Raw genomic sequence first — 235,611 nt, forward strand, 5'->3', positions numbered from 1 at the left:
GTTCATTTTATAAAAGCTCCCTCCAGAAATGGAAGCCTCACAGACATGGTGGCTGTCCTTGTGTTAATGTCGACCTACCACAGTGTCAACTGAGAGGGAAGCCTCTAATGAGAAACTGCCTACATCAGATGAAGAGGTTGGTCTTTGGACACATGTGTGTGTGGTTTCCCTGATTATTAATTCACAAAAGAGGTCCCGGTCCGCTGTAGGCAATACCATTCCTAGGGAGGAGGCTCTAGGTTAGATAAAAGTACCAGCGAAGCACGAGCCTATGGGCAAGCCAGAGAAGGGACTAGCTAATGTAAGATTTTAAGACAATCCTGAAGCCATTTCTGACTATTCTAAATCCTCTCAGCCTCCGTGCCATAGTGCTTCCCCTCCTCCCCTGGGAACTAAGGACCTTATAGCTACACACGCAGGTACTCAGTTCCTGAACAATTACCCATATACGTACGTTTTGATTCAGTCCCCTGGGAAACAGGGTCAAAATGACCTCTGACCTCATCTGATCTGGCAACAGCTCTCTAGTCAATTATTGGTAATAGCCCTTCTGAATGAGCCATTCACAACCCCCCTTGATTCTGTGGCCTTCTCCTTTAAAAGTAGCCTGTGCACACTATTCGAGGTCTCTCGGCTTCCTGAATGCTGAGGGACCCTGTCATGACAGAATTAATAAAATCCTCATGCCTTTGCTTCAGCTATGGTGTGAGAGGTGGTCTCTGGCGGCGACTCCTCCTCGGTGTTTGGACGCTGGAGTTCACTCTTCCTTCCAGGCTTCCTTCCTCCAGGTTCTTGCCTTGAGTTCCTGCCCCGATTTCCCCAGTGATGAACTGTGACTTGGAAGCCTGTGCCAAATAAACCCTTTCTTATCTAAGCTGATTTTGTGTTGGAGTGTTTTAGAACAACGCCAGAAACTGCTACTGTGGCCCACTCTGTTGGCAGACACAGGCAAAGGAAGGCACATTCCAGACTAGTCTGGGCGACATAACGAAACACTGAATCAAAAACTAAAACCCAAACCGTGGTGATAACCACGAAATGAAAGTGTAAATCCACTCTTAGGAATACAGGTCGCTGACCAACATTATTCTGCTGTGTCATGTTATGCCAATGCCTGTCTCTGATGTTCATTCTCTCCTCTCAGAGCCATCAAAGTCCTCCCGTCTCTTGGGCTTTCTCTAATACTGCTGCAGGTATGAAGTGAATTGATCTACCATGACTTCCTTTAAAGGAACCATGGAATTGATTTTTCATGTGTGTCGAGTGAGAGAGGAGGAAAGCCTCATTTGTATACATGGATAGCCGGCAATCCCAAGACCACATACTGAAAAGATGGCAACACTTGAGGTGTTCGCATATCAAGCATGACATGTTTTGTTCAAAAACCTGTGACTTTCTAATCAGTGACCTGGAGACTAGAAGGAAGTGGTGTTCTGTTCGACCAGTATCCTAGAATTAAGCAAACCAGTTGAAAACAACAGATATAATTTAATAATTGAAAACGGGGAAACTCACACGACTGGGGTAAAGTTTCCCATGTCCAAAACAGGTCTGGAGAACACCATGCAAAGAGAGCCAAAGAGAGCAAACTCACCCAGATTCCCAGGTTTTCTTCCCTGGCCCCAAGCAGCCACACCCTAGATAAAAGTGATTGGCTGAGCTTCCCCATCAAGATAGCAACTTCCTCTAAAGGGTGATGACAGAAAAAGTTAAATCAGTCTCTTATCCATTGAAAACATTCTTCATGCCTGAAGGTGACATAGATATTTTAGGAAAGAAAGAAAAGTAAGAGTCCCGAGAAAAAGCAGAAATACACAAATATAAACAATCAGAAATTCTTCAGGCTGAAGGAAAAGAATACCAGAAACAACAAATAAAGACCATCAGAAGGCTTGAATGTCATCTTAATACCAAGTTCCCTAATTCCACTTTTTTTCCTTTAAAATACACACAGGGCCTGGCAGGATGGCCCAGCACCTACAGATGTTTGCAGGGACCAAGATGGCCTGAGTTTGCCTCCCTGGTACACTGAAAAGGGAGAACTGACTCCTAAAATTTGCCCGCTACCTCCACGTGTATATTGTGACACACATGCATAAAAGCATGTGCACAAAATGTAAAATATATGTGAATGTTTAAAAGAAAATTATGATATTTTAGGAATGTTTAACACATATGCACATGAATTAACTATAGTGTATTGTATAATAAAGAACACTAGAAAATGGCAAATGAATTTCTATTGTTAAAAAGTTTTACTATTGACATATGATCTCACCCTGTATCCCATACTGGACTGAACCTCACTATATGGCACGGCCTGGCCTCAATCTTATATGAAACCATCTTGATCCTGGGATTACAGGTGTGAGGCACCACACCTAACATCAAGATTTACTTTCTGGAAAAAGGGGACAAAAAGCAATACTGGGTAGAATATAAAATACTAAGGACATATAATTTGTAATCACTAAAACATATCAAGTTAAAAATAAGAATTGGAGAAACAAGATATGAGCAAATCACTTTTCATAAGGGATTTAATGAATATGATACAGATCAAGACCTCGCTGGCCACAACTTGAAATAATTTAAGTAGAAACAAATAAAAAATACACCAGATCAATGAGACAAAAAGTAGGTTATTTTATATAATAAAGATAGACAAACCCCTATGCATCCTATTAAAGACGAGAATAAAACATCCAAAGTAACACAATCAGAAATGAAAAGGGATACATGACAACAGACACTACGGAAATCCACAGAATTCTTAGATCATACCAAAAAAACCAGTACTGCACAGAATTGTAAAACATAAATGAAATGGACACTTTTCTGGGTGAGTACCATTTACATCAATTAAATAATGCCTAGGTGAACAATTTCAATATGTATATACTCTTAAAGGAAAAAGAAGCTCCCGTAAAAAGCAAACAAAATATCCCAGGACAAATGGTATTAATGAAGAATTCCATTACAACTTCCATACTCTTCTAAGTGCTGCACATAATATAAACAGAAGGAACATTGCCAGAACTCTTTTTATGACTATGCAGTAAGATTGTCGCAAAAACAAAAAGAATCAACCGAGGAAGAGAATAAAAAACTAATCTCAATATTGAACATGAATGCAAAAATACTCTATCCCATCCTAGCTTGCCACCAAGGACTCCTATCCATCTGGAATGTGTTGATGTCCATCACCACAGTCTACTCCAGGGTGGAGTAGATATAAGAGACTCCAGAGCTAAGAAAACTAAGAGAAGACAGACCAAGAAAAAACCACAAGCACAGAGATAGCCGCAGCAAAGACCATACCAAGCAGGCAAGACTCTCCTAACAGGATTGGTACAAATGTGCATGCATTTATGTAAGAATACCTCCAACAATTTGAAAGACAGCATGATAGTATGAGAAGCCAGGGAATATACAACAGGAGAATTTGAACACCCTAATCCAGAGGTAGTACAAGAAATAGACTTTAAACATAAAATTATGAAAAATATAGGGACCATCAAAAAGAATGTAAAAAAACAACTTCAAACAAAAGGATGAGAAGAATAACAACAACTCTGAAGAAATGAGAAATCTATCAAAGAATCCCTGGGAAAGGAAACCAAGAAAAAGCAATCAAACTGGTAATGGAAAGATTTCAAGACTTGAAAACTGTAATGGAGGAAAAGGATTCAACAAAATTAGAGAATAAATCTTTCCCAACCTAAAAAATGATAGTCCTATTAAGGTAAAAAAAGCATACAGAACACCAAATAGACTGAAACAGAAACCCTCACCGCATAATAATAAAAAAACAAAAGATACAGTATTAAGAAAGAATATTAAGAGCAGCAAATACTTTATACTCACAGCAGGAATATATCATCAGGATGAAGTATCAATACCAAATATAAATTTCAGTAATATAAAAGCACCCACATCACTAGAAATAAATTTATGCCCGAAACCACACTAATAGTAGGAGACTGCAGCACTCCTCTCTCAATAATGGACAGGTCAACCAGACAGAAACATAACAGAGAAATAAGAGGAATAATGGAGATAATGAAATAAATGGACTTCATAAATATCTGTAGAACATTCCGCCCTAATAGTAAAGCATATATCCTCTCACCTACTCATAGAACCTTCTCGAAAATTGACCACATACATGGATAACAAAGTGAACCTTATATGACACAAAAAAATTTTGCAGAGGCAGGCAGATCTCTGTGAGTTCTAGGCAGGACTGGTCTACAAGAACTACTTACAGGACAGGAACCAAAAGCTATAGAGAAACCCTGTCTTGAAAATCCAAACAAAAAAAAATGGTAGGGGGGGTGATTGGGCTGGAGAGATGGATCAATGGTTAAGAGCATTGCCTGCTCTTCCAAAACTCCTGAGTTCAATTCCCGGCAACCACATGGTGGCTCACAACCATCTGTAATGATGTCTGGCGCCATCTTATGGCCTGCTGACACACACACAGACAGAATATCGCATACATGATAAATAAATTACCAAGAAAGTAAATATTTAAAAAAATTTTGCAAGCACATGAGCATTATCAGATGACCATGGATCAAAGTTGAAGTATAACAACTGTTATTACACCAAAAACAGACAAACTCATGGAAAGGGAACAGGCAACCACTAAACCGTACCTGGGTCAGGGAAGAAATAAAGAAATGAAAGTATTCCTTGAATTCAAAGAAAATAAAGACACAACGTAACCAAACTGAAAGTGGCGCTAGGAGGAAAATCCATCTTCTCAGCACCTCATGAAAAGGTCTATAAAGCTGACCACACTGTGGAACAAAGTAAACATACACAGAAAAAAACTGGAGTAATACACTGTGTCCTATCAAATGACCATGATTTAAAATTAGAACTTGACAACAACAGTACTATCAGAAATCCTACAAAACAATGGAAATTGAACAGCAAACTACTTAACCACGCATGGACCAATGAAAAATAAAATAAATACTTCCTAAAACTCAAGAAAAATGAAGGCACGTTGTACCCAAACCTATGTAACACCATGAAAGCAGTGCCAAGAGGAAACTTCCTAGCACAAACAGAAAGCTCACACTAGTGACTTAACAACACATGTGAATGGTCTCGAAAAAAAAAAAAAAAGCAGACATGACCAGAATAAGTAGTAACAGAAAATAAAAAAATTGAGGGCAAGGCGGATCTCTGTGAGTTCGAGACCAGCCTGGTCTACAAGAGCTAGTTCCAGGACAGGCTCCAAAGCCACAGAGAAACCCTGTCTCGAAAAACCAAAAAAAAAAAAAAATTGAGGGCGGAAATAAATTGAAACAAATAAATAATACAATGAATCAATGAGACAAAAAGCAGGTTATTTGACAAAATAAAGAAGATAAACAAACCCTAATGCAAACTAATAAAAGACAAGAGGGAACATCCAAACTAACACAATCAGAAATGAAAATGGATACATGACAACAGACACTAAGGAAATTCACAGAATCCTTAGATCGAACCACAGAAACCTGTACTCCACAAAATTGTGAAACATAAATGAAATGGACAATTTTCTGGCTAGTCAACATTTACCTAAAATAAAATGAGGCTTGGATGAGCAATTTAAATAGCCATATACTCTTAAAGGAAATCGAAGCTCTCATCAAAAGCAAACCAAATATCCCAGGGCCAAATGGTTTTAATGAAGAATTCCATCAGAACTTCCTGTACTCCTCCAAATGTTGCACAAAATATAACCAGAAGGAACATTGCCAGACTCATTTTATGAGTATGCAGAGTCAGGGGGAAAATTCCTGGAGATCTGACAGCCAAACTAGCGAAAAAAGCAAACTCCAGATTCAATGACTCACCTTAAGACATACTGTGGAGAGCAACAAAGGAGAACCCCTGATGTCAGCCTCAGGCATCCATACATGCGTGAACGTGTATAACCATGTGCACCCCATTCCACATACACACACACCTAAGAATTTTCTCTGGATGTACTTTGTAGCATTCCTTGGGTAAGAATATGACCTCATACCTATTGCAGGATGATCAAGATCAGAGTTCTATTAACTTTATTATCAAAAAAATCTTAGCCAGGCGATGGTGGCACACGCCTTTAATCCCAGCACTTGGGAGGCAGAGGCAGGCAGATCTCTGTGAGTTCGAGGCCAGCCTGGTCTACAGAGCTAGTTCCAGGACAGGCTCCAAAACCACAGAGAAACCCTGTCTTGAAAAACCAAAAAAAAAAAAAAATGAAAGAAAGAAAAAATCTTATAGATGTCATCTCTCGCCCCTTAAGTACAAACTCTCCCCTATAGCAGAACTACATCATAAGAAATGAATATATCAAATTGTATTTATACCCCCGGGCTCCACACCACATGATTAGTTTGTTGGGCACAAATTATAATGATCATACTTCCTGTTTCTTGGAAGTTTGAGAAATTACTACATCATCACTGATACTACCTAGGAGAAAATGTTCTGCAAAAAAAATAATAGTCACTTTCAGCTTCTAAAACTTTTAAGACATTTATCTTTGGTCATATATAAAATACTGACCACTATACTAAGTGAAGAAACAAAAAAAAAACATATATGAAACTTTTCAAGTAAGAGTCTGAAACGCCTATGAAAACGGGAGCATTTCTTCTGGGTAGGTGCTGGCTGCTTCAATATGTTTAGACTCTGAACATTAAACCTCCATGGAGGCAATACTAACTGCAGAGCTCACTACACTGAGTCTGGCAGTTCTGTCATACTACAATTAAAAGTCCTAAAAATACCAAAAGAGAATAATCATGAAAAACACTACAAAGTTTGAGTGAAGCGTTTCTATATTAACATCAACAAATGCATGAGGTCAATTTTTAAATCTGAAAAATTACATGGGGCTACTGAGAGAGCAAGCGTATTTGCCTTCATGAAGGATTTTTATTTAATTTAGACTCAATTCATTCTTCTTCTTCGCTGAGAATGTGGAGGGCATGGCCAAGCTTAACCTTTGATCTCCGCATAACCAATAAGGAGGAAATAAGCACCTCTACCAGGAAAAGGAAGAGTGAAGAGATGCAGCAGAGCAGGGATCTGCAACTAGCTGACCATGTACTAACGACCCAGGTAAAAACTAAGCTTTATGAAAGTGAGGGTGGAAAGAGTCCTAGGCTCTAAGATGGCTCATATGACAGGCACACCAGTGGATGTCATGCTCCCTGATGAGGACACTGCACATGGGCATCTCAACGCTGGCAGTGGTCCCAAAGTCTAGAAGTGTTTTACCCTAAAAGCATCAACTGCAATCAATTTCTAAGTCTGTTTTGCCTCTGTCCATGACAAGAACCAACTTGTTCCAAAATTCTATAAAATGTTTTTTCATGTTAAACTCTGCTGTTTACAGAAAACATGAAAAAACAAGGACATGAATGCTGCTATCACATGATACTCATAATATTTTCAATCTCAAAGCCTTCGGGTCCATGAAAGAAACCAACACCGATGAAAGTCGACTATTTCAGGATGAGATCAGTGATGGCTTACGGCGAGTTGTCTAAAGGACAATTTCTGTCTTTGTGACACACACCCAGTTAATGTTAAACTAAAACAAACTCAGGTAGTAAGTGAACTAGGACAAAATATGCTTAAGACAGTCTAAAATTGTATAAAGACAGTTCACTAATATGTCTAAGTTTCTTTCTCATTTCTCTTCAAAGGAAATCTGTCATAAAACACACACATTTTATCAAACACACTACACCAACACATACACACACGATACAAACACACTACACACACCATACTACACCAAACACATATACATACACACATCACACACTACACCACACACATACACACACCACACACACACTACACCACACACACATACACACCACACACATTACACACCACACACATACATATATACACAATACACATCACACTAAACCACATACATACACACATCACACACTCCACACTATACCACACTACATCACATGTACCACACACATACATATACACACCATCCACATCACACACATCTACACACTACACCACACACACATACCTACACACATCACAATACACCACACACACATACATACACATGACACACACCATACTACACCACACGTACCACACTAAACCACACACACATACACACACCCACATCACAATACACCACACACACATACATACACATGACACACACCATACTACACCACACTAAACCACACACACCATACACACACATGCACACACTATAAAGAATCTTAAAGCATTTAGACATGGGCATGGGCATAGTGGCACACACCTTTAATCTCAGCACTTGAGAGGCAGAGGCAGGCAGATCTCTTTGATTTCAAGGCCAGCCTTGTCAACATAGAGAATTTCAGAACAGTCAAGGATACATAGAAATCGTGTCTCAAAAGTACAAAAGAAAAAAAAAAAAAACATCAGCAGCAAGTAGTTAGTTTAACCAATCCAGAGAATAAAGAAATTTTATGGAAAAATAAAGTAAAAATGAACACTGCCTAACTAAGGTTTTCATTAATCTTAAACATAGCCCAATTTCTTGCTATTTTTAGAAGAATTATTTATGTGTGTGAGTGCTTCTATTTGCATGTGTGCCTGCACGAAAGAAGAGGGCATCCGTTCCCATTACAGATGGTTGTGAGCCACCATGTGGTGGCCGGGACTCGAACCCAGGACCCCTGGAAGAGCAGCCAGTGCTCTTAACCGCTGACCACTCCTCTAGCCCCCACTCCTTGTCATTTTAAGGCTAGAGATACTGTTCTATTTCTCCTTAAACCATACACCAAACAGAAAATAGCAAGTGAAACCAAAATTTCAAATCACAAAGATAACCACAGCTCCTCAAGAATGGCCTGGGTGCCAAGAATGTAGGATCCAAAAATTGTGTATACAAAAGTCAAATCTATACTTTTTTTTTTCAAAAACAATGGATCATGTCAAAGCTTGAAAACATCACTTTCTTTGCACATGAAAAACATGTACGTTAATAAGACCTAACAGGAGATGTAAATATCTGGGTAGGGAAGGTCTACAATCACAGAACTTAGGAGGCGGAGGCAAGTGAATGCATCAAGTCCGAGCCAACGTGGGCCACACAGTAAGACCCTATCTCTGAAGAAAGACCAACTAACCAACAAGTGACCAGAGTAATCCCTGTAGCATTCTATAGCCATCTTCCAAGGTTTCAAAGATCACTTTCAGACTGTTTAACTTCAGGATGATGCAGAATGATAACAACAGCAAAGATTTGGTTTCTGATGGTGTTGACAACCTCTGAATTACTTTTATTTATTTATTTTACAGCCCGACCGCAGTTTCCCCTCCTTCCTCTCCTCCCATTCCCTCCCCCTCACCTCTGTGCCCCCAGTCTACTGTTTCTGCTGCATTACTTTTTAAGTTGTCTTTCCTATCCTTGTGAGCAAAATAAAAAATACAACACACAGATCTCACTCATTGTTTCTTTCCCTTAGCCTTTTCCTCAACTGTTAGATTTCCCCAAACACAGATGGAAATGTCCAGTATGAAGGAAGAAATGGAATGTTTTCACATTCGGTATTTAACTGGTAGCGATCCATTTTCATGATTCCATGCTGGGCTTAAACTTGCTATGCACAGTTTTTTTTTTTGTTAGAATTTATTTATTATGTATACAGTGTTTTTCCTACATATATGCTGCAAACCAGAAGAGGGCACCAGATCTCATTACAGATGGTTGTGAGCCACCATGTGGTTGCTGGGAATTGAACTCAGGACCTCTGGAAGAGCAATCAGTACTCTTAACCTCTGAGCCATCCCTCCAGCCCCTATGCACAGTTTCTTATGTTTGTTTTTCTGGCTATTTTAGACAAATTTCTAAAATGAATTTATGAGTTCAAGCAGTAAGACCTTTGAGAGAGTTACAAAAAATTGCATACTGCTTTTCAAAGCTAATAAATTGTACACTTTTATCTCTTTTGACAAGGTCAAATCACTGCATCCTCAAAAACATTGGACATTTTTAGTGTTATAGTATTTGTGTTCTAATAAATAAAGTTTTACTGGAGATCAGGAGGCAAAGCAGCCACCCTAGTCAGCCCCACAGGCCAGGGAGTTGTGGCACATACCTTTAATCCCAGGACTCAGAAGACAGAGTTAGATGGATCTCTTTGAGTTCAAGGCTACCCTGGGCTACACAAAATCAATCCACAAACAGATCCAGGTGGTGATGGTTCACACCTTTAATCCCAGCTTTTGGGAATCACACACCTTTAATGGAGAGAGGTGAAGACAGGAGCAATATGACTGGGCAGAGAGTAGAATATTTTTTGTTCGTCTGAGAGTTGGTAGAGATAAGATCTCTCTAGTTGCTTGACTGCTTTGCTTTTCTGATCTTCAACTTGAACCCAATATCTATCTCTAGGTTTTTATTATTCGTGCAACAGAAATTTCTCTTCCTAAAAGAAAATCAATTTAAGCACCAAAAGGAAGACCGAAGGACTGTTGGGGGATATCAGGAACAAAGCCCGTGTCTCACCCATACTAAACAAATACTCTACACTGAGTCACAGTCTCAGTACTCAAATGTTTCATCACGAGTTTACACATTTTAAAGGTGACTGCATTTGTCTGTGCTTCAACTGTACAAACTTTTAGTCACTTTTCCAGGATCCCCTAATATTAAGTTGCTATACCTCAACATAAAACTATACAGTCCAAAAAACCTTACTTACTGTAACTTTCCCACTATTTTTATTATTGGAAAATTCTTTTCCATTTTGACATAGCTATTGATATAGTTTCAGTGCCTTTGTTAAAGATACTACACATTTCAGACATAGACCTCAGGGAAATAGAGTTGGAACTGACCTGCAAGCCTCCTTCCCAAGGACTAGCTCTAGTAGTACCTGAAGATGCTATGCAAACTGCCAAAGGAAAAGAGAAATCAACATTCCTACCCAGCTATAAAACTTAGGAACCTCAGTGATACCTTTCTGACAAGATACCCCCACGGTACAGTAACAGCACAAGGGCACTTTATCATGGGAATGACCAACATCTGTCTAATAGAACTTAAGGTCTACTCAATAGGAGGGAATGCACACCCAGTACTATAAACTTAGCCAATATCTATGGCTAGAGAGGTTCAAGACCCTAGGGGAGAACCCACAATTGCCAAAATCAATATACTTTCTAGCAATACTCTAAATGCTTACTCTTATACCCAAAGATAAGCGTAACTCTCACCCCTCCACAAGAAAACCCTTCTTTTGTAGTAGAGAACATTATAGAGATATACAACTGGTCCACATGTAGAGAATATGTGACCACAGGTGCTCAGCCCCAACTGGTTTTCCTACAATGTAACTCCTACTCCTAAGGCCCAGACAAACCATGGAAGAGGAGGAAGAAAGATGGGAAGAACCAGATGACCCAGGACACTTGTTGCTAGTATCTTCTAGACATGACAGAAAAACTGTACCTATGAAATCTCAACAATAGTTACCTAAACAAGACTTGCATAGTGACACCACCAGTCGACATGCCAATGCACAAGAGGGAAATTCCACAGAGCCCCACCCCTCGATGAAGAGAAGAGCTATGCACAACTCACTGTGGCTGACAGAGGGCGAATCAGTTTTTACCAAGAACGAGCATCCAGATAGGTTATCCAATCCCAAGTGGTCAGCCCTTAACACGTGTACAGCAATACTGCTAAGATTAAACCCATGGCTTTGATTGCTGGTTCCAGCCCACTCCATAGCTTTATTATGAGTCTTGCCTCATGGCAGAAGTACTGGCTGGAGTCATGTTTATTGCCACAACTCTATGGCATTTCAAGGTCTCTACCACCACCAAAAAGCATTTAAGGTTTGCAGCTAAAGCTGAGTCAGGAAGCCTCTCTTTTTTTTTCAAATATTTATTTATTTATTATGTATACAATATTCTGTCTGTGTATATGCCTGAAGGCCACAAGAGGGCACCAGACCCCATTAAAAATGCTTGTGAGCCACCATGTGGTTGCTAGGAATTGAACTCAGGATCTTTGGAAGAGCAGGCATGCTCTTAACCTCTGAGCCCCAGTAAGCCTTTCTTAAACAAGAGTGCTTGCCTCTAGCAAGCAGAGCCTACCTGAGAAAGTGCTGCTATCAGCTGTGCTTAACTCTATTCTTTTCTATCTAGAATAACTTCCCAAACAAGGTAAAAAGAAAATGAGCAGATTTTCTATGTCCATCTCCTTTGATCAACCAGACCTTGCAAAGCTGACAAACCACCCAGGACACACCCTTTTCAACTCATGTTTTAATTTCCTTCTCTGCATGGGCTTGGAAGAACAGAAACAAGCAAAAGAGCAAGCCCTTAGTGTGATTGTGCAGTTAGAGGTGGTTAACTCCTTCCCTGTCTCCCCTTTCCCTCCATAATGTTCCTACTAGAAACATGTAGACCACTTCTATAATTTGGAAAGTTCTGAGTCAAGGTGTCCACAGAATAGAGCTTCACACTTCCATGGTGTGCATGTGCACATACGGTTTTCCGCACGCTGAGCTTACGAGCTATTGGTTTCTCATCATTAGTTAAGAAGGTTTTTATATATATATAAATTAGGTGATCTTGTTCGTTCAGCAGATCCAAGCCTCACCCTGGTCCAGCTGAAACAGTCACTGGTAGACAGGTTATGAAAGCATATGTAAGGTTTTTACTTTCCCTAGTTGCTTTGAAAACAAACCCTGGTTATAATCTAGGACATAGATGAGTGGTTCCCAACTTTCCTAATGCTGTGACCCTTTAATATAGTTCCTCATGCTGTGTTGACTCCCAACCATAAAATTTTTTTTTTTAATATTTATTTATTTATTATGTATACAATATTCTGTCTGTGTGTCTGCCTGCAGGCCAGAAGAGGGCGCCAGACCTCACGACAGATGGTTGTGAGCCACCATGGGGTTGTCGGGACTCGAACTCAGGACCTCTGGAAGAGCAGGCCGGGCGCTAACCACTGAGCCATCTCTCCAGCCCCCTCTCCTCCTCCCGTGTTATAATCATCTCTAATTCTGGGGTTAAGGGCATGCACCACGACTGTTTGGTTTCTACGGTAAACTAGTGTGGCTACTGGGATTTAAGGTGTGTGTCATTGTAACTACTGGGATTAAAGTATGTGTCATTTGCTGCATAGTCAGTAAGCCTGGCCAGTGTGGCTGTTTTACTTTTCCAAGCTTTATTTTTTATAAATACAAATAAAACGACACTACAGAAGTTTGTCTTAAGACCTGAGAAATTAGCTAAATGTGAAAACAGAAATTCTACGAATGAGGAGACCAAAAATAGTTCTCATGCACTAGTGTAGAGTTCACAATGGGAATTATTTTAATTTTGTGTTGGTTTTTATGATAAAATGTATGCATCGCCCCATTGTGAAATACATCTAAATAACTACCTCTAAATGAAGCACAGCCACACAAACTCCCGCCCAAAGCTCTAACTCTTTAGGTGCAAGGTATGCCACTTGGACAGGAATTAGTTGGGAAAATAAGATAATACCTAATTTAAAGATATGCTCACAGTAAGTTACGGGCAGAGAATATACACTTATTAGGAATAGAAGTCAGTTAGCTATATAGCTGGCTCAGTGCATGGCATTCTGAAGGGCATTGCATCAATTCCGCACACCAACATAGCATTAAGCACTGAAGGAATCCGTGAATAGCAGTTAAGTTAGTACAAACATTGCCTGCAGCTTTCTCCTGCTAACTTACATTTTCTCAGGTCGTGAAGGTCGGCCAGTTCTTTCACAGCCACTGTGCTTGGATGGCATTGCAGTATGGAACCTTTGCATATCATCTTTATATTTATAAATATCTTTAAATTGCAATGCAGTTAGCAATCTCTATCATTTGTATGCTAGATTTTTATGTCGATTGTTTTACCACTATTGGTGGTGGTGCTCTAGAGCAGTGGATCTCCACCTTCTTAAACCTGTGACCCTTTAATGTAGTTCCTTATGCTGTGGTAACCCCAAACCATATTTCACTGTGTACTGTTATTTTGTTTGTGTTTTAACAAACAAAGCTTGTCTGAAGATCGTAGTGCAAAGCTAAACCACTTGAACCCAGGGAGTGGGGGCTCACACCTTTAATCCCAGCACTAGGGAGGTAGATAGGACTAGACAGGACTATAAAGAGGGAGGAGTCAAGAGCACTGCAGTCTGAAGGTTTAGTGGAGACAGATACAGTCTGGAGATGCAGTCTAAGGACAGGATTGCCCCTTGGTTTGTGCACTGGTAGAAGTAAAAACTCTCTAGTGGCTGGCACTCTGCTTCTCTGATCTTCAGCATTAACACCCAGGATCTGACTCTCAGTTTTTATTATTAATAAAAATTAGAATTCATGCTTACATCATGGCTACTTCATAACTACAATTTTGCTACTGTTAAGGATTGTAAAGAAAATATCTGATATGCGGGATATCGTGTCCACTGTGAAAGGGTCATTCATCCCCAGGAGGTCATGACCTTTGACCACGAGCTGGAATCTTGTAAAGCAGCCCTCTACCACTGAGCTACACTTACCACCGCACTTTTTCTTATTTTCTTTCTTTCTTTCTTTCTTTCTTTCTTTCTTTCTTTTTTTCTTTCTTTCTTTCTTTTGGTTTTTCGAGACACGGTTTCTCTGTGGCTTTGGAGCCTGTCCTAGAACTAGCTTTGTAGACCAGGCTGGTCTCGAACTCACAGAGATCCGCCTGCCTCTGCCTCCCAAGTGCTTGGATTAAAGGCGTACGCCACCACTACCAGGCTCCTATTCTTATTTCCAGGGCCACAGACAACTTCGACTGTTCCACACAGTAGTACAATGATGACAGTTAACAAAAGTTTAGTGAAATGTCTCCAAGTCAATAGCAGAGAGGATTTTGAAAGTTCCTAGCACAAACAAAAAAAATATTCTGGCCTTTAGGCATACACGCCAACAGAATATTCTATATATAATAAATAAATATTTTTAAAAAAATAATAATCTCACTTATGAACATAGATATGCAAAAGTACTCAATAATATGCTAGCAAACTAAATACAAGAACACATCAAAAAAATCCTTCATTATCAAGTCAGCTTGATCCCAGAGATGCAAGAATGGTACAACATAAAAAAAATCTATTGATATAATCCATCATGTAAATAAAATGAAAGAAAATAACTGTATGACCAACTCATTAGATGTTGAAAAAGCATTTAACAAAATCTGATACACCTTCACGATGAAGATCTTGGAGAGATCAGTGTACAAGAAACATATCTAAACAATATAAAAGCACCTGTCAGAATGGCTAAGTCCAAAAACACCAATGATACCGTAAGCTAAAGAGGATGTGAAATAACTATTCAGAATACAAACTTGTGCAACCACTTTCAAAATCACTATGGCTGTTTCACAGAAAACTGGCAATCAACATACCCAAAAATCCAGAAATACCACTCTTGGCATTATAACAAAAAGACGCGCAATCATACTGCAGAGATATATGTTCAACTATGTTCATAGAAGCATTTTTTGTAATAGTCAGAACCTGGAAACACCCTGAATACCCCTCAACTGAAGAATGGATAAAGAAAATGTGGAACATTCATATAGTTTGATTATTACTCAGTGGTAAAAAAACAAAAATATTTGAAATTCTGCATGCAAATGGATGAAACTAGAAAACACTGTTCTGAGTGAGGTAACTCAGACCCCAAAAGATGAATATGGTATTATGTACTCACTCATAAGTGGATATTAGCTATAAACAAAGGATATTGACCCTATAGTTCATGATCCTAGAAGCTAAGTAACAAAGTAAACCCTAAGAAAAACATATAGATCCACTTGGAAATTCAAAATATACAAGATCAGCCACAAATTAGAAGATAATAAGGGGTGTCATGGTAAGGCTTGGGGATAGGAAAGAGAATGTTGAAACAGGATTAATAGTCATGTAATTCAGTAACTAGGGATTTATATTAGGGCACATCAAAGATTTCTCAAACTGTTTATCTCAGGGTGTATATTTAAAACCAGTAATAACAGTCCTGTTAGGCAGGGCCACATTTTACTCAGATCTATTTTGGTTGAACTACTGTAACTATAGCAATTTGGCTTTATGACAAGATATGTTTTTTATCCAGATTTTTGATTATATGGCATGTGGAAAACAAGAAATGGCCATCCGGGACATTTATGGAGTGTCTAAAATTGATTACCTAATTACTAATTAGGTAATTAATACATAGCTAAACACTGCTAATCTCAACTACTGTTGAAGTAGGAACCTTCTCAACCACTGTCCTTTCTCTCACTTTCTGCACTGTGAATCTACCAGCTTCAAGCTTGACCTATGTACTCAGTTCTTGCACAGATTATTTTTCATTTATAAGCAACAATAAAAAACAGAGATACTGGAGGTCACTCACTACATGGTCTATTTATCCTTTTGACAGACCAGTCAAGTCCTGAAGGAGTTGCAGGACTACCTACCCAGCACTGGGCAGCAGAAGGAGGATTAGGAGTTTAAAGCAATTATCAAGTACATAGCATGAGGCAACAACATGTCCTACTAGCTTGCATAGGATCCAATCTTATGGAGACCCTTTTTAAAATTTAATCTCACATGACTTTAGCTTATTTCAAGCTGCCAGTAAACTATCCAGCACACAGTGGTCTAAATTCAGAGACTTTGACTAACTCTGACCATTTAGTTCAACTGCAGCTTCCTTGTCCCAGATGTTGACACTGCATATACAAACTATCAACCTCAGCTTCCTCCTTCCAAGAGAGCTAAGGCTGAACCAGAGACTGCATTTCTAAAACCTTCTAGGCAAGACTGAGACTAGTCCTTGAACTAGATTTGAGCATTAATTACATAAATTGCACTTTTCTCCCATAAATCTTAGCATTTCAAGTGAAAAACTACTCTGGATAGTCAATGTAGTGATTTGATCTCTGAATAAGTTGAGGCTCAAATGGCAAACATAAGGAACAACAGCAAAAATGGATTTGCTGACAGTTGGCTTCAAAAGGAAACAGTTAAAATAACAGCAGCCTAGTGGGCAGCCAGCAGCCTTGGAGGCTCTTACTACTATTCTCTTCCCAGGTAAGGACACAGGCACAGTGTCCTTTACCAATTACCCACAATTACAAGCCTCCAACTACAATTCCAAGGCTTGTTCTCTTGTTGGAACTCACCTGCCACCTGCCAGTGCACCCTGTGGCAGAGCATGGGACCAGGAGGAACCAAGGTACCATGGAGACGGGACTATCTACAGAAGCATTCCCTGCATCTTTGCTTCTGTGCCTTCAGCATTTCTTTCCAAGGCTCTATTCAGGAAAAACCTTACTGAGAAGTCAAGGGTTTCAGTTTTCCTTACCAACACTGCTGCTTTATTTTTGTCAATTCAAAGTTCACTAAATTTACAAACCACATTTTAGGGACTCTGACTTGTAACACCTTAAATCCATCCATTGCCAAATACTCAACTAATACATAAGTTCCTCTGGGATTTGGCTCTTTGTTTTTGTTTACATGGCAATGGACTAAACCCAGGGACTCACACATGCCAAGCATGGCATTCGGAAGGGCATTGCATCAATTCTGAGCACCAACATAGCATTAAGCACTGAAGGGATCCGTGAATCGCAGTTAAGTTAGCACAAACAGTACCTGCAGCTTTATCCTGCTAACTTACATTTTCTCAGGTGAAGGTCGGCCAGTTCTTTCACGGCCACTGTGCTTGGATGGCATTGCAGTACAGAACCTTTGCATATCATCTTTATATTTATAAATATCTTTACATTGCAACGCAGTTAGCAATCTCTATCGTTTGTATGCTAGATTTTTTTTAAATCTTTTTTTAATTGAGAAAATGAGAAAAAAAAACAAGTTTCCACCTCCTTTGTATGCTAGATTTTTATGTCGATGCAATCTCTATCATTTTTTATAAATATCTTTAAATTGCAACGCAGTTAGCCATCTCTATCGTTTGTATGCTAGATTTTTATTATGTAGATTGTTTCTTTTTTTTTCTTTTTGTTTTTTCTTTTTTCTTCCTTTCTTTTTTCGTTTTTTTTTTAATGTAGATTGTTTGACCACTATGGGTGGTGGTGCTCTAGAGCAGTGGATCTCCACCTTCTTAAATCTGTGACCCTTTAATGTAGTTCCTTACGCTGTGATGACCCCAGACCACATTTCACTGTGTACTGGGATTTTGTTTGTGTTTTAACAAGCAAAGCTTGCCCCTCGGTTTGGGCCCTGGTAGAAGGAAAAACTCTCTAGTGGCTGGCCCTCTGCTTCTCTGGTCTTCAGCATTAACATCCAGTATCTGACTCTCAGGTTTTTTGTTTTTTTGTATTATTTTTAATTTTTTTTCAGTTTTTATTATTAATAAGAATTAGGATTCATGCTTACATCATGGCTGCTTCATAACTGCAATTTTGCTACTGTTAAGAAAATAAAATTGTAAAGAAAATATCTGATATGTGTCCCCTGTGAAAGGGTCATTCAGCCCCAGGAGGTCAGGACCCATGGGCTTTGAACCACGAGCTGGAATCTTGTAAAGCAGCCCCCTACCACTGAGCTACACTCACCTGCCGCACTTATTCTTATTTTCTTTCTTTCTTTCTTTTTTTTGAGGGGGGTTTTTCGAGACAGGATTTCTCTGTGGCTTTGGAGCCTATCCTGGAACTAGCTCTTGTAGACCAGGGTGGACTCGAACTCAGATCCGCCTGCCTCTGCCTCCAGAGTGCTGGGATTAAAGGCATCGCCTGGCTTTCTTTCTTATTTTTTTTTGCCTGTCCTGGAACTAGCTCTTGTAGACCAGGCTGGTCTCGAACTCACAGAGATCCACCTGCCTCTGCCTCCCGAGTGCTGGGATTAAAGGCATGCACTACCACTACCAGGCTCCTATTCTTATTTCCAGGGGCACAAACATTCAGGTTTTGTAATATCAGGGGATTATGAGGAACAACTTCTACTGTTCCACACAGTAGTACAATGATGACAGTTAACAAAAGTTTAGTGAAATGTCTCCAAGTCGATAGCAGAGAGGATTTTGAAAGTTCCTAGCACAAACAAAAAAAAAATATTGGAGGTGATGGATACACCAGTTACTGTGACATGATCATGAACACTGTGTCCATGCATTGAGATAGCTCACAATAGCCCATAGCTATAACTCCTATGTAGCAAATAAAACCAAATATAGCCAAGAGTGGTCATATACATCTCAAACCCAGCATTTGGGAGGCAGAAGAAGGTGGGTTTTATTTTTGTTTTTTTTTTTGTTTTGTTTTGTTTTGTTTTTTGGGGTTTTTTTTTCTTTTTCTTTTTTTTTTTTTTTTTGGTTTTTCGAGACAGGGTTTCTCTGTGGCTTTGGAGCCTGTCCTGGAACTAGCTCTGTAGACCAGGCTGGTCTTGAACTCATATATTAACCCAGAAAATGCTCTTATCTCTCCTTTGAAGCAGTTTAACTTAACAATACCTTGTCAAAATAACTTCAGAGAAGGACCCTAGCATTATTAACCATCTGGAGGTGGAGTGGGTACATCACCTGAGGATCGGTGAGTGACACGTGCTTGCACAAGCGTGTTGAGCCTTTCACTGTGCTGGTGCTCTGACATGGGGATCAGACAAAAACTATCAGGATCAGTTTTCAGGAAACTGGAGACAGGCAGATGTCTGTGAGTTCAAGGCCAGCCTGGTTTACGTAGTGAGTACCAAGACAGCCGAAGCTATGTAATGAGACCTTATCTCTCAACGATGTTTTCTTCATTTTACTGGCACACATACAGGTTTCTTACCCTCTTCTTTTAGTCTTTAAAACCAAATCTCACTTCTAAGACAAAGTGTGAGGTAGTCCCTTCTACTGCTAAATTATATAGAAGACAATTTTAATTATGTTGTCCTGTAGACAGAGCAAGGGTACCATTTGCTAAAAGTAATGGAGAAACTCGGGCACTTTGAGGACTCCTCAGAATAGCTACCTTATTTCCTTTGGAGGGAAACTGTAAAAGAGAAAGCATCAACTGAGGCCTGTTAGAAATCAGTAACCCTGGCATGCATGCTGCTTAGGTTTCATCAACTGTGACATCGAGAAAATGACTTTAGAATATAAGTTTATGCTGAAATAAGAAAACCACCTAGTTCAGAGATCAGTTTCCTCCCTCTTGTTGTTATGGCTACATGGAATGCACTTTTGCATTACGAAAGATGTCTGAGAGGTAGCATAACTACCAACCACCCGTCCCTTCCTAAAAACTAATAAATATTGCAGAAACTCAAGAATGACCCAACATATTACCAAGTGGTCCTTCTGAGTTGTTGTGCCAGGATTACTAATTTCTAATAGGCCTCTGCTGTCGCTTCCCTCGACCCTAGTTATCCTCTTCAGGGAGAAGGCAGGTGAGATTCATCTTGATTCACCCCGTTGTCGACCAAATGTGGAAAATTCTTTAAGCACGGCTACTTTTCCATTTTGTCTACACACTGAAATCATCTGAGGAACTTTCAAAACCTTAATGCCCAAGTCACACCCCAACCATGCACATCATAATATCTAAGGGGTGGGTGGGGCCAGTCACCTATACTTTAAAAAGTGTCCAGTATGGTCCAAGATGAAGCCAAGGTTGATACCTGCTATGCTGGATCGCCCCTCTTGATTTCGAGTGACTTCTGCCATAAGTGAAATCAGAAAAGCCAACCTGGAGCAAGTCAGAACCACAGCCATGCTCAGAAGGTACAGTGGGATCCCAAACACGGGGACAGCACAAGTGCTGCGCTGAGCTCCACCAAGGGTTACCCCGCGCCTCACTGGAGGACCATGCTTTCAAACAGCTTGCCCTTCCAGCAAAAATAAGTCGGCTAATTGGGACACCTGGCTCGAGCACGAGGGCCTTGCTCGCAGGTGGGCCCCGCTCAGCCCTAGTGATGCCCCACCTCTAGCCACGCCCTAAGTACACCTTTATGGCACAACAGGACTTAATGGGGTTTTGACACTGGCATGGTATGCTCCTCCCTCTGGGCCTCTCCGCTGCCGCCCCGCGCCCTCCCTCAGCACCGTGTGACCCTGTTCACCCTCCGCCCCCTCCGCGCCCCGTACCAGCTCCAGCGGCGGTTGCAGGTCACAGGTGGTGCTTTCTCCGCTGTTTATCCACTGTTCTGTTAATATTTCGGCATTTTTTATTTTGCCACAGGGGCCCGGGCATCATGGGAAATCGAGTTCCCTTTGCATTCTGCACATTCACGGACTACAGGAAAAATGGCCGCCGCAGGGAATCATGGGAGACGTAGTCCAGAGCCCCGGGGAGTGGCGCGGCCATCCCTCCGTGACGAGGGGTGTGGGGGCGGGGCGCCCACACGTGCGGACATGCCGCGGGGAGAACCCAGGCCCCTCCCCCGGACCCCAGCCACTATTAGTACCCAAGAGAGAACAGGGTGGTGGTGGCGCAGGCCTTTAATCCCAGCACTCAGGAGGCAGAGGCAGGTGTATCTCTTTGAGTTCAAGGCCAGGCAGTTCCAGATAGCAGAGCTAAGAGACTTCTGGATTAGGCATTCGAATGTGGGGTCTTCCATTTAAATGAAGTTCGAAGGACAGAGAGAGTGAGGTACGGAGTCCTGTGCATCATTCACAATGATGTTTCCGTGCTGGTCCCAAATCACCACCCATGCGGTTTCTGGAGTCCTTTAGGGGCTGTTCTGAAGTGCACCAACTAGATATTTACTAATGCTAATGGCGTTTGGTTCTTGTTTTGGGTTTGGGGAAGGGGGAACCGAGGGAGCCTTGCATGTGTATTTTAGACATATAGACACCACCATGTCAAAAGACCCAATGCCTCAGTTCCGCGGGAATAGATGAACTTCCCTCCACCCCACCAGCACAGGGAGCTTCAGTGTAGTGATGTTTTGTTTGGTTTTGTGTTTTTTCTTCAGCTTTCACCCCTGATAAGTGACTTCAGCTGTTTCTTATATAGAGCAATTAGAAGCCAGGTGGTAGTGATGCACACTTTAAATCCCAGCATTCGGGAGGCAGAAGCAGGTGGATCTCAGAGGAGGTCACCAGTTTCAGTCAAGGTAAGGGAATACTGTGGGAGTGTGTTGGTCTGTCTATGTGTGACACTGTTCGCCCTCCGCCCATAAAAGCAAGAAGAGTTAAGGGACCCTTCCATTTAAGGTCACTGAGTTCAGACTGGCAAAACCAAGAATCCCATCTGATACCCAGATCACCCTCCCTGCACAAACTCTCATTCCATAGTCTTCAGCTCCTCAAAAACTCATTCAGTCTTCAAAATGAGTTCGATGTGTCAGAGTGTGAAGCCAAACAGAGAACAAAAGATATGTGTTCAGCCGTGCTGTTTCTAATCAACACCCTGGCTTTGGTGCACACCCACCATTAAAATCACATAAAATGGCAATAAAGTTCTCGAACAATATATCACTCACAGTATGATCCATTCTTCTGAGTCACTGGTCCTCTTTCAGCACAAAACATGGTATGATTACTCTACCGAGCTGTACCATATCCTAAAGCCTGCAAGTATTAGCCATATACTCATAAAAGGCATTTGTAAGAAGAGTTTGATACAAAGGTAGCTTTTCCATAACTAAATCTCACTGATCTCCCTAGGAAGCACAAATAACTCTAATACCCAAGTGCCAGTATTGAAGTTACCCCAAATTTTAGTGATTGGCCATTAAAGCAAGAAATGTTAAGGGACCCATCCAAGGTCACTGAGTTCGGACTGGCAACTGATACCCAGATCACACTCCCTGCACAAACTCTCATTCTATTGCCTTCAGCTCCTCAAAAACTCGTTCAGTCCTCAGAATGAGTACAATGCCTCTGAGTGTAATACCCAAGGGCCAATATTGCACTGACCCCAAATTTTAGTGATTGGCCATTAAACCTAGAAAAGTTAAGGGACCCTTCCATTTAAGGTCACTGAATTCGGACTGGCAACACCAAGAATCCCATCTCATACACAGATCACAATCCCTGCACAAACTCTCATTCTATTGCCTTCAGCTCCTCAAAAACTCGTTCAGTCCTCAAAATGAGTTCAATGCTTCTGAGTGTGAAGCCAAACAGAGAACAAACGATATGTGTTCATCCGTGCTGTTTCTAAAAAACACCCTGGCTTTGGTGAACAACCAACATTAAAATCACTTAAAAATGCCAATAACTTCTTCCACAATATATAAATTACAGTATGATCTACATCTTATGAGTCATTGGTCCTCTTTCAACACACATGGCATGAATCCTTTACCGAGCTGTACTATATCCTGAAGCCATCATGTATTTGCCACATAATTATAGAAGGCATTTGTGCGAAGGGTTCGAGTCAAAAGGAGCTTTCCCATAACTAAATCTCAACGATCTCTCTTGGAAGCCCAAATAAATGTAATACCCCAGTGCCAATACTGCAGTGACCACAAATTTTTAGTGATTCGCCATTAAACCCAGAAGAGTTAAAGGACCCTTCCATTTAAGGTCACTGAGTTCGGACTGGCAACACCAAGAATCCCATCTCATACACAGATCACCCTCCCTGCACAAACTCTCATTCCATAGTCTTCAGCTCCTCGAATTGGCTATATTACTTGCCTCTTTGATTGCTCTGCTTACACTCTTGAGTACTTGACCAACTACTGCATCCTATTGGAATTCTTCCCTTTCGAAAAGAAGAAGGATCAAATGAAGAAATGCATGAAGGAAAGACAGACAAAAAGAAGAAAGGAAGAAAGAGTGCTGCTAAGGTCAAGACCAGAGAAAAACAGAGATCCTCTCTGCTTCATAAGAAAAACCAGTGAGGTAACTGGAAGTAGGGTCAGGAGACAGGAATTAAATAGGGTAGTATCACCTGATTTCTTAGCACTGATACCTGAATTAGATAGGGTAGTATCACCTGATTTCTTAGCACTGATACCTAAACCTCCTTTCAGGCAAATCAAATTAGCATTTGAGCATAAGATCCAAAATTCACTCACTCTCTCTCCCTCGCTCTGTGTGTTTGTGTGTGTGGGTGTGGGTGGGGGGGTATTGTGAGGTTGTAGTGGTGTGTGTGGTATGTAAGCTCCTAGTATGATTTCCTGATGTGTCCAGGAAGGAGAACCTCCACACCAGATGATCAAATGTGTGTGTGTACGTGTGTCTGTGCACAGTCACGCGTGTCTCTGCACATTTGAGGTTGATGCCTATATACAGGTTTGAGTGTGTTTTCTCGTGTCTTGTCCACTTTTTTTCTGAGACAGAGTCTTTCATTGGCCTGAAGCTCACAAAATAGGGTAAGCTGTCTGAGCAGTAAACCCCAGGAACATTACGTATCCACAGTTTTGTGCTGGGATTCCACAACTGGAGTTTTATGTACATTCTGGGGATTGCAAATCAAGCACCTTGTTAATTGAGCTTTCCCCTCAAATCCTAGGATGAAGTTTTAATTGGGATACAAAATAATCAGTTAGAAATGTGGTTTTTAAAAAGTGGATTTATATTTTTTAAAAAAGGTGGGGGCGGGGGTGTATTCTGAAAACATTGACTTTGATCCTGAGTTCTAAGTGTTTTCCAAATCAGCTAGGGCTCCAAAAGACCAAGGTATTATTCCACCAAAACCCAAGTTGGTGAGCCAAAGAGTTTAAAACTTACAGCTAACAGATGAGGAGTTACTTACAGGAGCAAAGCAGCGACACCACAGAAAGTCTGACTGCAGCAAGGAAAGATTCCTTCTCTGTAGCCAGATAGATGGAAGTGCCTGCCCGTCAGTCGACCGTTCACACTCTCAGTACTCCAGTGTCTCCAGAGGCTACAGAAACACAAGTAACTGGGTCAGAATCACACACAGATGACAAGGAAATACTTCGAGGAGAGCTGGAATCTCAGGTGAGAGTCTAATAACTCCCACTCCAGGTTAAATGCCCTTGTATAAAGAACCATCAGCAGGCCGGTGGTGGTAGGGTGTGTAACAAGGAAGCTCAGTAAGTCGTGGAAAGCAAGCCTGTAAGCAGCATTCCTGCCATGGCCTCTGTATACTGGTATATTTGTGTTAAAATGAATAAAGCTTGCCTGAAAATAAGCGGGCAAAGCAGCCACACTCCTCAGCTATACAGGACCGTGGTGGTGGTGGGGGGAGCAAAACTTTAATCCCAGTGCTCAGGAGGCAGAGGCAGGCAAGTCTCTGAGTTCAAGGCTATTCTGGGCTATACAAGATTGATCCAGAAACAGATATCAGTGTTTGGGAATCACACATGTTTAATCCCAGTACTGGAGAAGGGGAGACAGGAGCAATATGAAGAGCAGAGAGAGGAATATAAAGGGGGAGAGACAGGAACTCAGGAGAGTGGAGTCTGATAATTAGTGGAGACAGGATCATCACCTTGAGTCTGAAGACTTGGTAGAGCTGGTTGGCTGCTTTGTATTTCTGATCTTCAGCTTGGACCCCAATACCTGCCTCTGGGTTTTTATGATTCTGCTACACCTCTGCTTTGATTTCTGCTTCGAGATTCCTTCCTTGATTTCCTTACATGATGGACTAAAACTGGAAACTTAAATAAAGCCTTTCAATTTGATTTTGACCATAGTGATTACAATTTAAAACTAATACAGCATATTCCCAAGTGGGGGATAAACCAGACACCCTTAAATCTCATATATGGGCCATCCATAATCTTCAGCGTGACACATACCCTGCATTAAGAGCCCCAAACCACCATTAAGGCCACTTGCTTTGAAGAATTTTTTTTTTTTAATTTTAGAGATTTATTTTACGAAAAAGTTGCAAACATAAGACAGAATATTCCCAAATGCCCTGAACCTGGTTGATTCTTTTGTTACGATTTTGAGTGGATGTGTCACAATTGTTGAGCCAATCAAGGCATTCCTAATTACTAAATCCATGGTTTATTCAGATATCCTTATCTTTTACCATTACTCTTTACCATTGTCCATTAGTGTCTCCCACGAAGACACTAATTCATACAGCAGTGGTTCCCATGGCTTTTTGTAAGACATATATTTGTGTTGAGGAATCATTTATACTTCTAGGGTAAAATGAAACGTTAGTGTGTTGCATCCTTCCCTACTGTCTTTATCTCAATGGAGTCACCTTTGGGAAGACCATGAGAAGAACTTTTCTGAGGTACATCACCTCCATCAAGGTTGCAGAGAACATCAAGTTCTTCATGTTGTATATTGTTCATTTTATAAAAGCTCCCTCCAGAAATGGAAGCCTCACAGACATGGTGGCTGTCCTTGTGTTAATGTCGACCTACCACAGTGTCAACTGAGAGGGAAGCCTCTAATGAGAAACTGCCTACATCAGATGAAGAGGTTGGTCTTTGGACACATGTGTGTGTGGTTTCCCTGATTATTAATTCACAAAAGAGGTCCCGGTCCGCTGTAGGCAATACCATTCCTAGGGAGGAGGCTCTAGGTTAGATAAAAGTACCAGCGAAGCACGAGCCTATGGGCAAGCCAGAGAAGGGACTAGCTAATGTAAGACTTTAAGACAATCCTGAAGCCATTTCTGACTATTCTAAATCCTCTCAGCCTCCGTGCCATAGTGCTTCCCCTCCTCCCCTGGGAACTAAGGACCTTATAGCTACACACGCAGGTACTCAGTTCCTGAACAATTACCCATATACGTACGTTTTGATTCAGTCCCCTGGGAAACGGGGTCAAAATGACCTCTGACCTCACCTGATCTGGCAACAGCTCTCTAGTCAATTATTGGTAATAGCCCTTCTGAATGAGCCATTCACAACCCCCCTTGATTCTGCGGCCTTCTCCTTTAAAAGTAGCCTGTGCACACTATTCGAGGTCTCTCGGCTTCCTGAATGCTGAGGGACCCTGTCATGACAGAATTAATAAAATCCTCATGCCTTTGCTTCAGCTATGGTGTGAGAGGTGGTCTCTGGCGGCGACTCCTCCTCGGTGTTTGGACGCTGGAGTCCACTCTTCCTTCCAGGCTTCCTTCCTCCAGGTTCTTGCCTTGAGTTCCTGCCCCGATTTCCCCAGTGATAAACTGTGACTTGGAAGCCTGTGCCAAATAAACCCTTTCTTATCTAAGCTGATTTTGTGTTGGAGTGTTTTAGAACAACGCCAGAAACTGCTACTGTGGCCCACTCTGTTGGCAGACACAGGCAAAGGAAGGCACATTCCAGACTAGTCTGGGCGACATAACGAAACACTGAATCAAAAACTAAAACCCAAACCGTGGTGATAACCACGAAATGAAAGTGTAAATCCACTCTTAGGAATACAGGTCGCTGACCAACATTATTCTGCTGTGTCATGTTATGCCAATGCCTGTCTTCTCTCCTCTCAGAGCCATCGAAGTCCTCCCGTCTCTTGGGCATTCTCTAATACTGCTGCAGGTATGAAGTGAATTGATCTACCATGACTTCCTTTAAAGGAACCATGGAATTGATTTTTCATGTGTGTCGAGTGAGAGAGGAGGAAAGCCTCATTTGTATACATGGATAGCCTGCAATCCCAAGACCACATACTGAAAAGATGGCAATCCCTTCCATACACTTGAGGTGTTCGCATATCAAGCATGACATGTTTTATTCAAAAACCTGTGACTTTCTAATCAGTGACCTGGAGACTAGAAGGAAGTGGTGTTCTGTTTGACCAGTATGCTAGAATTAAGCAAACCAGTTGAAAACAACAGATATAACTTAATAATTAAAAACGGGGAAACTCACACGACTGGGGTAAAGTTTCCCATGTCCAAAACAGGTCTGGAGAACACCATGCAAAGAGAGCCAAAGAGAGCAAACTCACCCAGATTCCCAGGTTTTCTTCCCTGGCCCCAAGCAGCCACACCCTAGATAAAAGTGATTGGCTGAGCTTCCCCATCAAGATATCAACTTCCTCTAAAGGGTGATGACAGAAAAAGTTAAATCAGTCTCTTATCCATTGAAAACATTCTTCATGCCTGAAGGTGACATAGATATTTTAGGAAAGAAAGAAAAGTAAGAGTCCCGAGAAAAAGCAGAAATACACAAATATAAACAATCAGAAATTCTTCAGGCTGAAGGAAAAGAATACCAGAAACAACAACATCCTTTTGTGCAAATAAAGACCATCAGAAGGCTTGAATGTCATCTTAATACCAAGTTCCCTATTTCCACTTTTTTTCCTTTAAAATACACACAGGGCCTGGCAGGATGGCCCAGCGCCTACAGATGTTTGCAGGGACCAAGATGGCCTGAGTTTGCCTCCCTGGTACACTGAAAAGGGAGAACTGACTTCTAAAATTTGCCCGCTACCTCCACGTGTATATTGTGACACACATGCATAAAAACATGTGCACAAAATGTAAAATATATGTGAATGTTTAAAAGAAAATTATGATATTTTAGGAATGTTTAACACATATGCACATGAATTAACTATAGTGTATTGTATAATAAAGAACACTAGAAAATGGCAAATGAATTTCTATTGTTAAAAAGTTTTACTATTGACATATGATCTCACCCTGTATCCCATACTGGACTGAACCTCACTATATGGCACGGCCTGGCCTCAATCTTATATGAAACCATCTTGATCCTGGGATTACAGGTGTGAGGCACCACACCTAACATCAAGATTTACTTTCTGGAAAAAGGGGACAAAAAGCAATACTGGGTAGAATATAAAATACTAAGGACATATAATTTATAATCACTAAAACATATCAAGTTAAAAATAAGAATTGGAGAAACAAAATATGAGGGGGATAAGAGTACAAATGATAAAGATTAGAACGTCACAACAGATACGTTAGCTGTTAATGCATCAAACAATGCAAATGAAGGAGGAATATTTTCTGAACATTAATACCTTATCAGTAAGATAGAGAGTTTAAGAAGTGTGTTTGAGGGCTGGGAGGATGGCACAGCAGTTAGCATCACTGACTGCTCTTCCAGAGGACCCGGGTTCAATTCCCAGCACCCACATGGCACCTCACAGCTTTATGTCACTACAATTCCAGGGGACCTGGCACCCTCACACAGGCCGACATCATGCAGGTCAAACACAAACACACGTAAAATAAAAATAAGTAATTCTCTTTAAAGTTGAAGAAAAAGATGCTGGCGACCGTGGTGAATCTATCACTGCCTTTAGACTCATTTACTGCTAGTTGCTGGGAATAGCTGCTGCCCTCAGTTCAGTTTAGTCTACTTAGATTGTTGGTGGAGTTTGCAAGACTGCTGCTTGAGCACTTAGCTCCCAGCAGGTCGCACTGTTGGAGGAGTGTGGGGAGCATCCCAGGCCTGTAGCACGAGGGCAGGGTCTTTGAAGGCTGTTACACTTACCACTCGCTGAATCTGATCTGTAAGCTTTGCATCCTGTCCATTGCCACATGAGGAGTCTCCACCATGTGCCGTGGTCCCCATTAACAGCACCGTGATGGCATTGGTGACACGTTTCCTGGGCAGGGAACCTATGTCAGACCAAATTGTGGGTGAGGATTTTACATGAACAGGGGTGATTCTAAAGCACTTGCACCACTAAAAGCCCACTCTCTCATGGGTGAAGACTCATGGAATCTGCATCTATCTGAATCTCCGGAGGAGGTGGATGACTCCAAAGCAACATTGTTCTCCAGACCCAACAGAGCTGATGCACATAGGACCTCACAGAGACTGTGACATCACTAAAGAGATCTGCAGGAGCTCAAGCCAGATAAAATCTCAGCATGGAGGAGGGGAACTGGTCACAAAGCCCTACACCTAGCCAAGTGGCTATTTGTGATTGATAGCTGCTTGGAGAATGAAAACAATTTTCTCAATGGAGTTACACTGGGTATGGCAAACACAGCCCAGGACAGGCCCCATGCCCAGTAGTTTCTAGTATAAATAGGACTTCATGATTTTGTTTTTGACTTATAAACAGACTGTTTTGTTTGTTTTAAGCAAGAGAAAGAGCATGATGTCAAGTTGGGAGGAGTTGGGGAAGGGGGAAAATATGATAGAAATAAAGGTAAAATTTAAAAATAAGGAAAAATTAAAAGTAAAATATATATGATGACGAGGTGCTGAGGAGATGGCTCTTGCAGAGGACCTGACTTCAGTCCCACGACCCCAAATGGTGGCTCACTACTGCCTGTTATTCCAGTTCCATGGCATATGACAGCATATTATGTCCTCAGTGGGCATATTCACAGACACACACGCAGGGAAAATATCTGCACACTTAAAATTTTAAAAAAAACAAAATCTGAAATAATAATAAGATATATCTGTGGATCTGGATAGTGCCATTAGCTAGAGACCTGAGTTCAGTTTGAAGAACCTACTAACAGCCATCTGTCACTCTGAGGCCACCCTGGGCTATTCAACCCGTGTTACATAGTAAGACATATATACGCACAAACACAAACACACACACACACACACGTTCTCCACATAGTCTGTACATTTATATATTTACTTCACCATTATAGTGATTCCATATCATAGGTATTGTTACCATCCACATTGTACACAAGAAACGAAATGCCCAGAGAGACTGAATAAGTAGCTCCCAAGTCATAGAGCAACTAAGATGTTACCCATGATTAAGTCATGCCTCCTAGTCATCCTGATCATTGTGAGGTCAGGAGGCAACCTGGGCCCTCAGTGTTTAACCATATGAAGGAGGCAGTAGATACAGGAAACTGAGAAACACCCAAGATGGCACATTCACGGCTCATGTCCTAGACTCTGACAACTGCTTGCTCTCAGCTCTATGATTTGGAAAAGGATCAGAAAGTCGAGGCAGGGGATCCCAGGTGTGCCAGGTACTGGTTCTCAGACTTTATTCACTGGAAGGGGTATATGAAAGAGATTATATGAGTCTGTGAGGGGAAAGTGCACGGAAAATTGTTTGTCTGCCTCCCTAATTTCCTGCAGTGGACCAGTACACAGTCTACCTGTGCTTGGAAATCTTGACCCAGCCTGAAAAGAACAGAAAAGCTTCTCGCCAGGATCTCTATTTTCATCAGGTGCTCGAGGATGTGAATGACACACGGAATGTGCATGTGGGGCCCGGCAGTGAGGACAGTAAGGACCATGAGCAGAAAAGGAGAAGAGCCAGGAATGTGAGAACAAGACACCCAGTCACTGTGAGGAGCTGCTCAGATACGTTTCCTGGCAATTGTTGTCACGTTATCCACAGTGGGCGCTATGATGCATAAAACTGATGTCACAAAGCTCCTGAAGACCAGTGCTGGATCCATGAATTCATGTGTTCCGGGTTGAGACCAAGTCTCCACCCATCTAGCCATAGTCTTGAGGAGATAGGAACCACAGGAAGGGCCTTAGCCCTGTGCTTCCTGCTTCCTATTCTGGAGGGCTTCCTGGCAAGAGATGGGCACCCCTGGGAGTCAGAGAACCTGACAGGACCTGCTCTGGAGGGACCATCTCCTTTCCTTGGCCAGAAGGGACTGGCAATACACCCTGCTGCTCTCCCCTCTGTTCAGCATCCCTGGGGCCCTTCTCAGCCTGAATAACCCCTCATTCTTACCTTCCAGGTTTAAGGTCTGAGGATTCTGCCTCCTCCCCAGGCTGAAGCCATCCATCTACTACTGCAGTCGGCTTCAGTGCCCTTCACGTCACGACCAAATCAACTCGCTCTGTCTCCACGGTCCCAGGTAGGCTGAATTGCCCATTCTTGCTTAAAGGGCATTATTGTTGGTCAGGCCTGAAACATGAGCAAGAAAGAAACTTCCAGATGGCTAGACTCACACTGACTGGTGTACTTGTTTCATCATCTCTTTCCACTCAGCATGATTCTGGGTAGCCTGTGCTGGTTGTCACTGGCTGCTTTCTTCTCTGAGAGCTGGTGCACTGCCCCAAATGAGCTGAGGAATAACGAAGATCTGAGCCAGATGTCCGGACACCAACCTGTCACAATTGTGCTGAACTAAAGAGACTAAAAGACCTAGGATTTGGAGTATGATGGCAGTTGCCAGTGAAGCTGTTAGGCATAAGGTGAGCTCTAGCAGAGAACAACAGACCACAAAAGACAGGCCATAGAACAATGGGTAGGCAGGGTATAAAGATAATGGTGTTGGCCTCCCTGAGATCAAGAGAGAAGGAGATGGCAGTGGGAGACTCTGGAAGGCCCAGCTCAGGACCTTCCAAACAGGAAGTGACCAACAATGGGGGACGGTGGTCCATATTAGCTGGATCAGATTAAAACAGCCTCAAGACTTCCTCTGCAAGGTGGCATGTAGAGAGCTCTAACCCTTTCCCCAGTAAACTTTCAAGTTAGCTTTGTCTTTTCTTTCTTTTTTTCTTCCTTCCTTCCTTTCTTTCTTTCTTTCTTTCTTTCTATCTTCCTTCCTTCCTTCCTTCCTTCCTTCCTTCCTTTCTTTCTTTCTTCCTTCCTTCCTTCATTCTTGTTTATCTGAGTTTTTCTGTGTATCCCTGGCTGATCTGGAACTTTCTCTATAAACCAGATTGGCCAAGAACTCAGAGATTCATCTCCCTCTGCCTCCAGAGTTCTGGGATTAAAGGAATGCACCACCATGCCTAACAAACTTCAGCTGTTTCTTAAACTTCTTTACATATTCTTGCATCTTATACACCTACTTACTTATAACAGATTGAATTATAGGTAACCTGGGCTTCTGAGGAAGCACAGCCTTTTCCTAAAAGTATCCATTCTAGGGAGAGCACAAAGGAGAGATGGACAGTGAGAAGAGAAATTTAGGGCCTGTGCCTACCAGGATCTAGGTTGCTGCATGTCGAATTGGCTATATTACTTGCCTCTTTGATTGCTCTGCTTACACTCTTGAGTACTTGACCAACTACTGCATCCTATTGGAATTCTTCCCTTTCGAAAAGAAGAAGGATCAAATGAAGAAATGAATGAAGGAAAGACAGACAAAAAGAAGAAAGGAAGAAAGAGTGCTGCTAAGGTCAAGACCAGAGAAAAACAGAGATCCTCTCTGCTTCATAAGAAAAACCAGTGAGGTAACTGGAAGTAGGGTCAGGAGACAGGAATTAAATAGGGTAGTATCACCTGATTTCTTAGCACTGATACCTGAATTAGATAGGGTAGTATCACCTGATTTCTTAGCACTGATACCTGAACCTCCTTTCAGGCAAATCAAATTAGCATTTGAGCATAAGATCCAAAATTCACTCACTCTCTCTCCCTCGCTCTGTGTGTTTGTGTGTGTGTGTGTGGGTGGGGGGGTATTGTGAGGTTGTAGTGGTGTGTGTGGTATGTAAGCTCCTAGTATGATTTCCTGATGTGTCCAGGAAGGAGAACCTCCACACCAGATGATCAAATGTGTGTGTGTACGTGTGTCTGTGCACAGTCACGCGTGTCTCTGCACATTTGAGGTTGATGCCTATATACAGGTTTGAGTGTGTTTTCTCGTGTCTTGTCCACTTTTTTTCTGAGACAGAGTCTTTCATTGGCCTGAAGCTCACAAAATAGGGTAAGCTGTCTGAGCAGTAAACCCCAGGAACATTACGTATCCACAGTTTTGTGCTGGGATTCCACAACTGGAGTTTTATGTACATTCTGGGGATTGCAAATCAAGCACCTTGTTAATTGAGCTTTCCCCTCAAATCCTAGGATGAAGTTTTAATTGGGATACAAAAATAATCAGTTAGAAATGTGGTTTTTAAAAAGTGGATTTATATTTTTTAAAAAAGGTGGGGGCGGGGGTGTATTCTGAAAACATTGACTTTGATCCTGAGTTCTAAGTGTTTTCCAAATCAGCTAGGGCTCCAAAAGACCAAGGTATTATTCCACCAAAACCCAAGTTGGTGAGCCAAAGAGTTTAAAACTTACAGCTAACAGATGAGGAGTTACTTACAGGAGCAAAGCAGCGACACCACAGAAAGTCTGACTGCAGCAAGGAAAGATTCCTTCTCTGTAGCCAGATAGATGGAAGTGCCTGCCCGTCAGTCGACCGTTCACACTCTCAGTACTCCAGTGTCTCCAGAGGCTACAGAAACACAAGTAACTGGGTCAGAATCACACACAGATGACAAGGAAATACTTCGAGGAGAGCTGGAATCTCAGGTGAGAGTCTAATAACTCCCACTCCAGGTTAAATGCCCTTGTATAAAGAACCATCAGCAGGCCGGTGGTGGTAGGGTGTGTAACAAGGAAGCTCAGTAAGTCGTGGAAAGCAAGCCTGTAAGCAGCATTCCTGCCATGGCCTCTGTATACTGGTATATTTGTGTTAAAATGAATAAAGCTTGCCTGAAAATAAGCGGGCAAAGCAGCCACACTCCTCAGCTATACAGGACCGTGGTGGGGTGGGGGGAGCAAAACTTTAATCCCAGTGCTCAGGAGGCAGAGGCAGGCAAGTCTCTGAGTTCAAGGCTATTCTGGGCTATACAAGATTGATCCAGAAACAGATATCAGTGTTTGGGAATCACACATGTTTAATCCCAGTACTGGAGAAGGGGAGACAGGAGCAATATGAAGAGCAGAGAGAGGAATATAAAGGGGGAGAGACAGGAACTCAGGAGTGTGGAGTCTGATAATTTGTGGAGACAGGATCATCACCTTGAGTCTGAAGACTTGGTAGAGGTCAAAGGTCTCTCTAGTGGTTGGCTGCTTTGTATTTCTGATCTTCAGCTTGGACCCCAATACCTGCCTCTGGGTTTTTATGATTCTGCTACACCTCTGCTTTGATTTCTGCTTCGAGATTCCTTCCTTGATTTCCTTACATGATGGACTAAAACTGGAAACTTAAATAAAGCCTTTCAATTTGATTTTGACCATAGTGATTACAATTTAAAACTAATACAGCATATTCCCAAGTGGGGGATAAACCAGACACCCTTAAATCTCATATATGGGCCATCCATAATCTTCAGCGTGACACATACCCTGCATTAAGAGCCCCAAACCACCATTAAGGCCACTTGCTTTGAAGAATTTTTTTTTAATTTTAGAGATTTATTTTACGAAAAAGTTGCAAAAATAAGACAGAATATTCCCAAATGCCCTGAACCTGGTTGATTCTTTTGTTACGATTTTGAGTGGATGTGTCACAATTGTTGAGCCAATCAAGGCATTCCTAATTACTAAATCCATGGTTTATTCAGATATCCTTATCTTTTACCATTACTCTTTACCATTGTCCATTAGTGTCTCCCACGAAGACACTAATTCATACAGCAGTGGTTCCCATGGCTTTTTGTAAGACATATATTTGTGTTGAGGAATCATTTCTACTTCTAGGGTAAAATGAAACGTTAGTGTGTTGCATCCTTCCCTACTGTCTTTATCTCAATGGAGTCACCTTTGGGAAGACCATGAGAAGTTCTTTTCTGAAGTACATCACCTCCATCAAGGTTGCAGAGAACATCAAGTTCTTCATGTTGTATATTGTTCATTTTATAAAAGCTCCCTCCAGAAATGGAAGCCTCACAGACATGGTGGCTGTCCTTGTGTTAATGTCGACCTACCACAGTGTCAACTGAGAGGGAAGCCTCTAATGAGAAACATCAGATGAAGAGGTTGGTCTTTGGACACATGTGTGTGTGGTTTCCCTGATTATTAATTCACAAAAGAGGTCCCGGTCCGCTGTAGGCAATACCATTCCTAGGGAGGAGGCTCTAGGTTAGATAAAAGTACCAGCGAAGCACGAGCCTATGGGCAAGCCAGAGAAGGGACTAGCTAATGTAAGACTTTAAGACAATCCTGAAGCCATTTCTGACTATTCTAAATCCTCTCAGCCTCCGTGCCATAGTGCTTCCCCTCCTCCCCTGGGAACTAAGGACCTTATAGCTACACACGCAGGTACTCAGTTCCTGAACAATTACCCATATACGTACGTTTTGATTCAGTCCCCTGGGAAACAGGGTCAAAATGACCTCTGACCTCACCTGATCTGGCAACAGCTCTCTAGTCAATTATTGGTAATAGCCCTTCTGAATGAGCCATTCACAACCCCCCTTGATTCTGCGGCCTTCTCCTTTAAAAGTAGCCTGTGCACACTATTCGAGGTCTCTCGGCTTCCTGAATGCTGAGGGACCCTGTCATGACAGAATTAATAAAATCCTCACGCCTTTGCTTCAGCTATGGTGTGAGAGGTGGTCTCTGGCGGCGACTCCTCCTCGGTGTTTGGACGCTGGAGTCTACTCTTCCTTCCAGGCTTCCTTCCTCCAGGTTCTTGCCTTGAGTTCCTGCCCCGATTTCCCCAGTGATGAACTGTGACTTGGAAGCCTGTGCCAAATAAACCCTTTCTTATCTAAGCTGATTTTGTGTTGGAGTGTTTTAGAACAACGCCAGAAACTGCTACTGTGGCCCACTCTGTTGGCAGACACAGGCAAAGGAAGGCACATTCCAGACTAGTCTGGGCGACATAACGAAACACTGAATCAAAAACTAAAACCCAAACCGTGGTGATAACCACGAAATGAAAGTGTAAATCCACTCTTAGGAATACAGGTCGCTGACCAACATTATTCTGCTGTGTCATGTTATGCCAATGCCTGTCTCTGATGTTCATTCTCTCCTCTCAGAGCCATCGAAGCCCTCCCGTCTCTTGGGCTTTCTCTAATACTGCTGCAGGTATGAAGTGAATTGATCTACCATGACTTCCTTTAAAGGAACCATGGAATTGATTTTTCATGTGTGTCGAGTGAGAGAGGAGGAAAGCCTCATTTGTATACATGGATAGCCGGCAATCCCAAGACCACATACTGAAAAGATGGCAACACTTGAGGTGTTCGCATATCAAGCATGACATGTTTTGTTCAAAAACCTGTGACTTTCTAATCAGTGACCTGGAGACTAGAAGGAAGTGGTGTTCTGTTCGACCAGTATGCTAGAATTAAGCAAACCAGTTGAAAACAACAGATATAACTTAATAATTGAAAACGGGGAAACTCACACAACTGGGGTAAAGTTTCCCATGTCCAAAACAGGTCTGGAGAACACCATGCAAAGAGAGCCAAAGAGAGCAAACTCACCCAGATTCCCAGGTTTTCTTCCCTGGCCCCAAGCAGCCACACCCTAGATAAAAGTGATTGGCTGAGCTTCCCCATCAAGATATCAACTTCCTCTAAAGGGTGATGACAGAAAAAGTTAAATCAGTCTCTTATCCATTGAAAACATTCTTCATGCCTGAAGGTGACATAGATATTTTAGGAAAGAAAGAAAAGTAAGAGTCCCGAGAAAAAGCAGAAATACACAAATATAAACAATCAGAAATTCTTCAGGCTGAAGGAAAAGAATACCAGAAACAACAACATCCTTTTGTGCAAATAAAGACCATCAGAAGGCTTGAATGTCATCTTAATACCAAGTTCCCTATTTCCACTTTTTTTCCTTTAAAATACACACAGGGCCTGGCAGGATGGCCCAGCGCCTACAGATGTTTGCAGGGACCAAGATGGCCTGAGTTTGCCTCCCTGGTACACTGAAAAGGGAGAACTGACTCCTAAAATTTGCCCGCTACCTCCACGTGTATATTGTGACACACATGCATAAAAACATGTGCACAAAATGTAAAATATATGTGAATGTTTAAAAGAAAATTATGATATTTTAGGAATGTTTAACACATATGCACATGAATTAACTATAGTGTATTGTATAATAAAGAACACTAGAAAATGGCAAATGAATTTCTATTGTTAAAAAGTTTTACTACTGACATATGATCTCACCCTGTATCCCATACTGGACTGAACCTCACTATATGGCACGGCCTGGCCTCAATCTTATATGAAACCATCTTGATCCTGGGATTACAGGTGTGAGGCACCACACCTAACATCAAGATTTACTTTATGGAAAAAGGGGACAAAAAGCAATACTGGGTAGAATATAAAATACTAAGGACATATAATTTATAATCACTAAAACATATCAAGTTAAAAATAAGAATTGGAGAAACAAAATATGAGCAAATCACTTTTCATAAGGGATTTAAAGAATATGATACAGATCAAGACCTCGCTGGCCACAACCTGAAATAATTTAAGTAGAAACAAATAAAAAATACACCAGATCAATGAGACAAAAAGTAGGTTATTTTATATAATAAAGATAGACAAACCCCTATGCAACCTATTAAAGATGAGAATAAACATCCAAAGCAACACAATCAGAAATGAAAAGGGATACAGACACTACGGAAATCCACAGAATTCTTAGATCATACCAAAAAAACCAGTACTGCACAGAATTGTAAAACATAAATGAAATGGACACTTTTCTGGGTGGGTACCATTTACATCAATTAAATAATGCCTAGGTGAACAATTTCAATATGTATATACTCTTAAAGGAAAAAGAAGCTCCCGTAAAAAGCAAACAAAATATCCCAGGACAAATGGTGTTAATGAAGAATTCCATTACAACTTCCCTACTCTTCTAAGTGCTGCACATAATATAAACAGAAGGAACATTGCCAAAACTCTTTTTATGACTATGCAGTAAGATTGTCGCAAAAACAAAAAGAATCAACCGAGGAAGAGAATAAAAAACTAATCTCAATATTGAACATGAATGCAAAAATACTCTATCCCATCCTAGCTTGCCACCAAGGACTCCTATCCATCTGGAATGTGTTGATGTCCATCACCACAGTCTACTCCAGGGTGGAGTAGATATAAGAGACTCCAGAGCTGAGAAAACTAAGAGAAGACAGACCAAGAAAAAACCACAAGCACAGAGATAGCCGCAGCAAAGACCATACCAAGCAGGCAAGACTCTCCTAACAGGATTGGTACAAATGTGCATGCATTTATGTAAGAATACCTCCAACAATTTGAAAGACAGCATGATAGTATGAGAAGCCAGGGAATATACAACAGGAGAATTTGAACACCCTAATCCAGAGGTAGTACAAGAAATAGACTTTAAACATAAAATTATGAAAAATATAGGGACCATCAAAAAGAATGTAAAAAAACAACTTCAAACAAAAGGATGAGAAGAATAACAACAACTCTGAAGAAATGAGAAATCTATCAAAGAATCCCTGGGAAAGGAAACCAAGAAAAAGCAATCAAACTGGTAATGGAAAGATTTCAAGACTTGAAAACTGTAATGGAGGAAAAGGATTCAACAAAATTAGAGAATAAATCTTTCCCAACCTAAAAAATGATATTCCTATTAAGGTAAAAGAAGCATACAGAACACCAAATAGACTGAAACAGAAACCCTCACCGCATAATAATAAAAACACAAAAGATACAGTATTAAGAAAGAATATTAAGAGCAGCAAATACTTTATACTCACAGCAGGAATATATCATCAGGATGAAGTATCAATACCAAATATAAATTTCAGTAATATAAAAGCACCCACATCACTAGAAATAAATTTATGCCCGAAACCACAGTAAGAGTAGGAGACTGCAGCACTCCTCTCTCAATAATGGACAGACTGGGGTCACACAGAGGTCAGACTGGGGTCACACAGGTCAGACTGGGGTCACACAGGTCAGACTGGGGTCACACAGGTCAGACTGGGGTCACACGGGGGTCAGACTGGGGTCACACACGGGTCAGACTGGGGTCACACAGGTCAGACTGGGGTCACACAGGTCAGACTGGGGTCACACAGGTCAGACTGGGGTACACAGGTCAGACTGGGGTCACACAGGTCAGACTGGGGTCACACGGGGGTCAGACTGGGGTCACACGGGGGTCAGACTGGGGTCACACACAGGTCAGACTGGGGTCACACAGGTCAGACTGGGGTCACACAGGTCAGACTGGGGTCACACAGAGGTCAGACTGGGGTCATACTGGGGTCAGACTGGGGTCACACAGGTCAGACTGGGGTCATACAGAGGTCAGACTGGGGTCACACAGAGGTCAGACTGGGGTCACACACAGGTCAGACCAGGGTCATACTGGGGTCGCGTAAAAGAAAATCAATTTAAGCACCAAAAGGAAGACCGAAGGACTGTTGGGGGATATCAGGAACAAAGCCCGTGTCTCACCCATACTAAACAAATACTCTACACTGAGTCACAGTCTCAGTACTCAAATGTTTCATCACGAGTTTACACATTTTAAAGGTGACTGCATTTGTCTGTGCTTCAACTGTACAAACTTTTAGTCACTTTTCCAGGATCCCCTAATATTAAGTTGCTATACCTCAACATAAAACTGCTGCTTGACATACAGAAATTTAGTGTTTATACAGTCCAAAAAACCTTACTTACTGTAACTTTCCAACTATTTTTATTATTGGAAAATTCTTTTCCATTTTGACATAGCTATTGATATAGTTTCAGTGCCTTTGTTAAAGATACTACACATTTCAGACATAGACCTCAGGGAAATAGAGTTGGAACTGACCTGCAAGCCTCCTTCCCAAGGACTAGCTCTAGTAGTACCTGAAGATGCTATGCAAACTGCCAAAGGAAAAGAGAAATCAACATTCCTACCCAGCTATAAAACTTAGGAACCTCAGTGATACACGTGCTTGCACAACCGTGTTGAGCCTTTCACTGTGCTGGTGCTCTGACATGGGGATCAGACAAAAACTATCAGGATCAGTTTTCAGGAAACTGGAGACAGGCAGATGTCTGTGAGTTCAAGGCCAGCCTGGTTTACGTAGTGAGTACCAAGACAGCCGAAGCTATGTAATGAGACCTTATCTCTCAACGATGTTTTCTTCATTTTACTGGCACACATACAGGTTTCTTTTAGTCTTTAAAACCAAATCTCACTTCTAAGACAAAGTGTGAGGTAGTCCCTTCTACTGCTAAATTATATAGAAGACAATTTTAATCATGTTGTCCTGTAGACAGAGCAAGGGTACCATTTGCTAAAAGTAATGGAGAAACTCGGGCACTTTGAGGACTCCTCAGAATAGCTACCTTATTTCCTTTGGAGGGAAACTGTAAAAGAGAAAGCATCAACTGAGGCCTGTTAGAAATCAGTAACCCTGGCATGCATGCTGCTTAGGTTTCATCAACTGTGACATCGAGAAAATGACTTTAGAATATAAGTTTATGCTGAAATAAGAAAACCACCTAGTTCAGAGATCAGTTTCCTCCCTCTTGTTGTTATGGCTACATGGAATGCACTTTTGCATTACGAAAGATGTCTGAGAGGTAGCATAACTACCAACCACCCGTCCCTTCCTAAAAACTAATAAATATTGCAGAAACTCAAGAATGACCCAACATATTACCAAGTGGTCCTTCTGAGTTGTTGTGCCAGGATTACTAATTTCTAATAGGCCTCTGCTGTCGCTTCCCTCGACCCTAGTTATCCTCTTCAGGGAGAAGGCAGGTGAGATTCATCTTGATTCACCCCGTTGTCGACCAAATGTGGAAAATTCTTTAAGCACGGCTACTTTTCCATTTTGTCTACACACTGAAATCATCTGAGGAACTTTCAAAACCTTAACGCCCAAGTCACACCCCAACCATGCACATCATAATATCTAAGGGGTGGGTGGGGCCAGTCACCTATACTTTAAAAAGTGTCCAGTATGGTCCAAGATGAAGCCAAGGTTGATACCTGCTATGCTGGATCGCCCCTCTTGATTTCGAGTGACTTCTGCCATAAGTGAAATCAGAAAAGCCAACCTGGAGCAAGTCAGAACCACAGCCATGCTCAGAAGGTACAGTGGGATCCCAAACACGGGGACAGCACAAGTGCTGCGCTGAGCTCCACCAAGGGTTACCCCGCGCCTCACTGGAGGACCATGCTTTCAAACAGCTTGCCCTTCCAGCAAAAATAAGTCGGCTAATTGGGACACCTGGCTCGAGCACGAGGGCCTTGCTCGCAGGTGGGCCCCGCTCAGCCCTAGTGATGCCCCACCTCTAGCCACGCCCTAAGTACACCTTTATGGCACAACAGGACTTAATGGGGTTTTGACACTGGCATGGTATGCTCCTCCCTCTGGGCCTCTCCGCTGCCGCCCCGCGCCCTCCCTCAGCACCGTGTGACCCTGTTCACCCTCCGCCCCCTCCGCGCCCCGTACCAGCTCCAGCGGCGGTTGCAGGTCACAGGTGGTGCTTTCTCCGCTGTTTATCCACTGTTCTGTTAATATTTCGGCATTTTTTATTTTGCCACAGGGGCCCGGGCATCATGGGAAATCGAGTTCCCTTTGCATTCTGCACATTCACGGACTACAGGAAAAATGGCCGCCGCAGGGAATCATGGGAGACGTAGTCCAGAGCCCCGGGGAGTGGCGCGGCCATCCCTCCGTGACGAGGGGTGTGGGGGCGGGGCGCCCACACGTGCGGACACGCCGCGGGGAGAACCCAGGCCCCTCCCCCGGACCCCAGCCGCGATTAGTACCCAAGAGAGAACAGGGTGGTGGTGGCGCAGGCCTTTAATCCCAGCACTCAGGAGGCAGAGGCAGGTGTATCTCTTTGAGTTCAAGGCCAGGCAGTTCCAGATAGCAGAGCTAAGAGACTTCTGGATTAGGCATTCGAATGTGGGGTCTTCCATTTAAATGAAGTTCGAAGGACAGAGAGAGTGAGGTACGGAGTCCTGTGCATCATTCACAATGATGTTTCCGTGCTGGTCCCAAATCACCACCCATGCGGTTTCTGGAGTCCTTTAGGGGCTGTTCTGAAGTGCACCAACTAGATATTTACTAATGCTAATGGCGTTTGGTTCTTGTTTTGGGTTTGGGGAAGGGGGAACCGAGGGAGCCTTGCATGTGTATTTTAGACATATAGACACCACCATGTCAAAAGACCCAATGCCTCAGTTCCGCGGGAATAGATGAACTTCCCTCCACCCCACCAGCACAGGGAGCTTCAGTGTAGTGATGTTTTGTTTGGTTTTGTGTTTTTTCTTCAGCTTTCACCCCTGATAAGTGACTTCAGCTGTTTCTTATATAGAGCAATTAGAAGCCAGGTGGTAGTGATGCACACTTTAAATCCCAGCATTCGGGAGGCAGAAGCAGGCGGATCTCAGAGGAGGTCACCAGTTTCAGTCAAGGTAAGGGAATACTGTGGGAGTGTGTTGGTCTGTCTATGTGTGACACTGTTCGCCCTCCGCCCATAAAAGCAAGAAGAGTTAAGGGACCCTTCCATTTAAGGTCACTGAGTTCAGACTGGCAAAACCAAGAATCCCATCTGATACCCAGATCACCCTCCCTGCACAAACTCTCATTCCATAGTCTTCAGCTCCTCAAAAACTCATTCAGTCTTCAAAATGAGTTTGATGTGTCAGAGTGTGAAGCCAAACAGAGAACAAAAGATATGTGTTCAGCCGTGCTGTTTCTAATCAACACCCTGGCTTTGGTGCACACCCACCATTAAAATCACATAAAATGGCAATAAAGTTCTCCACAATATATCACTCACAGTATGATCCATTCTTCTGAGTCACTGGTCCTCTTTCAGCACAAAACATGGTATGATTACTCTACCGAGCTGTACCATATCCTAAAGCCTGCAAGTCTTAGCCATATACTCATAAAAGGCATTTGTAAGAAGAGTTTGATACAAAGGTAGCTTTTCCATAACTAAATCTCACTGATCTCCCTAGGAAGCACAAATAACTCTAATACCCAAGTGCCAGTATTGAAGTTACCCCAAATTTTAGTGATTGGCCATTAAAGCAAGAAATGTTAAGGGACCCATCCAAGGTCACTGAGTTCGGCCTGGCAACTGATACCCAGATCACACTCCCTGCACAAACTCTCATTCTATTGCCTTCAGCTCCTCAAAAACTCGTGCAGTCCTCAGAATGAGTACAATGCCTCTGAGTGTAATACCCAAGGGCCAATATTGCACTGACCCCAAATTTTAGTGATTGGCCATTAAACCTAGAAAAGTTAAGGGACCCTTCCATTTAAGGTCACTGAATTCGGACTGGCAACACCAAGAATCCCATCTCATACACAGATCACAATCCCTGCACAAACTCTCATTCTATTGCCTTCAGCTCCTCAAAAACTCGTTCAGTCCTCAAAATGAGTTCAATGCTTCTGAGTGTGAAGCCAAACAGAGAACAAACGATATGTGTTCATCCGTGCTGTTTCTAAAAAACACCCTGGCTTTGGTGAACAACCAACACTAAAATCACTTAAAAATGCCAATAACTTCTTCCACAATATATAAATTACAGTATGATCTACATCTTATGAGTCATTGGTCCTCTTTCAACACACATGGCATGAATCCTTTACCGAGCTGTACTATATCCTGAAGCCATCATGTATTTGCCACATAATTATAGAAGGCATTTGTGCGAAGGGTTCGAGTCAAAAGGAGCTTTCCCATAACTAAATCTCAACGATCTCTCTTGGAAGCCCAAATAAATGTAATACCCCAGTGCCAATACTGCAGTGACCACAAATTTTTAGTGATTCGCCATTAAACCCAGAAGAGTTAAAGGACCCTTCCATTTAAGGTCACTGAGTTCGGACTGGCAACACCAAGAATCCCATCTCATACACAGATCACCCTCCCTGCACAAACTCTCATTCCATAGTCTTCAGCTCCTCGACTTGCCTCTTTGATTGCTCTGCTTACACTCTTGAGTACTTGACCAACTACTGCATCCTATTGGAATTCTTCCCTTTCGAAAAGAAGAAGGATCAAATGAAGAAATGCATGAAGGAAAGACAGACAAAAAGAAGAAAGGAAGAAAGAGTGCTGCTAAGGTCAAGACCAGAGAAAAACAGAGATCCTCTCTGCTTCCTAAGAAAAACCAGTGAGGTAACTGGAAGTAGGGTCAGGAGACAGGAATTAAATAGGGTAGTATCACCTGATTTCTTAGCACTGATACCTGAATTAGATAGGGTAGTATCACCTGATTTCTTAGCACTGATACCTGAACCTCCTTTCAGGCAAATCAAATTAGCATTTGAGCATAAGATCCAAAATTCACTCACTCTCTCTCCCTCGCTCTGTGTGTTTGTGTGTGTGGGTGTGGGTGGGGGTATTGTGAGGTTGTAGTGGTGTGTGTGGTATGTAAGCTCCTAGTATGATTTCCTGATGTGTCCAGGAAGGAGAACCTCCACACCAGATGATCAAATGTGTGTGTGTACGTGTGTCTGTGCACAGTCACGCGTGTCTCTGCACATTTGAGGTTGATGCCTATATACAGGTTTGAGTGTGTTTTCTCGTGTCTTGTCCACTTTTTTTCTGAGACAGAGTCTTTCATTGGCCTGAAGCTCACAAAATAGGGTAAGCTGTCTGAGCAGTAAACCCCAGGAACATTACGTATCCACAGTTTTGTGCTGGGATTCCACAACTGGAGTTTTATGTACATTCTGGGGATTGCAAATCAAGCACCTTGTTAATTGAGCTTTCCCCTCAAATCCTAGGATGAAGTTTTAATTGGGATACAAAATAATCAGTTAGAAATGTGGTTTTTAAAAAGTGGATTTATTTTTTTTAAAAAAGGAGGGGGGGTGTATTCTGAAAACATTGACTTTGATCCTGAGTTCTAAGTGTTTTCCAAATCAGCTAGGGCTCCAAAAGACCAAGGTATTATTCCACCAAAACCCAAGTTGGTGAGCCAAAGAGTTTAAAACTTACAGCTAACAGATGAGGAGTTACTTACAGGAGCAAAGCAGCGACACCACAGAAAGTCTGACTGCAGCAAGGAAAGATTCCTTCTCTGTAGCCAGATAGATGGAAGTGCCTGCCCGTCAGTCGACCGTTCACACTCTCAGTACTCCAGTGTCTCCAGAGGCTACAGAAACACAAGAAACTGGGTCAGAATCACACACAGATGACAAGGAAATACTTCGAGGAGAGCTGGAATCTCAGGTGAGAGTCTAATAACTCCCACTCCAGGTTAAATGCCCTTGTATAAAGAACCATCAGCAGGCCGGTGGTGGTAGGGTGTGTAACAAGGAAGCTCAGTAAGTCGTGGAAAGCAAGCCTGTAAGCAGCATTCCTGCCATGGCCTCTGTATACTGGTATATTTGTGTTAAAATGAATAAAGCTTGCCTGAAAATAAGCGGGCAAAGCAGCCACACTCCTCAGCTATACAGGACCGTGGTGGTGGTGGGGGGAGCAAAACTTTAATCCCAGTGCTCAGGAGGCAGAGGCAGGCAAGTCTCTGAGTTCAAGGCTATTCTGGGCTATACAAGATTGATCCAGAAACAGATATCAGTGTTTGGGAATCACACATGTTTAATCCCAGTACTGGAGAAGGGGAGACAGGAGCAATATGAAGAGCAGAGAGAGGAATATAAAGGGGGAGAGACAGGAACTCAGGAGTGTGGAGTCTGATAATTTGTGGAGACAGGATCATCACCTTGAGTCTGAAGACTTGGTAGAGGTGGTTGGCTGCTTTGTATTTCTGATCTTCAGCTTGGACCCCAACACCTGCCTCTGGGTTTTTATGATTCTGCTACACCTCTGCTTTGATTTCTGCTTCGAGATTCCTTCCTTGATTTCCTTACATGATGGACTAAAACTGGAAACTTAAATAAAGCCTTTCAATTTGATTTTGACCATAGTGATTACAATTTAAAACTAATACAGCATATTCCCAAGTGGGGGATAAACCAGACACCCTTAAATCTCATATATGGGCCATCCATAATCTTCAGCGTGACACATACCCTGCATTAAGAGCCCCAAACCACCATTAAGGCCACTTGCTTTGAAGAATTTTTTTTTTAATTTTAGAGATTTATTTTACGAAAAAGTTGCAAAAATAAGACAGAATATTCCCAAATGCCCTGAACCTGGTTGATTCTTTTGTTACGATTTTGAGTGGATGTGTCACAATTGTTGAGCCAATCAAGGCATTCCTAATTACTAAATCCATGGTTTATTCAGATATCCTTATCTTTTACCATTACTCTTTACCATTGTCCATTAGTGTCTCCCACGAAGACACTAATTCATACAGCAGTGGTTCCCATGGCTTTTTGTAAGACATATATTTGTGTTGAGGAATCATTTCTACTTCTAGGGTAAAATGAAACGTTAGTGTGTTGCATCCTTCCCTACTGTCTTTATCTCAATGGAGTCACCTTTGGGAAGACCATGAGAAGTTCTTTTCTGAAGTACATCACCTCCATCAAGGTTGCAGAGAACATCAAGTTCTTCATGTTGTATATTGTTCATTTTATAAAAGCTCCCTCCAGAAATGGAAGCCTCACAGACATGGTGGCTGTCCTTGTGTTAATGTCGACCTACCACAGTGTCAACTGAGAGGGAAGCCTCTAATGAGAAACTGCCTACATCAGATGAAGAGGTTGGTCTTTGGACACATGTGTGTGTGGTTTCCCTGATTATTAATTCACAAAAGAGGTCCCGGTCCGCTGTAGGCAATACCATTCCTAGGGAGGAGGCTCTAGGTTAGATAAAAGTACCAGCGAAGCACGAGCCTATGGGCAAGCCAGAGAAGGGACTAGCTAATGTAAGACTTTAAGACAATCCTGAAGCCATTTCTGACTATTCTAAATCCTCTCAGCCTCCGTGCCATAGTGCTTCCCCTCCTCCCCTGGGAACTAAGGACCTTATAGCTACACACGCAGGTACTCAGTTCCTGAACAATTACCCATATACGTACGTTTTGATTCAGTCCCCTGGGAAACGGGGTCAAAATGACCTCTGACCTCACCTGATCTGGCAACAGCTCTCTAGTCAATTATTGGTAATAGCCCTTCTGAATGAGCCATTCACAACCCCCCTTGATTCTGCGGCCTTCTCCTTTAAAAGTAGCCTGTGCACACTATTCGAGGTCTCTCGGCTTCCTGAATGCTGAGGGACCCTGTCATGACAGAATTAATAAAATCCTCATGCCTTTGCTTCAGCTATGGTGTGAGAGGTGGTCTCTGGCGGCGACTCCTCCTCGGTGTTTGGACGCTGGAGTCCACTCTTCCTTCCAGGCTTCCTTCCTCCAGGTTCTTGCCTTGAGTTCCTGCCCCGATTTCCCCAGTGATAAACTGTGACTTGGAAGCCTGTGCCAAATAAACCCTTTCTTATCTAAGCTGATTTTGTGTTGGAGTGTTTTAGAACAACGCCAGAAACTGCTACTGTGGCCCACTCTGTTGGCAGACACAGGCAAAGGAAGGCACATTCCAGACTAGTCTGGGCGACATAACGAAACACTGAATCAAAAACTAAAACCCAAACCGTGGTGATAACCACGAAATGAAAGTGTAAATCCACTCTTAGGAATACAGGTCGCTGACCAACATTATTCTGCTGTGTCATGTTATGCCAATGCCTGTCTTCTCTCCTCTCAGAGCCATCGAAGTCCTCCCGTCTCTTGGGCATTCTCTAATACTGCTGCAGGTATGAAGTGAATTGATCTACCATGACTTCCTTTAAAGGAACCATGGAATTGATTTTTCATGTGTGTCGAGTGAGAGAGGAGGAAAGCCTCATTTGTATACATGGATAGCCTGCAATCCCAAGACCACATACTGAAAAGATGGCAATCCCTTCCATACACTTGAGGTGTTCGCATATCAAGCATGACATGTTTTATTCAAAAACCTGTGACTTTCTAATCAGTGACCTGGAGACTAGAAGGAAGTGGTGTTCTGTTTGACCAGTATGCTAGAATTAAGCAAACCAGTTGAAAACAACAGATATAACTTAATAATTAAAAACGGGGAAACTCACACGACTGGGGTAAAGTTTCCCATGTCCAAAACAGGTCTGGAGAACACCATGCAAAGAGAGCCAAAGAGAGCAAACTCACCCAGATTCCCAGGTTTTCTTCCCTGGCCCCAAGCAGCCACACCCTAGATAAAAGTGATTGGCTGAGCTTCCCCATCAAGATATCAACTTCCTCTAAAGGGTGATGACAGAAAAAGTTAAATCAGTCTCTTATCCATTGAAAACATTCTTCATGCCTGAAGGTGACATAGATATTTTAGGAAAGAAAGAAAAGTAAGAGTCCCGAGAAAAAGCAGAAATACACAAATATAAACAATCAGAAATTCTTCAGGCTGAAGGAAAAGAATACCAGAAACAACAACATCCTTTTGTGCAAATAAAGACCATCAGAAGGCTTGAATGTCATCTTAATACCAAGTTCCCTATTTCCACTTTTTTTCCTTTAAAATACACACAGGGCCTGGCAGGATGGCCCAGCGCCTACAGATGTTTGCAGGGACCAAGATGGCCTGAGTTTGCCTCCCTGGTACACTGAAAAGGGAGAACTGACTTCTAAAATTTGCCCGCTACCTCCACGTGTATATTGTGACACACATGCATAAAAACATGTGCACAAAATGTAAAATATATGTGAATGTTTAAAAGAAAATTATGATATTTTAGGAATGTTTAACACATATGCACATGAATTAACTATAGTGTATTGTATAATAAAGAACACTAGAAAATGGCAAATGAATTTCTATTGTTAAAAAGTTTTACTATTGACATATGATCTCACCCTGTATCCCATACTGGACTGAACCTCACTATATGGCACGGCCTGGCCTCAATCTTATATGAAACCATCTTGATCCTGGGATTACAGGTGTGAGGCACCACACCTAACATCAAGATTTACTTTCTGGAAAAAGGGGACAAAAAGCAATACTGGGTAGAATATAAAATACTAAGGACATATAATTTATAATCACTAAAACATATCAAGTTAAAAATAAGAATTGGAGAAACAAAATATGAGGGGGATAAGAGTACAAATGATAAAGATTAGAACGTCACAACAGATACGTTAGCTGTTAATGCATCAAACAATGCAAATGAAGGAGGAATATTTTCTGAACATTAATACCTTATCAGTAAGATAGAGAGTTTAAGAAGTGTGTTTGAGGGCTGGGAGGATGGCACAGCAGTTAGCATCACTGACTGCTCTTCCAGAGGACCCGGGTTCAATTCCCAGCACCCACATGGCACCTCACAGCTTTATGTCACTACAATTCCAGGGGACCTGGCACCCTCACACAGGCCGACATCATGCAGGTCAAACACAAACACACGTAAAATAAAAATAAGTAATTCTCTTTAAAGTTGAAGAAAAAGATGCTGGCGACCGTGGTGAATCTATCACTGCCTTTAGACTCATTTACTGCTAGTTGCTGGGAATAGCTGCTGCCCTCAGTTCAGTTTAGTCTACTTAGATTGTTGGTGGAGTTTGCAAGACTGCTGCTTGAGCACTTAGCTCCCAGCAGGTCGCACTGTTGGAGGAGTGTGGGGAGCATCCCAGGCCTGTAGCACGAGGGCAGGGTCTTTGAAGGCTGTTACACTTACCACTCGCTGAATCTGATCTGTAAGCTTTGCATCCTGTCCATTGCCACATGAGGAGTCTCCACCATGTGCCGTGGTCCCCATTAACAGCACCGTGATGGCATTGGTGACACGTTTCCTGGGCAGGGAACCTATGTCAGACCAAATTGTGGGTGAGGATTTTACATGAACAGGGGTGATTCTAAAGCACTTGCACCACTAAAAGCCCACTCTCTCATGGGTGAAGACTCATGGAATCTGCATCTATCTGAATCTCCGGAGGAGGTGGATGACTCCAAAGCAACATTGTTCTCCAGACCCAACAGAGCTGATGCACATAGGACCTCACAGAGACTGTGACATCACTAAAGAGATCTGCAGGAGCTCAAGCCAGATAAAATCTCAGCATGGAGGAGGGGAACTGGTCACAAAGCCCTACACCTAGCCAAGTGGCTATTTGTGATTGATAGCTGCTTGGAGAATGAAAACAATTTTCTCAATGGAGTTACACTGGGTATGGCAAACACAGCCCAGGACAGGCCCCATGCCCAGTAGTTTCTAGTATAAATAGGACTTCATGATTTTGTTTTTGACTTATAAACAGACTGTTTTGTTTGTTTTAAGCAAGAGAAAGAGCATGATGTCAAGTTGGGAGGAGTTGGGGAAGGGGGAAAATATGATAGAAATAAAGGTAAAATTTAAAAATAAGGAAAAATTAAAAGTAAAATATATATGATGACGAGGTGCTGAGGAGATGGCTCTTGCAGAGGACCTGACTTCAGTCCCACGACCCCAAATGGTGGCTCACTACTGCCTGTTATTCCAGTTCCATGGCATATGACAGCATATTATGTCCTCAGTGGGCATATTCACAGACACACACGCAGGGAAAATATCTGCACACTTAAAATTTTAAAAAAAACAAAATCTGAAATAATAATAAGATATATCTGTGGATCTGGATAGTGCCATTAGCTAGAGACCTGAGTTCAGTTTGAAGAACCTACTAACAGCCATCTGTCACTCTGAGGCCACCCTGGGCTATTCAACCCGTGTTACATAGTAAGACATATATACGCACAAACACAAACACACACACACACACACGTTCTCCACATAGTCTGTACATTTATATATTTACTTCACCATTATAGTGATTCCATATCATAGGTATTGTTACCATCCACATTGTACACAAGAAACGAAATGCCCAGAGAGACTGAATAAGTAGCTCCCAAGTCATAGAGCAACTAAGATGTTACCCATGATTAAGTCATGCCTCCTAGTCATCCTGATCATTGTGAGGTCAGGAGGCAACCTGGGCCCTCAGTGTTTAACCATATGAAGGAGGCAGTAGATACAGGAAACTGAGAAACACCCAAGATGGCACATTCACGGCTCATGTCCTAGACTCTGACAACTGCTTGCTCTCAGCTCTATGATTTGGAAAAGGATCAGAAAGTCGAGGCAGGGGATCCCAGGTGTGCCAGGTACTGGTTCTCAGACTTTATTCACTGGAAGGGGTATATGAAAGAGATTATATGAGTCTGTGAGGGGAAAGTGCACGGAAAATTGTTTGTCTGCCTCCCTAATTTCCTGCAGTGGACCAGTACACAGTCTACCTGTGCTTGGAAATCTTGACCCAGCCTGAAAAGAACAGAAAAGCTTCTCGCCAGGATCTCTATTTTCATCAGGTGCTCGAGGATGTGAATGACACACGGAATGTGCATGTGGGGCCCGGCAGTGAGGACAGTAAGGACCATGAGCAGAAAAGGAGAAGAGCCAGGAATGTGAGAACAAGACACCCAGTCACTGTGAGGAGCTGCTCAGATACGTTTCCTGGCAATTGTTGTCACGTTATCCACAGTGGGCGCTATGATGCATAAAACTGATGTCACAAAGCTCCTGAAGACCAGTGCTGGATCCATGAATTCATGTGTTCCGGGTTGAGACCAAGTCTCCACCCATCTAGCCATAGTCTTGAGGAGATAGGAACCACAGGAAGGGCCTTAGCCCTGTGCTTCCTGCTTCCTATTCTGGAGGGCTTCCTGGCAAGAGATGGGCACCCCTGGGAGTCAGAGAACCTGACAGGACCTGCTCTGGAGGGACCATCTCCTTTCCTTGGCCAGAAGGGACTGGCAATACACCCTGCTGCTCTCCCCTCTGTTCAGCATCCCTGGGGCCCTTCTCAGCCTGAATAACCCCTCATTCTTACCTTCCAGGTTTAAGGTCTGAGGATTCTGCCTCCTCCCCAGGCTGAAGCCATCCATCTACTACTGCAGTCGGCTTCAGTGCCCTTCACGTCACGACCAAATCAACTCGCTCTGTCTCCACGGTCCCAGGTAGGCTGAATTGCCCATTCTTGCTTAAAGGGCATTATTGTTGGTCAGGCCTGAAACATGAGCAAGAAAGAAACTTCCAGATGGCTAGACTCACACTGACTGGTGTACTTGTTTCATCATCTCTTTCCACTCAGCATGATTCTGGGTAGCCTGTGCTGGTTGTCACTGGCTGCTTTCTTCTCTGAGAGCTGGTGCACTGCCCCAAATGAGCTGAGGAATAACGAAGATCTGAGCCAGATGTCCGGACACCAACCTGTCACAATTGTGCTGAACTAAAGAGACTAAAAGACCTAGGATTTGGAGTATGATGGCAGTTGCCAGTGAAGCTGTTAGGCATAAGGTGAGCTCTAGCAGAGAACAACAGACCACAAAAGACAGGCCATAGAACAATGGGTAGGCAGGGTATAAAGATAATGGTGTTGGCCTCCCTGAGATCAAGAGAGAAGGAGATGGCAGTGGGAGACTCTGGAAGGCCCAGCTCAGGACCTTCCAAACAGGAAGTGACCAACAATGGGGGACGGTGGTCCATATTAGCTGGATCAGATTAAAACAGCCTCAAGACTTCCTCTGCAAGGTGGCATGTAGAGAGCTCTAACCCTTTCCCCAGTAAACTTTCAAGTTAGCTTTGTCTTTTCTTTCTTTTTTTCTTCCTTCCTTCCTTTCTTTCTTTCTTTCTTTCTTTCTATCTTCCTTCCTTCCTTCCTTCCTTCCTTCCTTCCTTTCTTTCTTTCTTCCTTCCTTCCTTCATTCTTGTTTATCTGAGTTTTTCTGTGTATCCCTGGCTGATCTGGAACTTTCTCTATAAACCAGATTGGCCAAGAACTCAGAGATTCATCTCCCTCTGCCTCCAGAGTTCTGGGATTAAAGGAATGCACCACCATGCCTAACAAACTTCAGCTGTTTCTTAAACTTCTTTACATATTCTTGCATCTTATACACCTACTTACTTATAACAGATTGAATTATAGGTAACCTGGGCTTCTGAGGAAGCACAGCCTTTTCCTAAAAGTATCCATTCTAGGGAGAGCACAAAGGAGAGATGGACAGTGAGAAGAGAAATTTAGGGCCTGTGCCTACCAGGATCTAGGTTGCTGCATGTCGAATTGGCTATATTACTTGCCTCTTTGATTGCTCTGCTTACACTCTTGAGTACTTGACCAACTACTGCATCCTATTGGAATTCTTCCCTTTCGAAAAGAAGAAGGATCAAATGAAGAAATGAATGAAGGAAAGACAGACAAAAAGAAGAAAGGAAGAAAGAGTGCTGCTAAGGTCAAGACCAGAGAAAAACAGAGATCCTCTCTGCTTCATAAGAAAAACCAGTGAGGTAACTGGAAGTAGGGTCAGGAGACAGGAATTAAATAGGGTAGTATCACCTGATTTCTTAGCACTGATACCTGAATTAGATAGGGTAGTATCACCTGATTTCTTAGCACTGATACCTGAACCTCCTTTCAGGCAAATCAAATTAGCATTTGAGCATAAGATCCAAAATTCACTCACTCTCTCTCCCTCGCTCTGTGTGTTTGTGTGTGTGTGTGTGGGTGGGGGGGTATTGTGAGGTTGTAGTGGTGTGTGTGGTATGTAAGCTCCTAGTATGATTTCCTGATGTGTCCAGGAAGGAGAACCTCCACACCAGATGATCAAATGTGTGTGTGTACGTGTGTCTGTGCACAGTCACGCGTGTCTCTGCACATTTGAGGTTGATGCCTATATACAGGTTTGAGTGTGTTTTCTCGTGTCTTGTCCACTTTTTTTCTGAGACAGAGTCTTTCATTGGCCTGAAGCTCACAAAATAGGGTAAGCTGTCTGAGCAGTAAACCCCAGGAACATTACGTATCCACAGTTTTGTGCTGGGATTCCACAACTGGAGTTTTATGTACATTCTGGGGATTGCAAATCAAGCACCTTGTTAATTGAGCTTTCCCCTCAAATCCTAGGATGAAGTTTTAATTGGGATACAAAAATAATCAGTTAGAAATGTGGTTTTTAAAAAGTGGATTTATATTTTTTAAAAAAGGTGGGGGCGGGGGTGTATTCTGAAAACATTGACTTTGATCCTGAGTTCTAAGTGTTTTCCAAATCAGCTAGGGCTCCAAAAGACCAAGGTATTATTCCACCAAAACCCAAGTTGGTGAGCCAAAGAGTTTAAAACTTACAGCTAACAGATGAGGAGTTACTTACAGGAGCAAAGCAGCGACACCACAGAAAGTCTGACTGCAGCAAGGAAAGATTCCTTCTCTGTAGCCAGATAGATGGAAGTGCCTGCCCGTCAGTCGACCGTTCACACTCTCAGTACTCCAGTGTCTCCAGAGGCTACAGAAACACAAGTAACTGGGTCAGAATCACACACAGATGACAAGGAAATACTTCGAGGAGAGCTGGAATCTCAGGTGAGAGTCTAATAACTCCCACTCCAGGTTAAATGCCCTTGTATAAAGAACCATCAGCAGGCCGGTGGTGGTAGGGTGTGTAACAAGGAAGCTCAGTAAGTCGTGGAAAGCAAGCCTGTAAGCAGCATTCCTGCCATGGCCTCTGTATACTGGTATATTTGTGTTAAAATGAATAAAGCTTGCCTGAAAATAAGCGGGCAAAGCAGCCACACTCCTCAGCTATACAGGACCGTGGTGGGGTGGGGGGAGCAAAACTTTAATCCCAGTGCTCAGGAGGCAGAGGCAGGCAAGTCTCTGAGTTCAAGGCTATTCTGGGCTATACAAGATTGATCCAGAAACAGATATCAGTGTTTGGGAATCACACATGTTTAATCCCAGTACTGGAGAAGGGGAGACAGGAGCAATATGAAGAGCAGAGAGAGGAATATAAAGGGGGAGAGACAGGAACTCAGGAGTGTGGAGTCTGATAATTTGTGGAGACAGGATCATCACCTTGAGTCTGAAGACTTGGTAGAGGTCAAAGGTCTCTCTAGTGGTTGGCTGCTTTGTATTTCTGATCTTCAGCTTGGACCCCAATACCTGCCTCTGGGTTTTTATGATTCTGCTACACCTCTGCTTTGATTTCTGCTTCGAGATTCCTTCCTTGATTTCCTTACATGATGGACTAAAACTGGAAACTTAAATAAAGCCTTTCAATTTGATTTTGACCATAGTGATTACAATTTAAAACTAATACAGCATATTCCCAAGTGGGGGATAAACCAGACACCCTTAAATCTCATATATGGGCCATCCATAATCTTCAGCGTGACACATACCCTGCATTAAGAGCCCCAAACCACCATTAAGGCCACTTGCTTTGAAGAATTTTTTTTTAATTTTAGAGATTTATTTTACGAAAAAGTTGCAAAAATAAGACAGAATATTCCCAAATGCCCTGAACCTGGTTGATTCTTTTGTTACGATTTTGAGTGGATGTGTCACAATTGTTGAGCCAATCAAGGCATTCCTAATTACTAAATCCATGGTTTATTCAGATATCCTTATCTTTTACCATTACTCTTTACCATTGTCCATTAGTGTCTCCCACGAAGACACTAATTCATACAGCAGTGGTTCCCATGGCTTTTTGTAAGACATATATTTGTGTTGAGGAATCATTTCTACTTCTAGGGTAAAATGAAACGTTAGTGTGTTGCATCCTTCCCTACTGTCTTTATCTCAATGGAGTCACCTTTGGGAAGACCATGAGAAGTTCTTTTCTGAAGTACATCACCTCCATCAAGGTTGCAGAGAACATCAAGTTCTTCATGTTGTATATTGTTCATTTTATAAAAGCTCCCTCCAGAAATGGAAGCCTCACAGACATGGTGGCTGTCCTTGTGTTAATGTCGACCTACCACAGTGTCAACTGAGAGGGAAGCCTCTAATGAGAAACATCAGATGAAGAGGTTGGTCTTTGGACACATGTGTGTGTGGTTTCCCTGATTATTAATTCACAAAAGAGGTCCCGGTCCGCTGTAGGCAATACCATTCCTAGGGAGGAGGCTCTAGGTTAGATAAAAGTACCAGCGAAGCACGAGCCTATGGGCAAGCCAGAGAAGGGACTAGCTAATGTAAGACTTTAAGACAATCCTGAAGCCATTTCTGACTATTCTAAATCCTCTCAGCCTCCGTGCCATAGTGCTTCCCCTCCTCCCCTGGGAACTAAGGACCTTATAGCTACACACGCAGGTACTCAGTTCCTGAACAATTACCCATATACGTACGTTTTGATTCAGTCCCCTGGGAAACAGGGTCAAAATGACCTCTGACCTCACCTGATCTGGCAACAGCTCTCTAGTCAATTATTGGTAATAGCCCTTCTGAATGAGCCATTCACAACCCCCCTTGATTCTGCGGCCTTCTCCTTTAAAAGTAGCCTGTGCACACTATTCGAGGTCTCTCGGCTTCCTGAATGCTGAGGGACCCTGTCATGACAGAATTAATAAAATCCTCACGCCTTTGCTTCAGCTATGGTGTGAGAGGTGGTCTCTGGCGGCGACTCCTCCTCGGTGTTTGGACGCTGGAGTCTACTCTTCCTTCCAGGCTTCCTTCCTCCAGGTTCTTGCCTTGAGTTCCTGCCCCGATTTCCCCAGTGATGAACTGTGACTTGGAAGCCTGTGCCAAATAAACCCTTTCTTATCTAAGCTGATTTTGTGTTGGAGTGTTTTAGAACAACGCCAGAAACTGCTACTGTGGCCCACTCTGTTGGCAGACACAGGCAAAGGAAGGCACATTCCAGACTAGTCTGGGCGACATAACGAAACACTGAATCAAAAACTAAAACCCAAACCGTGGTGATAACCACGAAATGAAAGTGTAAATCCACTCTTAGGAATACAGGTCGCTGACCAACATTATTCTGCTGTGTCATGTTATGCCAATGCCTGTCTCTGATGTTCATTCTCTCCTCTCAGAGCCATCGAAGCCCTCCCGTCTCTTGGGCTTTCTCTAATACTGCTGCAGGTATGAAGTGAATTGATCTACCATGACTTCCTTTAAAGGAACCATGGAATTGATTTTTCATGTGTGTCGAGTGAGAGAGGAGGAAAGCCTCATTTGTATACATGGATAGCCGGCAATCCCAAGACCACATACTGAAAAGATGGCAACACTTGAGGTGTTCGCATATCAAGCATGACATGTTTTGTTCAAAAACCTGTGACTTTCTAATCAGTGACCTGGAGACTAGAAGGAAGTGGTGTTCTGTTCGACCAGTATGCTAGAATTAAGCAAACCAGTTGAAAACAACAGATATAACTTAATAATTGAAAACGGGGAAACTCACACAACTGGGGTAAAGTTTCCCATGTCCAAAACAGGTCTGGAGAACACCATGCAAAGAGAGCCAAAGAGAGCAAACTCACCCAGATTCCCAGGTTTTCTTCCCTGGCCCCAAGCAGCCACACCCTAGATAAAAGTGATTGGCTGAGCTTCCCCATCAAGATATCAACTTCCTCTAAAGGGTGATGACAGAAAAAGTTAAATCAGTCTCTTATCCATTGAAAACATTCTTCATGCCTGAAGGTGACATAGATATTTTAGGAAAGAAAGAAAAGTAAGAGTCCCGAGAAAAAGCAGAAATACACAAATATAAACAATCAGAAATTCTTCAGGCTGAAGGAAAAGAATACCAGAAACAACAACATCCTTTTGTGCAAATAAAGACCATCAGAAGGCTTGAATGTCATCTTAATACCAAGTTCCCTATTTCCACTTTTTTTCCTTTAAAATACACACAGGGCCTGGCAGGATGGCCCAGCGCCTACAGATGTTTGCAGGGACCAAGATGGCCTGAGTTTGCCTCCCTGGTACACTGAAAAGGGAGAACTGACTCCTAAAATTTGCCCGCTACCTCCACGTGTATATTGTGACACACATGCATAAAAACATGTGCACAAAATGTAAAATATATGTGAATGTTTAAAAGAAAATTATGATATTTTAGGAATGTTTAACACATATGCACATGAATTAACTATAGTGTATTGTATAATAAAGAACACTAGAAAATGGCAAATGAATTTCTATTGTTAAAAAGTTTTACTACTGACATATGATCTCACCCTGTATCCCATACTGGACTGAACCTCACTATATGGCACGGCCTGGCCTCAATCTTATATGAAACCATCTTGATCCTGGGATTACAGGTGTGAGGCACCACACCTAACATCAAGATTTACTTTATGGAAAAAGGGGACAAAAAGCAATACTGGGTAGAATATAAAATACTAAGGACATATAATTTATAATCACTAAAACATATCAAGTTAAAAATAAGAATTGGAGAAACAAAATATGAGCAAATCACTTTTCATAAGGGATTTAAAGAATATGATACAGATCAAGACCTCGCTGGCCACAACCTGAAATAATTTAAGTAGAAACAAATAAAAAATACACCAGATCAATGAGACAAAAAGTAGGTTATTTTATATAATAAAGATAGACAAACCCCTATGCAACCTATTAAAGATGAGAATAAACATCCAAAGCAACACAATCAGAAATGAAAAGGGATACAGACACTACGGAAATCCACAGAATTCTTAGATCATACCAAAAAAACCAGTACTGCACAGAATTGTAAAACATAAATGAAATGGACACTTTTCTGGGTGGGTACCATTTACATCAATTAAATAATGCCTAGGTGAACAATTTCAATATGTATATACTCTTAAAGGAAAAAGAAGCTCCCGTAAAAAGCAAACAAAATATCCCAGGACAAATGGTGTTAATGAAGAATTCCATTACAACTTCCCTACTCTTCTAAGTGCTGCACATAATATAAACAGAAGGAACATTGCCAAAACTCTTTTTATGACTATGCAGTAAGATTGTCGCAAAAACAAAAAGAATCAACCGAGGAAGAGAATAAAAAACTAATCTCAATATTGAACATGAATGCAAAAATACTCTATCCCATCCTAGCTTGCCACCAAGGACTCCTATCCATCTGGAATGTGTTGATGTCCATCACCACAGTCTACTCCAGGGTGGAGTAGATATAAGAGACTCCAGAGCTGAGAAAACTAAGAGAAGACAGACCAAGAAAAAACCACAAGCACAGAGATAGCCGCAGCAAAGACCATACCAAGCAGGCAAGACTCTCCTAACAGGATTGGTACAAATGTGCATGCATTTATGTAAGAATACCTCCAACAATTTGAAAGACAGCATGATAGTATGAGAAGCCAGGGAATATACAACAGGAGAATTTGAACACCCTAATCCAGAGGTAGTACAAGAAATAGACTTTAAACATAAAATTATGAAAAATATAGGGACCATCAAAAAGAATGTAAAAAAACAACTTCAAACAAAAGGATGAGAAGAATAACAACAACTCTGAAGAAATGAGAAATCTATCAAAGAATCCCTGGGAAAGGAAACCAAGAAAAAGCAATCAAACTGGTAATGGAAAGATTTCAAGACTTGAAAACTGTAATGGAGGAAAAGGATTCAACAAAATTAGAGAATAAATCTTTCCCAACCTAAAAAATGATATTCCTATTAAGGTAAAAGAAGCATACAGAACACCAAATAGACTGAAACAGAAACCCTCACCGCATAATAATAAAAACACAAAAGATACAGTATTAAGAAAGAATATTAAGAGCAGCAAATACTTTATACTCACAGCAGGAATATATCATCAGGATGAAGTATCAATACCAAATATAAATTTCAGTAATATAAAAGCACCCACATCACTAGAAATAAATTTATGCCCGAAACCACAGTAAGAGTAGGAGACTGCAGCACTCCTCTCTCAATAATGGACAGACTGGGGTCACACAGAGGTCAGACTGGGGTCACACAGGTCAGACTGGGGTCACACAGGTCAGACTGGGGTCACACAGGTCAGACTGGGGTCACACGGGGGTCAGACTGGGGTCACACACGGGTCAGACTGGGGTCACACAGGTCAGACTGGGGTCACACAGGTCAGACTGGGGTCACACAGGTCAGACTGGGGTACACAGGTCAGACTGGGGTCACACAGGTCAGACTGGGGTCACACGGGGGTCAGACTGGGGTCACACGGGGGTCAGACTGGGGTCACACACAGGTCAGACTGGGGTCACACAGGTCAGACTGGGGTCACACAGGTCAGACTGGGGTCACACAGAGGTCAGACTGGGGTCATACTGGGGTCAGACTGGGGTCACACAGGTCAGACTGGGGTCATACAGAGGTCAGACTGGGGTCACACAGAGGTCAGACTGGGGTCACACACAGGTCAGACCAGGGTCATACTGGGGTCGCGTAAAAGAAAATCAATTTAAGCACCAAAAGGAAGACCGAAGGACTGTTGGGGGATATCAGGAACAAAGCCCGTGTCTCACCCATACTAAACAAATACTCTACACTGAGTCACAGTCTCAGTACTCAAATGTTTCATCACGAGTTTACACATTTTAAAGGTGACTGCATTTGTCTGTGCTTCAACTGTACAAACTTTTAGTCACTTTTCCAGGATCCCCTAATATTAAGTTGCTATACCTCAACATAAAACTGCTGCTTGACATCCAGAAATTTAGTGTTTATACAGTCCAAAAAACCTTACTTACTGTAACTTTCCCAATATTTTTATTATTGGAAAATTCTCTTCCATTTTGACATAGCTATTGATATAGTTTCAGTGCCTTTGTTAAAGATGCTACACATTTCAGACATAGACCTCGGGGAAATAGAGTTGGAACTGACCTGCAAGCCTCCTTCCCGAGGCCTAGCTCGAGTAGTACCTGAAGATGCTATGCAAGCTGCCAAAGGAAAAGAGAAATCAACATTCCTACCCAGCTATAAAACTTAGGAACCTTGGGGGCTGGAGAGATGGCTCAGTGGTTAGAGCATTGCCTGCTCTTCCAAAGGTCCTGAGTTCGAGTCCTACCAACCACATGTGGCTCAGAACCATCTGTAATGAGGTCTGGTGCCATCTGCTGGCCTGCAGACATGCACGCGGACAGAATATCGTATACATAATAAATAAATATAAAAATCAGAATAACGTATACATCATAAGTAAATATAAAAATCAGAATATTGTATCCATAATAAATCAATATAAAAATTAGAATATTGTGTATATAATACATAAATAATTAAATATAAAATTAGAATATTGTATACATAATAAATATATAAATAAATATTTAAAAAAAAAACTTAGGAACCTCAGTGATACCTTTCTGACAAGATACCCCCATGGTACAATAACAACACAAGGGCACTTTATCACGGGAATGACCAACATCTGTCTAATAGAACTTAAGGTCTACTCAATAGGAGGGAATGCACACCCAGTACTATAAACTTAGCCAATATCTATGGCTAGAGAGGTTCGAGACCCTAGGGGAGAACCAACAATTGCCAAAATCAATATACTTTCTAACAATACTCTAAATGCTTACTCTTATACCCAAAGATAAGCGTAACTCTCAACCCCTCCACAAGAAAACCCTTCTTTTGTAGTAAAGAACATTATAGAGATATACAACAGGTCCACATGGAGAGAATATGTGACCACAGGTGCTCAGCCCCAACTGGTTTTCCTACAATGTAACTCCTACTCCTAAGGCCCAGAAAAACATGGAAGAGGAGGAAGATGGGAAGAACCAGATGACCCAGGACACTTGTTGCTAGTATCTTCTACACATGACAGAAAAACTGTACCTGTGAAATCTCAACAATACAGTTACCTAAACAAGACTTGCATAGTGATGCCACCAGTCGACATGCCAATGCGCATGAGGGAGATAAAACTTTAATTTTAATTTAATGTAATCAGAATTTTAATTTCATTTTGATGCAATTAGAACTTTAGTAATTTTTATTTAATGTAATTAGAATTTTAATTTGATTTTAATGCAATTAGAACTTTAATTTTAATTTAATTAGAATTTTTGATTTGATTTTATTGTAATTAGAACTTAAATTAAAATTCTCATTACAAAAGAAATCAAATGAAATTAAAATTCTAATTCCACTAAATAAAAATTAATTTAACGTAATTAGAATTTTTGATTTGATTTCATTGTCATTAGAACCTTGATTTAATTTTTATTTAACGTAATTAGAATTTAATTTGATTTGATCTTAATTCAATTAGAACTTTAAATTTCATTTAAATTTAATGTAATTAGAATTTTAATTTGACAAAGCCCCACCCCTCGATGGAGAGAAGAGCTAAGCACAACTCACTGTGGCTGACAGAGGGCGAATCAGTTTTTCCCAAGAACGAGCATCCAGATAGGTTATCCAATCCCAAGTGGTCAGCCCTTAACACGTGTACAGCAATATGGCTAGGATTAAAGCCATGGCTTTGACTGCTGGTTCCAGCCCATTCCTTAGCTTTATTCTGAGAGTCTTGCCTCATGGCAGAAGTACTGGCTGGAGTCATATTTATTGCCACAAATGTATGGTGTTTAAAGGTCTCTACCACCACCAAAAAGCATGCAGTCAGCTTTTCATCAATACCATTTAAGGTTTGCAGCTAAAGCTGAGTCAGAAAGCCTCTCTTTTTTTTTTGTCAAATATTTATTTATTTATTATGTATACAATATTCTGTCTGTGTGTATGCCTGCAGGCCACAAGAGGGCACCAGACCCCATTACAGATGGCTGTGAGCCACCTTGTGTTTGCTAGGACTCGAACTCAGGACCTTTGGAAGAGCAGGCAATGCTCTAACCACTGAGCCATCTCTCCAACCCCAGGAAGCTTGCCTCTAGCAAGCAGAGCCTACCTGAGAAAGTGCTGCTATCAGCTGTGTTTAACTCTATTATTTTCTATCTAGAATAACTTCCCAAGCTCTTTAAGGCTTTAAAGTGGATTTGGTCAGCCCCACATTGGCACATCATTCTGTTGACTGAGGTTTGTGTCCTACCAGGTCACACATCTACTTAGTTCCAAGTAAACACATAGAGACCTACATTAATTATAAACGGACTGGCCTAGTAGTTCAGGATTCTTATTAACTCTTATAACTTATATTAGCCCATAAGACTTGTCTGTGTTAGCCATGTGGCTTGGTACCTTTCTTGACAAGGCAATCACATCTTGCTTGCTGTGTCTGGCTTCCTCTGTGTCTGGAGGAAGACTGCAGACTGAAACTTCCCTCTTCTCAGAATTCTTGTTGTTTCACCTCTACTTCCTGCCTGGTTGCCCTGCCTATACTTCCTGCCTGGTTACTGGTCAAACAGCATTTATTTAAAATACAAGTGACAGGGTCCAGACCATTGTCCCATGGCACAAACCACTAAACACTAATTGATAATTATTTCTGGATAACTTCCTGTTTAGCACACGACACCACTCAACTTATCCTTTTCCTTGGAAATTGACATCTTTCCTTCTAAAAAATGAGGAGTACGAGAATTCTAAGATAGCTGGAAAAAATGGGAGGCCCTTACATCTTTCTTGCTAAAGGCTAATTCACACATATAGTCCTTGTGTAAATCTTCAAGGACCAATTCCAGGAGACCACGACATTCTGTTGTTGATATAACTGCAGCAGCAGGAGGAGCTGGACATGATCTACACCTCTAATCCTGCACACAAGTAGCTGGACATGCTGCAAGCCCCTAATGCTGCACACAAGGAGCTGGACATGCTGCAAGCCCCTAATCCTGCACATAAATAGCTGGACATGCTGCATGCCTCTAATCCTGAACACAAGTAGCTGGACATGCTGCAAGCCCCTAATCCTGCACATAAATAGCTGGACATGCTGCATGCCTCTAATCCTGCACATAAATAGCTGGACATGCTGCAAGCCTCTAATCCTGAACACAAGTAGCTGGACATGCTGCAAGCCCCTAATCCTGCACACAAGTAGCTGGACATGCTGCAAGCCCCTAATCCTGCACACAAGGAGCTGGACATGCTGCATGCCTCTAATCCTGCACACAAGGAGCAGGACATGCTGCAAGCCTCTAATCCTGCACAAAAATAGCTGGACATGCTACAAGCCCCTAATCCTGAACACAAGGAGCTGGACATGCTGCAAGCCTCTAATCCTGCACACAAGGAGCTGGACATGCTCTACACCTCTAATCCTGCACACAAGGAGCCGGACATGCTGCAAGCCTCTAATCCTGAACACAAGGAGCTGGACATGCTGCAAGCCCCTAATCCTGCACATAAATAGCTGGACATGCTGCATGCCCCTAATCCTGCACATAAATAGCTGGACATGCTGCAAGCCCCTAATCCTGCACACAAGGAGCTGGACATGCTGCAAGCCCCTAATCCTGCACATAAATAGCTGGACATGCTGCAAGCCCCTAATCCTGCACATAAATAGCTGGACATGCTGCAAGCCTCTAATCCTGCACACAAGGAGCTGGACATGCTCTACACCTCTAATCCTGCACACAAGGAGCCGGACATGCTGCAAGCCTCTAATCCTGCACACAAGGAGCCGGACATGCTGCAAGCCTCTAATCCTGCACACAAGGAGCTGGACATGCTGCAAGCCTCTAATCCTGCACACAAGGAGCTGGACATGCTGCATGCCTCTAATCCTGAACACAAGGAGCTGGACATGCTGCAAGCCCCTAATCCTGCACATAAATAGCTGGACATGCTGCAAGCCTCTAATCCTGCACATAAATAGCTGGACATGCTGCAAGCCTCTAATCCTGCACACAAGGAGCTGGACATGCTGCAAGCCCCTAATCCTGAACACAAGGAGCTGGACATGCTGCAAGCCTCTAATCCTGCACATAAATAGCTGGACATGCTGCATGCCTCTAATCCTGCACATAAATAGCTGGACATGCTGCATGCCTCTAATCCTAGCATTTGGGAAGGCAGCGGAGTCCAAGCTCAAGCTTGGCCTGTTCTATACAGCAAGTTCCAGACCGTATAGGACATCAGCAAACACCAGCAAAGATAATTAACATGTAAACTCAAAGAAGGCAAGATGGCGAGCTGTGGGAAGCCACCTACCTGCTTTCCATTCAGGGTACACAGCCTCTTGACCACGCCTGAATCAAGTTTAATGGTTTATTGAGAAGGATCCGCATGGCCTTCCTAGGCTTCCCTCCACTTTGAATCACAGTCACTAACTTGGGGGTTTGATGAAGCCCTTGCTTTCTTTCACTTCGCTTTCGCAGAGGCTATGACCAAAGCTCGGGTTGTACCTCCCTGGATGTTCACAGACCAGTTTGGATTAACATTTTTGGTGTGATCAACATTACAAAATGGTTCATTGGAGGTGCAGAAGTAACTCTCTCCTAAAAAGCAAATAACAATTTTATTAGCACAATATCAGATCTCTGAGCATTGGCCATAGTAAGCCTGGATGCGTTATGTCTAAACAATGGCTTCTGGAAACCTGTAACTCCTAAACTTGTGGTCACAGAAAGGGGGTGCAGTCTAATACCCCTTTCCTTTAACATCCCCCCACCTCCCTTTCTTCCAAAGCACCTAGGTTGGTTTTCAGAAAATTACACATATAATGTGAAAAGCACTAGGCCCAGAAATGAAGAGTGAGACCTGGGTTTTATTTTACCCAAATGTCTCACCTTTGATAAGTCATTGCTCCACACTTTGATTCTCAGGATCGTTAGCTGCAGAATTAAATAAATCAAGTAACTAAATTACAAAGTACTTCATGATTCCAAATGCAAACTAATTTATTCTTCATAAAAGCTCATCCTAGCCAGCCATGGTGATATGGTAGAATCCTGTAATCGTAGCTACTTTGAAGGCTAAAGTGGAAAGATCTGAGTTCAAGGCCAGCTTGAACTCAGCCTGAACTGTTACTACAAAGAGAGAGGGATTGTACTGGGTATTAGGTAGCTCAAGCTTGCAGTCCTAGGAGCAGAGGTTAAGGTAGAAAGATTGGCACCAAGTTTAAGGATACTTTAGGCTATGCAAGGAGTTTAAGGCTCATCTAGGCTCCACAGTGAGACCCTGTCTCAGAAATAAACATAGATAGTTCATTCTGGTTGAAATAATTGAAACGAATATATTCATAAAAATTAAAATCCTTCTAATTTCATTCAAACAGCAATCACTACATCCTTACACGGTGGACTTATCATCTTCAGTTGTAGTATCATCCGTTCAACTACTGAAGCCCTGTGAAGTGAAAGGCTTGGCTCCTCAACGCAGCATACTGCTGGCACTGTTTTCTCTAGAGGAATATAAATTTAAAATAAAACTAAAACTTCAAGTGGAAAACTTTTTCTATATCTTCTTAAATGGGAGCAGATATTAAGCTAAAATGATACAGTCATTTCTCACAAAGCTTAATCAGGCTTTTGTTTAATTAAGAAGGGCACATAGGCTATACTGCTTGCCTATCGTTTATCAATATATAAATTTTTTACATTCCAAAATTTCTATAATTCCTACTGAAAAGATGGTACTTTTCCAAGAAATATATAACTTACTCAATTATTTTGGTACTGACTTTTTGACACGGAAGGTTACATGCTAAGGTTTTCTCTGAGATATAATCACAAAGAACACATTATTTTATATACTTAGTACAAATAGATTCATTCTTGATATAGTAATTATATCAGATGAGTCATAAATGTTTTAACCAAAATAATGAAAAAGAAAGCCTGAGGATAAGCTAATAATGTCAATATTGACTATTATCAAAATGTTCTCCAGGACCTGATTAGTAGAGAACCTCAGAGATGCCCAAAGGCTCCTGCACAAAAAGTTATAAAATTAATAAAGCCATGCAATGCACATGTATTAGTGAGAAAAATATGATGGTGCTACCATTGAATTTTACAGAAAAAGTACAAGTCATATCAAAAAAATTCTTGCCATTTTTATTTTTGATGAAAACTTGATGAATGTTCTGACTCAAAATGTGTAATAGAAGACTATATAAAAATAACCTTAGCAAGAGAAGATAGTTGTTTCTTAAGACAGGGATATATTAAGTCAGTGGTAAAGTCTTCTTAAAGATAAAAAAAACAGATAAAAAGAAAATGCGCAGATTTTCTATGTCCATCTCCTTTGATCAACCAGACCTTGCGCAGCTGACAAACCACCCAGGACACACGCTTTTCAACTCCTGTTTTAATTTCCTTCTCTGCATGGGCTTGGAAGAACAGAAACAAGCAGAAGAGCAAGCCCTTCGTGTGATTGTGCAGTTAGAGGTGGTTAACTCCTTCCTTCCCTGTCTCCCCTTTCCCATCATAATGTTCCTACTAGAAACATGTAGAACAGTTCTATAATTTGGAAAGTTCTGAGTCAAGGTGTCCACAGAATAGAGCTTCACACTTCCATGGTGTGCATGTGCACATACAGTTTCCTGCACACTGAGCTTACAAGCTATTGGTTTCTCATCATTCTCTAGTTAGTAAAGAAGTTATATATATATATATATATTATAAATATTTATATATATAATTATATATATATAATTATATATATATTTATATATATTTATATATATTTATATATAATATATATTATAAATATTATATATATTATAAATATTATATATTTATATATATAATAATTATATATATAATTATATATATAATTATATAATATATATTATAAATATTATATATATATATATATTATAAATTAGGTGATCTTGTTCCTTCAGCACATCCAAGCCTCACCCTGGTCCAGCTGAAACAGTCACTGGTAGACAGGTTATCAAAGCAAATGTAAGGTTTTTACTTTCCCTAGTTGCTTTGAAAACAAACCCTAGTTATCATCTAGGACATAGATGAGTGGTTCCCAACTTTCCTAATGCTGTGGCCCTTTAATATAGTTCCTCATGCTGTGTTGACTCCCAACCATAAAATTATTTTCATTGCTACTTCATAACTGATTTTGCTAGTGTTGAGTCATAAGTAAATTATTTGTGTTTTCCAGTGGTCGTAGACACTTAGACAACCCCTGAAAAAGAGTTGTCCAACTTCCAAAGGAATCACAACCCACTAGTCGAGAAATTCTGACCTAGACACTTCTTCCAACACCTTTGCCTTTCTAAAAATCTGTTCTTCCTGGGGCCCTCAGTTGCTTATGGGATGAGCGTGAGTATCTCCTCCTCCTTTTAAATTAAAAGCTTTGAAGTTTTCCACTATTGAGAGTGATGCTGGCTGTGGGAGAGCTACATATGATTTACAAAGTAGGAAATTCATACACCAGCAGTATTAGACTACTTGTGTAAGTCAATATCGTTCTCACATTTGCTAAAATTTAATTATTTAGGTCACTAACTAATTTATAAATAATCCTGACATTCAAGTCAAAATCTGTGACATGAAATCTGGAGCCCATGGTTTTACTTCTTATGGTAGAAGGAGCAAGCAGACAACCTTATGAGAAAAACAAAACCTGATTAAGCCTGAAACACAGGCTCTTCACTTCTGGAGAAAATGACGGACATATTGATAGACATGCATTCATCACACTTAAACAAGGGAATGCAGAAGAAAACATGGAAAGGCACTTAATACTTAATACTGGTAAATCTTAGGAATTTCAATGCTTTCCTAATTTCAAAATCTAAGGAAAATTTTCCCAAAAAGAATGCAACCGAGGAAAACCACATTCAGTTATATGTGCTCTTAGTGAAACCTAACGTGGGTGAGCTTCTGAGTGCATTGTATACTAAAGTGCTCATTTCCATCAGAAGATGAGTACCCCACATAGCTGCAAGAAAAATACAGAGTGGGAAAAAGTAAGACTGTTTTATTAGTTTACTGTGTAAAATGATTTAATTGGGTTTTCTAACCCAAACTGTGCACTGGCTAAAGTAAAAATTATGGGAATCATCAAGGTAACACAAAATCTCCTGCTCCAGCTGGGGTACTATGTGCACTGTACCTCTGTGTCAGGCCCAAGGAGCTTCCCTGTCACTTCCATCTGCGGTGGACACAAAATAAGGTGGGTGACCTCTATGACCACATTTTCTTTTTTTATATTTATTTATTTATTATGTATACAATGTTATGTCTGTGTGTATGCCTGCAGGCCAGAAGAGGGCACCAGACCTCATTACAGATGGTTGTGAGCCACCATGCGGTTGCCGGGACTCGAACTCAGGACCTTTGGAAGAGCAGGCAGTGCTCTAACCACTGAGCCATCTCTCCAGCCCCCTATGACCACATTTTCCACACATCTGAAAGCTAAGCACAGTTTTCTCTCCTGAAGATACATCCAACTGTTGGGTTTATGATGCTTTCCACCAGGAAAAGTGCAGAGAAGCTACGGTGGACGCAGATATGAAGAAAGGTATGTCTATATACTGAGGTTTCCACATATAGATAGAGAAGTGGGAGCATGATTAATAAAAACTCAGAGACAGGTATTAGGGTTCAACCTGAAGACCAGAAAAGGAAAGCAGTCAGTCACTGGCTCTGACCTTAACCTCAGTCCGAAAATAGTGATTCTGCCTCCAGGAAGTCTCAGAATGAGACTGTGACTGAGAGCTGTCTCCTCCCATTTTATAATCATCTCTAATTCTGGGATTAAGGGTATGCACCACGACTGTTTGGTTTCTATGGTAAACTAGTGTGGCTACTGGGATTAAAGGTGTGTGTCATTGTAACTACTGGGATTAAAGTATGTGTCATTTGCTGCATAGTCAGTAAGACTGGACAGTGTGGCTGTTTTACTTTTCCAAGCTTTATTTTTAAAAATACAAATAAAAAAAAATAAAAAAAAAATAAAAAAAATAAAAAAATAAAAATAAAAATAAAAATACAAATAAAACGACACCACAGAAGTTTGTCTTAAGACCTAAAAAATTAGCTAAATGTGAAAACAGAAATTCTACTAATGAGGAGACCAAAAATAGTTCTCATGCACTAGTGTAAACTAAGAGATCCGTGGCCTGCCCTCAGTTCTCCACACCTGGTCAAGGGTAAGATATCCTTAGAGTTCACAATGGGAATTTTAATTTTGTGTTGGTTTTTATGATAAAATGTATGCATCACCCCATTGTGAAATACATCTAAATAACTACCTCTAAATGAAGCACAGCCACACAAACTCCCGCCAAAAGCTCTAACTCTTTAGGTGCAAGGTATGTAACTTGGACAGGAATTAGTTGGGAAAATAAGATAATACCTAATTTAAAGAGATGCTCACAGCAAGTTATGGGCAGAGAATATTCACTTACTAGGAATAGAAGTCAGTTAGCTATATAGCTGGCTCAGTGCATGGCATTCTGAAGGGCATTGCATCAATTCTGCACACCAACATAGCATTAAGCACTGAAGGGATCCGTGAATAGCAGTTAAGTTAGTACAAACATTGCCTGCAGCTTTATCCTGATAACTTACATGTTCACAGGTCGTGAAGGTTGGCCAGTTCTTTCACAGCCACTGTGCTTGGATAGCATTGCAGTATGGAACCTTTGCATATCATCTTTATATTTATAAATATCTTTAAATTGCAATGCAGTTAGCAATCTCTATCATTTGTATGCTAGATTTTCATGTAGATTGTTTTACCACTATTGGTGGTGGTGCTCTAGAGCAGTGGCTCTCCACCTTCTTAAAGCTGGGACCCTTTAATGTAGTTCCTTACGCTGTGGTGACCCCAAACCATATTTCACTGTGTACGGTTATTTTGTTTGTGTTTTAACAAACAGAGCTTGTCTGAAGATCGTAGTGCAAAGCTAAACCACTAGAACCCAGGGAGTGGGGGCTCACACCTTTAATCCCAGCACTAGGGAGGTAGATAGGACTAGACAGGACTATAAAGAGGGAGGAGTCAAGAGCACTGCAGTCTGAAGGTTTAGTGGAGACAGATACAGTCTGGAGATGCAGTCTGAGGACAGGATTGCCCCTCGGTTTGTGCACTGGTAGAAGTAAAAACTCTCTAGTGGCTGGCACTCTGCTTCTCTGATCTTCAGCATTAACACCCAGTATCTGACTCTCAGTTTTTATTATTAATAAGAATTAGAATTCATGCTACATCATTGCTACTTCATAACTACAATTTTGCTACTGTTAAGGATTGTGAAGAAAATATCTGATATGTGGGATATCTGAGATGTGTCCCCTGTGAAAGGGTCATTCAGCCCCAGGAGGTCATGACCCATGGGCTTTGAACCACAAGCTGTAATCTTGTAAAGCAGCCCTCTACCACTGAGCTACACTCACCTGCCGCACTTATTCTTATTTTCTTTCTTTTTTTTTTTTTTTGGTTTTTCGAGACACGGTTTCTCTGTGGCTTTGGAGCCTATCCTGGAACTAGCTTTGTAGACCAGGCTGGTCTTGAACTCACAGAGACTGCCTCTGCCTCCCGAGTGCTGGAATTAAAGGCGTGCGCCACCACCGCCCGGCTTTCTTTCTTTTTTTTTTTTTTTTTTTTTTTTTTGCCTGTCCTGGAACTTGCTCTGTAGACCAGGTTGGCCTCAAACTCACAGAGATCCACCTGCCTCTGCCTCCCAAGTGCTTGGATTAAAGGCATGCACTACCACTACCAGGCTCCTATTCTTATTTCCAGGGGCAAAATCATTCAGGTTTTGTAATCTCAGGGGATTATGCGGAACAACTTCTACTGTTCCACACAGTAGTACAATGATTACAGTTAACAAAAATTTAGTGAAATGTTTCCAAGTCAATAGCAGAGAGGATTTTGAAAGTTCCTGGCACAAACAAAAAAATATTGGAGGTGATAGACACACCAGTTACCGTGACATGATCATTAACACTGTGTACATGCATTGAGATAGCTCACAATACCCCATGCTATAACTCCTATGTAGCAAATAAAATCAAATATAGCCAAGAGTGGTCATATATATCTCAAACCCAATATTTGGGAGGCAGAAGAAGGTGTATCTTAGTTCCAGGTCAGCCAGAACTACAACAATGAGACTCTTGTCCAAATAAATAAACTGCAACTATAAGGCTAGTGGAAGGGTTTCAAACTGAAAGACGGTTGACGTCTGCAAACAAACTGGGGCAAAATGAGCATAGCATCCCATTAACAGGCTCATCCAAGCAGTGGTTCCCCAGCCTCTGGGGTCCTTCAATTCTCCTCTCCTGCATCCTTAATCTTCCATGGATATAACAGCACAGTTTAGCCCTAAGTTTAGGCAAGCAATCCCGACTGGGACTCAGATTCAGCACTCACACAAGTAACAAAAGTTCAGAAAACAAGTGTCCGTCCAAAAATGAAAGACAGACAGACAGGCCTTCCAAGAATGAGACGACTTGAGAAAAATGGGTCATATCTGAAGGACAGATAAACAATAAGCAGGGCAGGCATGAGATGTAACTCTGATGTCAACGTGCCTGGGCACCTGGAAGAGGAGAAGGGAGTTAGGGGCTGGAGGAAGGAAGAGGAGGAAAAGGGGAAGAAGGGGAAAGAGGAGGAGGAGGAAGACATAGCCTTATGAATCTCCACATGGTCTATTCAGAGTCAAAAAAATAAAGTAGGCAAGGCATGGTGGTGTATGCCTTTAATCGCAGCACTTGGAGGTGGCAGTGGGTGTCAGGCATAATTTTGCTGGAAGATTCTGAAGACCATGACACAAGTATCTCTAGGAGCCAGGCTACTAAGTATTTAAGTGCACTATAAGATTCATTTGTAACTTCCCAGCTACTGACTTTGATCACTAAACTAAGGAGACACATATCCACTGAGCCACTTTTCAGGTTCTTTCACTCACACGGGCTTAATGAACATGCATAGAGCCAGCAATGCATTTTTAAGACTTTCTTCAGGTGAGGCAAAATACTGTTAAGAGATGAAGATGATGAGCAAGGAAATGGGGGAGGAGACTCTTGATGACTGAGAAACAATTTTATCATTATTTCAAAATTAATCTTAAATTTGTAAAAGATATTTTAAGGAAGAAAGAGCTCAATGAACTAAATTTCTCTAAATGTATATTCTGATATGCATATGAAAGTAATGTGGTCCTCTCAATGATGTTTTCTTCATTTTACTGGCACACCTACAGGTTTCTTACTCTCTTCTTTTAGTCTTTAAAACCAAATCTCACTTCAAAGTGTGATGTAGTCCCTTCTACTGCTAAATTATATAGAAGACAATTTTAATTATGTTGTCCTGTAGACAGAGCAAGGGTATCATTTGCTAAAAGTAATGGAGAAACTCGGGCACTTTGAGGACTCCTCAGAATAGCTACCTTACTTCCTTTGGAGGTGAATGGTAAAAGAGAAAGCATCAACTAAGGCCTGTTAAAAATCCGTAACCCTGGCATGCATGCTTCTTAGGTTTCATCAACTGTGACATGGAGAAAATGAATTTAGAATATAAGAATATAAGTGGTCCTTCTGAGTGATGCGTAGTTGTTGTGCCAGGACTACTAATTTCTAATAGGCCTCTGCTGTCGCTTCCCCTGACCCTAGTTATCCTCTTCAGGGAGAAGGCAGGTGAGATTCATCTTGATTCACCCTGCTGTCGACCAAATGTGGAAAATTCTTTAAACACAGCTACTTTTCCATTTTGTCTACACACTGAAATCATCTGAGGAACATCCAAAACTTTAAACGCTCAAGTCACACCCCAACCATGCACATCATAATATCTAAGGGGTGGGTGGGGCCAGTCACCTATACTTTTCAAAGTGTCCAATATGGTCCAAGATGAAGCCAAGATTGATACCTGCTATGCTGGATCGCCCCTCTTGATTTCGAGTGATTTTTGCCGTAAGTGAAATCAGAAAAGCCAACCTGGAGCAAGTCAGAACCACAGCCATGCTCAGAAGGTACAGTGGGATCCCAAACACGGGGACAGCACAAGTGCTGCGCTGAGCTCCACCAAGGGTTACCCCGCGCCTCACTGGAGGACCATCTTTCAAACAGCTTGCCCTTCCAGCAAAAATAAGTCGGCTAATTTTAAAGGTACCATTGTCTGTGACTGGTATTGCTTTACGTACATCCCTGCAAACAAAGCATTTTGTAGGGCAACAGGATAAAGTTTATCAAGAACTGGACTCCACAAGCTCAAATCCATGCTCGACCGCAGACAGAGATGGATGGACTTAAGCAAAGAAATATTTATCTGTGCAAGAACGTATTACTTTGCCTTGGAATTGGAATTCGATAACGATTGGCATTACTGATAAAGCTCATAATGATTTTTAACATGAATAGAAAATTATTCAACCTCATCGTTTGGGCAATGCTGCTTCTCGGTCTCTCATTGAGCACTTGTGTGAGGATATAGGACTTGCTTTTCCTAATCGTATCCTGATTCAGATTCTTCTACCATTGCACACATTTATGATGATGCATTGACAGGATAATATGGAAAATGAGACCCTAAGGGATTCACACAAGGGATTAATCATACCTCTGTTGGTATGCTTATTGCAATCATTCTTATGCCTTTCTATTTCTGATGATGTATCAGTTTGTTTCAAATGCGGAAAATTCATACTTTTACTATTACTATACATATTAATAGTTTCACTATTATTTACTTATTAATAATTAATTATTAATAATTAATTTATTATTAATTATTTACTATTAATATACATATTAATAATTTTACTATTATTTACTTATTAATAATTAATTATTAATTATTAATTTATTATTAATTATTTACTATTAATATGCATATTAATAATTTTACTATGCATATTAATACTCCTTTTACCACAAATAAAAATCAAAAAAAAAGGAAAATAATGAATGCACCAAACTACCTTAGAGTGCAGGCTACTCGTGGTATAAATGAGACAAAGTCGGGAAACGGTTGCATGAGAAAACAAGCAAACTCTGCCTATTTCTCACATGTTCTCTCAGAATCTATACCATGGATAAAGAATTTGTTTTTGAGCGCAGTTGCTCACACTGTACCAGTTAAAAAGGAGTGCTTTGCTTCTGTATACTTTTTGCATTGTATCTTTGTACTTATTTTCACTTTTATTACTGATTAATTGAGGTATTGTTTCTAGGAAGGAGAAGCAAGAGTACACACGTACATGAGTACAGAGGTTTCAGAGTTGAGGTATCACTTTTTAGTATGTATAAAACGGCATAGTAAATAAATCTTATTGTGCAGTTGTTCATACTATGCATCACTGTGTACTGATTTACAAGACAACCATACCAAGGGACCACAATGCAGTAGATGTTGAAAGGTGGTACCAGAACAGGGACCATAAAGAGTAAAAGTTAGGAAGGGATTTAAATTATAAACCAGATAAGTAATCTTCATTACAGGGTAATGGGACAAGCCAAATCCTCTCTGTACCTTGCTAATCCTAAAGCATTCAATAAAAACTCATAGGGTTCACATTTCTCTTTCTGATTTAGAAATGTGTGTGGAAATAATGAAGCCTTAAAATTCTTTGGTATCCAGAAGGCACCTAAGATATAGATACTTGGTAAAGAATTAAAGCTAATGTTGAAAAAGCTCTGAGATAGGGTGAGAAAGTACTTGTCTGTTTCTGGTCTTATATAGGGTTTATGAGCTTTACTATTTTCAAAGAAAAGCAAATGAAAATAACTAGCCACTGTGTCAAGAGAAAGTAGTGCCAGCTGCACAAGTAACGACCATGTATAAAAAATTCAAATATTTGGCTCTTTGTCAATGGGAGTACATGACATGTAACTCCAGCATACAGAGGCTGGGAGGAAAGCTGCTATGCATCAGTTGCCTCCCTGGGCTAAATAACAAAACAACAATAAAACAATTCCATTCAGGATAGCAAGGGCAGACCTAAAAATTTCAAGTCCTTTGCAGTAATAAAAGTACATTTGAGGTACCATTTTTGTTCCAATTTTCTTCTCCATTGTTGTGATTAAACTCTATCCAAAAGCAACTTAGATAATGAGATTTATCTGGTTGATATCCCTAGATCACAGTCCATCCTTGTGGGAGCTTAGGGTGGAAACTCAAGCTAATAAATGAAGACAATACATGGGGAAACATTGCTTCCTACCTTTCTCGTTTGTCTAAGCTAGTTCTCTTCTGCAGGTCCACTTGCTTAGAGATATTGTCAACTCAGTGGAAGAGCCTTCCCACACTTTAAATCAATACAATTTCTCTCAGATGCAGCAATTAGATGTTCTCATCTATGCACACCCTCAACTGATGCTTCTTCAGATAACCCTAGGCAATGTCATGTGGACAGGTGAGGCTAATTAGGAAAAAGGCAATAATATACAAGGAGGTTTTAAAGATCGAAAGTAAATGTATTAATCACATCCAATCACTTAAACAGCCAAAGCCCAAACAGCAACTGGAAAACACAGAAATGTCAGGGAATGGAAAGAGGAAGGCCTCTAAGAACAATAAATAAAAAAAACTAAAACCAACTCTCCACAGAAACTTCTCAAACCAACGAAAACATAAGGAACTTTTAACATGAAATTTTCTAGATACAAAATTGTTGAAGGCCGATCATTTTCCAGAGGAACAATCAGATGATAATAAAACTAACAATATAGATTGCAGCACTCAAAAAATGAGACATAAAGACATAGCCTACAAATATAGACTATAATTTCTTAAACAGAAATGGCAGGATTCTAATCAAAATCAAACTACCAGAAATCAATGACGATAACTCATCCAGTACACCACATTCTTTGGAGAGATTCACTTGAAGCCTTCTGAGGTTTTAATTTTGTAGAAGATATTGTGACTACTAAAAGGATATCATTCAGCCAGGCAATGGTGGCGCACGCCTTTAATCCCTGCACTCGCAGAGGCAGGTGGTTCTCTGTGAGTTTGAGACCAGTCTGGTCTACAGAGCTAGTTCCAGGACAGGCTCCAAAGCCAGAGAAGCCCTGTCTCGAAAAACCAAAAAATAAAAAAGAAAAAGAAAAAAAAATAAAAGGATATCATTCTATTATGATAAAGAATAGGATGTCTGTTAGGGTCACTTAGACAACATTTTGCTTACTATTGTTATGTCCAGGTGGCATGCAATTATTGAGGAGGGGGCAGACCACTAAAATCTATTAAACCAGAAGCAAAGTTGATTCCAGAAAAAAAGGAAAAAACCTCCATGGGGCACACAAAGCTTATCAGTTATATCTGATCACCACCTGAGATTGGATTTCTATATCAGTGGTGATGGGAGATTTACAAACTACCCTATTTATAGCAAGAAGCAAGCATTATGCATGAACAAAAGAATTTTTATAACCTTGAGGTAAAGCTCAGGTACTAATTGCTTTGTTTGTTGTTACCATTTCCAATAACAGGGTTTTTCAGTGAAACTAGGGTTTGCCTATTGTTTCTGTCTGCCACTTCCTGGTGTTCTTTATTGAAGTTCTGTAATCCCTTGATACTGACAGTTTTGCATGTCAAGAAAGGGTATGGGACAATGCACAACAAAAAAGTCATGTACATCCCTTAATTTAAAAGTTAACTCAGCATTTCTAAAAACTGAAAAATGCAGCTGTTCTAGAATTATTATACTTTCATGGCACACAGGTTGTGAGCCTATAATGGCCCCTTGAGCACCATGTTAGAGGTCTTTGACTGAGAAGTGGGTCTTTTGGCTGGTTGTAAATCATGGTTGTCTCATTTGTTATAGGAATGTACCTTAATGGCTTATTAATCTTGGTGAACAAACATTTGCATCTCATGATACTAATATCTAACAGGCATGGTTAGCATACTACTTATCTTTGGGGAATTTGGGATGCACCCCTCCCTTACTTAAATTCTACTGTGTGACTTAATGTCTCCTAAGAACTGGTAAATCCTTATACCATTAATGCTACTATCAATTATGCTCTACTTCAATTTAGCAGTGGAGTGCTACTCTACACAGGAGAAACCGTTTACAAGCTCCACAAAATTAACTACAAATGGATCCTAAACATAAATGTTAAAAGTGAAGAACTTCTGAAGATACTGTGGTCTCCGAGTTTGGAAAATATGGTGATATCTCTCCACATGCGGCAAAATAAGCACTACAGCCACCACCATTTGCAGCTGCCAATGCTCTGCTCAGTGCAGACAGAGCCCAGGCAGTGAAGTTATTCAGAGACTGCCATGGAGAGTTGCAAGGATCACTTAGGACTACTTACTTAGGATAAGGCAGGAACACACTAAACTCTTTGTCCACTGGCTCCCAACCAATCAGGGGAGGACTGTACAGATCAGCCGCACTCCTCAGCAGGTGGACAGTGGCCCCTGACCTGCCAAGCACAGCCACTGCAAACTCCCAGCACTCGGGAGCCAGAGGCAGGCGGATCTGAGTTCGAGTCCAGCCTGGTCTACAAGAGCTACTTCCAGGACAGGATCCAAAACCACAGGGAAACCTTGTCTCAAAAAACCAAAAATAAAAATAAAAATAAAAATAAAAACCGTGGGAAGAGCAGCCATGTGCATGAAGCCCAGCCACTTCTCCCCCCTGGGGACATTGGCCCCTTACTCACCTTGGCCCATCTGTGGAGAGCAACCCCTCATTCACCATGGTACAGCTGACAAACTCTCTCCCCACAAGGGAACCCAAGACACAGTGCACAAGAGAGACTGTGATTTCTTCAGGAAGCGATAAACCGGGAGTCCTTGCTCCCTGAAGAACCCATCCATTTGACTGGTGGAGGCTCTGATTGGTTAGTGAGGTCTGAGTGTCAGAATCAGGTGAGCAGAAGGTCCCAGCAATGGCTGCTAATCAGACCTATCCCAGATTGACTGTAGAACTAAGTCAAATTCAACAGCAAGTCTCTTGCTAATGTAAATCAATGGGTTGGGTTTTAAAAGGAAGTATACAAATTCAGAAAGGGGCTAATCAGACAATGTTGCACAAGAGAAACATTGGGTAAACCAAGAACATTTTAAACAAAGTCCACAGTGGTGTTGGAACTGATAACCATAGTTTTCACCCTTCTGTGAAAAGTCTTGGGTTCTGAGGACCCAGACCAGCAATGGAAGAGGTTGCTCAGCTTCCATGTAAAATGTTAGTCACTGAGTGCTGTAATCTAACACATGGAGTTGCATTCAATTGTCTGTTTCTCAAACATCTCAGCTGACTTAACTTTATCAATCAGGATTGTACATATCTGCATAGATCTGCTCATTGGAAACTGAATACTCAGTCGTTCAAGCTCCCCTCCCTAAATTGCACACCCACGGATTCTGTCTGTCTTCACTCACATGGAAGGAATTAATACATGCAGGGAAATTATAGAGAAAGTCACTCATCATGCCCCATCAGTCAGTCCTTCTTTAAAATGGAGACCCCTGCAGCTCACTGCCTTCAAGTTCAGACTGTGACCTGGCTATTATCTCTTCTCAGAGCAGTGTTCCTCCTCTTCTGGTCTGAATGGAGAAGCCAGGCTCCATAAACAAATCCTTTCTCTGTTCTGCAATGGACAGTCCACTATGTACTCAAACTGGCAATTTCAGAATGTTGTGGTGCTGCAGACATGCAATCCAAGGTTTAGAGTGTTTAGGCAAGAAGACAAGAAGGGCAATGCCTTGTGGGGCTACAGACAGGGTTCAAATAGACTTCAATCAACATAGGAGACCTTGACTCAAAATTTCTTTTCATAAAGACTAGAAATGCCAATGTTCTAGAATTAATATACCTTTATGGCACAACAGGACTTAATGGGGTTGTGACACTGGCATGGTCTCTTGAGCAGCATTAAAAGGATGGTTTTTTAATGGAGGAATGGGTGTTTCTGCTGTTTGTAACACAGGGCTGTCGCCTTTGTTTTGGGAATGCAGCTGGTTAATCCTAGGGAACAAACATTTATATCTTATACTAATCTCTAACATGTGCAGTTACCATACCATTAACCTTTGGAGGATTTGGGATGCAACTCTCCCTTATATAAATTCTACTTTGTGACGTAATATTTTCTAAGAATTTATACCATCAATCCTAGTCTTATCACAGTAACAGTGGAGTGCTACTCTATAAAGGAACTACTGTTTACAAGCTCCACAGAATTAACTACAGATGGATAGTAAACCTAAATGTTAAATGTTCAAAGTACAAAACTTCTGGAAGATACTAGAGGGACCAGGGCTCTCCGACCTTGGCAAATCTGTGTTACACGGGGCTGATTTCATAAAGGATATTTCAAAGCACAGTCCCGCTCCCTGTGCTCTGCACAGATGCAGTCAGGAGAGTGCCAGTCGGCCCAAGAGATACAAAGAACATGCAGGACCACTCAGATCATGCTGGAGCACACTGGCTGATGCAGGACCAGGCAAGAATATAAAGAAATCTGCATCTGATCACTAACTACCACATAGCCAGGGGAAGATGAACCACACTGGCTCTTGTAGCTCAGCACCAGAGAATTTATACATAAAAATCGTAAGATTATTCAGGAATTCCATGGGTACGATTCAGATAAAACTCTGACAATTACTGCCCTAAGCTTCACTGAGCTCAAGAGTATATTGCTGAGCTTCAAGACCTGACAGCCAGCCATCCAGAACTGTAAAATGTGTCATTGCACAATTTAGCCACATGGTGGCAGCACGCGTCTACTATACTGTCGCCCGGCAAGAGACTCAAAGAAGTAGGAGTCTGAGAAGACTAAAAGAAATAGTGACTAGGCAAAAATGCTACATTCAGGGAACAAACACTATAGAAGTCCATAGGACAATGAGAGGAACTGCATCCCAGGAAGCCTGTAGCCAGGTGATAAGGCTAAAAGAGAGACTGTTCACTCAGGCCTTATCACCACCTAAGACTCTCTCCACTGAAAGTCTAAGCTATGATGAAGAGAGCCTGGACCTTACAGCCCTCTCCTACTTATCACTTTTTCCTGTTTCTGGTCTGCCTGGTCCCACAGAAAACAAGAAATGCTTCTGTTTGGTTTTAATTTTCTGATCACCCAGATGTTTTAAATGAGCAAAGCATTCTGAACTCTTAAGTCATCAGCTTCAGTCAAACATTTCTTCTCAGGTAATCCACATTTTAACAAAAGAAGCTAGGAGCAGGCATCCTGGCTTTTGTTAAGGGCAGAGGCAGCTTTTCTGCATTGCTACATGATCAGCTCGGACCGGGCTAATGGCTTTTGTGCCATTTCAAGTCCTTTGCAGTAATAAAAGTACATTTGAGGTACCATTTTTGTTCCAATTTTCTTCTCCATTGTTGTGATTAAACTCTATCCAAAAGCATCTTAGATAATGAGATTTATCTGGTTGATATCCCTAGATCACAGTCCATCCTTGTGGGAGCTTAGGGTGGAAACTCAAGCTAATAAATGAAGACAATACATGGGGAAACATTGCTTCCTACCTTTCTCGTTTGTCTAAGCTAGTTCTCTTCTGCAGGTCCACTTGCTTAGAGATATTGTCAACTCAGTGGAAGAGCCTTCCCACACTTTAAATCAATACAATTTCTCTCAGATGCAGCAATTAGATGTTCTCATCTATGCACACCCTCAACTGATGCTTCTTCAGATAACCCTAGGCAATGTCATGTGGACAGGTGAGGCTAATTAGGAAAAAGGCAATAATATACAAGGAGGTTTTAAAGATCCAAAGTAAATGTATTAATCACATCCAATCACTTAAACAGCCAAAGCCCAAACAGCAACTGGAAAACACAGAAATGTCAGGGAATGGAAAGAGGAAGGCCTCTAAGAACAATAAATAAAAAAAACTAAAACCAACTCTCCACAGAAACTTCTCAAACCAACGAAAACATAAGGAACTTTTAACATGAAATTTTCTAGATACAAAATTGTTGAAGGCCGATCATTTTCCAGAGGAACAATCAGATGATAATAAAACTAACAATATAGATTGCAGCACTCAAAAAATGAGACATAAAGACATAGCCTACAAATATAGACTATAATTTTATAAACAGAAATGGCAGGATTCTAATCAAAATCAAACTACCAGAAATCAATGACGATAACTCATCCAGTACACCACATTCTTTGGAGAGATTCACTTGAAGCCTTCTGAGGTTTTAATTTTGTAGAAGATATTGTGACTACTAAAAGGATATCATTCAGCCAGGCAATGGTGGCGCACGCCTTTAATCCCTGCACTCGCAGAGGCAGGTGGTTCTCTGTGAGTTTGAGACCAGTCTGGTCTACAGAGCTAGTTCCAGGACAGGCTCCAAAGCCAGAGAAGCCCTGTCTCGAAAAACCAAAAAATAAAAAAGAAAAAGAAAAAAAAATAAAAGGATATCATTCTATTATGATAAAGAATAGGATGTCTGTTAGGGTCACTTAGACAACATTTTGCTTACTATTGTTATGTCCAGGTGGCATGCAATTATTGAGGAGGGGGCAGACCACTAAAATCTATTAAACCAGAAGCAAAGTTGATTCCAGAAAAAAAGGAAAAAACCTCCATGGGGCACACAAAGCTTATCAGTTATATCTGATCACCACCTGAGATTGGATTTCTATATCAGTGGTGATGGGAGATTTACAAACTACCCTATTTATAGCAAGAAGCAAGCATTATGCATGAACAAAAGAATTTTTATAACCTTGAGGTAAAGCTCAGGTACTAATTGCTTTGTTTGTTGTTACCATTTCCAATAACAGGGTTTTTCAGTGAAACTAGGGTTTGCCTATTGTTTCTGTCTGCCACTTCCTGGTGTTCTTTATTGAAGTTCTGTAATCCCTTGATACTGACAGTTTTGCATGTCAAGAAAGGGTATGGGACAATGCACAACAAAAAAGTCATGTACATCCCTTAATTTAAAAGTTAACTCAGCATTTCTAAAAACTGAAAAATGCAGCTGTTCTAGAATTATTATACTTTCATGGCACACAGGTTGTGAGCCTATAATGGCCCCTTGAGCACCATGTTAGAGGTCTTTGACTGAGAAGTGGGTCTTTTGGCTGGTTGTAAATCATGGTTGTCTCATTTGTTATAGGAATGTACCTTAATGGCTTATTAATCTTGGTGAACAAACATTTGCATCTCATGATACTAATATCTAACAGGCATGGTTAGCATACTACTTATCTTTGGGGAATTTGGGATGCACCCCTCCCTTACTTAAATTCTACTGTGTGACTTAATGTCTCCTAAGAACTGGTAAATCCTTATACCATTAATGCTACTATCAATTATGCTCTACTTCAATTTAGCAGTGGAGTGCTACTCTACACAGGAGAAACCGTTTACAAGCTCCACAAAATTAACTACAAATGGATCCTAAACATAAATGTTAAAAGTGAAGAACTTCTGAAGATACTGTGGTCTCCGAGTTTGGAAAATATGGTGATATCTCTCCACATGCGGCAAAATAAGCACTACAGCCACCACCATTTGCAGCTGCCAATGCTCTGCTCAGTGCAGACAGAGCCCAGGCAGTGAAGTTATTCAGAGACTGCCATGGAGAGTTGCAAGGATCACTTAGGACTACTTACTTAGGATAAGGCAGGAACACACTAAACTCTTTGTCCACTGGCTCCCAACCAATCAGGGGAGGACTGTACAGATCAGCCGCACTCCTCAGCAGGTGGACAGTGGCCCCTGACCTGCCAAGCACAGCCACTGCAAACTCCCAGCACTCGGGAGCCAGAGGCAGGCGGATCTGAGTTCGAGTCCAGCCTGGTCTACAAGAGCTACTTCCAGGACAGGATCCAAAACCACAGGGAAACCTTGTCTCAAAAAACCAAAAATAAAAATAAAAATAAAAATAAAAACCGTGGGAAGAGCAGCCATGTGCATGAAGCCCAGCCACTTCTCCCCCCTGGGGACATTGGCCCCTTACTCACCTTGGCCCATCTGTGGAGAGCAACCCCTCATTCACCATGGTACAGCTGACAAACTCTCTCCCCACAAGGGAACCCAAGACACAGTGCACAAGAGAGACTGTGATTTCTTCAGGAAGCGATAAACCGGGAGTCCTTGCTCCCTGAAGAACCCATCCATTTGACTGGTGGAGGCTCTGATTGGTTAGTGAGGTCTGAGTGTCAGAATCAGGTGAGCAGAAGGTCCCAGCAATGGCTGCTAATCAGACCTATCCCAGATTGACTGTAGAACTAAGTCAAATTCAACAGCAAGTCTCTTGCTAATGTAAATCAATGGGTTGGGTTTTAAAAGGAAGTATACAAATTCAGAAAGGGGCTAATCAGACAATGTTGCACAAGAGAAACATTGGGTAAACCAAGAACATTTTAAACAAAGTCCACAGTGGTGTTGGAACTGATAACCATAGTTTTCACCCTTCTGTGAAAAGTCTTGGGTTCTGAGGACCCAGACCAGCAATGGAAGAGGTTGCTCAGCTTCCATGTAAAATGTTAGTCACTGAGTGCTGTAATCTAACACATGGAGTTGCATTCAATTGTCTGTTTCTCAAACATCTCAGCTGACTTAACTTTATCAATCAGGATTGTACATATCTGCATAGATCTGCTCATTGGAAACTGAATACTCAGTCGTTCAAGCTCCCCTCCCTAAATTGCACACCCACGGATTCTGTCTGTCTTCACTCACATGGAAGGAATTAATACATGCAGGGAAATTATAGAGAAAGTCACTCATCATGCCCCATCAGTCAGTCCTTCTTTAAAATGGAGACCCCTGCAGCTCACTGCCTTCAAGTTCAGACTGTGACCTGGCTATTATCTCTTCTCAGAGCAGTGTTCCTCCTCTTCTGGTCTGAATGGAGAAGCCAGGCTCCATAAACAAATCCTTTCTCTGTTCTGCAATGGACAGTCCACTATGTACTCAAACTGGCAATTTCAGAATGTTGTGGTGCTGCAGACATGCAATCCAAGGTTTAGAGTGTTTAGGCAAGAAGACAAGAAGGGCAATGCCTTGTGGGGCTACAGACAGGGTTCAAATAGACTTCAATCAACATAGGAGACCTTGACTCAAAATTTCTTTTCATAAAGACTAGAAATGCCAATGTTCTAGAATTAATATACCTTTATGGCACAACAGGACTTAATGGGGTTGTGACACTGGCATGGTCTCTTGAGCAGCATTAAAAGGATGGTTTTTTAATGGAGGAATGGGTGTTTCTGCTGTTTGTAACACAGGGCTGTCGCCTTTGTTTTGGGAATGCAGCTGGTTAATCCTAGGGAACAAACATTTATATCTTATACTAATCTCTAACATGTGCAGTTACCATACCATTAACCTTTGGAGGATTTGGGATGCAACTCTCCCTTATATAAATTCTACTTTGTGACGTAATATTTTCTAAGAATTTATACCATCAATCCTAGTCTTATCACAGTAACAGTGGAGTGCTACTCTATAAAGGAACTACTGTTTACAAGCTCCACAGAATTAACTACAGATGGATAGTAAACCTAAATGTTAAATGTTCAAAGTACAAAACTTCTGGAAGATACTAGAGGGACCAGGGCTCTCCGACCTTGGCAAATCTGTGTTACACGGGGCTGATTTCATAAAGGATATTTCAAAGCACAGTCCCGCTCCCTGTGCTCTGCACAGATGCAGTCAGGAGAGTGCCAGTCGGCCCAAGAGATACAAAGAACATGCAGGACCACTCAGATCATGCTGGAGCACACTGGCTGATGCAGGACCAGGCAAGAATATAAAGAAATCTGCATCTGATCACTAACTACCACATAGCCAGGGGAAGATGAACCACACTGGCTCTTGTAGCTCAGCACCAGAGAATTTATACATAAAAATCGTAAGATTATTCAGGAATTCCATGGGTACGATTCAGATAAAACTCTGACAATTACTGCCCTAAGCTTCACTGAGCTCAAGAGTATATTGCTGAGCTTCAAGACCTGACAGCCAGCCATCCAGAACTGTAAAATGTGTCATTGCACAATTTAGCCACATGGTGGCAGCACGCGTCTACTATACTGTCGCCCGGCAAGAGACTCAAAGAAGTAGGAGTCTGAGAAGACTAAAAGAAATAGTGACTAGGCAAAAATGCTACATTCAGGGAACAAACACTATAGAAGTCCATAGGACAATGAGAGGAACTGCATCCCAGGAAGCCTGTAGCCAGGTGATAAGGCTAAAAGAGAGACTGTTCACTCAGGCCTTATCACCACCTAAGACTCTCTCCACTGAAAGTCTAAGCTATGATGAAGAGAGCCTGGACCTTACAGCCCTCTCCTACTTATCACTTTTTCCTGTTTCTGGTCTGCCTGGTCCCACAGAAAACAAGAAATGCTTCTGTTTGGTTTTAATTTTCTGATCACCCAGATGTTTTAAATGAGCAAAGCATTCTGAACTCTTAAGTCATCAGCTTCAGTCAAACATTTCTTCTCAGGTAATCCACATTTTAACAAAAGAAGCTAGGAGCAGGCATCCTGGCTTTTGTTAAGGGCAGAGGCAGCTTTTCTGCATTGCTACATGATCAGCTCGGACCGGGCTAATGGCTTTTGTGCCATTTCAAGTCCTTTGCAGTAATAAAAGTACATTTGAGGTACCATTTTTGTTCCAATTTTCTTCTCCATTGTTGTGATTAAACTCTATCCAAAAGCATCTTAGATAATGAGATTTATCTGGTTGATATCCCTAGATCACAGTCCATCCTTGTGGGAGCTTAGGGTGGAAACTCAAGCTAATAAATGAAGACAATACATGGGGAAACATTGCTTCCTACCTTTCTCGTTTGTCTAAGCTAGTTCTCTTCTGCAGGTCCACTTGCTTAGAGATATTGTCAACTCAGTGGAAGAGCCTTCCCACACTTTAAATCAATACAATTTCTCTCAGATGCAGCAATTAGATGTTCTCATCTATGCACACCCTCAACTGATGCTTCTTCAGATAACCCTAGGCAATGTCATGTGGACAGGTGAGGCTAATTAGGAAAAAGGCAATAATATACAAGGAGGTTTTAAAGATCCAAAGTAAATGTATTAATCACATCCAATCACTTAAACAGCCAAAGCCCAAACAGCAACTGGAAAACACAGAAATGTCAGGGAATGGAAAGAGGAAGGCCTCTAAGAACAATAAATAAAAAAAACTAAAACCAACTCTCCACAGAAACTTCTCAAACCAACGAAAACATAAGGAACTTTTAACATGAAATTTTCTAGATACAAAATTGTTGAAGGCCGATCATTTTCCAGAGGAACAATCAGATGATAATAAAACTAACAATATAGATTGCAGCACTCAAAAAATGAGACATAAAGACATAGCCTACAAATATAGACTATAATTTTATAAACAGAAATGGCAGGATTCTAATCAAAATCAAACTACCAGAAATCAATGACGATAACTCATCCAGTACACCACATTCTTTGGAGAGATTCACTTGAAGCCTTCTGAGGTTTTAATTTTGTAGAAGATATTGTGACTACTAAAAGGATATCATTCAGCCAGGCAATGGTGGCGCACGCCTTTAATCCCTGCACTCGCAGAGGCAGGTGGTTCTCTGTGAGTTTGAGACCAGTCTGGTCTACAGAGCTAGTTCCAGGACAGGCTCCAAAGCCAGAGAAGCCCTGTCTCGAAAAACCAAAAAATAAAAAAGAAAAAGAAAAAAAAATAAAAGGATATCATTCTATTATGATAAAGAATAGGATGTCTGTTAGGGTCACTTAGACAACATTTTGCTTACTATTGTTATGTCCAGGTGGCATGCAATTATTGAGGAGGGGGCAGACCACTAAAATCTATTAAACCAGAAGCAAAGTTGATTCCAGAAAAAAAGGAAAAAACCTCCATGGGGCACACAAAGCTTATCAGTTATATCTGATCACCACCTGAGATTGGATTTCTATATCAGTGGTGATGGGAGATTTACAAACTACCCTATTTATAGCAAGAAGCAAGCATTATGCATGAACAAAAGAATTTTTATAACCTTGAGGTAAAGCTCAGGTACTAATTGCTTTGTTTGTTGTTACCATTTCCAATAACAGGGTTTTTCAGTGAAACTAGGGTTTGCCTATTGTTTCTGTCTGCCACTTCCTGGTGTTCTTTATTGAAGTTCTGTAATCCCTTGATACTGACAGTTTTGCATGTCAAGAAAGGGTATGGGACAATGCACAACAAAAAAGTCATGTACATCCCTTAATTTAAAAGTTAACTCAGCATTTCTAAAAACTGAAAAATGCAGCTGTTCTAGAATTATTATACTTTCATGGCACACAGGTTGTGAGCCTATAATGGCCCCTTGAGCACCATGTTAGAGGTCTTTGACTGAGAAGTGGGTCTTTTGGCTGGTTGTAAATCATGGTTGTCTCATTTGTTATAGGAATGTACCTTAATGGCTTATTAATCTTGGTGAACAAACATTTGCATCTCATGATACTAATATCTAACAGGCATGGTTAGCATACTACTTATCTTTGGGGAATTTGGGATGCACCCCTCCCTTACTTAAATTCTACTGTGTGACTTAATGTCTCCTAAGAACTGGTAAATCCTTATACCATTAATGCTACTATCAATTATGCTCTACTTCAATTTAGCAGTGGAGTGCTACTCTACACAGGAGAAACCGTTTACAAGCTCCACAAAATTAACTACAAATGGATCCTAAACATAAATGTTAAAAGTGAAGAACTTCTGAAGATACTGTGGTCTCCGAGTTTGGAAAATATGGTGATATCTCTCCACATGCGGCAAAATAAGCACTACAGCCACCACCATTTGCAGCTGCCAATGCTCTGCTCAGTGCAGACAGAGCCCAGGCAGTGAAGTTATTCAGAGACTGCCATGGAGAGTTGCAAGGATCACTTAGGACTACTTACTTAGGATAAGGCAGGAACACACTAAACTCTTTGTCCACTGGCTCCCAACCAATCAGGGGAGGACTGTACAGATCAGCCGCACTCCTCAGCAGGTGGACAGTGGCCCCTGACCTGCCAAGCACAGCCACTGCAAACTCCCAGCACTCGGGAGCCAGAGGCAGGCGGATCTGAGTTCGAGTCCAGCCTGGTCTACAAGAGCTACTTCCAGGACAGGATCCAAAACCACAGGGAAACCTTGTCTCAAAAAACCAAAAATAAAAATAAAAATAAAAATAAAAACCGTGGGAAGAGCAGCCATGTGCATGAAGCCCAGCCACTTCTCCCCCCTGGGGACATTGGCCCCTTACTCACCTTGGCCCATCTGTGGAGAGCAACCCCTCATTCACCATGGTACAGCTGACAAACTCTCTCCCCACAAGGGAACCCAAGACACAGTGCACAAGAGAGACTGTGATTTCTTCAGGAAGCGATAAACCGGGAGTCCTTGCTCCCTGAAGAACCCATCCATTTGACTGGTGGAGGCTCTGATTGGTTAGTGAGGTCTGAGTGTCAGAATCAGGTGAGCAGAAGGTCCCAGCAATGGCTGCTAATCAGACCTATCCCAGATTGACTGTAGAACTAAGTCAAATTCAACAGCAAGTCTCTTGCTAATGTAAATCAATGGGTTGGGTTTTAAAAGGAAGTATACAAATTCAGAAAGGGGCTAATCAGACAATGTTGCACAAGAGAAACATTGGGTAAACCAAGAACATTTTAAACAAAGTCCACAGTGGTGTTGGAACTGATAACCATAGTTTTCACCCTTCTGTGAAAAGTCTTGGGTTCTGAGGACCCAGACCAGCAATGGAAGAGGTTGCTCAGCTTCCATGTAAAATGTTAGTCACTGAGTGCTGTAATCTAACACATGGAGTTGCATTCAATTGTCTGTTTCTCAAACATCTCAGCTGACTTAACTTTATCAATCAGGATTGTACATATCTGCATAGATCTGCTCATTGGAAACTGAATACTCAGTCGTTCAAGCTCCCCTCCCTAAATTGCACACCCACGGATTCTGTCTGTCTTCACTCACATGGAAGGAATTAATACATGCAGGGAAATTATAGAGAAAGTCACTCATCATGCCCCATCAGTCAGTCCTTCTTTAAAATGGAGACCCCTGCAGCTCACTGCCTTCAAGTTCAGACTGTGACCTGGCTATTATCTCTTCTCAGAGCAGTGTTCCTCCTCTTCTGGTCTGAATGGAGAAGCCAGGCTCCATAAACAAATCCTTTCTCTGTTCTGCAATGGACAGTCCACTATGTACTCAAACTGGCAATTTCAGAATGTTGTGGTGCTGCAGACATGCAATCCAAGGTTTAGAGTGTTTAGGCAAGAAGACAAGAAGGGCAATGCCTTGTGGGGCTACAGACAGGGTTCAAATAGACTTCAATCAACATAGGAGACCTTGACTCAAAATTTCTTTTCATAAAGACTAGAAATGCCAATGTTCTAGAATTAATATACCTTTATGGCACAACAGGACTTAATGGGGTTGTGACACTGGCATGGTCTCTTGAGCAGCATTAAAAGGATGGTTTTTTAATGGAGGAATGGGTGTTTCTGCTGTTTGTAACACAGGGCTGTCGCCTTTGTTTTGGGAATGCAGCTGGTTAATCCTAGGGAACAAACATTTATATCTTATACTAATCTCTAACATGTGCAGTTACCATACCATTAACCTTTGGAGGATTTGGGATGCAACTCTCCCTTATATAAATTCTACTTTGTGACGTAATATTTTCTAAGAATTTATACCATCAATCCTAGTCTTATCACAGTAACAGTGGAGTGCTACTCTATAAAGGAACTACTGTTTACAAGCTCCACAGAATTAACTACAGATGGATAGTAAACCTAAATGTTAAATGTTCAAAGTACAAAACTTCTGGAAGATACTAGAGGGACCAGGGCTCTCCGACCTTGGCAAATCTGTGTTACACGGGGCTGATTTCATAAAGGATATTTCAAAGCACAGTCCCGCTCCCTGTGCTCTGCACAGATGCAGTCAGGAGAGTGCCAGTCGGCCCAAGAGATACAAAGAACATGCAGGACCACTCAGATCATGCTGGAGCACACTGGCTGATGCAGGACCAGGCAAGAATATAAAGAAATCTGCATCTGATCACTAACTACCACATAGCCAGGGGAAGATGAACCACACTGGCTCTTGTAGCTCAGCACCAGAGAATTTATACATAAAAATCGTAAGATTATTCAGGAATTCCATGGGTACGATTCAGATAAAACTCTGACAATTACTGCCCTAAGCTTCACTGAGCTCAAGAGTATATTGCTGAGCTTCAAGACCTGACAGCCAGCCATCCAGAACTGTAAAATGTGTCATTGCACAATTTAGCCACATGGTGGCAGCACGCGTCTACTATACTGTCGCCCGGCAAGAGACTCAAAGAAGTAGGAGTCTGAGAAGACTAAAAGAAATAGTGACTAGGCAAAAATGCTACATTCAGGGAACAAACACTATAGAAGTCCATAGGACAATGAGAGGAACTGCATCCCAGGAAGCCTGTAGCCAGGTGATAAGGCTAAAAGAGAGACTGTTCACTCAGGCCTTATCACCACCTAAGACTCTCTCCACTGAAAGTCTAAGCTATGATGAAGAGAGCCTGGACCTTACAGCCCTCTCCTACTTATCACTTTTTCCTGTTTCTGGTCTGCCTGGTCCCACAGAAAACAAGAAATGCTTCTGTTTGGTTTTAATTTTCTGATCACCCAGATGTTTTAAATGAGCAAAGCATTCTGAACTCTTAAGTCATCAGCTTCAGTCAAACATTTCTTCTCAGGTAATCCACATTTTAACAAAAGAAGCTAGGAGCAGGCATCCTGGCTTTTGTTAAGGGCAGAGGCAGCTTTTCTGCATTGCTACATGATCAGCTCGGACCGGGCTAATGGCTTTTGTGCCATTTCAAGTCCTTTGCAGTAATAAAAGTACATTTGAGGTACCATTTTTGTTCCAATTTTCTTCTCCATTGTTGTGATTAAACTCTATCCAAAAGCATCTTAGATAATGAGATTTATCTGGTTGATATCCCTAGATCACAGTCCATCCTTGTGGGAGCTTAGGGTGGAAACTCAAGCTAATAAATGAAGACAATACATGGGGAAACATTGCTTCCTACCTTTCTCGTTTGTCTAAGCTAGTTCTCTTCTGCAGGTCCACTTGCTTAGAGATATTGTCAACTCAGTGGAAGAGCCTTCCCACACTTTAAATCAATACAATTTCTCTCAGATGCAGCAATTAGATGTTCTCATCTATGCACACCCTCAACTGATGCTTCTTCAGATAACCCTAGGCAATGTCATGTGGACAGGTGAGGCTAATTAGGAAAAAGGCAATAATATACAAGGAGGTTTTAAAGATCCAAAGTAAATGTATTAATCACATCCAATCACTTAAACAGCCAAAGCCCAAACAGCAACTGGAAAACACAGAAATGTCAGGGAATGGAAAGAGGAAGGCCTCTAAGAACAATAAATAAAAAAAACTAAAACCAACTCTCCACAGAAACTTCTCAAACCAACGAAAACATAAGGAACTTTTAACATGAAATTTTCTAGATACAAAATTGTTGAAGGCCGATCATTTTCCAGAGGAACAATCAGATGATAATAAAACTAACAATATAGATTGCAGCACTCAAAAAATGAGACATAAAGACATAGCCTACAAATATAGACTATAATTTTATAAACAGAAATGGCAGGATTCTAATCAAAATCAAACTACCAGAAATCAATGACGATAACTCATCCAGTACACCACATTCTTTGGAGAGATTCACTTGAAGCCTTCTGAGGTTTTAATTTTGTAGAAGATATTGTGACTACTAAAAGGATATCATTCAGCCAGGCAATGGTGGCGCACGCCTTTAATCCCTGCACTCGCAGAGGCAGGTGGTTCTCTGTGAGTTTGAGACCAGTCTGGTCTACAGAGCTAGTTCCAGGACAGGCTCCAAAGCCAGAGAAGCCCTGTCTCGAAAAACCAAAAAATAAAAAAGAAAAAGAAAAAAAAATAAAAGGATATCATTCTATTATGATAAAGAATAGGATGTCTGTTAGGGTCACTTAGACAACATTTTGCTTACTATTGTTATGTCCAGGTGGCATGCAATTATTGAGGAGGGGGCAGACCACTAAAATCTATTAAACCAGAAGCAAAGTTGATTCCAGAAAAAAAGGAAAAAACCTCCATGGGGCACACAAAGCTTATCAGTTATATCTGATCACCACCTGAGATTGGATTTCTATATCAGTGGTGATGGGAGATTTACAAACTACCCTATTTATAGCAAGAAGCAAGCATTATGCATGAACAAAAGAATTTTTATAACCTTGAGGTAAAGCTCAGGTACTAATTGCTTTGTTTGTTGTTACCATTTCCAATAACAGGGTTTTTCAGTGAAACTAGGGTTTGCCTATTGTTTCTGTCTGCCACTTCCTGGTGTTCTTTATTGAAGTTCTGTAATCCCTTGATACTGACAGTTTTGCATGTCAAGAAAGGGTATGGGACAATGCACAACAAAAAAGTCATGTACATCCCTTAATTTAAAAGTTAACTCAGCATTTCTAAAAACTGAAAAATGCAGCTGTTCTAGAATTATTATACTTTCATGGCACACAGGTTGTGAGCCTATAATGGCCCCTTGAGCACCATGTTAGAGGTCTTTGACTGAGAAGTGGGTCTTTTGGCTGGTTGTAAATCATGGTTGTCTCATTTGTTATAGGAATGTACCTTAATGGCTTATTAATCTTGGTGAACAAACATTTGCATCTCATGATACTAATATCTAACAGGCATGGTTAGCATACTACTTATCTTTGGGGAATTTGGGATGCACCCCTCCCTTACTTAAATTCTACTGTGTGACTTAATGTCTCCTAAGAACTGGTAAATCCTTATACCATTAATGCTACTATCAATTATGCTCTACTTCAATTTAGCAGTGGAGTGCTACTCTACACAGGAGAAACCGTTTACAAGCTCCACAAAATTAACTACAAATGGATCCTAAACATAAATGTTAAAAGTGAAGAACTTCTGAAGATACTGTGGTCTCCGAGTTTGGAAAATATGGTGATATCTCTCCACATGCGGCAAAATAAGCACTACAGCCACCACCATTTGCAGCTGCCAATGCTCTGCTCAGTGCAGACAGAGCCCAGGCAGTGAAGTTATTCAGAGACTGCCATGGAGAGTTGCAAGGATCACTTAGGACTACTTACTTAGGATAAGGCAGGAACACACTAAACTCTTTGTCCACTGGCTCCCAACCAATCAGGGGAGGACTGTACAGATCAGCCGCACTCCTCAGCAGGTGGACAGTGGCCCCTGACCTGCCAAGCACAGCCACTGCAAACTCCCAGCACTCGGGAGCCAGAGGCAGGCGGATCTGAGTTCGAGTCCAGCCTGGTCTACAAGAGCTACTTCCAGGACAGGATCCAAAACCACAGGGAAACCTTGTCTCAAAAAACCAAAAATAAAAATAAAAATAAAAATAAAAACCGTGGGAAGAGCAGCCATGTGCATGAAGCCCAGCCACTTCTCCCCCCTGGGGACATTGGCCCCTTACTCACCTTGGCCCATCTGTGGAGAGCAACCCCTCATTCACCATGGTACAGCTGACAAACTCTCTCCCCACAAGGGAACCCAAGACACAGTGCACAAGAGAGACTGTGATTTCTTCAGGAAGCGATAAACCGGGAGTCCTTGCTCCCTGAAGAACCCATCCATTTGACTGGTGGAGGCTCTGATTGGTTAGTGAGGTCTGAGTGTCAGAATCAGGTGAGCAGAAGGTCCCAGCAATGGCTGCTAATCAGACCTATCCCAGATTGACTGTAGAACTAAGTCAAATTCAACAGCAAGTCTCTTGCTAATGTAAATCAATGGGTTGGGTTTTAAAAGGAAGTATACAAATTCAGAAAGGGGCTAATCAGACAATGTTGCACAAGAGAAACATTGGGTAAACCAAGAACATTTTAAACAAAGTCCACAGTGGTGTTGGAACTGATAACCATAGTTTTCACCCTTCTGTGAAAAGTCTTGGGTTCTGAGGACCCAGACCAGCAATGGAAGAGGTTGCTCAGCTTCCATGTAAAATGTTAGTCACTGAGTGCTGTAATCTAACACATGGAGTTGCATTCAATTGTCTGTTTCTCAAACATCTCAGCTGACTTAACTTTATCAATCAGGATTGTACATATCTGCATAGATCTGCTCATTGGAAACTGAATACTCAGTCGTTCAAGCTCCCCTCCCTAAATTGCACACCCACGGATTCTGTCTGTCTTCACTCACATGGAAGGAATTAATACATGCAGGGAAATTATAGAGAAAGTCACTCATCATGCCCCATCAGTCAGTCCTTCTTTAAAATGGAGACCCCTGCAGCTCACTGCCTTCAAGTTCAGACTGTGACCTGGCTATTATCTCTTCTCAGAGCAGTGTTCCTCCTCTTCTGGTCTGAATGGAGAAGCCAGGCTCCATAAACAAATCCTTTCTCTGTTCTGCAATGGACAGTCCACTATGTACTCAAACTGGCAATTTCAGAATGTTGTGGTGCTGCAGACATGCAATCCAAGGTTTAGAGTGTTTAGGCAAGAAGACAAGAAGGGCAATGCCTTGTGGGGCTACAGACAGGGTTCAAATAGACTTCAATCAACATAGGAGACCTTGACTCAAAATTTCTTTTCATAAAGACTAGAAATGCCAATGTTCTAGAATTAATATACCTTTATGGCACAACAGGACTTAATGGGGTTGTGACACTGGCATGGTCTCTTGAGCAGCATTAAAAGGATGGTTTTTTAATGGAGGAATGGGTGTTTCTGCTGTTTGTAACACAGGGCTGTCGCCTTTGTTTTGGGAATGCAGCTGGTTAATCCTAGGGAACAAACATTTATATCTTATACTAATCTCTAACATGTGCAGTTACCATACCATTAACCTTTGGAGGATTTGGGATGCAACTCTCCCTTATATAAATTCTACTTTGTGACGTAATATTTTCTAAGAATTTATACCATCAATCCTAGTCTTATCACAGTAACAGTGGAGTGCTACTCTATAAAGGAACTACTGTTTACAAGCTCCACAGAATTAACTACAGATGGATAGTAAACCTAAATGTTAAATGTTCAAAGTACAAAACTTCTGGAAGATACTAGAGGGACCAGGGCTCTCCGACCTTGGCAAATCTGTGTTACACGGGGCTGATTTCATAAAGGATATTTCAAAGCACAGTCCCGCTCCCTGTGCTCTGCACAGATGCAGTCAGGAGAGTGCCAGTCGGCCCAAGAGATACAAAGAACATGCAGGACCACTCAGATCATGCTGGAGCACACTGGCTGATGCAGGACCAGGCAAGAATATAAAGAAATCTGCATCTGATCACTAACTACCACATAGCCAGGGGAAGATGAACCACACTGGCTCTTGTAGCTCAGCACCAGAGAATTTATACATAAAAATCGTAAGATTATTCAGGAATTCCATGGGTACGATTCAGATAAAACTCTGACAATTACTGCCCTAAGCTTCACTGAGCTCAAGAGTATATTGCTGAGCTTCAAGACCTGACAGCCAGCCATCCAGAACTGTAAAATGTGTCATTGCACAATTTAGCCACATGGTGGCAGCACGCGTCTACTATACTGTCGCCCGGCAAGAGACTCAAAGAAGTAGGAGTCTGAGAAGACTAAAAGAAATAGTGACTAGGCAAAAATGCTACATTCAGGGAACAAACACTATAGAAGTCCATAGGACAATGAGAGGAACTGCATCCCAGGAAGCCTGTAGCCAGGTGATAAGGCTAAAAGAGAGACTGTTCACTCAGGCCTTATCACCACCTAAGACTCTCTCCACTGAAAGTCTAAGCTATGATGAAGAGAGCCTGGACCTTACAGCCCTCTCCTACTTATCACTTTTTCCTGTTTCTGGTCTGCCTGGTCCCACAGAAAACAAGAAATGCTTCTGTTTGGTTTTAATTTTCTGATCACCCAGATGTTTTAAATGAGCAAAGCATTCTGAACTCTTAAGTCATCAGCTTCAGTCAAACATTTCTTCTCAGGTAATCCACATTTTAACAAAAGAAGCTAGGAGCAGGCATCCTGGCTTTTGTTAAGGGCAGAGGCAGCTTTTCTGCATTGCTACATGATCAGCTCGGACCGGGCTAATGGCTTTTGTGCCATTTCAAGTCCTTTGCAGTAATAAAAGTACATTTGAGGTACCATTTTTGTTCCAATTTTCTTCTCCATTGTTGTGATTAAACTCTATCCAAAAGCATCTTAGATAATGAGATTTATCTGGTTGATATCCCTAGATCACAGTCCATCCTTGTGGGAGCTTAGGGTGGAAACTCAAGCTAATAAATGAAGACAATACATGGGGAAACATTGCTTCCTACCTTTCTCGTTTGTCTAAGCTAGTTCTCTTCTGCAGGTCCACTTGCTTAGAGATATTGTCAACTCAGTGGAAGAGCCTTCCCACACTTTAAATCAATACAATTTCTCTCAGATGCAGCAATTAGATGTTCTCATCTATGCACACCCTCAACTGATGCTTCTTCAGATAACCCTAGGCAATGTCATGTGGACAGGTGAGGCTAATTAGGAAAAAGGCAATAATATACAAGGAGGTTTTAAAGATCCAAAGTAAATGTATTAATCACATCCAATCACTTAAACAGCCAAAGCCCAAACAGCAACTGGAAAACACAGAAATGTCAGGGAATGGAAAGAGGAAGGCCTCTAAGAACAATAAATAAAAAAAACTAAAACCAACTCTCCACAGAAACTTCTCAAACCAACGAAAACATAAGGAACTTTTAACATGAAATTTTCTAGATACAAAATTGTTGAAGGCCGATCATTTTCCAGAGGAACAATCAGATGATAATAAAACTAACAATATAGATTGCAGCACTCAAAAAATGAGACATAAAGACATAGCCTACAAATATAGACTATAATTTTATAAACAGAAATGGCAGGATTCTAATCAAAATCAAACTACCAGAAATCAATGACGATAACTCATCCAGTACACCACATTCTTTGGAGAGATTCACTTGAAGCCTTCTGAGGTTTTAATTTTGTAGAAGATATTGTGACTACTAAAAGGATATCATTCAGCCAGGCAATGGTGGCGCACGCCTTTAATCCCTGCACTCGCAGAGGCAGGTGGTTCTCTGTGAGTTTGAGACCAGTCTGGTCTACAGAGCTAGTTCCAGGACAGGCTCCAAAGCCAGAGAAGCCCTGTCTCGAAAAACCAAAAAATAAAAAAGAAAAAGAAAAAAAAATAAAAGGATATCATTCTATTATGATAAAGAATAGGATGTCTGTTAGGGTCACTTAGACAACATTTTGCTTACTATTGTTATGTCCAGGTGGCATGCAATTATTGAGGAGGGGGCAGACCACTAAAATCTATTAAACCAGAAGCAAAGTTGATTCCAGAAAAAAAGGAAAAAACCTCCATGGGGCACACAAAGCTTATCAGTTATATCTGATCACCACCTGAGATTGGATTTCTATATCAGTGGTGATGGGAGATTTACAAACTACCCTATTTATAGCAAGAAGCAAGCATTATGCATGAACAAAAGAATTTTTATAACCTTGAGGTAAAGCTCAGGTACTAATTGCTTTGTTTGTTGTTACCATTTCCAATAACAGGGTTTTTCAGTGAAACTAGGGTTTGCCTATTGTTTCTGTCTGCCACTTCCTGGTGTTCTTTATTGAAGTTCTGTAATCCCTTGATACTGACAGTTTTGCATGTCAAGAAAGGGTATGGGACAATGCACAACAAAAAAGTCATGTACATCCCTTAATTTAAAAGTTAACTCAGCATTTCTAAAAACTGAAAAATGCAGCTGTTCTAGAATTATTATACTTTCATGGCACACAGGTTGTGAGCCTATAATGGCCCCTTGAGCACCATGTTAGAGGTCTTTGACTGAGAAGTGGGTCTTTTGGCTGGTTGTAAATCATGGTTGTCTCATTTGTTATAGGAATGTACCTTAATGGCTTATTAATCTTGGTGAACAAACATTTGCATCTCATGATACTAATATCTAACAGGCATGGTTAGCATACTACTTATCTTTGGGGAATTTGGGATGCACCCCTCCCTTACTTAAATTCTACTGTGTGACTTAATGTCTCCTAAGAACTGGTAAATCCTTATACCATTAATGCTACTATCAATTATGCTCTACTTCAATTTAGCAGTGGAGTGCTACTCTACACAGGAGAAACCGTTTACAAGCTCCACAAAATTAACTACAAATGGATCCTAAACATAAATGTTAAAAGTGAAGAACTTCTGAAGATACTGTGGTCTCCGAGTTTGGAAAATATGGTGATATCTCTCCACATGCGGCAAAATAAGCACTACAGCCACCACCATTTGCAGCTGCCAATGCTCTGCTCAGTGCAGACAGAGCCCAGGCAGTGAAGTTATTCAGAGACTGCCATGGAGAGTTGCAAGGATCACTTAGGACTACTTACTTAGGATAAGGCAGGAACACACTAAACTCTTTGTCCACTGGCTCCCAACCAATCAGGGGAGGACTGTACAGATCAGCCGCACTCCTCAGCAGGTGGACAGTGGCCCCTGACCTGCCAAGCACAGCCACTGCAAACTCCCAGCACTCGGGAGCCAGAGGCAGGCGGATCTGAGTTCGAGTCCAGCCTGGTCTACAAGAGCTACTTCCAGGACAGGATCCAAAACCACAGGGAAACCTTGTCTCAAAAAACCAAAAATAAAAATAAAAATAAAAATAAAAACCGTGGGAAGAGCAGCCATGTGCATGAAGCCCAGCCACTTCTCCCCCCTGGGGACATTGGCCCCTTACTCACCTTGGCCCATCTGTGGAGAGCAACCCCTCATTCACCATGGTACAGCTGACAAACTCTCTCCCCACAAGGGAACCCAAGACACAGTGCACAAGAGAGACTGTGATTTCTTCAGGAAGCGATAAACCGGGAGTCCTTGCTCCCTGAAGAACCCATCCATTTGACTGGTGGAGGCTCTGATTGGTTAGTGAGGTCTGAGTGTCAGAATCAGGTGAGCAGAAGGTCCCAGCAATGGCTGCTAATCAGACCTATCCCAGATTGACTGTAGAACTAAGTCAAATTCAACAGCAAGTCTCTTGCTAATGTAAATCAATGGGTTGGGTTTTAAAAGGAAGTATACAAATTCAGAAAGGGGCTAATCAGACAATGTTGCACAAGAGAAACATTGGGTAAACCAAGAACATTTTAAACAAAGTCCACAGTGGTGTTGGAACTGATAACCATAGTTTTCACCCTTCTGTGAAAAGTCTTGGGTTCTGAGGACCCAGACCAGCAATGGAAGAGGTTGCTCAGCTTCCATGTAAAATGTTAGTCACTGAGTGCTGTAATCTAACACATGGAGTTGCATTCAATTGTCTGTTTCTCAAACATCTCAGCTGACTTAACTTTATCAATCAGGATTGTACATATCTGCATAGATCTGCTCATTGGAAACTGAATACTCAGTCGTTCAAGCTCCCCTCCCTAAATTGCACACCCACGGATTCTGTCTGTCTTCACTCACATGGAAGGAATTAATACATGCAGGGAAATTATAGAGAAAGTCACTCATCATGCCCCATCAGTCAGTCCTTCTTTAAAATGGAGACCCCTGCAGCTCACTGCCTTCAAGTTCAGACTGTGACCTGGCTATTATCTCTTCTCAGAGCAGTGTTCCTCCTCTTCTGGTCTGAATGGAGAAGCCAGGCTCCATAAACAAATCCTTTCTCTGTTCTGCAATGGACAGTCCACTATGTACTCAAACTGGCAATTTCAGAATGTTGTGGTGCTGCAGACATGCAATCCAAGGTTTAGAGTGTTTAGGCAAGAAGACAAGAAGGGCAATGCCTTGTGGGGCTACAGACAGGGTTCAAATAGACTTCAATCAACATAGGAGACCTTGACTCAAAATTTCTTTTCATAAAGACTAGAAATGCCAATGTTCTAGAATTAATATACCTTTATGGCACAACAGGACTTAATGGGGTTGTGACACTGGCATGGTCTCTTGAGCAGCATTAAAAGGATGGTTTTTTAATGGAGGAATGGGTGTTTCTGCTGTTTGTAACACAGGGCTGTCGCCTTTGTTTTGGGAATGCAGCTGGTTAATCCTAGGGAACAAACATTTATATCTTATACTAATCTCTAACATGTGCAGTTACCATACCATTAACCTTTGGAGGATTTGGGATGCAACTCTCCCTTATATAAATTCTACTTTGTGACGTAATATTTTCTAAGAATTTATACCATCAATCCTAGTCTTATCACAGTAACAGTGGAGTGCTACTCTATAAAGGAACTACTGTTTACAAGCTCCACAGAATTAACTACAGATGGATAGTAAACCTAAATGTTAAATGTTCAAAGTACAAAACTTCTGGAAGATACTAGAGGGACCAGGGCTCTCCGACCTTGGCAAATCTGTGTTACACGGGGCTGATTTCATAAAGGATATTTCAAAGCACAGTCCCGCTCCCTGTGCTCTGCACAGATGCAGTCAGGAGAGTGCCAGTCGGCCCAAGAGATACAAAGAACATGCAGGACCACTCAGATCATGCTGGAGCACACTGGCTGATGCAGGACCAGGCAAGAATATAAAGAAATCTGCATCTGATCACTAACTACCACATAGCCAGGGGAAGATGAACCACACTGGCTCTTGTAGCTCAGCACCAGAGAATTTATACATAAAAATCGTAAGATTATTCAGGAATTCCATGGGTACGATTCAGATAAAACTCTGACAATTACTGCCCTAAGCTTCACTGAGCTCAAGAGTATATTGCTGAGCTTCAAGACCTGACAGCCAGCCATCCAGAACTGTAAAATGTGTCATTGCACAATTTAGCCACATGGTGGCAGCACGCGTCTACTATACTGTCGCCCGGCAAGAGACTCAAAGAAGTAGGAGTCTGAGAAGACTAAAAGAAATAGTGACTAGGCAAAAATGCTACATTCAGGGAACAAACACTATAGAAGTCCATAGGACAATGAGAGGAACTGCATCCCAGGAAGCCTGTAGCCAGGTGATAAGGCTAAAAGAGAGACTGTTCACTCAGGCCTTATCACCACCTAAGACTCTCTCCACTGAAAGTCTAAGCTATGATGAAGAGAGCCTGGACCTTACAGCCCTCTCCTACTTATCACTTTTTCCTGTTTCTGGTCTGCCTGGTCCCACAGAAAACAAGAAATGCTTCTGTTTGGTTTTAATTTTCTGATCACCCAGATGTTTTAAATGAGCAAAGCATTCTGAACTCTTAAGTCATCAGCTTCAGTCAAACATTTCTTCTCAGGTAATCCACATTTTAACAAAAGAAGCTAGGAGCAGGCATCCTGGCTTTTGTTAAGGGCAGAGGCAGCTTTTCTGCATTGCTACATGATCAGCTCGGACCGGGCTAATGGCTTTTGTGCCATTTCAAGTCCTTTGCAGTAATAAAAGTACATTTGAGGTACCATTTTTGTTCCAATTTTCTTCTCCATTGTTGTGATTAAACTCTATCCAAAAGCATCTTAGATAATGAGATTTATCTGGTTGATATCCCTAGATCACAGTCCATCCTTGTGGGAGCTTAGGGTGGAAACTCAAGCTAATAAATGAAGACAATACATGGGGAAACATTGCTTCCTACCTTTCTCGTTTGTCTAAGCTAGTTCTCTTCTGCAGGTCCACTTGCTTAGAGATATTGTCAACTCAGTGGAAGAGCCTTCCCACACTTTAAATCAATACAATTTCTCTCAGATGCAGCAATTAGATGTTCTCATCTATGCACACCCTCAACTGATGCTTCTTCAGATAACCCTAGGCAATGTCATGTGGACAGGTGAGGCTAATTAGGAAAAAGGCAATAATATACAAGGAGGTTTTAAAGATCCAAAGTAAATGTATTAATCACATCCAATCACTTAAACAGCCAAAGCCCAAACAGCAACTGGAAAACACAGAAATGTCAGGGAATGGAAAGAGGAAGGCCTCTAAGAACAATAAATAAAAAAAACTAAAACCAACTCTCCACAGAAACTTCTCAAACCAACGAAAACATAAGGAACTTTTAACATGAAATTTTCTAGATACAAAATTGTTGAAGGCCGATCATTTTCCAGAGGAACAATCAGATGATAATAAAACTAACAATATAGATTGCAGCACTCAAAAAATGAGACATAAAGACATAGCCTACAAATATAGACTATAATTTTATAAACAGAAATGGCAGGATTCTAATCAAAATCAAACTACCAGAAATCAATGACGATAACTCATCCAGTACACCACATTCTTTGGAGAGATTCACTTGAAGCCTTCTGAGGTTTTAATTTTGTAGAAGATATTGTGACTACTAAAAGGATATCATTCAGCCAGGCAATGGTGGCGCACGCCTTTAATCCCTGCACTCGCAGAGGCAGGTGGTTCTCTGTGAGTTTGAGACCAGTCTGGTCTACAGAGCTAGTTCCAGGACAGGCTCCAAAGCCAGAGAAGCCCTGTCTCGAAAAACCAAAAAATAAAAAAGAAAAAGAAAAAAAAATAAAAGGATATCATTCTATTATGATAAAGAATAGGATGTCTGTTAGGGTCACTTAGACAACATTTTGCTTACTATTGTTATGTCCAGGTGGCATGCAATTATTGAGGAGGGGGCAGACCACTAAAATCTATTAAACCAGAAGCAAAGTTGATTCCAGAAAAAAAGGAAAAAACCTCCATGGGGCACACAAAGCTTATCAGTTATATCTGATCACCACCTGAGATTGGATTTCTATATCAGTGGTGATGGGAGATTTACAAACTACCCTATTTATAGCAAGAAGCAAGCATTATGCATGAACAAAAGAATTTTTATAACCTTGAGGTAAAGCTCAGGTACTAATTGCTTTGTTTGTTGTTACCATTTCCAATAACAGGGTTTTTCAGTGAAACTAGGGTTTGCCTATTGTTTCTGTCTGCCACTTCCTGGTGTTCTTTATTGAAGTTCTGTAATCCCTTGATACTGACAGTTTTGCATGTCAAGAAAGGGTATGGGACAATGCACAACAAAAAAGTCATGTACATCCCTTAATTTAAAAGTTAACTCAGCATTTCTAAAAACTGAAAAATGCAGCTGTTCTAGAATTATTATACTTTCATGGCACACAGGTTGTGAGCCTATAATGGCCCCTTGAGCACCATGTTAGAGGTCTTTGACTGAGAAGTGGGTCTTTTGGCTGGTTGTAAATCATGGTTGTCTCATTTGTTATAGGAATGTACCTTAATGGCTTATTAATCTTGGTGAACAAACATTTGCATCTCATGATACTAATATCTAACAGGCATGGTTAGCATACTACTTATCTTTGGGGAATTTGGGATGCACCCCTCCCTTACTTAAATTCTACTGTGTGACTTAATGTCTCCTAAGAACTGGTAAATCCTTATACCATTAATGCTACTATCAATTATGCTCTACTTCAATTTAGCAGTGGAGTGCTACTCTACACAGGAGAAACCGTTTACAAGCTCCACAAAATTAACTACAAATGGATCCTAAACATAAATGTTAAAAGTGAAGAACTTCTGAAGATACTGTGGTCTCCGAGTTTGGAAAATATGGTGATATCTCTCCACATGCGGCAAAATAAGCACTACAGCCACCACCATTTGCAGCTGCCAATGCTCTGCTCAGTGCAGACAGAGCCCAGGCAGTGAAGTTATTCAGAGACTGCCATGGAGAGTTGCAAGGATCACTTAGGACTACTTACTTAGGATAAGGCAGGAACACACTAAACTCTTTGTCCACTGGCTCCCAACCAATCAGGGGAGGACTGTACAGATCAGCCGCACTCCTCAGCAGGTGGACAGTGGCCCCTGACCTGCCAAGCACAGCCACTGCAAACTCCCAGCACTCGGGAGCCAGAGGCAGGCGGATCTGAGTTCGAGTCCAGCCTGGTCTACAAGAGCTACTTCCAGGACAGGATCCAAAACCACAGGGAAACCTTGTCTCAAAAAACCAAAAATAAAAATAAAAATAAAAATAAAAACCGTGGGAAGAGCAGCCATGTGCATGAAGCCCAGCCACTTCTCCCCCCTGGGGACATTGGCCCCTTACTCACCTTGGCCCATCTGTGGAGAGCAACCCCTCATTCACCATGGTACAGCTGACAAACTCTCTCCCCACAAGGGAACCCAAGACACAGTGCACAAGAGAGACTGTGATTTCTTCAGGAAGCGATAAACCGGGAGTCCTTGCTCCCTGAAGAACCCATCCATTTGACTGGTGGAGGCTCTGATTGGTTAGTGAGGTCTGAGTGTCAGAATCAGGTGAGCAGAAGGTCCCAGCAATGGCTGCTAATCAGACCTATCCCAGATTGACTGTAGAACTAAGTCAAATTCAACAGCAAGTCTCTTGCTAATGTAAATCAATGGGTTGGGTTTTAAAAGGAAGTATACAAATTCAGAAAGGGGCTAATCAGACAATGTTGCACAAGAGAAACATTGGGTAAACCAAGAACATTTTAAACAAAGTCCACAGTGGTGTTGGAACTGATAACCATAGTTTTCACCCTTCTGTGAAAAGTCTTGGGTTCTGAGGACCCAGACCAGCAATGGAAGAGGTTGCTCAGCTTCCATGTAAAATGTTAGTCACTGAGTGCTGTAATCTAACACATGGAGTTGCATTCAATTGTCTGTTTCTCAAACATCTCAGCTGACTTAACTTTATCAATCAGGATTGTACATATCTGCATAGATCTGCTCATTGGAAACTGAATACTCAGTCGTTCAAGCTCCCCTCCCTAAATTGCACACCCACGGATTCTGTCTGTCTTCACTCACATGGAAGGAATTAATACATGCAGGGAAATTATAGAGAAAGTCACTCATCATGCCCCATCAGTCAGTCCTTCTTTAAAATGGAGACCCCTGCAGCTCACTGCCTTCAAGTTCAGACTGTGACCTGGCTATTATCTCTTCTCAGAGCAGTGTTCCTCCTCTTCTGGTCTGAATGGAGAAGCCAGGCTCCATAAACAAATCCTTTCTCTGTTCTGCAATGGACAGTCCACTATGTACTCAAACTGGCAATTTCAGAATGTTGTGGTGCTGCAGACATGCAATCCAAGGTTTAGAGTGTTTAGGCAAGAAGACAAGAAGGGCAATGCCTTGTGGGGCTACAGACAGGGTTCAAATAGACTTCAATCAACATAGGAGACCTTGACTCAAAATTTCTTTTCATAAAGACTAGAAATGCCAATGTTCTAGAATTAATATACCTTTATGGCACAACAGGACTTAATGGGGTTGTGACACTGGCATGGTCTCTTGAGCAGCATTAAAAGGATGGTTTTTTAATGGAGGAATGGGTGTTTCTGCTGTTTGTAACACAGGGCTGTCGCCTTTGTTTTGGGAATGCAGCTGGTTAATCCTAGGGAACAAACATTTATATCTTATACTAATCTCTAACATGTGCAGTTACCATACCATTAACCTTTGGAGGATTTGGGATGCAACTCTCCCTTATATAAATTCTACTTTGTGACGTAATATTTTCTAAGAATTTATACCATCAATCCTAGTCTTATCACAGTAACAGTGGAGTGCTACTCTATAAAGGAACTACTGTTTACAAGCTCCACAGAATTAACTACAGATGGATAGTAAACCTAAATGTTAAATGTTCAAAGTACAAAACTTCTGGAAGATACTAGAGGGACCAGGGCTCTCCGACCTTGGCAAATCTGTGTTACACGGGGCTGATTTCATAAAGGATATTTCAAAGCACAGTCCCGCTCCCTGTGCTCTGCACAGATGCAGTCAGGAGAGTGCCAGTCGGCCCAAGAGATACAAAGAACATGCAGGACCACTCAGATCATGCTGGAGCACACTGGCTGATGCAGGACCAGGCAAGAATATAAAGAAATCTGCATCTGATCACTAACTACCACATAGCCAGGGGAAGATGAACCACACTGGCTCTTGTAGCTCAGCACCAGAGAATTTATACATAAAAATCGTAAGATTATTCAGGAATTCCATGGGTACGATTCAGATAAAACTCTGACAATTACTGCCCTAAGCTTCACTGAGCTCAAGAGTATATTGCTGAGCTTCAAGACCTGACAGCCAGCCATCCAGAACTGTAAAATGTGTCATTGCACAATTTAGCCACATGGTGGCAGCACGCGTCTACTATACTGTCGCCCGGCAAGAGACTCAAAGAAGTAGGAGTCTGAGAAGACTAAAAGAAATAGTGACTAGGCAAAAATGCTACATTCAGGGAACAAACACTATAGAAGTCCATAGGACAATGAGAGGAACTGCATCCCAGGAAGCCTGTAGCCAGGTGATAAGGCTAAAAGAGAGACTGTTCACTCAGGCCTTATCACCACCTAAGACTCTCTCCACTGAAAGTCTAAGCTATGATGAAGAGAGCCTGGACCTTACAGCCCTCTCCTACTTATCACTTTTTCCTGTTTCTGGTCTGCCTGGTCCCACAGAAAACAAGAAATGCTTCTGTTTGGTTTTAATTTTCTGATCACCCAGATGTTTTAAATGAGCAAAGCATTCTGAACTCTTAAGTCATCAGCTTCAGTCAAACATTTCTTCTCAGGTAATCCACATTTTAACAAAAGAAGCTAGGAGCAGGCATCCTGGCTTTTGTTAAGGGCAGAGGCAGCTTTTCTGCATTGCTACATGATCAGCTCGGACCGGGCTAATGGCTTTTGTGCCATTTCAAGTCCTTTGCAGTAATAAAAGTACATTTGAGGTACCATTTTTGTTCCAATTTTCTTCTCCATTGTTGTGATTAAACTCTATCCAAAAGCATCTTAGATAATGAGATTTATCTGGTTGATATCCCTAGATCACAGTCCATCCTTGTGGGAGCTTAGGGTGGAAACTCAAGCTAATAAATGAAGACAATACATGGGGAAACATTGCTTCCTACCTTTCTCGTTTGTCTAAGCTAGTTCTCTTCTGCAGGTCCACTTGCTTAGAGATATTGTCAACTCAGTGGAAGAGCCTTCCCACACTTTAAATCAATACAATTTCTCTCAGATGCAGCAATTAGATGTTCTCATCTATGCACACCCTCAACTGATGCTTCTTCAGATAACCCTAGGCAATGTCATGTGGACAGGTGAGGCTAATTAGGAAAAAGGCAATAATATACAAGGAGGTTTTAAAGATCGAAAGTAAATGTATTAATCACATCCAATCACTTAAACAGCCAAAGCCCAAACAGCAACTGGAAAACACAGAAATGTCAGGGAATGGAAAGAGGAAGGCCTCTAAGAACAATAAATAAAAAAAACTAAAACCAACTCTCCACAGAAACTTCTCAAACCAACGAAAACATAAGGAACTTTTAACATGAAATTTTCTAGATACAAAATTGTTGAAGGCCGATCATTTTCCAGAGGAACAATCAGATGATAATAAAACTAACAATATAGATTGCAGCACTCAAAAAATGAGACATAAAGACATAGCCTACAAATATAGACTATAATTTTATAAACAGAAATGGCAGGATTCTAATCAAAATCAAACTACCAGAAATCAATGACGATAACTCATCCAGTACACCACATTCTTTGGAGAGATTCACTTGAAGCCTTCTGAGGTTTTAATTTTGTAGAAGATATTGTGACTACTAAAAGGATATCATTCAGCCAGGCAATGGTGGCGCACGCCTTTAATCCCTGCACTCGCAGAGGCAGGTGGTTCTCTGTGAGTTTGAGACCAGTCTGGTCTACAGAGCTAGTTCCAGGATAGGCTCCAAAGCCAGAGAAGCCCTGTCTCGAAAAACCAAAAAATAAAAAAGAAAAAGAAAAAAAAATAAAAGGATATCATTCTATTATGATAAAGAATAGGATGTCTGTTAGGGTCACTTAGACAACATTTTGCTTACTATTGTTATGTCCAGGTGGCATGCAATTATTGAGGAGGGGGCAGACCACTAAAATCTATTAAACCAGAAGCAAAGTTGATTCCAGAAAAAAAGGAAAAAACCTCCATGGGGCACACAAAGCTTATCAGTTATATCTGATCACCACCTGAGATTGGATTTCTATATCAGTGGTGATGGGAGATTTACAAACTACCCTATTTATAGCAAGAAGCAAGCATTATGCATGAACAAAAGAATTTTTATAACCTTGAGGTAAAGCTCAGGTACTAATTGCTTTGTTTGTTGTTACCATTTCCAATAACAGGGTTTTTCAGTGAAACTAGGGTTTGCCTATTGTTTCTGTCTGCCACTTCCTGGTGTTCTTTATTGAAGTTCTGTAATCCCTTGATACTGACAGTTTTGCATGTCAAGAAAGGGTATGGGACAATGCACAACAAAAAAGTCATGTACATCCCTTAATTTAAAAGTTAACTCAGCATTTCTAAAAACTGAAAAATGCAGCTGTTCTAGAATTATTATACTTTCATGGCACACAGGTTGTGAGCCTATAATGGCCCCTTGAGCACCATGTTAGAGGTCTTTGACTGAGAAGTGGGTCTTTTGGCTGGTTGTAAATCATGGTTGTCTCATTTGTTATAGGAATGTACCTTAATGGCTTATTAATCTTGGTGAACAAACATTTGCATCTCATGATACTAATATCTAACAGGCATGGTTAGCATACTACTTATCTTTGGGGAATTTGGGATGCACCCCTCCCTTACTTAAATTCTACTGTGTGACTTAATGTCTCCTAAGAACTGGTAAATCCTTATACCATTAATGCTACTATCAATTATGCTCTACTTCAATTTAGCAGTGGAGTGCTACTCTACACAGGAGAAACCGTTTACAAGCTCCACAAAATTAACTACAAATGGATCCTAAACATAAATGTTAAAAGTGAAGAACTTCTGAAGATACTGTGGTCTCCGAGTTTGGAAAATATGGTGATATCTCTCCACATGCGGCAAAATAAGCACTACAGCCACCACCATTTGCAGCTGCCAATGCTCTGCTCAGTGCAGACAGAGCCCAGGCAGTGAAGTTATTCAGAGACTGCCATGGAGAGTTGCAAGGATCACTTAGGACTACTTACTTAGGATAAGGCAGGAACACACTAAACTCTTTGTCCACTGGCTCCCAACCAATCAGGGGAGGACTGTACAGATCAGCCGCACTCCTCAGCAGGTGGACAGTGGCCCCTGACCTGCCAAGCACAGCCACTGCAAACTCCCAGCACTCGGGAGCCAGAGGCAGGCGGATCTGAGTTCGAGTCCAGCCTGGTCTACAAGAGCTACTTCCAGGACAGGATCCAAAACCACAGGGAAACCTTGTCTCAAAAAACCAAAAATAAAAATAAAAATAAAAATAAAAACCGTGGGAAGAGCAGCCATGTGCATGAAGCCCAGCCACTTCTCCCCCCTGGGGACATTGGCCCCTTACTCACCTTGGCCCATCTGTGGAGAGCAACCCCTCATTCACCATGGTACAGCTGACAAACTCTCTCCCCACAAGGGAACCCAAGACACAGTGCACAAGAGAGACTGTGATTTCTTCAGGAAGCGATAAACCGGGAGTCCTTGCTCCCTGAAGAACCCATCCATTTGACTGGTGGAGGCTCTGATTGGTTAGTGAGGTCTGAGTGTCAGAATCAGGTGAGCAGAAGGTCCCAGCAATGGCTGCTAATCAGACCTATCCCAGATTGACTGTAGAACTAAGTCAAATTCAACAGCAAGTCTCTTGCTAATGTAAATCAATGGGTTGGGTTTTAAAAGGAAGTATACAAATTCAGAAAGGGGCTAATCAGACAATGTTGCACAAGAGAAACATTGGGTAAACCAAGAACATTTTAAACAAAGTCCACAGTGGTGTTGGAACTGATAACCATAGTTTTCACCCTTCTGTGAAAAGTCTTGGGTTCTGAGGACCCAGACCAGCAATGGAAGAGGTTGCTCAGCTTCCATGTAAAATGTTAGTCACTGAGTGCTGTAATCTAACACATGGAGTTGCATTCAATTGTCTGTTTCTCAAACATCTCAGCTGACTTAACTTTATCAATCAGGATTGTACATATCTGCATAGATCTGCTCATTGGAAACTGAATACTCAGTCGTTCAAGCTCCCCTCCCTAAATTGCACACCCACGGATTCTGTCTGTCTTCACTCACATGGAAGGAATTAATACATGCAGGGAAATTATAGAGAAAGTCACTCATCATGCCCCATCAGTCAGTCCTTCTTTAAAATGGAGACCCCTGCAGCTCACTGCCTTCAAGTTCAGACTGTGACCTGGCTATTATCTCTTCTCAGAGCAGTGTTCCTCCTCTTCTGGTCTGAATGGAGAAGCCAGGCTCCATAAACAAATCCTTTCTCTGTTCTGCAATGGACAGTCCACTATGTACTCAAACTGGCAATTTCAGAATGTTGTGGTGCTGCAGACATGCAATCCAAGGTTTAGAGTGTTTAGGCAAGAAGACAAGAAGGGCAATGCCTTGTGGGGCTACAGACAGGGTTCAAATAGACTTCAATCAACATAGGAGACCTTGACTCAAAATTTCTTTTCATAAAGACTAGAAATGCCAATGTTCTAGAATTAATATACCTTTATGGCACAACAGGACTTAATGGGGTTGTGACACTGGCATGGTCTCTTGAGCAGCATTAAAAGGATGGTTTTTTAATGGAGGAATGGGTGTTTCTGCTGTTTGTAACACAGGGCTGTCGCCTTTGTTTTGGGAATGCAGCTGGTTAATCCTAGGGAACAAACATTTATATCTTATACTAATCTCTAACATGTGCAGTTACCATACCATTAACCTTTGGAGGATTTGGGATGCAACTCTCCCTTATATAAATTCTACTTTGTGACGTAATATTTTCTAAGAATTTATACCATCAATCCTAGTCTTATCACAGTAACAGTGGAGTGCTACTCTATAAAGGAACTACTGTTTACAAGCTCCACAGAATTAACTACAGATGGATAGTAAACCTAAATGTTAAATGTTCAAAGTACAAAACTTCTGGAAGATACTAGAGGGACCAGGGCTCTCCGACCTTGGCAAATCTGTGTTACACGGGGCTGATTTCATAAAGGATATTTCAAAGCACAGTCCCGCTCCCTGTGCTCTGCACAGATGCAGTCAGGAGAGTGCCAGTCGGCCCAAGAGATACAAAGAACATGCAGGACCACTCAGATCATGCTGGAGCACACTGGCTGATGCAGGACCAGGCAAGAATATAAAGAAATCTGCATCTGATCACTAACTACCACATAGCCAGGGGAAGATGAACCACACTGGCTCTTGTAGCTCAGCACCAGAGAATTTATACATAAAAATCGTAAGATTATTCAGGAATTCCATGGGTACGATTCAGATAAAACTCTGACAATTACTGCCCTAAGCTTCACTGAGCTCAAGAGTATATTGCTGAGCTTCAAGACCTGACAGCCAGCCATCCAGAACTGTAAAATGTGTCATTGCACAATTTAGCCACATGGTGGCAGCACGCGTCTACTATACTGTCGCCCGGCAAGAGACTCAAAGAAGTAGGAGTCTGAGAAGACTAAAAGAAATAGTGACTAGGCAAAAATGCTACATTCAGGGAACAAACACTATAGAAGTCCATAGGACAATGAGAGGAACTGCATCCCAGGAAGCCTGTAGCCAGGTGATAAGGCTAAAAGAGAGACTGTTCACTCAGGCCTTATCACCACCTAAGACTCTCTCCACTGAAAGTCTAAGCTATGATGAAGAGAGCCTGGACCTTACAGCCCTCTCCTACTTATCACTTTTTCCTGTTTCTGGTCTGCCTGGTCCCACAGAAAACAAGAAATGCTTCTGTTTGGTTTTAATTTTCTGATCACCCAGATGTTTTAAATGAGCAAAGCATTCTGAACTCTTAAGTCATCAGCTTCAGTCAAACATTTCTTCTCAGGTAATCCACATTTTAACAAAAGAAGCTAGGAGCAGGCATCCTGGCTTTTGTTAAGGGCAGAGGCAGCTTTTCTGCATTGCTACATGATCAGCTCGGACCGGGCTAATGGCTTTTGTGCCATTTCAAGTCCTTTGCAGTAATAAAAGTACATTTGAGGTACCATTTTTGTTCCAATTTTCTTCTCCATTGTTGTGATTAAACTCTATCCAAAAGCATCTTAGATAATGAGATTTATCTGGTTGATATCCCTAGATCACAGTCCATCCTTGTGGGAGCTTAGGGTGGAAACTCAAGCTAATAAATGAAGACAATACATGGGGAAACATTGCTTCCTACCTTTCTCGTTTGTCTAAGCTAGTTCTCTTCTGCAGGTCCACTTGCTTAGAGATATTGTCAACTCAGTGGAAGAGCCTTCCCACACTTTAAATCAATACAATTTCTCTCAGATGCAGCAATTAGATGTTCTCATCTATGCACACCCTCAACTGATGCTTCTTCAGATAACCCTAGGCAATGTCATGTGGACAGGTGAGGCTAATTAGGAAAAAGGCAATAATATACAAGGAGGTTTTAAAGATCCAAAGTAAATGTATTAATCACATCCAATCACTTAAACAGCCAAAGCCCAAACAGCAACTGGAAAACACAGAAATGTCAGGGAATGGAAAGAGGAAGGCCTCTAAGAACAATAAATAAAAAAAACTAAAACCAACTCTCCACAGAAACTTCTCAAACCAACGAAAACATAAGGAACTTTTAACATGAAATTTTCTAGATACAAAATTGTTGAAGGCCGATCATTTTCCAGAGGAACAATCAGATGATAATAAAACTAACAATATAGATTGCAGCACTCAAAAAATGAGACATAAAGACATAGCCTACAAATATAGACTATAATTTTATAAACAGAAATGGCAGGATTCTAATCAAAATCAAACTACCAGAAATCAATGACGATAACTCATCCAGTACACCACATTCTTTGGAGAGATTCACTTGAAGCCTTCTGAGGTTTTAATTTTGTAGAAGATATTGTGACTACTAAAAGGATATCATTCAGCCAGGCAATGGTGGCGCACGCCTTTAATCCCTGCACTCGCAGAGGCAGGTGGTTCTCTGTGAGTTTGAGACCAGTCTGGTCTACAGAGCTAGTTCCAGGACAGGCTCCAAAGCCAGAGAAGCCCTGTCTCGAAAAACCAAAAAATAAAAAAGAAAAAGAAAAAAAAATAAAAGGATATCATTCTATTATGATAAAGAATAGGATGTCTGTTAGGGTCACTTAGACAACATTTTGCTTACTATTGTTATGTCCAGGTGGCATGCAATTATTGAGGAGGGGGCAGACCACTAAAATCTATTAAACCAGAAGCAAAGTTGATTCCAGAAAAAAAGGAAAAAACCTCCATGGGGCACACAAAGCTTATCAGTTATATCTGATCACCACCTGAGATTGGATTTCTATATCAGTGGTGATGGGAGATTTACAAACTACCCTATTTATAGCAAGAAGCAAGCATTATGCATGAACAAAAGAATTTTTATAACCTTGAGGTAAAGCTCAGGTACTAATTGCTTTGTTTGTTGTTACCATTTCCAATAACAGGGTTTTTCAGTGAAACTAGGGTTTGCCTATTGTTTCTGTCTGCCACTTCCTGGTGTTCTTTATTGAAGTTCTGTAATCCCTTGATACTGACAGTTTTGCATGTCAAGAAAGGGTATGGGACAATGCACAACAAAAAAGTCATGTACATCCCTTAATTTAAAAGTTAACTCAGCATTTCTAAAAACTGAAAAATGCAGCTGTTCTAGAATTATTATACTTTCATGGCACACAGGTTGTGAGCCTATAATGGCCCCTTGAGCACCATGTTAGAGGTCTTTGACTGAGAAGTGGGTCTTTTGGCTGGTTGTAAATCATGGTTGTCTCATTTGTTATAGGAATGTACCTTAATGGCTTATTAATCTTGGTGAACAAACATTTGCATCTCATGATACTAATATCTAACAGGCATGGTTAGCATACTACTTATCTTTGGGGAATTTGGGATGCACCCCTCCCTTACTTAAATTCTACTGTGTGACTTAATGTCTCCTAAGAACTGGTAAATCCTTATACCATTAATGCTACTATCAATTATGCTCTACTTCAATTTAGCAGTGGAGTGCTACTCTACACAGGAGAAACCGTTTACAAGCTCCACAAAATTAACTACAAATGGATCCTAAACATAAATGTTAAAAGTGAAGAACTTCTGAAGATACTGTGGTCTCCGAGTTTGGAAAATATGGTGATATCTCTCCACATGCGGCAAAATAAGCACTACAGCCACCACCATTTGCAGCTGCCAATGCTCTGCTCAGTGCAGACAGAGCCCAGGCAGTGAAGTTATTCAGAGACTGCCATGGAGAGTTGCAAGGATCACTTAGGACTACTTACTTAGGATAAGGCAGGAACACACTAAACTCTTTGTCCACTGGCTCCCAACCAATCAGGGGAGGACTGTACAGATCAGCCGCACTCCTCAGCAGGTGGACAGTGGCCCCTGACCTGCCAAGCACAGCCACTGCAAACTCCCAGCACTCGGGAGCCAGAGGCAGGCGGATCTGAGTTCGAGTCCAGCCTGGTCTACAAGAGCTACTTCCAGGACAGGATCCAAAACCACAGGGAAACCTTGTCTCAAAAAACCAAAAATAAAAATAAAAATAAAAATAAAAACCGTGGGAAGAGCAGCCATGTGCATGAAGCCCAGCCACTTCTCCCCCCTGGGGACATTGGCCCCTTACTCACCTTGGCCCATCTGTGGAGAGCAACCCCTCATTCACCATGGTACAGCTGACAAACTCTCTCCCCACAAGGGAACCCAAGACACAGTGCACAAGAGAGACTGTGATTTCTTCAGGAAGCGATAAACCGGGAGTCCTTGCTCCCTGAAGAACCCATCCATTTGACTGGTGGAGGCTCTGATTGGTTAGTGAGGTCTGAGTGTCAGAATCAGGTGAGCAGAAGGTCCCAGCAATGGCTGCTAATCAGACCTATCCCAGATTGACTGTAGAACTAAGTCAAATTCAACAGCAAGTCTCTTGCTAATGTAAATCAATGGGTTGGGTTTTAAAAGGAAGTATACAAATTCAGAAAGGGGCTAATCAGACAATGTTGCACAAGAGAAACATTGGGTAAACCAAGAACATTTTAAACAAAGTCCACAGTGGTGTTGGAACTGATAACCATAGTTTTCACCCTTCTGTGAAAAGTCTTGGGTTCTGAGGACCCAGACCAGCAATGGAAGAGGTTGCTCAGCTTCCATGTAAAATGTTAGTCACTGAGTGCTGTAATCTAACACATGGAGTTGCATTCAATTGTCTGTTTCTCAAACATCTCAGCTGACTTAACTTTATCAATCAGGATTGTACATATCTGCATAGATCTGCTCATTGGAAACTGAATACTCAGTCGTTCAAGCTCCCCTCCCTAAATTGCACACCCACGGATTCTGTCTGTCTTCACTCACATGGAAGGAATTAATACATGCAGGGAAATTATAGAGAAAGTCACTCATCATGCCCCATCAGTCAGTCCTTCTTTAAAATGGAGACCCCTGCAGCTCACTGCCTTCAAGTTCAGACTGTGACCTGGCTATTATCTCTTCTCAGAGCAGTGTTCCTCCTCTTCTGGTCTGAATGGAGAAGCCAGGCTCCATAAACAAATCCTTTCTCTGTTCTGCAATGGACAGTCCACTATGTACTCAAACTGGCAATTTCAGAATGTTGTGGTGCTGCAGACATGCAATCCAAGGTTTAGAGTGTTTAGGCAAGAAGACAAGAAGGGCAATGCCTTGTGGGGCTACAGACAGGGTTCAAATAGACTTCAATCAACATAGGAGACCTTGACTCAAAATTTCTTTTCATAAAGACTAGAAATGCCAATGTTCTAGAATTAATATACCTTTATGGCACAACAGGACTTAATGGGGTTGTGACACTGGCATGGTCTCTTGAGCAGCATTAAAAGGATGGTTTTTTAATGGAGGAATGGGTGTTTCTGCTGTTTGTAACACAGGGCTGTCGCCTTTGTTTTGGGAATGCAGCTGGTTAATCCTAGGGAACAAACATTTATATCTTATACTAATCTCTAACATGTGCAGTTACCATACCATTAACCTTTGGAGGATTTGGGATGCAACTCTCCCTTATATAAATTCTACTTTGTGACGTAATATTTTCTAAGAATTTATACCATCAATCCTAGTCTTATCACAGTAACAGTGGAGTGCTACTCTATAAAGGAACTACTGTTTACAAGCTCCACAGAATTAACTACAGATGGATAGTAAACCTAAATGTTAAATGTTCAAAGTACAAAACTTCTGGAAGATACTAGAGGGACCAGGGCTCTCCGACCTTGGCAAATCTGTGTTACACGGGGCTGATTTCATAAAGGATATTTCAAAGCACAGTCCCGCTCCCTGTGCTCTGCACAGATGCAGTCAGGAGAGTGCCAGTCGGCCCAAGAGATACAAAGAACATGCAGGACCACTCAGATCATGCTGGAGCACACTGGCTGATGCAGGACCAGGCAAGAATATAAAGAAATCTGCATCTGATCACTAACTACCACATAGCCAGGGGAAGATGAACCACACTGGCTCTTGTAGCTCAGCACCAGAGAATTTATACATAAAAATCGTAAGATTATTCAGGAATTCCATGGGTACGATTCAGATAAAACTCTGACAATTACTGCCCTAAGCTTCACTGAGCTCAAGAGTATATTGCTGAGCTTCAAGACCTGACAGCCAGCCATCCAGAACTGTAAAATGTGTCATTGCACAATTTAGCCACATGGTGGCAGCACGCGTCTACTATACTGTCGCCCGGCAAGAGACTCAAAGAAGTAGGAGTCTGAGAAGACTAAAAGAAATAGTGACTAGGCAAAAATGCTACATTCAGGGAACAAACACTATAGAAGTCCATAGGACAATGAGAGGAACTGCATCCCAGGAAGCCTGTAGCCAGGTGATAAGGCTAAAAGAGAGACTGTTCACTCAGGCCTTATCACCACCTAAGACTCTCTCCACTGAAAGTCTAAGCTATGATGAAGAGAGCCTGGACCTTACAGCCCTCTCCTACTTATCACTTTTTCCTGTTTCTGGTCTGCCTGGTCCCACAGAAAACAAGAAATGCTTCTGTTTGGTTTTAATTTTCTGATCACCCAGATGTTTTAAATGAGCAAAGCATTCTGAACTCTTAAGTCATCAGCTTCAGTCAAACATTTCTTCTCAGGTAATCCACATTTTAACAAAAGAAGCTAGGAGCAGGCATCCTGGCTTTTGTTAAGGGCAGAGGCAGCTTTTCTGCATTGCTACATGATCAGCTCGGACCGGGCTAATGGCTTTTGTGCCATTTCAAGTCCTTTGCAGTAATAAAAGTACATTTGAGGTACCATTTTTGTTCCAATTTTCTTCTCCATTGTTGTGATTAAACTCTATCCAAAAGCATCTTAGATAATGAGATTTATCTGGTTGATATCCCTAGATCACAGTCCATCCTTGTGGGAGCTTAGGGTGGAAACTCAAGCTAATAAATGAAGACAATACATGGGGAAACATTGCTTCCTACCTTTCTCGTTTGTCTAAGCTAGTTCTCTTCTGCAGGTCCACTTGCTTAGAGATATTGTCAACTCAGTGGAAGAGCCTTCCCACACTTTAAATCAATACAATTTCTCTCAGATGCAGCAATTAGATGTTCTCATCTATGCACACCCTCAACTGATGCTTCTTCAGATAACCCTAGGCAATGTCATGTGGACAGGTGAGGCTAATTAGGAAAAAGGCAATAATATACAAGGAGGTTTTAAAGATCGAAAGTAAATGTATTAATCACATCCAATCACTTAAACAGCCAAAGCCCAAACAGCAACTGGAAAACACAGAAATGTCAGGGAATGGAAAGAGGAAGGCCTCTAAGAACAATAAATAAAAAAAACTAAAACCAACTCTCCACAGAAACTTCTCAAACCAACGAAAACATAAGGAACTTTTAACATGAAATTTTCTAGATACAAAATTGTTGAAGGCCGATCATTTTCCAGAGGAACAATCAGATGATAATAAAACTAACAATATAGATTGCAGCACTCAAAAAATGAGACATAAAGACATAGCCTACAAATATAGACTATAATTTTATAAACAGAAATGGCAGGATTCTAATCAAAATCAAACTACCAGAAATCAATGACGATAACTCATCCAGTACACCACATTCTTTGGAGAGATTCACTTGAAGCCTTCTGAGGTTTTAATTTTGTAGAAGATATTGTGACTACTAAAAGGATATCATTCAGCCAGGCAATGGTGGCGCACGCCTTTAATCCCTGCACTCGCAGAGGCAGGTGGTTCTCTGTGAGTTTGAGACCAGTCTGGTCTACAGAGCTAGTTCCAGGACAGGCTCCAAAGCCAGAGAAGCCCTGTCTCGAAAAACCAAAAAATAAAAAAGAAAAAGAAAAAAAAATAAAAGGATATCATTCTATTATGATAAAGAATAGGATGTCTGTTAGGGTCACTTAGACAACATTTTGCTTACTATTGTTATGTCCAGGTGGCATGCAATTATTGAGGAGGGGGCAGACCACTAAAATCTATTAAACCAGAAGCAAAGTTGATTCCAGAAAAAAAGGAAAAAACCTCCATGGGGCACACAAAGCTTATCAGTTATATCTGATCACCACCTGAGATTGGATTTCTATATCAGTGGTGATGGGAGATTTACAAACTACCCTATTTATAGCAAGAAGCAAGCATTATGCATGAACAAAAGAATTTTTATAACCTTGAGGTAAAGCTCAGGTACTAATTGCTTTGTTTGTTGTTACCATTTCCAATAACAGGGTTTTTCAGTGAAACTAGGGTTTGCCTATTGTTTCTGTCTGCCACTTCCTGGTGTTCTTTATTGAAGTTCTGTAATCCCTTGATACTGACAGTTTTGCATGTCAAGAAAGGGTATGGGACAATGCACAACAAAAAAGTCATGTACATCCCTTAATTTAAAAGTTAACTCAGCATTTCTAAAAACTGAAAAATGCAGCTGTTCTAGAATTATTATACTTTCATGGCACACAGGTTGTGAGCCTATAATGGCCCCTTGAGCACCATGTTAGAGGTCTTTGACTGAGAAGTGGGTCTTTTGGCTGGTTGTAAATCATGGTTGTCTCATTTGTTATAGGAATGTACCTTAATGGCTTATTAATCTTGGTGAACAAACATTTGCATCTCATGATACTAATATCTAACAGGCATGGTTAGCATACTACTTATCTTTGGGGAATTTGGGATGCACCCCTCCCTTACTTAAATTCTACTGTGTGACTTAATGTCTCCTAAGAACTGGTAAATCCTTATACCATTAATGCTACTATCAATTATGCTCTACTTCAATTTAGCAGTGGAGTGCTACTCTACACAGGAGAAACCGTTTACAAGCTCCACAAAATTAACTACAAATGGATCCTAAACATAAATGTTAAAAGTGAAGAACTTCTGAAGATACTGTGGTCTCCGAGTTTGGAAAATATGGTGATATCTCTCCACATGCGGCAAAATAAGCACTACAGCCACCACCATTTGCAGCTGCCAATGCTCTGCTCAGTGCAGACAGAGCCCAGGCAGTGAAGTTATTCAGAGACTGCCATGGAGAGTTGCAAGGATCACTTAGGACTACTTACTTAGGATAAGGCAGGAACACACTAAACTCTTTGTCCACTGGCTCCCAACCAATCAGGGGAGGACTGTACAGATCAGCCGCACTCCTCAGCAGGTGGACAGTGGCCCCTGACCTGCCAAGCACAGCCACTGCAAACTCCCAGCACTCGGGAGCCAGAGGCAGGCGGATCTGAGTTCGAGTCCAGCCTGGTCTACAAGAGCTACTTCCAGGACAGGATCCAAAACCACAGGGAAACCTTGTCTCAAAAAACCAAAAATAAAAATAAAAATAAAAATAAAAACCGTGGGAAGAGCAGCCATGTGCATGAAGCCCAGCCACTTCTCCCCCCTGGGGACATTGGCCCCTTACTCACCTTGGCCCATCTGTGGAGAGCAACCCCTCATTCACCATGGTACAGCTGACAAACTCTCTCCCCACAAGGGAACCCAAGACACAGTGCACAAGAGAGACTGTGATTTCTTCAGGAAGCGATAAACCGGGAGTCCTTGCTCCCTGAAGAACCCATCCATTTGACTGGTGGAGGCTCTGATTGGTTAGTGAGGTCTGAGTGTCAGAATCAGGTGAGCAGAAGGTCCCAGCAATGGCTGCTAATCAGACCTATCCCAGATTGACTGTAGAACTAAGTCAAATTCAACAGCAAGTCTCTTGCTAATGTAAATCAATGGGTTGGGTTTTAAAAGGAAGTATACAAATTCAGAAAGGGGCTAATCAGACAATGTTGCACAAGAGAAACATTGGGTAAACCAAGAACATTTTAAACAAAGTCCACAGTGGTGTTGGAACTGATAACCATAGTTTTCACCCTTCTGTGAAAAGTCTTGGGTTCTGAGGACCCAGACCAGCAATGGAAGAGGTTGCTCAGCTTCCATGTAAAATGTTAGTCACTGAGTGCTGTAATCTAACACATGGAGTTGCATTCAATTGTCTGTTTCTCAAACATCTCAGCTGACTTAACTTTATCAATCAGGATTGTACATATCTGCATAGATCTGCTCATTGGAAACTGAATACTCAGTCGTTCAAGCTCCCCTCCCTAAATTGCACACCCACGGATTCTGTCTGTCTTCACTCACATGGAAGGAATTAATACATGCAGGGAAATTATAGAGAAAGTCACTCATCATGCCCCATCAGTCAGTCCTTCTTTAAAATGGAGACCCCTGCAGCTCACTGCCTTCAAGTTCAGACTGTGACCTGGCTATTATCTCTTCTCAGAGCAGTGTTCCTCCTCTTCTGGTCTGAATGGAGAAGCCAGGCTCCATAAACAAATCCTTTCTCTGTTCTGCAATGGACAGTCCACTATGTACTCAAACTGGCAATTTCAGAATGTTGTGGTGCTGCAGACATGCAATCCAAGGTTTAGAGTGTTTAGGCAAGAAGACAAGAAGGGCAATGCCTTGTGGGGCTACAGACAGGGTTCAAATAGACTTCAATCAACATAGGAGACCTTGACTCAAAATTTCTTTTCATAAAGACTAGAAATGCCAATGTTCTAGAATTAATATACCTTTATGGCACAACAGGACTTAATGGGGTTGTGACACTGGCATGGTCTCTTGAGCAGCATTAAAAGGATGGTTTTTTAATGGAGGAATGGGTGTTTCTGCTGTTTGTAACACAGGGCTGTCGCCTTTGTTTTGGGAATGCAGCTGGTTAATCCTAGGGAACAAACATTTATATCTTATACTAATCTCTAACATGTGCAGTTACCATACCATTAACCTTTGGAGGATTTGGGATGCAACTCTCCCTTATATAAATTCTACTTTGTGACGTAATATTTTCTAAGAATTTATACCATCAATCCTAGTCTTATCACAGTAACAGTGGAGTGCTACTCTATAAAGGAACTACTGTTTACAAGCTCCACAGAATTAACTACAGATGGATAGTAAACCTAAATGTTAAATGTTCAAAGTACAAAACTTCTGGAAGATACTAGAGGGACCAGGGCTCTCCGACCTTGGCAAATCTGTGTTACACGGGGCTGATTTCATAAAGGATATTTCAAAGCACAGTCCCGCTCCCTGTGCTCTGCACAGATGCAGTCAGGAGAGTGCCAGTCGGCCCAAGAGATACAAAGAACATGCAGGACCACTCAGATCATGCTGGAGCACACTGGCTGATGCAGGACCAGGCAAGAATATAAAGAAATCTGCATCTGATCACTAACTACCACATAGCCAGGGGAAGATGAACCACACTGGCTCTTGTAGCTCAGCACCAGAGAATTTATACATAAAAATCGTAAGATTATTCAGGAATTCCATGGGTACGATTCAGATAAAACTCTGACAATTACTGCCCTAAGCTTCACTGAGCTCAAGAGTATATTGCTGAGCTTCAAGACCTGACAGCCAGCCATCCAGAACTGTAAAATGTGTCATTGCACAATTTAGCCACATGGTGGCAGCACGCGTCTACTATACTGTCGCCCGGCAAGAGACTCAAAGAAGTAGGAGTCTGAGAAGACTAAAAGAAATAGTGACTAGGCAAAAATGCTACATTCAGGGAACAAACACTATAGAAGTCCATAGGACAATGAGAGGAACTGCATCCCAGGAAGCCTGTAGCCAGGTGATAAGGCTAAAAGAGAGACTGTTCACTCAGGCCTTATCACCACCTAAGACTCTCTCCACTGAAAGTCTAAGCTATGATGAAGAGAGCCTGGACCTTACAGCCCTCTCCTACTTATCACTTTTTCCTGTTTCTGGTCTGCCTGGTCCCACAGAAAACAAGAAATGCTTCTGTTTGGTTTTAATTTTCTGATCACCCAGATGTTTTAAATGAGCAAAGCATTCTGAACTCTTAAGTCATCAGCTTCAGTCAAACATTTCTTCTCAGGTAATCCACATTTTAACAAAAGAAGCTAGGAGCAGGCATCCTGGCTTTTGTTAAGGGCAGAGGCAGCTTTTCTGCATTGCTACATGATCAGCTCGGACCGGGCTAATGGCTTTTGTGCCATTTCAAGTCCTTTGCAGTAATAAAAGTACATTTGAGGTACCATTTTTGTTCCAATTTTCTTCTCCATTGTTGTGATTAAACTCTATCCAAAAGCATCTTAGATAATGAGATTTATCTGGTTGATATCCCTAGATCACAGTCCATCCTTGTGGGAGCTTAGGGTGGAAACTCAAGCTAATAAATGAAGACAATACATGGGGAAACATTGCTTCCTACCTTTCTCGTTTGTCTAAGCTAGTTCTCTTCTGCAGGTCCACTTGCTTAGAGATATTGTCAACTCAGTGGAAGAGCCTTCCCACACTTTAAATCAATACAATTTCTCTCAGATGCAGCAATTAGATGTTCTCATCTATGCACACCCTCAACTGATGCTTCTTCAGATAACCCTAGGCAATGTCATGTGGACAGGTGAGGCTAATTAGGAAAAAGGCAATAATATACAAGGAGGTTTTAAAGATCCAAAGTAAATGTATTAATCACATCCAATCACTTAAACAGCCAAAGCCCAAACAGCAACTGGAAAACACAGAAATGTCAGGGAATGGAAAGAGGAAGGCCTCTAAGAACAATAAATAAAAAAAACTAAAACCAACTCTCCACAGAAACTTCTCAAACCAACGAAAACATAAGGAACTTTTAACATGAAATTTTCTAGATACAAAATTGTTGAAGGCCGATCATTTTCCAGAGGAACAATCAGATGATAATAAAACTAACAATATAGATTGCAGCACTCAAAAAATGAGACATAAAGACATAGCCTACAAATATAGACTATAATTTTATAAACAGAAATGGCAGGATTCTAATCAAAATCAAACTACCAGAAATCAATGACGATAACTCATCCAGTACACCACATTCTTTGGAGAGATTCACTTGAAGCCTTCTGAGGTTTTAATTTTGTAGAAGATATTGTGACTACTAAAAGGATATCATTCAGCCAGGCAATGGTGGCGCACGCCTTTAATCCCTGCACTCGCAGAGGCAGGTGGTTCTCTGTGAGTTTGAGACCAGTCTGGTCTACAGAGCTAGTTCCAGGACAGGCTCCAAAGCCAGAGAAGCCCTGTCTCGAAAAACCAAAAAATAAAAAAGAAAAAGAAAAAAAAATAAAAGGATATCATTCTATTATGATAAAGAATAGGATGTCTGTTAGGGTCACTTAGACAACATTTTGCTTACTATTGTTATGTCCAGGTGGCATGCAATTATTGAGGAGGGGGCAGACCACTAAAATCTATTAAACCAGAAGCAAAGTTGATTCCAGAAAAAAAGGAAAAAACCTCCATGGGGCACACAAAGCTTATCAGTTATATCTGATCACCACCTGAGATTGGATTTCTATATCAGTGGTGATGGGAGATTTACAAACTACCCTATTTATAGCAAGAAGCAAGCATTATGCATGAACAAAAGAATTTTTATAACCTTGAGGTAAAGCTCAGGTACTAATTGCTTTGTTTGTTGTTACCATTTCCAATAACAGGGTTTTTCAGTGAAACTAGGGTTTGCCTATTGTTTCTGTCTGCCACTTCCTGGTGTTCTTTATTGAAGTTCTGTAATCCCTTGATACTGACAGTTTTGCATGTCAAGAAAGGGTATGGGACAATGCACAACAAAAAAGTCATGTACATCCCTTAATTTAAAAGTTAACTCAGCATTTCTAAAAACTGAAAAATGCAGCTGTTCTAGAATTATTATACTTTCATGGCACACAGGTTGTGAGCCTATAATGGCCCCTTGAGCACCATGTTAGAGGTCTTTGACTGAGAAGTGGGTCTTTTGGCTGGTTGTAAATCATGGTTGTCTCATTTGTTATAGGAATGTACCTTAATGGCTTATTAATCTTGGTGAACAAACATTTGCATCTCATGATACTAATATCTAACAGGCATGGTTAGCATACTACTTATCTTTGGGGAATTTGGGATGCACCCCTCCCTTACTTAAATTCTACTGTGTGACTTAATGTCTCCTAAGAACTGGTAAATCCTTATACCATTAATGCTACTATCAATTATGCTCTACTTCAATTTAGCAGTGGAGTGCTACTCTACACAGGAGAAACCGTTTACAAGCTCCACAAAATTAACTACAAATGGATCCTAAACATAAATGTTAAAAGTGAAGAACTTCTGAAGATACTGTGGTCTCCGAGTTTGGAAAATATGGTGATATCTCTCCACATGCGGCAAAATAAGCACTACAGCCACCACCATTTGCAGCTGCCAATGCTCTGCTCAGTGCAGACAGAGCCCAGGCAGTGAAGTTATTCAGAGACTGCCATGGAGAGTTGCAAGGATCACTTAGGACTACTTACTTAGGATAAGGCAGGAACACACTAAACTCTTTGTCCACTGGCTCCCAACCAATCAGGGGAGGACTGTACAGATCAGCCGCACTCCTCAGCAGGTGGACAGTGGCCCCTGACCTGCCAAGCACAGCCACTGCAAACTCCCAGCACTCGGGAGCCAGAGGCAGGCGGATCTGAGTTCGAGTCCAGCCTGGTCTACAAGAGCTACTTCCAGGACAGGATCCAAAACCACAGGGAAACCTTGTCTCAAAAAACCAAAAATAAAAATAAAAATAAAAATAAAAACCGTGGGAAGAGCAGCCATGTGCATGAAGCCCAGCCACTTCTCCCCCCTGGGGACATTGGCCCCTTACTCACCTTGGCCCATCTGTGGAGAGCAACCCCTCATTCACCATGGTACAGCTGACAAACTCTCTCCCCACAAGGGAACCCAAGACACAGTGCACAAGAGAGACTGTGATTTCTTCAGGAAGCGATAAACCGGGAGTCCTTGCTCCCTGAAGAACCCATCCATTTGACTGGTGGAGGCTCTGATTGGTTAGTGAGGTCTGAGTGTCAGAATCAGGTGAGCAGAAGGTCCCAGCAATGGCTGCTAATCAGACCTATCCCAGATTGACTGTAGAACTAAGTCAAATTCAACAGCAAGTCTCTTGCTAATGTAAATCAATGGGTTGGGTTTTAAAAGGAAGTATACAAATTCAGAAAGGGGCTAATCAGACAATGTTGCACAAGAGAAACATTGGGTAAACCAAGAACATTTTAAACAAAGTCCACAGTGGTGTTGGAACTGATAACCATAGTTTTCACCCTTCTGTGAAAAGTCTTGGGTTCTGAGGACCCAGACCAGCAATGGAAGAGGTTGCTCAGCTTCCATGTAAAATGTTAGTCACTGAGTGCTGTAATCTAACACATGGAGTTGCATTCAATTGTCTGTTTCTCAAACATCTCAGCTGACTTAACTTTATCAATCAGGATTGTACATATCTGCATAGATCTGCTCATTGGAAACTGAATACTCAGTCGTTCAAGCTCCCCTCCCTAAATTGCACACCCACGGATTCTGTCTGTCTTCACTCACATGGAAGGAATTAATACATGCAGGGAAATTATAGAGAAAGTCACTCATCATGCCCCATCAGTCAGTCCTTCTTTAAAATGGAGACCCCTGCAGCTCACTGCCTTCAAGTTCAGACTGTGACCTGGCTATTATCTCTTCTCAGAGCAGTGTTCCTCCTCTTCTGGTCTGAATGGAGAAGCCAGGCTCCATAAACAAATCCTTTCTCTGTTCTGCAATGGACAGTCCACTATGTACTCAAACTGGCAATTTCAGAATGTTGTGGTGCTGCAGACATGCAATCCAAGGTTTAGAGTGTTTAGGCAAGAAGACAAGAAGGGCAATGCCTTGTGGGGCTACAGACAGGGTTCAAATAGACTTCAATCAACATAGGAGACCTTGACTCAAAATTTCTTTTCATAAAGACTAGAAATGCCAATGTTCTAGAATTAATATACCTTTATGGCACAACAGGACTTAATGGGGTTGTGACACTGGCATGGTCTCTTGAGCAGCATTAAAAGGATGGTTTTTTAATGGAGGAATGGGTGTTTCTGCTGTTTGTAACACAGGGCTGTCGCCTTTGTTTTGGGAATGCAGCTGGTTAATCCTAGGGAACAAACATTTATATCTTATACTAATCTCTAACATGTGCAGTTACCATACCATTAACCTTTGGAGGATTTGGGATGCAACTCTCCCTTATATAAATTCTACTTTGTGACGTAATATTTTCTAAGAATTTATACCATCAATCCTAGTCTTATCACAGTAACAGTGGAGTGCTACTCTATAAAGGAACTACTGTTTACAAGCTCCACAGAATTAACTACAGATGGATAGTAAACCTAAATGTTAAATGTTCAAAGTACAAAACTTCTGGAAGATACTAGAGGGACCAGGGCTCTCCGACCTTGGCAAATCTGTGTTACACGGGGCTGATTTCATAAAGGATATTTCAAAGCACAGTCCCGCTCCCTGTGCTCTGCACAGATGCAGTCAGGAGAGTGCCAGTCGGCCCAAGAGATACAAAGAACATGCAGGACCACTCAGATCATGCTGGAGCACACTGGCTGATGCAGGACCAGGCAAGAATATAAAGAAATCTGCATCTGATCACTAACTACCACATAGCCAGGGGAAGATGAACCACACTGGCTCTTGTAGCTCAGCACCAGAGAATTTATACATAAAAATCGTAAGATTATTCAGGAATTCCATGGGTACGATTCAGATAAAACTCTGACAATTACTGCCCTAAGCTTCACTGAGCTCAAGAGTATATTGCTGAGCTTCAAGACCTGACAGCCAGCCATCCAGAACTGTAAAATGTGTCATTGCACAATTTAGCCACATGGTGGCAGCACGCGTCTACTATACTGTCGCCCGGCAAGAGACTCAAAGAAGTAGGAGTCTGAGAAGACTAAAAGAAATAGTGACTAGGCAAAAATGCTACATTCAGGGAACAAACACTATAGAAGTCCATAGGACAATGAGAGGAACTGCATCCCAGGAAGCCTGTAGCCAGGTGATAAGGCTAAAAGAGAGACTGTTCACTCAGGCCTTATCACCACCTAAGACTCTCTCCACTGAAAGTCTAAGCTATGATGAAGAGAGCCTGGACCTTACAGCCCTCTCCTACTTATCACTTTTTCCTGTTTCTGGTCTGCCTGGTCCCACAGAAAACAAGAAATGCTTCTGTTTGGTTTTAATTTTCTGATCACCCAGATGTTTTAAATGAGCAAAGCATTCTGAACTCTTAAGTCATCAGCTTCAGTCAAACATTTCTTCTCAGGTAATCCACATTTTAACAAAAGAAGCTAGGAGCAGGCATCCTGGCTTTTGTTAAGGGCAGAGGCAGCTTTTCTGCATTGCTACATGATCAGCTCGGACCGGGCTAATGGCTTTTGTGCCATTTCAAGTCCTTTGCAGTAATAAAAGTACATTTGAGGTACCATTTTTGTTCCAATTTTCTTCTCCATTGTTGTGATTAAACTCTATCCAAAAGCATCTTAGATAATGAGATTTATCTGGTTGATATCCCTAGATCACAGTCCATCCTTGTGGGAGCTTAGGGTGGAAACTCAAGCTAATAAATGAAGACAATACATGGGGAAACATTGCTTCCTACCTTTCTCGTTTGTCTAAGCTAGTTCTCTTCTGCAGGTCCACTTGCTTAGAGATATTGTCAACTCAGTGGAAGAGCCTTCCCACACTTTAAATCAATACAATTTCTCTCAGATGCAGCAATTAGATGTTCTCATCTATGCACACCCTCAACTGATGCTTCTTCAGATAACCCTAGGCAATGTCATGTGGACAGGTGAGGCTAATTAGGAAAAAGGCAATAATATACAAGGAGGTTTTAAAGATCGAAAGTAAATGTATTAATCACATCCAATCACTTAAACAGCCAAAGCCCAAACAGCAACTGGAAAACACAGAAATGTCAGGGAATGGAAAGAGGAAGGCCTCTAAGAACAATAAATAAAAAAAACTAAAACCAACTCTCCACAGAAACTTCTCAAACCAACGAAAACATAAGGAACTTTTAACATGAAATTTTCTAGATACAAAATTGTTGAAGGCCGATCATTTTCCAGAGGAACAATCAGATGATAATAAAACTAACAATATAGATTGCAGCACTCAAAAAATGAGACATAAAGACATAGCCTACAAATATAGACTATAATTTTATAAACAGAAATGGCAGGATTCTAATCAAAATCAAACTACCAGAAATCAATGACGATAACTCATCCAGTACACCACATTCTTTGGAGAGATTCACTTGAAGCCTTCTGAGGTTTTAATTTTGTAGAAGATATTGTGACTACTAAAAGGATATCATTCAGCCAGGCAATGGTGGCGCACGCCTTTAATCCCTGCACTCGCAGAGGCAGGTGGTTCTCTGTGAGTTTGAGACCAGTCTGGTCTACAGAGCTAGTTCCAGGACAGGCTCCAAAGCCAGAGAAGCCCTGTCTCGAAAAACCAAAAAATAAAAAAGAAAAAGAAAAAAAAATAAAAGGATATCATTCTATTATGATAAAGAATAGGGTCACTTAGACAACATTTTGCTTACTATTGTTATGTCCAGGTGGCATGCAATTATTGAGGAGGGGGCAGACCACTAAAATCTATTAAACCAGAAGCAAAGTTGATTCCAGAAAAAAAGGAAAAAACCTCCATGGGGCACACAAAGCTTATCAGTTATATCTGATCACCACCTGAGATTGGATTTCTATATCAGTGGTGATGGGAGATTTACAAACTACCCTATTTATAGCAAGAAGCAAGCATTATGCATGAACAAAAGAATTTTTATAACCTTGAGGTAAAGCTCAGGTACTAATTGCTTTGTTTGTTGTTACCATTTCCAATAACAGGGTTTTTCAGTGAAACTAGGGTTTGCCTATTGTTTCTGTCTGCCACTTCCTGGTGTTCTTTATTGAAGTTCTGTAATCCCTTGATACTGACAGTTTTGCATGTCAAGAAAGGGTATGGGACAATGCACAACAAAAAAGTCATGTACATCCCTTAATTTAAAAGTTAACTCAGCATTTCTAAAAACTGAAAAATGCAGCTGTTCTAGAATTATTATACTTTCATGGCACACAGGTTGTGAGCCTATAATGGCCCCTTGAGCACCATGTTAGAGGTCTTTGACTGAGAAGTGGGTCTTTTGGCTGGTTGTAAATCATGGTTGTCTCATTTGTTATAGGAATGTACCTTAATGGCTTATTAATCTTGGTGAACAAACATTTGCATCTCATGATACTAATATCTAACAGGCATGGTTAGCATACTACTTATCTTTGGGGAATTTGGGATGCACCCCTCCCTTACTTAAATTCTACTGTGTGACTTAATGTCTCCTAAGAACTGGTAAATCCTTATACCATTAATGCTACTATCAATTATGCTCTACTTCAATTTAGCAGTGGAGTGCTACTCTACACAGGAGAAACCGTTTACAAGCTCCACAAAATTAACTACAAATGGATCCTAAACATAAATGTTAAAAGTGAAGAACTTCTGAAGATACTGTGGTCTCCGAGTTTGGAAAATATGGTGATATCTCTCCACATGCGGCAAAATAAGCACTACAGCCACCACCATTTGCAGCTGCCAATGCTCTGCTCAGTGCAGACAGAGCCCAGGCAGTGAAGTTATTCAGAGACTGCCATGGAGAGTTGCAAGGATCACTTAGGACTACTTACTTAGGATAAGGCAGGAACACACTAAACTCTTTGTCCACTGGCTCCCAACCAATCAGGGGAGGACTGTACAGATCAGCCGCACTCCTCAGCAGGTGGACAGTGGCCCCTGACCTGCCAAGCACAGCCACTGCAAACTCCCAGCACTCGGGAGCCAGAGGCAGGCGGATCTGAGTTCGAGTCCAGCCTGGTCTACAAGAGCTACTTCCAGGACAGGATCCAAAACCACAGGGAAACCTTGTCTCAAAAAACCAAAAATAAAAATAAAAATAAAAACCGTGGGAAGAGCAGCCATGTGCATGAAGCCCAGCCACTTCTCCCCCCTGGGGACATTGGCCCCTTACTCACCTTGGCCCATCTGTGGAGAGCAACCCCTCATTCACCATGGTACAGCTGACAAACTCTCTCCCCACAAGGGAACCCAAGACACAGTGCACAAGAGAGACTGTGATTTCTTCAGGAAGCGATAAACCGGGAGTCCTTGCTCCCTGAAGAACCCATCCATTTGACTGGTGGAGGCTCTGATTGGTTAGTGAGGTCTGAGTGTCAGAATCAGGTGAGCAGAAGGTCCCAGCAATGGCTGCTAATCAGACCTATCCCAGATTGACTGTAGAACTAAGTCAAATTCAACAGCAAGTCTCTTGCTAATGTAAATCAATGGGTTGGGTTTTAAAAGGAAGTATACAAATTCAGAAAGGGGCTAATCAGACAATGTTGCACAAGAGAAACATTGGGTAAACCAAGAACATTTTAAACAAAGTCCACAGTGGTGTTGGAACTGATAACCATAGTTTTCACCCTTCTGTGAAAAGTCTTGGGTTCTGAGGACCCAGACCAGCAATGGAAGAGGTTGCTCAGCTTCCATGTAAAATGTTAGTCACTGAGTGCTGTAATCTAACACATGGAGTTGCATTCAATTGTCTGTTTCTCAAACATCTCAGCTGACTTAACTTTATCAATCAGGATTGTACATATCTGCATAGATCTGCTCATTGGAAACTGAATACTCAGTCGTTCAAGCTCCCCTCCCTAAATTGCACACCCACGGATTCTGTCTGTCTTCACTCACATGGAAGGAATTAATACATGCAGGGAAATTATAGAGAAAGTCACTCATCATGCCCCATCAGTCAGTCCTTCTTTAAAATGGAGACCCCTGCAGCTCACTGCCTTCAAGTTCAGACTGTGACCTGGCTATTATCTCTTCTCAGAGCAGTGTTCCTCCTCTTCTGGTCTGAATGGAGAAGCCAGGCTCCATAAACAAATCCTTTCTCTGTTCTGCAATGGACAGTCCACTATGTACTCAAACTGGCAATTTCAGAATGTTGTGGTGCTGCAGACATGCAATCCAAGGTTTAGAGTGTTTAGGCAAGAAGACAAGAAGGGCAATGCCTTGTGGGGCTACAGACAGGGTTCAAATAGACTTCAATCAACATAGGAGACCTTGACTCAAAATTTCTTTTCATAAAGACTAGAAATGCCAATGTTCTAGAATTAATATACCTTTATGGCACAACAGGACTTAATGGGGTTGTGACACTGGCATGGTCTCTTGAGCAGCATTAAAAGGATGGTTTTTTAATGGAGGAATGGGTGTTTCTGCTGTTTGTAACACAGGGCTGTCGCCTTTGTTTTGGGAATGCAGCTGGTTAATCCTAGGGAACAAACATTTATATCTTATACTAATCTCTAACATGTGCAGTTACCATACCATTAACCTTTGGAGGATTTGGGATGCAACTCTCCCTTATATAAGTTCTACTTTGTGACGTAATATTTTCTAAGAATTTATACCATCAATCCTAGTCTTATCACAGTAACAGTGGAGTGCTACTCTATAAAGGAACTACTGTTTACAAGCTCCACAGAATTAACTACAGATGGATAGTAAACCTAAATGTTAAATGTTCAAAGTACAAAACTTCTGGAAGATACTAGAGGGACCAGGGCTCTCCGACCTTGGCAAATCTGTGTTACACGGGGCTGATTTCATAAAGGATATTTCAAAGCACAGTCCCGCTCCCTGTGCTCTGCACAGATGCAGTCAGGAGAGTGCCAGTCGGCCCAAGAGATACAAAGAACATGCAGGACCACTCAGATCATGCTGGAGCACACTGGCTGATGCAGGACCAGGCAAGAATATAAAGAAATCTGCATCTGATCACTAACTACCACATAGCCAGGGGAAGATGAACCACACTGGCTCTTGTAGCTCAGCACCAGAGAATTTATACATAAAAATCGTAAGATTATTCAGGAATTCCATGGGTACGATTCAGATAAAACTCTGACAATTACTGCCCTAAGCTTCACTGAGCTCAAGAGTATATTGCTGAGCTTCAAGACCTGACAGCCAGCCATCCAGAACTGTAAAATGTGTCATTGCACAATTTAGCCACATGGTGGCAGCACGCGTCTACTATACTGTCGCCCGGCAAGAGACTCAAAGAAGTAGGAGTCTGAGAAGACTAAAAGAAATAGTGACTAGGCAAAAATGCTACATTCAGGGAACAAACACTATAGAAGTCCATAGGACAATGAGAGGAACTGCATCCCAGGAAGCCTGTAGCCAGGTGATAAGGCTAAAAGAGAGACTGTTCACTCAGGCCTTATCACCACCTAAGACTCTCTCCACTGAAAGTCTAAGCTATGATGAAGAGAGCCTGGACCTTACAGCCCTCTCCTACTTATCACTTTTTCCTGTTTCTGGTCTGCCTGGTCCCACAGAAAACAAGAAATGCTTCTGTTTGGTTTTAATTTTCTGATCACCCAGATGTTTTAAATGAGCAAAGCATTCTGAACTCTTAAGTCATCAGCTTCAGTCAAACATTTCTTCTCAGGTAATCCACATTTTAACAAAAGAAGCTAGGAGCAGGCATCCTGGCTTTTGTTAAGGGCAGAGGCAGCTTTTCTGCATTGCTACATGATCAGCTCGGACCGGGCTAATGGCTTTTGTGCCATTTCAAGTCCTTTGCAGTAATAAAAGTACATTTGAGGTACCATTTTTGTTCCAATTTTCTTCTCCATTGTTGTGATTAAACTCTATCCAAAAGCATCTTAGATAATGAGATTTATCTGGTTGATATCCCTAGATCACAGTCCATCCTTGTGGGAGCTTAGGGTGGAAACTCAAGCTAATAAATGAAGACAATACATGGGGAAACATTGCTTCCTACCTTTCTCGTTTGTCTAAGCTAGTTCTCTTCTGCAGGTCCACTTGCTTAGAGATATTGTCAACTCAGTGGAAGAGCCTTCCCACACTTTAAATCAATACAATTTCTCTCAGATGCAGCAATTAGATGTTCTCATCTATGCACACCCTCAACTGATGCTTCTTCAGATAACCCTAGGCAATGTCATGTGGACAGGTGAGGCTAATTAGGAAAAAGGCAATAATATACAAGGAGGTTTTAAAGATCGAAAGTAAATGTATTAATCACATCCAATCACTTAAACAGCCAAAGCCCAAACAGCAACTGGAAAACACAGAAATGTCAGGGAATGGAAAGAGGAAGGCCTCTAAGAACAATAAATAAAAAAAACTAAAACCAACTCTCCACAGAAACTTCTCAAACCAACGAAAACATAAGGAACTTTTAACATGAAATTTTCTAGATACAAAATTGTTGAAGGCCGATCATTTTCCAGAGGAACAATCAGATGATAATAAAACTAACAATATAGATTGCAGCACTCAAAAAATGAGACATAAAGACATAGCCTACAAATATAGACTATAATTTTATAAACAGAAATGGCAGGATTCTAATCAAAATCAAACTACCAGAAATCAATGACGATAACTCATCCAGTACACCACATTCTTTGGAGAGATTCACTTGAAGCCTTCTGAGGTTTTAATTTTGTAGAAGATATTGTGACTACTAAAAGGATATCATTCAGCCAGGCAATGGTGGCGCACGCCTTTAATCCCTGCACTCGCAGAGGCAGGTGGTTCTCTGTGAGTTTGAGACCAGTCTGGTCTACAGAGCTAGTTCCAGGACAGGCTCCAAAGCCAGAGAAGCCCTGTCTCGAAAAACCAAAAAATAAAAAAGAAAAAGAAAAAAAAATAAAAGGATATCATTCTATTATGATAAAGAATAGGATGTCTGTTAGGGTCACTTAGACAACATTTTGCTTACTATTGTTATGTCCAGGTGGCATGCAATTATTGAGGAGGGGGCAGACCACTAAAATCTATTAAACCAGAAGCAAAGTTGATTCCAGAAAAAAAGGAAAAAACCTCCATGGGGCACACAAAGCTTATCAGTTATATCTGATCACCACCTGAGATTGGATTTCTATATCAGTGGTGATGGGAGATTTACAAACTACCCTATTTATAGCAAGAAGCAAGCATTATGCATGAACAAAAGAATTTTTATAACCTTGAGGTAAAGCTCAGGTACTAATTGCTTTGTTTGTTGTTACCATTTCCAATAACAGGGTTTTTCAGTGAAACTAGGGTTTGCCTATTGTTTCTGTCTGCCACTTCCTGGTGTTCTTTATTGAAGTTCTGTAATCCCTTGATACTGACAGTTTTGCATGTCAAGAAAGGGTATGGGACAATGCACAACAAAAAAGTCATGTACATCCCTTAATTTAAAAGTTAACTCAGCATTTCTAAAAACTGAAAAATGCAGCTGTTCTAGAATTATTATACTTTCATGGCACACAGGTTGTGAGCCTATAATGGCCCCTTGAGCACCATGTTAGAGGTCTTTGACTGAGAAGTGGGTCTTTTGGCTGGTTGTAAATCATGGTTGTCTCATTTGTTATAGGAATGTACCTTAATGGCTTATTAATCTTGGTGAACAAACATTTGCATCTCATGATACTAATATCTAACAGGCATGGTTAGCATACTACTTATCTTTGGGGAATTTGGGATGCACCCCTCCCTTACTTAAATTCTACTGTGTGACTTAATGTCTCCTAAGAACTGGTAAATCCTTATACCATTAATGCTACTATCAATTATGCTCTACTTCAATTTAGCAGTGGAGTGCTACTCTACACAGGAGAAACCGTTTACAAGCTCCACAAAATTAACTACAAATGGATCCTAAACATAAATGTTAAAAGTGAAGAACTTCTGAAGATACTGTGGTCTCCGAGTTTGGAAAATATGGTGATATCTCTCCACATGCGGCAAAATAAGCACTACAGCCACCACCATTTGCAGCTGCCAATGCTCTGCTCAGTGCAGACAGAGCCCAGGCAGTGAAGTTATTCAGAGACTGCCATGGAGAGTTGCAAGGATCACTTAGGACTACTTACTTAGGATAAGGCAGGAACACACTAAACTCTTTGTCCACTGGCTCCCAACCAATCAGGGGAGGACTGTACAGATCAGCCGCACTCCTCAGCAGGTGGACAGTGGCCCCTGACCTGCCAAGCACAGCCACTGCAAACTCCCAGCACTCGGGAGCCAGAGGCAGGCGGATCTGAGTTCGAGTCCAGCCTGGTCTACAAGAGCTACTTCCAGGACAGGATCCAAAACCACAGGGAAACCTTGTCTCAAAAAACCAAAAATAAAAATAAAAATAAAAATAAAAACCGTGGGAAGAGCAGCCATGTGCATGAAGCCCAGCCACTTCTCCCCCCTGGGGACATTGGCCCCTTACTCACCTTGGCCCATCTGTGGAGAGCAACCCCTCATTCACCATGGTACAGCTGACAAACTCTCTCCCCACAAGGGAACCCAAGACACAGTGCACAAGAGAGACTGTGATTTCTTCAGGAAGCGATAAACCGGGAGTCCTTGCTCCCTGAAGAACCCATCCATTTGACTGGTGGAGGCTCTGATTGGTTAGTGAGGTCTGAGTGTCAGAATCAGGTGAGCAGAAGGTCCCAGCAATGGCTGCTAATCAGACCTATCCCAGATTGACTGTAGAACTAAGTCAAATTCAACAGCAAGTCTCTTGCTAATGTAAATCAATGGGTTGGGTTTTAAAAGGAAGTATACAAATTCAGAAAGGGGCTAATCAGACAATGTTGCACAAGAGAAACATTGGGTAAACCAAGAACATTTTAAACAAAGTCCACAGTGGTGTTGGAACTGATAACCATAGTTTTCACCCTTCTGTGAAAAGTCTTGGGTTCTGAGGACCCAGACCAGCAATGGAAGAGGTTGCTCAGCTTCCATGTAAAATGTTAGTCACTGAGTGCTGTAATCTAACACATGGAGTTGCATTCAATTGTCTGTTTCTCAAACATCTCAGCTGACTTAACTTTATCAATCAGGATTGTACATATCTGCATAGATCTGCTCATTGGAAACTGAATACTCAGTCGTTCAAGCTCCCCTCCCTAAATTGCACACCCACGGATTCTGTCTGTCTTCACTCACATGGAAGGAATTAATACATGCAGGGAAATTATAGAGAAAGTCACTCATCATGCCCCATCAGTCAGTCCTTCTTTAAAATGGAGACCCCTGCAGCTCACTGCCTTCAAGTTCAGACTGTGACCTGGCTATTATCTCTTCTCAGAGCAGTGTTCCTCCTCTTCTGGTCTGAATGGAGAAGCCAGGCTCCATAAACAAATCCTTTCTCTGTTCTGCAATGGACAGTCCACTATGTACTCAAACTGGCAATTTCAGAATGTTGTGGTGCTGCAGACATGCAATCCAAGGTTTAGAGTGTTTAGGCAAGAAGACAAGAAGGGCAATGCCTTGTGGGGCTACAGACAGGGTTCAAATAGACTTCAATCAACATAGGAGACCTTGACTCAAAATTTCTTTTCATAAAGACTAGAAATGCCAATGTTCTAGAATTAATATACCTTTATGGCACAACAGGACTTAATGGGGTTGTGACACTGGCATGGTCTCTTGAGCAGCATTAAAAGGATGGTTTTTTAATGGAGGAATGGGTGTTTCTGCTGTTTGTAACACAGGGCTGTCGCCTTTGTTTTGGGAATGCAGCTGGTTAATCCTAGGGAACAAACATTTATATCTTATACTAATCTCTAACATGTGCAGTTACCATACCATTAACCTTTGGAGGATTTGGGATGCAACTCTCCCTTATATAAATTCTACTTTGTGACGTAATATTTTCTAAGAATTTATACCATCAATCCTAGTCTTATCACAGTAACAGTGGAGTGCTACTCTATAAAGGAACTACTGTTTACAAGCTCCACAGAATTAACTACAGATGGATAGTAAACCTAAATGTTAAATGTTCAAAGTACAAAACTTCTGGAAGATACTAGAGGGACCAGGGCTCTCCGACCTTGGCAAATCTGTGTTACACGGGGCTGATTTCATAAAGGATATTTCAAAGCACAGTCCCGCTCCCTGTGCTCTGCACAGATGCAGTCAGGAGAGTGCCAGTCGGCCCAAGAGATACAAAGAACATGCAGGACCACTCAGATCATGCTGGAGCACACTGGCTGATGCAGGACCAGGCAAGAATATAAAGAAATCTGCATCTGATCACTAACTACCACATAGCCAGGGGAAGATGAACCACACTGGCTCTTGTAGCTCAGCACCAGAGAATTTATACATAAAAATCGTAAGATTATTCAGGAATTCCATGGGTACGATTCAGATAAAACTCTGACAATTACTGCCCTAAGCTTCACTGAGCTCAAGAGTATATTGCTGAGCTTCAAGACCTGACAGCCAGCCATCCAGAACTGTAAAATGTGTCATTGCACAATTTAGCCACATGGTGGCAGCACGCGTCTACTATACTGTCGCCCGGCAAGAGACTCAAAGAAGTAGGAGTCTGAGAAGACTAAAAGAAATAGTGACTAGGCAAAAATGCTACATTCAGGGAACAAACACTATAGAAGTCCATAGGACAATGAGAGGAACTGCATCCCAGGAAGCCTGTAGCCAGGTGATAAGGCTAAAAGAGAGACTGTTCACTCAGGCCTTATCACCACCTAAGACTCTCTCCACTGAAAGTCTAAGCTATGATGAAGAGAGCCTGGACCTTACAGCCCTCTCCTACTTATCACTTTTTCCTGTTTCTGGTCTGCCTGGTCCCACAGAAAACAAGAAATGCTTCTGTTTGGTTTTAATTTTCTGATCACCCAGATGTTTTAAATGAGCAAAGCATTCTGAACTCTTAAGTCATCAGCTTCAGTCAAACATTTCTTCTCAGGTAATCCACATTTTAACAAAAGAAGCTAGGAGCAGGCATCCTGGCTTTTGTTAAGGGCAGAGGCAGCTTTTCTGCATTGCTACATGATCAGCTCGGACCGGGCTAATGGCTTTTGTGCCATTTCAAGTCCTTTGCAGTAATAAAAGTACATTTGAGGTACCATTTTTGTTCCAATTTTCTTCTCCATTGTTGTGATTAAACTCTATCCAAAAGCATCTTAGATAATGAGATTTATCTGGTTGATATCCCTAGATCACAGTCCATCCTTGTGGGAGCTTAGGGTGGAAACTCAAGCTAATAAATGAAGACAATACATGGGGAAACATTGCTTCCTACCTTTCTCGTTTGTCTAAGCTAGTTCTCTTCTGCAGGTCCACTTGCTTAGAGATATTGTCAACTCAGTGGAAGAGCCTTCCCACACTTTAAATCAATACAATTTCTCTCAGATGCAGCAATTAGATGTTCTCATCTATGCACACCCTCAACTGATGCTTCTTCAGATAACCCTAGGCAATGTCATGTGGACAGGTGAGGCTAATTAGGAAAAAGGCAATAATATACAAGGAGGTTTTAAAGATCGAAAGTAAATGTATTAATCACATCCAATCACTTAAACAGCCAAAGCCCAAACAGCAACTGGAAAACACAGAAATGTCAGGGAATGGAAAGAGGAAGGCCTCTAAGAACAATAAATAAAAAAAACTAAAACCAACTCTCCACAGAAACTTCTCAAACCAACGAAAACATAAGGAACTTTTAACATGAAATTTTCTAGATACAAAATTGTTGAAGGCCGATCATTTTCCAGAGGAACAATCAGATGATAATAAAACTAACAATATAGATTGCAGCACTCAAAAAATGAGACATAAAGACATAGCCTACAAATATAGACTATAATTTTATAAACAGAAATGGCAGGATTCTAATCAAAATCAAACTACCAGAAATCAATGACGATAACTCATCCAGTACACCACATTCTTTGGAGAGATTCACTTGAAGCCTTCTGAGGTTTTAATTTTGTAGAAGATATTGTGACTACTAAAAGGATATCATTCAGCCAGGCAATGGTGGCGCACGCCTTTAATCCCTGCACTCGCAGAGACAGGTGGTTCTCTGTGAGTTTGAGACCAGTCTGGTCTACAGAGCTAGTTCCAGGACAGGCCCCAAAGCCACAGAGAAGCCCTGTCTCGAAAAACCAAAAAATAAAAAATAAAAATAAAAAAAAATAAAAGGATATCATTCTATTATGATAAAGAATAGGATGTCTGTTAGGGTCACTTAGACAACATTTTGCTTACTATTGTTGTGTCCAGGTGGCATGCAATTATTGAGGAGGGGGCAGACCACTAAAATCTATTAAACCAGAAGCAAAGTTGATTCCAGAAAAAAAGGAAAAAACCTCCATGGGGCACACAAAGCTTATCAGTTATATCTGATCACCACCTGAGATTGGATTTCTATATCAGTGGTGATGGGAGATTTACAAACTACCCTATTTATAGCAAGAAGCAAGCATTATGCATGAACAAAAGAATTTTTATAACCTTGAGGTAAAGCTCAGGTACTAATTGCTTTGTTTGTTGTTACCATTTCCAATAACAGGGTTTTTCAGTGAAACTAGGGTTTGCCTATTGTTTCTGTCTGCCACTTCCTGGTGTTCTTTATTGAAGTTCTGTAATCCCTTGATACTGACAGTTTTGCATGTCAAGAAAGGGTATGGGACAATGCACAACAAAAAAGTCATGTACATCCCTTAATTTAAAAGTTAACTCAGCATTTCTAAAAACTGAAAAATGCAGCTGTTCTAGAATTATTATACTTTCATGGCACACAGGTTGTGAGCCTATAATGGCCCCTTGAGCACCATGTTAGAGGTCTTTGACTGAGAAGTGGGTCTTTTGGCTGGTTGTAAATCATGGTTGTCTCATTTGTTATAGGAATGTACCTTAATGGCTTATTAATCTTGGTGAACAAACATTTGCATCTCATGATACTAATATCTAACAGGCATGGTTAGCATACTACTTATCTTTGGGGAATTTGGGATGCACCCCTCCCTTACTTAAATTCTACTGTGTGACTTAATGTCTCCTAAGAACTGGTAAATCCTTATACCATTAATGCTACTATCAATTATGCTCTACTTCAATTTAGCAGTGGAGTGCTACTCTACACAGGAGAAACCGTTTACAAGCTCCACAAAATTAACTACAAATGGATCCTAAACATAAATGTTAAAAGTGAAGAACTTCTGAAGATACTGTGGTCTCCGAGTTTGGAAAATATGGTGATATCTCTCCACATGCGGCAAAATAAGCACTACAGCCACCACCATTTGCAGCTGCCAATGCTCTGCTCAGTGCAGACAGAGCCCAGGCAGTGAAGTTATTCAGAGACTGCCATGGAGAGTTGCAAGGATCACTTAGGACTACTTACTTAGGATAAGGCAGGAACACACTAAACTCTTTGTCCACTGGCTCCCAACCAATCAGGGGAGGACTGTACAGATCAGCCGCACTCCTCAGCAGGTGGACAGTGGCCCCTGACCTGCCAAGCACAGCCACTGCAAACTCCCAGCACTCGGGAGCCAGAGGCAGGCGGATCTGAGTTCGAGTCCAGCCTGGTCTACAAGAGCTACTTCCAGGACAGGATCCAAAACCACAGGGAAACCTTGTCTCAAAAAACCAAAAATAAAAATAAAAATAAAAATAAAAACCGTGGGAAGAGCAGCCATGTGCATGAAGCCCAGCCACTTCTCCCCCCTGGGGACATTGGCCCCTTACTCACCTTGGCCCATCTGTGGAGAGCAACCCCTCATTCACCATGGTACAGCTGACAAACTCTCTCCCCACAAGGGAACCCAAGACACAGTGCACAAGAGAGACTGTGATTTCTTCAGGAAGCGATAAACCGGGAGTCCTTGCTCCCTGAAGAACCCATCCATTTGACTGGTGGAGGCTCTGATTGGTTAGTGAGGTCTGAGTGTCAGAATCAGGTGAGCAGAAGGTCCCAGCAATGGCTGCTAATCAGACCTATCCCAGATTGACTGTAGAACTAAGTCAAATTCAACAGCAAGTCTCTTGCTAATGTAAATCAATGGGTTGGGTTTTAAAAGGAAGTATACAAATTCAGAAAGGGGCTAATCAGACAATGTTGCACAAGAGAAACATTGGGTAAACCAAGAACATTTTAAACAAAGTCCACAGTGGTGTTGGAACTGATAACCATAGTTTTCACCCTTCTGTGAAAAGTCTTGGGTTCTGAGGACCCAGACCAGCAATGGAAGAGGTTGCTCAGCTTCCATGTAAAATGTTAGTCACTGAGTGCTGTAATCTAACACATGGAGTTGCATTCAATTGTCTGTTTCTCAAACATCTCAGCTGACTTAACTTTATCAATCAGGATTGTACATATCTGCATAGATCTGCTCATTGGAAACTGAATACTCAGTCGTTCAAGCTCCCCTCCCTAAATTGCACACCCACGGATTCTGTCTGTCTTCACTCACATGGAAGGAATTAATACATGCAGGGAAATTATAGAGAAAGTCACTCATCATGCCCCATCAGTCAGTCCTTCTTTAAAATGGAGACCCCTGCAGCTCACTGCCTTCAAGTTCAGACTGTGACCTGGCTATTATCTCTTCTCAGAGCAGTGTTCCTCCTCTTCTGGTCTGAATGGAGAAGCCAGGCTCCATAAACAAATCCTTTCTCTGTTCTGCAATGGACAGTCCACTATGTACTCAAACTGGCAATTTCAGAATGTTGTGGTGCTGCAGACATGCAATCCAAGGTTTAGAGTGTTTAGGCAAGAAGACAAGAAGGGCAATGCCTTGTGGGGCTACAGACAGGGTTCAAATAGACTTCAATCAACATAGGAGACCTTGACTCAAAATTTCTTTTCATAAAGACTAGAAATGCCAATGTTCTAGAATTAATATACCTTTATGGCACAACAGGACTTAATGGGGTTGTGACACTGGCATGGTCTCTTGAGCAGCATTAAAAGGATGGTTTTTTAATGGAGGAATGGGTGTTTCTGCTGTTTGTAACACAGGGCTGTCGCCTTTGTTTTGGGAATGCAGCTGGTTAATCCTAGGGAACAAACATTTATATCTTATACTAATCTCTAACATGTGCAGTTACCATACCATTAACCTTTGGAGGATTTGGGATGCAACTCTCCCTTATATAAATTCTACTTTGTGACGTAATATTTTCTAAGAATTTATACCATCAATCCTAGTCTTATCACAGTAACAGTGGAGTGCTACTCTATAAAGGAACTACTGTTTACAAGCTCCACAGAATTAACTACAGATGGATAGTAAACCTAAATGTTAAATGTTCAAAGTACAAAACTTCTGGAAGATACTAGAGGGACCAGGGCTCTCCGACCTTGGCAAATCTGTGTTACACGGGGCTGATTTCATAAAGGATATTTCAAAGCACAGTCCCGCTCCCTGTGCTCTGCACAGATGCAGTCAGGAGAGTGCCAGTCGGCCCAAGAGATACAAAGAACATGCAGGACCACTCAGATCATGCTGGAGCACACTGGCTGATGCAGGACCAGGCAAGAATATAAAGAAATCTGCATCTGATCACTAACTACCACATAGCCAGGGGAAGATGAACCACACTGGCTCTTGTAGCTCAGCACCAGAGAATTTATACATAAAAATCGTAAGATTATTCAGGAATTCCATGGGTACGATTCAGATAAAACTCTGACAATTACTGCCCTAAGCTTCACTGAGCTCAAGAGTATATTGCTGAGCTTCAAGACCTGACAGCCAGCCATCCAGAACTGTAAAATGTGTCATTGCACAATTTAGCCACATGGTGGCAGCACGCGTCTACTATACTGTCGCCCGGCAAGAGACTCAAAGAAGTAGGAGTCTGAGAAGACTAAAAGAAATAGTGACTAGGCAAAAATGCTACATTCAGGGAACAAACACTATAGAAGTCCATAGGACAATGAGAGGAACTGCATCCCAGGAAGCCTGTAGCCAGGTGATAAGGCTAAAAGAGAGACTGTTCACTCAGGCCTTATCACCACCTAAGACTCTCTCCACTGAAAGTCTAAGCTATGATGAAGAGAGCCTGGACCTTACAGCCCTCTCCTACTTATCACTTTTTCCTGTTTCTGGTCTGCCTGGTCCCACAGAAAACAAGAAATGCTTCTGTTTGGTTTTAATTTTCTGATCACCCAGATGTTTTAAATGAGCAAAGCATTCTGAACTCTTAAGTCATCAGCTTCAGTCAAACATTTCTTCTCAGGTAATCCACATTTTAACAAAAGAAGCTAGGAGCAGGCATCCTGGCTTTTGTTAAGGGCAGAGGCAGCTTTTCTGCATTGCTACATGATCAGCTCGGACCGGGCTAATGGCTTTTGTGCCATTTCAAGTCCTTTGCAGTAATAAAAGTACATTTGAGGTACCATTTTTGTTCCAATTTTCTTCTCCATTGTTGTGATTAAACTCTATCCAAAAGCATCTTAGATAATGAGATTTATCTGGTTGATATCCCTAGATCACAGTCCATCCTTGTGGGAGCTTAGGGTGGAAACTCAAGCTAATAAATGAAGACAATACATGGGGAAACATTGCTTCCTACCTTTCTCGTTTGTCTAAGCTAGTTCTCTTCTGCAGGTCCACTTGCTTAGAGATATTGTCAACTCAGTGGAAGAGCCTTCCCACACTTTAAATCAATACAATTTCTCTCAGATGCAGCAATTAGATGTTCTCATCTATGCACACCCTCAACTGATGCTTCTTCAGATAACCCTAGGCAATGTCATGTGGACAGGTGAGGCTAATTAGGAAAAAGGCAATAATATACAAGGAGGTTTTAAAGATCGAAAGTAAATGTATTAATCACATCCAATCACTTAAACAGCCAAAGCCCAAACAGCAACTGGAAAACACAGAAATGTCAGGGAATGGAAAGAGGAAGGCCTCTAAGAACAATAAATAAAAAAAACTAAAACCAACTCTCCACAGAAACTTCTCAAACCAACGAAAACATAAGGAACTTTTAACATGAAATTTTCTAGATACAAAATTGTTGAAGGCCGATCATTTTCCAGAGGAACAATCAGATGATAATAAAACTAACAATATAGATTGCAGCACTCAAAAAATGAGACATAAAGACATAGCCTACAAATATAGACTATAATTTTATAAACAGAAATGGCAGGATTCTAATCAAAATCAAACTACCAGAAATCAATGACGATAACTCATCCAGTACACCACATTCTTTGGAGAGATTCACTTGAAGCCTTCTGAGGTTTTAATTTTGTAGAAGATATTGTGACTACTAAAAGGATATCATTCAGCCAGGCAATGGTGGCGCACGCCTTTAATCCCTGCACTCGCAGAGGCAGGTGGTTCTCTGTGAGTTTGAGACCAGTCTGGTCTACAGAGCTAGTTCCAGGACAGGCTCCAAAGCCAGAGAAGCCCTGTCTCGAAAAACCAAAAAATAAAAAAGAAAAAGAAAAAAAAATAAAAGGATATCATTCTATTATGATAAAGAATAGGATGTCTGTTAGGGTCACTTAGACAACATTTTGCTTACTATTGTTATGTCCAGGTGGCATGCAATTATTGAGGAGGGGGCAGACCACTAAAATCTATTAAACCAGAAGCAAAGTTGATTCCAGAAAAAAAGGAAAAAACCTCCATGGGGCACACAAAGCTTATCAGTTATATCTGATCACCACCTGAGATTGGATTTCTATATCAGTGGTGATGGGAGATTTACAAACTACCCTATTTATAGCAAGAAGCAAGCATTATGCATGAACAAAAGAATTTTTATAACCTTGAGGTAAAGCTCAGGTACTAATTGCTTTGTTTGTTGTTACCATTTCCAATAACAGGGTTTTTCAGTGAAACTAGGGTTTGCCTATTGTTTCTGTCTGCCACTTCCTGGTGTTCTTTATTGAAGTTCTGTAATCCCTTGATACTGACAGTTTTGCATGTCAAGAAAGGGTATGGGACAATGCACAACAAAAAAGTCATGTACATCCCTTAATTTAAAAGTTAACTCAGCATTTCTAAAAACTGAAAAATGCAGCTGTTCTAGAATTATTATACTTTCATGGCACACAGGTTGTGAGCCTATAATGGCCCCTTGAGCACCATGTTAGAGGTCTTTGACTGAGAAGTGGGTCTTTTGGCTGGTTGTAAATCATGGTTGTCTCATTTGTTATAGGAATGTACCTTAATGGCTTATTAATCTTGGTGAACAAACATTTGCATCTCATGATACTAATATCTAACAGGCATGGTTAGCATACTACTTATCTTTGGGGAATTTGGGATGCACCCCTCCCTTACTTAAATTCTACTGTGTGACTTAATGTCTCCTAAGAACTGGTAAATCCTTATACCATTAATGCTACTATCAATTATGCTCTACTTCAATTTAGCAGTGGAGTGCTACTCTACACAGGAGAAACCGTTTACAAGCTCCACAAAATTAACTACAAATGGATCCTAAACATAAATGTTAAAAGTGAAGAACTTCTGAAGATACTGTGGTCTCCGAGTTTGGAAAATATGGTGATATCTCTCCACATGCGGCAAAATAAGCACTACAGCCACCACCATTTGCAGCTGCCAATGCTCTGCTCAGTGCAGACAGAGCCCAGGCAGTGAAGTTATTCAGAGACTGCCATGGAGAGTTGCAAGGATCACTTAGGACTACTTACTTAGGATAAGGCAGGAACACACTAAACTCTTTGTCCACTGGCTCCCAACCAATCAGGGGAGGACTGTACAGATCAGCCGCACTCCTCAGCAGGTGGACAGTGGCCCCTGACCTGCCAAGCACAGCCACTGCAAACTCCCAGCACTCGGGAGCCAGAGGCAGGCGGATCTGAGTTCGAGTCCAGCCTGGTCTACAAGAGCTACTTCCAGGACAGGATCCAAAACCACAGGGAAACCTTGTCTCAAAAAACCAAAAATAAAAATAAAAATAAAAATAAAAACCGTGGGAAGAGCAGCCATGTGCATGAAGCCCAGCCACTTCTCCCCCCTGGGGACATTGGCCCCTTACTCACCTTGGCCCATCTGTGGAGAGCAACCCCTCATTCACCATGGTACAGCTGACAAACTCTCTCCCCACAAGGGAACCCAAGACACAGTGCACAAGAGAGACTGTGATTTCTTCAGGAAGCGATAAACCGGGAGTCCTTGCTCCCTGAAGAACCCATCCATTTGACTGGTGGAGGCTCTGATTGGTTAGTGAGGTCTGAGTGTCAGAATCAGGTGAGCAGAAGGTCCCAGCAATGGCTGCTAATCAGACCTATCCCAGATTGACTGTAGAACTAAGTCAAATTCAACAGCAAGTCTCTTGCTAATGTAAATCAATGGGTTGGGTTTTAAAAGGAAGTATACAAATTCAGAAAGGGGCTAATCAGACAATGTTGCACAAGAGAAACATTGGGTAAACCAAGAACATTTTAAACAAAGTCCACAGTGGTGTTGGAACTGATAACCATAGTTTTCACCCTTCTGTGAAAAGTCTTGGGTTCTGAGGACCCAGACCAGCAATGGAAGAGGTTGCTCAGCTTCCATGTAAAATGTTAGTCACTGAGTGCTGTAATCTAACACATGGAGTTGCATTCAATTGTCTGTTTCTCAAACATCTCAGCTGACTTAACTTTATCAATCAGGATTGTACATATCTGCATAGATCTGCTCATTGGAAACTGAATACTCAGTCGTTCAAGCTCCCCTCCCTAAATTGCACACCCACGGATTCTGTCTGTCTTCACTCACATGGAAGGAATTAATACATGCAGGGAAATTATAGAGAAAGTCACTCATCATGCCCCATCAGTCAGTCCTTCTTTAAAATGGAGACCCCTGCAGCTCACTGCCTTCAAGTTCAGACTGTGACCTGGCTATTATCTCTTCTCAGAGCAGTGTTCCTCCTCTTCTGGTCTGAATGGAGAAGCCAGGCTCCATAAACAAATCCTTTCTCTGTTCTGCAATGGACAGTCCACTATGTACTCAAACTGGCAATTTCAGAATGTTGTGGTGCTGCAGACATGCAATCCAAGGTTTAGAGTGTTTAGGCAAGAAGACAAGAAGGGCAATGCCTTGTGGGGCTACAGACAGGGTTCAAATAGACTTCAATCAACATAGGAGACCTTGACTCAAAATTTCTTTTCATAAAGACTAGAAATGCCAATGTTCTAGAATTAATATACCTTTATGGCACAACAGGACTTAATGGGGTTGTGACACTGGCATGGTCTCTTGAGCAGCATTAAAAGGATGGTTTTTTAATGGAGGAATGGGTGTTTCTGCTGTTTGTAACACAGGGCTGTCGCCTTTGTTTTGGGAATGCAGCTGGTTAATCCTAGGGAACAAACATTTATATCTTATACTAATCTCTAACATGTGCAGTTACCATACCATTAACCTTTGGAGGATTTGGGATGCAACTCTCCCTTATATAAATTCTACTTTGTGACGTAATATTTTCTAAGAATTTATACCATCAATCCTAGTCTTATCACAGTAACAGTGGAGTGCTACTCTATAAAGGAACTACTGTTTACAAGCTCCACAGAATTAACTACAGATGGATAGTAAACCTAAATGTTAAATGTTCAAAGTACAAAACTTCTGGAAGATACTAGAGGGACCAGGGCTCTCCGACCTTGGCAAATCTGTGTTACACGGGGCTGATTTCATAAAGGATATTTCAAAGCACAGTCCCGCTCCCTGTGCTCTGCACAGATGCAGTCAGGAGAGTGCCAGTCGGCCCAAGAGATACAAAGAACATGCAGGACCACTCAGATCATGCTGGAGCACACTGGCTGATGCAGGACCAGGCAAGAATATAAAGAAATCTGCATCTGATCACTAACTACCACATAGCCAGGGGAAGATGAACCACACTGGCTCTTGTAGCTCAGCACCAGAGAATTTATACATAAAAATCGTAAGATTATTCAGGAATTCCATGGGTACGATTCAGATAAAACTCTGACAATTACTGCCCTAAGCTTCACTGAGCTCAAGAGTATATTGCTGAGCTTCAAGACCTGACAGCCAGCCATCCAGAACTGTAAAATGTGTCATTGCACAATTTAGCCACATGGTGGCAGCACGCGTCTACTATACTGTCGCCCGGCAAGAGACTCAAAGAAGTAGGAGTCTGAGAAGACTAAAAGAAATAGTGACTAGGCAAAAATGCTACATTCAGGGAACAAACACTATAGAAGTCCATAGGACAATGAGAGGAACTGCATCCCAGGAAGCCTGTAGCCAGGTGATAAGGCTAAAAGAGAGACTGTTCACTCAGGCCTTATCACCACCTAAGACTCTCTCCACTGAAAGTCTAAGCTATGATGAAGAGAGCCTGGACCTTACAGCCCTCTCCTACTTATCACTTTTTCCTGTTTCTGGTCTGCCTGGTCCCACAGAAAACAAGAAATGCTTCTGTTTGGTTTTAATTTTCTGATCACCCAGATGTTTTAAATGAGCAAAGCATTCTGAACTCTTAAGTCATCAGCTTCAGTCAAACATTTCTTCTCAGGTAATCCACATTTTAACAAAAGAAGCTAGGAGCAGGCATCCTGGCTTTTGTTAAGGGCAGAGGCAGCTTTTCTGCATTGCTACATGATCAGCTCGGACCGGGCTAATGGCTTTTGTGCCATTTCAAGTCCTTTGCAGTAATAAAAGTACATTTGAGGTACCATTTTTGTTCCAATTTTCTTCTCCATTGTTGTGATTAAACTCTATCCAAAAGCATCTTAGATAATGAGATTTATCTGGTTGATATCCCTAGATCACAGTCCATCCTTGTGGGAGCTTAGGGTGGAAACTCAAGCTAATAAATGAAGACAATACATGGGGAAACATTGCTTCCTACCTTTCTCGTTTGTCTAAGCTAGTTCTCTTCTGCAGGTCCACTTGCTTAGAGATATTGTCAACTCAGTGGAAGAGCCTTCCCACACTTTAAATCAATACAATTTCTCTCAGATGCAGCAATTAGATGTTCTCATCTATGCACACCCTCAACTGATGCTTCTTCAGATAACCCTAGGCAATGTCATGTGGACAGGTGAGGCTAATTAGGAAAAAGGCAATAATATACAAGGAGGTTTTAAAGATCGAAAGTAAATGTATTAATCACATCCAATCACTTAAACAGCCAAAGCCCAAACAGCAACTGGAAAACACAGAAATGTCAGGGAATGGAAAGAGGAAGGCCTCTAAGAACAATAAATAAAAAAAACTAAAACCAACTCTCCACAGAAACTTCTCAAACCAACGAAAACATAAGGAACTTTTAACATGAAATTTTCTAGATACAAAATTGTTGAAGGCCGATCATTTTCCAGAGGAACAATCAGATGATAATAAAACTAACAATATAGATTGCAGCACTCAAAAAATGAGACATAAAGACATAGCCTACAAATATAGACTATAATTTTATAAACAGAAATGGCAGGATTCTAATCAAAATCAAACTACCAGAAATCAATGACGATAACTCATCCAGTACACCACATTCTTTGGAGAGATTCACTTGAAGCCTTCTGAGGTTTTAATTTTGTAGAAGATATTGTGACTACTAAAAGGATATCATTCAGCCAGGCAATGGTGGCGCACGCCTTTAATCCCTGCACTCGCAGAGGCAGGTGGTTCTCTGTGAGTTTGAGACCAGTCTGGTCTACAGAGCTAGTTCCAGGACAGGCTCCAAAGCCAGAGAAGCCCTGTCTCGAAAAACCAAAAAATAAAAAAGAAAAAGAAAAAAAAATAAAAGGATATCATTCTATTATGATAAAGAATAGGATGTCTGTTAGGGTCACTTAGACAACATTTTGCTTACTATTGTTATGTCCAGGTGGCATGCAATTATTGAGGAGGGGGCAGACCACTAAAATCTATTAAACCAGAAGCAAAGTTGATTCCAGAAAAAAAGGAAAAAACCTCCATGGGGCACACAAAGCTTATCAGTTATATCTGATCACCACCTGAGATTGGATTTCTATATCAGTGGTGATGGGAGATTTACAAACTACCCTATTTATAGCAAGAAGCAAGCATTATGCATGAACAAAAGAATTTTTATAACCTTGAGGTAAAGCTCAGGTACTAATTGCTTTGTTTGTTGTTACCATTTCCAATAACAGGGGTTTTCAGTGAAACTAGGGTTTGCCTATTGTTTCTGTCTGCCACTTCCTGGTGTTCTTTATTGAAGTTCTGTAATCCCTTGATACTGACAGTTTTGCATGTCAAGAAAGGGTATGGGACAATGCACAACAAAAAAGTCATGTACATCCCTTAATTTAAAAGTTAACTCAGCATTTCTAAAAACTGAAAAATGCAGCTGTTCTAGAATTATTATACTTTCATGGCACACAGGTTGTGAGCCTATAATGGCCCCTTGAGCACCATGTTAGAGGTCTTTGACTGAGAAGTGGGTCTTTTGGCTGGTTGTAAATCATGGTTGTCTCATTTGTTATAGGAATGTACCTTAATGGCTTATTAATCTTGGTGAACAAACATTTGCATCTCATGATACTAATATCTAACAGGCATGGTTAGCATACTACTTATCTTTGGGGAATTTGGGATGCACCCCTCCCTTACTTAAATTCTACTGTGTGACTTAATGTCTCCTAAGAACTGGTAAATCCTTATACCATTAATGCTACTATCAATTATGCTCTACTTCAATTTAGCAGTGGAGTGCTACTCTACACAGGAGAAACCGTTTACAAGCTCCACAAAATTAACTACAAATGGATCCTAAACATAAATGTTAAAAGTGAAGAACTTCTGAAGATACTGTGGTCTCCGAGTTTGGAAAATATGGTGATATCTCTCCACATGCGGCAAAATAAGCACTACAGCCACCACCATTTGCAGCTGCCAATGCTCTGCTCAGTGCAGACAGAGCCCAGGCAGTGAAGTTATTCAGAGACTGCCATGGAGAGTTGCAAGGATCACTTAGGACTACTTACTTAGGATAAGGCAGGAACACACTAAACTCTTTGTCCACTGGCTCCCAACCAATCAGGGGAGGACTGTACAGATCAGCCGCACTCCTCAGCAGGTGGACAGTGGCCCCTGACCTGCCAAGCACAGCCACTGCAAACTCCCAGCACTCGGGAGCCAGAGGCAGGCGGATCTGAGTTCGAGTCCAGCCTGGTCTACAAGAGCTACTTCCAGGACAGGATCCAAAACCACAGGGAAACCTTGTCTCAAAAAACCAAAAATAAAAATAAAAATAAAAATAAAAACCGTGGGAAGAGCAGCCATGTGCATGAAGCCCAGCCACTTCTCCCCCCTGGGGACATTGGCCCCTTACTCACCTTGGCCCATCTGTGGAGAGCAACCCCTCATTCACCATGGTACAGCTGACAAACTCTCTCCCCACAAGGGAACCCAAGACACAGTGCACAAGAGAGACTGTGATTTCTTCAGGAAGCGATAAACCGGGAGTCCTTGCTCCCTGAAGAACCCATCCATTTGACTGGTGGAGGCTCTGATTGGTTAGTGAGGTCTGAGTGTCAGAATCAGGTGAGCAGAAGGTCCCAGCAATGGCTGCTAATCAGACCTATCCCAGATTGACTGTAGAACTAAGTCAAATTCAACAGCAAGTCTCTTGCTAATGTAAATCAATGGGTTGGGTTTTAAAAGGAAGTATACAAATTCAGAAAGGGGCTAATCAGACAATGTTGCACAAGAGAAACATTGGGTAAACCAAGAACATTTTAAACAAAGTCCACAGTGGTGTTGGAACTGATAACCATAGTTTTCACCCTTCTGTGAAAAGTCTTGGGTTCTGAGGACCCAGACCAGCAATGGAAGAGGTTGCTCAGCTTCCATGTAAAATGTTAGTCACTGAGTGCTGTAATCTAACACATGGAGTTGCATTCAATTGTCTGTTTCTCAAACATCTCAGCTGACTTAACTTTATCAATCAGGATTGTACATATCTGCATAGATCTGCTCATTGGAAACTGAATACTCAGTCGTTCAAGCTCCCCTCCCTAAATTGCACACCCACGGATTCTGTCTGTCTTCACTCACATGGAAGGAATTAATACATGCAGGGAAATTATAGAGAAAGTCACTCATCATGCCCCATCAGTCAGTCCTTCTTTAAAATGGAGACCCCTGCAGCTCACTGCCTTCAAGTTCAGACTGTGACCTGGCTATTATCTCTTCTCAGAGCAGTGTTCCTCCTCTTCTGGTCTGAATGGAGAAGCCAGGCTCCATAAACAAATCCTTTCTCTGTTCTGCAATGGACAGTCCACTATGTACTCAAACTGGCAATTTCAGAATGTTGTGGTGCTGCAGACATGCAATCCAAGGTTTAGAGTGTTTAGGCAAGAAGACAAGAAGGGCAATGCCTTGTGGGGCTACAGACAGGGTTCAAATAGACTTCAATCAACATAGGAGACCTTGACTCAAAATTTCTTTTCATAAAGACTAGAAATGCCAATGTTCTAGAATTAATATACCTTTATGGCACAACAGGACTTAATGGGGTTGTGACACTGGCATGGTCTCTTGAGCAGCATTAAAAGGATGGTTTTTTAATGGAGGAATGGGTGTTTCTGCTGTTTGTAACACAGGGCTGTCGCCTTTGTTTTGGGAATGCAGCTGGTTAATCCTAGGGAACAAACATTTATATCTTATACTAATCTCTAACATGTGCAGTTACCATACCATTAACCTTTGGAGGATTTGGGATGCAACTCTCCCTTATATAAATTCTACTTTGTGACGTAATATTTTCTAAGAATTTATACCATCAATCCTAGTCTTATCACAGTAACAGTGGAGTGCTACTCTATAAAGGAACTACTGTTTACAAGCTCCACAGAATTAACTACAGATGGATAGTAAACCTAAATGTTAAATGTTCAAAGTACAAAACTTCTGGAAGATACTAGAGGGACCAGGGCTCTCCGACCTTGGCAAATCTGTGTTACACGGGGCTGATTTCATAAAGGATATTTCAAAGCACAGTCCCGCTCCCTGTGCTCTGCACAGATGCAGTCAGGAGAGTGCCAGTCGGCCCAAGAGATACAAAGAACATGCAGGACCACTCAGATCATGCTGGAGCACACTGGCTGATGCAGGACCAGGCAAGAATATAAAGAAATCTGCATCTGATCACTAACTACCACATAGCCAGGGGAAGATGAACCACACTGGCTCTTGTAGCTCAGCACCAGAGAATTTATACATAAAAATCGTAAGATTATTCAGGAATTCCATGGGTACGATTCAGATAAAACTCTGACAATTACTGCCCTAAGCTTCACTGAGCTCAAGAGTATATTGCTGAGCTTCAAGACCTGACAGCCAGCCATCCAGAACTGTAAAATGTGTCATTGCACAATTTAGCCACATGGTGGCAGCACGCGTCTACTATACTGTCGCCCGGCAAGAGACTCAAAGAAGTAGGAGTCTGAGAAGACTAAAAGAAATAGTGACTAGGCAAAAATGCTACATTCAGGGAACAAACACTATAGAAGTCCATAGGACAATGAGAGGAACTGCATCCCAGGAAGCCTGTAGCCAGGTGATAAGGCTAAAAGAGAGACTGTTCACTCAGGCCTTATCACCACCTAAGACTCTCTCCACTGAAAGTCTAAGCTATGATGAAGAGAGCCTGGACCTTACAGCCCTCTCCTACTTATCACTTTTTCCTGTTTCTGGTCTGCCTGGTCCCACAGAAAACAAGAAATGCTTCTGTTTGGTTTTAATTTTCTGATCACCCAGATGTTTTAAATGAGCAAAGCATTCTGAACTCTTAAGTCATCAGCTTCAGTCAAACATTTCTTCTCAGGTAATCCACATTTTAACAAAAGAAGCTAGGAGCAGGCATCCTGGCTTTTGTTAAGGGCAGAGGCAGCTTTTCTGCATTGCTACATGATCAGCTCGGACCGGGCTAATGGCTTTTGTGCCATTTCAAGTCCTTTGCAGTAATAAAAGTACATTTGAGGTACCATTTTTGTTCCAATTTTCTTCTCCATTGTTGTGATTAAACTCTATCCAAAAGCATCTTAGATAATGAGATTTATCTGGTTGATATCCCTAGATCACAGTCCATCCTTGTGGGAGCTTAGGGTGGAAACTCAAGCTAATAAATGAAGACAATACATGGGGAAACATTGCTTCCTACCTTTCTCGTTTGTCTAAGCTAGTTCTCTTCTGCAGGTCCACTTGCTTAGAGATATTGTCAACTCAGTGGAAGAGCCTTCCCACACTTTAAATCAATACAATTTCTCTCAGATGCAGCAATTAGATGTTCTCATCTATGCACACCCTCAACTGATGCTTCTTCAGATAACCCTAGGCAATGTCATGTGGACAGGTGAGGCTAATTAGGAAAAAGGCAATAATATACAAGGAGGTTTTAAAGATCGAAAGTAAATGTATTAATCACATCCAATCACTTAAACAGCCAAAGCCCAAACAGCAACTGGAAAACACAGAAATGTCAGGGAATGGAAAGAGGAAGGCCTCTAAGAACAATAAATAAAAAAAACTAAAACCAACTCTCCACAGAAACTTCTCAAACCAACGAAAACATAAGGAACTTTTAACATGAAATTTTCTAGATACAAAATTGTTGAAGGCCGATCATTTTCCAGAGGAACAATCAGATGATAATAAAACTAACAATATAGATTGCAGCACTCAAAAAATGAGACATAAAGACATAGCCTACAAATATAGACTATAATTTTATAAACAGAAATGGCAGGATTCTAATCAAAATCAAACTACCAGAAATCAATGACGATAACTCATCCAGTACACCACATTCTTTGGAGAGATTCACTTGAAGCCTTCTGAGGTTTTAATTTTGTAGAAGATATTGTGACTACTAAAAGGATATCATTCAGCCAGGCAATGGTGGCGCACGCCTTTAATCCCTGCACTCGCAGAGGCAGGTGGTTCTCTGTGAGTTTGAGACCAGTCTGGTCTACAGAGCTAGTTCCAGGACAGGCTCCAAAGCCAGAGAAGCCCTGTCTCGAAAAACCAAAAAATAAAAAAGAAAAAGAAAAAAAAATAAAAGGATATCATTCTATTATGATAAAGAATAGGATGTCTGTTAGGGTCACTTAGACAACATTTTGCTTACTATTGTTATGTCCAGGTGGCATGCAATTATTGAGGAGGGGGCAGACCACTAAAATCTATTAAACCAGAAGCAAAGTTGATTCCAGAAAAAAAGGAAAAAACCTCCATGGGGCACACAAAGCTTATCAGTTATATCTGATCACCACCTGAGATTGGATTTCTATATCAGTGGTGATGGGAGATTTACAAACTACCCTATTTATAGCAAGAAGCAAGCATTATGCATGAACAAAAGAATTTTTATAACCTTGAGGTAAAGCTCAGGTACTAATTGCTTTGTTTGTTGTTACCATTTCCAATAACAGGGTTTTTCAGTGAAACTAGGGTTTGCCTATTGTTTCTGTCTGCCACTTCCTGGTGTTCTTTATTGAAGTTCTGTAATCCCTTGATACTGACAGTTTTGCATGTCAAGAAAGGGTATGGGACAATGCACAACAAAAAAGTCATGTACATCCCTTAATTTAAAAGTTAACTCAGCATTTCTAAAAACTGAAAAATGCAGCTGTTCTAGAATTATTATACTTTCATGGCACACAGGTTGTGAGCCTATAATGGCCCCTTGAGCACCATGTTAGAGGTCTTTGACTGAGAAGTGGGTCTTTTGGCTGGTTGTAAATCATGGTTGTCTCATTTGTTATAGGAATGTACCTTAATGGCTTATTAATCTTGGTGAACAAACATTTGCATCTCATGATACTAATATCTAACAGGCATGGTTAGCATACTACTTATCTTTGGGGAATTTGGGATGCACCCCTCCCTTACTTAAATTCTACTGTGTGACTTAATGTCTCCTAAGAACTGGTAAATCCTTATACCATTAATGCTACTATCAATTATGCTCTACTTCAATTTAGCAGTGAAGTGCTACTCTACACAGGAGAAACCGTTTACAAGCTCCACAAAATTAACTACAAATGGATCCTAAACATAAATGTTAAAAGTGAAGAACTTCTGAAGATACTGTGGTCTCCGAGTTTGGAAAATATGGTGATATCTCTCCACATGCGGCAAAATAAGCACTACAGCCACCACCATTTGCAGCTGCCAATGCTCTGCTCAGTGCAGACAGAGCCCAGGCAGTGAAGTTATTCAGAGACTGCCATGGAGAGTTGCAAGGATCACTTAGGACTACTTACTTAGGATAAGGCAGGAACACACTAAACTCTTTGTCCACTGGCTCCCAACCAATCAGGGGAGGACTGTACAGATCAGCCGCACTCCTCAGCAGGTGGACAGTGGCCCCTGACCTGCCAAGCACAGCCACTGCAAACTCCCAGCACTCGGGAGCCAGAGGCAGGCGGATCTGAGTTCGAGTCCAGCCTGGTCTACAAGAGCTACTTCCAGGACAGGATCCAAAACCACAGGGAAACCTTGTCTCAAAAAACCAAAAATAAAAATAAAAATAAAAATAAAAACCGTGGGAAGAGCAGCCATGTGCATGAAGCCCAGCCACTTCTCCCCCCTGGGGACATTGGCCCCTTACTCACCTTGGCCCATCTGTGGAGAGCAACCCCTCATTCACCATGGTACAGCTGACAAACTCTCTCCCCACAAGGGAACCCAAGACACAGTGCACAAGAGAGACTGTGATTTCTTCAGGAAGCGATAAACCGGGAGTCCTTGCTCCCTGAAGAACCCATCCATTTGACTGGTGGAGGCTCTGATTGGTTAGTGAGGTCTGAGTGTCAGAATCAGGTGAGCAGAAGGTCCCAGCAATGGCTGCTAATCAGACCTATCCCAGATTGACTGTAGAACTAAGTCAAATTCAACAGCAAGTCTCTTGCTAATGTAAATCAATGGGTTGGGTTTTAAAAGGAAGTATACAAATTCAGAAAGGGGCTAATCAGACAATGTTGCACAAGAGAAACATTGGGTAAACCAAGAACATTTTAAACAAAGTCCACAGTGGTGTTGGAACTGATAACCATAGTTTTCACCCTTCTGTGAAAAGTCTTGGGTTCTGAGGACCCAGACCAGCAATGGAAGAGGTTGCTCAGCTTCCATGTAAAATGTTAGTCACTGAGTGCTGTAATCTAACACATGGAGTTGCATTCAATTGTCTGTTTCTCAAACATCTCAGCTGACTTAACTTTATCAATCAGGATTGTACATATCTGCATAGATCTGCTCATTGGAAACTGAATACTCAGTCGTTCAAGCTCCCCTCCCTAAATTGCACACCCACGGATTCTGTCTGTCTTCACTCACATGGAAGGAATTAATACATGCAGGGAAATTATAGAGAAAGTCACTCATCATGCCCCATCAGTCAGTCCTTCTTTAAAATGGAGACCCCTGCAGCTCACTGCCTTCAAGTTCAGACTGTGACCTGGCTATTATCTCTTCTCAGAGCAGTGTTCCTCCTCTTCTGGTCTGAATGGAGAAGCCAGGCTCCATAAACAAATCCTTTCTCTGTTCTGCAATGGACAGTCCACTATGTACTCAAACTGGCAATTTCAGAATGTTGTGGTGCTGCAGACATGCAATCCAAGGTTTAGAGTGTTTAGGCAAGAAGACAAGAAGGGCAATGCCTTGTGGGGCTACAGACAGGGTTCAAATAGACTTCAATCAACATAGGAGACCTTGACTCAAAATTTCTTTTCATAAAGACTAGAAATGCCAATGTTCTAGAATTAATATACCTTTATGGCACAACAGGACTTAATGGGGTTGTGACACTGGCATGGTCTCTTGAGCAGCATTAAAAGGATGGTTTTTTAATGGAGGAATGGGTGTTTCTGCTGTTTGTAACACAGGGCTGTCGCCTTTGTTTTGGGAATGCAGCTGGTTAATCCTAGGGAACAAACATTTATATCTTATACTAATCTCTAACATGTGCAGTTACCATACCATTAACCTTTGGAGGATTTGGGATGCAACTCTCCCTTATATAAATTCTACTTTGTGACGTAATATTTTCTAAGAATTTATACCATCAATCCTAGTCTTATCACAGTAACAGTGGAGTGCTACTCTATAAAGGAACTACTGTTTACAAGCTCCACAGAATTAACTACAGATGGATAGTAAACCTAAATGTTAAATGTTCAAAGTACAAAACTTCTGGAAGATACTAGAGGGACCAGGGCTCTCCGACCTTGGCAAATCTGTGTTACACGGGGCTGATTTCATAAAGGATATTTCAAAGCACAGTCCCGCTCCCTGTGCTCTGCACAGATGCAGTCAGGAGAGTGCCAGTCGGCCCAAGAGATACAAAGAACATGCAGGACCACTCAGATCATGCTGGAGCACACTGGCTGATGCAGGACCAGGCAAGAATATAAAGAAATCTGCATCTGATCACTAACTACCACATAGCCAGGGGAAGATGAACCACACTGGCTCTTGTAGCTCAGCACCAGAGAATTTATACATAAAAATCGTAAGATTATTCAGGAATTCCATGGGTACGATTCAGATAAAACTCTGACAATTACTGCCCTAAGCTTCACTGAGCTCAAGAGTATATTGCTGAGCTTCAAGACCTGACAGCCAGCCATCCAGAACTGTAAAATGTGTCATTGCACAATTTAGCCACATGGTGGCAGCACGCGTCTACTATACTGTCGCCCGGCAAGAGACTCAAAGAAGTAGGAGTCTGAGAAGACTAAAAGAAATAGTGACTAGGCAAAAATGCTACATTCAGGGAACAAACACTATAGAAGTCCATAGGACAATGAGAGGAACTGCATCCCAGGAAGCCTGTAGCCAGGTGATAAGGCTAAAAGAGAGACTGTTCACTCAGGCCTTATCACCACCTAAGACTCTCTCCACTGAAAGTCTAAGCTATGATGAAGAGAGCCTGGACCTTACAGCCCTCTCCTACTTATCACTTTTTCCTGTTTCTGGTCTGCCTGGTCCCACAGAAAACAAGAAATGCTTCTGTTTGGTTTTAATTTTCTGATCACCCAGATGTTTTAAATGAGCAAAGCATTCTGAACTCTTAAGTCATCAGCTTCAGTCAAACATTTCTTCTCAGGTAATCCACATTTTAACAAAAGAAGCTAGGAGCAGGCATCCTGGCTTTTGTTAAGGGCAGAGGCAGCTTTTCTGCATTGCTACATGATCAGCTCGGACCGGGCTAATGGCTTTTGTGCCATTTCAAGTCCTTTGCAGTAATAAAAGTACATTTGAGGTACCATTTTTGTTCCAATTTTCTTCTCCATTGTTGTGATTAAACTCTATCCAAAAGCATCTTAGATAATGAGATTTATCTGGTTGATATCCCTAGATCACAGTCCATCCTTGTGGGAGCTTAGGGTGGAAACTCAAGCTAATAAATGAAGACAATACATGGGGAAACATTGCTTCCTACCTTTCTCGTTTGTCTAAGCTAGTTCTCTTCTGCAGGTCCACTTGCTTAGAGATATTGTCAACTCAGTGGAAGAGCCTTCCCACACTTTAAATCAATACAATTTCTCTCAGATGCAGCAATTAGATGTTCTCATCTATGCACACCCTCAACTGATGCTTCTTCAGATAACCCTAGGCAATGTCATGTGGACAGGTGAGGCTAATTAGGAAAAAGGCAATAATATACAAGGAGGTTTTAAAGATCGAAAGTAAATGTATTAATCACATCCAATCACTTAAACAGCCAAAGCCCAAACAGCAACTGGAAAACACAGAAATGTCAGGGAATGGAAAGAGGAAGGCCTCTAAGAACAATAAATAAAAAAAACTAAAACCAACTCTCCACAGAAACTTCTCAAACCAACGAAAACATAAGGAACTTTTAACATGAAATTTTCTAGATACAAAATTGTTGAAGGCCGATCATTTTCCAGAGGAACAATCAGATGATAATAAAACTAACAATATAGATTGCAGCACTCAAAAAATGAGACATAAAGACATAGCCTACAAATATAGACTATAATTTTATAAACAGAAATGGCAGGATTCTAATCAAAATCAAACTACCAGAAATCAATGACGATAACTCATCCAGTACACCACATTCTTTGGAGAGATTCACTTGAAGCCTTCTGAGGTTTTAATTTTGTAGAAGATATTGTGACTACTAAAAGGATATCATTCAGCCAGGCAATGGTGGCGCACGCCTTTAATCCCTGCACTCGCAGAGACAGGTGGTTCTCTGTGAGTTTGAGACCAGTCTGGTCTACAGAGCTAGTTCCAGGACAGGCCCCAAAGCCACAGAGAAGCCCTGTCTCGAAAAACCAAAAAATAAAAAATAAAAATAAAAAAAAATAAAAGGATATCATTCTATTATGATAAAGAATAGGATGTCTGTTAGGGTCACTTAGACAACATTTTGCTTACTATTGTTGTGTCCAGGTGGCATGCAACTATTGAGGAGGGGGCAGACCCCTAAAATCTATTAAACCAGAAGCAAAGTTGATTCCAGAAAAAAAGGAAAAAACCTCCATGGGGCACACAAAGCTTATCAGTTATATCTGATCACCACCTGAGATTGGATTTCTATATCAGTGGTGATGGGAGATTTACAAACTACCCTATTTATAGCAAGAAGCAAGCATTATGCATGAACAAAAGAATTTTTATAACCTTGAGGTAAAGCTCAGGTACTAATTGCTTTGTTTGTTGTTACCATTTCCAATAACAGGGGTTCTCAGTGAAACTAGGGTTTGCATTTAGCCTATTGTTTCTGTCTGCCACTTTCTGGTGTTCTTTATTGAAGTTCTGTAATCCCTTGATACTGACAGTTTTGCATGTCAAGACAGGGTATGGGACAATGCACAATAAAAAAGTCATGTACATCCCTTAATTTAAAAGTTAACTCGGCATTTCTAAAAACTGAAAAATGCAGCTGTTCTAGAATTATTATACTTTCATGGCACACAGGTTGTGAGCCTATAATGGCCCCTTGAGCACCATGTTAGAGGTCTTTGACTGAGAAGTGGGTCTTTTGGCTGGTTGTAAATCATGGTTGTCTCATTTGTTATAGGAATGTACCTTAATGGCTTATTAATCTTGGTGAACAAACATTTGCATCTCATGATACTAATATCTAACAGGCATGGTTAGCATACTACTTATCTTTGGGGAATTTGGGATGCAGCCCTCCCTTACTTAAATTCTCCTGTGTGACTTAATGTCTCCTAAGAACTGGTAAATCCTTATACCATTAATGCTACTATCAATTATGCTCTACTTCAATTTAGCAGTGGAGTGCTACTCTACACAGGAGAAACCATTTACACGCTCCACAAAATTAACGACAAATGGATCCTAAACATAAATGTTAAAAGTGAAGAACTTCTGAAGATACTGTGGTCTCTGAGTTTGGAAAATATGGTGATATCTCTCCACATGCGGCAAAATAAGCACTACAGCCACCACCATTTGCAGCTGCCAATGCTCTGCTCAGTGCAGACACAGCCCAGGCGGTGAAGTTATTCAGAGACTGCCATGGAGAGTTGCAAGGATCACTTAGGACTACTTACTTAGGATAAGGCAGGAACACACTAAACTCTTTGTCCACTGGCTCCCAACCAATCAGGGGAGGACTGAACAGATCAGCAGCACTCCTCAGCAGGCTAGTTTATGGACAGTGGCCCCTGACCCGCCAAGCACAGCCACTCCAAACTCCCAGCACTAGGGAGGCAGAGGCAGGCGGATCTGAGTTCGAGTCCAGCCTGGTCTACAAGAGCTACTTCCAGGACAGGATCCAAAACCACAGGGAAACCCTGTCTCGAAAAACCAAAAAATAAAAATAAAAACCGTGGGAAGAGCAGCCACGTGCATGAAGCCCAGCAACTCCTCCCACCTGGGGACATTGGCCCCTTACTCACCTTGGCCCATCACTCCTCCAATCTGTGGAGAGCAACCACTCATTCACCATGGTACAGCTGACAAACTCTCTCCCCACAAGGGAACCCAAGACACAGTGCACAAGAGAGACTGTGATTTCTTCAGGAAGCGATAAACCGGGAGTCCTTGCTCCCTGAAGAACCCTCCCATTTGACTGGTGGAGGCTCTGATTGGTTAGTGAGGTCTGAGTGTCAGAATCAGGTGAGCAGAAGGTCCCAGCAATGGCTGCTAATCAGACCTATCCCAGATTGACTGTAGAACTAAGTCAAATTCAACAGCAAGTCTCTTGCTAATGTAAATCAATGGGTTGGGTTTTAAAAGGAAGTATACAAATTCAGAAAGGGGCTAATCAGACAATGTTGCACAAGAGAAACATTGGGTAAACCAAGAACATTTTAAACAAAGTCCACAGTGGTGTTGGAACTGATAACCATAGTTTTCACCCTTCTGTGAAAAGTCTTGGGTTCTGAGGACCCAGACCAGCAATGGAAGAGGTTGCTCAGCTTCCATGTAAAATGTTAGTCACTGAGTGCTGTAATCTAACACATGGAGTTGCATTCAATTGTCTGTTTCTCAAACATCTCAGCTGACTTAACTTTATCAATCAGGATTGTACATATCTGCATAGATCTGCTCATTGGAAACTGAATACTCAGTCGTTCAAGCTCCCCTCCCTAAATTGCACACCCACGAATTCTGTCTGTCTTCACTCACATGGAAGGAATTAATACATGCAGGGAAATTATAGAGAAAGTCACTCATCATGCCCCATCAGTCAGTCCTTCTTTAAAATGAAGACCCCTGCAGCTCACTGCCTTCAAGTTCAGTCTGTGACCTGGCTATTATCTGTTTTCTCAGAGCAGTGTTCCTCCGCTTCTGGTCTGAGTGGAGAAGACAGGCTCCATAAACAAATCCTTTCTCTGTTCTGCAATGGACAGTCCACTATGTACTCAAACTGGCAATTTCAGAATGCTGTGGTGCTGCAGACATGCAATCCAAGGTTTAGAGTGTTTAGGCAGGAAGACAAGAAGGGCAATGCCTTGTGGGGCTACAGACAGGGTTCAAATAGACTTCAATCAACATAGGAGACCTTGACTCAAAATTTCTTTTCATAAAGACTAGAAATGCCAATGTTCTAGAATTAATATACCTTTATGGCACAACAGGACTTAATGGGGTTGTGACACTGGCATGGTCTCTTGAGCAGCATTAAAAGGATGGAGGAATGGGTGTTTCTGCTGTTTGTAAAACAGGGCTGTCGCCTTTGTTTTGGGAATGCAGCTGGTTAATCCTAGGGAACAAACATTTATGTCTTATACTAATCTCTAACGTGCAGTTAGCATACCATTAACCTTTGGAGGATTTGGGATGCAACTCTCCCTTATATAAATTCTACTTTGTGACGTAATATTTTCTAAGAATTTATACCATCGATCCTAGTCTTATCACAGTAACAGTGGAGTGCTACTCTATAAAGGAACTACTGTTTACAAGCTCCACAGAATTAACTACAGATGGATAGTAAACCTAAATGTTAAATGTTCAAAGTGCAAAACTTCTGGAAGATACTAGAGGGACCAGGGCTCTCCGACCTTGGCAAATCTGTGTTCCATGGGGCTGATTTCATAAAGGATATTTCAAAGCACAGTCCCACTCCCTGTGCTCTGCACAGATGCAGTCAGGAGAGTGCCAGTCGGCCCAAGAGATACAAAGAACATGCAGGACCACTCAGATCATGCTGGAGCACACTGGATGATGCAGGACCAGGCAAGAATATAAAGAAATCTGCATCTGATCACTAACTACCACATAGCCAGGGGAAGATGAACCACACTGGCTCTCATAGCTCAGCACCAGAGAACTTATACAGAAAAATCGTAAGATTATTCAGGAATTCCATGGGTACGACTCAGATAAAACTCTGACAATTACTGCCCTAAGCTTCACTGAGCTCAAGAGTATATTGCTGAGCTTCAAGACCTGACAGCCAGCCTTCCAGAACTGTAAAATGTGTCGTTGCACTATTTAGCCACATGGTGGCAGCACGCGTCTACTATACTGTCGCCCGGCAAGAGACTCATAAAGAAGTAGGAGTCTGAGAAGACTAAAAGAAATAGTGACTAGGCAAAAATGCTACATTCAGGGAACAAACACTATAGAAGTCCATAGGACAATGAGAGGAACTGCATCCCAGGAAGCCTGTAGCCAGGTGATAAGGCTAAAAGAGAGACTGTTCACTCAGGCCTTATCACCACCTAAGACTCTCTCCACTGAAAGTCTAAGCTATGATGAAGAGAGCCTGGACCTTACAGCCCTCTCCTACTTATCACTTTTTCCTGTTTCTGGTCTGCCTGGTCCCACAGAAAACAAGAAATGCTTCTGTTTGGTTTTAATTTTCTGATCACCCAGATGTTTTAAATGAGCAAAGCATTCTGAACTCTTAAGTCATCAGCTTCAGTCAAACATTTCTTCTCAGGTAATCCACATTTTAACAAAAGAAGCTAGGAGCAGGCATCCTGGCTTTTGTTAAGAGCAGAGGCAGCTTGTCCGCAGAGCTATGTGATCAGCTCGGACCGGGCTAATGGCTTTTGTGCCATATCGAAATATGGGCCCACAATCCACTCTCTCTTATTAATTTTAATAAACCCTGTGCTTCTGCAACAAGACAGATATGTCGCGCCTGACTTGGGCAAAGTCCTCATTTACCCAAATTTTCCCGTCATTGGAGCAGGCATCTTTTATGCAAGCCCCTGTCTTAGGCATCTGGGGAGAAGCCTCACACCCGTCATTGACTGCCGACCTCTGTAAAGAGATTAGTGGAGATAAATAAACTTTTAAGGCCCTGTGTATCAGCCATTACTTGTTAGGATGCATCATAATGCTTTATGTATAATTATGCTCCCAAAGACTATATTCTCCTATCTTAAAGGAGAGTAGAATCACCTGAGTTGAAAATGTTTCCTCCGCTGGTACAGAACATCATTCAGAGTTTACTTTCTCAGCATGCGTATCAACTCAACATTCATGGTCAATCTCTCTTTCAGCCAAATCTCAACCGCAGCAACTCACAATCATGATTTTTCCACATCATCAGTCAATACCGTTCTTTAGTTTTCTAATACCGTAACTTCATGTTTAGCCGGTCAAAACCAGCTCTCCCAATTTTCATAATTTCATGTTTGGCAGGTCAAAACCAGCTTTCCCAATTATTGATAATTTCATATTTAGCCGGTCAATACCAGCTCTCCTAATTCGTAATTGCATGTTTAGCCGGTCAGTACCAGCTCTCCAATTATTCATAATTTCATAATTTTCTTTACCATAACTTTATATGAAATTAAAATGACTGGAAACATTCAAAAATTGCTCAAATATAATATGCTTAACCATTGGAGAAATGCAAATCAAAACAACTCTGAGACTCTTATCTCTGTAACGTGACAAAGATCAAAAACTCACAACTTATGTTTAAAGGAAACTCCTCCACTGCTGTTTAATTCTCACAAAATTAGGCAACAAACCATTTTAAAACTCAGCTATCTCTTCTGGGCCTATATACAAAAGATGCTCAACCATACAACAAGGACATGTGCTTAACCATGTTCATAGCAGAATTACTTTATCATACACAGAATCTGAAAACAACTCAAATGAATCTCCTCTACATATATCATGAACGAGATACTCATAAATATTATAAATATTTGAGTAACTCTAATCACACGAGTTGAAAAACTTGTATAACAAGAACTTTGAATCTCTGAAGGAAGAAATTTAAGCCAACAGAAAATTGAAAGATTTCCTATTCTCTTGTAAAGATAGCACCAATCATAGCAAAATTGACCATGTTATTGAAAGCAATCTACAGATCTAATGCAAATGCCCATTAAACTTGTAACAAAATTCTTCACGGATGTTGAAAAAACAATCCTTAGCCTTGTGAGAAAAGACAAAAACTCAGGCTAGCCTGAAAAACCTTAAAATCCTGTACAATCAAGGAACTTCTGAATGCATCACAATCTCTGACTTTAAACTTTACTAGAGGCACAGTACTAAAATCAATCCACCTTGGATACAAATTCACTTGCCTACAAACAGCAGACTATTAACAAAAAGGCAAAATTGTGAAATGAAAAAGCATTTTAACCTGCTTACCTCAGAGGCTACTTTAATTTAAATCTGGCTTTTTCTTTCAGTTGAAGCTGCACTGCAGAGCAGGGAGTAGAACACGGGCTCTCTGTCTGTTAGACTGCCTTCCTGAGCTCTGGCTGGCAGATTTTTTACTAGGTGCAGGGCTCAAGTCACATCCGCATCTAGCAGTCAGGTAGGCCCTGAATTAGCATCTCTATAAGACACCTTCCAAATTACAAAAGAAAGGAAGCACCAAACCTCTGAACTCTTAAGTCATCAGCTTCAGTCAAACATTTCTTCTCAGGTAATCCACATTTTAACAAAAGAAGCTAGGAGCAGGCATCCTGGCTTTTGTTCAGGGCAGAGACAGCTTGTCTGCAGAGCTACGTGATCAGCTCGGATGGGACTAATGGCTTTTGTGCCATATCGAAATATGGGGCCACACTGAAAGAACCTGTAAACTTCCTACTACTGGGGCTCATTATTGCCACCCAGAGTCCATCAATAGCTAGGACCACCTAGCTGGGATTCAAGACAATAGCAGTGACCAAAATTCCATCATGGTAGTTAGTGTTACCTCTTCAGAGGAAGGTGGGATAAGAACTGGAGGTAGAAATCAACTATACAATTTAGGGAAGAGGCGGCTGGAGAGATGGCTCAGTGGTTAAGAGCATTGTGTGCTCTTCCAAAGGACCCGAGTTCGAGTCCTGGCAACCCCATGGTGGCTCACAACCATCTGTCATGGGGTCTGGTGCCCTCTTCAGGGCACCAGAATATTGTATATAATAAATAAATAATAAATAATAAATATTTGTTTATATTTATATGTATATGTATATAAAATAATATAATAAATAATAAATAAATAATATTTATATTTATTTGTGTTTATATGTATATAAAAATAATATAATAAATATTTATATGTATATAATAAATAAATAAATATTTAAAAAAACCAATTTAGGGAAGAAGAAAAACAACTCTCATGGCTCTTTATTGGCTCCCTATTTGCTCACAATCTACTACCCACTGGTGTTCTTGATTGTTAGGCTTGCCCAGAATCCCTCAATAGCTAGAATTGCCCAGCTGAGCCTCAAGCAGTTCCCCAACTAGATGAGCAGAAATCAAATGACTAAGCCAGCACAGCCCTTCCCAGCTCTACCATTCCACCCTAGGGGAACACAGGGTTCTGGTCTGGAATATTGGCATTTTAGTAAAAACTCTTCCAGTCTCTGAGAGCACTTCCTGTTCTTTTCCAAAATATGGTGTTACTTGTATGTGTTCCATTACAGAGTCACTGACCAGTGTAATAAACCGTTTCCCTTATAGCTCAGATATTCTGAAGCCAAACCTAGGTCACAGGCAAACAGCAACCCTTGATAAAGCAAAATTCATCATTTTTCTAATTTCTGGAAAGCTTAGAGGCAAGAAAGTGGTGACATAAATGATGTAATTAAAGTCTAGAAGTGTTTTACCCTAAAAGCATCAACTGCAAGCAATTTCTAAGTCTGTTTTGCCTCTGTCCATGACAAGAACCAACTTGTTCCAAAATTCTATAAAATGATTTTTCATGTTAAACTCTGCTGTTTCTGGGAATGCTAAAAGCTAGAACTCTTCACATATGTGGGAAAAGTTATATTTGGACCTTTCAGTTCTGTACCAGAAAAAAGAGACATTTTTAAAGAACTTTGCCACTGTGGCTTATTTTAAAAAAAAAAAAGGCTTTCTAACTTTAAACATGTTTAAAAGGCCTTCTTTCCCTATACATGTGTTTAAAAGTTCAAGGCTTTTTTCATTGAAAAAAAAAATCAAAGTTCAATGTGTGTTTAAACAGTATTATGAAATGGCCTGTATTCCTCTTTATAGATTATTTTTCTTAGTCATCTCATTTTAAAATATATGAGTTTTACATTAGGAATTTTCATTTATCGTTTTTCTTTTTCCTTTTTGCTGGGTTGGAACTTGGAGCCACTCAAATGCAAGTCAGGTGTTTATTAACTGAGCTACTCCCAAATTCAAGATTGAACCTTTTTGTTTTGTTGGGGTTTTTTTTGTTGTTGTTGTTTTGTCTGTTTGGATTTTTTGTTATTATTTTTTTTGAGGTGGAGTATCTCTCTGTAACCCTGGCTGTACTAGAACTCACTCTGTAGACCAGGCTAGCCTCAAACTCACAGAGATCTCCCTGCCTCTGCCTCATGAGTGAAGGTTGTAATTTTTTAAAGATAATGAAAAATATGGCTATTTGTTTTTTATCCCTGTACCAAAATACCTCCAGGAACCTAAAATGACTAAAGGTTTTAGAGATCCATGATCAGATGGCTTTACAGTATGGGCCTCAGACAAGACAAAAAAGTAGTGGGTGAAGCACATAGCAGAGAAGGCTGCTTACTCAGCCAACAGACAGTAGTAACTGAGAGCTAAGAAGCCAGAGCAAGGCATCACTTCACAGAAATACCCCCACGAGGGGCTGGAGAGATGGCTCAGTGGTTAAGAGCATTGCCTGCTCTTCCAGAGGACCTGAGTTCGAGTCCTGGCAACCACATGGTGGCTCACAACCATCTGTCATGGGGTCTGGTGCCCTCTTCAGGGCACCAGAATATTGTATATAATAAATAAATAATAATAAATAATAAATATTTATTTAATTTATATGTATATGTATATAAAATAATATAATAATAAATAAATAATATTTATATTTATTTGTGTTTATATGTATATAAAAATAATATAATAAATAATAAATATTTATATGTATATAATAAATAATAAATAAATAAATATTTTAAAAAAAGAAATACCCCCACGAAGCTCCATCTCCCAACAGCCAACCAAACTGTTGTCCCATCAACCAGCTACTCCAGTGATGAGGTTGGAGGCTCTGGCATGTTCCTGCCTCTCCAAACCCCATGTGTTAACAAGCAAGCAGATAGCCTTCGGGTGTGACAACGCTTAATTTAAACCCTTACACCATGCTTCTAAGTACTAAAAACTTACGATTAAATCATGATGTTTGGTACCTAACTTTAAATACCTACAAAAGCATTTATGATGTCTTTCTTTAAACATCTGTGAAGCTGCACTACGTAAACATGCACAAGAGAGACAGGCTGAAACCCAAGCCAGCAGATTATAAACCACAACTTCCCAAAGTTTGTGTCCATTAGACAACACAGATGTCCTTGTAGCCTGTCTGTCAAAAATAAAGGTCCAAAATAAAGTTCAGTATGATATCTACTAACAATGTTAATACGTAAAGAGTATTTACTTTTGAATAACGTTGTTACACTAAACCAGGACTTTAAATTCTCAGTACTATAAATATATAGCCCAAAGAACCATGTTATAGTTGCCTGTGAATCTTAGGATTCTGCCTTCCAATGATCAATCACCAAAATCCCCATTTCTAGATGTGACAACTAAAAGCTGAGTCCAGATATAGCTCTATGTCTCCTAGGACTTAAATAAAATCACTGCTGCTTTAGAAACCATGAGTTAACTTAAATGAAATTCTAAAAGTTGATCTAAGCGATTTTATGAAGACTTTAGATATATTAGTCAATATTACTAATAAATCCAAATCTTATAAATGGAGTCAATACCAATAGGGAATGTAAACATTCTAAAGAAGGAAAAAATTCAAAGCATAATAACAAGGACATGAATGCTGCTATCACATGATACTCATAATGTTTTCAATCTCGAAGCCTTCGGGTCCACGAAAGAAACCAACACCGCTAAAAGTCCACTATTTCAGGATGAAATCAGTGACGGCTTACGGCAAGTTGTCTAAAGGACAATTTCTGTCTTTGTGACACACACCCAGTTAATGTTAAACTAAAACAAACTCAGGTAGTAAGTGAACTAGGACAAAATATGCTTAAGACAGTCTAAAATTGTATAAAGACAGTTCACTAATATGTCTAAGTTTCTTTCTCATTTCTCTTCAAAGGAAATCTGTCATAAAAATACACACATTTTATCAAACACACTACACACTACACCAACACATACACACACGATACAAACACACTACACACACCATACTACACCAAACACATATACATACACACATCATACACACACTACACCACACACATACACACACCAAACACATCGCACACACTACACCACACACATACATTTCTACACAATACACATCACACTAAACCACATACATATAAACATCACACACTCCACACTATACCACACTACATCACACGTACCACACACATACATATACACACCATCCACACCACACACACTACACCACACACACATACCTACACACATCACAATACACCACACACACATACACACACATGAGACACACCATACTACACCACACATACCACACTAAACCACACACACCATACACACACACATCACAATACACCACACACACATACACACACATGCACACACACACTAAACCACACACACATATACACTACACACTACACCACACACACACACATCACACACACACACTACACCACACACACACCACACACACACATCACAATACACCACACACACCACACACACACATCACAATACACCACACACATACACATCACACACACACACTACACCACACACATACACACACCACACACATCACACATACACTACACCACACACATACACACACCACACACATCACACACACATCACACACACATCACACACCACACACATACATACACACCATCCACACACACACACCTACACACTACACCAAACACATACACACCACACACATCACACACCACACACACATCACACACACACCACACACATACACACACCACACACATCACACATACATTACACCACACACATACACACACCACACACATCACACACACACCACACATACATACACACACCACACACATACATACACACCATCCACACACACACCTACACACTACACCACACACATACGCACCACATACATCACACACCACACACACATCACACATACACTACACCACACACATACACACACCACACACATCACACATACACTACACCACACACATACACACACCACACACATCACACACACACCACACATACATACACACACCACACACATACATATATACAACTAAACCACATACATACACACATCACACACTCCACACTATACCACACTACATCACATGTACCACACATACATATACACACCATCCACATCACACACATCTACACACTACACCACACACACATACCTACACACATCACAATACACCACACACACATACATACACATGACACACACCATACTACACCACACGTACCACACTAAACCACACACACATACACACACCACACACACACACATCACAATACACCACACACACATACATACACATGACACACACCATACTACACCACACATACCACACTAAACCACACACACCATACACACACATGCACACACTATAAAGAATCTTAAAGCAGTTAGACATGGGCATGGGCATAGTGGCACACACCTTTAATCTCAGCACTTGAGAGGCAGAGGCAGGCAGATCTCTTTGAGTTCAAGGCCAGCCTTGTCAACATAGAGAATTTCAGAACAGTCAAGGATACATTGAAATCGTGTCTCAAAAGTACAAAAGAAAAAAAAACATCAGCAGCAAGTAGTTAGTTTAACCAATCCAGAGAATAAAGAAATTTTATGGAAAAATAAAGTAAAAATGAACACTGCCTAACTAAGGTTTTCATTAATCTTAAACATAGCCCAATTTCTTGCTATTTTTAGAAGAATTATTTACGTGTGTGAGTGCTTCTATTTGCATGTGTGCCTGCACGAAAGAAGAGGGCACCCGTTCCCACTACAGATGGTTGTGAGCCACCATGTGGTGGCCGGGACTCGAACCCAGGACCCCTGGAAGAGCAGCCAGTGCTCTTAACTGCTGACCACTCCTCTAGCCCCAACTCCTTGTCATTTTAAGGCTAGAGATACTGTTCTATTTCTCCTTAAACCATACACCAAACAAAAAATAGCAAGTGAAACCAAAATTTTAAATCACAAAGATAACCACAGCTCCTCAAGAATGGCCTGGGTGCCAAGAATGTAGGATCCAAAAATTGTGTATACAAAAGTCAAATCTATACTTTTTTTTTCAAAAACAATGGATCATGTCAAAGCTTGAAAACATCACTTTCTTTGCACATGAAAAACATGTACGTTAATAAGACCTAACAGGAGATGTAAATATCTGGGTAGGGAAGGTCTACAATCACAGAACTTAGGAGGCGGAGGCAAGTGAATGCATCAAGTCCGAGCCAACGTGGGCCACACAGTAAGACCCTATCTCTGAAGAAAAACCAACTAACCAACAAGTGACCAGAGTAATCCCTGTAGCATTCTATAGCCATCTTCCAAGGTTTCAAAGATCACTTTCAGACTGTTTAACTTCAGCATGATGCAGAATGATAACAACAGCAAACATTTGGTTTCTGATGGTAATGACAACCTCTGAATTACTTTTATTTATTTATTTTACAGCCCGACTGCAGTTTCCCCTCCTTCCTCTCCTCTCATTCCCTCCCCCTCACCTCTGTGCCCCCAGTCTACTGTTTCTGCTGCATTACTTTTTAAGTTGTCTTTCCTATCCTTGTGAGCAAAATAAAAAATACAACACACAGATCTCACTCATTGTTTCTTTCCCTTAGCCTTTTCCTCAACTGTTAGATTTCCCCAAACACAGATGGAAATGTCCAGTATGAAGGAAGAAATGGAATGTTTTCACATTCGGTATTTAACTGGTAGCGATCCATTTTCATGATTCCATGCTGGGCTTAAACTTGCTATGCACAGTTTTTTTTTGTTAGAATTTATTTATTATGTATACAGTGTTTTTCCTACATATATGCTGCAAACCAGAAGAGGGCACCAGATCTCATTACAGATGGTTGTGAGCCACCATGTGGTTGCTGGGAATTGAACTCAGGACCTCTGGAAGAGCAATCAGTACTCTTAACCTCTGAGCCATCCCTCCAGCCCCTATACACAGTTTCTTATGTTTGTTTTTCTGGCTATTTTAGACAAATTTCTAAAATGAATTTATGAGTTCAAGCACTAAGACCTTTGAGAGAGTTACAAAAAATTGCATACTGCTTTTCAAAGCTAATAAATTGTACACTTTTATCTCTTTTGATCACTGCATCCTCAAAAACATTGGACATTTTTAGTGTTATAGTATTTGTGTTCTAATAAATAAAGTTTTACTGGAGATCAGAAGGCAAAGCAGCCACCCTAGTCAGCCCTACAGGCCAGGGAGTGGTGGCACATACCTTTAATCCCAGGACTCAGAAGACAGAGTTAGATGGATCTCTTTGAGTTCAAGGCTACCCTGGGCTACACAAAATCAATCCACAAACAGATCCAGGTGGTGATGGTTCACACCTTTAATCCCAGCTTTTGGGAATCACACACCTTTAATGGAGAGAGGTGAAGACAGGAGCAATATGACTGGGCAGAGAGTAGAATATTTTTTGTTCGTCTGAGAGTTGGTAGAGATAAGATCTCTCTAGTTGCTTGACTGCTTTGCTTTTCTGATCTTCAACTTGAACCCAATATCTATCTCTAGGTTTTTATTATTCGTGCAACAGAAATTTCTCTTCCTAAAAGAAAATCAATTTAAGCACCAAAAGGAAGACCGAAGGACTGTTGGGGGATATCAGGAACAAAGCCCGTGTCTCACCCATACTAAACAAATACTCTACACTGAGTCACAGTCTCAGTACTCAAATGTTTCATCACGAGTTTACACATTTTAAAGGTGACTGCATTTGTCTGTGCTTCAACTGTACGAACTTTTAGTCACTTTTCCAGGATCCCCTAATATTAAGTTGCTATACCTCAACATAAAACTGCTGCTTGACATCCAGAAATTTAGTGTTTATACAGTCCAAAAAACCTTACTTACTGTAACTTTCCCACTATTTTTATTATTGGAAAATTCTTTTCCATTTTGACATAGCTATTGATATAGTTTCAGTGCCTTTGTTAAAGATACTACACATTTCAGACATAGACCTCAGGGAAATAGAGTTGGAACTGACCTGCAAGCCTCCTTCCCAAGGACTAGCTCTAGTAGTACCTGAAGATGCTATGCAAACTGCCAAAGGAAAAGAGAAATCAACATTCCTACCCAGCTATAAAACTTAGGAACCTCAGTGATACACGTGCTTGCACAACCGTGTTGAGCCTTTCACTGTGCTGGTGCTCTGACATGGGGATCAGACAAAAACTATCAGGATCAGTTTTCAGGAAACTGGAGACAGGCAGATGTCTGTGAGTTCAAGGCCAGCCTGGTTTACGTAGTGAGTACCAAGACAGCCGAAGCTATGTAATGAGACCTTATCTCTCAACGATGTTTTCTTCATTTTACTGGCACACATACAGGTTTCTTTTAGTCTTTAAAACCAAATCTCACTTCTAAGACAAAGTGTGAGGTAGTCCCTTCTACTGCTAAATTATATAGAAGACAATTTTAATTATGTTGTCCTGTAGACAGAGCAAGGGTACCATTTGCTAAAAGTAATGGAGAAACTCGGGCACTTTGAGGACTCCTCAGAATAGCTACCTTATTTCCTTTGGAGGGAAACTGTAAAAGAGAAAGCATCAACTGAGGCCTGTTAGAAATCAGTAACCCTGGCATGCATGCTGCTTAGGTTTCATCAACTGTGACATCGAGAAAATGACTTTAGAATATAAGTTTATGCTGAAATAAGAAAACCACCTAGTTCAGAGATCAGTTTCCTCCCTCTTGTTGTTATGGCTACATGGAATGCACTTTTGCATTACGAAAGATGTCTGAGAGGTAGCATAACTACCAACCACCCGTCCCTTCCTAAAAACTAATAAATATTGCAGAAACTCAAGAATGACCCAACATATTACCAAGTGGTCCTTCTGAGTTGTTGTGCCAGGATTACTAATTTCTAATAGGCCTCTGCTGTCGCTTCCCTCGACCCTAGTTATCCTCTTCAGGGAGAAGGCAGGTGAGATTCATCTTGATTCACCCCGTTGTCGACCAAATGTGGAAAATTCTTTAAGCACGGCTACTTTTCCATTTTGTCTACACACTGAAATCATCTGGGGAACTTTCAAAACCTTAACGCCCAAGTCACACCCCAACCATGCACATCATAATATCTAAGGGGTGGGTGGGGCCAGTCACCTATACTTTAAAAAGTGTCCAGTATGGTCCAAGATGAAGCCAAGGTTGATACGTGCTATGCTGGATCGCCCCTCTTGATTTCGAGTGACTTCTGCCATAAGTGAAATCAGAAAAGCCAACCTGGAGCAAGTCAGAACCACAGCCATGCACAGAAGGTACAGTGGGATCCCAAACAGGGGGATGGTACAAGTGCTGCGCTGAGCTCCACCAAGGGTTACCCCGCGCCTCACTGGAGGACCATGCTTTCAAACAGCTTGCCCTTCCAGCAAAAATAAGTCGGCTAATTTTAAAGGTACCATTTGTCTCTACTCATTAGAATTTTCTTCAAAAAAAAAAGGCAAATCTCTTGAGAAGGACAGAACATGTGTGCACCCTGGCCCAACACGAACAAAGGAGCTCTAAACCCCTGGCTGCCTAGAAAGCACCTGCCAACCTCTAGGCGGGGAAGCGCCCAGCCCACAGTCATTGCACCTGCCAAGCCTTGCCTGCCCCTCCTACCTTCCAGCAGCTCGTCCAACCTGGTGATCCTCCGACTGCCGTCTATGGTGTAGATTGTGCGGACGCCCTGAGGCAGGTTCACATTGTCAGACAGCGAGCAGGTCAGCTCTGTGAGAAGCGAATCAAAGGAACTGAAGCTATCATTGGAGGTGGCAAAGACCAGGCCATTGAAGTAGCAGTCCCCATTCCGGTAGAAGCGTGCCTTCTTGGCCTTCTTCTCAAAGCTTTAGGCCTGCAAAGTCCGCGTGCGGTAGAAGCTGCAGTGTGCACTGTGCGCCGGGCTGGGGATGAGCCCATTGCAATTGGGGCCAGAGATGCTGCTGCCCCCGGAGGAGCTCCCAGCCCCTCTCCACAACCGTGGCCACAGCCTTTTGTCCCGTTCTTCAAAATGCTCCAGCTCAATGCTCCTGGTGCTGGCCGTCGCGGCTGCTCAGAGAAAGCTCTCCACAAATAAATAAATTAATGAAGGAACGTCCCCACAGCCCCAGCCGCAGCGTGCCGTGATCTGGGCGCTCTGGCCTTAAAGCATTGGGACACCTGGCTCGAGCACGAGGGCCTTGCTCGCAGGTGGGCCCCGTTCAGCCCTAGTGATGCCCCACCTCTAGCCACGCCCTAAGTACACCTTTATGGCACAACAGGACTTAATGGGGTTTTGACACTGGCATGATATGCTCCTCCCTCTGGGCCTCTCCGCTGCCGCCCCGCGCCCTCCCTCAGCACCGTGTGACCCTGTTCACCCTCCGCCCCCTCCGCGCCCCGTACCAGCTCCAGCGGCGGCTGCAGGTCACAGGTGGTGCTTTCTCCGCTGTTTATCCACTGTTCTGTTAATATTTCGGCATTTTTTATTTTGCCACAGGGGCCCGGGCATCATGGGAAATCGAGTTCCCTTTGCATTCTGCACATTCACGGACTACAGGCAAAATGGCCGCCGCAGGGAATCATGGGAGACGTAGTCCAGAGCCCCGGGGAGTGGCGCGGCCATCCCTCCGCGACGAGGGGTGTGGGGGCGGGGCGCCCACACGTGCGGACACGCCGCGGGGAGAACCCAGGCCCCTCCCCCGGACCCCAGCCGCGATTAGTACCCAAGAGAGAACAGGGTGGTGGTGGCGCAGGCCTTTAATCCCAGCACTCAGGAGGCAGAAGCAGGTGTATCTCTTTGAGTTCGAGGCCAGGCAGTTCCAGATAGCAGAGCTAAGAGACTTCTGGATTAGGCATTCGAATGTGGGGTCTTCCATTTAAATGAAGTTCGAAGGACAGAGAGAGTGAGGTACGGAGTCCTGTGCATCATTCACAATGATGTTTCCGTGCTGGTCCCAAATCACCACCCATGCGGTTTCTGGAGTCCTTTAGGGGCTGTTCTGAAGTGCACCAACTAGATATTTACTAATGCTAATGGCGTTTGGTTCTTGTTTTGGGTTTGGGGAAGGGGGAACCGAGGGAGCCTTGCCTGTGCATGTGTATTTTAGACATATAGACACCACCATGTCAAAAGACCCAATGCCTCAGTTCCGCGGGAATAGATGAACTTCCCTCCACCCCACCAGCACAGGGAGCTTCAGTGTAGTGATGTTTTGTTTGGTTTTGTGTTTTTTCTTCAGCTTTCACCCCTGATAAGTGACTTCAGCTGTTTCTTATATAGAGCAATTAGAAGCCAGGTGGTAGTGATGCACACTTTAAATCCCAGCATTCGGGAGGCAGAAGCAGGCGGATCTCAGAGGAGGTCACCAGTTTCAGTCAAGGTAAGGGAATACTGTGGGAGTGTGTTGGTCTGTCTATGTGTGACACTGTTCGCCCTCCGCCCATAAAAGCAAGAAGAGTTAAGGGACCCTTCCATTTAAGGTCACTGAGTTCAGACTGGCAAAACCAAGAATCCCATCTGATACCCAGATCACCCTCCCTGCACAAACTCTCATTCCATAGTCTTCAGCTCCTCAAAAACTCATTCAGTCTTCAAAATGAGTTCGATGTGTCAGAGTGTGAAGCCAAACAGAGAACAAAAGATATGTGTTCAGCCGTGCTGTTTCTAATCAACACCCTGGCTTTGGTGCACACCCACCATTAAAATCACATAAAATGGCAATAAAGTTCTCCACAATATATCACTCACAGTATGATCCATTCTTCTGAGTCACTGGTCCTCTTTCAGCACAAAACATGGTATGATTACTCTACCGAGCTGTACCATATCCTAAAGCCTGCAAGTATTAGCCATATACTCATAAAAGGCATTTGTAAGAAGAGTTTGATACAAAGGTAGCTTTTCCATAACTAAATCTCACTGATCTCCCTAGGAAGCACAAATAACTCTAATACCCAAGTGCCAGTATTGAAGTTACCCCAAATTTTAGTGATTGGCCATTAAAGCAAGAAATGTTAAGGGACCCATCCAAGGTCACTGAGTTCGGACTGGCAACTGATACCCAGATCACACTCCCTGCACAAACTCTCATTCTATTGCCTTCAGCTCCTCAAAAACTCGTTCAGTCCTCAGAATGAGTACAATGCCTCTGAGTGTAATACCCAAGGGCCAATATTGCACTGACCCCAAATTTTAGTGATTGGCCATTAAACCTAGAAAAGTTAAGGGACCCTTCCATTTAAGGTCACTGAATTCGGACTGGCAACACCAAGAATCCCATCTCATACACAGATGACAATCCCTGCACAAACTCTCATTCTATTGCCTTCAGCTCCTCAAAAACTCGTTCAGTCCTCAAAATGAGTTCAATGCTTCTGAGTGTGAAGCCAAACAGAGAACAAACAATATGTGTTCATCCGTGCTGTTTCTAAAAAACACCCTGGCTTTGGTGAACAACCAACATTAAAATCACTTAAAAATGCCAATAACTTCTTCCACAATATATAAATTACAGTATGATCTACATCTTATGAGTCATTGGTCCTCTTTCAACACACATGGCATGAATCCTTTACCGAGCTGTACTATATCCTGAAGCCATCATGTATTTGCCACATAATTATAGAAGGCATTTGTGCGAAGGGTTCGAGTCAAAAGGAGCTTTCCCATAACTAAATCTCAACGATCTCTCTTGGAAGCCCAAATAAATGTAATACCCCAGTGCCAATACTGCAGTGACCACAAATTTTTAGTGATTCGGCATTAAACCCAGAAGAGTTAAAGGACCCTTCCATTTAAGGTCACTGAGTTCGGACTGGCAACACCAAGAATCCCATCTCATACACAGATCACCCTCCCTGCACAAACTCTCATTCCATAGTCTTCAGCTCCTCGAATTGGCTATATTACTTGCCTCTTTGATTGCTCTGCTTACACTCTTGAGTACTTGACCAACTACTGCATCCTATTGGAATTCTTCCCTTTCGAAAAGAAGAAGGATCAAATGAAGAAATGCATGAAGGAAAGACAGACAAAAAGAAGAAAGGAAGAAAGAGTGCTGCTAAGGTCAAGACCAGAGAAAAACAGAGATCCTCTCTGCTTCATAAGAAAAACCAGTGAGGTAACTGGAAGTAGGGTCAGGAGACAGGAATTAAATAGGGTAGTATCACCTGATTTCTTAGCACTGATACCTGAATTAGATAGGGTAGTATCACCTGATTTCTTAGCACTGATACCTGAACCTCCTTTCAGGCAAATCAAATTAGCATTTGAGCATAAGATCCAAAATTCACTCACTCTCTCTCCCTCGCTCTGTGTGTTTGTGTGGGTGGGTGTGGGTGGGGGGGTATTGTGAGGTTGTAGTGGTGTGTGTGGTATGTAAGCTCCTAGTATGATTTCCTGATGTGTCCAGGAAGGAGAACCTCCACACCAGATGATCAAATGTGTGTGTGTACGTGTGTCTGTGCACAGTCACGCGTGTCTCTGCACATTTGAGGTTGATGCCTATATACAGGTTTGAGTGTGTTTTCTCGTGTCTTGTCCACTTTTTTTCTGAGACAGAGTCTTTCATTGGCCTGAAGCTCACAAAATAGGGTAAGCTGTCTGAGCAGTAAACCCCAGGAACATTACGTATCCACAGTTTTGTGCTGGGATTCCACAACTGGAGTTTTATGTAGATTCTGGGGATTGCAAATCAAGCACCTTGTTAATTGAGCTTTCCCCTCAAATCCTAGGATGAAGTTTTAATTGGGATACAAAATAATCAGTTAGAAATGTGGTTTTTAAAAAGTGGATTTATTTTTTTTAAAAAAGGAGGGGGGTGTATTCTGAAAACATTGACTTTGATCCTGAGTTCTAAGTGTTTTCCAAATCAGCTAGGGCTCCAAAAGACCAAGGTATTATTCCACCAAAACCCAAGTTGGTGAGCCAAAGAGTTTAAAACTTACAGCTAACAGATGAGGAGTTACTTACAGGAGCAAAGCAGCGACACCACAGAAAGTCTGACTGCAGCAAGGAAAGATTCCTTCTCTGTAGCCAGATAGATGGAAGTGCCTGCCCGTCAGTCGACCGTTCACACTCTCAGTACTCCAGTGTCTCCAGAGGCTACAGAAACACAAGTAACTGGGTCAGAATCACACACAGATGACAAGGAAATACTTCGAGGAGAGCTGGAATCTCAGGTGAGAGTCTAATAACTCCCACTCCAGGTTAAATGCCCTTGTATAAAGAACCATCAGCAGGCCGGTGGTGGTAGGGTGTGTAACAAGGAAGCTCAGTAAGTCGTGGAAAGCAAGCCTGTAAGCAGCATTCCTGCCATGGCCTCTGTATACTGGTATATTTGTGTTAAAATGAATAAAGCTTGCCTGAAAATAAGCGGGCAAAGCAGCCACACTCCTCAGCTATACAGGACCGTGGTGGTGGTGGGGGGAGCAAAACTTTAATCCCAGTGCTCAGGAGGCAGAGGCAGGCAAGTCTCTGAGTTCAAGGCTATTCTGGGCTATACAAGATTGATCCAGAAACAGATATCAGTGTTTGGGAATCACACATGTTTAATCCCAGTACTGGAGAAGGGGAGACAGGAGCAATATGAAGAGCAGAGAGAGGAATATAAAGGGGGAGAGACAGGAACTCAGGAGTGTGGAGTCTGATAATTTGTGGAGACAGGATCATCACCTTGAGTCTGAAGACTTGGTAGAGGTGGTTGGCTGCTTTGTATTTCTGATCTTCAGCTTGGACCCCAATACCTGCCTCTGGGTTTTTATGATTCTGCTACACCTCTGCTTTGATTTCTGCTTCGAGATTCCTTCCTTGATTTCCTTACATGATGGACTAAAACTGGAAACTTAAATAAAGCCTTTCAATTTGATTTTGACCATAGTGATTACAATTTAAAACTAATACAGCATATTCCCAAGTGGGGGATAAACCAGACACCCTTAAATCTCATATATGGGCCATCCATAATCTTCAGCGTGACACATACCCTGCATTAAGAGCCCCAAACCACCATTAAGGCCACTTGCTTTGAAGAATTTTTTTTTAATTTTAGAGATTTATTTTACGAAAAAGTTGCAAAAATAAGACAGAATATTCCCAAATGCCCTGAACCTGGTTGATTCTTTTGTTACGATTTTGAGTGGATGTGTCACAATTGTTGAGCCAATCAAGGCATTCCTAATTACTAAATCCATGGTTTATTCAGATATCCTTATCTTTTACCATTACTCTTTACCATTGTCCATTAGTGTCTCCCACGAAGACACTAATTCATACAGCAGTGGTTCCCATGGCTTTTTGTAAGACATATATTTGTGTTGAGGAATCATTTATACTTCTAGGGTAAAATGAAACGTTAGTGTGTTGCATCCTTCCCTACTGTCTTTATCTCAATGGAGTCACCTTTGGGAAGACCATGAGAAGTTCTTTTCTGAAGTACATCACCTCCATCAAGGTTGCAGAGAACATCAAGTTCTTCATGTTGTATATTGTTCATTTTATAAAAGCTCCCTCCAGAAATGGAAGCCTCACAGACATGGTGGCTGTCCTTGTGTTAATGTCGACCTACCACAGTGTCAACTGAGAGGGAAGCCTCTAATGAGAAACTGCCTACATCAGATGAAGAGGTTGGTCTTTGGACACATGTGTGTGTGGTTTCCCTGATTATTAATTCACAAAAGAGGTCCCGGTCCGCTGTAGGCAATACCATTCCTAGGGAGGAGGCTCTAGGTTAGATAAAAGTACCAGCGAAGCACGAGCCTATGGGCAAGCCAGAGAAGGGACTAGCTAATGTAAGACTTTAAGACAATCCTGAAGCCATTTCTGACTATTCTAAATCCTCTCAGCCTCCATGCCATAGTGCTTCCCCTCCTCCCCTGGGAACTAAGGACCTTATAGCTACACACGCAGGTACTCAGTTCCTGAACAATTACCCATATACGTACGTTTTGATTCAGTCCCCTGGGAAACGGGGTCAAAATGACCTCTGACCTCATCTGATCTGGCAACAGCTCTCTAGTCAATTATTGGTAATAGCCCTTCTGAATGAGCCATTCACAACCCCCCTTGATTCTGCGGCCTTTTCCTTTAAAAGTAGCCTGTGCACACTATTCGAGGTCTCTCGGCTTCCTGAATGCTGAGGGACCCTGTCATGACAGAATTAATAAAATCCTCACGCCTTTGCTTCAGCTATGGTGTGAGAGTTGGTCTCTGGCGGCGACTCCTCCTCGGTGTTTGGACGCTGGAGTCCACTCTTCCTTCCAGGCTTCCTTCCTCCAGGTTCTTGCCTTGAGTTCCTGCCCCGATTTCCCCAGTGATGAACTGTGACTTGGAAGCCTGTGCCAAATAAACCCTTTCTTATCTAAGCTGATTTTGTGTTGGAGTGTTTTAGAACAACGCCAGAAACTGCTACTGTGGCCCACTCTGTTGGCAGACACAGGCAAAGGAAGGCACATTCCAGACTAGTCTGGGCGACATAACGAAACACTGAATCAAAAACTAAAACCCAAACCGTGGTGATAACCACGAAATGAAAGTGTAAATCCACTCTTAGGAATACAGGTCGCTGACCAACATTATTCTGCTGTGTCATGTTATGCCATGTTATGTCATGTTAAGCCCTCCTTTCTCTAATACTGCTGCAGGTATGAAGTGAATTTATCTACCATGACTTCCTTTAAAGGAACCATGGAATTGATTTTTCATGTGTGTCGAGTGAGAGAGGAGGAAAGCCTCATTTGTATACATGGATAGCCGGCAATCCCAAGACCACATACTGAAAAGATGGCAATCCCTTCCATACACTTGAGGTGTTCGCATATCAAGCATGACATGTTTTATTCAAAAACCTGTGACTTTCTAATCAGTGACCTGGAGACTAGAAGGAAGTGGTGTTCTGTTCGACCAGTATGCTAGAATTAAGCAAACCAGTTGAAAACAACAGATATAACTTAATAATTGAAAACGGGGAAACTCACACGACTGGGGTAAAGTTTCCCATGTCCAAAACAGGTCTGGAGAACACCATGCAAAGAGAGCCAAAGAGAGCAAACTGACCCAGATTCCCAGGTTTTCTTCCCTGGCCCCAAGCAGCCACACCCTAGATAAAAGTGATTGGCTGAGCTTCCCCATCAAGATATCAACTTCCTCTAAAGGGTGATGACAGAAAAAGTTAAATCAGTCTCTTATCCATTGAAAACATTCTTCATGCCTGAAGGTGACATAGATATTTTAGGAAAGAAAGAAAAGTAAGAGTCCCGAGAAAAAGCAGAAATACACAAATATAAACAATCAGAAATTCTTCAGGCTGAAGGAAAAGAATACCAGAAACAACAACATCCTTTTGTGCAAATAAAGACCATCAGAAGGCTTGAATGTCATCTTAATACCAAGTTCCCTATTTCCACTTTTTTTCCTTTAAAATACACACAGGGCCTGGCAGGATGGCCCAGCGCCTACAGATGTTTGCAGGGACCAAGATGGCCTGAGTTTGCCTCCCTGGTACACTGAAAAGGGAGAACTGACTCCTAAAATTTGCCCGCTACCTCCACGTGTATATTGTGACACACATGCATAAAAACATGTGCACAAAATGTAAAATATATGTGAATGTTTAAAAGAAAATTATGATATTTTAGGAATGTTTAACACATATGCACATGAATTAACTATAGTGTATTGTATAATAAAGAACACTAGAAAATGGCAAATGAATTTCTATTGTTAAAAAGTTTTACTACTGACATATGATCTCACCCTGTATCCCATACTGGACTGAACCTCACTATATGGCACGGCCTGGCCTCAATCTTATATGAAACCATCTTGATCCTGGGATTACAGGTGTGAGGCACCACACCTAACATCAAGATTTACTTTATGGAAAAAGGGGACAAAAAGCAATACTGGGTAGAATATAAAATACTAAGGACATATAATTTATAATCACTAAAACATATCAAGTTAAAAATAAGAATTGGAGAAACAAAATATGAGCAAATCACTTTTCATAAGGGATTTAATGAATATGATACAGATCAAGACCTCGCTGGCCACAACTTGAAATAATTTAAGTAGAAACAAATAAAAAATACACCAGATCAATGAGACAAAAAGTAGGTTATTTTATATAATAAAGATAGACAAACCCCTATGCAACCTATTAAAGATGAGAATAAACATCCAAAGTAACACAATCAGAAATGAAAAGGGATACAGACACTACGGAAATCCACAGAATTCTTAGATCATACCAAAAAAACCAGTACTGCACAGAATTGTAAAACATAAATGAAATGGACACTTTTCTGGGTGGGTACCATTTACATCAATTAAATAATGCCTAGGTGAACAATTTCAATATGTATATACTCTTAAAGGAAAAAGAAGCTCCCGTAAAAAGCAAACAAAATATCCCAGGACAAATGGTGTTAATGAAGAATTCCATTACAACTTCCCTACTCTTCTAAGTGCTGCACATAATATAAACAGAAGGAACATTGCCAAAACTCTTTTTATGACTATGCAGTAAGATTGTCGCAAAAACAAAAAGAATCAACCGAGGAAGAGAATAAAAAACTAATCTCAATATTGAACATGAATGCAAAAATACTCTATCCCATCCTAGCTTGCCACCAAGGACTCCTATCCATCTGGAATGTGTTGATGTCCATCACCACAGTCTACTCCAGGGTGGAGTAGATATAAGAGACTCCAGAGCTGAGAAAACTAAGAGAAGACAGACCAAGAAAAAACCACAAGCACAGAGATAGCCGCAGCAAAGACCATACCAAGCAGGCAAGACTCTCCTAACAGGATTGGTACAAATGTGCATGCATTTATGTAAGAATACCTCCAACAATTTGAAAGACAGCATGATAGTATGAGAAGCCAGGGAATATACAACAGGAGAATTTGAACACCCTAATCCAGAGGTAGTACAAGAAATAGACTTTAAACATAAAATTATGAAAAATATAGGGACCATCAAAAAGAATGTAAAAAAACAACTTCAAACAAAAGGATGAGAAGAATAACAACAACTCTGAAGAAATGAAAAATCTATCAAAGAATCCCTGGGAAAGGAAACCAAGAAAAAGCAATCAAACTGGTAATGGAAAGATTTCAAGACTTGAAAACTGTAATGGAGGAAAAGGATTCAACAAAATTAGAGAATAAATCTTTCCCAACCTAAAAAATGATATTCCTATTAAGGTAAAAGAAGCATACAGAACACCAAATAGACTGAAACAGAAACCCTCACCGCATAATAATAAAAACACAAAAGATACAGTATTAAGAAAGAATATTAAGAGCAGCAAATACTTTATACTCACAGCAGGAATATATCATCAGGATGAAGTATCAATACCAAATATAAATTTCAGTAATATAAAAGCACCCACATCACTAGAAATAAATTTATGCCCGAAACCACACTAATAGTAGGAGACTGCAGCACTCCTCTCTCAATAATGGACAGGTCAACCAGACAGAAACATAACAGAGAAATAAGAGGAATAATGGAGATGATGAAATAAATGGACTTCAGAAATATCTGTAGAACATTCCGCCCTAATAGTAAAGCATATATCCTCTCACCTACTCATAGAACCTTCTCGAAAATTGACCACATACATGGATAACAAAGTGAACCTTATATGACACAAAAAAATTTTGCAGAGGCAGGCAGATCTCTATGAGTTCTAGGCAGGACTGGTCTACAAGAGCTACTTACAGGACAGGAACCAAAAGCTATAGAGAAACCCTGTCTTGAAAATCCAAACAAAAAAAATGGTAGGGGGGGTGATTGGGCTGGAGAGATGGATCAATGGTTAAGAGCATTGCCTGCTCTTCCAAAACTCCTGAGTTCAATTCCCGGCAACCACATGGTGGCTCACAACCATCTGTAATGATGTCTGGCGCCATCTTATGGCCTGCTGACACACACACAGACAGAATATCGCATACATGATAAATAAATTACCAAGAAAGTAAATATTTAAAAAAATTTTGCAAGCACATGAGCATTATCAGATGACCATGGATCAAAGTTGAAGTATAACAACTGTTATTACACCAAAGACAGACAAACTCATGGAAAGGGAACAGGCAACCACTAAACTGTACCTGGGTCAGGGAAGAAATAAAGAAATGAAAGTATTCCTTGAATTCAAAGAAAATAAAGACACAACGTAACCAAACTGAAAGTGGCGCTAGGAGGAAAATCCATCTTCTCAGCACCTCATGAAAAGGTCTATAAAGCTGACCACACTGTGGAACAAAGTAAACATACACAGAAAAAAACTGGAGTAATACACTGTGTCCTATCAAATGACCATGATTTAAAATTAGAACTTGACAACAACAGTACTATCAGAAATCCTACAAAACAATGGAAATTGAACAGCAAACTACTTAACCACGCATGGACCAATGAAAAATAAAATAAATACTTCCTAAAACTCAAGAAAAATGAAGGCACGTTGTACCCAAACCTATGTAACACAATGAAAGCAGTGCCAAGAGGAAACTTCCTAGCACAAACAGAAAGCTCACACTAGTGACTTAACAACACATGTGAATGGTCTCGAAAAAAAAAAGCAGACATGACCAGAATAAGTAGAAACAGAAAATAAAAAAATTGAGGGCGGAAATAAATTGAAACAAATAAATAATACAATGAATCAATGAGACAAAAAGCAGGTTATTTGACAAAATAAAGAAGATAAACAAACCCTAATGCAAACTAATAAAAGACAAGAGGGAACATCCAAACTAACACAATCAGAAATGAAAATGGATACATGACAACAGACACTAAGGAAATTCACAGAATCCTTAGATCGAACCACAGAAACCTGTACTCCACAAAATTGTGAAACATAAATGAAATGGACAATTTTCTGGCTAGTCAACATTTACCTAAAATAAAATGAGGCTTGGATGAGCAATTTAAATAGCCATATACTCTTAAAGGAAATCGAAGCTCTCATCAAAAGCAAACCAAATATCCCAGGGCCAAATGGTTTTAATGAAGAATTCCATCAGAACTTCCTGTACTCCTCCAAATGTTGCACAAAATATAACCAGAAGGAACATTGCCAGACTCGTTTTATGAGTATGCAGAGTCAGGGGAAAAATTCCTGGAGATCTGACAGCCAAACTAGCGAAAAAAGCAAACTCCAGATTCAATGACTCACCTTAAGACATACTGTGGAGAGCAACAAAGGAAAACCCCTGATGTCAGCCTCAGGCATCCATACATGCGTGAACGTGTATAACCATGTGCACCCCATTCCACATACACACACACCTAAGAATTTTCTCTGGATGTACTTTGTAGCATTCCTTGGGTAAGAATATGACCTCATACCTATTGCAGGATGATCAAGATCAGAGTTCTATTAACTTTATTATCAAAAAAATCTTAGCCAGGCGATGGTGGCACACGCCTTTAATCCCAGCACTCGGGAGGCAGAGGCAGGCAGATCTCTGTGAGTTCGAGGCCAGCCTGGTCTACAGAGCTAGTTCCAGGACAGGCTCCAAAAACACAGAGAAACCCTGTCTTGAAAAAACAAAAAAAAAAAGAAAGAAAAAAATCTTATAGATGTCATCCCTCGCCACTTAAGTACAAACTCTCCCCTATAGCAGAACTACACCATAGGAAATGAATATATCAAATTGTATTTATACCCCCGGGCTCCATACCACATGATTAGTTTGTTGGGCACAAATTATAATGATCATACTTCCTGTTTCTTGGAAGTTTGAGAAATTACTACATCATCACTGATATTACCTAGGAGAAAATGTTCTGCAAAAAAAATAATAGTCACTTTCAGCTTCTAAAACTTTTAAGACATTTATCTTTGGTCATATATAAAATACTGACCACTATACTAAGTGAAGAAACAAAAAAAACATATATGAAACTTTTCAAGTAAGAGTCTGAAATGCCTATGAAAACGGGAGCATTTCTTCTGGGTAGGTGCTGGCTGCTTCAATATGAACAGTCTTTAGACTCTGAACATTAAACCTCCATGGAGGCAATACTAACTGCAGAGCTCACTACACTGAGTCTGGCAGTTCTATCATACTACAATTAAAAGTCCTAAAAATACCAAAAGAGAATAATCATGAAAAACACTACAAAGTTTGAGTGAAGCGTTTCTATATTAACATCAACAAATGCATGAGGTCAATTTTTAAATCTGAAAAATTACATGGGGCTACTGAGAGAGCAAGCGTATTTGCCTTCATGAAGGATTTTTATTTAATTTAGACTCAATTCATTCTTCTTCTTCCCTGAGAATGTGGAGGGCATGGCCAAGCTTAACCTTTGATCTCCGCATAACCAATAAGGAGGAAATAAGCACCTCTACCAGGAAAAGGAAGAGTGAAGAGATGCAGCAGAGCAGGGATCTGCAACTAGCTGACCATGTACTAACGACCCAGGTAAAAACTAAGCTTTATGAAAGTGAGGGTGGAAAGAGTCCTAGGCTCTAAGATGGCTCATATGACAGGCACACCAGTGGATGTCATGCTCCCTGATGAGGACACTGCACATGGGCATCTCAACGCTGGCAGTGGTCCCAAAGTCTAGAAGTGTTTTACCCTAAAAGCATCAACTGCAATCAATTTCTAAGTCTGTTTTGCCTCTGTCCATGACAAGAACCAACTTGTTCCAAAATTCTATAAAATGTTTTTTCATGTTAAACTCTGCTGTTTACAGAAACATGAAAAAACATGAATGCTGCTATCACATGATACTCATAATATTTTCAATCTCAAAGCCTTCGGATCCATGAAAGAAACCAACACCGATAAAAGTCGACTATTTCAGGATGAGATCAGTGATGGCTTACGGCGAGTTGTCTAAAGGACAATTTCTGTCTTTGTGACACACACCCAGTTAATGTTAAACTAAAACAAACTCAGGTAGTAAGTGAACTAGGACAAAATATGCTTAAGACAGTCTAAAATTGTATAAAGACAGTTCACTAATATGTCTAAGTTTCTTTCTCATTTCTCTTCAAAGGAAATCTGTCATAAAAATACACACATTTTATCAAACACACTACACACTACACACTACACCAACACATACACACACGATACAAACACACTACACACACCATACTACACCAAACACATATACATACACACATCACACACTACACCACACACATACACACACCACACACATTACACACCACACACATACATATATACACAATACACATCACACTAAACCACATACATACACAACATCACACACGCCACACTATACCACACTACATCACACGTACCACACACATACATATACACACCACACACATCACACATACACTACACCACACACACACCTACACACATCACAATACACCACACACATACACATCACACACACTACACCACACACACATACACACACCACACACATAACACATACACTACACCACACATATACACGCACCACACACATCACACACACACCACACATACATACACACACCACACACACATTACACACCACACACACATCACACACACACACCACACACACACACCTACACACTACACCAAACACATACACACCACACACATCACACACCACACACACATCACACACACACACCACACACATACACACACCACACACATCACACATACATTACACCACACACATACACACACCACACACATCACACACACACCACACATACATACACACACCACACACATACATACACACCATCCACACACACACATACACACCACATACATCACACACACACTACACCACACACATACACACACACCACACATACATACACACACCACACACATACATATATACAACTAAACCACATACATACACACATCACACACTCCACACTATACCACACTACATCACATGTACCACACATACATATACACACCATCCACATCACACACATCTACACACTACACCACACACACATACCTACACACATCACAATACACCACACACACATACATACACATGACACACACCATACTACACCACACGTACCACACTAAACCACACACACATACACACACCACACACACACACATCACAATACACCACACACACATACATACACATGACACACACCATACTACACCACACATACCACACTAAACCACACACACCATACACACACATGCACACACTATAAAGAATCTTAAAGCAGTTAGACATGGGCATGGGCATAGTGGCACACACCTTTAATCTCAGCACTTGAGAGGCAGAGGCAGGCAGATCTCTTTGAGTTCAAGGCCAGCCTTGTCAACATAGAGAATTTCAGAACAGTCAAGGATACATTGAAATCGTGTCTCAAAAGTACAAAAGAAAAAAAAAACATCAGCAGCAAGTAGTTAGTTTAACCAATCCAGAGAATAAAGAAATTTTATGGAAAAATAAAGTAAAAATGAACACTGCCTAACTAAGGTTTTCATTAATCTTAAACATAGCCCAATTTCTTGCTATTTTTAGAAGAATTATTTACGTGTGTGAGTGCTTCTATTTGCATGTGTGCCTGCACGAAAGAAGAGGGCACCCGTTCCCATTACAGATGGTTGTGAGCCACCATGTGGTGGCCGGGACTCGAACCCAGGACCCCTGGAAGAGCAGCCAGTGCTCTTAACTGCTGACCACTCCTCTAGCCCCAACTCCTTGTCATTTTAAGGCTAGAGATACTGTTCAATTTCTCCTTAAACCATACACCAAACAAAAAATAGCAAGTGAAACCAAAATTTTAAATCACAAAGATAACCACAGCTCCTCAAGAATGGCCTGAGTGCCAAGAATGTAGGATCCAAAAATTGTGTATACAAAAGTCAAATCTATATTTTTTTTTTCAAAAACAATGGATCATGTCAAAGCTTGAAAACATCACTTTCTTTGCACATGAAAAACATGTACGTTAATAAGACCTAACAGGAGATGTAAATATCTGGGTAGGGAAGGTCTACAATCACAGAACTTAGGAGGCGGAGGCAAGTGAATGCATCAAGTCCGAGCCAACGTGGGCCACACAGTAAGACCCTATCTCTGAAGAAAGACCAACTAACCAACAAGTGACCAGAGTAATCCCTGTAGCATTCTATAGCCATCTTCCAAGGTTTCAAAGATCACTTTCAGACTGTTTAACTTCAGCATGATGCAGAATGATAACAACAGCAAACATTTGGTTTCTGATGGTAATGACAACCTCTGAATTACTTTTATTTATTTATTTTACAGCCCGACTGCAGTTTCCCCTCCTTCCTCTCCTCTCATTCCCTCCCCCTCACCTCTGTGCCCCCAGTCTACTGTTTCTGCTGCATTACTTTTTAAGTTGTCTTTCCTATCCTTGTGAGCAAAATAAAAAATACAACACACAGATCTCACTCATTGTTTCTTTCCCTTAGCCTTTTCCTCAACTGTTAGATTTCCCCAAACACAGATGGAAATGTCCAGTATGAAGGAAGAAATGGAATGTTTTCACATTCGGTATTTAACTGGTAGCGATCCATTTTCATGATTCCATGCTGGGCTTAAACTTGCTATGCACAGTTTTTTTTTGTTAAAATTTATTTATTATGTATACAGTGTTTTTCCTACATATATGCTGCAAACCAGAAGAGGGCACCAGATCTCATTACAGATGGTTGTGAGCCACCATGTGGTTGCTGGGAATTGAACTCAGGACCTCTGGAAGAGCAATCAGTACTCTTAACCTCTGAGCCATCCCTCCAGCCCCTATACACAGTTTCTTATGTTTGTTTTTCTGGCTATTTTAGACAAATTTCTAAAATGAATTTATGAGTTCAAGCACTAAGACCTTTGAGAGAGTTACAAAAAATTGCATACTGCTTTTCAAAGCTAATAAATTGTACACTTTTATCTCTTTTGATCACTGCATCCTCAAAAACATTGGACATTTTTAGTGTTATAGTATTTGTGTTCTAATAAATAAAGTTTTACTGGAGATCAGAAGGCAAAGCAGCCACCCTAGTCAGCCCTACAGGCCAGGGAGTGGTGGCACATACCTTTAATCCCAGGACTCAGAAGACAGAGTTAGATGGATCTCTTTGAGTTCAAGGCTACCCTGGGCTACAGAAAATCAATCCACAAACAGATCCAGGTGGTGATGGTTCACACCTTTAATCCCAGCTTTTGGGAATCACACACCTTTAATGGAGAGAGGTGAAGACAGGAGCAATATGACTGGGCAGAGAGTAGAATATTTTTTGTTCGTCTGAGAGTTGGTAGAGATAAGATCTCTCTAGTTGCTTGACTGCTTTGCTTTTCTGATCTTCAACTTGAACCCAATATCTATCTCTAGGTTTTTATTATTCGTGCAACAGAAATTTCTCTTCCTAAAAGAAAATCAATTTAAGCACCAAAAGGAAGACCGAAGGACTGTTGGGGGATATCAGGAACAAAGCCCGTGTCTCACCCATACTAAACAAATACTCTACACTGAGTCACAGTCTCAGTACTCAAATGTTTCATCACGAGTTTACACATTTTAAAGGTGACTGCATTTGTCTGTGCTTCAACTGTACGAACTTTTAGTCACTTTTCCAGGATCCCCTAATATTAAGTTGCTATACCTCAACATAAAACTGCTGCTTGACATCCAGAAATTTAGTGTTTATACAGTCCAAAAAACCTTACTTACTGTAACTTTCCCACTATTTTTATTATTGGAAAATTCTTTTCCATTTTGACATAGCTATTGATATAGTTTCAGTGCCTTTGTTAAAGATACTACACATTTCAGACATAGACCTCAGGGAAATAGAGTTGGAACTGACCTGCAAGCCTCCTTCCCAAGGACTAGCTCTAGTAGTACCTGAAGATGCTATGCAAACTGCCAAAGGAAAAGAGAAATCAACATTCCTACCCAGCTATAAAACTTAGGAACCTCAGTGATACACGTGCTTGCACAACCGTGTTGAGCCTTTCACTGTGCTGGTGCTCTGACATGGGGATCAGACAAAAACTATCAGGATCAGTTTTCAGGAAACTGGAGACAGGCAGATGTCTGTGAGTTCAAGGCCAGCCTGGTTTACGTAGTGAGTACCAAGACAGCCGAAGCTATGTAATGAGACCTTATCTCTCAATGATGTTTTCTTCATTTTACTGGCACACATACAGGTTTCTTTTAGTCTTTAAAACCAAATCTCACTTCTAAGACAAAGTGTGAGGTAGTCCCTTCTACTGCTAAATTATATAGAAGACAATTTTAATTATGTTGTCCTGTAGACAGAGCAAGGGTACCATTTGCTAAAAGTAATGGAGAAACTCGGGCACTTTGAGGACTCCTCAGAATAGCTACCTTATTTCCTTTGGAGGGAAACTGTAAAAGAGAAAGCATCAACTGAGGCCTGTTAGAAATCAGTAACCCTGGCATGCATGCTGCTTAGGTTTCATCAACTGTGACATCGAGAAAATGACTTTAGAATATAAGTTTATGCTGAAATAAGAAAACCACCTAGTTCAGAGATCAGTTTCCTCCCTCTTGTTGTTATGGCTACATGGAATGCACTTTTGCATTACGAAAGATGTCTGAGAGGTAACATAACTACCAACCACCCGTCCCTTCCTAAAAACTAATAAATATTGCAGAAACTCAAGAATGACCCAACATATTACCAAGTGGTCCTTCTGAGTTGTTGTGCCAGGATTACTAATTTCTAATAGGCCTCTGCTGTCGCTTCCCTCGACCCTAGTTATCCTCTTCAGGGAGAAGGCAGGTGAGATTCATCTTGATTCACCCCGTTGTCGACCAAATGTGGAAAATTCTTTAAGCACGGCTACTTTTCCATTTTGTCTACACACTGAAATCATCTGGGGAACTTTCAAAACCTTAACGCCCAAGTCACACCCCAACCATGCACATCATAATATCTAAGGGGTGGGTGGGGCCAGTCACCTATACTTTAAAAAGTGTCCAGTATGGTCCAAGATGAAGCCAAGGTTGATACCTGCTATGCTGGATCGCCCCTCTTGATTTCGAGTGACTTCTGCCATAAGTGAAATCAGAAAAGCCAACCTGGAGCAAGTCAGAACCACAGCCATGCTCAGAAGGTACAGTGGGATCCCAATCACGGGGACAGCACAAGTGCTGCGCTGAGCTCCACCAAGGGTTACCCCGCGCCTCACTGGAGGACCATGCCCTTCCAGCAAAAATAAGTCGGCTAATTTTAAAGGTACCATTTGTCTCTACTCATTAGAATTTTCTTCAAAAAAAAAGGCAAATCTCTTGAGAAGGACAGAAAATGTGTACACCCTGGCCCAACACGAACAAAGGAGCTCTAAACCCCTGGCTGCCTAGAAAGCACCTGCCAACCTCTAGGCGGGGAAGCGCCCAGCCCACAGTCATTGCACCTGCCAAGCCTTGCCCGCCCCTCCTACCTTCCAGCAGCTCGTCCAACCTGGTGATCCTCCGACTGCCGTCTATGGTGTAGATTGTGCGGACGCCCTGAGGCAGGTTCACATTGTCAGACAGCGAGCAGGTCAGCTCTGTGAGAAGCGAATCAAAGGAACTGAAGCTATCATTGGAGGTGGCAAAGACCAGGCCATTGAAGTAGCAGTCCCCATTCCGGTAGAAGCGTGCCTTCTTGGCCTTCTTCTCAAAGCTTTAGGCCTGCAAAGTCCGCGTGCGGTAGAAGCTGCAGTGTGCACTGTGCGCCGGGCTGGGGATGAGCCCATTGCAATTGGGGCCAGAGATGCTGCTGCCCCCGGAGGAGCTCCCAGACCCTCTCCACAACCGTGGCCGCAGCCTTTTGTCCCGTTCTTCAAAATGCTCCAGCTCAATGCTCCTGGTGCTGGCCGTCGCGGCTGCTCAGAGAAAGCTCTCCACAAATAAATAAATTAATGAAGGAACGTCCCCACAGCCCCAGCCGCAGCGTGCCGTGATCTGGGCGCTCTGGCCTTAAAGCATTGGGACACCTGGCTCGAGCACGAGGGCCTTGCTCACAGGTGGGCCCCGTTCAGCCCTAGTGATGCCCCACCTCTAGCCACGCCCTAAGTACACCTTTATGGCACAACAGGACTTAATGGGGTTTTGACACTGGCATGATATGCTCCTCCCTCTGGGCCTCTCCGCTGCCGCCCCGCGCCCTCCCTCAGCACCGTGTGACCCTGTTCACCCTCCGCCCCCTCCGCGCCCCGTACCAGCTCCAGCGGCGGCTGCAGGTCACAGGTGGTGCTTTCTCCGCTGTTCTGAAGTGCACCAACTAGATATTTACTAATGCTAATGGCGTTTGGTTCTTGTTTTGGGTTTGGGGAAGGGGGAACCGAGGGAGCCTTGCCTGTGCATGTGTATTTTAGACATATAGACACCACCATGTCAAAAGACCCAATGCCTCAGTTCCGCGGGAATAGATGAACTTTCCTCCACCCCACCAGCACAGGGAGCTTCAGTGTAGTGATGTTTTGTTTGGTTTTGTGTTTTTTCTTCAGCTTTCACCCCTGATAAGTGACTTCAGCTGTTTCTTATATAGAGCAATTAGAAGCCAGGTGGTAGTGATGCACACTTTAAATCCCAGCATTCGGGAGGCAGAAGCAGGCGGTTCTCAGAGGAGGTCACCAGTTTCAGTCAAGGTAAGGGAATACTGTGGGAGTGTGACACTGTTCGCCCTCCGCCCATAAAAGCAAGAAGAGTTAAGGGACCCTTCCATTTAAGGTCACTGAGTTCAGACTGGCAAAACCAAGAATCCCATCTGATACCCAGATCACCCTCCCTGCACAAACTCTCATTCCATAGTCTTCAGCTCCTCAAAAACTCATTCAGTCTTCAAAATGAGTTTGATGTGTCTGAGTGTGAAGCCAAACAGAGAACAAAAGATATGTGTTCAGCCATGCTGTTTCTAATCAACACCCTGGCTTTGGTGCACACCCACCATTAAAATCACATAAAATGGCAATAAAGTTTCCACAATATATTGCTCACAGTATGATCCATTCTTCTGAGTCACAGGTCCTCTTTCAGAACAAAAAATGGTATGATTACTCTACCGAGCTGTACCATATCCTAAAGCCTGCAAGTCTTAGCCATATACTCATAAAAGGCATTTGTAAGAAGAGTTTGATACAAAGGTAGCTTTTCCATAACTAAATCTCAGTGATCTCCCTAGGAAGCACAAATAACTCTAATACCCAAGTGCCAATATTGAAGTTACCCCAATTTTAGTGATTGGCCATTAAAGCAAGAAATGTTAAGGGACCCATCCAAGGTCACTGAGTTCGGCCTGGCAACTGATACCCAGATCACACTCCCTGCACAAACTCTCATTCTATTGCCTTCAGAACCTCAAAAACTCGTTCAGTCCTCAGAATGAGTACAATGCCCCTGAGTGTAATACCCAAGGGCCTATATTGCACTGACCCCAAATTTTAGTGATTGGCCATTAAACCTAGAAAAGTTAAGGGACCCTTCCATTTAAGGTCACTGAATTCGGACTGGCAACACCAAGAATCCCATCTCATACACAGATCACAATCCCTGCACAAACTCTCATTCTATTGCCATAAAAACTCGTTCAGTCCTCAAAATGAGTTCAATGCTTCTGAGTTTGAAGCTAAACAGAGAACAAACGATATAGAACTCGTTCAGTCCTCAGAATGAGTACAATGCCTCTGAGTGTAATACCCAAGTGCCAATATTGCACTGACTCCAAATTTTAGTGATTGTCCTCAAAATGAGTTCAATGCTTCTGAGTGTGAAGCCAAACAGAGAACAAACGATATGTGTTCATCCGTGCTGTTTCTAAAAAACACCCTGGCTTTGGTCAACACCCAACATTAAAATCATTTAAAATGCAAATAACTTCTTCCACAATATATAAATTACAGTATGATCTACATTTCATGAGTCATTGGTCCTCTTTCAACACACATGGCATGAATCCTTTACAGAGCTGTACTATATCCTGAAGCCATCATTTATTTGCCACATAATTATAAAAGGCATTTGTGCGAAGGGTTCGATTCAAAAGGAGATTTCCAATAACTAATTCTCAACGATCTCTCTTGGAAGCCGAAATAAATGTAATACCCCAGTGCCAATACTGCAGTGACCACAAATTTTTAGTGATTCGCCATTAAATCCAGAAGAGTAAAAGGACCCTTGCATTTAAGGTCACTGATTTCGGACTGGCAACACCAAGAATCCCATCTCATACACAGATCACAATCCTGCACAAACTCTCATTCTATTGCCTTCAGCTCCTCAAATACTCGTTCAGTCCTCAGAATGAGTACAATGCCTCTGAGTGTAATACCCAAGGGCCAGTATTGCACTGACCCCAAATTTTAGTGATTGGCCATTAAACCTAGAAGAGTTAAGGGACCCTTCCATTTAAGTTCACTGAATTCGGACTGGCAACACCAAGAATCCCATCTCATACCCAGATCACAATCCCTGCACAAACTCTCATTCTATTGCCTTCAGCTCCTCAAAAACTCGTTCAGTCCTTAAAATGAGTTCAATGCTTCTGAGTATGAAGCCAAACAGAGAAGAAATGATATGTGTTCATCCGTGCTGTTTCTAATCAACACCCTCGCATTGGTGCACACACCCAACATTAAAATCACTTAAAATGCCAATAAAGTCTTCCACAATATATCACTCACAGAATGATCCTTTTGAGTCACTGGTCCTCTTTCAACACAAAACATGGTATGATTACTCTACCGAGCTGAACCATATCATAAAGCCTTCAAGTATTAGCCATATACTCATAAAAGGCATTTGTAAGAAGAGTTCGATACAAAGGTAGCTTTTCCATAACTAAATCTCACTGATCTCCCTAGGAAGCACAAATAACTCTAATACCCATTGTCAATATTGAAGTTACCCCAAATTTTAGTGATTAGCCATTAAAGCAAGAAATGTTTAGGGACCCATCCAAGGTCACTGAGTTCGGACTGGCAACACCAAGAATCCCATCTCATACACAGATCACAATCCTGCACAAACTCTCATTCTATTGCCTTCAGCTCCTCAAATACTCGTTCAGTCTTCAGAATGAGTACAATGCCCCTGAGTGTAATACCCAAGGGCCTATATTGCACTGACCCCAAATTTTAGTGATTGGCCATCAAACCTAGAAAAGTTAAGGGACCCTTCCTTTTAAGTTCACTGAATTCGGACTGGCAACACCAAGAATCCCATCTCATACACAGATGACAATCCCTGCACAAACTCTCATTCTATTGCCTTCAGCTCCTCAAAAACTCGTTCAGTCCTCAAAATGAGTTCAATGCTTCTGAGTGTGAAGCCAAACAGAGAACAAACGATATGTGTTCATCCGTACTGTTTCTAAAAAACACCCTGGCTTTGGAGAACACCCGACATTAAAATCACTTAAAAATGCCAATAACTTCTTCCACAATATATAAATTACAGTATGATCTACATTTTATGGGTCATCGGTCCTCTTTCAACAAACATCGCATGAATCCTTTACCGAGCTGTACTATATCCTGAAGCCATCATGTGTTTGCCACATAATTATAGAAGGCATTTGTGTGAAGGGTTGCATTCAAAAGGAGCTTTCCCATAACTAAATCTCAACGATCTCCTTGGAAGCCAAAATAAATGTAATACCCCAGTGCCAATACTGCAGTGACCACAAATTTTTAGTGATTCGCCATTAAACCCAGAAGAGTAAAGGGACCCTTCCATTTAAGGTCACTGAGTTCGGACTGGCAACACCAAGAATCCCATCTCATAAACAGATCACAATCCTGCACTAACTCTCATTCTATTGCCTTCAGCTCCTCAAATACTCGTTCAGTCCTCAGAATGAGTACAATGCCTCTGAGTGTAATACCCAAGGGCCAATATTGCACTTACCCCAAATTTTAGTGATTGGCCATCAAACCTAGAAAAGTTAAGGGACCCTTCCATTTAAGTTCATTGCATTCGGACTGGCAACACCCAGATCACCCTCCCTGCACAAACTCTCATTCCATAGTCTTCAGCTCCTCAATAACTCATTCAGTCCTCAAAATGATTTCAATGCATCTGAATGTAAAGTAAAACAGAGGAGAACAATCGATATGTGTTCATCCGTGCTGTTTCTAATCAACACCCTCGCATTGGTGCACACACCCAACATTAAAATCACTTAAAATGCCAATAAAGTCTTCCACAATATATCACTCACAGAATGATCCTTCTGAGTCACTGGTCCTCTTTCAACACAAAACATGGTATGATTACTCTACCGAGCAGAACCATATCATAAAGCCTTCAAGTATTAGCCATATACTCATAAAAGGCATTTGTAAGAAGAGTTCGATACAAAGGTAGCTTTTCCATAACTAAATCTCACTGATCTCCCTAGGAAGCACAAATAACTCTAATACCCATTGTCAATATTGAAGTTACCCCAAATTTTACTGATTAGCCATTAAAGCAAGAAATGTTTAGGGACCCATCCAAGGTCACTGAGTTCGGACTGGCAACACCAAGAATCCCATCTCATACACAGATCACAATCCTGCACTAACTCTCATTCTATTTCCTACAGGTCCTCAAATACTCGTTCAGTCCTCAGAATGAGTACAATGCCTCTGAGTGTAATACCCAAGGGCCAATATTGCACTGACCCCAAATTTTAGTGATTGGCCATCAAACCTAGAAAAGTTAAGGGACCCTTCCATTTAAGTTCACTGAATTCGGACTGGCAACACCCAGATCACCCTTCCTGCACAAACTCTCATTCCATAGTCTTCAGCTCCTCAAAAACTCATTCAGTCCTCAAAATGATTTCAATGCATCTGAGTGTAAAGTAAAACAGAGGAGAACAATTGATATGTGTTCATCCGTGCTGTTTCTAATCAACACCCTCGCATTGGTGCACACACCCAACATTAAAATCAATAAAGTCTTCCACATTATATCACTCACAGAATGATCCTTCTGAGTCACTGGTCCTCTTTCAACACAAAACATGGTATGATTACTCTACCGAGCAGAACCATATCATAAAGCCTTCAAGTATTAGCCATATACTCATAAAAGGCATTTGTAAGAAGAGTTCGATACAAAGGTAGCTTTTCCATAACTAAATCTCACTGATCTCCCTAGGAAGCACAAATAACTCTAATACCCATTGTCAATATTGAAGTTACCCCAAATTTTAGTGATTAGCCATTAAAGCAAGAAATGTTTAGGGACCCATCCAAGGTCACTGAGTTCGGACTGGCAACACCAAGAATCCCATCTCATACACAGATCACAATCCTGCACAAACTCTCATTCTATTGCCTTCAGCTCCTCAAATACTCGTTCAGTCTTCAGAATGAGTACAATGCCCCTGAGTGTAATACCCAAGGGCCTATATTGCACTGACCCCAAATTTTAGTGATTGGCCATCAAACCTAGAAAAGTTAAACGACCCTTCCTTTTAAGTTCACTGAATTCGGACTGGCAACACCAAGAATCCCATCTCATACACAGATGACAATCCCTGCACAAACTCTCATTCTATTGCCTTCAGCTCCTCAAAAACTCGTTCAGTCCTCAAAATGAGTTCAATGCTTCTGAGTGTGAAGCCAAACAGAGAACAAACGATATGTGTTCATCAGTACTGTTTCTAAAAAACACCCTGGCTTTGGAGAACACCCCACATTAAAATCACTTAAAAATGCCAATAACTTCTTCCACAATATATAAATTACAGTATGATCTACATTTTATGGGTCATTGGTCCTCTTTCAACAAACATCGCATGAATCCTTTACCGAGCTGTACTATATCCTGAAGCCATCATGTATTTGCCACATAATTATAGAAGGCATTTGTGTGAAGGGTTCCATTCAAAAGGAGCTTTCCCATAACTAAATCTCAACGATCTCCTTGGAAGCCAAAATAAATGTAATACCCCAGTGCCAATACTGCAATGACCACAAATTTTTAGTGATTCGCCATTAAACCCAGAAGAGTTAAAGGACCCTTCCATTTAAGGTCACTGAGTTCGGACTGGCAACACCAAGAATCCCATCTCAAACACAGATCACAATCCTGCACAAACTCTCATTCTATTGCCTTCAGCTCCTCAAATACTCGTTCAATCCTCAGAATGAGTACAATGCCTCTGAGTGTAATACCCAAGGGCCAGTATTGCACTGACCCCAAATTTTAGTGCTTGGCCATTAAACCTAGAAGAGTAAAAGGACCCTTCCATTTAAGGTCACTGAGTTCGGACTGGCAACGCCAAGAATCCCATCTCATAAACAGATCACAATCCTGCACTAACTCTCAATCTATTGCCTTCAGCTCCTAAAATACTCGTTCAGTCCTCAGAATGAGTACAATGCCTCTGAGTGTAATACCCAAGGGCCAATATTGCACTGACCCCAAATTTTAGTGATTGGCCATCAAACCTAGAAAAGTTAAGGGACCCTTCCTTTTAAGTTCACTGAATTCGGACTGGCAACACCAAGAATCCCATCTCATACACAGATGACAATCCCTGCACAAACTCTCATTCTATTGCCTTCAGCTCCTCAAAAACTCGTTCAGTCCTCAAAATGAGTTCAGTGCTTCTGAGTGTGAAGCCAAACAGAGAACAAACGATATAGAACTCATTCAGTCCTCAGAATGGGTCCAATGCCACTGAGTGTAATTCCCAAGGGCCAATATTGCACTGACCCCAAATTTTAGTGATTGTCCTCAAAATGAGTTCAATGCTTCTGAGTGTGAAGCCAAACAGAGAACAAACAATATGTGTTCATCCGTGCTGTTTCTACAAAACACCCTGTCTTTGGTGAACAACCAACATTAAAATCACTTAAAAATCCCAATAACTTCTTCCACAATATATAAATTACAGTATGATCTACATTTTATGAGACATTGGTCCTCTTTCAACACTCATGGCGTGAATCCTTTACCGAGGTGTACTATATCCTGAAACCATCATGTATTTGCCACATAATTATAGACGGCATTTGTGTGAAGGGTTCCATTCAAAAGGAGCTTTCCCATAACTAAATCTCAAGGATCTCTCTTGGAAGCCCAAATAAATGTAATACCCAAGTGCCAATACTGCAATGACCACAAATTTTTAGTGATTCGCCATTAAACCCAAAAGAGTTAAAGGACCCTTCCATTTAAGGTCACTGAGTTCGGACTGGCAACACCAAGAATCCCATCTCATACGCAGATCACAATCCTGCACAAACTCTCATTCTATTGCCTTCAGCTCCTCAAATACTCGTTCAATCCTCAGAATGAGTACCATGCCTCTGAGTGTAATACCCAAGGGCCAATATTGCACTGACCCCAAATTTTAGTGATTGGCCATTAAACCTAGAAAAGTTAAGGGACCCTTCCATTTAAGTTCACTGAATTCGGACTGGCAACACCAAGAATTCCATCTCATACACACATGACAATCCCTGCACAAACTCTCATTCCATAGTCTTCAGCTCCTCAAAAACTCATTCAGTCCTCAAAATGAGTTCAATGCATCTGAGTGTGAAGACAAGCAGAGGAGAACAAACGATATGTGTTGAGCCGTGCTGTTTCTAATCAACACCCTCGCATTGGTGCACACACCCAACATTTAAATCACTTAAAATGCCAATAAGGTCTTCCACAATATATCACTCACAGAATGATCCTTCTGAGTCACTGGTCCTCTTTCAACACAAAACATGGTATGATTACTCTACCGAGCTGTACCATATCCTAAAGCCTGCAAGTATTAGCCATATACTCATAAAAGGCATTTGTAAGAAGAGTTCGATACAAAGGTAGCTTTTCCATAACTAAATCTCACTGATCTCCCTAGGAAGCACAAAAACTCTAATACCCAAGTGCCAATATTGCAGTTACCCCAAATTTTAGTGATTGTCCATTAAAGCAAGAAATGTTAAGGGACCCATCCAAGGTCACTGAGTTCGGCCTGGCAACATCAGGCCGGGAATCTTGGGAGACTGAGTCTGTCCGAACATGACCCGTGGGGACCCCACGTCCCGCCCCGGACCCCAGCCACCCGGGGTCCCCCATAGACCCCGAGTGCCGGGTCACCCCGACCCCTCCCTGGCCCTGGAGACACCCCACCCCCCGGGTCCGCTGATCCCTAGTGATGCCCCACCTCTAGCCACGCCCTAAGTACACCTTTAAGGCACAACAAGACTTAATGGGGTTTTGACACTGGCATGGTATGCTCCTCCCTCTGGGCCTCTTCGCCGCCACCGCCCTGTGCCCTCCCTCAGCACCGTGTGACCCTGTTCACCCTCCGCCCCCTCCGTGCCCTGTACCAGCTCCAGCGGCGGCTGCAGGTCACAGGTGGTGCTTTCTCCGCTGTTTATCCACTGTTCTGTTAATATTTCGGCATTTTTTCTTTTGCCACAGGCTGTCGAAGGCAGGGGCCCGGGCATCATGGGAAATCGAGTTCCCTTTGCATTCTGCACATTCACGGACTACAGGCAAAATGGCCGCCGCAGAGAATCATGGGAGATGTATTTCAGAGCAGGGAACGGGCTCCAAGAGCCCCGGGGAGTGGCACGGCCGTCCCTTCGCGACGAGGGGTGTGGGGGCGGACACGCCGCGTGGAGAACCCACGCCCCTCCCCCGGACCCCAGCCGCGATTAGTACCCAAGAGAGAGCAGGGTGGTGGTGGCGCAGGCCTTTAATCCCAGCACTCAGGAGGCAGAGGCAGGTGTATCTCTTTGAGTTCGAGGCCAGGCAGTTCCAGATAGCCGAGCTAAGAGACTTCTGGATTAGGCATTCGAATGTGGGGTCTTCCATTTAAATGAAGTTCGAAGGACAGAGAGAGTGAGGTACGGAGTCCTGTGCATCATTCACAATGATGTTTCCGTGCTGGTCCCAAATCACCACCCATGCGGTTTCTGGAGCCCTTTAGGGGCTGTTCTGAAGTGCACCAACTAGATATTTACTAATGCTAATGGCGTTTGGTTCTTGTTTTGGGTTTGGGGAAGGGGGAACCGAGGGAGCCTTGCCTGTGCATGTGTATTTTAGACATATAGACACCACCATGTCAAAAGACCCAATGCCTCAGATCCGCGGGAATAGATGAACTTCCCTCCACCCCACCAGCACAGGGAGCTTCAGTGTAGTGATTGTTTGTGTTTTGTGTTTTTTCTTCAGCTTTCACCCCTGATAAGTGACTTCAGCTGTTTCTTATATAGAGCAATTAGAAGCCAGGTGGTAGTGATGCACACATTAAATCCCAGCACTCGGGAGGCAGAAGCAGGCGGATCTCAGAGGAGGTCGCCAGTTTCAGTCAAGGTAAGGGAATACTGTGGGAGTGTGTTGGTCTGTCTATGTGTGACACTGTTCGCCCTCCGCCCATTAAAGCCAGAAGAGTTAAGGGACCCTTCCATTTAAGGTCACTGAGTTCGGACTGGCAACACCAAGAATCCCATCTCATACACAGATCACAATCCCTGCACAAACTCTCATTCTATTGCCTTCAGCTCCTCAAACACTCGTTCAGTCCTCAAAATGAGTTCAATGCATCTGAGTGTGAAGCCAAACAGAGAACAAACGATATGTGTTCATCCGTGCTGTTTCTAATCAACACCCTCGCATTAGTGCACACACCCAACATTAAAATCACTTAAAATGCCAATAAGGTCTTTCACAATATATCACTCACAGATTGATCCTTCTGAGTCACTGGTCCTCTTTCAACACAAAACATGGTATGATTACTCTACCGAGCTGTACGATATCCTAAAGCCTGCTAGTATTAGTCATATACTCATAAAAGGCATTTGTAAGAAGTGTTCGATACAAAGGTAGCTTTTCCATAACTAAATCTCACTGATCTCCCTAGGAAGCACAAATAACTCTAATACCCAAGTGCCAATATTGAAGTTACCCCAAATTTTAGTGATTGGCCATAAAAGCAAGAAATGTTAAGGGACCCATCCAAGGTCACTGAGTCCGGCCTGGCAACTGATACACAGATCACACTCCCTGCACAAATTCTCATTCTATTGCCTTCAGTTCCTCAAAAACTCGTTCAGTCCTCAGAATGAGTACAATGCCTCTGAGTGTAATACCCAAGGGCCAATATTGCACTGACCCCAAATTTTAGTGATTGGCCATCAAACCTAGAAATGTTAAGGGACCCTTCCATTTAAGTTCACTGAATTCGGACTGGCAACACCAAGAATCCCATCTCATACCCAGATCACCCTCCCTGCACAAACTCTCATTCTATTGCCTTCAGCTCCTCAAAAACTCGTTCAGTCCTCAATATGAGTTCAATGCTTCTGAGTGTGAAGCCAAACAGAGAACAAACGATATGTGTTCATCCGTGCTGTTTCTAAAAAACACCCTGGCTTTGGTGAACACCAAACATTAAAATCACTTAAAAATGCCAATAACTTCTTCCACAATATATAAATTACAGTATGATCTACATTTTATGGGTCATTGGTCCTCTTTCAACAAACATCGCATGAATCCTTTACCGAGCTGTACTATATCCTGAAGCCATCATGTATTTGCCACATAATTATAGAAGGCATTTGTGTGAAGGGTTCCATTCAAAAGGAGCTTTCCCATAACTAAATCTCAACGATCTCCTTGGAAGCCAAAATAAATGTAATACCCCAGTGCCAATACTGCAATGACCACAAATTTTTAGTGATTCGCCATTAAACCCAGAAGAGTTAAAGGACCCTTGCATTTAAGGTCACTGAGTTCGGACTGGCAACACCAAGAATCCCATCTCATACACAGATCATAATCCCTGCAAAAACTCTCATTCTATTGCCTTCAGCTCCTCAAAAACTCGTTCAGTCCACAAAATGAGTTCAATGCTTCTGAGTGTGAAGCCAAACAGAGAACAAACGATATGTGTTCATCCGTGCTGTTTCTAAAAAACACCCTGGCTTTGGTGAACACCAAACATTAAAATCACTTAAAAATGCCAATAACTTCTTCCACAATATATAAATTACAGTATGATCTACATTTTATGAGTCATTGGTCCTCTTTCAACACACATGGCGAGAATCCTTTACCGAGCTGTACTATATCCTGAAACCATCATGTATTTGCCACATAATGATAGAAGGCATTTGTGTGAAGGGTTCGTGTCAAAAGGAGATTTCCCATAACTAAATCTCAACGATCTCTCTTGGAAGCCCAAATAAGTGTAATACCCCAGTGCCAATACTGCAGTGACCACAAACTCTCATTCTATTGCATTCAGCTCCTCAAAAACTCGTTCAGTCCTCAAAAACTTGTTCAGTCCTCAAAATGAGTTCAATCCTTCAGAGTGTGAAGCCAAACAGAATACAAACGATATGTGTTCATCTGTGCTGTTTCTAAAAAACACCCTGGCTTTGGTGAACACCCAACATTAAAATCACTTAAAAATGCCAATAACATCTTCCACAATATATAAATTACAGTATAATCTACGTTTCATAAGTCACTGGTCCTCTTTCAACACACATGGCATGAATCCTTTACCGCGCTGTACTATATCCTGAAGCCATCATGTATTTGCCACATAATTATAGAAGGCATTTGTGCGAAGGGTTCGAGTCAAAAGGAGCTTTCCCATAACTAAATCTCAACGATCTCTCTTGGAAGCCCATATAAATGTAATACCCCAGTGCCAATACTGGAGTGACCACAAATTTTTAGTGATTCGACATTAAACCCAGAAGAGTTAAAGGACCCTTGCATTTAAGGTCACTAAGTTCGGACTGGCAACACCAAGAATCCCATCTCATAAACAGATCACAATCCTGCACAAACTCTCATTCTATTGCATTCAGCTCCTCAAAAACTCGTTCAATCCTCAGAATGAGTACAATGCCTCTGAGTGTAATACCCAAGGGCCAATATTGCACTGACCCCAAATTTTAGTGATTGGCCATCAAACCTAGAAAATTAAGGGACCTTTCCATTTAAGTTCACTGAATTCGGACTGGCAATACCAATTATCCCATCTGATACCCAGATCACCCTCCTTGCACAAACTCTCCTTCCATAGTCTTCAGCTCCTCAAAAACTCATTCAGTCCTCAAAATGAGTTCAATGCATCTGAGTGTGAAGTAAAGCAGAGGAGAACAAATGATATGTGTTCAGCCGTGCTGTTTCTAATCAACACCCTCGCATTGGTGCACACACCCAACATTAAAATCACTTAAAATCCAATAAAGTCTTCCACAATATATCACTCACAGAATGATCCTTCTGAGTCACTGGTCCTCTTTCAACACAAAACATGGTATGATTACTATACCGAGCTGTACGATATCCTAAAGCCTCCAAGTATTAGCCATATACTCATAAAAGGCATTTGTAAGAAGAGTTCGATACAAAGGTAGCTTTTCCATAACTAAATCTCACTGATCTCCCTAGGAAGCACAAATAACTCTAATACCCAAGGGCCAATATTGAAGTTACCCCAAATTTTAGTGATTGGCCATTAAAGCAAGAAATGTTTAGGGACCCATCCAAGGTCACTGAGTTCGGCCTGGCAACTGATACACAGATCACAATCCTGCACAAACTCTCATTCTATTGCCTTCAGCTCCTCAAAAACTCGTTCCGTCCTCAAAATGAGTTCAATGCTTCTGAGTGTGAAGCCAAACAGAGAACAAACGATATGTGTTCATCCGTACTGTTTCTAAAAAACACCCTGGCTTTGGAGAACACCCCACATTAAAATCACTTAAAAATGCCAATAACTTCTTCCACAATATATAAATTACAGTATGATCTACATTTTATGGGTAATTGGTCCTCTTTCAACAAACATGGCATGAATCCTTTACCGAGCTGTACTATATCCTGAAGCCATTATGTATTTGCCACATAATTATAGAATGCATTTGTGTGAAGAGTTCCATTCAAAAGGAGCTTTCCCATAACTAAATCTCAACGATCTCCTTGGAAGCCAAAATAAATGTAATACCCCAGTGCCAATACTGCAATGACCACAAATTTTTAGTGATTCGCCATTAAACCCAGAAGAGTTAAAGGACCCTTCCATTTAAGGTCACTGAGTTCGGACTGGCAACACCAAGAATCCCATCTCATACACAGATCACAATCCTGCACAAACTCTCATTCTATTGCCTTCAGCTCCTCAAATACTCGTTCAATCCTCAGAATGAGTACAATGCCTCTGAGTGTAATACCCAAGGGCCAATATTGCACTGACCCCAAATTTTAGTGATTGGCCATTAAACCTAGAAGAGTTAAGGGACCCTTCCATTTAAGTTCACTGAATTCGGACTGGCATCAAAAGAATCCCATCTCATACCCAGATCACAATCCCTGCACAAACTCTCATTCTATTGCCTTCAGCTCCTCAAAAACTCGTTCAGTCCTCAAAATGAGTTCAATGCTTCTGAGTGTGAAGCCAAACAGAGAACAAACGATATAGAACTCATTCAGTCCTCAGAATGAGTACAATGCCTCTGAGTGTAATACCCAAGTGCCAATATTGCACTGACCCCAAATTTTAGAGATTGTCCTCAAAATGAGTTCAATGCTTCTGAGTGTGAAGCCAAAAAGAGAACAAACAATATGTGTTCATCCGTGCTGTTTCTACAAAACACCCTGGCTTTGGTGAACACCCAACATTAAAATCACTTCAAAATGCCAATAACTTCTTCCACAATATATAAATTACAGTATGATTTACATTTTATGAGACATTGGTCCTCTTTCAACACACATGGCGTGAATCCTTTTCCGAGGTGTACTATATCCTGAAACCATCATGTATTTGCCACATAATTATACAAGGCATTTGTGTGAAGGGTTCCATTCAAAAGGAGCTTTCCCATAACTAAATCTCAACGATCTCTCTTGGAAGCCCAAATAAATGTAATACCCCAGTGCCAATACTGCAATGACCACAAATTTTTAGTGATTCGCCATTAAACCCAGAAGAGTAAAAGGACCTTTCCATTTAAGATCACTGAGTTCGGACTGGCAACACCAAGAATCCCATCTCATACACAGATCACAATCCCTGCACAAACTCTCATTCTATTGCCTTCAGCTCCTCAAAAACTCGTTCAGTCCTCAAAATGAGTTCAATGCTTCTGAGTGTGAAGCCAAACAGAGAACAAACGATATGTGTTCATCCGTGCTGTTTCTAAAAAACACCCTGGCTTTGGTGAACACCAAACATTAAAATCACTTAAAAATGCCAATAACTTCTTCCACAATATATAAATTACAGTATGATCTACATTTTATGGGTCATTGGTCCTCTTTCAACAAACATCGCATGAATCCTTTATCGAGCTGTACTATATCCTGAAGCCATCATGTATTTGCCACATATTTATAGAAGGCATTTGTGTGAAGGGTTCCATTCAAAAGGAGCTTTCCCATAACTAAATCTCAACGATCTCCTTGGAAGCCAAAATAAATGTAATACCCCAGTGCCAATACTGCAATGACCACAAATTTTTAGTGATTCGCCATTAAACCCAGAAGAGTTAAAGGACCCTTGCATTTAAGGTCACTGAGTTCGGACTGGCAACACCAAGAATCCCATCTCATACACAGATCATAATCCCTGCAAAAACTCTCATTCTATTGCCTTCAGCTCCTCAAAAACTCGTTCAGTCCACAAAATGAGTTCAATGCTTCTGAGTGTGAAGCCAAACAGAGAACAAACGATATGTGTTCATCCGTGCTGTTTCTAAAAAACACCCTGGCTTTGGTGAACACCAAACATTAAAATCACTTAAAAATGCCAATAACTTCTTCCACAATATATAAATTACAGTATGATCTACATTTTATGAGTCATTGGTCCTCTTTCAACACACATGGCGAGAATCCTTTACCGAGCTGTACTATATCCTGAAACCATCATGTATTTGCCACATAATGATAGAAGGCATTTGTGTGAAGGGTTCGTGTCAAAAGGAGATTTCCCATAACTAAATCTCAACGATCTCTCTTGGAAGCCCAAATAAGTGTAATACCCCAGTGCCAATACTGCAGTGACCACAAACTCTCATTCTATTGCATTCAGCTCCTCAAAAACTCGTTCAGTCCTCAAAAACTTGTTCAGTCCTCAAAATGAGTTCAATGCTTCAGAGTGTGAAGCCAAACAGAATACAAACGATATGTGTTCATCTGTGCTGTTTCTAAAAAACACCCTGGCTTTGGTGAACACCCAACATTAAAATCACTTAAAAATGCCAATAACATCTTCCACAATATATAAATTACAGTATAATCTACGTTTCATAAGTCACTGGTCCTCTTTCAACACACATGGCATGAATCCTTTACCGCGCTGTACTATATCCTGAAGCCATCATGTATTTGCCACATAATTATAGAAGGCATTTGTTCGAAGGGTTCGAGTCAAAAGGAGCTTTCCCATAACTAAATCTCAACGATCTCTCTTGGAAGCCCATATAAATGTAATACCCCAGTGCCAATACTGGAGTGACCACAAATTTTTAGTGATTCGACATTAAACCCAGAAGAGTTAAAGGACCCTTGCATTTAAGGTCACTAAGTTCGGACTGGCAACACCAAGAATCCCATCTCATAAACAGATCACAATCCTGCACAAACTCTCATTCTATTGCATTCAGCTCCTCAAAAACTCGTTCAATCCTCAGAATGAGTACAATGCCTCTGAGTGTAATACCCAAGGGCCAATATTGCACTGACCCCAAATTTTAGTGATTGGCCATCAAACCTAGAAAATTAAGGGACCTTTCCATTTAAGTTCACTGAATTCGGACTGGCAATACCAATTATCCCATCTGATACCCAGATCACCCTCCTTGCACAAACTCTCCTTCCATAGTCTTCAGCTCCTCAAAAACTCATTCAGTCCTCAAAATGAGTTCAATGCATCTGAGTGTGAAGTAAAGCAGAGGAGAACAAATGATATGTGTTCAGCCGTGCTGTTTCTAATCAACACCCTCGCATTGGTGCACACACCCAACATTAAAATCACTTAAAATCCAATAAAGTCTTCCACAATATATCACTCACAGAATGATCCTTCTGAGTCACTGGTCCTCTTTCAACACAAAACATGGTATGATTACTATACCGAGCTGTACGATATCCTAAAGCCTCCAAGTATTAGCCATATACTCATAAAAGGCATTTGTAAGAAGAGTTCGATACAAAGGTAGCTTTTCCATAACTAAATCTCACTGATCTCCCTAGGAAGCACAAATAACTCTAATACCCAAGGGCCAATATTGAAGTTACCCCAAATTTTAGTGATTGGCCATTAAAGCAAGAAATGTTTAGGGACCCATCCAAGGTCACTGAGTTCGGCCTGGCAACTGATACACAGATCACAATCCTGCACAAACTCTCATTCTATTGCCTTCAGCTCCTCAAAAACTCGTTCCGTCCTCAAAATGAGTTCAATGCTTCTGAGTGTGAAGCCAAACAGAGAACAAACGATATGTGTTCATCCGTACTGTTTCTAAAAAACACCCTGGCTTTGGAGAACACCCCACATTAAAATCACTTAAAAATGCCAATAACTTCTTCCACAATATATAAATTACAGTATGATCTACATTTTATGGGTAATTGGTCCTCTTTCAACAAACATGGCATGAATCCTTTACCGAGCTGTACTATATCCTGAAGCCATTATGTATTTGCCACATAATTATAGAATGCATTTGTGTGAAGAGTTCCATTCAAAAGGAGCTTTCCCATAACTAAATCTCAACGATCTCCTTGGAAGCCAAAATAAATGTAATACCCCAGTGCCAATACTGCAATGACCACAAATTTTTAGTGATTCGCCATTAAACCCAGAAGAGTTAAAGGACCCTTCCATTTAAGGTCACTGAGTTCGGACTGGCAACACCAAGAATCCCATCTCATACACAGATCACAATCCTGCACAAACTCTCATTCTATTGCCTTCAGCTCCTCAAATACTCGTTCAATCCTCAGAATGAGTACAATGCCTCTGAGTGTAATACCCAAGGGCCAATATTGCACTGACCCCAAATTTTAGTGATTGGCCATTAAACCTAGAAGAGTTAAGGGACCCTTCCATTTAAGTTCACTGAATTCGGACTGGCATCAAAAGAATCCCATCTCATACCCAGATCACAATCCCTGCACAAACTCTCATTCTATTGCCTTCAGCTCCTCAAAAACTCGTTCAGTCCTCAAAATGAGTTCAATGCTTCTGAGTGTGAAGCCAAACAGAGAACAAACGATATAGAACTCATTCAGTCCTCAGAATGAGTACAATGCCTCTGAGTGTAATACCCAAGTGCCAATATTGCACTGACCCCAAATTTTAGAGATTGTCCTCAAAATGAGTTCAATGCTTCTGAGTGTGAAGCCAAAAAGAGAACAAACAATATGTGTTCATCCGTGCTGTTTCTACAAAACACCCTGGCTTTGGTGAACACCCAACATTAAAATCACTTCAAAATGCCAATAACTTCTTCCACAATATATAAATTACAGTATGATTTACATTTTATGAGACATTGGTCCTCTTTCAACACACATGGCGTGAATCCTTTTCCGAGGTGTACTATATCCTGAAACCATCATGTATTTGCCACATAATTATAGAAGGCATTTGTGTGAAGGGTTCCATTCAAAAGGAGCTTTCCCATAACTAAATCTCAACGATCTCTCTTGGAAGCCCAAATAAATGTAATACCCCAGTGCCAATACTGCAATGACCACAAATTTTTAGTGATTCGCCATTAAACCCAGAAGAGTAAAAGGACCTTTCCATTTAAGATCACTGAGTTCGGACTGGCAACACCAAGAATCCCATCTCATACACAGATCACAATCCCTGCACAAACTCTCATTCTATTGCCTTCAGCTCCTCAAAAACTCGTTCAGTCCTCAAAATGAGTTCAATGCTTCTGAGTGTGAAGCCAAACAGAGAACAAACGATATGTGTTCATCCGTGCTGTTTCTAAAAAACACCCTGGCTTTGGTGAACAACCAACATTAAAATCACTTAAAAATCCCAATAACTTCTTCCACAATATATAAATTACAGTATGATCTACAATTTATGAGTCATTGGTTCTCTTTCAACACACATGGCATGAATCCTTTACCGAGCTGTACTATATCCTGAAGCCATCATGTATTTGCCACATAATTATAGAAGGCATTTGTGTGAAGGGTTCCATTCAAAAGGAGCTTTCCCATAACTAAATCTCAACGATCTCTCTTGGAAGCCCAAATAAATGTAATACCCCAGTGCCAATACTGCAGTGACCACAAATTTTTAGTGATTCACCATTAAACCCAGAAGAGTAAAAGGACCCTTCCATTTAAGGTCACTGAGTTCGGACTGGCAACACCAAGAATCCCATCTCATACACAGATCACAATCCTGCACAAACTCTCATTCTATTGCCTTCAGCTCCTCAAATACTCGTTCAATCCTCAGAATGAGTACCATGCCTCTGAGTGTAATACCCAAGGGCCAATATTGCACTGACCCCAAATTTTAGTGATTGGCCATTAAACCTAGAAAAGTTAAGGGACCCTTCCATTTAAGTTCACTGAATTCGGACTGGCAACACCAAGAATTCCATCTCATACACAGATGACAATCCCTGCACAAACTCTCATTCCATAGTCTTCAGCTCCTCAAAAACTCATTCAGTCCTCAAAATGAGTTCAATGCATCTGAGTGTGAAGACAAGCAGAGAACAAACGATATGTGTTCAGCCGTGCTGTTTCTAATCAACACTTTCGCATTGGTGCACACATCCAACATTTAAATCCCTTAAAATGCCAATAAGGTCTTCCACAATATATCACTCACAGAATGATCCTTCTGAGTCACTGGTCCTCTTTCAACACAAAACATGGTATGATTACTCTACCGAGGTGTACCATATCCTAAAGCCTGCAAGTATTAGCCATATACTCATAAAAGGCATTTGTAAGAAGAGTTCGATACAAAGGTAGCTTTTCCATAACTAAATCTCACTGATCTCACATGGAAGCACAAAAACTCTAATACCCAAGTGCCAATATTGAAGTTACCCCAAATTTTAGTGATTGGCCATTAAAGCAAGAAATGTTAAGGGACCCATCCAAGGTCACTGAGTTCGGCCTGGCAACATCAGGCCGGGAATCTTGGGAGACTGAGTCTGTCCGAACATGACCCATGGGGACCCCACGTCCCGCCCCGGACCCCAGCCACCCGGGGTCCCCCATAGACCCCGAGTGCCGGGTCACCCCGACCCCTCCCTGGCCCTGGAGACACCCCACCCCCCGGGTCCGCTGATCCCTAGTGATGCCCCACCTCTAGCCACGCCCTAAGTACACCTTTAAGGCACAACAAACTTAATGGGGTTTTGACACTGGCATGGTATGCTCCTCCCTCTGGGCCTCTCCGCCGCTGCCGCCCTGTGCCCTCCCTCAGCACCGTGTGACCCTGTTCACCCTCCGCCCCCTCCGTGCCCTGTACCAGCTCCAGCGGCGGCTGCAGGTCACAGGTGGTGCTTTCTCCGCTGTTTATCCACTGTTCTGTTAATATTTCGGCATTTTTTCTTTTGCCACAGGCTGTCAAAGGCAGGGGCCCGGGCATCATGGGAAATCGAGTTCCCTTTGCATTCTGCACATTCACGGACTACAGGCAAAATGGCCGCCGCAGAGAATCATGGGAGATGTATTTCAGAGCAGGGAACGGGCTCCAAGAGCCCCGGGGAGTGGCACGGCCGTCCCTTCGCGACGAGGGGTGTGGGGGCGGGGCCCCCACACGTGCGGACACGCCGCGTGGAGAACCCAGGCCCTTCCCCCGGACCCCAGCCGCGATTAGTACCCAAGAGAGAGCAGGGTGGTGGTGGCGCAGGCCTTTAATCCCAGCACTCAGGAGGCAGAGGCAGGTGTATCTCTTTGAGTTCGAGGCCAGGCAGTTCCAGATAGCAGAGCTAAGAGACTTCTGGATTAGGCATTCGAATGTGGGGTCTTCCATTTAAATGAAGTTCGAAGGACAGAGAGAGTGAGGTACGGAGTCCTGTGCATCATTCACAATGATGTTTCCGTGCTGGTCCCAAATCACCACCCATGCGGTTTCTGGAGCCCTTTAGGGGCTGTTCTGAAGTGCACCAACTAGATATTTACTAATGCTAATGGCGTTTGGTTCTTGTTTTGGGTTTGGGGAAGGGGGAACCGAGGGAGCCTTGCCTGTGCATGTGTATTTTAGACATATAGACACCACCATGTCAAAAGACCCAATGCCTCAGATCCGCGGGAATAGATGAACTTCCCTCCACCCCACCAGCACAGGGAGCTTCAGTGTAGTGATTGTTTGTGTTTTGTGTTTTTTCTTCAGCTTTCACCCCTGATAAGTGACTTCAGCTGTTTCTTATATAGAGCAATTAGAAGCCAGGTGGTAGTGATGCACACATTAAATCCCAGCACTCGGGAGGCAGAAGCAGGCGGATCTCAGAGGAGGTCGCCAGTTTCAGTCAAGGTAAGGGAATACTGTGGGAGTGTGTTGGTCTGTCTATGTGTGACACTGTTCGCCCTCCGCCCATTAAAGCCAGAAGAGTTAAGAGACCCTTCCATTTAAGGTCACTGAGTTTGGACTGGCAACACCAAGAATCCCATCTCATACACAGATCACAATCCCTGCACAAACTCTCATTCTATTGCCTTCAGCTCCTCAAACACTCGTTCAGTCCTCAAAATGAGTTCAATGCTTCTGAGTGTGAAGCCAAACAGAGAACAAACGATATGTGTTCATCCGTGCTGTTTCTAATCAACACCCTCGCATTAGTGCACACACCCAACATTAAAATCACTTAAAATGCCAATAAGGTCTTTCACAATATATCACTCACAGAATGATCCTTCTGAGTCACTGGTCCTCTTTCAACACAAAACATCGTATGATTACTCTACCGAGCTGTACGATATCCTAAAGCCTGCTAGTATTAGTCATATACTCATAAAAGGCATTTGTAAGAAGAGTTCGATACAAAGGTAGCTTTTCCATAACTAAATCTCACTGATCTCCCTAGGAAGCACAAATAACTCTAATACCCAAGTGCCAATATTGAAGTTACCCCAAATTTTAGTGATTGGCCATAAAAGCAAGAAATGTTAAGGGACCCATCCAAGGTCACTGAGTTCGGCCTGGCAACTGATACACAGATCACACTCCCTGCACAAATTCTCATTCTATTGCCTTCAGCTCCTCAAAAACTCGTTCCGTCCTCAAAATGAGTTCAATGCTTCTGAGTGTGAAGCCAAACAGAGAACAAACGATATGTGTTCATCCGTGCTGTTTCTAATCAACACCCTCGCATTAGTGCACACACCCAACATTAAAATCACTTAAAATGCCAATAAGGTCTTTCACAATATATCACTCACAGAATGATCCTTCTGAGTCACTGGTCCTCTTTCAACACAAAACATCGTATGATTACTCTACCGAGCTGTACGATATCCTAAAGCCTGCTAGTATTAGTCATATACTCATAAAAGGCATTTGTAAGAAGAGTTCGATACAAAGGTAGCTTTTCCATAACTAAATCTCACTGATCTCCCTAGGAAGCACAAATAACTCTAATACCCAAGTGCCAATATTGAAGTTACCCCAAATTTTAGTGATTGGCCATAAAAGCAAGAAATGTTAAGGGACCCATCCAAGGTCACTGAGTTCGGCCTGGCAACTGATACACAGATCACACTCCCTGCACAAATTCTCATTCTATTGCCTTCAGCTCCTCAAAAACTCGTTCCGTCCTCAAAATGAGTTCAATGCTTCTGAGTGTGAAGCCAAACAGAGAACAAACGATATGTGTTCATCCGTGCTGTTTCTAAAAAACACCCTGGCTTTGGTGAACACCCAACCTTAAAATCACTTAAAAATGCCAATAACTTCTTCCACAATATATAAATTACAGTATGATCTACATTTTATGAGTCATTGGTCCTCTTTCAACACACATGGCGTGAAACCTTTACCTAGCTGTACTATATCCTGAAGCCATCATGTATTTGCCACATAATTATAGAAGGCATTTGTGTGAAGGGTTCGAGTCAAAAGGAGCATTCCCATAAATAAATCTCAACAATCTCTCTTGGAAGCCCATATAAATGTAATATCCAAGTCCCAATACTGCAGTGACCACAAATTTTTAGTGATTCGCCATTAAACCCAGAAGAGTTAAAGGACCCTTGCATTTAAGGTCACTGAGTTCGGACTGGCAACACCAAGAATCCCATCTCATACACAGATCACAATCTTGCACAAACTCTCATTCTATTGCCTTCAGCCCCTCAAAAACTCGTTCAGTCCTCAGAATGAGTACAATGCCTCTGAGTGTAATACCCAAGGGCCAATATTGCACTGACCCCAAATTTTAGTGATTGGCCATCAAACCTAGAAAAGTTAAGGGACCCTTCCATTTAAGTTCACTGAATTCGGACTGGCAACACCAAGAATCCCATCTCATACACAGATCATAATCCCTGCAAAAACTCTCATTCTATTGCCTTCAGCTCCTCAAAAACTCGTTCAGTCCACAAAATGAGTTCAATGCTTCTGAGTGTGAAGCCAAACAGAGAACAAACGATATGTGTTCATCCGTGCTGTTTCTAAAAAACACCCTGGCTTTGGTGAACACCCAACATTAAAATCACTTAAAAATGCCAATAACTTCTTCCACAATATATAAATTACAGTATGATCTTCATTTTATGAGTCATTGGTCCTCTTTCAACACACATGGCGAGAATCCTTTACCGAGCTGTACTATATCCTGAAACCATCATGTATTTGCCACATAATGATAGAAGGCATTTGTGTGAAGGGTTCGTGTCAAAAGGAGATTTCCCATAACTAAATCTCAACGATCTCTCTTGGAAGCCCAAATAAGTGTAATACCCCAGTGCCAATACTGCAGTGACCACAAACTCTCATTCTATTGCATTCAGCTCCTCAAAAACTCGTTCAGTCCTCAAAAACTCGTTCAGTCCTCAAAAACTCGTTCAGTCCTCAAAATGAGTTCAATGCTTCAGAGTGTGAAGCCAAACATAATACAAACGATATGTGTTCATCTGTGCTGTTTCTAAAAAACACCCTGGCTTTGGTGAACACCCAACATTAAAATCACTTAAAAATGCCAATAACATCTTCCACAATATATAAATTACAGTATAATCTACGTTTTATGAGTCACTGGTCCTCTTTCAACACACATGGCATGAATCCTTTACCGCGCTGTACTATATCCTGAAGCCATCATGTATTTGCCACATAATTATAGAAGGCATTTGTTCGAAGGGTTCGAGTCAAAAGGAGCTTTCCCATAACTAAATCTCAACGATCTCTCTTGGAAGCCCATATAAATGTAATACCCCAGTGCCAATACTGGAGTGACCACAAATTTTTAGTGATTCGACATTAAACCCAGAAGAGTTAAAGGACCCTTGCATTTAAGGTCACTAAGTTCGGACTGGCAACACCAAGAATCCCATCTCATACACAGATCACAATCCTGCACAAACTCTCATTCTATTGCATTCAGCTCCTCAAAAACTCGTTCAATCCTCAGAATGAGTAAAATGCCTCTGAGTGTAATACCCAAGGGCCAATATTGCACTGACGCCAAATTTTAGTGATTGGTCATCAAACCTAGAAAAGTTAAGGGACCTTTCCATTTAAGTTCACTGAATTCGGACTGGCAATACCAATTATCCCATCTGATACCCAGATCACCCTCCTTCCATAGTCTTCAGCTCCTCAAAAACTCATTCAGTCCTCAAAATGAGTTCAATGCATCTGAGTGTGAAGTAAAGCAGAGGAGAACAAATGATATGTGTTCAGCCGTGCTGTTTCTAATCAACACCCTCGCATTGGTGCACACACCCAACATTAAAATCACTTAAAATCCAATAAAGTCTTCCACAATATATCACTCACAGAATGATCCTTCTGAGTCACTGGTCCTCTTTCAACACAAAACATGGTATGATTACTTTACCGAGCTGTACCATATCCTAAAGCCTCCAAGTATTAGCCATATACTCATAAAAGGCATTTGTAAGAAGAGTTCGATACAAAGGTAGCTTTTCCATAACTAAATCTCACTGATCTCACATGGAAGCACAAATAACTCTAATACGCAAGTGCCAATATTGAAGTTACCCCAAATTTTAGTGATTGGCCATTAAAGCAAGAAATGTTTAGGGACCCATCCAAGGTCACTGAGTTCAGCCTGGCAACTGATACACAGATCACAATCCTGCACAAACTCTCATTCTATTGCCTTCAGCTCCTCAAAAACTCGTTCCGTCCTCAAAATGAGTTCAATGCTTCTGAGTGTGAAGCCAAACAGAGAACAAACGATATGTGTTCATCCGTGCTGTTTCTAAAAAACACCCTGGCTTTGGTGAACACCCAACCTTAAAATCACTTAAAAATGCCAATAACTTCTTCCACATTATATAAATTACAGTATGATCTACATTTTATGAGTCATTGGTCCTCTTTCAACACACATGGTGTGAAACCTTTACCTAGCTGTACTATATCCTGAAGCAATCATGTATTTGCCACATAATTATAGAAGGCATTTGTGTGAAGGGTTCGAGTCAAAAGGAGCATTCCCATAACTAAATCTCAACAATCTCTCTTGGAAGCCCATATAAATGTAATATCCCAGTCCCAATACTGCAGTGACCACAAATTTTTAGTGATTCGCCATTAAACCCAGAAGAGTTAAAGGACCCTTGCATTTAAGGTCACTGAGTTCGGACTGGCAACACCAAGAATCCCATCTCAAACACAGATCACAATCCTGCACAAACTCTCATTCTATTGCCTTCAGCCCCTCAAAAACTCGTTCAGTCCTCAGAATGAGTACAATGCCTCTGAGTGTAATACCCAAGGGCCAATATTGCACTGACCCCAAATTTTAGTGATTGGCCATCAAACCTAGAAAAGTTAAGGGACCCTTCCATTTAAGTTCACTGAATTCGGACTGGCAACACCAAGAATCCCATCTCATACACAGATCATAATCCCTGCAAAAACTCTCATTCTATTGCCTTCAGCTCCTCAAAAACTCGTTAAGTCCACAAAATGAGTTCAATGCTTCTGAGTGTGAAGCCAAACAGAGAACAAACGATATGTGTTCATCCGTGCTGTTTCTAAAAAACACCATTGCTTTCGTGAACACCCAACATTACAATCACTTAAAAATGCCAATAACTTCTTCCACAATATATAAATTACAGTATGATCTTCATTTTATGAGTCATTGGTCCTCTTTCAACACACATGGCGAGAATCCTTTACCGAGCTGTACTATATCCTGAAACCATCATGTATTTGCCACATAATGATAGAAGGCATTTGTGTGAAGGGTTCGTGTCAAAAGGAGATTTCCCATAACTAAATCTCAACGATCTCTCTTGGAAGCCCAAATAAGTGTAATACCCCAGTGCCAATACTGCAGTGACCACAAACTCTCATTCTATTGCATTCAGCTCCTCAAAAACTCGTTAAGTCCTCAAAAACTCGTTCAGTCCTCAAAATGAGTTCAATGCTTCAGAGTGTGAAGCCAAACATAATACAAACGATGTGTTCATCTGTGCTGTTTCTAAAAAACACCCTGGCTTTGGTGAACACCCAACATTAAAATCACTTAAAAATGCCAATAACATCTTCCACAATATATAAATTACAGTATAATCTACGTTTTATGAGTCACTGGTCCTCTTTCAACACACATGGCATGAATCCTTAACCGCGCTGTACTATATCCTGAAGCCATCATGTATTTGCCACATAATTATAGAAGGCATTTGTGCGAAGGGTTCGAGTCAAAAGGAGCTTTCCCATAACTAAATCTCAACGATCTCTCTTGGAAGCCCATATAAATGTAATACCCCAGTGCCAATACTGGAGTGACCACAAATTTTTAGTGATTCGACATTAAACCCAGAAGAGTTAAAGGACCCTTGCATTTAAGGTCACTAAGTTCGGACTGGCAACACCAAGAATCCCATCTCATACACAGATCACAATCCTGCACAAACTCTCATTGTATTGCCTTCAGCTCCTCAAAAACTCGTTCAATCCTCAGAATGAGTAAAATGCCTCTGAGTGTAATACCCAAGGGCCAATATTGCACTGACGCCAAATTTTAGTGATTGGTCATCAAACCTAGAAAAGTTAAGGGACCTTTCCATTTAAGTTCACTGAATTCGGACTGGCAATACCAATTATCCCGTCTGATACCCAGATCACCCTCCTTGCACAAACTCTCCTTCCATAGTCTTCAGCTCCTCAAAAACTCATTCAGTCCTCAAAATGAGTTCAATGCATCTGAGTGTGAAGTAAAGCAGAGGAGAACAAATGATATGTGTTCAGCCGTGCTGTTTCTAATCAACACCCTCGCATTGGTGCACACACCCAACATTAAAATCACTTAAAATCCAATAAAGTCTTCCACAATATATCACTCACAGAATGATCCTTCTGAGTCACTGGTCCTCTTTCAACACAAAACATGGTATGATTACTTTACCGAGCTGTACCATATCCTAAAGCCTCCAAGTATTAGCCATATACTCATAAAAGGCATTTGTAAGAAGAGTTCGATACAAAGGTAGCTTTTCCATAACTAAATCTCACTGATCTCACATGGAAGCACAAATAACTCTAATACCCAAGTGCCAATATTGCAGTTACCCCAAATTTTAGTGATTGGCCATTAAAGCAAGAAATGTTTAGGGACCCATCCAAGGTCACTGAGTTCGGCCTGGCAACTGATACACAGATCACAATCCTGCACAAACTCTCATTCTATTGCCTTCATCTCCTCAAAAACTCGTTCCGTCCTCAAAATGAGTTCAATGCTTCTGAGTGTGAAGCCAAACAGAGAACAAACGATATGTGTTCATCCGTGCTGTTTCTAAAAAACACCCTGGCTTTGGTGAACACCCAACATTAAAATCACTTAAAAATGACAATAACTACTTCCACAATATATAAATTACAGTATGATCTACATTTTATGAGTCATTGGTCCTCTTTCAACACACATGGCGTGAAACCTTTACCTAGCTGTACTATATCCTGAAGCCATCATGTATTTGCCACATAATTATAGAAGGCATTTGTGTGAAGGGTTCGAGTCAAAAGGAGCTTTCCCATAACTAAATCTCAACAATCTCTCTTGGAAGCCCATATAAATGTAATTTCCCAGTCCCAATACTGCAGTGACCACAAATTTTTAGTGATTCGCCATTAAACCCAGAAGAGTTAAAGGACCCTTGCATTTAAGGTCACTGAGTTCGGACTGGCAACACCAAGAATCCCATCTCATACACAGATCACAATCCTGCACAAACTCTCATTCTATTGCCTTCAGCTCCTCAAAAACTCGTTCAGTCCTCAGAATGAGTACAATGCCTCTGAGTGTAATACCCAAGGGCCAATATTGCACTGACCCCAAATTTTAGTGATTGGCCATCAAACCTAGAAAAGTTAAGGGACCCTTCCATTTAAGTTCACTGAATTCGGACTGGCAACACCAAGAATCCCATCTCATACACAGATCACAATCCTGCACAAACTCTCATTCTATTGCATTCAGCTCCTCAAAAACTCGTTCAATCCTCAGAATGAGTAAAATGCCTCTGAGTGTAATACCCAAGGGCCAATATTGCACTGACGCCAAATTTTAGTGATTGGTCATCAAACCTAGAAAAGTTAAGGGACCTTTCCATTTAAGTTCACTGAATTCGGACTGGCAATACCAATTATCCCATCTGATACCCAGATCACCCTCCTTGCACAAACTCTCCTTCCATAGTCTTCAGCTCCTCAAAAACTCATTCAGTCCTCAAAATGAGTTCAATGCATCTGAGTGTGAAGTAAAGCAGAGGAGAACAAACGATATGTGTTCAGCCGTGCTGTTTCTAATCAACACCCTCCCATTGGTCCACACACCCAACATTAAAATCACTTAAAATGCCAATAAAGTCTTCCACAATATATCACTCACAGAATGATCCTTCTGAGTCACTGGTCCTCTTTCAACACAAAACATGGTATGATTACTCTACCGAGCTGTACCATATCCTAAAGCCTGCATGTCTTAGCCATATACTCATAAAAGGCATTTGTAATAAGAGTTCGATACAGAGGTAGCTTTTCCATAACTAAATCTCACTGATCTCCCTAGGAAGCACAAATAACTCTAATACCCTAGTGCCAATATTGAAGTTACCCCAAATTTTAGTGATTGGCCATTAAAGCAAGAAATGTTTAGGGACCCATCCAAGGTCACTGAGTTCGGCCTGGCAACTGATACACAGATCACAATCCTGCACAACTCTCATTCTATTGCCTTCAGCTCCTCAAAAATTCGTTCAATCCTCGAAATGAGTTCAATGCTTCTGAGTGTGAAGCCAAACAGAGACCAAACGATATGTTTTCAACCGTGCTGTTTCTAAAAAACAACCTTTCTTTGGTGAACACCCAACATTAATTTCACTTAAAAATGCCAATAACTTCTTCCCCAATATATAAATTACAGTATGATCTACATTTTATGAGTCACTGGTCCTCTTTCAACACACATGGCATGAATCCTTTACCGAGCTGTACTATATCCTGAAGTCATCATGTATTTGCCACATTATTATAGAAGGCATTTGTGCGAAGGGTTAGGGTTAGGGTTAGGGTTAGGGTTAGGGTTAGGGTTAGGGTTAGGGTTAGGGTTAGGGTTAGGGTTAGGGTTAGGGTTAGGGTTAGGGTTAGGGTTAGGGTTAGGGTTAGGGTTAGGGTTAGGGTTAGGGTTAGGGTTAGGGTTAGGGTTAGGGTTAGGGTTAGGGTTAGGGTTAGGGTTAGGGTTAGGGTTAGGGTTAGGGTTAGGGTTAGGGTTAGGGTTAGGGTTAGGGTTAGGGTTAGGGTTAGGGTTAGGGTTAGGGTTAGGGTTAGGGTTAGGGTTAGGGTTAGGGTTAGGGTTAGGGTTAGGGTTAGGGTTAGGGTTAGGGTTAGGGTTAGGGTTAGGGTTAGGGTTAGGGTTAGGGTTAGGGTTAGGGTTAGGGTTAGGGTTAGGGTTAGGGTTAGGGTTAGGGTTAGGGTTAGGGTTAGGGTTAGGGTTAGGGTTAGGGTTAGGGTTAGGGTTAGGGTTAGGGTTAGGGTTAGGGTTAGGGTTAGGGTTAGGGTTAGGGTTAGGGTTAGGGTTAGGGTTAGGGTTAGGGTTAGGGTTAGGGTTAGGGTTAGGGTTAGGGTTAGGGTTAGGGTTAGGGTTAGGGTTAGGGTTAGGGTTAGGGTTAGGGTTAGGGTTAGGGTTAGGGTTAGGGTTAGGGTTAGGGTTAGGGTTAGGGTTAGGGTTAGGGTTAGGGTTAGGGTTAGGGTTAGGGTTAGGGTTAGGGTTAGGGTTAGGGTTAGGGTTAGGGTTAGGGTTAGGGTTAGGGTTAGGGTTAGGGTTAGGGTTAGGGTTAGGGTTAGGGTTAGGGTTAGGGTTAGGGTTAGGGTTAGGGTTAGGGTTAGGGTTAGGGTTAGGGTTAGGGTTAGGGTTAGGGTTAGGGTTAGGGTTAGGGTTAGGGTTAGGGTTAGGGTTAGGGTTAGGGTTAGGGTTAGGGTTAGGGTTAGGGTTAGGGTTAGGGTTAGGGTTAGGGTTAGGGTTAGGGTTAGGGTTAGGGTTAGGGTTAGGGTTAGGGTTAGGGTTAGGGTTAGGGTTAGGGTTAGGGTTAGGGTTAGGGTTAGGGTTAGGGTTAGGGTTAGGGTTAGGGTTAGGGTTAGGGTTAGGGTTAGGGTTAGGGTTAGGGTTAGGGTTAGGGTTAGGGTTAGGGTTAGGGTTAGGGTTAGGGTTAGGGTTAGGGTTAGGGTTAGGGTTAGGGTTAGGGTTAGGGTTAGGGTTAGGGTTAGGGTTAGGGTTAGGGTTAGGGTTAGGGTTAGGGTTAGGGTTAGGGTTAGGGTTAGGGTTAGGGTTAGGGTTAGGGTTAGGGTTAGGGTTAGGGTTAGGGTTAGGGTTAGGGTTAGGGTTAGGGTTAGGGTTAGGGTTAGGGTTAGGGTTAGGGTTAGGGTTAGGGTTAGGGTTAGGGTTAGGGTTAGGGTTAGGGTTAGGGTTAGGGTTAGGGTTAGGGTTAGGGTTAGGGTTAGGGTTAGGGTTAGGGTTAGGGTTAGGGTTAGGGTTAGGGTTAGGGTTAGGGTTAGGGTTAGGGTTAGGGTTAGGGTTAGGGTTAGGGTTAGGGTTAGGGTTAGGGTTAGGGTTAGGGTTAGGGTTAGGGTTAGGGTTAGGGTTAGGGTTAGGGTTAGGGTTAGGGTTAGGGTTAGGGTTAGGGTTAGGGTTAGGGTTAGGGTTAGGGTTAGGGTTAGGGTTAGGGTTAGGGTTAGGGTTAGGGTTAGGGTTAGGGTTAGGGTTAGGGTTAGGGTTAGGGTTAGGGTTAGGGTTAGGGTTAGGGTTAGGGTTAGGGTTAGGGTTAGGGTTAGGGTTAGGGTTAGGGTTAGGGTTAGGGTTAGGGTTAGGGTTAGGGTTAGGGTTAGGGTTAGGGTTAGGGTTAGGGTTAGGGTTAGGGTTAGGGTTAGGGTTAGGGTTAGGGTTAGGGTTAGGGTTAGGGTTAGGGTTAGGGTTAGGGTTAGGGTTAGGGTTAGGGTTAGGGTTAGGGTTAGGGTTAGGGTTAGGGTTAGGGTTAGGGTTAGGGTTAGGGTTAGGGTTAGGGTTAGGGTTAGGGTTAGGGTTAGGGTTAGGGTTAGGGTTAGGGTTAGGGTTAGGGTTAGGGTTAGGGTTAGGGTTAGGGTTAGGGTTAGGGTTAGGGTTAGGGTTAGGGTTAGGGTTAGGGTTAGGGTTAGGGTTAGGGTTAGGGTTAGGGTTAGGGTTAGGGTTAGGGTTAGGGTTAGGGTTAGGGTTAGGGTTAGGGTTAGGGTTAGGGTTAGGGTTAGGGTTAGGGTTAGGGTTAGGGTTAGGGTTAGGGTTAGGGTTAGGGTTAGGGTTAGGGTTAGGGTTAGGGTTAGGGTTAGGGTTAGGGTTAGGGTTAGGGTTAGGGTTAGGGTTAGGGTTAGGGTTAGGGTTAGGGTTAGGGTTAGGGTTAGGGTTAGGGTTAGGGTTAGGGTTAGGGTTAGGGTTAGGGTTAGGGTTAGGGTTAGGGTTAGGGTTAGGGTTAGGGTTAGGGTTAGGGTTAGGGTTAGGGTTAGGGTTAGGGTTAGGGTTAGGGTTAGGGTTAGGGTTAGGGTTAGGGTTAGGGTTAGGGTTAGGGTTAGGGTTAGGGTTAGGGTTAGGGTTAGGGTTAGGGTTAGGGTTAGGGTTAGGGTTAGGGTTAGGGTTAGGGTTAGGGTTAGGGTTAGGGTTAGGGTTAGGGTTAGGGTTAGGGTTAGGGTTAGGGTTAGGGTTAGGGTTAGGGTTAGGGTTAGGGTTAGGGTTAGGGTTAGGGTTAGGGTTAGGGTTAGGGTTAGGGTTAGGGTTAGGGTTAGGGTTAGGGTTAGGGTTAGGGTTAGGGTTAGGGTTAGGGTTAGGGTTAGGGTTAGGGTTAGGGTTAGGGTTAGGGTTAGGGTTAGGGTTAGGGTTAGGGTTAGGGTTAGGGTTAGGGTTAGGGTTAGGGTTAGGGTTAGGGTTAGGGTTAGGGTTAGGGTTAGGGTTAGGGTTAGGGTTAGGGTTAGGGTTAGGGTTAGGGTTAGGGTTAGGGTTAGGGTTAGGGTTAGGGTTAGGGTTAGGGTTAGGGTTAGGGTTAGGGTTAGGGTTAGGGTTAGGGTTAGGGTTAGGGTTAGGGTTAGGGTTAGGGTTAGGGTTAGGGTTAGGGTTAGGGTTAGGGTTAGGGTTAGGGTTAGGGTTAGGGTTAGGGTTAGGGTTAGGGTTAGGGTTAGGGTTAGGGTTAGGGTTAGGGTTAGGGTTAGGGTTAGGGTTAGGGTTAGGGTTAGGGTTAGGGTTAGGGTTAGGGTTAGGGTTAGGGTTAGGGTTAGGGTTAGGGTTAGGGTTAGGGTTAGGGTTAGGGTTAGGGTTAGGGTTAGGGTTAGGGTTAGGGTTAGGGTTAGGGTTAGGGTTAGGGTTAGGGTTAGGGTTAGGGTTAGGGTTAGGGTTAGGGTTAGGGTTAGGGTTAGGGTTAGGGTTAGGGTTAGGGTTAGGGTTAGGGTTAGGGTTAGGGTTAGGGTTAGGGTTAGGGTTAGGGTTAGGGTTAGGGTTAGGGTTAGGGTTAGGGTTAGGGTTAGGGTTAGGGTTAGGGTTAGGGTTAGGGTTAGGGTTAGGGTTAGGGTTAGGGTTAGGGTTAGGGTTAGGGTTAGGGTTAGGGTTAGGGTTAGGGTTAGGGTTAGGGTTAGGGTTAGGGTTAGGGTTAGGGTTAGGGTTAGGGTTAGGGTTAGGGTTAGGGTTAGGGTTAGGGTTAGGGTTAGGGTTAGGGTTAGGGTTAGGGTTAGGGTTAGGGTTAGGGTTAGGGTTAGGGTTAGGGTTAGGGTTAGGGTTAGGGTTAGGGTTAGGGTTAGGGTTAGGGTTAGGGTTAGGGTTAGGGTTAGGGTTAGGGTTAGGGTTAGGGTTAGGGTTAGGGTTAGGGTTAGGGTTAGGGTTAGGGTTAGGGTTAGGGTTAGGGTTAGGGTTAGGGTTAGGGTTAGGGTTAGGGTTAGGGTTAGGGTTAGGGTTAGGGTTAGGGTTAGGGTTAGGGTTAGGGTTAGGGTTAGGGTTAGGGTTAGGGTTAGGGTTAGGGTTAGGGTTAGGGTTAGGGTTAGGGTTAGGGTTAGGGTTAGGGTTAGGGTTAGGGTTAGGGTTAGGGTTAGGGTTAGGGTTAGGGTTAGGGTTAGGGTTAGGGTTAGGGTTAGGGTTAGGGTTAGGGTTAGGGTTAGGGTTAGGGTTAGGGTTAGGGTTAGGGTTAGGGTTAGGGTTAGGGTTAGGGTTAGGGTTAGGGTTAGGGTTAGGGTTAGGGTTAGGGTTAGGGTTAGGGTTAGGGTTAGGGTTAGGGTTAGGGTTAGGGTTAGGGTTAGGGTTAGGGTTAGGGTTAGGGTTAGGGTTAGGGTTAGGGTTAGGGTTAGGGTTAGGGTTAGGGTTAGGGTTAGGGTTAGGGTTAGGGTTAGGGTTAGGGTTAGGGTTAGGGTTAGGGTTAGGGTTAGGGTTAGGGTTAGGGTTAGGGTTAGGGTTAGGGTTAGGGTTAGGGTTAGGGTTAGGGTTAGGGTTAGGGTTAGGGTTAGGGTTAGGGTTAGGGTTAGGGTTAGGGTTAGGGTTAGGGTTAGGGTTAGGGTTAGGGTTAGGGTTAGGGTTAGGGTTAGGGTTAGGGTTAGGGTTAGGGTTAGGGTTAGGGTTAGGGTTAGGGTTAGGGTTAGGGTTAGGGTTAGGGTTAGGGTTAGGGTTAGGGTTAGGGTTAGGGTTAGGGTTAGGGTTAGGGTTAGGGTTAGGGTTAGGGTTAGGGTTAGGGTTAGGGTTAGGGTTAGGGTTAGGGTTAGGGTTAGGGTTAGGGTTAGGGTTAGGGTTAGGGTTAGGGTTAGGGTTAGGGTTAGGGTTAGGGTTAGGGTTAGGGTTAGGGTTAGGGTTAGGGTTAGGGTTAGGGTTAGGGTTAGGGTTAGGGTTAGGGTTAGGGTTAGGGTTAGGGTTAGGGTTAGGGTTAGGGTTAGGGTTAGGGTTAGGGTTAGGGTTAGGGTTAGGGTTAGGGTTAGGGTTAGGGTTAGGGTTAGGGTTAGGGTTAGGGTTAGGGTTAGGGTTAGGGTTAGGGTTAGGGTTAGGGTTAGGGTTAGGGTTAGGGTTAGGGTTAGGGTTAGGGTTAGGGTTAGGGTTAGGGTTAGGGTTAGGGTTAGGGTTAGGGTTAGGGTTAGGGTTAGGGTTAGGGTTAGGGTTAGGGTTAGGGTTAGGGTTAGGGTTAGGGTTAGGGTTAGGGTTAGGGTTAGGGTTAGGGTTAGGGTTAGGGTTAGGGTTAGGGTTAGGGTTAGGGTTAGGGTTAGGGTTAGGGTTAGGGTTAGGGTTAGGGTTAGGGTTAGGGTTAGGGTTAGGGTTAGGGTTAGGGTTAGGGTTAGGGTTAGGGTTAGGGTTAGGGTTAGGGTTAGGGTTAGGGTTAGGGTTAGGGTTAGGGTTAGGGTTAGGGTTAGGGTTAGGGTTAGGGTTAGGGTTAGGGTTAGGGTTAGGGTTAGGGTTAGGGTTAGGGTTAGGGTTAGGGTTAGGGTTAGGGTTAGGGTTAGGGTTAGGGTTAGGGTTAGGGTTAGGGTTAGGGTTAGGGTTAGGGTTAGGGTTAGGGTTAGGGTTAGGGTTAGGGTTAGGGTTAGGGTTAGGGTTAGGGTTAGGGTTAGGGTTAGGGTTAGGGTTAGGGTTAGGGTTAGGGTTAGGGTTAGGGTTAGGGTTAGGGTTAGGGTTAGGGTTAGGGTTAGGGTTAGGGTTAGGGTTAGGGTTAGGGTTAGGGTTAGGGTTAGGGTTAGGGTTAGGGTTAGGGTTAGGGTTAGGGTTAGGGTTAGGGTTAGGGTTAGGGTTAGGGTTAGGGTTAGGGTTAGGGTTAGGGTTAGGGTTAGGGTTAGGGTTAGGGTTAGGGTTAGGGTTAGGGTTAGGGTTAGGGTTAGGGTTAGGGTTAGGGTTAGGGTTAGGGTTAGGGTTAGGGTTAGGGTTAGGGTTAGGGTTAGGGTTAGGGTTAGGGTTAGGGTTAGGGTTAGGGTTAGGGTTAGGGTTAGGGTTAGGGTTAGGGTTAGGGTTAGGGTTAGGGTTAGGGTTAGGGTTAGGGTTAGGGTTAGGGTTAGGGTTAGGGTTAGGGTTAGGGTTAGGGTTAGGGTTAGGGTTAGGGTTAGGGTTAGGGTTAGGGTTAGGGTTAGGGTTAGGGTTAGGGTTAGGGTTAGGGTTAGGGTTAGGGTTAGGGTTAGGGTTAGGGTTAGGGTTAGGGTTAGGGTTAGGGTTAGGGTTAGGGTTAGGGTTAGGGTTAGGGTTAGGGTTAGGGTTAGGGTTAGGGTTAGGGTTAGGGTTAGGGTTAGGGTTAGGGTTAGGGTTAGGGTTAGGGTTAGGGTTAGGGTTAGGGTTAGGGTTAGGGTTAGGGTTAGGGTTAGGGTTAGGGTTAGGGTTAGGGTTAGGGTTAGGGTTAGGGTTAGGGTTAGGGTTAGGGTTAGGGTTAGGGTTAGGGTTAGGGTTAGGGTTAGGGTTAGGGTTAGGGTTAGGGTTAGGGTTAGGGTTAGGGTTAGGGTTAGGGTTAGGGTTAGGGTTAGGGTTAGGGTTAGGGTTAGGGTTAGGGTTAGGGTTAGGGTTAGGGTTAGGGTTAGGGTTAGGGTTAGGGTTAGGGTTAGGGTTAGGGTTAGGGTTAGGGTTAGGGTTAGGGTTAGGGTTAGGGTTAGGGTTAGGGTTAGGGTTAGGGTTAGGGTTAGGGTTAGGGTTAGGGTTAGGGTTAGGGTTAGGGTTAGGGTTAGGGTTAGGGTTAGGGTTAGGGTTAGGGTTAGGGTTAGGGTTAGGGTTAGGGTTAGGGTTAGGGTTAGGGTTAGGGTTAGGGTTAGGGTTAGGGTTAGGGTTAGGGTTAGGGTTAGGGTTAGGGTTAGGGTTAGGGTTAGGGTTAGGGTTAGGGTTAGGGTTAGGGTTAGGGTTAGGGTTAGGGTTAGGGTTAGGGTTAGGGTTAGGGTTAGGGTTAGGGTTAGGGTTAGGGTTAGGGTTAGGGTTAGGGTTAGGGTTAGGGTTAGGGTTAGGGTTAGGGTTAGGGTTAGGGTTAGGGTTAGGGTTAGGGTTAGGGTTAGGGTTAGGGTTAGGGTTAGGGTTAGGGTTAGGGTTAGGGTTAGGGTTAGGGTTAGGGTTAGGGTTAGGGTTAGGGTTAGGGTTAGGGTTAGGGTTAGGGTTAGGGTTAGGGTTAGGGTTAGGGTTAGGGTTAGGGTTAGGGTTAGGGTTAGGGTTAGGGTTAGGGTTAGGGTTAGGGTTAGGGTTAGGGTTAGGGTTAGGGTTAGGGTTAGGGTTAGGGTTAGGGTTAGGGTTAGGGTTAGGGTTAGGGTTAGGGTTAGGGTTAGGGTTAGGGTTAGGGTTAGGGTTAGGGTTAGGGTTAGGGTTAGGGTTAGGGTTAGGGTTAGGGTTAGGGTTAGGGTTAGGGTTAGGGTTAGGGTTAGGGTTAGGGTTAGGGTTAGGGTTAGGGTTAGGGTTAGGGTTAGGGTTAGGGTTAGGGTTAGGGTTAGGGTTAGGGTTAGGGTTAGGGTTAGGGTTAGGGTTAGGGTTAGGGTTAGGGTTAGGGTTAGGGTTAGGGTTAGGGTTAGGGTTAGGGTTAGGGTTAGGGTTAGGGTTAGGGTTAGGGTTAGGGTTAGGGTTAGGGTTAGGGTTAGGGTTAGGGTTAGGGTTAGGGTTAGGGTTAGGGTTAGGGTTAGGGTTAGGGTTAGGGTTAGGGTTAGGGTTAGGGTTAGGGTTAGGGTTAGGGTTAGGGTTAGGGTTAGGGTTAGGGTTAGGGTTAGGGTTAGGGTTAGGGTTAGGGTTAGGGTTAGGGTTAGGGTTAGGGTTAGGGTTAGGGTTAGGGTTAGGGTTAGGGTTAGGGTTAGGGTTAGGGTTAGGGTTAGGGTTAGGGTTAGGGTTAGGGTTAGGGTTAGGGTTAGGGTTAGGGTTAGGGTTAGGGTTAGGGTTAGGGTTAGGGTTAGGGTTAGGGTTAGGGTTAGGGTTAGGGTTAGGGTTAGGGTTAGGGTTAGGGTTAGGGTTAGGGTTAGGGTTAGGGTTAGGGTTAGGGTTAGGGTTAGGGTTAGGGTTAGGGTTAGGGTTAGGGTTAGGGTTAGGGTTAGGGTTAGGGTTAGGGTTAGGGTTAGGGTTAGGGTTAGGGTTAGGGTTAGGGTTAGGGTTAGGGTTAGGGTTAGGGTTAGGGTTAGGGTTAGGGTTAGGGTTAGGGTTAGGGTTAGGGTTAGGGTTAGGGTTAGGGTTAGGGTTAGGGTTAGGGTTAGGGTTAGGGTTAGGGTTAGGGTTAGGGTTAGGGTTAGGGTTAGGGTTAGGGTTAGGGTTAGGGTTAGGGTTAGGGTTAGGGTTAGGGTTAGGGTTAGGGTTAGGGTTAGGGTTAGGGTTAGGGTTAGGGTTAGGGTTAGGGTTAGGGTTAGGGTTAGGGTTAGGGTTAGGGTTAGGGTTAGGGTTAGGGTTAGGGTTAGGGTTAGGGTTAGGGTTAGGGTTAGGGTTAGGGTTAGGGTTAGGGTTAGGGTTAGGGTTAGGGTTAGGGTTAGGGTTAGGGTTAGGGTTAGGGTTAGGGTTAGGGTTAGGGTTAGGGTTAGGGTTAGGGTTAGGGTTAGGGTTAGGGTTAGGGTTAGGGTTAGGGTTAGGGTTAGGGTTAGGGTTAGGGTTAGGGTTAGGGTTAGGGTTAGGGTTAGGGTTAGGGTTAGGGTTAGGGTTAGGGTTAGGGTTAGGGTTAGGGTTAGGGTTAGGGTTAGGGTTAGGGTTAGGGTTAGGGTTAGGGTTAGGGTTAGGGTTAGGGTTAGGGTTAGGGTTAGGGTTAGGGTTAGGGTTAGGGTTAGGGTTAGGGTTAGGGTTAGGGTTAGGGTTAGGGTTAGGGTTAGGGTTAGGGTTAGGGTTAGGGTTAGGGTTAGGGTTAGGGTTAGGGTTAGGGTTAGGGTTAGGGTTAGGGTTAGGGTTAGGGTTAGGGTTAGGGTTAGGGTTAGGGTTAGGGTTAGGGTTAGGGTTAGGGTTAGGGTTAGGGTTAGGGTTAGGGTTAGGGTTAGGGTTAGGGTTAGGGTTAGGGTTAGGGTTAGGGTTAGGGTTAGGGTTAGGGTTAGGGTTAGGGTTAGGGTTAGGGTTAGGGTTAGGGTTAGGGTTAGGGTTAGGGTTAGGGTTAGGGTTAGGGTTAGGGTTAGGGTTAGGGTTAGGGTTAGGGTTAGGGTTAGGGTTAGGGTTAGGGTTAGGGTTAGGGTTAGGGTTAGGGTTAGGGTTAGGGTTAGGGTTAGGGTTAGGGTTAGGGTTAGGGTTAGGGTTAGGGTTAGGGTTAGGGTTAGGGTTAGGGTTAGGGTTAGGGTTAGGGTTAGGGTTAGGGTTAGGGTTAGGGTTAGGGTTAGGGTTAGGGTTAGGGTTAGGGTTAGGGTTAGGGTTAGGGTTAGGGTTAGGGTTAGGGTTAGGGTTAGGGTTAGGGTTAGGGTTAGGGTTAGGGTTAGGGTTAGGGTTAGGGTTAGGGTTAGGGTTAGGGTTAGGGTTAGGGTTAGGGTTAGGGTTAGGGTTAGGGTTAGGGTTAGGGTTAGGGTTAGGGTTAGGGTTAGGGTTAGGGTTAGGGTTAGGGTTAGGGTTAGGGTTAGGGTTAGGGTTAGGGTTAGGGTTAGGGTTAGGGTTAGGGTTAGGGTTAGGGTTAGGGTTAGGGTTAGGGTTAGGGTTAGGGTTAGGGTTAGGGTTAGGGTTAGGGTTAGGGTTAGGGTTAGGGTTAGGGTTAGGGTTAGGGTTAGGGTTAGGGTTAGGGTTAGGGTTAGGGTTAGGGTTAGGGTTAGGGTTAGGGTTAGGGTTAGGGTTAGGGTTAGGGTTAGGGTTAGGGTTAGGGTTAGGGTTAGGGTTAGGGTTAGGGTTAGGGTTAGGGTTAGGGTTAGGGTTAGGGTTAGGGTTAGGGTTAGGGTTAGGGTTAGGGTTAGGGTTAGGGTTAGGGTTAGGGTTAGGGTTAGGGTTAGGGTTAGGGTTAGGGTTAGGGTTAGGGTTAGGGTTAGGGTTAGGGTTAGGGTTAGGGTTAGGGTTAGGGTTAGGGTTAGGGTTAGGGTTAGGGTTAGGGTTAGGGTTAGGGTTAGGGTTAGGGTTAGGGTTAGGGTTAGGGTTAGGGTTAGGGTTAGGGTTAGGGTTAGGGTTAGGGTTAGGGTTAGGGTTAGGGTTAGGGTTAGGGTTAGGGTTAGGGTTAGGGTTAGGGTTAGGGTTAGGGTTAGGGTTAGGGTTAGGGTTAGGGTTAGGGTTAGGGTTAGGGTTAGGGTTAGGGTTAGGGTTAGGGTTAGGGTTAGGGTTAGGGTTAGGGTTAGGGTTAGGGTTAGGGTTAGGGTTAGGGTTAGGGTTAGGGTTAGGGTTAGGGTTAGGGTTAGGGTTAGGGTTAGGGTTAGGGTTAGGGTTAGGGTTAGGGTTAGGGTTAGGGTTAGGGTTAGGGTTAGGGTTAGGGTTAGGGTTAGGGTTAGGGTTAGGGTTAGGGTTAGGGTTAGGGTTAGGGTTAGGGTTAGGGTTAGGGTTAGGGTTAGGGTTAGGGTTAGGGTTAGGGTTAGGGTTAGGGTTAGGGTTAGGGTTAGGGTTAGGGTTAGGGTTAGGGTTAGGGTTAGGGTTAGGGTTAGGGTTAGGGTTAGGGTTAGGGTTAGGGTTAGGGTTAGGGTTA

The 235,611-nt window shown here is 41.9% G+C and overlaps 2 long non-coding RNA genes across 11 annotated transcripts; both read right to left on the reverse strand.

Annotated features, from left to right (window-relative positions):
* Positions 1-24,537: 24,537 nt before the first annotated feature.
* LOC142836402 (uncharacterized) lies at positions 24,538-42,110 on the reverse strand. Of its 4 annotated transcripts, XR_012908070.1 has the most exons (5): positions 41,938-42,110; positions 33,832-34,048; positions 31,521-31,697; positions 29,330-29,457; positions 24,538-24,825 (listed from the first exon to the last, which is right to left on the reverse strand). It is a non-coding gene; the product is annotated as an uncharacterized LOC142836402 (long non-coding RNA). The 4 variants fall into 4 exon arrangements; XR_012908069.1 differs by lacking the exon at positions 41,938-42,110 and having other exon boundaries at positions 33,832-34,259; XR_012908071.1 differs by lacking the exons at positions 29,330-29,457; positions 41,938-42,110 and having other exon boundaries at positions 24,539-24,825; positions 33,832-34,247.
* A 3,234-nt stretch (positions 42,111-45,344) lies between these two features.
* LOC142836403 (uncharacterized) lies at positions 45,345-196,472 on the reverse strand. Of its 7 annotated transcripts, none has more exons than XR_012908078.1 (7): positions 177,082-177,710; positions 65,909-65,953; positions 65,331-65,617; positions 54,622-54,753; positions 52,311-52,487; positions 50,120-50,247; positions 45,345-45,617 (listed from the first exon to the last, which is right to left on the reverse strand). It is a non-coding gene; the product is annotated as an uncharacterized LOC142836403 (long non-coding RNA). The 7 variants fall into 7 exon arrangements; XR_012908075.1 differs by lacking the exon at positions 177,082-177,710 and adding an exon at positions 181,412-186,447 and having other exon boundaries at positions 45,346-45,617; XR_012908076.1 differs by lacking the exons at positions 65,909-65,953; positions 177,082-177,710 and adding exons at positions 181,412-181,543; positions 195,870-196,472 and having other exon boundaries at positions 45,347-45,617.
* Between the last annotated feature and the right edge of the window lie 39,139 nt (positions 196,473-235,611).

The sequence above is a fragment of the Microtus pennsylvanicus genome, chromosome 16, assembly GCF_037038515.1.
Source record: "Microtus pennsylvanicus isolate mMicPen1 chromosome 16, mMicPen1.hap1, whole genome shotgun sequence".
NCBI classification, from domain to species: Eukaryota; Metazoa; Chordata; class Mammalia; order Rodentia; family Cricetidae; genus Microtus; species Microtus pennsylvanicus.